General features: G+C 43.0%; 14 protein-coding genes across 25 annotated transcripts in view; 8 read left to right on the top strand and 6 right to left on the bottom strand.

Annotated features, from left to right (window-relative positions):
• Positions 1–15948, top strand: part of pax5 (paired box 5) — a gene marked incomplete at both ends in the record, with an annotated part of 63989 nt that extends 48041 nt beyond the window's left edge. For both annotated transcript variants that reach the window (XM_083765924.1, XM_083765925.1), the window contains 5 exons: positions 2158–2290; positions 7994–8095; positions 12884–12970; positions 14420–14506; positions 15866–15948. In XM_083765924.1, the coding sequence (XP_083622050.1) occupies positions 2158–2290; positions 7994–8095; positions 12884–12970; positions 14420–14506; positions 15866–15948 (492 nt within the window). The remainder of the gene's footprint in view (positions 1–2157; positions 2291–7993; positions 8096–12883; positions 12971–14419; positions 14507–15865) is intronic.
• A 19186-nt stretch (positions 15949–35134) lies between these two features.
• melk (maternal embryonic leucine zipper kinase) lies at positions 35135–49432 on the bottom strand. Of its 2 annotated transcripts, none has more exons than XM_083765462.1 (18): positions 49351–49432; positions 47956–48075; positions 47717–47802; positions 47019–47135; positions 46748–46891; positions 46488–46556; positions 45511–45603; positions 43746–43844; positions 43349–43417; positions 42495–42593; positions 41893–41979; positions 41296–41430; positions 40549–40692; positions 39800–40085; positions 38456–38552; positions 37461–37623; positions 36546–36649; positions 35135–35360 (listed from the first exon to the last, which is right to left on the bottom strand). In XM_083765462.1, exons 2-18 carry the CDS (start codon positions 48032–48034, stop codon positions 35168–35170), a joined length of 2064 nt encoding a protein of 687 aa, XP_083621588.1. In that variant the 5' UTR covers positions 48035–48075; positions 49351–49432; the 3' UTR covers positions 35135–35167. The 2 variants fall into 2 exon arrangements, with proteins under 2 accessions (XP_083621588.1, XP_083621589.1); XM_083765463.1 differs by having other exon boundaries at positions 40549–40689.
• An 11030-nt stretch (positions 49433–60462) lies between these two features.
• adamtsl7 (ADAMTS-like 7) lies at positions 60463–74350 on the top strand (the record flags this gene model as incomplete). The annotated part of the gene is made up of 12 exons (XM_083764455.1): positions 60463–60594; positions 62082–62211; positions 62562–62737; positions 63156–63258; positions 66360–66533; positions 68040–68169; positions 70757–70979; positions 71725–71898; positions 72391–72564; positions 72932–73117; positions 73346–73490; positions 73681–74350. The coding sequence occupies 12 exons, from the start codon at positions 60463–60465 to the stop codon at positions 73836–73838; spliced, it is 1905 nt and encodes a 634-aa protein (XP_083620581.1). The 3' UTR covers positions 73839–74350.
• Positions 74351–75548: 1198 nt separating this feature from the next.
• On the bottom strand, positions 75549–96430 carry ptpn9b (protein tyrosine phosphatase non-receptor type 9b). Its single transcript, XM_083765336.1, has 13 exons — positions 96376–96430; positions 93711–93854; positions 92150–92239; positions 91804–91928; positions 91287–91392; positions 90375–90485; positions 85140–86101; positions 83420–83516; positions 82120–82189; positions 81894–81972; positions 81154–81304; positions 78728–78935; positions 75549–78221 (listed from the first exon to the last, which is right to left on the bottom strand). The coding sequence occupies exons 1-13, from the start codon at positions 96406–96408 to the stop codon at positions 77998–78000; spliced, it is 2400 nt and encodes a 799-aa protein (XP_083621462.1). The 5' UTR covers positions 96409–96430; the 3' UTR covers positions 75549–77997.
• A 2069-nt stretch (positions 96431–98499) lies between these two features.
• polq (polymerase (DNA directed), theta) lies at positions 98500–117373 on the top strand. The gene is made up of 32 exons (XM_083764453.1): positions 98500–98647; positions 99010–99189; positions 99355–99485; positions 99603–99759; positions 100051–100162; positions 100261–100462; positions 100617–100758; positions 101200–101346; positions 101439–101651; positions 101948–102090; positions 102210–102420; positions 102642–102784; positions 103006–103199; positions 103522–103646; positions 104352–104595; positions 105171–106944; positions 107069–108725; positions 108893–109030; positions 109156–109361; positions 109454–109670; positions 109758–109951; positions 111202–111330; positions 111771–111945; positions 112097–112220; positions 112538–112638; positions 112724–112806; positions 112920–113021; positions 113132–113243; positions 113430–113554; positions 113895–114030; positions 114517–114626; positions 114974–117373. The coding sequence occupies exons 1-32, from the start codon at positions 98509–98511 to the stop codon at positions 115085–115087; spliced, it is 7980 nt and encodes a 2659-aa protein (XP_083620579.1). The 5' UTR covers positions 98500–98508; the 3' UTR covers positions 115088–117373.
• A 143-nt stretch (positions 117374–117516) lies between these two features.
• On the bottom strand, positions 117517–132724 carry uba6 (ubiquitin like modifier activating enzyme 6). Of its 2 annotated transcripts, none has more exons than XM_083765824.1 (32): positions 132295–132724; positions 132064–132173; positions 131548–131642; positions 131202–131230; positions 130949–131043; positions 130623–130734; positions 130011–130091; positions 129258–129380; positions 128409–128532; positions 127733–127836; positions 127577–127639; positions 127396–127472; positions 126346–126412; positions 125762–125905; positions 125245–125391; positions 125077–125157; positions 124899–124976; positions 124424–124605; positions 123723–123828; positions 123411–123500; positions 122242–122322; positions 121972–122100; positions 121705–121756; positions 121535–121598; positions 121370–121439; positions 121209–121280; positions 120959–121079; positions 120446–120639; positions 118868–118995; positions 118687–118774; positions 118458–118552; positions 117517–118129 (listed from the first exon to the last, which is right to left on the bottom strand). In XM_083765824.1, exons 2-32 carry the CDS (start codon positions 132102–132104, stop codon positions 117982–117984), a joined length of 3081 nt encoding a protein of 1026 aa, XP_083621950.1. In that variant the 5' UTR covers positions 132105–132173; positions 132295–132724; the 3' UTR covers positions 117517–117981. The 2 variants fall into 2 exon arrangements, with proteins under 2 accessions (XP_083621950.1, XP_083621951.1); XM_083765825.1 differs by having other exon boundaries at positions 132300–132724.
• A 1088-nt stretch (positions 132725–133812) lies between these two features.
• Positions 133813–138217, top strand: grhprb (glyoxylate reductase/hydroxypyruvate reductase b; the record flags this gene model as incomplete). Its single annotated transcript, XM_083765123.1, has 9 exons — positions 133813–133985; positions 134549–134682; positions 134876–134975; positions 135234–135350; positions 136043–136131; positions 136270–136374; positions 137127–137262; positions 137398–137528; positions 138096–138217. 9 exons carry the CDS (start codon positions 133813–133815, stop codon positions 138215–138217), a joined length of 1107 nt encoding a protein of 368 aa, XP_083621249.1.
• Positions 138218–141211: 2994 nt separating this feature from the next.
• Positions 141212–145666, bottom strand: zbtb5 (zinc finger and BTB domain containing 5). The gene is made up of 4 exons (XM_083764797.1): positions 145176–145666; positions 144027–144240; positions 142728–143558; positions 141212–142525 (listed from the first exon to the last, which is right to left on the bottom strand). The coding sequence occupies exons 2-4, from the start codon at positions 144234–144236 to the stop codon at positions 141350–141352; spliced, it is 2217 nt and encodes a 738-aa protein (XP_083620923.1). The 5' UTR covers positions 144237–144240; positions 145176–145666; the 3' UTR covers positions 141212–141349.
• A 347-nt stretch (positions 145667–146013) lies between these two features.
• polr1e (RNA polymerase I subunit E) lies at positions 146014–152745 on the top strand. The gene is made up of 12 exons (XM_083764716.1): positions 146014–146116; positions 147809–147912; positions 148038–148099; positions 148254–148339; positions 148519–148574; positions 149394–149538; positions 149796–149906; positions 150049–150142; positions 150987–151117; positions 151208–151289; positions 151563–151694; positions 152479–152745. The coding sequence occupies exons 1-12, from the start codon at positions 146053–146055 to the stop codon at positions 152642–152644; spliced, it is 1233 nt and encodes a 410-aa protein (XP_083620842.1). The 5' UTR covers positions 146014–146052; the 3' UTR covers positions 152645–152745.
• Positions 152746–154254: 1509 nt separating this feature from the next.
• Positions 154255–161940, bottom strand: fbxo10 (F-box protein 10). Its single transcript, XM_083765456.1, has 11 exons — positions 161658–161940; positions 159637–160270; positions 158542–159360; positions 158130–158279; positions 157647–157783; positions 157204–157274; positions 156932–157084; positions 156391–156726; positions 155981–156291; positions 155645–155832; positions 154255–155375 (listed from the first exon to the last, which is right to left on the bottom strand). The coding sequence occupies exons 2-11, from the start codon at positions 160219–160221 to the stop codon at positions 155192–155194; spliced, it is 2934 nt and encodes a 977-aa protein (XP_083621582.1). The 5' UTR covers positions 160222–160270; positions 161658–161940; the 3' UTR covers positions 154255–155191.
• A 523-nt stretch (positions 161941–162463) lies between these two features.
• Positions 162464–168768, top strand: LOC310858757 (thioredoxin-like). The gene is made up of 5 exons (XM_083765012.1): positions 162464–162565; positions 164318–164422; positions 164737–164796; positions 165124–165189; positions 168111–168768. Exons 1-5 carry the CDS (start codon positions 162542–162544, stop codon positions 168171–168173), a joined length of 318 nt encoding a protein of 105 aa, XP_083621138.1. The 5' UTR covers positions 162464–162541; the 3' UTR covers positions 168174–168768.
• Positions 168769–169992: 1224 nt separating this feature from the next.
• On the bottom strand, positions 169993–177078 carry LOC310858892 (C-X-C motif chemokine 10-like). The gene is made up of 4 exons (XM_083765189.1): positions 176857–177078; positions 172208–172340; positions 170378–170473; positions 169993–170257 (listed from the first exon to the last, which is right to left on the bottom strand). Exons 1-4 carry the CDS (start codon positions 176909–176911, stop codon positions 170218–170220), a joined length of 324 nt encoding a protein of 107 aa, XP_083621315.1. The 5' UTR covers positions 176912–177078; the 3' UTR covers positions 169993–170217.
• A 21385-nt stretch (positions 177079–198463) lies between these two features.
• Positions 198464–199711, top strand: cxcl8a (chemokine (C-X-C motif) ligand 8a). Its single transcript, XM_083765055.1, has 3 exons — positions 198464–198703; positions 199074–199203; positions 199429–199711. The coding sequence occupies exons 1-3, from the start codon at positions 198637–198639 to the stop codon at positions 199520–199522; spliced, it is 291 nt and encodes a 96-aa protein (XP_083621181.1). The 5' UTR covers positions 198464–198636; the 3' UTR covers positions 199523–199711.
• Positions 199712–204355: 4644 nt separating this feature from the next.
• The window catches only part of camk2d2 (calcium/calmodulin-dependent protein kinase (CaM kinase) II delta 2), a 57890-nt gene continuing 54745 nt past the window's right edge, over positions 204356–207500 (top strand). For all 9 annotated transcript variants that reach the window (XM_083766261.1, XM_083766257.1, XM_083766260.1 and 6 more), the window contains exon 1: positions 204356–204777. In XM_083766261.1, the coding sequence (XP_083622387.1) occupies positions 204716–204777 (62 nt within the window). In that variant the 5' untranslated portion in view covers positions 204356–204715. The remainder of the gene's footprint in view (positions 204778–207500) is intronic.

Raw genomic sequence — 207500 nt, 5'->3', positions numbered from 1 at the left:
CACACACACACACACAGCTGTATTAAAGGGGTCAATGCCGAACTCTCACCTCATCACCTAAAGAGAATTCTGATTGCTGTCGTATACACACACGTGCACACACACACGCACACGTACACTAAGCGTGCGAAGGCACACACACACACACACACACACACACACTGCGCACGATAGTAATTTTCTCCATCATGAGGTCAGATGAGCTAAGAATCCATTGACTCTTGAGATGGTTAATCTATATATAGTTGATCATCAGTGTCACTGTGGACTACATTCACTACACGCGTGTGCACACACACACACACACACACACACGGTCTAGCTAGAAAATGACAATAGATGGGTCACGGGTAAGATGCGTGTGTGTGTGTGTGTGTGTGTGTATGTGTGTGTGTTTGTGTGTGTGTATGTCTGTGTGCGGCAGGGTCAGCCACAGGTGAGAAAAGTGCTAACCATCCATATTTATATCAATCGGATCGGCGATTTTGACACCTTTTACTGTATATATATCTTAATGAGGAAATATGAAGATTGAATTTAACAAAATGTGCAGGGTAGTTCATATTTTCCTGAACAATGCTTGTTCAGGAACTTATTTTTTCTGTGAGAGGAGAAACTCAAGCAACTGCCTCATGCTGGATTACTACAATAACCATGATGCTTTGGTGCACTCACCCCACCTTGTGGATAGGGGGAGGGCTGTCTTACTGAGACAACATGTAGTCCAGGAAGGAAGTGAGACCAGTGTCCATGACGTCACAGACACTTTGAAATACAAAAATATCTAAAAAGACACATATTACCCACATACAGGAAAGTGTTTCTTGTCTCCCAAACATCATTAAAATAAGATCTGGTTGCAAAAGGGGTGAAGTGGCCCTTTAAGTACAGTAGTCACAAATTCACAATGCGACGCAACAATACCGATGCTGGGGTTTAAGTGGTAAACATAATTTTTCAATGTTCATTATTTTAAAGGATATAATTATGAGATTATTACTATTATGTTCATGAGGGGCCAGCTCCAAAAGTGGTCTTGGCATACCACTCTACAAAAAGTGGTATATACCACTTTTCAAAGTTTTCAAAGTTTTCAAAGCATGCCACTTGGCATGGTAATAAATCTTGCCGGAATTTGCCGCTTTTAAAGCGCCACTATTCAAAGTGGTACGCCGCTATTCAAAGTGGTGCGCCACTATTCAAAGTGGTACGCCGCTTTTCAAAGTGGTACACCGCTATTCAAAGTGGTACGCCGCTTTTCAAAGTGGTGCGCCGCTATTCAAAGTGGTGCGCCACTATTCAAAGTGGTACGGCGCTTTTTTTTTAGTGGCATGCCAAAGACCACTTTTGGTGCTCGCCCTCCCTCATTATGTTCTGGAAATTACGTGTATATGTGTATGTAAAGTATATGTAAAGCTATGATGTCCAAATTAATATTTCAGCATAACGGCAGCACCAGATGCTATATTTATAACATTTTGGATGCTATTTATAGAGGACAATGTAGGACATCAAACATGTTTTGGCCATTATTTCATGTCCTCTTACCCACTGTGTATACATACTGTGCGTACGTGCGTGGGTGGAGAAGAGAAAGAGAATGTCTTTACGTGTGCGGTGGTGGTGGTGAGATGATCACAATTGTCAATGGTGTTGGTATCTGGGGAGACAGGGGGCTTTGTGTTAACTTTAGTCTACCTCATGGCTCAGTGTGTGTGTGTGTGTGTGTGTGTGTGTGTGTGTGTGTGTGTGAGTGTGAGTGTGAGTGTGAGTGTGAGTGTGTGTGTGACAGGGTGTGTGTGTGTGTGTGTGTGTGTGTGTGTGTGTGTGTGTGTGTGTGTGTGTGTGAAAGAGAGAGAGAGACCTGATCCCGTGGTTATAGACTCTGGAACGGTTGTACAGTAAATCCCTGTCTTTGTCAACAGATCGATAAACTCTCTGCTGTGTGTATGTGTGAGAGAGAGAGAGTGTGTGTGTGTGTGTGTGTGTGTGTGTTTGCGCACGTGCATGCGCGTGCGCGTGTGTGCACAGGGTGCAGCACCTTGGGAGACCAGACAGAGTATACTACAGTGTGTCCATTCATCTGTCCAACAAAGCCATTTGGAATGTGTTCTGATTTGCTTTATTTTCCTGTTCCAACTTCCCTTGTCTCACCAGACATCCGATTATTCGGCCATGGCGTCACTAGCCGGCGGACTGGACGAGATGAAAAGCAATTTGGCCAATCCTGGGACAGGGGTGGAGCTAGGAGGTGGTGTCCCAGGCCCACAGTCTTATCCGCTGGTGCCGGGTAAGAAATATACTCATCCACTTCCCTGTTTGTTTGTTTGTTTGTTTGTTTGCCTGATCTAGTTCTGAAGCTGCAGATTCCAAACAGAACTTGTCAAGAGCATGTTTGAAAAAGGTCAATATAATAAAGGTCTAAATATATAGACCTTTAATAATACAAATTGTTGGGGCAATATAACACCTTAAACTCTATATAATACTTTGTTGACTGGTTTTCCTCGTGGACTCTGTACTATTAGGCCTGTTCTTTTTTTCAACACTGAATGATCGCCCCAGGGACGCTACAGGTTTTAGCATATTAGCTACAGAAGGACCTACTGTGGCACGAAAATGGCCGATTAGGCGATTACTACTTCTGGTTCACGGAGCCGGTTCATGGGGTCTTCTTCGCAGGATTTTTCGTGCATTCTGTTGGCACTGACAACCTACTGTAGGTTCTCAGTGCCAATATTGTGCCATTCATTGTCAATGGCATTTAATGTTTGTGTTAGGACAATATTTGGGTTACACACACCAAAAGCTGGATATAGCCGCTCAAATATTGTAAATGAAAAAATGTAGTGGATCATGGTAAATTCAGGGGTTTAGTGCAACCTATAAGGCAAAACATTTCAAAATGTCATGCCGTCATCATAATGTGACGAGGTCATCACATTTGAAGGCGTCACATTTGAGGGCGAGTGGCTATATGGCCGAATTTAGCCCAAGGAGTGTTTATCGTTCAAAACTATAATGCTTGGAATGGGCTCAGAATCATGAAAACCCCCTAGTTTGACACGTCACATGCTGCTTAAAGCATAATGACATTTTGATTTTTTTTTTCCTGGTTGATAATGGTACCCCAACTTTCAACCCTCCCTGAATTTACCATGCTCCACGAAAGTTATTTGGATGACCCTATCACAAAAAACCTATTACTATTGCAATTTCTTTTTGGTCACGCCCCCCCCCCCCCTTAGATTGACTGGCCTATAAATGAAGTCTCCTGTTCCCCCTGCCCTCCGCTCACTGCACTGAGGGGCCCTGGGACAAGCAGTGGTTAATTAAGAGTAGACCAGGGGAGCACTTGGACAAGGCCACAGCATTCCCTCCTCTAATGAGGGAATCATAGAGCTGGGACTGTGGGAAAACTAGGAATCACGTCTCTTTTTTTTCCTGCCTCCCAAACCACCAAGGAATATTACCTGCCCACGCTGAGTGAGAGGAATGGAGAGTGAGAGCAAATTTCCATTTATGCTTATGCACGCAAACACACATATTCATATTCACGCACTTGCGCGAGCGCACACACACACACACACACACACACACACACACACACACACACACAGCAGCACTATACATTTTCCTGTGATTTTCCTCAGAGCAGAGCTCCCTCTAGGGGCCACAACATGAGATTTTGACTGAACAGCAGCACATTATTTGGACTCGCAGGAACAACGAAACACATTTACACACGGAATCCCCATTTGAAGCCTGTCCCGCATCCACTGTATGTTATCGGCAGCGTGAGCTAGGGGAGTATCAAATGATTTGATACCCCCCTACACTCTAAAATACACACTGAGGGACTCACACAGTCTGTTCTCTTCCAATTTTGACCTGTGTTGCTTTGCTGGTTGTCTGATCAGCCATGGACTGAAACATATGAGTGAGACTGAAACAGACAGAGAGGGAGAGAGAGAGTGTGTGCTCACTGTATTTGAGCCCAGAAGAGACTCGGGCTTGTTCGTTGACCTCTACCACAAAGCAGTGGAGAACAGATACATCACCACATCTGACACATGTGCGCACACAAACACGCACGCACACACGCACGCACGCACGCACACACGCACGCACGCACGCACGCACACCTCAGAGGGTTTGGCTCCGTCTGCCCCCTCTAAGTTAGGCTGTAGAGAGTCTATATTTCTTCTTGCGTCTCTCTCCTCTGTGCCCTGTGCACTGACCCTGAGCGGATGAGCAGTCCGTCTGCACTAATGCCTCGCTGTCGCATCAAAACTTTACTACTACAGCCAGACAGAATGGGAGGAGAGAGAGAGAGAGAGAGAGAGAGAGAGAGAGAGAGAGAGAGAGAGGGAGAGAGAATTAACTAGAGGAGATGTGCGTGGTGCATTGAGAAAGACAGAAAGGGGCATATTGTAAAAAGAAATAAAGAAAGAAGGACAGAGAGGAGGAGGAGGAGCAAAGGTGAGGAGATGTGGACAACAGTGTGAGAGAAAGACAAGTTGTCACAGCTTGTATACCGGCTATTTCTTGCCTGGAAGTATAAGTAAGCCTTGCCGGGCCATGTGGCCTATAGACGAAACCTCGGAGGAGTGCCCTGGGTGCAGCCATAGCTGAGGTGTACCATTAAGAATCCACGGAGGGGTGCCCTGGTTGCAACTTGCAGCCACAGCTGAGGTGTACCATTAAGTGCAGCTTTACACCTCAGCACTGCCTATACAAGGCTTACTGTTCCATACTCTGGAACAGTGCCTTGTAGGGCAGGTGTAGCTAATCAGTGCTGAGGTGTAAGCTTATTTGTACACCTCAGTAAGGGCACGCCTCCGTGGATTCGTCTATAGGGCAGGAGCCTGTTTCTGCAGCCCTCCCTGGACATGACGTTAGTATTTTTTTACTTACGTAGAAGTATCAATAGGCTACTGCAATGTAGAAATACTCCATTACAAGTATTGGTAGTAAGTATTGGTATCAAAATGTATACACTTAAAAGTACCAAAAGTAGAAAGTACCCATTGCGCAGAATGTCTAATTTCAAAAAATAAAATGTATACAAATATTTAGGAAATAGCAGATTTATCAGCAATTTTCTATAATCTATAAATGCACCACGTCTCTTGTCTGTCTGTACGTGTGTACGTCTGTAATGCACGTAACTTGGGAACCATTCGACTTCAACCGAATTCGACACACGCTTTCCACACCCCCTCATGAGTGCAGTGCCCGGTGTCGAGTCGGTCGGACTCACGGTTGTCCAGAACCGCCACAAAAGGCCCCTACCCAGGGTCCATATATGGAGCTGGCCTGTTCTGACATTACAACACTCCATATTTGGGCATGCTTGACACAGAACTCCATATAGGATTAAAGGGAGACAGAGAGACAAGTTACAGAAATCTCCATATATTGACACGGGTATACAACGGGTATTGCATACCTGGGTGGGGCATGGATCTCCAACTTCCATCTTTACAAGAACTCCATATGGCATAAAAGGGACACATACATAATAACTGGGTGGGGCATGCATTTCCACCTTGCATCGTTCCAAGTAGGCCAGTGCCCAACGGGCATCGCTGTATAGTTTTACAAATATCTCAAAATTGTACGTAAGTGCAGTACTTACTTAGTTACTTTCCAAGCTGGGAGCCATTGTAAATGGTCCCACTATTATAGTCTTTGGTAAGACCCGGCCGAGCATCGAACCCCTGTCCATCTCAGGGTGAACTCTCTGACCACAAGGCCACTGAGCTGGTACACCACTAAGTATAAAACAGGCTTAATGTTCATTCCGCACTGCAAATACAGCTTATCAGCCCCTGTCACATACGCACGCACGCACCACGCACGCCCTGCCCTCCCCTCCCCATTCCCCATCTCCTCTTCTTGGTCAGTCAGTTAACGGTGGTTAAGTGGAGGGGAAGTGAGTGGGATTGATGGTGTTAGGATTGGAGCTGTTTATGATGATGATAAATGCATGTGTGTGTATGGGCACCGGGGTCTGTGTGAGCCCTTTGGTGTGTGTGTGTGTGTGTGTGTGTGTGTGTGTGTGTGTGTGTGTGTGTGTGTGTGTGTGTGTGTGTGTGTGTGTGTGTGTGTGTGAGACTGTGTGTGTGCACGCGTGTGTGTGATGATGATGATGAATGGAGGGCTCCCTTTTCAAGCGCTCCCCACTGTCTAACGCGTGCAAACACAGAGAAATGATTTAGGCCGACATACTGTCATGTAGTCTAATGCAGTTATATACACACTCTGACAGACAGACAGAGAGAGAGAGAGAGAGAGAGAGAGAGGTGCATGGAGGGAGGGAGGGGATGAGAGGAGGTAATAAGGGAAAGGAGGGTAGATTACTCAGTGACCCAGGATGGATAACAAGGAGAGAGAGAGAGTGTGCATGTGTGTGCGTGTGTGTATGTATGTGTGTGTGTCGGTGTGTGTGTGTGTGTGTGTGTGTGTGCGTGCGCCGTGCGTGCGTGCGGGCGTGCGTGAGAGAGACAGCCCATAATTGGCTCCTCCGATGACTTTCCATTAAACGACCATTTGCCCGCAATAAGAATGACACCTTCCAGTTAGTGTTAGATAACAACAGTATCCTCTTCAGCCAAAAGAATGGAAAGAATCTGTGAGATATCTTCAATGATGCTTATGTATGGAATAAAGCGTCGCAGACCCGCCGCCTTTCATGACGACGACAGGACCAGGAAATAATTCCCCATTCATTTCCCCCATAGACATTTCAAAAAAGTATTTATGCTTTGTAAAAGCCAAGTTGGTCTTTAGTGTGCTTGGCTCAAGCCCAGGACCAGTGGCTAAAAGGTGGCGCTATAGCAAACTTTGAACAGGCATAGCTCATGAACCGCTTGACCGTCAGCGATAAACATTCGATACGCATATGCATCTCTTCATGCCAAACAACTTTCGACTTTTGACCTCTGACCTTTAGATCTCCCACCATTTTGAAATGTATGAAAAACGGATGAATCGAATCAACTCGTGGGATATTTGTGCAATTTGCTCGAAACTGTCTATGAACAAACTGTGGACCAATATCTAAAAACACAATATAAGAGAAGTTTGTAAGTTAAACAATCACAGCCGTGTGAAGTGAGGGGCGCTCTTATCAGCATTCCGGCCAATCACAATTTGCATCTTCACTTTTCTGTCCTCACTTTTAGATAACACAAACACGGAAAGCTGGGCATATGAAGCTACTATTAGCCAATGAATATTTCAGTTTTTATTTCTGCCCCTAGTATACATGCAGAGTCACGTGTTTATGAAACTTTACAGTATGGTAGAGGATCATGCCAAATAGCGCTGAAATCAGTCTTAGTCCAGTTGCCCAAAGGGGGGCGCTATGGCAAACTTTGAACGGGGGCATAACTCATGCCTCGTTTGGCCAAAATCCATGGACCTTGACTCATGCAGAACACATCTGTCACTTTGACCAGTAAGCTCCACCCTCAGATTTTCCACCATTTTGAGCAGTTTGAAAAACGCTTAAACCTAATTTTCTGCCGGGATTTTTGAGCCATTCGCGTGAAATGTTCTACACACAATCTATGGACCATTATATCCCAGTTGAAGAGCAGTTTGTACGTGAAAAGTTGTACAAAAAATATAGCTGCAAGCAACGATAACATGCAGGCATTTTGAACAGGCATAACTCATGCCTTGTCTGTCTGTCTGTCGTACGAACAGCTGCAATACCGCTGGGAGACCTAAAGTGGCACTGTTGAGCAGCCTAAAGGACCATTCATACTAAGCACTATAACTATAACTATACAGCCAGCCAGTGGTGTTGTTGAACAGGCTGCACTGCTCAGTTCACAGGGGTGTGATTTTCCTTATTGCTTGGTGCCGTCTTATCGCTATATTATTAGGTCAACACAAAATATCATGTGATGATGTGTATGATGATTACAGTGTGTGTGTGTGTGTGTGTGTGTGTGTGTGTGTGTGTGTGTGTGTTTTAAAGGCCGGGACCTAGCCAGTACTACCTTACCAGGATACCCTCCACACGTCCCACCCACTGGACAGGGCAGCTACTCCGCTCCATCTCTCACAGGAATGGTACCTGGTGAGTATAGGCTCACTTATAGACACACACAAACACACACACACACACACACACACACACACACACACACACACACACACACCCGCACGCACACACCATCATACATGTATTGTTTACAAACACAGAAACTCTGTCACCTTTTCCCAAAGCAAGGTTGTTGCCTAAACATGTCACCTTAAGGAACAACAACTCCCTCTCAACGCATCTTTAACTGTACATGCAATCCCACTGGATTCATGTCTGAGATGGGGGCCTCGTGTGTGTGTGTGTGTGTGTACTTGTCTTTGCCACTTCCTCTTGCCTCTGTCTGCTATAGCTGACAGCGTTCCCAGGGGGTATATATATGTGTGTGTGTGTGTGTGTGTGTGTGTGTGTGTGTGTGTGTGTGTGTGTGTGTGTGTGTGTGTGTGTGTGTGTGTGTGTTCGTGTGTGTGTGTGTGTGTGTGTGTGTGTGTGTGTGTGTGTGTGTGTTCGCGTGTGTGCGTGCGTCATTAGAACCCAGCCACAGTAGCACAGCTGTCCCTCCTCAACATTAGTAATTTGTTTTTAATGAGAATCACCAGTGACCCACGACTAATTCATTCATTCCCTTCCACTCCGCCTTCTACGCTTTGCTTTTGTGTTTCAATCGTAGACCAGCCACTCTCTCTCTCTCTCTCCCTCTCAGTTATTCTCTCTCATGCCTGATTTACAATCGCCGCCTGCCCGCCAAGTCGCGCATCCGGAAATAAATAACTGATCTACAAGCACACTACGTGTCACAAATGCCACGCGTGGGAAGCAATGAGCATGTGTAGGTCAGCTATTCTAAAAAGTCCGGCTTCATTCAATCTCTCTCTGAGAGATTACCACGATTACCACGACCACGATTACCACGTCTCGCTGAGAGTCGTGGTAGTGTAGCCTTGAGGTCTTTGTACTTTAATTGAGCATTTCCAAATGTCCAGTACTTCTACTCCACTACATCTCAGAGGCAAATATTGTACGTTTACTGCACTGCATTTATTTGAAAACTTTAGTTACATAGTTACTTTGTAGATTTGGATTATTATTACAAAACATACACTAACCACTTCAGCCACATTTCGACCAATCGAAAATAGCCGATCTACAAGCTCACAATGCGTCACAATGCGACGCATTGTGAGCTTGTAGATCTGCTATTGTCAAAAGATTTGTATACATGAAAACTTGAATGAGGCATTCTGCATAGCGAGTACTTTTACTTTTGGTAGGCCTACTTAAAGGACACTTTAATGGCAATACTTTTGTACTTTTACTCAAGTACATTTTGAATTCTGGACTTTTACTTCACCACTGCTGCAAACCAGACTGAGGCACATTCATTCATTGAGAGTGTAGCCTGGAAACGAGACGAATCTGCCCCCAAAAAAGCCCTCGACAGATTTGGTCTGGCCTCGGTTTTGATTGGATTTCTCTGCCTCCGAATCAGCACCAATCAGGGTCCAGTATGCAAATATGGGGTGGGTTTATCACCGGAGGCATTTTTACCTCCTAAGCTTCCACACAAAGATTCCAGACAAATACGCAGTGATGCCATGTCAGGATATAGTGGTAGTTGGCTATGAAAACTACCGTGCATGGGGAACTATAGAACTACAGACAACAGTAAACTACCGTGCATGGGGAACTATAGAACTACAGACAACAGTAAACTACTGTGCATGGGGAACTATAGAACTACAGACAACAGTAAACTACCGTGCATGGGGAACTATAGAACTACAGACAACAGTAAACTACCGTGCATGGGGAACTATAGAACTACAGACAACAGTAAACTACCGTGCATGGGGAACTATAGAACTACAGACAACAGTAAACTACCGTGCATGGGGAACTATAGAACTACAGACAACAGTAAACTACCGTGCATGGGGAACTATAGAACTACAGACAACAGTAAACTACCGTGCATGGGGAACTATAGAACTACACACAACAGTAAACTACCGTGCATGGGTAACTATAGAAATACAGACAACAGTAAACTACAGTGCATGGGGAACTATAGAACTACAGACAACAGTAAACTACAGTGCATGGGGAACTATAGAACTACAGACAACAGTAAACTACCGTGCATGGGGAACTATAGAACTACACACAACAGTAAACTACCGTGCATGGGGAACTATAGAACTACAGACAACAGTAAACTACCGTGCATGGGGAACTATAGAACTACAGACAACAGTAAACTACCGTGCATGGGGAACTATAGAACTACACACAACAGTAAACTACCATGCATGGGTAACTATAGAAATACAGACAACAGTAAACTACAGTGCATGGGGAACTATAGAACTACAGACAACAGTAAACTACCGTGCATGGGGAACTATAGAACTACAGACAACAGTAAACTACAGTGCATGGGGAACTATAGAACTACAGACAACAGTAAACTACCGTGCATGGGGATTGGGGAACTATAGAACTACACACAACACTAGTAAACTACCGTGCATGTGGGGAACTATAGAACTACAGACAACAGTAAACTACCGTGCATGGGTAACTATAGAACTACACACAACAGTAAACTACAGTGCATGGGGAACTATAGAACTACACACAACAGTAAACTACCGTGCATGGGGAACTATACAACTACAGACAACAGTAAACTACCGTGCATGGGTAACTATAGAAATACAGACAACAGCGGCCAAATGCATTAAAAAAAGAAAAGAAATAACAGTGTCCCTTTGATGTTGTTTACAATTCCTTGTCTCTGTGTATTCCCAGTCAGTGTCTGACCGCAGACATTTGCACAGGCACACACATGCAAACACACACACTCTCTCTCTCTCTCTCGGTGGACATGTAGTAACAGTTCGTCTAAAGACGGGTAACCCTGTCGCCCTGTCCCCTTGTATTCGCCCTGTCCTGTCCCCAGGTTTGACAGCATGTTTGTGTGTGTGTGTGTGTGTGTGTGTGTGTGTGTGTGTGTGTGTGTGAGAGAGAGTTTTGTGTGAGGATGATTCAACTAGGCTGTTTACTTATGGTGGCATGCAATTGTTTGCGTGTGTACACGTGAGTGCGCACGTGTGTGTGTGTATGCGAGTGTGCCAGTGCGCTTCTGACAGTGTGTGCGACCTTGACACTGAGCTCCACACGGGGGACCCCCACCCCAACCTCCCCCCAACCTCCCCCCGCCTCTCCTGCTCATCTCCTAAACAACCTGACACACTGCCGTCACCGTGGCCGTGACAAGGGGAGGATGTTTGCACCCAGGGACGCCATAGAGACCACATCCCTCCCGACCCCACCTGACAGATGCTGCTTAACACACACACACACACACACACAAGGTTGGAGTACAAAAAAAACCTTTACAAACACCTACAGTACTCATCCTCAGTGAATATTTTAAGGTTGCGCTTGAATCTTGAATGAATTCCCCCCAAATCCAGAATATCTGGAACTTGACCAAGAAGGACGATCTGCCAACTTTACTCATACTTTTCAAAAGCCCCCCCCCCCCCCCGCTCTATTATCCATTCTGTCTAATATAATATCATACCTTCATTAAGGAAGCAACTCTGCTCTGCTATTCTTCTGGTCTCTCTCTTCTCTTCTCTCTCTCTCTCGTCTCTCGTTGCAGCAGGGGGGCTGACACTCAGAGGGGGTGTTGCAAAGCACTGAGGCAGAACCGACAGAACGAGGAGAGGGAGAGAGGAACGGAGGGAGGGAAGGGAGGAGGAGGAGGAGGAGGGGGGGGGGCATCAGGGTCTGTGACTGTCAGCTAAGGGAGAGGAATCCCCAGGGAGGACTAAAGGTTCAGCAGAGAAAGAGAGAGAGAGGGAGAAAGAAAGAAAGAAAGAGCCAAAGGAAAGAAAGCACACATATACAGTGGGATGAAACAGGGGGCGGCGGAGGAGGAGGAGAGATGGGTGAAGAATGTTGTTTTGATGTGCCGGGTGACGGGCCGACCGTGGTCAGGCTGCAGACCTGGCAGAACCAGTGAGGAAGAGAAAAAAAACCAAGAGGAGAGGGTTGAAGGGAGAGGATGAGAACAGAGTATAGAAGCCCCAGACAGGACAGTAGTAAATGAGGGAGAAAAGCTAAGCTATCATCCACCGGATGGCAGGACAAGACTGTAAAATCCAGAGCATTAAGGTATAACTCTGAGAGTGTACAAAACAAATGTATAACACAATGGCTCCATTTGTGTACACTTGATCGTTAGGCCTACAAATGGATGAATGAACAGGGTTTTCCGGTGTATAGCCAGTCGGTGGAAAGGTTTCATGACAAGGTTTCATTCTTTTCATTTTATTTTTCGTTTTTCTTTTAGGTTTTATATGATCTCAATTACACTCAAGCAACCTGAACTTTGAACATTCAGTGGATTTTCTGTGGCCTGGGATTTTCTCTGTGACTGTGAAGCCTTTTGAGCTGCAATGAAAACAGGCAAAACAGTGAAAACAGTGACATATACGGGATTTGCTCATTTTGCTGGCTCTTACATCACACTCCACAGGAAAATCAGAGCACTCGTTTGAGCCAGAAAACCCCAGCCCACTATCAAAATCTACTGAATGTTAAAAGTTCTGTTATTTTTTTTTTTACAAATTACAAAAACTTTTTTTATGTCACAATCCCTTTAAGGATAGGAGCAGCAGTACACATCACCAAAATCACCATTCATTCATTCCGGTTTCTGTTCGCCCAGAAATCATTGCATGCTTTCCTTATAGCTTCCACAAAAACCCACGATTCTTCTAATCATGAACCTTGATGTTAATTTCTTTGCAGGTGGAGATTTTTCCGGAAGTCCTTATTCCCACCCTCAGTATTCCACGTACAACGAGTCATGGAGATTTCCCAATCCCAGTTTGTTAGGTAGGTGGATATAGGCCAACACTGAATGTGTGTCATTTCAGTCCCTCGATCACCCTCTCATATACTGGAGATTAATTTCCTGATTCTTACAGCATGGCACTGTAGAGGTCGGTCTGTTTGTCTGTGTGCGTGACGTGTGTGTCTGTCTGTCTGTCTGTCTGTCTGTCTGTCTGTCTGTCTGTCTGTCTGCCTGCCTGTGTGTCCACCACTGGGCCGATCACATCAAACATCTGTTGCACGCTGCCAGTACACCAAGACAAGACCCAATTGGTTTAATTGTTCATAACCTGTCCAGTATCAGTACGTTACTGTATTCAAATCAAATACCACATTTAAAACAACAGAAGCTGACCAAAGTGCTGCCATTTAGGCCTGAGGCCGATTCTAAAAAGGCCTCTAAATCCTGACCTAAGTTTTCTGAAAAACTTCAAATATTGATATAGCAGCATCAAAGTTTTAACATTTTTCAATACTGTAAATACTGTACAGAACCCCAAAATGGGTTCCTGGCCTGAGGGGGTAAAACACCAAAAGTGGTTCCCGCCCAGAATGGGTTAAAACAAACAGCGCCCATTAGCGCACAGACAAATAAGGACATCATAAAACTCATATATTGCATACTGTACCGGCTCCTATACTAAACAGAGCGATACAAACAGAATATTAATGGAATACAGTCTCTGCATTCTCATCAGTGTCACAACAGCAGATCTACAGCAGAGGAACCAGACTCATAACATATAGAGCAGGGGTAGGCACAGGGGAGGGTGATCACTGGCACACTGCCGTAAGTGTGAGAGAGGCTTTTTCTTTTAAATTAAGTTTAAAAAGTTTAGTCCCATATACAAATTATATCCTGCGCATAATTCCATATTGATTCAAATTCCTAACTTTGACTGGGAACTGGGAGGGAGTCTGGGAGATAGTTGGGTTAAGTCTAATATCATTATTACATCTTGATTTTTAAGAAGAAGAAATAAAGGTCATTTTGTATAGCCCATGAACAATCAAAATCTGTGGGAAATATTACATTTCGATGTGGTGTCATAATTAAACGTAATGTTGATATGGCACACTGACTGTCAAGAAAATGTAAACATGGCACTTCATGTCAAAAAGGTTGCCGACCCCTGACATAGAGGATCATGCTGTCATATTCTATTTCACCAATAGGTCACCAAACACAAACATACTTGTTGTTGTAACTGCATAATTGTTCCTAAATGTTCGGAAGAGTTGAGGATTGACTTGGCTAAAATCCTACCACCAGACAAGGCAATGCCTTTACATCTCTGCAGTAATGTTAAGCAGACAGTCACTAACAAAGTTCTCATTTTAATGGCGGATTCATTCCTCCAGTGTCATTGTGTTGGAAATGTGAAATGGTCAAGTTGTGCTGACCTGCTGTGTGCTCCTCTCTCTCTCTCTCTCTCTCCTCCACCTGCCCAGTGTTCCAGCAGGACTACGGCTCACTGCTGGGGACGGAGATCGGCTGCTCCTCCAGTCTCTTCACCAGCCAGGCAGGACAGATGCAAGGTGAGAGAAAGAGAGAGAGAGAGAGAGACAGAGAGAGAGAGAGAGAGAGAGAGAGAGTTTAACACTCTGGGGCATTAAAGATATAACATTTTGAAGACATGTTCTTAACTCTCAGAAGATCTCAGATTCATAGTCATATTTCCATGGCATTAAAAAGAAGTTGTTAAGTTTGTTTCACATCAACCTCAACGTGGTAAGCCAGGAGAAGATCTGATGGCAAGAAAAGAAAAAGCAAGCTGGAAGGAAGAAAGATGGACGAGAGTAGGGTGAAAAAAATAAATCAAGAGTGCTTAAAGTTTTGCCTGGAGTAGTGGACTTGGGTATGAAAACGGATGAGCAGCCACATAATGTTAGGACAAGAAGGTAGACATTAGGAGACATTGAAAGGTCTAAAGATCGATGGGAGGGGAGGAGAGAAAGGACCAAAAGGGGGGAGAGGGGAGATAGATGAGAGACGAGAAACGAGGCGAGGCAGAGGGGAGAGAGGCTGTCTGAAGTCTTGAGTGAGACTAAATAGTTTGTCAGGCCAGCTTAATGCCTCACTTCCCCAAAGAGCCTCCTGAGATTACCTGCACTGTGGACAGACAGCCTGTCAACACACCGCACGTCTGATGGATGGAAGTGACAGAGACAGATGTGTGTGTGTGTGTGTGTGTGTGTGTGTGTGTGTGTGTGTGTGTGTGTGATTGAGACTGCAGAGTTACAGTATTGAATTGACCCCTTCCCTGAGGGGAGAATAGACTCAAGGGATCAGCACTAGTAGAGCTGTACACTATATCAGCTTAGACTGTCACTTCACTAAGACTGTGTGTGTGTGTGTGTGTGTGTGTGTGTGTGTGTGTGTATGCGTGAGTGTGTACGTGTGCGTACGACCGTACGTGCGTGCGTGTGTGTGTGTGCTCAGAGATAGAGAAGAAGCTTGAAGTGCCATTAAAATCTGGTTTCTATTTAATTAGCTAAAGGATAATTGTTGCCGTTCATAATTCATATTGTACGAAACTGATCTCAGTTGATCAAGTTAGCAATAATAGTTTTCATTATATATGGAATTTAATTTATACAATCGTCAATAATTTAGATTGCACAAGGCAAGAGGTTGATTAGAGTATACAGTCCTGGGACTTTTAACTCTATATGTGTCACTTACTCCACTCCAGGTGTTCTAATAACCGTTAATTACATTACAAACTGGGGGTCCTTGAAATCACTGCTAGAGCCGTAAAAATCTTCTCTTATGGAGGTCCCTGGCATAGCTTTTCAAATGGGGGGTCCGCGGGCTACTTAGTGTCCCTTTGGGGGTCCTTGAGGTGAAAAGGTGTGGGAACCACTGCTTTACACCAGCGTGTGCGTCGTCCCCAGGGTCGCCGTACTACTACAGTACAACGTCACGGGGGGCGGGGCCTGCGGCCACGGCAACAGCCTCTCCCTACGACCGCCACTGACCGAGAGGAGAGCTGGATGAGAAGAAGGAGGAGAGAGGAGATGGAGGAGAGGACCAGCACTGTCCAACACAAGCCTGCTTACAACGTCTTCATGTCAGTGAAGTTTGACTTTTCCCTTCATCGACTTAGTGCTATAGTCCAACTGATGCCCCCCCCCCCGCTGGGCTGCTATACTGAGTCACTGCCCCCAAATGTGACCATCTACTATAACGTGCTATGAGGTTAATGAGTATGACTGGCCACGGCAACCATGGGACTGACTTTATGCTTGCAAAGATGGCTGAATACTAGTGATTTGAATGCTCCCATACTAAATCAAGGCGCCTTTTTTTTAATGTCCTAAAAAAATCTGTGTTTTCAAGCTAACCGTGTACGCTCATATACTCAACCTCAGTGAGATGTTGTGCCCTCTGCCATCTGTGCACATCTTCTAGAAACAAAAGAACCGACAATAGCTATTAGTATTTATCGATACATATAGTCAATCAATCAATGTTCTATGGCAGACAATCTGAATCTCATAGCTGTGAATGGCCGCATAGCTCGTCTGGTGACGGGCCAGCAACAACGGTGCGTCTCCCTTTTCTGCGGAGATTGTCCATTCAAAATGGGGTACCTTGCTTTTCTAATGGGAGTGTTCAGTTACACAATTCTAATGCACAGTCACAGCCAGCGCGCAGGCTACAGTCACAGCTGTGCGGCGACGCAGAAGGTGTATTCTCGAGCTCAGAGTTACATCCCAAGGCACTGGTCAAAAGGCAGCCCTTTTCAGCAAAGCACAGCCTTGATCCTAAGCCCTCTCGAGTGAATAGTGTACATGTTCTCCTCAGACCAAAATCAAATCAACCAGGGAGTGTTATTGTACAGGGAGGCGCTATATACACACAACCTCCCCCGCCAAGATTTAGTCCTGATTAAGAGCTATTTATATTGGAGGAGAGACAGAGTAATATATTTAGAGCATTTCCTGTGTTGCACTCTGTAATAAGAGTGGATGCCTGTAATGACTTATAATCTGTGTCACACTTTTGTGCTAGAATAGTGATGATGATGATGATGATGATAATGATGGTGGTGGTGATGATGCAGTGAAATTATGAAATCTTAAATCTTTCAGTATGAAATTAAGTCCTTTGTTTATTAACGTGATTATGATCCCAATTTCCTGTCTATACAGTGTCGCCTGTCAGTCTGTCAGTGGACACAGGTGTCATTTAATAAGACATTTCTATTTGCTTCCTGAATATGCTAATGAACAGTCAGGAAGTAGCGGCACCCTCTCGTTCTTGCTCTCTCTTGCTCGCTCTCTTTAAACTCCCCAAAGATGGCCCCCCCAGTGGACCGGCTGACCAACTACAAAAGCACAAAGAGACTCAATCATCATTTTAGAGGCGACAGTTTACTTTTTAACTTGCATTTGAAATCATGAATTTGTTGTTATTTCCCTTCTTGATGACTTGTCCTTGTACTGTTTAGCATAGTGAAAATGTGTCCTTTAAAACATTCTTTCTAGAAAAAATGAAACTGTTTTAATTTTTTATGTCACTCCTACATCAGTTCTGCGCTGTGACAATGCATGACACCAGGGTCGAGGCCTTACCAATTCATGTAGAGAGTAGGGAGGACAGATTTCCCCCTTAGGACTGGTCTTAAATCAGTGCTGTGTTTTCCCTGAAACGTTTGAGAGCTTAGTGCTTTGAAACCCCACGTTGATCCCAGATCTGCTGTTATGTCCAGGGGCGAAGTCTTCCTAAACCTGTATTCACATAGCAGTTTCTTGTCTCACTCGTGTCCATACAAGATTTGTACAGTAATCGGCGAAAGAGAAGTCAAAATGTCAATAGCGATTTCAAGTACGTCTTATTTGAATTTAGGTTTTAGTGATGAGCTTTCTTTAAAATAAAAAAGACTATGAGGCGTGTGGTGTTGTTTAGCCATTGTCTGCGAGTTTACAAATCTTATGTTTGTTTTGAGTGCGTGTGGCTAACCGTAGCGCTTCACTGCTACCTGCGTAGTTTTATTCGCTTACAGGTTGGAGGCACCAAATCTGCAGCGTGAGACAAAAAAAATATATAGCTATATAAACATATACCTATGAATAATGAACAAAGCTGTTAGTTTTTCAATCCATGTTGTTTCTGGGTTTTGACATAGTGATAGAAGGGGTCCTTTACATTCGTAGACCTTAAAGTTGTGTGTATGCAACTCTAAAGAAAGTTCTTAAATCGGTTCACGCGGCGTTGCGCCGCCAGCGTGCAAAGCAGGGTGAGCCCCTCGTTATTTCTCTTTCTCTCTTGATCTTTCTGAGGCATTATTGAACCTGAACCACACCAGCGTAAAACGAGGACAGTGCCTTTAATTTTATATATAAATAACCCCCCCGACACCACCCCAACTGACCGTCAATGAAATATCAAGCATACAGTATATAACCCTGTATACTGCTACATGTATTTCAGCCCACCTGCACAGGATCGGGGAATACAATAGGCTATCACGCCACAACTGTTGTACAATAACCAGGCAGGATGGACCAATCCAATTGCAGACTTCAGACAAGGATCTATATATTGTACTAAACAAATATTACCGCAACTCTAAAAGCAGGACCCTAGAGCCTGACAAGGAGTCAATACTGACAACTCTAAAAGCAGGACCCTAGAGCCTGACAAGGAGTCAATACTGACAACTCTAAAAGCAGGACCCTAGAGCCTGACAAGGAGTCAATACTGACAACTCTAAAAGCAGGACCCTAGAGCCTAGACCCTAGAGCCTGACAAGGAGTCAATACTGACAATGGCACAAAGTGAACAATAAGCCAAGAAAGCAACCAACCAATTCCAAGCCTATAATTTATTATATTGCATATTTATTTGAAGTGTCTTATACTTACTGTTATTATAAACCACATCCTGTTTGACTGTATTGGTAATATGTTGCCGGCCTTTAGGATTGTTACTTTTTTATTTTAATAAAAAAGAAACATTCACTCATTCGCACACACACACACACACACACACACACACACACACACACACACACACACACACACACACACACACACACACACACACACACACACACACACACACACACACACACACACACACACACACACAATAGGAAGAGATACTGCCAACTTGAAGAAATATTGATTGGAAATCATTCTCCTTGTGAATGTGAATCATTTGTGCTTCCCTGCATCCACTGTCTCCAGAAGCTACAGTACGGCACAAAACAAAAACAGGCCAAATCCAATTTCATGTTTGGAATCTAACAAGAGAATACAATGATACATTAATAGGATTATTTGTTAACTATGCATCTCATTGTTACACAGCTTGCGTTGCCACTGCTCTGACCTAATTGGTTCACATGGGGAAAGAACAGATTCTCATTGGCCCGGAGTCACTTTGATTGGCGGCCATGACATTGAATACAGCAGAGAGGGGTGACTGTCATTGTGGGTGGTACTGTAGAAAATATGAAAGGCATGGGCCATATACACACACACACACACACACACAGATGCGCTGACACACACATTTCCTTTCCACCTCTCTCTCTCTCTCTCTCTCTGATACACACAACCCCTCTCTCGCTCTCTCTCTCTCTCTTTCTCACACACACACACACACACACACACACACACACACACACACACACACACACACACACACACACACACACACACACACACACACACACACACACACACACACACACACACACACACACACACACACACACACACACACTCCATCTCCTTTTGTCCTCTGTGGAATGGTGAACACCCACCCCTCCCTCCCCTCATGGCCTCCATGTTCCCCAGGGGAGCCCAAACCTGCTGTGCCATCAGAACCTCATCCAGTCTCTTTCTCTACACTCCCCCCCCCACCACACACACACCCTCTCAGCCCTAATCTCATCATATCTCACACACTTGTCTTCCAAGCACCTCCCCCCCCCCCTCCAATCATATCTCCTCCAATAGCTCTAACACACCACCAGGATTAGGAATATTAAAACTATTCCATTGGCTTCAGTCCTGTGACCTTCCACAAAAAAAAGTCCTTCAGTCTTTCAGGCGGTCTTATTAATCCTTTTTTTTACTTTTTCTTTTTTTTAGGATTCAAACATAATGCTCACAGTCATGTCTGAATGTCCTGCGTAGGAACGGTGAAGAGAAAGGTTTTGTGCCAGAAGAGAGGTCATTTCAATGGCAACATGGCCACCCCCCGTACCTTCATTTACTCCAGTGGTTTTCAACCAGTGGTCCCCAGCTAAATGATGGACCGTTGGTAACCAAATGGACCCTTATAGATCTTTAACTCTTGAGAGCGTAAAATTAAAGCAAATGAACCCTTATGGGCCCATTTCATTTCATGTTACGCTCTTAAGAGTTACATTATTGTTAAACATCTGCATTATCTAATTTACAGGACAATAATTGTTATTTTTGCCTGTTGCCATTGTGGACAAAATCTTATCCAACACCAACAAAATATTCTAGGTATTGGGTCTGAGAGGCTAAATTCCATCAAATGATGGTCCATGGCTCAAAAGAAACCTGATTTACCGTACACAGTATTCTGTAAAAACACACGCTACTGGTTTCTATTCCCCCCTACACGCATTTAGAAAATGTGAAATGAATAGCATCGCGCACACACACACACACACACACACACACACACACACACACACACACACACACACACACACACACACACACACCCCCCCCCACTGAGGTTTTTCTATGTACATCACTTGACTGTATCTCAATATGAATTCACGACGATGGGCACTCTGCCTTTGTAAGACCTGAGGGGATTTCAACGTCACATTCTTGACAGCAATTAGCGGCACAATCTGTTTCATGCTTGTTGATATAGCAAGGCACAGGACAGATCTGGAATGTTACAATGCTCTGTACATCTTAATATTATTCAACAGTGGAAGAGGAGAGATATACATGCTTCAGCCTACGAAGTCTACTGTACTTTTTAAACAGATATATTTCAATCAAAAGAAAAATAACATGATGATTTTTCACCTTACTGTGGCCTTTCGTGTAACAATCTGGAGTTTTTTGTGTCCATGGCTTCTTATCTGGGGTGTTAAAGAGATATTTATATCTGTGCCATTTTGGTAAAAATAATAATAAATCTTAAATAAATAAATCAAACAAACCAACAAACCAACCAACCAACCAACAACCATGCAGTATGCAAAGATAAATACAAACACAAAGATTCATTAGGTTTTAAAAGACTGATGAGCTCACTTGCTCTTTGTCAAAGTGAATATTTGGTAAAAGTCTAACATATCTAACATTCACCAAAGCCTGTGATGCCTGTTTTATTGAAAGATACTGTACTTGTAAAGAACATTATGAAAATGCTGAGAAGACTTGCAGACAAAAACACAAAATGACTGAAGATAAGAAATGCCTTCAATATTCTGGAGGGGAGGATTAAAAAAAAGTGAATTGAAAGAAATGCTTCTTTAAGAAAATGTGTATGTTTTTTATTCAATTTTCTAGTAGTTGCAAACAAAATGGGTGTTTTTCTCTTTGTGTGTCATGTGTTGTCTTAATATTTGAATGTATTTTACTGCAGTGCGAATTTGCCAAAGATATCATATCACTTGATTTCTCTTTTATGTTCCTTCTTTTATTTTTTAAATGTGACCAATTTTGTTGAGAAAACCGGAAATAAATGGTAAATTTGTTATTGTCTTATTTTTATAATTCTATTGTTAATATTATAATTTTATTTCCTGGGTTGGATCTTACTGTGAAATATTTAATTGCAGTTTGCTGGATGCTGGATCTCTTCATAACAATATGTGTACCTGTCCATCCGTCCACCTGAGTGACTGTTGTTGGTGAATTATTCAATTTATGTACCTGTAATGTGAAGCTAAGAAGTAATTATTTGTAAATAATTGCCATAATTTTATTGGTTCTTCAGAATAAAAAAATAATACTTTTTTGTGAGTTCAACGGCTCTGTGTCCCTACTTCAGGCATTCACAAAATGCCAACACATGTGTGCACTCACGCGTAACAACAGATCTTTTGCTTGGTGCAAGTGAACCATTTTTTTTAACACCCAGTGTCACATTTCACAGTTCATGTATTTATGGACCTTTCAGAGCCGCCCGCAGGCCACAAGTCTCAGCCTGAAGCGCAGACTCATACTTCGTCGCCATGGCCGTGTCGCGCATCGAAAACATCCGACCCACAAGCTCACGACACGTCGCAGATGCCACGCATTGTGAGCTTGTAGGTCTGCTATTTTCGCCGTGTGACAACGCCGCCGAGCGTAAATTAGGCTTAACCGTCGTAGCCTACTGTAGTGCTGCCTCCATCGCAGGGACAAAGCTCTCATCTGGTGGCCTAGAGGGGTGAATTAGCCACGCTGCCCTCTCCCTCTGTACTGGGTGAATGGAGCGCACCAGTGCTGCACTCTTGGCGGGTGGCCCAGTCCAGAAGGGAGAGGTGGGGGGGGGGGTGATAATAGGACACAAGCCATGACATGGCGACAACACGCCACACACACAGAAAACAGCACACACCCAGCTTGAGACACAGGCCATGCTGCCCCCAGCTTGGGCGCATGCCCAGGACACCAGAATGACTGGGCATTGTCTGTATGTGTGTGTGCGTGCGTGTGTGCCTGTGCATTGTTTCCATTCCTTGCTATTCCTTGAAAGCACTAAAGCCAACCCCAAGAGCAAAACCTTGTCATAGGACTATCAAGGCCAGGAGAATGTTCTTTCGCCCATTCCTCTGAATGCAGAACCTTTGCCTACTATCCTCACATAATAAGATCAAATAAAGATTACAGTGATCACCTTTGTATTGAAGTACTCACACATTATCCTGCTCTATAGTCCAAAGCTGCAACAGCGTCCCTTGCAGATCTTGTGATGAGACATGGTATTAGCTGCCTTGCCAGGGAAGATGACAATTATAAATCCCATCCCTGCCAGGCTATTTGGCGGCTCAGTTTTAATACCATCTCTGTTAGCCCACGTTCAGGTTTAGAGAGTGAGTTTAATTCTATATCTGGTTTGAAAAGAAGAAAGCGGAGTATAGTATGGTTAATACAAATTCTCTCTTTAGTAATGTCAATGTCACTTTACCACCAAGAGCAGTATAGAATGTCAGAGAATGTCAACCTCACAGGTGTTAATTTAACTCTGACAGAGTGCTGTAGTAGAGTACAGCACAGTATGAGTAGTACAGTACACGTAGTACAGTACAGTATGAGTAGTACAGTACAGTACAGTACAGTACGAGTAGTACAGCACAGTATGAGTAGTACAGTACACGTAGTACAGTACAGTATGAGTAGTACAGTACACGTAGTACAGTACAGTATGAGTAGTACAGTACAGTACAGTACAGTACGAGTAGTACAGCACAGTACGAGTAGTACAGCACAGTACGAGTAGTACAGCACAGTACGAGTAGTACAGCACAGTACGAGTAGTACAGCACAGTATGAGTAGTACAGTACACATAGTACAGTACAGTATGAGTAGTACAGTAGTGGAGGAAAAAGTACAATATTTGGATCTAAGATGTAGTGGAGTAAAAGTTGAAGTATTGGAAATTGGACTTAAAAGTACAAATACCTCAAAATTGCAGAAGAAGAAGAGGACGCTGGAGCACCATGGACATTTCAAGTATTTTATTAGGTGCTAAATAAACGATTTTGTCGTCAATTTCTGTACTAGCACCTAATAAAAGGCTTGATATGTCCGTGCAGCTCAGGCAACTGTTGTCCCTGCTCTGTGACGCACTGGACCAGCCGATTCAGGCTTGACTCCCTTTGTCCTCAAAATTGTACTTAAGTACAGTACTTGAGGAAATGTACTTAGTTATTTTACAGTTACATGACATAACAACGTTCCATCTCTTCTCCTCCTCATCCTCCTGCTCTCCTGGCCTAATGTACGAAAGGAGACAACAGACAACAGTAATACTTATGGAGGGCAAGAAGTCATGCAAATTAACGTCAGTCAGCACCGGTGCTTTTTGGCCCTGCGGAGCCCCCGTAGGGAGGACGTGCCCGAGTAAGAGGAGTATAATTGGGCATTGGCTGATTAGCGCAGAGGGCCTGCAATGGAATTACGTGGGGAAGGGAGATGAGAGAAGGATGCTGAAGAGATGATAGGAGTGAAGCTATCATGGGATCGGATCGTGATGGTCTTTGAGCACAATGGTGGAAACGGGGAGAGGTGAGGAAAGGTGAACACACTGACAAAATAAAATGACATAATGAGAAACGGAGGTCAGGCATACACCGCCATTGGGTTGTATATTATTCACTTTAATCTTTATCACCATGGCAATATGGGCTGCAGACAGAGGTAGCCATTATACAGTAGCTCCCCTATAGCCTGCATGCTACATCTACTATCGTCACATGTACTAACTAAACCATAACTTGTAAATAGTTGTCATTGGTTATATTTATAAATCCCACAATAAACCACTTTCAACCTGCTGCTTTGCAATGTCATTAATGGGGAATATTACAAAAAATGTAGATACCCCCTTGAAAAGGACTGGAGGACTGGTAAATCGTGATGCATTGTGAGAGTATAAAGTATAAAATAGGGCATTCATTTGTCAAAACAAATATGGAGGTACAAGATTTCTGCCTTTAAATTACAGATGAACATAATAATGGATTGCATTTTATAGCGCTTTTCTATGCACAGAGTGCATTGAATGGTCCATGCATTCATACATTGCGAGGTGAAGCGGCAAACAGTCAACGCCAGCGTCCTCACTTCTCACATTCACAATGGTGGCAATGTGGGGTTCAGTGTCTTGCCCAAGGACACTTCAACATGTGGACAGGAGGAGCCAGGATTCGAACTCACGGATTATTGGACGACCTGCTCTATAAAAGCTCCTTAGGGATCAATGTGACAAAAACAAAATAACTTGTTATTTATGAAAAGGAACCTATGCAGTCCATTACAATTAGTGGACAAATAGTGGAGGTAGTAGACAATTTTAAATACTTAGGCACATATATTGACAGCAAACCAATGTGGTATGGCAATCTTAATGTAAAAGGAAGAAGCAAGCTGCAGCGAATAGTGAACCTAGCCTAAAAAATCATTGGGAAGAGACAGAAACAATTAAGTTGTATCTACAAGGAAGTACTTCAGAAAAAAGATGTCAAGATAGCAAATGACCCCTCTCATCCACTCTGCAGGGAGTTCGAACTACTTCCCTCTAAAAATTCCTTCATCCCAAATGCCATTAAGGCACTAAATGACACCATGTCTCGCTAAATTAGTTGTTTTTCAATGTATTTGCCACTGTTGTCCTGCACTTTTTTGCCATGAAAAAAAATAATTGTGTAAGTGTTGTTGCTGTTGTTGTAACTGTTTGTTTTTTACTGTTGTTGGGACCGAAGACAAATTTCCACACGTGGACAATAAATGAAACTAACTAACTAACATACAGTAGCTCCTGAGCTACAGCCGCCCCAACTATAACATGATTATATTGTTGTAGGCTACTTCACACTTTAAGAAACCTTAACCCAAGTGACTTAAATGATAGTTAGATCTACATCTGAAGATAGAAAAGTTATAGCAAGATGTCTAACTATACTACACGTGCAATAATCTGGTTTGACCTTTTCACAGGTGACATTTTGACTGGGTCTTTACATGCTCCTCATTGGCCTTTACAAGACTATTCGCACACACACACACACACACACACACACACACACACACACACACACGAGTGAGACATGCGGAGTGCTTATATGCCGTGTTACACCCATTAATGCCCCCAGGCACCAGGAATGACAAGACACGTAGTTCCATGTAGTATCTTTTCCCCCTGTCCGTCACTCACAATCACCCTCTCACTATAGTACATGTTATACAAAATTTGTATAACATGTACTATAGTGAGAGGCAGACATCTGACATTTAATGTCAGATGTCTGTGTGTGCGCGTTTGTGGTGTGTGGGTGGCGTGTGTACTGTACATGCATGCATGCACGCTTTGGACCATTGACAGGCATGGAAGAAAACTTGTTGAGCTAATAGCCTAACTAATGTGTGTCTACGTTTAGTCCTTCCTCCCTCCCTCAGAAAACTGACATCTATGAGCAGAGAGGCTAAAAAAGATAACGGAGGGAAAAAGAGGAGAGGAGTGGGCTGACAAGCGGCAGGCCCTCTTGCCCTCCCGTCTGACTGTCTCTCTCTCCCTCCCTGAGGGTTTGTCTCTGAGCGTGGGGCTATGATGAATAGGGCTGTCTGAGCTAACCTAGCAAAGACCAATTAGAAAGAGAAAGAACGAGGGGGGGCAAAATAAAGAGAAAGCGTGAGTAGGCGAGAGACAGCCAAGGAAAATGGCGAAAAGAGAGAGAGAGTAAGAGTAAGTAAAAAGACACAGGAAGAGACTGGGGATCAAGAGGGAGAGATACTGTAGACAGGGGGGGAAATGAGAGAAACCATGATGGAAAGAGAGGGAAGATACAGGTTAAAAGAGGTAGAAAGGCATGTACTGTAAAGTTTAAAAAAGCATATGTTGGGAGTGCCATATAGTGCATATATAGACACACACATTGTGTGTGTGTGTGTGTGTGTGTGTGTGTGTGTGTGTGTGTGTGTGTGTGTGTGTGTGTGAGCTGTCAGCGCTGAGGGAGAGGCAGTGCGAGAGGGCTCTGTCTGAGCCTTAACCTCGTCTTGCTGTTGCAGAGGAAATGTTGACAGCAGATACACAGACTTGTTGTGAAACAGAAACTCCACAAGTCCAGAGTAAAAAAAACTCTGCTTTCCCCTTCCCAATTCATTCACTGCCTCAGACAGTCCTCAGAGCTGCACATTTGCCTTGTCTCACTGTTATTCTGATTCATTGTGCACACTTCTCCATCATTCACTATTTTTTAAGTTATCATTCACTATTTTTTAAGTTATAAGCCTTGACAAATAACACCTTTTGTGAACCAATACCTCCTGTCTTGAATGACTCCAGTCCTTTGCTTTTCTTTTTAAGATATACTGTACCATCAAAATGGTTTGAAGACATATCTCTCTATATTCCCGCCAGACTCAAAATATCCATCCTGCATTCCATGTACCATCAACAATTAAAGGGGGTGAACTGACAATACAGTTCAGACAAATACTGCAGATAGAGTGAGGCAAGGAGAGATGAGAGGAGCGGGTTGGAAACGAAATGCGAGGGGAATGGAGGAGTCAGCAGTGGAAAAATGAGAGAGAGAGGCTGACAGCACAATTAAGGTTTTTAATTCTCTGCTTGAGTGGGCCGGTCCAGTCTTTATGCTAATTATGCCACGTCCATGTAATAAATCTCTATGATCCAGCCTATACTTTCTCTCTTTCCCCAGCTGTCTTTTTGCACATACTCTCACAAACTTTAACGATTACTTGTAAAAGGCTGTGAGCTTTGGATAGAGCACGATTAGACATTTCCATTAACAAACAGCTTCATGAATAATGTCTTCTATTGCTTGAAATAAAAAGGCCACAGGTTTTACAGTATATGAAGTCTTTGAATGTCTCACAAGTGTTTTTCTGCTGGTTTAACACTCTTAACGCTGCCTTGTCTAGTATCTACCGTTTGTTAACTTGTGTTAGTAGGCATTTTCAGGAATGCGGTTTGCATGCCTTAATAAGCACGGGTGTATCTCCCATATCTGCCACTGACACAATGCATGCAGAAAATGTTCCTTTATCCCTCTCCATCTCTCCCTTATCCTCTCATCTCCATATGACAGACATGTCTAATTATAACATCTGTAGATGAAAAGGAGGAAAACAATCCGTAAATAATTGGGAGCCAGATCCAGGGAGAGACTGTGGGAGAGAGCGAGGGGAGGGGGAGAAGGAAAAGAAAATAGCTAGCCGTTACATTTTCACCCTCATTTAGGTTACAAAGGCACATTAATCAATGCTTTGTGTCTTGCTTCTACAAGTGGCAAGACTACCACAAACCCAATTTATATAGAATGCTGTAGTATGTTGTAAAAACCGCAGTACAGTATTGTTTATTAAATAATACGTCCACAGGGACATATGGAATGAGATATTCCAGTACAGTATACAATTATTCAATAACATATCCACAGGGACACAGAATGAGATCTTTACTTAAACATAGTCACAGTACAAAATAGCAATAACACTTAAAAAATATTTTAGCCATGGTGTGCAATTCCAAACTAATTTAACTGTTTTGACTTAACTGCTAACAAAGTGAATACTAACTCTTGAGTTGCAATTCTTGAGTTCCTTCCACTCTTTGGTCACATTTTATCTCATCAGCCACGTCGCTGTCAGCCATTTTGTGCCGTGTGAAGACCAACATTTAATGTCACAGAATGTACTAGGCATAGTAAGCATCGTCTAATAGAAGAGAAGACCATTATTGCTGAAAGTCATCAAATAATGATCAAACCAAAGATAATCGTTGAATCAGTCAGACATAGTAATCACCCCCCATTGCTTTTTCTGCCATAACAATGATCTTTGACCAATTTTACCAACAACGCTCATTCATTAAACTTCATTATGTGGACAGTAGTTAATAATCAGAAAGGATGTGTTTTAGTGCCCATCATCACATCTGAAATACACATGCACTTCACCCGACTGGGAAAACACACAGACATGCCTGCCATGCACTGCAGGCATGCATGAACAGCCTGATTATTAAAGCGGTCTAAGGTGATTGTACATACAGTAGGCTATCCATCTGTGTTGTCTGACCCGTCTTGGCCACACCCAGCCCCAGGTGCAGAAAGGGGGACACCTGATTCAGAATCACTGGCTCAGTAAACTGCAGGCCTACATGTCTTTGGGGTAAAGTAGGTGTGGCCCGATTTTATGGCAATATAAGTTTATTAAATAAAATATCTACAGGGACACAATGGGACCTTTACATACATACGTACATACAGTCACGGTACAAAATAATAGCATCACTTAAGTTAAGAAACATCTTAGCCATGTGTCACAATTCGGCGGCCAAACAAATTCCCCAAACCAGCCATGGAGTTGCAACTCTTGAGTTCCTTCCTCCGCTCTTTGGCCACAGTCTCAGCCACGTCGTTGTCGACCATTTTGTGCCGTACGAGGACCAAAATGGCCACCAACCCAACCACCAAGGTCAGGTGGAACACAAAAATGGCTACGCGGAGGCATGTCAGCAGCAGGGAGAGACAGAGTGTGGAAATGCACCAGGGCAGGGCCATGACGAAGAGGAGGGTGTAATACAGGGAGCTCAGAAGAAGGGCCGGGGCAGAGAGGAGGAGCCGGACCAGTGTTGAGAACAACCAGGAGTGGACAGACAAAGGAGACAGCAGGAGAGAGACCACTGTCTCACTCACAGATGAGCTCTGGATATGAACAGGAGAATAAAGGATGTCACCTTTAACCCACTTTTGTAATAGCGAAAATAGCAGTTCTATACACTAACAATGCGTCATTTCCTAACAGGCTGTGAGCTTGTAGATCTGCTTTATTTTAAGATGATTGTTGTTAGTTTTCACCGACATGCCCAAAATAGGAATGCTAGGTTGAAAATGGTTAAACACTTATTTACCTTCAAAGCCGCCCTGAAAACCCACCCGTTTAGACTATAGCCGAGTTTACAAATTGGTACTTTTAGTCTTTTATCTCTTAATTCTAATCTTTTACCCATTGTCTTTGTTCTCCCGGCTGGCCCCCAAAATGTGATGCATCTTTGAGTACTTAGAAAAGCGCTATATAAATTCCAGATAATATCTGGAATTTAATAATAAAGAATACATGACATGTCACATGGGTCCATTTGTATTCTCTCTACATGACAATTATTTTGATATTATTCCCCAAAACTGATAGATTACAATGTGTAGTCACATACACAATAGAATCCTGAGAGTGTGACCATGAATCCATAAGGAATTTTGACCATGTAGCCTATACACTTTGTGTAACTCACCTCACAAGGTCTTCCATGCATGGTCTCACTTGAGGTCTGTGCATTGCGAAGCCCTGAAGAGACAGACATATAAAATGTATTATTAAAATAAAGAACAGCATCAAGAAAGGGTGAGGCATGAAATATGCTAGCCGCAATTTGCAACTCTAGATTTCTTTACAATCTGTTGAATCTAGAGTTGCAATACCCTCCATCCATTTCCTATTCATGATTTTCGGTTTCTGATCTGCTGGTCTTAAATGACGTTAAACTCACCAACATTGCAGCTGTAGTCCAAGCTTGAATTATCCTCTTTCAATCTGCCGAGCTTGTTTTTCATAAAAATCCCCCGTAGACATGTTATGAGTTACTTTCTGTCCAAAATATTCCAAGAGTTCACATTCCGAGCTGCCATTTTGTACGTGCCGTAAAACAAGACGTGAGGGGGAGCGCTTGTTTAATAGAAGGCTGTGCGTGACGGGGCGTCGCACTGCGTCTGCCTCTTCTTTGGGTGTCTTACCTGCGCAGGTAAGATTCTATTAAACAAGCGCTCCCCCTCACGTCTTGTTTTACGGCACGTTGCAAAAATACAAAATGGCAGCTCGGAATGTGAACTCTTGGAATATTTTGGACAGAAAGTAACTCATAACATGTCTACGGGGGATTTTTATGAAAAACAAGCTCGGCAGATTGAAAGAGGATAATTCAAGCTTGGACTACAGCTGCAATGTTGGTGAGTTTAACGTCATTTAAGACCAGCAGATCAGAAACCGAAAATCATGAATAGGAAATGGATGGAGGGTATTGCAACTCTAGATTCAACAGATTGTAAAGAAATCTAGAGTTGCAAATTGCGGCTAGAAATATGCAAATGGTGGAGGGAACCAAATAATTGAATCAATCCACATCACCAGAATGTGGTGCTGTGTAAAAGAAGAACGTTTTTCTTACACAGGAAAAGGACAATGAGTGTACTCGCCAACAGAAGCCTCATGTCTCCACCGCCTCCACCGCCTGAAAATAACAAAAGAACATTTGATAGCAAAGCCAGTGATTTTCTGATTAATTGAAAATGGAGGACACCAATGTAACTATGTAAGCAAGCCATTGTGCTTTTCTGGGTATTTCAATCCTCTTAGCAGACTTGTATTGAACGGTGCTTTCCTCAAACTGTGCTTTATAGCCTACTCAATCAATCATCAAAATTTCAGAAAAGCTTTATGTAGGGTCCCGAAAGGGGCTACTGGACTGCTAGATGCAAGACCAGAGCTTCATCAACAAGCACTGGTTCAAAACGACATTGAAACTCACACTTAACTTGATTGATTGAAATTTGTATTCACAGACAGTATAGAATGGGTACAGTTCAAACGAAAGTCAATACAAAAACTGCTGCGGAGGATACCATGAAAAGCACTAAAGACTTGTTTACTTTACATCAGGTCCTCTATTTTCACTTCATTCCGAATTATATATTTCTCATGACATGAAACAATTGTTACCAATGCTGGTAGAAGGTTTCCTGTAAAGAGGTCAGATTCCACACTGCAATGTGCTGTAAAGCTCTGATTCAATCCTCTCTTTCTTGACTCTTCTTGTTGCTCCAATTCCCAACTGAGTTTCTTCCTCCTTCCAAACAAGCATGGAGTGAACATGGAACATGGGAGTTTTGGAACAACAGTGCCCCCTGTGTAGGTGCGAGGGGAAAAGAAGAAAGCTTTCCAAAAATCCCAATCTTATAGTAGGCTACAGCTACACCAATCCTCATGAACCTGATTTGTCTTTTCCCAGATCTCCAGTGGCCTCTAAGTTTGAATTCTTACCAAATGTTATGGAGTGATTGAATCAACTGAGATGTGGCAGCTTTACAGAACCAGTACCATCACTTACGCCTTAGGCCAGAGGGACATCTTATATTGATTTATACTGGTTAATTAAGAGTACCATTGATCAATCAATTAACATCAGAGAGGCGTTTCAGTGGTGCTGTGGAGAGGGGGGGGGGGGGGGGGTGGGGCGAGGAGAAGGAAAAGGGGAAATGGAAGGATGAACTATGAAGAAGCACAGAGGTGATCGAGAATCTTTCTTATAGGCGAGGCTTTTGACAGGTGGCATCTGCTGCTTCCTTGCCCCCCACCCAACACTACCACCAACCAACACACACACACACACACACACACACACACACACACACACACACACACACACACACACACACACACACACACACACACACACACACACCTAACCTACCGACTCTATTCCGGCAAGAGTCATAGCCACAGCTGGAAAGAATGGCTCAGGGAGGGTGGTTCACTCTCCACCCATGGCCTCAACCCCACCCTGAATTACCATGCCACTCCACACCTTCATTAAGGTTAACCCCCCTTAGCCAACATTACCCTCCGCTTCCCTGCTGGGATGCCAAGGAGAAGCAGGCAGTGCACTAATGACTGGAGACCAACAGCAAGAATGTCACAGAATGTACTATAATAACTAATCAACATCGTCTAAAGAAGATAATTCTATTATTGCTTGAAGTCATCAAATAGGCCTAATTAAATAATGATCAAACCAAAGATTATTATTTAATCAGTCAGTCAGACAGACATAGTTTTGATTGATTGAAGTATTCTTTTATTAACAGTTTGCAGAATGGTTACATTTCACATGAATTGTAGCTGCAAGATGCTGTACTAAGCCATTCCAGCCTTTCAAAGTGGGCAGGGGTGAGGTGGGTTCGGGGAGTGAGGCCAAGTAGTAGCCTGACCAGTTTGTTTTGGGAAGTCTGGAGTCTAGTTTTAATGTGCATGCATAGTCGAAGAAACCTTGTACGAGGGCTCCTGTTTATGGTTTGTTGTTGTGTTTTTGTTGACCAGGCAGTGAGTGAGGAGATTCTGTAAAGGATTATTTTGGTTGACTTTTTTTATTATGTTCGTGGCCATTTTATCACTGGAAAGATTTGCCTCCAGGATGGAACGTATAGGTACCGGTAGGTAATTTCATCTTTTTGTGTGATAATATTGTCACCCATTCTAACCAAAAAGCCATCTGCCTTGCTGAGATTACTATTTGATCCAAAGAGAATTCATTCAGTTTTTCCCAGGTGTAAAGATAGTTTGATATCAGCGAGCCAGGTGCAGATTCTACTGAGTTCAGAGCTGAGGGCCTTTTCAACCTGCAGTTTGTTCCTGTCCGAGACCAGCAGTGCATGCATTGTCATCTGCGAAGAGGAACACGTTGCAGTCACAAGCTGGCTTTTTCTGCCATAACAATGATCTTTGATCAATTTTACCAACAACACTCATTCATTAATCTTCATTATGTGTAGGTAATGATCAGAAAGGATGTGTTCCAGTGACCATCATGTCTGAAATAAACATAAAAAAGCACATGCACTTCACCCGCCAGGGAAAACACACCAAGATGCCTGCCATGCACTGTAGTGATCTGCAGGCATGAACAGCCGGAGGATCATTAAAGCAATCTACTGTATGGTGATTCTATATGTGCTGTCTACTCTGAACTGTCTTGTCCAGCCCTATCTGCAGAGACGGGGACACGGACACCTGGTTCAGAATCACTGGCCCAGTAAAACTGCAGTGCAGTCAGGTTGTAGTGTAGGTTTAGGCCAATAGTCAAAGTAGTTGCTGCGAGAGTGAGGTCTAGCCAACAAAATCGTCAAAAAATAAAGGAAAAACAGCTCTTTTCCTTTGCCGATGACCAAAGGCACATTGCTGTCATGTCATATTGTTTGCAAAGTTAAAAGCTATGATTCTTGTTTCATCCAGGCTGCAGCTGTGGCATAGTTTGCTGCTTGGGCATTCTGCCCATAATTGCCCTGTGGGTGATGAAGTTTGTTGCTGGCTGTTTGTCTGGACTCCAAAGGGCCTTTACTACGACTGATATACATCTAGCTCACTATACACATGACTGGTCTGCCAATGAAAATATTGGTTTAATTAATTTAACATCTTATCACTTTTTGGCTGTTTGACATTACCCATGTAGCCACCACCATGGCTTTTTGAATGGCTTTTTTATTTCACGCCTTTCTGCAGCACACTGCCACGGGTGCTGATCAAGAGCCAATCAAACTGTGTGTAAAATAAACGTTATCCTCCTCAATGTCTTTCTGCACCCGACCGCCATTGGCCATCTGACCGTGACTGCCAGCCTGTATCACATCTTCCAAACCAAACTGAACTTCGCCAGCTAAACATTCAACAGAGGTCCCCTGAGCTCGTTCAGTTACGAAACAAGACGGTTAGAACTGGCAACATTTTTTATTTCAGAGATGCTGCCCGTCACTCATAATAATCAATGTCTATTAAAAGGAAATACGTTTATTAATTTTCAACACGTACATAGACAGACAACAAAAATATAGACGGACACATCGTACAAACAAAAATGTTAAATGGCATAACAGAAATTGTAAACATATGTACAGTGCATGAATAAAAACACCCAATGTCAGTAAATTAGTAATGCTCTCTCTGCTAAATAATGTGATTCAATAAAGCTCAACACCTAAGGGGGAGAATAGCAAGACATGGAAATAAGGAGCTGGAAGGTATACTGATGTTATACTCTAGTCTGTACAGAGAGAGACAGCTATTCCTCCCAGAGTATGTTAAAGATAATTATGGGCGAGGAAGTAAAATGCCAAATATTGCATATGCAAACTGATGCAACATTCAGGGACAAGATGCGCAATGCAGGTACATTTAATGAGCCATGTTTTACTATGAGCCAAAAGGACAGACTTTATACACCCATTATAACCACACGAACCATAGAGGCCCTATTCTGGGCCATGCCATACACTGGGACATTTGTGGAATTTAGCTGATCTACAAGTGGGCTTGTAGTACTGTAAAAGTATAGTTTATATAAAAAAAAAGATCATTCAAGTTTTTCTTTTATGCACAAATTCAGTAGTAAAAAAAAAGTTAAAAGGGGGTTGCATGGATTAAAGCAAAATAAAATCTCACGACTGACAAATGTTGCTGTTGTTTTCTGGAAGACTGAAATAACTAATAACCGAAAATAGGGTGGCTATCTACAAGCTGAAGAACGGAACAACACGCGACGCAACTGTCGCAACAGCGACGTGTAGTAAGCTTGGTGCAGGACACACTATAGAAGACATGCTCACTTCTGTGGAATCCTAATGACTGAAATCGGTCGTGGCGACAGAGCTTTAATCCATGGGGTTGCTTCTATGCTAGGCTTATCAGGAATCGGTTTCCTTGATACTGCAGGTAGAGAGTATATCCTCCACCAGGTGCTTGTAGACCCAGGCGTCTCCCTTCAGCCTCTGGCGACGGACGCCCACCACATCAGGCCTGTGCAGGAGGCACACCTCCAGCTCAAACGCCATCGTCACCTTGCCAAAGTCCCCCCTGGTGCGACACTTCAGGGTGTACCTAGACACAGTGGAGAGAGGAAGCAGAATGGACATGTTAGGATATGACGGCTTGGGCTTTAGAAAGAGTTCTGACTGAGGTTCATTTTAAAATGCGAAGTTTGGGGATACAGACCCAATAAAGCACACCTCAGCCATACAGGCTCAAATGGAATATGCCTCAGCATTGTAAATATCCTTCAATCATTGATAGAAAGTACAAAAAGGTTTATCGACATATTCCCATATTCACAACACTAGCTAGCTAGTGTTGTGTATAGTCTATTTAGCTAAAGTTGCTTTACTAGGCTATTGAAATGTGATGCGAGTGAGGACTAGCCAAAACCAATTTGGGACTACAAGAACACTGCCTGCGCCACAGTGTGTCCATGTAGGTGGTGCACCTCTTTCTCCTCATAGCGGTGCCTTGGGTTGGTTTGGCTCCCACTGTGTCAGCTTGTTTGTTCGCAGTCTCATGCTAGCCTAATCCTTCTCTCTGAGCTTGTCTGCGGGAGGCCTCTGTAGAGTTCCAGATTTTTGACATGGTTCGCCCATGTTAGTTACATCAAGTACCATTTCTAGCCATCCAGGGTCTTTTCCTGTTGTACTGCGAGGGTCCATGCCTCGGCCCAGCAGTACTGATTCCACTGTAGCCATGAACAGCCGCCTCTTGAGGACATCTCCCATGTCAGATTCTCCTCATCCGGACTTTCAGCGCCTGTTCTGTTGAGGAAGTCCTTTACTACCTCAAGTTCCGTCCTGCTGGCAGTAGCAATGGTTTTGTTGTCCATGTTAAATGCCACTAACTTTAGTTTTCTTGACATTGAGCTTGAGGCCAACCTTCCTCCACTCCATTTCTACTGCCAATAGTAGTTCTTCCTTTGTCTCTACTTGGTCCAAGAAATATCAGTTACAAGAACTTTACATACTAACCAAGTAGGTCAAAATGGATTGTCAGTACCTGTAGTATTTATCTTTAAATGTACTGTTTAGATTTAGCTGATAAGGTAAAAGACAGCAGGGTTTTCCTTTGGTAAACACAATCTTACACTCAAGGTTGATCTTATTGTTACGAAAGTGCCTTGTATCAAACTGCATCACTTTCATTCACCAGAATGAGGGAATGGGCAGGATTTCAGAGGAAATGTGCATACAGATTAGAATATGATGAAGTAGAACAGAGAAGTGAAATTAATATTTCTCTTACCCTTTCTGTGTGAAGTCGATGTGTTTCTCTGGCAGGATGGAGAGGATTTGGTTTAGAACCTGGTCTGGGTTGGTCTGACTGGTTAAAGTGACATTGTACTGGACCTGTACAGAGGAGACAAAAACATATATTTTTTATTTTTTTGAGGGGCACAAGCCATCAAAAAACATCATATGGTAGCCAAGTCTATGGACTTTTAAACTGTTTGTTTAGGGCCAATATAATACAGCGTCCCTCACTTCACACATTTAGAGTAGCCAATTATTTTTTTCCCCCTTTTTCCCCCAATATTTTTTCGTAATGCCAAATAATACCTCACACATTTCTGTGTTGCCACTGCTGTTGTAACCTAACCGACTCACCTGCCAGTGAGGAGCCCCCACCAGAAGGACGAAGAGCCTTCGTCCTACTTCGTGCTGACTGGTGCCGCCCCAGCCTGTAGGATTGCATGCCCTCCACGCCCATCTTCCCTCCCCAAACACAAGCTAATTGCCTTCGCGTAGACGGCTAGATGCCCAACAAAGCCGGATGCACCACAGTGGATTCGAACCCATAACCTCCGTGGTGGTGGGCAGGGACTTTGCCACTGAACCACCAGAGCACTTTTTAATCCAATTCTAATCATTGTTTTTGTTTTCTCTTATTAAAGTTGGTTCCTTCATTTCCTTATGTGACTTTGTCTTTGCGTGGATTATTCGTCTAGTCTAACAATGCTTCTTGACAATAACTTTTGTACCATTAGAAAGCCAGTTTATTCATGACTCCGATGAAGACCGCAAGGTCGAAACGTTAGTCGTTTGTATACTCAGCACCTAAATAAAAGGCTCTAAATGTCCGTGCTGCTTTAGTCTCTTCTCCTTATGCAAGCCAGTTTATTTCCATTTTAAATGCATGGTGCCAACACGCATACTGTACCTTGATCTTGCGCGGGCCGTCACGTAGAGTTCGTTTCTTGTTGGGAGTGAGCATCGTGATGACCTTGTCCAGGCCTCTCTCTAGAGAGCCAAACATCTTCTCCACTTTGTTCTTCTGACCGCTGTCTCCTCCTCCCCTGACGGCCATGTCCAGAGACCGGGACCTGGGGACCACAGTGGACAGTAAGAAAGTGCCACTCATGTTCATACACAATTTAGGCAGACACTCTTAATCCAGAGAAATTTACAGTAAGCAGGAACAACACATGGGAATACATCAAATACATCACAAATAGTGATCAAGGATCATAAGTAAGCTAAGATCCTAACATCCGTCTAACAGTACAATATATGTACAATGAGTATACTCTAGTCCAGGGATGTCAAACTCAAATACACGGTGGGCCAAAATAAATACATTTGTAGAAGTCGAGGGCCGGACTCTGTTTCAACACACGGGCACCGCGGTCATGAAGACGTACCAGGCAAATAGCAAAAAAGTAAATGCATTTAAAACTGAAAATGCATTATTATTTATTATTAAGCTCAGTTTCCTGTTCTATGATCCTCACAAAGCAGGACTTGTAGTATTATGGTGGTCCGTGCAATATACCAGAGGGCCAGTTCTAATACTAATTAAATATCATCCCGCGGGCCAAAGAAAATTCATTCACGGGCCTGATTTGGCCCCCGGGCCTTGAGTTTGACATATATGCTCTAGTCTATAGAGTGCTATGCTATGTCTACACAATATGCTCTCTAAATTACATACATTTACCCCCCCCGTTGACCTGGCTTCAATGCATATGTTATTTTCTTTTTGCCACCAGCGATTTGTTTATATCCCCGTCTATCCTGTCAGTGCCATCCTGAATCGCCTTCCCTTTTCTTATCACCTCCGGCTCCAATTCCCCTTATTGTTCACACCCCACTCAATCAATCCCCACCCAACACACACACTCTGCCTTTCTCTTTTAATCCCTCCCAGATGCGGACCTTCTCTCAGGACTGAAGGTCATTGTCTCCAGATGACCAGTCTCCTTGTGCTGAGCAGCTTTCTTTCTTTTTGGATCTTTAGAGGCACTGCCTTCACCTGCAAGACACACACAGACGTATTCTGTATACTATTTACAGGTTGAATCCAGGCATGACACAGCAAACAACATCCCGTTCATGTTTCAACGAGTCCTTTTCCGCACGTGCATGGAAATCAAGGCCAGGGGTAATAGGCACACATTGTGCACGTGGACGGACGGACGGGCACACACGGGCACACACAGTTTAGTGGCGAGAGAACACATGTCACTACAGTCCATGTGGGACAGTGAGCAGAGGAAAGAGACAGCTACACCTGTCACAGCACATGCCTAGGGACCACCACACAGGCACACACACTTTTCGCTTGTGTCTGTGTGCATGGACAGTGCTGTCAGTAGCAACAAGGCAGCACTGTAGCTCTGAGACTCTGGAGAGAACAGGACCCGTCCAGATTCAGAGGGCTAAGCACCAACTAGTTCAAATCCAGAACATCAGCTCATGGCAGAGTTTATAGTGGAAGCTAATAATGAGGTTGGACATGCGGCCAGGGCCTTCACGTTTACAAATAATTAGGCTCTAATGATTCTCCCTTCATACCGCGGTCCCTTCATTTTGCAGATAAGTGCAATAAAATGAGCTCCGTGATAATAACGAGTCGACAGTGATAATTGTGTGTGCGCGTGCTCCCATTTGACGGTGTAATGACGGCTAAATCAGAGACGAAACAGACGTGGTAAATTAGTTTATTACCAGAATACAATTTACTTGCAAATGTGTGCAATGCGGATGTGGCACTTATGGTTATGAGACCTAAGAGAAAGGGACTGAGGAAGGGAGAGAGAGAGCGCGCGCGAGGAGAGGAGTGTGAGCGGGGCAGTTGATTGATGCAAATAAAATAATGAGTTTTTAAATTACTGCTTTGAGACAAACTATTACACAATTACAAGATATGGTCATGTCTGATGATTCAAATGTATTAGCTTTCATAACTAACATTCCATGCCAGTAGTCTAGTGCAGTGGTTTTCAAGGACCCACAACCTACATGTTACATACAGGATATTTGACTGCAGATCGTCATCTAAAAAGACTGTGCCAGGGACCCCCATAAGAGAAGATTTGGGGTAAAAAAAAAGATTCATATCATTAAAAGTTTTTTTTTTTTTTTTTAACATACTGTATCAGATTTACATGCTCAGTGCGTTGCATTGCGTTTTGTCGACTAAAACTATGACGAAATATGTTGCCATTTTTTTATATCCCAAGTATAAAATAATTGTGATTGGCGTGTGCGTGTTCTGACCTCTCGGTGTGTCGTTGCCTTTAGAGCCATTGAAGTGAGAACTGGGAGTGGGCGTGGTCAACACTTCCTTGGTGGGCCGTGTGCTCTTCTTGCTGGACGCAGGGGTACGAGGGGCAGCCGGCAGTGCAAAGATCTCAACGTCTTTTTCGGGCGCTACAACATTCTCCTTGTTCTCCTTGGCCCGTTGGTGGTCGCGGCCCTGCCTCTCTGGGCGGCGATATGGCGTGATGTTTTCCCTCAGTGGACTGGGGCCTTGGCCCCGCAATTTCTCCGCCAGTGGAGATATCTATGAAAACGCAGGGAAACATTTCAAACGGTTAGCTTCACTCTCTCGCCTTTACCTTGCCTATCTATGCAGTGGTCCCATGGAATAAAGCAAAATAAAATCTGAAGACTGAAAATGCAATGATGATGTTTTAGGCTGATCAGCTGAAGAAATCATAATATTTCTGAGACCATTCAGCTTTCTGGAAGATGCTTCTAAACTTGTATTCTAACCCTAACCCTGCTAGTTTGATCACTTCAAATAGACTTTCATCTTAAAATAACTAATGACCGAAAATAGCGGTATATTTTTGGTGCGCATGCTTTCACAGAAGACACGCTGGCTTCTATGAAATCCAAACGACTGAAATCAATCGTGGTGACTGAGAACTTTAATCCATGCATTTCAAACGGTTAGCTACACTCTCTCGCCTATCTACGCACTTTTAGCCATGGTGGTGTCTAATAAAGAATGCTCCACAGACCGCTCCGTCCGGCCGTCCTCGGACTCCCTTGGGCGTATGCCGTGCGTGGTGTGGAACCCAGGGACAGTCGTCGTCATAGTCCAAGTCAAAGTTGGCGGAACCCAGAACCACAGCATCCTCATCCTCACTGAAGTGAAGGGTCTGCTTAGGGATAGAAGTGGAAGGACGGGCAAAAAAAAAGAAGAGATTGAGACACCAAGGAATATAAGACAACGTCGATGTTGATCAGAAACATTCTTCAAAATCTTTACTTTTCATGAAATTATAAAATATCTTGTTTCAATGGATCCAATGTAGTAACAGCGCCTTCAACAGTCTGTCTCTAAAGACAGTCACAGGCTCTTGTTAATACTTGTCATTGGTTAAATACACACTCACTACTTTCACTTTTAAAATGCTACATGTTGTGACTTTTTAGATCAGCATGTTGTATGAAGTAGCCAGAAAGGGCATTTAAGAGAAGAAAAAACACATAGAAAGTTGAAATATGGATATACAATGTTTCTGCCCAACAACAACTATAAGGGAGATACTTGAGAAACGATGTCCAAAAAAGAAAGTTTCACAACAACACCCAAGCCCACGGTGAGAGGGCATAGAGATCCAACGCAAACAAGTAACACAGAGCTGAGACGGACGCAGAGAGTGAACCAGAAACAAAAGGAGAAATCCAATTGCAGAGGAAGTCGATAAGCCAGACAGACACGGAGCAGCAGGGCATTGTGGGGTTTGTGGTCCCAGTCTGACCTGAGGTCTCTGGTGCAGTGGCGAGCAAGAGGGGGCGTCACAGGCAGGCGGCTCGGCACGCAGGCGAACAGGCTTGCCTCTCTGCTTCTTAGACAGCAGCAGTAGGTAGGTGGCCGTCGTCTGGTCGTAACGCCACTGTGCACAAAATACAACACGCACCGAAGCAGAGCATATACTGTAGAACACTAGACAAACAATTAGTGAGGAGCAACATGGACCAAATCAAATACCACAATATGTTTTAAAGGCCATGATTATCAATATTTTGTACCATGTTGTTCACAAAATATTTACACAATGGGATTTGATTAATAATCAGGAATGACTATGTTTGAAAAGGCGAGTCAGGACAGCTATAACAACCTGTAACGCAGCCTTTAAAAATGATAGAAACACAACGTTAAGCCAAATCATGATATCATGATGACCAAAGTCCAAGCTGTTATAGTCTCAACATTATATTGATATACTGCCCTAACCCAACACAATAAGCATGCATAGAAAATGCTATATAAGAGAAATGTAATTATTATTATTCTCTAGTTACTGTATACAAGCTCATCATATAATAAGGGAACATGGACAACTCAAACCAACCTCATTGACCAGCTGGGTGGTGCTCTGTCTGGAGCGTTTCATGTTGACCGCCATCTCAGTGATGCAGTCCTCATCTATATAGCCCATCTACACAACAGACAAAACACTGCTCATGAACCTAACAGTCCTACAAATAGTCACAGACCACCAGAGATGCCTTGGCATGGTGGATTCTGTCACTGCTGTCTAAATTCAATGTAAGGCAACCACTTAACGGGGCAAGCGTCTGTGTCATACAACGTTTTTATGGCTATTCAAAAACAGCAGATCTTCCAACTTTGTGCCGGGATGCGAGCTTGTACATCTGCTATTTTTGAAAAATCTACCTACTAAACAACACTACTGATTTAGAGGCATTTTGTAGAATCAACCTCAGGTCTTATAAAAAAAAGAGAGAGAAAAAAAAAAAAGGAAAAAAAAAGAGTGAAAATATGCATGGACCCATTTTAAGAGATGGAATAGTTGAACATAATTGGTTATGTTTAAATGCATGTGATATTGTGTTGTGTAGTATACCGGATTTTTGGTAATATTAGTTACGTTTACATGTGCGTGTAGTGTCGTGACTCGTGTAGTGTTGTTACTACTACACTGTAGCATACCGGCTTTTTGCTGTGCCATGGCACAGGGGAGTTGTAGTCTAGCACAACCCAGGGATGGTCCAACAGCTGTCTGACAGTTAGACGACGCTTGGGCTCCACCTACAGGACACACACACAAACTACTGTTCAATATGCACACCTGAGGATAATGACATGCCCATAATAGGGACATTAGGATTAAAGTGGTATAAAATTAAACATGGAACATATCGGCTGCATAATCGCCAATACTGATGTAGTAAATAAATGGTCCGAAGCAATACACATGGAATAAAGCGAAATAAAATCTCATGACGGAAAGTTTAATGATGTTCCTGCTGTTCTTACATACAGTAGAGCCAACCGGTTGAAGAAATCACAGTTTGAGGCTTTAACCTTTGCTTTTATGGCATTTCTGACACCATGTGTGTTTATGGAAGATGCTTCTGAACATGTATCCTATTGCTAGTTTAACAACTAGCATTTAAAATAATATATGCTGGCTTCTATGGAATCCAAATGACTGAAATCAGTCGTGGTGACTGAGAACTTTAATCCGTGGATACATGGGTGGGCCAGGCTCTAAACAGAACTTTAATCCATGGATACATGGGTGGGCCAGGCTCTAAACAGAACTTTAATCCATGGATACATGGGTGGGCCAGGCTCTAAACAGAACTTTAATCCATGGATACATGGGTGAGCAAGGCTCTAAACAGGACAAAACTTTAATCCATGGATACATGGGTGGGCCAGGCTCTAAACAGAACTTTAATCCATGGATACATGGGTGGGCCAGGCTCTAAACAGAACTTTAATCCATGGATACAAACTAAACAGGACAGTGAGCTGAAGAGGGAAGGTCATCTCCATACCTGCAGCATCTGGTTGAGGAGCAGCACGCTACCTGGAGAAAGCCAGTGGGGGTTGTCGAATTTACCTCTCTGAAAAGGACAAAGTACAACACTATGTCCGTACGTCTCACACTTTAGGCACACACACAACACAGGCATGTGCATAGACACACCAAGGCTTGCCTGCTGCTTTTTTTTAATTATTTTTTTAGATTTAAAAACAAATAATGCAACAAGATTGAATTATTTCTAAAGCCACAATCATCAAGGACTAATGGAAAATTTAAGTGAAAAACATTTTTATGTTTTAATTTCGTGATTTCCATAGGGGCCTACTTAAACATTACAAGACTGACTTCCTGAGACTCACATATGCAGGGGAACATATAATGCATTGCACACTCAGCACTGCACTAACCGTAATCTTTCTGTAGAGAAGCATACAGTTGTCGTCATCAAAGGGTAGGAATCCACAGAGCAGCGCATACAGCAGCACTCCCATACTCCACACGTCAGCCTATAGTTGACACATCACACTCATGTCAGTCAAATGTGACAACACTACATAATGCCTCTACTCTGACAGTGTATGCCCTGAACCAACTGTGTTACGCCCAACACACACCGGGTGCGCAGCGACGCGGCACAAGCGTTGCCACGCGGCAACGCCTGGAAAATAGAACAGTATCGGAGCGTCAGGCGAGGCATGAACGCGTGTCGGACGCCACCGGTGTGGGGTAGGTTAATTGAAAATAACGGAGGCGGCTGTTTTGACGTGCGGCGTTCGCAGACGGTGTGTGGAGGGCTTTATGCAGATTGTGTGGTGTATGTGGTGGAAGGAAAGCATACGATTAATTTTCCCTTTTGTTTATTAAATCCATAGCTAAATCTAAATCCTTATATTTATGCAGAATATAAGAGTGAAGAAAAAGTGAATGTGGGTTGCGATGGATTGTTTAGATACTTTCAGGTTAGTTTGAAGATATATATCGTTGCTGTCGGGAGGAAACCTCATAATTCCATTTTTTGAGGTTTTTGTTTTTATTCCCACAAAACAATGCTATTGAACACCTTTATGTGTTGTTTCGAAAATATTGAACCAGTGGAAAGTAGTAAAAAAACGCATTGAACAAAACCTCTTAACTCCATTGGACCCTCAAACTGCTAACTCCACCTTCTCATGCAAGTAATTGACAATATCAAGTCACGACACCAGCTTTGACGAGGCAGTATTGCATCGTAAAAAAAGGTTTTCTTAATTTCCTTAAAAATTTATATTTTTAATTTCCTGAAAAATGGACACTTTGGAGTTTGGTGGTTTCTTCCCGACAGCAACGATATGCAATTTCAGTTAAAGCCCATCTAAATGTTAAGTGTATCAAGTCTGCCTGAGAGTTAAAACATTAATGGATATAGTCCAAAAATCCAAAATTGTAAAAGAAAATCACCATCTACAAATTAAACCAAATAAATAAATGTGAGACTATTTTTCGTAGAATCAACAGCAGTCACAGAAATATCCTTTAGATTGGCATCCTTCATTTATTTATTTAATGAGCCAAGGGCAGCATACGAGGCTGTCTTTCGAAACACGCCAATATGCTGTCCGTGCCCAATTAAATAAAAAGGTAATTAGGAAACCCTTGAGTCGTACTCAGCTACTCGCATCCCCTTACATTCTATTATATATTTGTAGTCCACAGTTCTGAATCAATCAATTCCCTCTGTATTTTATGAATGCAAGACAAAGTCCCTAATATATATATAGATAGGGTGGGTATCAATACTGCAAAGTAGAAACAAACAGTTATGTTACAAGTAAAAGTCCAGCAATGAAATTTTACTTTACTAAAAGTACAAAAATGTTGTCATCAAAATATACTTAGTATACCAAAGTACCTAAAGTAAAAGCACTCATTATGCAGAATGCCCCATTTCACAAGTTCAAAATGTATACAAATCTTATATAGATCTGGCTTGAAAGTAGCAGATCTACAAGCTCACAATGCGTCACGATAAATGGCCAATAAAGTACAATATTTGCCTCCGAGATATAGTGGGGTAGAAGTAAAAGTATTGAAAATTGGAAATACTGAAGTAAAAAAAAATATTTTTTAACTTAATACAGTAATAGAGTAAATGTACTACATATATAGTCGTGCACTGATAGCTCGCTTTCTTACCTCTGAGCCAATGTATGCTTTTCCCTGGATGAGCTCAGGAGCAGCATAGGCAGGGCTCCCACAACACGTCATCAACTCATAACCCATACCTCCCTACAATAGAGATAGTCACATGGTCACTTCCATAGACGACATATAAACGTATAGACGCCTGTTCCGGCTCTGGGGCGTCTGTATCTCAACGGAAGGATATATTGGCAATCTTTCCAGAGATTCCTTGCCAAGCATAGCGGAAGAAAGGGGGAAGAACGGAAGGGGACGTTCGGTAGGCCAATCAGAGGTCCGACTCCTTCTTTCCCAGCGACACTTGCTATTTGGCAATAAACAGAAGACGTGATTTGATTGGCCAGTAGTCACTTGAGTGACAGTCTACACGCTCTCAACATGTCAATGTAGATTGGAAAAATGTTTTTCAAAATAGTTAAAAAAAAGGCAAAGAAGTTTAGGGATAAGGGGTTTAGCGGTGACGAAAATGGAGCCCTATATCTACAAGCTTACAACACGTCACGCTGCGACGTGTTGTAAGCTTGTAGATATAGCCTATTTTTGGTGCAGGACAGACATGCTACTTCTATGGAATCCAAATTACTGAAATCAGTCGTGGCGACTGAGAACGGTCATAATTCGAAAATAAGACAGGGTGATGGGTTTATTATTTTCCAATAATAAACGTCTGCCTCAAGGCCTATTCATACTTCATTCTTCTTTTAGGTGATAAGGTGACCACTGAAAACTACAACATGATGTCACGCCGCAGTGATAACTTAGGTGACACACAGCTCACCCCCAACACATCTCCCCGTTTTACTTTGTACTGACCTCACCTAAAACAGAGTATGAACAGGCCTTCAATAAACTTATTACATGGCTACTTGTGGACGGAATGAAAAATCAATTTGCCACAAAATATTGATAACATTTTTCTGTTATCAGAGTATTCAACAAAGCTATGTATAATATATAGACAGTATCTGTACCTTAGGTTTAGCACACAGCCCAAAATCTATAAGTTTGAGGTTGTGGTTCTCGTCTATCAGCAGGTTCTCCTGAAGGCCCAATAGAAAGAGAAACGTCATTAGAACATACTAGGCAACATACACATAAAAGCATGTAATAATGGCTCCATATCTTTCCTCTTTTAACATAAAACATCAAAAACATTACATGTAACATGCATAATATGCACATTATGCCGGTACATGCATGCACAGGCACACACAGTGGTGGTGGCGTTTACCGGTTTGAGGTCCCTGTGTGCGTAGCCCTGACTGTGAATGTAGGCCAGTGCAGAGACAATCTGTCTGAAGAACACCCTGGTTTCCTCCTCCGACAGACGGTCTTTTGCAATTATGTAGTCAAATAACTCGCCCCCTGGACAGTACTGATGGATGGACAGAAGCAAATGACAAAGTGCATTACTGTATATGTATTATTCTGCAAGTTGATTGTATGCAGATAATAATGCCCACCACACAAACCACCAGTGATGAGCCAATTAAGAAGTGTACCTCCAGCACCATGTAGAATTTCTTGGTGGTTTCAATGACGTGGTACAGACGGCAGACATGTTGATGGCTCAGGTGCTTCATGGCTTCGATCTCTACCTTCACACGAGGCAGATCGTCCTGGGGCAGGGTTGTTATATCATATAATTATTAGGTTGGGAATTTATTTTAAGCAAAGAATAATAACTAATTTAATCAAATAATAATAATCTATCCCTAATTATTTTAGGCATGACAATGACAATATACGTGAAAACAGTTGTGTGAAAACAATCTACAAGTTCAAATGCACTGCGTTGAGAACTTGACTTGTTGTGAACTTCTAGCTAACCAGTAGGCTATGTTCACTGTTTTTGCACGACACACTGTTGTGTGAAGAACTATACAATAACGCTTAGGTGGTTAATGGATTTATTGATATATATAACAAATTGATGTTTTATTTGTTGTTTTTTTAAGATCTTTTTTTGGCTTTTTCTGCCTTTATTGATAGGTTAAAAGTAATCCGACAGGAAATGGGGAGAGAGATGGGGGGGGGGGGGGGGGGGGGGGGAAGACACACGGCAAAGGCCGTCGGGATCGGGAGTCGAACCCGCGGCACGCCGTCAGGCTGGCTCAGCAGCCTAGGTGCCCAGACGGTTGAGATAACAACAAAAAGATAATGATGATGAATACAGTAGTTGCAGACCTAGCTAGCTCACCCCTAGATCTTTCTTATCCATGATTTTGATGGCAACCTTCTCTCCTGTCAGGATGTGCCGTCCAAGCTTCACTTTAGCAAAGCCTCCTGAGAAAGATGAGGGGCGAGGCATTCAGAAAACTACAGCAGTACAGCACTGCGCCACAGTGACAATTTCGGACTCTCAAAACGTAAATGCAGTTCTTCTATAGCTAAAAAAAAACAAAGGAAAAAAAAAGAGGCATCCGAGAAGCACATTACCTGAGCCAATAGTGTCGTAGACCTCATAGTATTTGTACAGCTCCTCGGCCCCACATTCTTCTGTCCTTTCAACAGGCATCCTCTCTGTCTCTGTACAAACACCGCCACTGATCTCTAGGCCTGTCACGATTACACATTTGTGTTGATTAATTGTCACACAAATAATTGCGATTAACGATTTTAGATTTAACAATGTGTTTTTGGCATTGGAAATTGGAATATTATGAATTGAAATTACATTTCTGTTTGCCTTTACAATAAAAGTGTACATGTGACATGGCCGATATGACAAATAACTGAAATATACCAAGACATTACTGGCATATACATTTTAAGCTTACAACGCTATTTCGTTTATGTTTTTTAATGTATGAACATTTTTCAACATGGAAACAATTATGATTATGGAATAATTAATTGTGAGTGTCACCCTGACACCAAAACAAATTACTTTCTGTCACTGTATTTGGATGGCTGGTGCAGAAGTCACCACGCTAAATATCATAACTGAAGTTGTGGACATTGAAGTGATGCACATCAGCGTCGGAGAGGAACAGGCACTGTCAGATCAGTTACGCAACTTTTGGGAAATCGAATCCCTTGGAATCCAAATGAAAGAAATGCATTGTGAGAAGGAAGACATGTCGACAGTGTATCCCAAGCCGTGCATATCCACGGATATATTCCCAGTTCCCACTAGGCTGAGGAAGAAATGCTACTTGACAGTTTTCAAATCAGCCTCATGGTGGCGCTACAACAGGCCAAGTTGCGTCTCTCTCTCACACACACACACACACACACACACACACAGGCTTGCCGTCAGGCAAAGCTCTTACTGTCTCTTACATGTATCCAATCTATGTTCTAACATTTATTTTTAATTTTTAGCCTAGCCTACACAAACATATCACCAGTAACAGATCATCTGCAAGCTAAAGTTACATACAGTTTAAATCACACAGCTATTGCCGCATTTTGCCATTTTCCAAATTCCTTAATTTACGTTTGAACATTGAGTCGACCACAAAGTTTAGGTGCCCACTCGCGTGCCCGGTTTTACGAGCATAATACATAATAAATAAATTGCTTGTAAATTGTCTATTGTTATTATAGCTCTGGTCCATAGCTATAATACGTTGCATTAGAGCTATGGATCAGAGCTATTGTTATTATAATAATCCACGTCAGCGAGATATGAAGCTAGCTTGTCAAATTAGCCAGTCAAACCAACAACAGTGAGTTGCATGGAATGGATAACAGCTAGCCTTGTATCAAGACTATAATCATAATCATACGTCTTTCATCCAGTGATATTTATAATGATCGTCTTCATCAGAGGATGGATGGCTACCGTATCTCTACATTTGATGCAAAGGTTGTATTTTTCCAGCTTACCTTTAAACGTATGAAAGTAGACAGTAGAAACATGAAGCCGATCAGAACCACAGCAGATGTTTTGTTGTTGAACGGAAGCCAGTTTTTGAATTTCCCACATCTATCTACTTCTAGTTCTGCGCCTATGTCTTCTTGTTTCCGGGTTTGCAGCGTGTGAGTTCTCCCCCTGCTGGACAATTGTGGTACTCTCTGCTAGGACTATTTAGTGTAGACTGTAAAATTAGATTATCATCATCACTTATGGAAGTAAAAATTTGACTTTATTCTACACATATAACCAAGTCTTCTACATACGATGTAATCAAAAATTGTGTGTGTGTGTGTGTTTGTGTGTGTGTGTGTTGTGGCATGCATTCGTGTAGGCTACCTACACAAAGCTGAAATGAAGAAAATGCGAGCACTCATTGTATGTCCTTTTAATATTAATTTATTTACCTCTGACGTTGATAACGAACGCGTTTCGGCCTGTGTGGCTTTCGTCAGCGTTATGACAAGATAACATATAAAGTGAGGTCTTTATATATGTGAGATACAATCAACAACAATTAAAGACAGGTGTCACCTGTTATCCTCTTACACAGTATCAAAGACTAATTATGGTACCAAGACAGGATAAACAATCATGTGAGCATAAGTAGGTATAGTAAAATATGAATACATCACAATGAGCTATCATACTAAATATGGGGCCGGCCCCTAAAGTGCCTGGGAAGTTAATAGACAAAACAGACAATGCTAAACTCACACCTTGAGTCTATGCTTTTTAAACTCATTAGAAATGCATAAAGACAATAAATATAGAAAACATTAAATATAAATTAAAGAAGAGAGACCATTGGAATACAGACCACTCATATCTGTTTGTAGAACTCCTAAACCATATAATAATGGAATTTGGAATGCCCAATTGTATAAGCCAATATGACTGACTGAGGCTAAACTCTAAAGGAAGCAGCCCAATAAAAGCTCCTCATTAAGACCTTTAGGATGCTCTGTCTGGAGTGTGTGAATCCAATAGGCCTCCTTGGAGTAATTTCTAGGGGGTTTACAACTTCAATCCCCTGGAACCTCAAAGTGCTGACTGCATGTCTTGCATGACCCACAGCATTAAAATGTCATCATTATTCCGAATGGAACTTTTATGTTCTGACTTTTGAGAACCTAGTTTTGATTACCCTATAGTTTTCCCACATAACATAGGCCACAAGGGCACAACAGTGCCATACAAGAATTAGTGAAAATATCAGATCTACAAGCTCACAATGCTTCACATCAGACCTTGTAGATTTGCCATTTACACTATTTTTGTTTAGCCTGTAATGACATGCCCGATTTTTTCTTTCACCGAAACCCTTTGCCAGAAATAGCCTTGCAACGCATCACGCTGTGAGATTTTAGATCTGCTATTTTTACCAAATACACAAAAACTAAAAATAGGGACTGCATGAGAATAATGAAGGTGTGGTTGATAGAAAGGCTTACCTGGTCAGTCATGACGTCTGGATCTGGTAGAGAATTTTGGTCGTAAAGGTCATCAGATGGCTATAAATGACAAAACACATTGATGCTTTATTCACTAATATTTTGTTAAGTTTAGCCTGTAATGACATGCCCGATTTTTTTCTTCTTCACCGAAACCCCTTGCCGGAAATCTACAATCGCAACGCATCATGCTGTGAGATTTTAGATGCTATTTTTGCTAAATATTCAGCAACAAAATATAGGGACTCTAGGGTGCATGAGAATAATGAAACCAGGTGTGGTTGATAGAAAAGCTTAGAGATAGGATACAGAAGGAAACACACACATCTCCAGAAATTCTACAGGTGCTGGACAAAAATATACGTACAATGAAAAGGAAGGGATGTCCGCACATGTCTTCTTTGTAATTATTAGTTTGACCCGAAATATTGTGTTTGTTGTAATGATTTGTCACGATCCGAGTTGGCTTTGTTTGAGGCTTACAAATCTTTAAATAAATACTTTTTGAATTGTGTAAATTGTGTGGAAAATGCATGGGGAATTATTTCCTGGGCCTGTCGTCGTCATGACAGGGGTCGGGACTGCGACGCTCTATAGTTAAGAAATCACAGAGTGAGGCTTTAAACTTAGCTTTTTTGTCATTTCTGAAACCATTACTGTGTTATGGAAGGTGAAAGCTTCTGAACATGTATTCTATTGATAGTTTGACCACTTCAAATGCTCTTTTCATCTTAAAATAACTAAGATGCTCTACAACAGTGGTGCCTAAAAGGTAGATTGTGATCTACCAGTAGATTACAAGGGCTGTTCAGGTAGATCACATTTTTAGCAAAAGGCCGATGCACACCTCAGAAGGCTAGTGACAGGTGTGTAGGGCAATAGAGCATACAACAAAAAGGTCCCGCACTCTGTCAGACACAAAATGTTGCTCTTCATTAGGTCGACGTTTGGGTCGATTAGACCTTCATCAGGACAGACAATGTTGTCGTCAGTGAAAAAAGGTAGTCGAACATAGTCGATGAAAACTACATAGAAGTCTGCCAAACATCTTCTAACTTTCAAAAAATATAAAGTCTTCAGTTTAGCTTGGATTCTCCATCGATGTCACTGGTAGCAAGTGGTAGGCAAGGTTATGACAGAAATGGTACCATATTAATCTCCCAACATCTCCTTTAAAGGAGCATTCAGTGATTTGGAAAATCTCCCGGTCCGCCCCGGTAACAAGATGTGCACATGCACGCACTATAGTGGGGGGACACGCGACAGGCCAACAGCACACACACCAAGGTCGATCATGATTGGCGGAAGGCCCCTCTCTATCCTGATTGGATGAAGGCTGAGCCACCTAGCCATTTTCCAGTTCCATCATTCCAGACCCCATTGATTTTTCCCATAGAGATTTCTACAAATAATTATATAAATTATTAAGCCTAGAATCAAGCCATCCAGGACCCATCCAGGACCTACAGAATCATGACGATAAAACATTGAATTCTGTGATTTCTTTTTAAATATTAAATTTAAATAAAAACCTAACATATACTCATTAATCAAGCATGAATCATGCAGTCCTTTTTGGAGCTGTATGAAGAGCTGCATTAGCACTTAACAATGATATTTTTCATTATTTTATTGCTGCTGCTCTCTCTCCTAGAAGTTTTTAATGTTGTAACATTTATATCATACAGGTTAACATGATTCACCATTTCTGTAGAAAGTGTAGATTAATTGGGTTTAAAGGGATAGTTCAGAATTAACTTAAATTGTATGAAATACTTCCCAATAATATAGTGGTTGCAACTGTATTAATTGATTGCCCGAGTCCCGTGGTGGGACTTCTGCTCTAGTTTTGGTGAATATTAAGTAGTTCTGGTCATTTTGTGGGGGGCACTGGGGCCACGCAGTAAAAGTAAATTTATTCACAAAACTAATTTGTATTGTTGACCTAGGCTATTTCTAAAATATTAGTGCACCTTTTGTTCAACGTTGATCCCTCTAACACTATTTTTGGGTGTAGTGATATGGACACAAAAAACATAGTTCCGTGTGATAGAGGGGTCAAAATCCGACTTCTGGTCTACGTCTTCCTGTTTCCGGGTTTGCAGCGTGTGAGTTCTCCCCCTGCTGGACAATTGTGGTACTCTCTGCTAGGACTAACTCTAGTCTAGATTAGATTATCATCATCACTGACATTAACCAAGTCTTCTACGATGTAATCAAACATTGTGTGTGTGTGTGTGTGTGTGTGTGTGTGTGTGTGTGTGTGTGTGTGTGTGTGTGCGTGCACACGTGCGTGCGTTTGTGTGTGTGTGTGTGTGTGTGTGTGTGTGTTGTGGCATGCATGTGTACCTACACAAAGCTCCAAGTCTGTAATTAGTGAAAGGTGAGAGGTGACGGACGGACTTTAGCAGGTCTGTCAGATCCCTAGTGTCTACTACGTGTCAATCATCTGACCATGTAATCACTGAGTCTGGGACTCTGGGCACAGTTTGCCAAAAGGGTAATTTCCTTGTTAAAGGGGAGCCACAACAATTGGGTCTATTTGGGATTTGGCGTTATGTTTGCCCTAGAGCCTCGGAGACCACAAGCGTTTTATGTTTGACCTAACCAATTTATCCCGTAGATTAGGCTACCGGCATGTCTTCTTTTACTTTTATTTCTCTTACCTTTGGTTGCTGTGACGCTGTCACCTCTAAACACAATGAAAATTAATACCCTCAATATATCAGATTTCTGTTTTGGCTCGACCAGTTAGTGAACTACAGTGCACCGTACTGTAGGCCTAGTTGCGTAATTGTGCATTGCCCTGGTTTAGCGTCCAAGATCTGTGGTGCATGTCCCCCCCCCCACCCCCACCCCTTAAAGGATAGAGTTCCAACTCTCACATAAACACTCAAATAAAACTGAAATTAAATTAAATATGCCTATCTAGATGTCTGGATTTAACAGAGGTGCAGAACCACAGATCAGCCTGACAATGCACTGACATATCCCTTGGAGTTCCCACAGGATATTTGAAAAATAGTGCAGATGAGCTGTCTGAACCATAGACAGGGCCACAGGGGGATCCAGAAGAATCTCAGTGATTGACAGTGGTGGAGAAGTTAGCCTCGCGTAGCCAGCTTTCATCTGCCTTTGCAATGCATATTGCCCCAGGCAGATTAAGGCAGATTAAGTCTGGCCCCTCTCCATTGTGGGAGGACTTCACGGCCGAAATGGTGACGAGCAGTTTGGCCAACTCCTTAGCAAACTGCACATGTCCCAACATTTTATTTACCTGCCATAGTGTCGACCCCTTACCCCTGTGTCGGATCTGTGGGTAGAATGGCATATTCACCGATACCGATATCATCCGATATGACAAATAAGGGCCGATACTCTTCCCGATACCGATACAGTATTGGGAGATTCGGGACATCTCTAGACCTGTTCTGACATTCCATATGTTGATCTTTCCCCATCCATCCTTCCTATTCGATGTCTCCCTTTTGACTGATACCTGTCCATTCAAACTCTAGACGGGCCTGCCCCAAAGTTATTAGTGCAGTCGCGCCCGGGCAGCTGGCGAAAACTAGTAGAGTTTTCAACAGGCCCGAAAATTAAGGCCCGGCCCTACCTGGGCCCTCATCAAACCCTGTACACTCAAGAGAATGTCCCCGCTACCACCCTTAGATCTCCATATATGGAGCTGACCTGTTCTGACATTCCTCATCAAATCCTGTACACTCAAGACATGCTCCTTATGCCCATTACAGAATTCATTCCATGTTGATCTGACCCCCCATGCCAAAGCGCCAGCACTCGCCCAGCAAAGTGCAAGGTCACTTCACTGGTGTAGGCTATGTTTAGCAAAAATTCATAATTTAGTCAATCTAAATCTAAAAACAAAAGTTGTCAAGTTTCAAAACAAAAAAAGAAAACGTTACATGCACTGCTGACATCCCACTGGGATGTTTGAAACATAGTGCAAACATAGACAGGACAGCGGGGGCTCCAGAAGGATCTCAACAGTGATTGATTGACCTGTGAGCTTCTGCTGTGTTTCTCATGGTCGTTAGGGAAGGACCTGGTTGTTAGGGAAGTAAACTGCTCGTTGTGGACCGCTCCAGGTGTCTTCGGGGTGCACACAACCCCTCATCATGGCTCTCGGAGGCAGCTGGCTGAGACGGCGCACGGGGACATCAAACAGCACACAGCTGGAGGAAGGGAGCCGGGGCAGAGCGGGGAGGAGAGAGACGGAGGAGAAAGGGAGAGAGGGAAAATGGAAGGAATTGGTGGGGGTTAGAGGGCACAGAGAGAGCCGTGCTGGAAAGAAAGTAGGCCTATGTGCATTTACTCAAGTGCCTGTACTTTGAGGAATGTTAACTTCCCTTTAATATTTCCCTTTAATTCTGCTACACCACATCTCAGAGGCTAACATTGAACTACACCACAACAATCATTTGACAGTTACTTTGCATATTTAGATTATTATTAATGCAAAACAAAATACATTTTGATGCATTATTATAGATTAAGCTACCCAGCAGCACATAACCTATAACCTATAATGAACAAATACATTACTTACAATACAATAATAATATGATTGTGAAATGGGCCATTCTGCATAATTAACACGTTTATGTTCGGTACTGTAAGAATATTTTGATGCCGATACTTTTATCTTTTACTCAAGTCAAATTTTGAAAACATTTAATCTTTGAGGCCTATGTCCAGTTTTGTGTCTGTCTGTACCACATTTGTGATGATTTGATTGGCTGAGCACGGAATGTGATGATGTATGATGATAAGTAAAAGCGCACCTCACTTCACAGGAGTGTGACTATTTTGAGGGGCGCTAGCCTCTCCAATGCATGGCTTTCCGAATTTACGTCATATACCAGCCAAGTCTATGGAGCTTTAATGATTGTTTGGGTTAAATAATCAGCAACGCACCACCGACGCCATATCATTCTCATCTCACCTTCATTGTTGAAGGGCGCTAGTGTAAACACAAACATTGAAGACAAAAGTGAAGATGGAAAAGTGAGGACGCAAATTGTGATTGGCCAGAATACGATGATGTATGATGATGTATGATAAGAACGCCCCTCACTTCACACAAGTCACAGCACAGCAATGGCACCAGGAGAGAGAAATACTGGCTAAATCATATTTTATAAACGGCAACACATGGTCAGCCCTAAAGATGATGTGGGTGAGAATAAAGAATGGCACTCAACTAGATTTTCATATAAGATTCCATCCGTAAGGACTCTCTTTCATTCCCATATCTGTACAGTCACAATTTTACTGCACTTTAAGCCTGATTTATATTTAGTTGTGCGCCAGTGTCGCAAATGAATGCAACACTGGCACGCAACTACTTATAAATCAGGCTTCACAGCCTATTTTGTACATATTGTATGACGATGTTGCATGTCTCGGTTAGTGTTCACTCCTCTCTGTCCTTTTACAATTAAAACCAAAACTCAGTGCAGAATGTTTTGTGGACGGTTAAAGTAGAAGAAATGCTTCAAAGAGCAGATCATACTTTATAGGCCTCCACTGCTTTGAACCGGCCACATGTGTTTAATAACACATTTTTATTAGGCTATTATACAGCAAATTAATATTTGATATACAAGTATGTATATCAAATATCCCTACTTCTTATTAATATGACATGGTCATTCTGTGTTTGTTTGAGGGGTTGCCAATTAGTTCGTGCTTTTACATGCAGACTTGCGTGTATGCGTGTGACCACGTGCGACCACGAGTGGCCTAACAATATCTGGCATGACAAAGAGCAAAGGCAAACAACTTGCCAAATACTGTTAGGCTGTTAGGCAGTTTGTCTGTGTGGAGGAGAAGGTGCCATGTGTATCCTTATACTGTAGGTGACCATGAACTCTCAACCCTGTTATATTTGCGGATTCAAATAAAGAAATAAATGTGTGTGTGTGTGTGTGTGTGTGTGTGTGTGTGTGTGTGTGTGTGGGGGAAGGGATTACAATTACAATTTATATGAAGATCCAGAGTGATAGGTGTACAAGTACAAGATGCAACCTATAGTTAACAAAGGACAAGGTAAATGGAGTGCAAATAAAACTGTATAATGCTACAAAGTAACTATAGGATATCAGGTAAACATGACATCTTCTCGTACTTGGCATGGTAAACAGGAGCTATATTGAAATAACATGCATGTAGCATTACTTTATGTGTTTGTGAAGAAGTCACCGCCACACGTCTGCACAGTAGGCTATAACTAACATGTATCAAAAGTACAGTAGGTGACAAGAAGTGATAGAAGGAATGAGGAGTCCCAGGAGCTGAGATGAGTATTTGCACGTGCATGTGTGTGTGTGTGTGTGTGTGCGTGTGTGCGTGAGTGCGTGCGAGTGCATGCATGCATGTGTGTAGCTGCTGTTGCAGTGACACACAGTATGCATGCATAATCAGACATGACTGTTATTAAGCTGTTAATGGTGAAACACAGACGTTCCGGTTGTACAATTCTTGTCTTGGACAGAATTCCCAGTATTCCCAAACAGACTTCGGGAGCCTTCCAGAATGCCTGTGTCTTAGCTCCATTACGCTCAGGGATTCACTGCAGGGGACTGGCGTCTTAGAATTGGCTGTGTTCCGGAACATAAGAGGGAGTGATTAGTTTGCATGTATGTCCGTTGTGTGTGTGTGTGTGTAGGTTTATGAGTATGTTTACATGTGTCTTGTGTTTGTGAGTACTGTAGTGCTCTCCTGCATTGTGGATAAGCAGCGCTGGGCCTGCTGGGTATAGTATATCAAAATATTCACACGCACGCATGCAAGCACACACACACACACACACACACACACACACACACATAGGAAGGATGCTATAGCGTATCAAGCCTGCACATCTTTCACACATGGTGCTTTCTCAGTCAGTGAATCAATTTGCTCCTACCGCATCACAGTTTAGTTTTTTTCATCTCCAAGATTCTTGGCCGCAACTACGGTATACCTCATATGAACAGCTGTGCTGTCCATCAACCGAGTCGAGCCGTTAGAAACGGTTTGATTACGTTTGGAAAGATCTGTTTGATATTGTTTTAAGCTTATTACATGCCATAATCAGAACTGAAACACGCTGCTTTCTGCTCCATCACCCTTTCTTCCGTGGGATGAGAACCCCCTATACTGTACAAGTATGCGCACTTAGAAACTCTATACAGTATCTGACATTTCTACCTCTCGTCTCTCCTCCCTCAAGAACCCCAGGGGTCCTTGAGGGAGTTCCAGGGGGTCCCCAGCTAAATGATAGTTTGGAACCAAATGGACCCTTATGGGTCTGTAACACTGAGAGTGTACGAATGGCACCAAATGAACCCTAACGGGTCCATTTGGTTCCATTCGCACACTCTCAGAGTTACATTGATTTTACAATATAAATTGGGGGTCCCAGAGATAGAACTGTCATTAAATGGGGGTCCGTAGACTAATGCATGTCCATCTGGGGGTTCTTGAAATTAAACGGGTTGAGAATCACTGCTAGAGCCGTCAAAATATTCTCTTATGGGGGTCCCTGGAATATCTTTTTCAAATGGGGGTCCGTAGGATAATTAGTGTCAATTTGGGGGTCCTTGACATGAAAAGGTTTGGGAACCAGTGAGCTATGGCACATTGTGTGTTTATGGGGCTAAAACAGGCCTCTGTCCAGTGCTGTCATGCAGGGAGGAAAATATATTGCGGTTAAACGTCTGCAAATAATTTATATGTTACAAATATGATCATTAGCTGACTAGGTAAGGCCTGCTAAGTCCAGGGGGAGAACGTGTGTCACATGCTGACGTGTTTGATTGCCAGCCCTTTACAGTAAGGACTGAATCAGTCCTGTTCCCTGATGTGACACTGTTCATCAGCATAAGTCATAAACTGAGTCATCGTGAGCTGAGCATCCTTTGTACGTGAATCACTTGTAAAATGATGCTGTATTACTGGTGGGATGTTCACTGCCCCAGTAGCATGTGAGTATGTGTGGATATACAGTACATGTGTTCAGAGACCTTGGAGCAGGAAACAAATCTTCGAATGAGATACAAGAAACGAGAGACTGAGAGTGAAAACTTTAGCACGTCAAACAGCATTTGTCTGAAATATGTCCTCTTGATTTTCTCTCTGCCATCTTTGTTTATCTAGTAATTACAGGATGTTTAACTACTTAAACCCTATATAGGCCTACTTCGTTGGCCGGGTTCTCCCGGTCCAGAAGGGTCTATTCACAGTCTCCTCCTTTTCCCCTCCACGCCAAATCTCTTTGCTAAATATAGGCAATCTACGAGCTCAAAATACGTTGTGTTACCAATCTTACGATGCTTTGTGTGCTTGTAGATTCATGAAATGTTTTCCTATTTTCACTGAGTGTTCAATTATGATGTGCCCAGAGGACGCTGGTAATCAACCCAAACCTTGTGTCTTTTCATCATTACTTTGTCATCTTATTCCCATTGTCTGCCTTCCTTCTTCCGAACACTGCATCCACTCCATCCTTCTTACCCTCATGCATTATAGCAGTGGTTTTCAACCAATGGTCCGGGGACCACCAGTGGTCCTTGAGGGGGTTCCAGGAGGTCCCCAGTTACGCCGGGGCTCCACCGGGCGCGTCGCGTCATGTGTGCGTGCGTCAAAAAACTAACCGGGGCAATTTTAATGCAGTCAGGCAACACGGGCAGTGGAGCCACCCTTCATTGAGACAAAAGGGAACATTCCCTGACGGTGACGGAGACGCGGCGCTGACACGCCCGGTGGAGCCCCGGCGTTAGTTTCATTTTACGCTCTCAAGAGGTAAATTATTGTTAAACATCTGCATTACTTAAGTTAATTCTACACAATTAGAGAATGTAGAGGAAATGTTGTTTTGATTGTTTGCCTGTTATCTCTCCTATGGCACCAACATCAATACAGCATGGAAATGTGGACATATTCTTAGTTTTGGGTCTGAGAGGCTAAATTTCATCAAATGGTGATCCGACTCCGGGGCTCAAATGGGCCGTGATATGAAAATGGTTGAAAACCACTGCATTACAGCATTGAAGAAGAAGTAAGACTGAAAGAACATAAAACGTGAAGAAAGAAATGGACCCTTATGTGTTAAGTAAACACTCTGGGTTGGACTGTGAAGGAAGCGTAGAGGTATGTGTGTCTACTCCTGTCATGCGACGGGGTTTGGGGTGAGAGACATTATTTTTGGACGGGCTTAATGCTGCACTACAGGAGCATGTCTGTGCACACACTCGCACGGGCACAGTCAGGCACACACACACACACAGCGTGCACAAACACATTATGAGCTGTCACAACAGCGACCTTACGCCAAGAGCTACCCAGTGGGTGTGCTCTTGGCTTGGGACAATAATTGAGAAGTATGTGTCTCCAATTCTCAGACACTTTCTCTGCAGTGCGTGCATGCGTGTGTGCACGCGGGCTCACACGCACGCACGCACGTACACTCACACGCACACTCTCGCACGCACACACACACACACACACACACACACACACACACACACACACACACACACACACACACACACACGCTCCCCTTCCTCCTGTGACTGTGTGTGTTTGTGTGTGTGTGTCAGAGTATCCTCCGTCAGTCTCTCCATGGCTATGTTGTGGCAGCAGCTCTCCTCTGGAGCTCTGGGTGTGCTCACCTTGTCTCTCTGTCTCCTCTATCCAGCTTCAGGTGCTCTTCCACAGGACACAGTGGCCGCCGGTGCACCCTCCGCTCTGAAGGTAAGACCTCCACAACTTCCTATATTATGACAAAAGCGCAGGATAGTAACATATGACGTTCACAACATGACTATAGGAGTGTGTTTTAAGAATGTTAAGAACAAGCATATCATGTTCCAAAGCCAAGCGATGGGAGATTTCAGTTGAGATTCAATGAGATGCTGATTTACAGTGATGGAAAAAGTACTCACATGTTTTATTTAAGTAGGAAGTATACTTGATCAATACTGCAATGTAGAACTAGTAAAAGTCCAGAATTCAAAATGTACTTGAGTAAAAGTACAAAAGTATTGGTGTCAAAATGTACTGGAAGTACCAAAAGTAGTCATTATGCAGAATGTCCCGTTTCAAGTTTTCAAACGTATACAAATATTTTGAAAATAGCAGATCTACAAGTTCACAATGCGTCGCATCGCTACACAATGTGAGCTTGTAGATCGGCTATTTTCAAATAGCCGAAATATAATATTGTAATAATAATCCAAATCTACAAAGTAACTAGAAACTAATGTTTTCAAATACATGTAGTAGAGGAAAAGTACAATATTTACCTCAAAATTGTACTTAAGTACAGTACTTAAGTAAATGTACTATAGTTACTTTACACCACTGTTGATTTATGATATTGCAAATGTTACATGCAAATTATTTTCTCAGAGTATATTCAGTTCAATTTAAAAAATATATTCTTTTGAGCAAAAGGTACAAGGGCCAGAGACTGACTAAAGTCCTATTGTGTGATCCACCACAAATCAAATAGGAGACAATAATTAGAAGGCTAAGAACAGTTTTTGATAAAAAGTTATATAAAAACATTAACTTTTGCTACTTCCTCCGGCAAACATTCAGAGTGAAAACCTAAACTCAGCAATAATATATTATATATATATATATATATAAAACAAACACAATTACAGTACAACAGTTCATTTAGTTGATTTCATGGTTCCTCTGAGCATGAAAGGCAGAGCTGACTAATACAAAAAGACAAGATGCCATAATCTTGCACACAGGACAATGGTTTGGCTTAGATTAGCACTTCATTTGTCACTCAGGCAAACTAATCAATAACACATTGCATGGATCCATATCTGATACTCATAAAATATGAAAGGAGGAGAACAAGGCCTGTCCATTAAACAGACAAGACATGCAGAACGCAAGATTTCTCCTCACTTGCATAACGTGTAGGGACATACCATGTATGTAGATGTCACATCTGTAGACGTCCATACTATATAGCCGTCCAGGAAAGACGCAAATGAACTCAAACCAACTGTTATTTGGCCGGTTGGTTTGAGTCTTTAGATTTCCACTAAGAGGATACAGGGTGAGCGAAGAACTCATTGTGTCAGTGAGTAAAGTGAGCGCACATGGGGGCTGACTGTGTGTGGCTTAATGTGACACAAACAAATAAAGACAAAGTGAACTGTGTTGAAATCCTATGCGATGCCATTTGTGTTGTTGTTGTGCACGTCTGTTTCCAGAGATTCGAGGTGGTGAAGGGGAATTTCTCCCGATCCTTCCTCAGTGTGGGATACCATAAGATAGCAGAGATTCCTGCAGGGGCAATCAACATCACTATACGAGAGACCGTTAAAAGCAGGAACTACCTAGGTAGGTACTCACACATGCGCGCACAGACACACACACGCCCCCCCCCCCCCCCCCACACACACACACACACACGTACAAGCACACGCACGGCTTTCAGCATTCAGGAAGACATATTTGAATATTCTAACCTGGGGTCTATTAGAGTAATCTTAACCCCATGAACCCCTTCATCTTTAAAAACATTTTAAAACTCTGTCTTATGGTGTAAAATTGGTTTAAATGTAGTTTAAATCTTACAGTCTAAGATTTAAACTAACACTGTGGATTATATTGAGTAGACGAACGGACATGCTGATATAAATGATTTGCGGTAATTTGTTGAATCAACATGCATGACTCTTCCTCTATAGCTCTACGCACTCAAAGTGGCACCTCGCTCATCAATGGCAACTGGGCGATCCAACGGCCTGGCATCTTCATCGCCGTGGGAACTCAGCTGACGTACCGAAGGCCCAACGAGATCCGCTCTCGGATTGGGGAGTCAATTACTGCACAGGGGCCACTGTCAGAGGGCCTGGACGTTTATGTGAGACCCAAAGAGACACACAGATTTTGGAAAGAACTCTGGCTCCTTCCGTACTTCCTTCACAGTTGTTACCGATGATACTAATAGAGGCTCTGGCCTCAAAGTGGGTTCCAATAAGCGGTTGAGGGTGTGTAACTCAAATGTAACATTTGTACACTCTCAGAGTAATAGGGGTCCTTGAAATTAAAACGTTTGAGAACCACTGCACACTAAATGGAACAGAGCCTTAATTAGTATCATCGGTAACACCTGTGAAGGAAGTATAGGGAAGTGGCCCGGAAGTAGGAAGAGTATTTCTGTGTGCATAGAGCTCATTGTGGCATTTATATATGTACATTGTCTGTTTTCACTGTATCTGCACGCCGGTTCCTTTAACCCATGACCCGAGTGTGTGTCTCCCTCCTCTGCTCTCCTCCAGTTGATCTACCAGCAGCCGGGTCCCAGCGTTTACTATGAGTACAGCGTGCCACACGCTGACCCTACTGCTGAGCCCAATACTCCTCCTGATATACTGTCTCTGGGTTAGTACACTACACACACACACACACACACACACACGCACAGAATTGGAGAGTGACCCAACAGAACTGTGTCATTTTCTCATACTAAATATCCTCCTTTGCCCCTAGGGAGCTTAATTCATAACAGATGTGTGTGTGTGTGTGTGTGTGTGTGTGTGTGTGTGACTGCGTGCGTGCATGTGTGCATGTGTATGAACTCAACTTAAGAGCTCCGCACAGGGCCACAGTAACCCAATATCTATCCCACTCAAGAAAATCCTCTTTTAAATTGGATTTCGATTAAAGATAACATTCGATATAGGCAGGTCAGCCAAGCATTGTTCTGGCTTCATATTTGCTGCATATTCAGTCAATAATGTGTCACAGACGCCACGTTTGATTTCATTACTGTACCTAATCTGTCATCTGCGATGAAGCTGTCAGTGGTAGACAATAACCAAGTACATTTACTTGAGTAGTGTTACTTTAGTAGTAAAAAAAATAAAGTATTGTACTTTACTTGAGTATTTGTTTTTTGGAAACTTACGACTTTCACTTCACTACATTATAAAGACAAATATTGTACTAGATTTATAGGAAAGAACACCCAAACGTACTAAAATAATAATTATTAAATTCTATTTTAAAATTGCCTATTGGGTCGACGGAAAATAAACAGAACTTTTATTATTATTATGTATTTTTAAAAGCATGTACTTTTTAATACTTTTTTTTTTTTTTTTTTTTTTTTAAGATATTTTTTTGCGGCTTACGCCTTTTATTGATTTTTGAAGGGACAGACAGTAGGCTGACAGGAAACGGGAGAGAGATGGGGGGATGACATGCAGTAAAGGCCGTGTCGGGTCCGGGAGTCGAACCCGCGGCACACTGCGACTGGATTACCAGTCCGGTGCCCAGACCGTTACGCTACGGCCTGGGAATACTTTTTTTTAAAGCAAGTACGGTTCTCCAATCAATACTTTAGCTCAAGTACATATTTGACTGAGCAACCTTCACTGGTACTTGAGTAATAGTTGACCAGGAGTAGGCTATTTATATTTGAAAAGGTCCTGGGGTTGTCCACAACTGGAAGCTGATGAACAGTGGTGGAATGGGTTCTCAATTGTTTTATACATAAGTAAAAGTATCAATAGTGCAATATACACATACTCCGTTACAAGTAAAAGTCTGGAATTCAAAATGTACTTGAGTAAAAGTACAAAAGTATTGGTATCAAAATGTACTTAAAAGTGCCAAAAGTAAAAGTAGTCATTGTGCAGAATGTCTCATTTGAAGTTTTGAAATGTATACAAATCTTTTGAAAATAGCAGACCTATACAGGCTCACAATTCGTCGCAAATTCACGACACATCGTGAGCTTGTAGATCAGCTATGTTGTCAAAATAAGTAACTAATAGTAACAAAAAATTTCAAATAAATGTAGTGGAGTAAAATAACAACATTTTGATCCGAGATGTAGAGGAGTAGAAGTAAAGAAATTGGAAATACTTGATCAAGTACAAATACCACAACATTTTACTTAAGCACGGTACTTAAGTAAATGTACTTAGTTACTTAACACCACTGCTCATGCACCATCTTCCCTAACATTCCTGAAGCCTGGTGTCTCGTGCACCATCTTCCCTAACATTCCTGAAGCCTGGTGTCTCGTGCACCATCTTCCCTAACATTCCTGAAGCCTGGTGTCTCGTGCACCATCTTCCCTAACATTCCTGAAGCCTGGTGTCTCGTGCACCATCTTCCCTAACATTCCTGAAGCCTGGTGTCTCGTGCACCATCTTCCCTAACATTCCTTAAGCCTGGTGTCTCGTGCACCATCTTCCCTAACATTCCTGAAGCCTGGTGTCTCGTGCACCATCTTCCCTAACATTCCTGAAGCCTGGTGTCTCGTGCACCATCTTCCCTAACATTCCTGAAGCCTGGTGTCTCGTGCACCATCTTCCCTAACATTCCTGAAGCCTGGTGTCTCGTGCACCATCTTCCCTAACATTCCTTAAGCCTGGTGTCTCGTGCACCATCTTCCCTAACATTCCTGAAGCCTGGTGTCTTGTGCACCCTGTTCCCAGACCTCTGGTTCCCCTCCCTCATCTAATCCAGTGGTTCTCAACCTTTTCTGGATCAAAGCCCTGTTGAAAACCTCAAAAGCATTCAATGGCGCGCTCCACCCAACCATCACATAAACAGCGATACTGATCAGTGATCGGATGGGAGGGGCGCGTGGATTTTCAGAGCCATGTTGTTGTGATCAATGAATTGATTGTGTTCTGGCTTCGATCAATGGAACTAACGCAGTAAACTCAGCAACATAAGTTCAGGAACTTAACTTTGGTCCATTGTTTCTCCACTTTAATAATACCAATTTGTATTGTAGCTGCATTTGGATCTTCCACAACAGTGAGTTCCATAACACTGAGTGTAACATTAATAAAGTGTAAAAATGGCCAATATGTGTTGTTTTTTCCTTATTACTGTGAGAGAGTGCAATCATCCAATGCACTAATGATTAGTGCATTGGATGGATCGTTGTAAAGGTGACTAAGTAATTAATGATTAAAATGATATAAAATACAATAAAATTTGGTTTTAAATAAATGGACCAAAGTTAAACTAAAACTTTTGTTGCTGAGTTTATATTTCAAAGGGTTATACTTTAGATTTGTTTGACTTAAAGCTGTAGAAAATACTTGCCATCAAAGTGGTTACAAAGGTATTAATAATTGATTCACTGAGTTCTGGTCTGGTTTTGGTGAATATTAAGTAGGCCTAGTTCCGGTCATTTGGTGGGAGGCACTGCAGGGGGCCACTCATTAAAAATAAATTAATCCACAAAACTAACTTTGACCCCTCTGTCACATGGAACTATTTTCAGGCAATCAACCACTATATTAGTGGCAAGTATTTCCTACAGCTTTAAGTCCAAAAATCTGAACTAACCCTTTAAGCTCCTACTTAACAGTATTACAATGAAAACGTTTAATTGTAATGTTTTATATAATTTCTTAAAAATATATATATGAATGTTATATTATCATAAAATGTTAATGTTTTGCCGAACATTTTGTCAATATATCATGTTTATGATGTCCAACACCCCTTCCCAGTTGAGACAGCTGTGCCAACCCACCCGGTTCCGACTCAGAAGCCCGGCGATAACAGCAGAGAAACGCCGCACCCCAACCAGGTTCCATCGGACCCCGAGGTGAAGCCAGACCCCCGGCACGCCTACACCTGGGCAGAGACTGGACACGCCCAATGCAGCTCCACCTGTGGCACCGGTACGCACACCCAAACAACAATGTGTGTACAGCGGTGGAAACAGTGTTGTTTTTGTCGACTAAAACTAAGACGAAAAAGGTCGACTACCTTTTTCCACTGACGAAAACTAAATGGAAACTAAATTAAACTACGCTATTGTGACTAAAACTAAGCTAAATGTATCGACAATTTCGTCAACAGATAGAAACTAGACTAAAATGTTAGGAAGGGACTAGTCATTTTACACTTGGTTCCATGCTTAAAATAGCCGATTTGTAGATCGGCTATTTTGTGTGTGTAAGTGTAAAATCAGCCATTTTAAAATCGGCATCAAGGCCCGTCAAAACAGATTTTAGTCCACTAAATCAACTGTAGATTTAGTCGACTAAAATCTCATGACATTTAGTCGACTACAACTCAAGTTTCATTCCAAAGACATGACTAAAACTAAAATAGAAATGTGCTGCCAAAAACAACACTGGGTGTTAAAAGTACTCACATGATTTACTTTAAAGTAAAAGTATCAATACTGTAATGTAGAAATACTCCGTTACAAGAAAATGTCCTGAATTCAAAATGTACTTGAGTAAAACTACAAATGTATTGGCATCAAAATGTACTTAAAGTATCAAAAAGTAGAATGTCTCATTTCAAATGTATAAACATCTTTTGAAAATAGCAGATCTACTGTCCAAGCTCACAAGCTAGATTGGCTATTTCCAAATGGCCATAATGTATATAGGGCTTAGTTAGTTAGTTTCATTTATGTATGATGTTTGTTTGTTTATTTATTAATTTAGTAACTAAAGTTTTCAAATAAATGTAGTGGAGTAAAAGTACAATATTTGGATCCAAGATGTAGTGGAAAAGTAAAAGTATTGGAAAGTAAAGTACAAATACCTCAAAATTGTAAGTACAGTACTTAAGTAAATGTACTTAGTTACTTTCCGCCACTGAAAACAACGTAAGGCTTTAACTAAAAAACAGGAAGCCCATTGTACATTTTGCGATGGGGGGGCTGTCACATTCCCTGTTAAGTTGCAAGGAAACGGACAGACATGAACTGGGAAATACATGAATGCCAGTTATTCTGTGGAAGGCGTAAGAGTGAGTCTCTGCTAAATTTGTAAATCAGTAAAACAGTACAACCTTGTAGCTTGGTGCCACTTCAAATTATAAATGTTATAGTATTGATAGCATACAACATTCTGTTAAGGTATACAAATATGTGGCCTGCCTGCACCCATACAGATACACATATTATGCTCACTTAGTATGTCTGTGTGTGTGTGTGTGTGTGTGTGTGTGTGTGTGTGTGTGTGTGTGTGTGTGTGTGTGTGTGTGTGTGTGTGTGTGTGTGTGAGGGTGTGTGTGCATGTGTGTGTATGCGTGTGTGTGTGTGTGTGTGTGTTTGCGTGCATGTGTGAGTGCGTGTGTTTGCGTGTGTGTGCGTGTGTGTGTGTGTGTGTGTGTGTGTGTGTGTGTGTGTGTGTGTGTGCGTGTGTGTGTGTGTGTGTGTGTTCCAGGTAGACGCAAGTTGCAGTGGGGGTGTGTGGAAAGGGCTTCTCTGACTACTGTTCCTGTTGACCTCTGTGACCCTGCCCTCAAACCAGCCAATGAGCAAGCAGACTGCAACACCCAGGCCTGCCCTGCATAGTGAGCAACACAAACACTGTGTGCATAAATATGTGTTTTACACACACGTGCACAAGTAGCCTAAAAGTACGGAATTCAAAATGTACTTGAGTAAAAGTAATGAGCGTCAGGAAACTCAGTGCAGTTGCTGCCGGCCATTCATTGGGCCGCCTCAGCATCATAAAAAGCACATCAAATTCATTGTCAAACCATAATAAATATATTGCTCATTTTATATTCCATAAATATATATTTCATCCATTCATGTGTTGTCCTGACTGAACAGCGCGACACATTGTGAGCTTGTAGATCGGCTATTTTCCAATGGCCGAAATGTATAGAGCTGAAGTGGTTAATGTATGTTTTGTAATAATAATCAGAATCAACTAATTGCAGTGGAGTATAGCCTCTGGGATGTAGAAGTAAATGTATTGGAAATTGGAATTACTCACGTAAAGTACAAATACCTCCAAATTTTACTTAAGTACAGTACTTAGATACTTTACTCAAGTAAATGCACATATCCACACATAAGCAATCAGATGCACACAACTGCACAAATCTACAAGTGCTTGTGGTTACACTTACACGTTTGTCCAAACAGCCATACGCACACTTATGGGTGACTTATAATTATGGCCGTCTACAAGCTCGCAATGCGTTGCAGCGTGTTGTGAGCTTGTAGATCTGCGATTTATAGGTGTGGGACATGGCGCACAACCAAGTATAAATCAGGCATTACATCTCATTTGTTCCACATGGAGTTGTAAATTTTTCATTACGCAGTCTGTTCCTGCCATAAGTCAGTCAGCAGTCACAGTCGATCAAGCCAACATGCTTTGGTGTGGCTTTGGTATTCATGTCTAGTGGCACATGCCAAAGCACATAGCTGACTATTGCCAAGATGTAACAGGATTTCACTCCATTTGTATTTGAGTATTGTCAGATATTTGGCCCCAAACTCAACTGATACAGTGAGAGCTGATAGTTATGTCTTTATGTCTCTGCTGTGTTTCTCTGTGGAATGTCTATCTGTGGAATGTGCCAATAACAGACAGATGGTGGCACAACTGAAACTTAACCAGTAAGTGGTGCACAAGTAACACCTGAAAATACAAATGACAAAGCGCTTGCTTTCTGCAAATTGTTTCGCTCCATTTGGCGTCCATTTGGATTAAACTAACTGCTTATAAGGAGGAATGTACAATAACCAGTGCAAAAACAATGAGCTATAATGTCAGAGAAAACAAAAGAATGACCCCGACAGCGAGGGTCAAGTAACCTTGTGTCACCAGGCTTTCTGCAGTAGCTACATGTGGAAAAGCCTGGTTTTCATTACAAATTAACCAGTGTGATCTGGTCCATACGGGAGGCCACATCACATCACATCACATCACATCATTCACCCCCACCATCACTTAACGCGGCCCGCAGGTTAATATTCAAATATTGATAGGTTATTTTTTTCAGCTGTTACAATTCCAAACATGCAAACATGACCCACTTTAATTACTTCAGTCTATATGTAGCTTAATGACTAGACTAAATGTTAGTCTTTTTATGTTTTTGTATTTAGTTCATAAGGTTAACATAACTATAATTAGAGGCATTTGAAAGACATTTGAAATTATTTATAAAAAAAGTCCAAAATACCAAAATAGCAACAAAAAATAATTCAGGATTTCAATTCAAATCATAGCAAAAATAGCAGATCTACAAGCTCAAAACGCGTTGCAGTGCGACGCGTTTTGAGCTTGTAGATCGGCTATTTTTGCTACGACAGTACTATGCAATGTGGCCCTCTGGAGTGAGTGTGGAAATGTAGTGGCCCTCGCCATCGTCAAAGTTGCCCACCCCTGATTTGGTCTACAGCCTAGTGCCTTCTGTATCCAGTCACACACACAGTACATGAATGCAGCATTTCTCTAGACACACCTAGATCAGCAATCAACTGTCAGTGTGTTCGAGTGAGAGAAATAAACTAACCCACCTCCAAAAACAAGCCAAAAACAAGCCAACTCTTGCGAGAGAAATAAAACCAAATCTCCCCTCGAAAAACAAGCCAACGGTGGCAGAGAGTAGCTGTCCACAGACAGACACACACTCGGACGGACGGACGGACGGATGGAGTGCAAAACATACTCTTTCCCAATGCCTTCGGCCTGGTAGAGACAATAATATGGCCATATAATCCTAATTTTATATCAATACATTTATTTATCATTATAAATACTATATGCCTATAATAATGAATGTTTTGGTCATTTGGTCATACTATTACACACATACACATAGCCAGGGCTTAATAAGTAAAGACACCAGACAGATTCTGTCACTCAATGTGATTCAGACTCCCCCGACCTACAGTATGGGTATTCATAGTATATACTGTAACTGTAAATCAAAGAAATGTTGGCTTGTTCGATTTTCTAAACAAGCCACTGAATTTTTAAAACAAGCCCAACAAACAAAAAAATACAAGCCAAAAGTTGCGGGAAATAAGCTTGACTTGGCAACCCTGCCTACTGTACAAAGAGAATGGATCCCAGACCCAGTCTAATGGTCAAGCCTCAAACCTTTTCTCCCTCTGCCTGCGATTGGCCAACAGCTGGGACCTGGGGGAGTGGTCAGAATGCAGCAGGAAGTGCGGTCCGGGGTCTCAGCTCCGCCAGGTCATCTGTCGCCAGGTGGCCCACGTCCAGGGCGACGGGACGGAGACGGTGGACACAGTGGCGTCGGATCTGTGCGGGTCATCCGACAGGCCGCTGACCACCTCGTCATGTCAGCTGAAGATCTGCAGCCAGTGGCGGATCCGTTCTGAGTGGAGCCCGGTGAGAACATGTACACCCATGCAGTGGTTCTCAAACCTTTTAGCCTGTGACCCCAAAAACAAAAAAAAGAGATTAGTCTCCCTGGGACCCAAACTAGTGAAAATAGCCGAACTACAAGCTCACAGCGCGTGAGCGCGATCCCTGGCTGAGTCACACCAAAGACTATAAAAATGGGACCCAATCATAGACTGTAAAAAATAGGACCCAATGCCTCCCTGCTTGGCACTCAATCAGCAGCAATCAAGGGTTGGATTGGGAATAAGTCCCATGGGACATTCAGAACTAGCGTCATGTCCAGCAGGTGTACTTGTAGGCTACTATGGGCCATAAGGCTTGGGAACCATTAGGCAAGGCTAAAATGATAGGTTTGATGTTTGTTTTGAAGGGCTAAATTGTTTTTTTTGCACTCTTATTTATGTTTGTTGACTATACCGTATGAATTGTTCATGCCACTGATCTCACACTTTTATATCACGCTGGATAAGAGCATCTGCTAAATCAGTAGTTCCCAAACTTTTCAGGTCGAGACCCAAAAGAGAGATTGGATGTTTGCCAAACAAATAAAAATACCAGATCTACAAGGGCACAACGCATCGCTTGTAGATCGGCTATTTTCACTAGTGGTCTCATCCAGCCTTATCTCAAACATGTCATTCTGACCTTCCAAAAAAACGTCATGTCATCATCCTGTGTCATCTCCTCTGCCTTCCTTCCTTCCTTGCGTCCACCCTCTCCCCTTGGTCAGTGTTCGGTGCCATGCGGGATCGGCCAGAGCAGCAGGGAGGTGGTGTGTGTGGGCGACCAGGGGGACGTGGAGCCAGACGCAGAGTGCAACCTGGGCCTGAAGCCAGACGCGCTGCAGAACTGTGACATGGGAGCCTGCGCGCGGAGCTGGTTCACATCCCTGTGGAGCCAACGGGTGAGTGAGAGAGAGACAGGAACTGGGCTCACGTGGAGGAAGTGTGTCTGCAGATAGATATAGATAGATAGATGATGTACACCAGTGGTTTTCAAACATCTTCATGCCAAACTGATATTTATTTGGCCACGCGGAACCTCCTTTTGAAACGTTTTCTTTTGTGCCAGGATCCCCCCTAAGATCTGCCAAGATTTGTCAACATCGCAACAAATTGTGAGCTTAAATTTTTTGAATAGCTGTTGGATAGATAGGTAGGAATATGTTTAAACTGTTCCTCTGTTGGATAGATAGGTAGGAATATGTTTAAACTGTTCCTCTGTTGGATAGATAGGTAGGAATATGTTTAAACTGTTCCTCATTTTACTGAGGACTCTGAGGAGGTCCTGCCTGACCCTTGGGAGTTCCAAAACCCCATTAAATAAAAAATAAAAATAAATAGAATCCACGAAGTGAACCGTGTCTAACTGTGATTACGCTGTGCCACTCCCTCAGTGCTCTGCGACATGCGGTACAGGCAGTCGCACGCGGACGGCAGTGTGTCTGATGGACCACGAGTCCAACCTCCCGTTGGACAGCTGCGACGGGGAGCGTCCGGCGGAAGTGACGTCATGTGACTCTGATCCATGTAACAAGCGTCTGGAGTGGTATGCAGGATCATGGGGACAGGTATACACTATAACTAAGTACATTTACTTATACTGTAATTAAGATTTTTACTTTAGGCATTTGCACTTTACTTGAGTATTTACAAATTCCAATACTATTACTCCACTACATTTATGTGATTTTTCTTTAAATAAAGATAACCTTGAAAACTTTTTAGATTTTGATTACTACAAAACCTACAATAACAACTTCAGCCCTATATACATTTCGGTCATTTGAAAATAGCCGATCTACAAGCTCACAATGGGTCGCACGCACACGCACACACGCGCACACACACACACACACACACAAAAACAAATGTTAGTAGAGAGATTGAGAGAACATCACCGTGAACATGCTGTGTGTTTGTGTGTGTCATGACCAGTGTTCTGCAGAGTGCGGTAACGGCACACAGACGCGCAGCGTGGTGTGTGTTCTCCATGACAGCGGTCGCATGGAGTTGCTGCCGGACCAGTCCAGATGCTCCCATGTGGTCCCCAGTCCCAGCAACTCCCAGCCATGCCAGCTGAAGCTGTGTGGTGTGCAGTGGTATGTCACAGACTGGAGTGCAGTAAGTGTTCCTTCCTATGCCACTTCTTTTTGAGGGGCGCCTCCTACATTCAGCTATTAGTGTAGATTTTCGTCCTACACAAACATTAAATTCACTTGACAACGAATGGAGAATTTACGTCATGTGGACGAGCAAATCGGCAACTCCTGTCCTACATAGTCTCTGTGATAAAGCCACGACAAGATAACGTTTGTTTTGCTTTTCCGTCCTGATTTTCTATACCTTCAGTGCTCACGATCCTGCAATGGTGGCTACCGTGTGCGTGAGGTGCGTTGTCTTGCAGACAACATTGTCCCCAGTGGCCGCTGTGATGCCAGTCTGGCCCCAGAGAGTCGAGAGGAATGCAACAGTCAGCCCTGCCTAGAGGAGATAGGTAAGACCACACACACACACACACACACACACACACACACACACCTGTACACGATCTCCTCACTGGTCAACAAAAACACTCACTCACAACAGCTATTTTCGGTGCACACTGCACACAACATCATGCTTCCATAGCATGTTGTGGCAACTGAGAACTTGAATCCATGTGCTCTTCCCCTCCCTCCCTGCAGATCAGTCGTGCAGGGACCAGTATCACAACTGTGCCGTGGTGGTCCAGGCAAGGCTGTGTGTGTACCCGTACTACAGAACAGCCTGCTGCGCCTCCTGCTCCCGATCAGCCAACGCAAAGTACAACAATGCCTATCTAAGAAACCACATCCGCAGGTGATGCTGCCGCAAGCATGGTGCATGTCGGGATGTGCACACAGACCACAGCTTGGGGTCCGTTTGTTAGACATTTTCACAATGGGACCCACATTTCAGGGTTGCCCCGACGCTAGGGACCCAGTCTTGTCAGACCAGCCGACAGACACAAGAGGTTTGTGACCCTTGTGTGGTCTTAATCAAGAGTGTAAATATCACCATGAACAGACAAAATACCTCAGGGTCTGTGTTTTCAAAGCATAGAAGTGCCGATCTTTAGTCGCCGATTCAGATCTTTGTCTGTTCAGAGTCGTACATGAAGCTTAACAAGTCAGCTACTAGCTCATCCCTCTTCTCTGTTTTGTAAATATAGCTTGTGGAGTCACCACAGCCTTAAAAGATTGATGCCGTCTGGCTGACAATCATTTATCTGAAAGCAAGAATGGACTGAGAGACAAGGTCGTTAGTCTCATGCCAAAACACCCACATTTGGTATGTGGCCAGCTGCATAACAGCTGGGAAGATTGATTTCTACGTCTGGACTGCTCACATTTGGTGGTGTACAAAAACATGAATAGCAAACCAGTATATTTATTGTGAATAAACAATTTACAATGCCGTTTGCTTGCCATTTGTTCCTGGTTTGGTTGTCTACCTAAATTGTAAATTCTATAAGTCACTTAAAGTCAGCTCAGGAGCTTCAAACAATATTTCACCACAGTAGAATGTCTCCAATCTCATGCACACTATTTACACTTCATAAACAGTGACCTCATAATCCTCATCCTAATTCTCAATATCACTGAGCGGTGAGCTTGTACAGTAGATTCATTCATTTGCGGCCTCATAATCTTCAGCTCACTTCCCAAATCTCAAAATCTGTCACTGTAGATTGTATAGTAGACTCTACTGTCAAAATGTACATCACTACGGATAAAAATAAAGGTTGATGAGTGATGCTGTTATGGAAGTACCTTGTAAAATGTAAACCAACCTTTGTGTGTACTTCATACGACGAATAACAAAAAAATGCCAATCTACATCTACAAGCTGTCAATGCATAACAAGTGTGTGACACATCGTGAGCTTGTAGATTTGCCAGTTTCACATGAAGTGCCAGGTGGATAAGGACATTGCCAGATTGAAAGTGATTAATAATTAGTAACATATGGTTATGTCAGTACTGGACAGTGACATGCATATTCTAAAGCAGTGGTTTTCAACCAGTGGTCCTTGAGAGGGTTCCAGGTGGTCCCCAGCCTAATGGAGTTAGTAAAACAAAACCCCCAAAACGCTCTCAAGAGTTACATTTTTGTTAATGTTAAGCATTACTCAATTTACAAGAAGTCTACATAATTAGAAATGTAAAATAATTATGTTGATCAACATTTGCCTGTTATCTCTCCTATGGTACCAACATCAATACAGCATGGAATTGTAGACAAAATCTTATCCAAGTGGCTAAATCTCATCAAATGGTCTGTGGCCGAATAAATAATGGGCATTTATGAAAAGGGTTGAAAACCACAGTTCTAAAGCAAAAAATATCAAACAGGAACAGTTCCTCTAGTCTAGACTAAGGTGGAGATTTCCGAGCTCCTGGCTGTGATTTACAGCTGTGCCTGGTAGCAGTCAAGTTATTGCTCCGGATATTTCTTGATTTCAGTTTAACATAAAAGCATCTATCAGTAAACATCTGCATCCATCAGAGAAGAGACCCCAGCAGTTCACTTCATTCAGTAATACCATTGCTTTAATGGGACAGCCAGGCTGACAGCATGTAAAAGGCCATTATTCAATCACGAGAACTTAAAAGCACAAAAAAGAAACATTAAAAGAACACCAACAACAAACGCACAGAGCATTCTTGGCCGTTTATGAAAACAACTTTCTAGCATGGGGACCAAGAGACTTCTCCATTCCTGTAGCTATACAGAATCTTTTACAATATTGTCCTGGTGCTCAAAAACAAAGTCTCTGTGAGTGACAATTTTTGCAAGGCTGCGTTGGTAGGTCCATGCTAGTAGGCTGTTGAGGATGTGTGTACATTGAGGAACTTACGGATGAGCGTTTGGCATCGAGGGTTGCAGGTTCCGCAGTCATCATCCATATCTTTCAATCACTCGTCCACCCTGAAAACCCAGGAACATTCAAGACTCTCTGCATAAAACTTGTAATCATTCGCTCTCCAACCCCATGTTATTTTTCTTTTTACTCTTTGACACCAAGCTTTCAGGGGTGGGGATGTGAAGAGACGTGACAGCCACCAAGTACTACTTGGCACTACTTAACTTTTTCGTTTACCAATTTTTTGTCCTTGGCATTGGGTTTCCATACAGCAAGACGGCTTTGTTACAGAAGGATTTTGCAATAAGCTCCTTAAAAACATCATTACCTTTACCATTGTCCTGGAAATGAACAATCTTTTTATACAAGTCAGTTCTGAAAATACAATGGCAAATAACATTTTCCACCAATTTCATCGTAAACAAAAAAATATATTTTTCACTCCCCATCTGATTTGTTTAGCTTATCAAATGAAAGTTTTTTTTTTCCTTTTAAGCATCGTACCAACATTCATTGATTTCAATACTGTTTAAGTTTTACAAAGACATAAATATAGGATACAATACAGTATACTGTATAAAATACAAAATCAAGTTGATATTTTTTTTCTTTTTTTTAAATGATAAATCACCAGAAGAAAACCCAAAAAACGGATCTTTGACATTAGGCAAACACTAGTAGAATTACCCCCTGAGGTCAAATGATACAAGGATAGCAATGTCTCAAACTGCTTAAGTACCCAGATAGTTCACTGCTCTGACGTCACACCCCAACGTAGTTTACCGTTAAGTCTACGGGCATTTTACAGGTTGGCCTTTTGACACGCAGTCACTGTGTATTATGGGAGTAGGCTAGTTCGGTTAAAATTGTTATATTGTATCTGAACTGCATGATATTACACCAAGGAAACTTTAAAGGCACAAATATCTGAGGCGGGGTATTGCCTCCGAAATAATCAAATCATACAACAGTTGTGGTGTCAAATAAGTAAAAAAATAGGGGAGAAGAAACAGTAAACACTGAGAAAAAGAAAAGTTTCAGGTAAAGGTTTAGGTCTGACCGAGGATGATGAGGCAGTGAATCAGGAAGTTAAGGCCAATTTACAAGAGATCATCCATCAGAACACTAACAGTTATGATGTTAGACCTGACCAAACACAGTTTTACTACGATAATGATTTTCTTCTTCCCACGGTCAATTATATTAAACAAGGCATTATTTCTTGTTCTTCTTTCAGAGGTTGTTATTATACACAATAATATGTAAAGGTATGTTACAAGAATATACATGGGCTTCAGTCTATAATATTTTAGTAAGGAGTACATCCAAGCATTCAGGGTGAGGACTTTGGCTTTGAACGGTTAGTCTACATATGCACAAATATGTAACACGCATAGAAAACTCACCATAGAAAAAAAAAAATGCACAAGTACACAGAAAGTCAAGGAAAACCAGAAATGGACTAAATGGCTCACGTTAACTACATATCAGTCGTGACCATTTGCTCACACACGACCAAAGAGGGGGGGGGGGGAGAGGGGGGGGGGAGAAGAATACATTTTCAAGTTTCACCTTTTCACACCCCGCAACTTGACAACAACTTGACCAATCAAGAGCATTTTGTTCGGGTGTAAAGAAAAGCCAGAAGACGTACAAAAACAGGGTAAAACATTGAGGGTGGGTGGGGGTGTGAAGGGTTAAAGTTCAAGTTTGTCATTCATGTGCAAGTCAATATAAAAATGCTACAACTCGTACAACGCTCTTGTCAACAAGACATGTTCAGGGCAGTCCTCTGACGAGAGCGTACAACTTTTTTTTTCTTTTTTTTTAAGGGCTTAAGTTGGAAATTGGCAGGACAAGTTTGCTCAATCAACGATGCAACGCATTATCTGATCTCCGCTCCCTGCAGTTTCGTTTATTTTCCGCTCATCACCCCTCCCTCTGTCCAACACACCTGTCAGTCCGACCGGACGAAGAGCCTTCCGAGAACCTGCCTCACTGCATCAAAGGCCACCTCCTCCTTACCCTGGGAGAGTCTCTCCTCACCATGCACCTTTGCCCACTATGGTAGGTCATTTCAGCCATCTCACCGTTTCCCCCTCCGCAGCCCACCTTGCTCACTCGCTGTCGGTCTCCAGGTCAGAGTCCGACCACTGCACTGGGCTCAGTTTGCCGTGGCGCTGGGCGTACTCAATGACTGCCGTGTAGCAGAAGTAGTACTGGTCCCAGGTCTGGATGCTAAAGGCCCGCTGCGTGCGCATCCGCCGCACTGTCTGGCGCACATCCACCGTGCTAATGTCCTCTAGCCGTGACAGGCAGATGTCCAGTGTACAGAAGGTACCTACAGAAGGGAGGGCGGCGAGGGAGGGATGGAGGACAAAATGGGAGGAAGACGAGTGAGGTCACACCGTCACACTCAATCATCTGCATTCACCAACCAACTGCTTCTTTTTTCACTACAAAATTGACCAAATAAATCCACTCAAAAACACATTAACATTGAAAGGTTTCCATGCAATGTACGGTAATCAAGATGATATCAGATACTTCACTGTTTTTATGGGTCCCTTTATTTATTTTTTCCTACTTTTTTTAATCATTATTTCAAAACAACTTTTTCACAAATTAAAAACAAATGTAATACTTTTTTTCAGTAAGTTCATGAAGAAATAAAATAAATATTAAAGAAATTCCATCAATTAGAAAACAAATGTAGTGAAAATAGCAGACATACAATTTCTCTTTTGAGTCACGGGCTAAAAGGTTTGGGAACCACTGCACTGCACTACAATACACTACATGTGATTTTGAGGATAACACAATTGTACAATCCTAAATGTGTTTTACCTGTGCGGCCAATGCCTGCACTGCAGTGCACCACCACAGGCGGGCCCCCTGGAGGGCCCGTCCAGCCGGGGCCCAGGCTCATGACCGACGCCTCCTGCCTCTGGAGCACGTGCTCGCGGAAATCTAACATGGCAGACGCACTCTTGGGAACGCCAAAGTCTGGCCAGCCAACGTAGAGGTAGTGGGACACCTCACGCCTCTCGCCAGTCTGAGAGTGGGAGAGAGATAAGAAACGAGTTATGGCCAAACGTTAACCATTAAGAAATTGGTAACACCAACGCCATTGTAAGGAACGGCTTATGTTAGCATTAGCTCACAATGTTTATCTTTCCCCAGAAACGGAAACATGTGTGCGAAAACAAATCAGATCTGGACCTCGGATGGATCATCATCACGGTGGACAGCTATGGGGTGCGCTCGCACCTTGGATGGATCATCATTTCATATTTTATATAAAGCTTTATCTACGAGATATTTTGTAGTTGGCATATAAGGAATTCATATTATAGTTTTTAAAAAGCACAAAATCTCTACACGCGTGCGTTTGTAGTATTTTAACATTACGTCATTTTCCATCAAGCACAAATTAGCCGCCTACTAACACATGCTTTTATCGGCAAGGGGTCCTTCCTCGTTCCAAAATATACGAAGTGCTTGCTTTTACCATGTGTACAGTACTACATCAGTGTTCACGACAGTGGTGAGTGACATTCTTTGTACAAGTACGTATCCATAGCGAATCCCATGTGCACCCCTGCCCTGCGGTGCAGATCTATAAAATATCATAGTATTTTATTTGTTATTTAAGAGTGGTGCATAAAAATATTTCTGATCGATTGATGCTGTGCATAGACATGACCACATCATATCACACAGAGCATGCAGGCAGAGCGCACCACGGGATGGTTATATATTTTATAATACATTATTCTACAAACGCTGCTGCCGCCTATCGCAAGGCATTTTGCTTACATCATGGTTTTACATTCACCATCGCTGATGAGCAGCGCTTCGAGGAGGGAGGCTTGTTCAGGAACTCCATTATATCATATATGGCTCTGCATCAATGTAATAATTATGCGCTGTGAGCCAACATGAGCCATGATGTCATAAGCTTTGCGGATTCACCGTTTTGCCCATTTACATGAAGGGATAAAACGGCGTTCTCAAAGATTCCCACTCTGGAAGGTGTTTTCACTTTGTTGCGTTTTATTTTTATATATATATATATATTTCTTTTATCGCACGATTTTGTAACCCATTTTTCACCCCTGTGTCAATCATCTAATGTGATCCTGGGCTCTACACACCCTCCGCCAACCTGGGGAGAGCAACAGACTTAACTCATGCTTCCTTCATGCTTGAGTGTCCAAGTTGCTCCTTTACACCTGACAGGGGGGAGTTTCCCTGGTTGGACGTAGCGCATGGAAGGAACACGTTATTCCAACCAGTTCCTTTCCCCTCCATCAGGCGCCCCGGCTGGCCAGGGGGAGGCAGTTTAGAGACCAGGATTACTGCATGTTTTTGACACGGGGAGAACATGCAAACTCCACACAGAAAGGCCGTTTCGCCAACCCCGCCTTCGGGTATGGGCACTTTGTTGCGTTTTCATCTCCTGAAAACACCGTTCTCGTCTAAAGGAACACCAGCAAACGATACTTTATTTTGCCGTTTTCTATGAACACCATTCTCGTGTAAAGACCACCCGAGTTGCTGGGCTGAACGTTGAAAAGTTAAATTGAGCCGGCTCAGGGCCGTTTGAGTTGTGACCCAATAGGGACAGAAAAGAGTTAATAATAATAAAAGTTAATAATTTTCTGGCGAGAGAGCATGTAACCCGACTGCCTCTCAAAGTGGCTACTGTCCAATTACAGCGTATCCTTTCACAATCCGTGTAGGCTTTCGAAGCATGCGACCCAGGCTGTGGTGTCATGCTCGAAGAAAGCAGTACCACGGCGTGGCCGCGTGGTACCAGTATTTATTTTATGCGCACTTGTAGGTACGATAGGATAGCGTCTCTCTTGGGCAGCCCAGTCAATGGAGCTCTTGCCCAAGCTAGGCTGAGCTGCTGAAAGACGGAGGTGAGAAAAATAAATCTCCTCCGATTAGCACCTTTTACCAAGCTACAAAAGCAACTCGTGCATATCAATGGTCCATGTGTGACCTGTTAAGTAGGCTGTAGTCTGGTGGTTGTGTGTTGTTACTGTTTTATGGTCGTTTGAATGAATTAATTTGTCACGAGTTGTCTGCTTTTGTGTGTATGTTGTGAGATTGTGTAAAACTCTCATACTAGGCTATCAGCTGTTCTGTGTGCACACACGCACACGGAAGCGAACGTGTGCGTGTACGTACCACAGTCATTAAAATGCAGTGGTACCAAAAAAAGAATCACCATTACACCACTGGTCCCAGCGCACGTGTCTCACCTGTGCGTTGTAGAGTTCAAGGTGGGAGAGCTTGAAGTCCTGGAACACCTTGATGTGGGTGTTCCTGATGAGGAAGTACCCGTGCTGCTCCGTCCGGCCCTCCTCCAGGGGCCAGTATTGACCGCACTTCACGCGGCCACGCTCCACCACCCTGGGAACGCACACACAACGGAAAAAAGCTAAATAAAATCTCATGACTGACAGTTTAACACTTACACTGCCCAGCGTCAGTTGGGACCAGTAAATAGACCTTGCCCAGCTATTTGTTGCTTCAGAGCCCTTCTCAAGGTTAACACTGTGCGCCGTGCGCATGACCGGGCATTAGCAAATGACTAACCAAACCCGTTGCGGGACGATCGCCGACCACCTGAGGCATGAACTCTTTTAATCATAAAATAACTGACAGAAAATAGTCGATCTACAAGCTCACAACACGTCACGCTGTGATGTGTTCTGAGCTTGTAGATCGTCTATTTTCGGTGCGCAACACGCTTCCATAGAAGACATGCTGGCTTCTATGGAATAAAAAATGAATGAAATCTCCCGTGGCGACTGAGAACTTTAATCCACGCACACAACAGCTCAACTCTTCACCTGCTCCGCCAGCAAGCACCACCATGCATCTGTATCTGACATCACATCAACCCTCACAACTTGTGTGCACATGTGACTCTTTGGCATCTCCCGTCGATCGTACAAGATAATTTTCCCAGAAATCAGATGACGGTTTGAAGGTTCACCTGGTGGTCATGACTATAATCAGTACCATCTGCTCCCACACCATGCGCCAGAAGTCACCGAAGGTCTTTGGCAAAGGACCTGAGGAATACAAAGACACCGTCTGACCAGGGTAACAGCGTCACCGACACAGTTCCCACACAACATGGGTCAGAGAAAGACAACCTTAGAAGAAGACTGATTGCAGGGAAAACAGCCAGTGAGTCTGTTATGTTAACAGCAGCTTACCCTGAGTAGCAATGTAGGCGTTGCTTCTCTTGTACCCGTCCATGAAACTGGCATTGATGTAGTCTGATGTCTGAAGAGAACACAGCACAAAGGGAAGTGAATTGCTGACGCGTTTGATGTGTTCTACTGCCCTCTATAGGAGTTGTCTGTACACCACAATATAAAAATTGTCACCATTTTGTTTGTACATTTACACCTATGAAAAATAATATATATACATAGGGTTAATATGGTTTGTTTTAAAGGGGAACTTGGCCGATCTGTTACTTGAATCCCATCGTTCTTTTTTCTTTTCTGTCAAAAACTGACATATCACTTTCCAATTTGTTGTGTGCTGCACTCTCACGTCGCTGGAAAATCCCCACCAGCCTATGTGACTCGTCGAAACGTGCAGTTTAAAGGATACAGATTAAACAAGTGAAATTGGAAGTGATGACAAAAATAAATGAGTAGACGAAATTGGAACTGGAACACTATAAAATTGAAGCTGACAAATAGTGGTAGTGATGGCTGACATTTTGCACCCCACCATAAAATGAAAGAAAAAAATCTGTTTATTGAAGAGCTGAAGAGACAGCAAGATCCCTGTTACTGAACAAACACTCTATAGAAATGATTACTATCAGAAATAGTCATTTTAACAAAAACGTTTTTGTTTCAACCCAAAAATATCACTTAGCCTACCTTTAAATCTTTTACAAAAAATATATATCTTTCAACCAAAATACCTTTAAACACCACATTGATTACCGATGATCAGTTGAATCTTGAACCATTTTAAGTCTGAATAGTTAATAGTTTTAGGGAATCAATAAGTCGAATTTCCCAGTGAAATGAATATAGAGAAACATTAAAGGAGCATTCAGTGATTTGGGTGATTTGGAAACCCCCCGGTCCACCCCAATAACAAATTATGTGCACATGCACACACTCTACAGTGGAACATGCAACAGGCCAAAAGCATGTGCACCAAGGCACGCCCCCACTCGATCATGATTGGAGGAAGGCCCCTCTCATCCTTGACCCCAGGGGTTAACTGGGACAGGGAGGAAGTCCTTATATGGTCAGATATTTTAATTAAGTGAAATCACTGAATGTACCTTTAAGAACACTGTTGAGCAGATATTATTTCAACTTACCCTACCCTACTTCATTGTACAAGAGTGTCACCCAAAAGTAGAGAAAACAGCTGATCTACAACACGATTTATCGAAGTTAAGTCTTATCTGCGGGTTGTGTGAAAACTGTGAATATTGAATTAATATAAAGTATTTTCAAAGAGTCATATCTGAATTATTACCTCATCGTCGTCATCACAAAGCTGGCAGAGTCGCACTCGCGACTGGTCTAGACAAAGGACATCGCTGTACCGGTTCTTAATCTGATTGGTCAGCTTCCTGTGAAAATGTATAAAAACACACAGACACTTTCAGATGACAGATTTCAAGTTTGGGCAACTCCTGTTTATCTGTCATAGGCCCTCATTTATCAATCGAGTGTAAAATCTGCCACAGATTCGAGTGCAGGTTTCGTAGTACACCCACGTCGCCACGGAATTTATAAAGTGATCACAAACAGCTGATCCTTCCTTAATTTCGTTCTGACGTTAATAAATGTCACGGCTGAAATCTATCTGGCACGCCCTATTAAATCTAGCCTCGCCCTCGTTTTTGCGACATGAACAACGGCAATACGTTTACTGAAACCATGGTTACATGAAAAAATAGGTTTCTCCCGTGCCTTGCTGCCCGCCTCACCCCCCTCTCTCATACACACACACGCACAGCACGCACACGCAACTTGCAAGCCCAACTAACTGGTGTGTTGTTAAACAAATAAAGAACGAACACCTGCATGAATTAAATAAAGTTGTCATCGCATCGCCATAAATGGAATACGTTTGGGCTGGCCTATATTAATTTTACCCATTTGTGCGCAGTGCACGGCGAAGGCGTGAGACTGCGCACTGCTGTGATATTAAAGTCCTGTGGGTGAGTGTCAGTGATGCCTGCATGAGAGATAGGCTATCATGTCGTCAAGGCAGTCATAATCAACGTTTATGTAGTGATTTGATCATTGATGAACGAATCATAAACATATGGATGAAGGCTTGCTTGCATGTGTGCTGGTATGTATTGGCGACGCACGCCGCGGTCCCGTCCTCAGGCTCCCGACCCCCGAAAATGATCTCGCTTTTATCTGAACTGTCAAAACCTGTCTAAGCACTTATTTAAATGGTGAATGATTAATCCCCTTACGCCTATAGCCTGCTAGTACTTACTACAAATAGGCAAGCTGTATGCTTGTCATTGTCACTTGGAAATAAAGGCGTGCAGTCCATTTATGCCTTTTTTTAAATAATATCATAATCACTGCATCACCGCATGCGCTCCAAAATCATCTCACAAGTGCGCTCGCATAACAAGGCCAGTAAAGCACTGTTTGATTAAGCACAAACTAATACATTGTAAACATGTTATATTGTTTTTAATTGCACGATTTTAATTACTTGTAAAGTTGGAAATCTCTCTTTTGTTTTTTACTGCATACACATACCGTTTTATATTAACATTTTAGAAAAATATGTTTAAATGCCTGTGACAGCCTCTCAGCTGGTCAAACAATGCTGCTCCGCCGTTCTACGACAGAAAAACAGGTGAGGACAAAACGTACGCCAGGTCCCGAGCAGACGTGGGTTTTGAACGTTGTCACATTCAATTTCAAGCTTTGCCGGAAATGTTAAATGCCGAAAATGTCGGTAATTTCGGCGTGCGCCCATATTTTGGCGTACGCACGGTTGATAAATGAGGGCCTTAAGGCCTATTCATACTCCAGGGTTCTAGGTGATAAGGTGACCACCCAAACGGTGGTTAGTAAAAACAGAGAGATGTGTTTGGGTGAGCCGCGGCTAACATCAATGTTGTAGTTTTCCCAAACACCGTGGTGGTCACCTTATCATCTAAAACTGGAGCATGAATAGGACAATTACAAGACCAAGAGAGCATCCTCTCGTCTCTTACTTGGAGTAGTCGAAGGTTCCCGTTGGCGGCTCCTTGCGGATCTCCTCATACTCCTGGTAGATGCCTTTCTTCTTCCTCCTCTTCACGTGCTCCACCAGCTCCTGCACGGTCATGCCTCCCGGCTCGGGCATGTGAACGGACGCCTCCGCGCAGGGGTCCTCGTCCTCGGGACCCCACGACGATGTCGACAGGGGCGGGGACGCCGGCTGATGGGGGTGCCGCGGCAAAGCTTTCTGGGGCAGAGGGGGGACCCCTTCTTCCTCTTCGAGCTCCTCGTCTTCCTCGTCCTCCACCAGGCTCTCGTCGTTCTGTGAGCTGCGGGTGGCAGAGTCCACCGGCGCCTCGTCGGCGGGCGCGTCCCCCTCGTCTACTTTGGGGTGCTGCGGGGTGTCAGGAGGCGTGTCCGACTGGGGAGGGGGCTGGTGGCCGCGGCCGTTCACATTAGCGTTGGGACCAGCGCCGCCGCCGCCAGCCACGTTGGCTCCGCTCACTGCCGAGCCGTTCCAGTGTTGGTGGTTCCCCTGCGGCCTGTTGGGAGCCGAATGCGGGCTGTGCTGCTGGTTCTGGCCCTGGGCTCGAGTCCTACCCTCCACCACTCCACCACAGTGGTTGTGTGGGTTAGCGTTGCTATCGTTATAGCAGTTGGAATTAACAATAGCCACGGCTTCCTCCGGCGTATACGTTCTGTTCCTGGACACGTATCCGTGCGTGTTGTACGACAGCGTAGCGCCCGCGCTAGTGTTACTGCACTCCAGGCTGTAGGAGCGCAGCAGGCTGCCCACGCAGTCGTGCACGTCGTGTGCCGGCGTGTCACCGCCGTCACCCGAGCCGGGGTGCATGTGTGCGTTCACGCACGACTGGATCCAGGCCACGTGGTTGTACTGGGACGACCCGCCCAGGTGCTCGGGGAGAGAAGAGACCGGGATGTGATTGGCCAACTCATGGGCTTTCACAGTGCACACCTGCAGGAAGAAATGAGAAAACAATAAAATAAAAATAATAAGAAAAAATAATATCTAGATATTTCATGACTTATAACTTCAACTTAGACCGGGTATAAAGCAGTGGTGAAATCATTTTCTGCAGGCTTCATATGAAATCCAATTTACATTAAATAAAAGAATAACAATGAAAAAGAGTAAAACATTCTGAAGGAAATTGTAAAAGGCAAAAGAACTGCCATAAATAGCTTGATCGCATAATTGTTGTTTGTCTATTTAGCCAAATATCAAGTATCAAAAACAAATATATTTCTTTTAAATATACTGTCAAAAAGACATACTGTCAAAAGACATACGATCGAATATTGGATCGCTTTTACTGGCCTGGGATAAAGAGGGCTGTAGATGATTTTTGCCAGAGTTGTGAAGTCTGCCAAATAAACGCTCCTAAGCCTACCTATCGCAACCCTCTTATCCCACTACCCATTATTGAAACTCCATTCGCACGGCTAGCGATGGACATTGTTGGCCCATTGCCAAAGTCAGCTCGTGGACACAGATACATATTGGTTATAGTTGATTATGCCACCCGCTATCCCGAGGCCATTCCACTACGCTCGGCCACTGCTAAAACAGTATCACACGAGCTTCTGATGCTATTTAGCCGGGTTGGCATAGCAGACGAAATTTTAACGGATCAAGGCACATGCTTCATGTCCCGAGTAATGTCCACGCTCTATAAATGGCTAAAAGTGAAGCGTATTCGCACATCACCGTACCACCCGCAAACAGACGGTCTTGTCGAACGCTTCAACCAAACCCTGAAGAAAATGCTGCGGAAGCTAGTGGACATTGATGGGAGGGATTGGGACCAGTTAATCCCGTATGTCTTGTTTTCTATCCGAGAGGTTCCCCAGGCGTCGACAGGCTTCTCACCATTTGAACTGGTGTATGGGCGGAGACCGCGAGGCCTGTTAGACGTTGCCAAGGAGACCTGGGAAACACAGCCCTCCCCACACCGCTCTGTCATTGAGCACGTGGACAAGCTGCAGGCGCGCGCCCGCAAGGTTTGGCCTATGGTGCGCGAGCACATGGAGCGCGCACAACGAGACCAGGCACGCACCTACAACCGAGGGGCGCGTGTCCGAGAATTCCAGGTGGGAGAACAGGTCCTTGTTTTAGTGCCCAGCAGCGAGTGCAATTTTCTAGCTAAATGGAGAGGACCGTATGAGATCGAAGCGAGAATAGGACCTGTAAATTACAGAGTAAAACAACCCGGCCGGCGAAAAGGCCAACAAATCTACCACGTGAATATCCTGAAAAAGTGGAAAGCCCCCGGCCCCGTGCCATCCTCTGTCCTATTAACGGCTCTCTCTCCTCCTCCCACAGCCGCGGTCCCCACGGGGGAGGACCTGTCCCCGTCCCAGCGGCAGGACGTAAAATAACTCCTCAATCGGAATAGTGACGTATTCTCGGAGATCCCTGGGCGAACGCACCTAATTAAGCACGATATAGAAACCACTGCAGGGAAAACTATTCGCCAGCGGCCCTATCGTGTACCTGAGGCCAGGCGCATAGCGATTAAAGAAGAGGTAGGGAAAATGCTAAAATTAGGAGTGATAGAAGAGTCCCATAGCCCCTGGGCCAGTCCCATTGTAATTGTCCCAAAGCCAGATGGCTCTCTAAGGTTCTGCAATGATCCGATGAATTAATTGAGCGGCTCGGCCCCGCAAGGTTCATAAGCACCCTTGATTTGACAAAAGGGTACTGGCAAATTCCCCTCACTGAGCGAGCCAAACCCAAGACCGCGTTTTCCACCCCAGACGGCCTCTTTCAATACACTGTCCTCCCGTTTGGTGTCCATGGCGCTCCCGCAACATTTCAGAGATTAATGGACCGCGTCCTAAGACCACATAGGAAATATTCGGCAGCGTATCTGGATGATGTTATAATCCACAGCGCCACCTGGGGGTTGCACTTGCAACATTTGGAAAATGTACTAGGGTCCCTGAGAGAGGCGAGACTGACGGCCAACGCTAAAAAGTGCCACGTTGGCTCAAGAGAGACTGACTATCTCGGCTTTACAGTGGGCCGAGGCTGTGTGAAACCCCAGCAGAGGAAAGTGGAGCGGCTCCGGGATTGGCCCCGCCCGGGCACCAAAAAACAGGTGAAGTCATTTATGGGACTAATATCGTATTATCAGAAATTTATTAAAGACTTTGCTACCATTGCAGCGCCGCTTTACGACCTGACAAAAAAGACCCTCCCGCTCCACGTCACCTGGACCCCCGAAGCGGAGGGAGCGTTTCGTGTTCTGAAAGAGGCGCTCTGCGATGAGCCGGTGCTCAAGGCGCCTGACTTCGGCAGGCCCTTCATATTGCACACAGACGCCTCAGGGACGGGAATAGGAGCGGTGCTGTCACAGTGCATAGACGAGGAAGAGCACCCAGTCACCTACATCAGCAGGAAGCTGAAGAAACACGAGCGAAACTACGCCACCGTGGAAAAGGAGTGCCTGGCGGTGAAGTGGGCCATCCATCACCTCCGGTACTATCTATGGGGCCGGCGCTTCACTGTCATTACCGACCACGCCCCCTTGAAATGGATGGCCAGAAATAAGGACCGGAACGACCGAGTGACCAGATGGTTCCTGGAATTGCAGGACTACTGCTTCGACGTAGAACACCGACCGGGGAGAACCATCGCTCACGCGGACGCCTTGTCCAGACGATACGAGGGAGAAGAGGAAACTGAAGCTTCCGGTGGCACCGACAAGCTTGGGGGGAGGATATGTGGGGTGTCGCTAGGCAACCACCCGCCAGCCCAGACAGCCAGTGGGGAGGAGGCAGAGCACGGCCAAGGAGGACACGCCCACTCGGCCTCGTCATCGACCAGACTTATTACCCAGCCTATCTATTGGCTCAAGGCCAAGTGCACCTATTGGCCCAAGGCCAAGTGCACGCGCCTACGCCAGGCTAAAAAGGAAGAGATGTCTGCCCCTGCTCTCACTTCCCCACTGACAGCTGACAGGGACAGTCCGGATACGCCTGGCGGTAAGCGACACCTCACCCTCTCGCACCACGACACCAGACATGTACCTTAATGCGAGCATGAAACTAAAACGCCTATTCTCCTCCTGTATAGGTAACCCGCTACCCCGGACGAATGAACACAGACGAAAGTTCCACCTCCCCGGGAGAGTATTGACAGGGCGCCTGTCAAAACCCGGGGACAGAGTGAGATAGTAGTGGCGCACTAAGCCCGGTAGGGAAGAGATCCCTAACCTAATCCCCGCCAGAGAAGAGGCGGAGTTTTCTGTTCGTAACTAACATTTGAGTTGCATTTGATGCCACGCACGGAAAGTGCATTTAACTATAATAAACGGCCCGTGGCGGCCCAGTTTGAATACTGCCCTGTGTGTTGGTGTCCGCTCAGTGTCCACAATACATAAAGTGACAGTGTATTCTGCAGTCTCTTGTTTCTTTGTTGATGCTGATTCGTTTTAAGTGGGTGCACTAAACAAAATGTTGTATGTTCAATAGAGTGACAATAAACATCTTATCTTGTGCACCATATGCTAAACAAATGTACATAAAATGTATGAGAAAGCATGTACATTCAGATCTATCTGATATTGAGTACATCAGAGTGACAGGTCAAAAGTAGCATTTAAAGACCGCCATCGCCATCTAGTGGCTGCATTGATGTCTGCTGTGGTGGAAACTTTGTATGTAACCTTGGGTCACCAGGCTTTCCACCTGGTCTGCCTGGTCTGTGTTACTGAATTGCCGTGCGATCTGGTCAGGAGCGAATTATATCTTACGTCATGTTGTAGTCATTGTTTTGTAGTCAATGACAGTACGTTTCGCTGATTTCTAAAATACAAAATAAATGTAAATGTGAGTATGCTTTCCAGAGACTATTTAGCGTCTGTAAACCTTTGTTATCCCACTGATTCTATTCTCATCGCAGGCTGCGAGAGAGCGAGTCACGCTTTTATTGGGAAGGTATTATTCTTCCGGTTTGAGGGAAAGAAGCTCTGGTTTGAGGGTTCCGGCCTGATGACTACAACATGACTTTAAGATATCATCCGCTCCCGACTGGATCGTAAAAGGAATGCTGTCCAGGCTACCTTGTATGTCCAAAACGGTTACTTTTCAGGAAGTGTTCCAATTGATTCAATGTAGTTATTTAGTCTCAACTCTCAAGGTCTCGTATATTCTTTTCATTACATTTTTATAAAAACACAAAAACATTTTTCAGATAATGTGCAGCACACATGAGACGTATGTACCCTTTCTCTCAGCTTCTCACGGACAAAGAGGCGAAGAACAGCAAACGGTGCTCGGAACCAGAGAGGTGATGACACGATGAAGACACATTTTAGACGAGCTGGGAATGCTCCCTGATGAGAAACAAGAGATATGAGACACTGACCCGGGAGAATGACACCCATATTTAATGTGCATGTCCTACCTGCTTGAACCCCATCATTCCTATTCTGGGGTGAACATTGGGCAAAAATAGCAGATCTACAGGCTCACAACACTGTGTCGCAAGCCTGTAGATTGGCTATTTTTGGCAAAGATATTTTAGTGTAGAGCCAAAGCAGAATTGTGATAAAAGGATGTGATGAGACATCCGTTTAATTTAATAGGGATCCCTAGAGAAATACCATGCTTCCAGCATGCAAGTTGATTGAGTCTCCCGAACCATCTTGGCACTAAATATGTATACACAACACGAAAAGGGGAGGAGTTTGAGCTGTGACATGCCCCAACAATACCCTCTCTTTGGTAGGGCACAATGGTCTGATTCAAAGTCCTTTGTCAATGCAGCCAGATCAAAGACAGTTCTTATTAAACATCAAACTGTATTTGGTAAAATAAATGTAGAATTTCAATGTGGAACCCTGAATTTGATGAACAATCACACTCGTGTGAAGTGAGGGACACTTATCATCATACATCATCACAATCACAATTGGCGTTCTCACTTTTTATCCTCAAATTCGTGGTACACACAGACACAGAAAGCTGGCAAGAGGCCCTCAAAAACAGTAGGGAACTTGCTCTGTGATTTTCACAGATGTGGTGTGTGAAAAACACAAACGAGGTATGTGTAATATCACTGGGTATTGTCTGTATTACAAAAAATGACCAACCCTTCCCTGGAGAAACAGGGAGAGGGGTTTTGTTAAATGCACCTTGAGCAGGTTGAGGATCTTAACACAGAGATCATAGTCGAAGTTTCCATAGCTGGAGTTGGTCATGTCGTAGATAAATATGAGGCCGTCTTTCTGAGTTTGCAAACTGTTAGAGATGAAAGAGACAGAGTTATCCAAACGGAGGAATGGTGGTAGAAAAAGATGATGCAATCGTTCATATTACCCAGGGTTCTTAAAACGTTGTTCATCCTGGCACTAAAACAACATTAGTAATGGAAACACTATAACAGGAAAAAGGACATTTTAGCTTTCTGAAGTTTCTTTCTATACATATGTAACATTTATGACTGCCCAACTACATTTCTGAGAAACTGCATCAACAGCAACATCCATCTGATTTCAAAGTAGAAGGTCAGACTCTAATTTAGAATACCAAGCAAGCAGGACTACAGTCAGAAGTAAAGAATTTACATTCTTATAGAGCAAACAAGACAAAAGGTTTCATGAAAATGTCGCTAAAAGAGAGACCGGGGGAAGAGAAGAAAAGGGTGCATACCACTCTATGGCTTTGTCCAGCTGATAGATGATGGCTTGTAGCACGGCCTTATGGGTAGTGATGTCTGGTCGATGGAGACAAGCCGTAAAGAGAGCTAAAGCTGCACCTTTTGCATCACGGCCAGGCTGGAAAGACACGCTATATTACATTACATGGACCAAGACAAATTCCTCCACTGTGCAATTTACTCAATGTGATTCTGGATTGGAATATGGAAAACGTCAAGAGTCCATCATTAGCATACATAACACGAGAGAGAGCGAGAGACAGACAGACAGACAGAAATCATACAAATACAAGCATGCACAATATTAATTTATAAACCATGTTTAACTGCATCACTCACCAGGACTGTGAATTTGCCACTCAATAGCTCCGATCGCAGAGGCTCCTCATCAGGGTTAATGTTGAAGATGCCCTCTTTGATTCTTGTTTTCTGATTCGAGAAATGACAGCAATAGGAGAGAACGATTTAGTCTGCACTCTGCAGTTAAACCTGCCTGGCTGTGTCACTGTGGCATTCACCTTACAATGCTCAAAACCCAAAGGAGTAGACAGTTTTAACACAGTTGTAGCAGAGACACAATATCAGTCAATACTAAAAATTAATGTTTCATCCTTTGAATTCATGTAATTGACAGTTGACACTGTCTGAAACAAATGCAAGTGTCTATGGAAGTGTTGGTAATGGTAATCAACCCCAACAAAATCACCCCAACTACTCTTTTTTTGTTATTCACCAGCAGTGAAAGAGCAGCTTAAGTCTTGTGTGTATGTATGTATGTGTATATATATAATATATATATATATATATATATATATATATATATATATATATATATATATATATATATATATATATATATGCTTTACCACTTTTAACCCCTTTTGGGGTTATTGAAAAATAGCAGATCTACAAGCTCATAGGTCTGCTATTTTTGAAAAATCGCGAAAATGTTGCGCAGATCTTTGAACTTAGCACGAATGTTTTTAACTCAAATCTTTGCTTCTGGGGGGGTCCCTGGAACTACATATTTTCAGATGGGGGTCTGCGGCCAATTAAATTAAATAGTTTGAGAACCACTTAGGTTTTTCAGAAAACTGTCAGGATTTAGAAGACATTTCTAGAATCGTTCCCAGGTCTAAATGGGTTATGCCAGATTCAAAGCAGTCGTACCGACGTTCGCACAACGTACAATAAGTGATTTTCTGAGCAACACTTAGCGCATTAGTCAAGTCAGATTAAGCGGTCGACTTCCGGCTGATGGATATCAAAATAAGAGCATTGTGTGAAGTCAAAATAAAATTCTAATAGAATTCAAAATAGCAGCAACGATGACAGGAAACACAGTGGTATAGTATACGATCTAACCACATGACTATCGGGTCGCCCAATTCTAGAGGACATTTAATGTTATTGGAAATAAAAGTCCATATCATCATTCCCTGGGAACTAATACTGCACTCTGAGTGTAAGCCATTATGGAAATAAACCTGACAAAATAATTCACATGGTAGTCATTGGATAATTGAAAGGAAGCGTGTGCTTTGGCTTCGAGGGCTGTCACCCGTCACAGTTGTCAGTGCTGTCACCCGTCACAGGTGTCAGTGCTGTCACCCGTCACAGGTGTCAGTGCTGTCAATTCAATTCAAAGGGCTTTATTGGCATGAGAAAACATACGTTTACATTGCCAAAGCAGAAAGAACAATACAACAATATAGCAATACAATCAAAACAAACATTATGTACTTTGAAGGTCAGAATATTCAATAGATCAACTTCTATGTACCAAGATCACTCAATGCAGGTATAGTGCAGGAATATACACAATGATTAGTCTTTAGGGTGGTTGTGTTCCATTTGATATCTGTCACCCATTTGATGCTGTCACGCGTCAGTGCCATACCTTGTATGCCTCGAACAGATCGATGGCCCTTGAGACGTCAAACTTGCGGGCCATGAGGAACTTGACGGCCGTGGGTTGGGAGACGAGAGCAGCACTGTGGGGCTGCTCTCTACTACGCACCTCATTCAGGAACTCCTCCACTGCCTGGAAGGGACAGACGAGGAAGCATAAGGTGGAGAATAGAGACAAGGGGTGAAAATAATAAAAGAGCAAAGCAACAAAAAAAAGAAGAAAGATTGTCAGAAGAAGGCAGAATGAGAGAGAAGGCAAAAGGAGGCACATCAATGTGAGATGAGACAGGAGATGGGGAGGATAATTGAGTTAATTGGAAGACTACATACTGTAGATGTCAAGCCTGGTAGTCCACTCCTAGCCAAGGTTGAAATATAGTGAGACAAGGCTGTGTACAAGCCATGTTCATTGTACTAGGCTGCGCCGCTGCAAGGCAGCAGTAGGATCATAATCCAAAACATACATTTTATTTGGGCAACTTGTCTTGAAGGGTGCATAATTTTTGTCAGTATATAAACTTATTAAACTACTAGTGTTGACTCAACAAAAAGCCTTTTGATGAGCCACATGGAATACCCATAAATGTGTCTATAGAAAAGAGTGAGTGTAAATAAATGTGGCCAGTATATCCCAATGAAAAGTATGACCCGACATATTTGACACAAGTAGTGTACAATAATCTTGTCTAATGTTTATGTTTCACTTCTGCCAGAATGCCAGATAGGTAATCGATGCAGCAGATGGGTATAAACATTCAACCATTTCAACCCCAGATACTGTCAACATTGGATACTAGAGTATTCAACATATTCTTTTGGCCAAGTATAGCATATCATACTAGTAGAATTAGTATAATATGATCTGATGATGATTTAGTATTAGTCAAAATAGTAATGATGTTAATACTGATAATTGCTATTATTATAATGTCTAATATGGTAAATGGCAAATGGTTATGTAGTGCAAATTAATTTGGGGATCTCTATGGTGACAGGGGTGGGGGGATGGGTGTGATATTGATTTTTGTCTTTGGTTTATGCATTCTGAACCTGGCAATTATTTTGCTCGGATCAATCATTGGCATTGCAGAATCTTTGATTATTGAAACTATTTCTAGTAACCAAAATCATGTTTTGTTGTAAGGAGGATAGGCACTTATAAGCTTTCAGCTTCAGTCTAATCCTTTTGATCACCTCTAACGATGTAACAGTTTATTTATGTTGATGTGTATAATTGTGTTGGTGCTGTTGTTGTGAAGATGATCAAGTAACTAAACTAAACTTAAGAGTTGGATAAGGTTCATGAACTCACACACTCACTGTATTCAACAAATAAGTAGTAGACCCAGGCAACAATTCACCATGTATGACATGTGTACATGGTTACTAAATTACTTTATACTGAATAGAACTTTTCTGGAAGTCAGTTACTTGATAACCACTGCATGGAAAATGGGTCCTGGTTGATGTGATGCAATGAACACAAGTTACACAACAAAATATTTCACGGACAATATAGGCATTAAGGCTAATCTAATCTAATGTGATGACTGATTGAGGGGGCAAAGCGAACAGGAAAACAGTGTACAGCCCAAATCTCATGCAGCCAACTAGCCTAATTCAGTTAGCTGTGATTATTCCTGGTGAATGACTACTTCAAGGAAATAATGAAGGTGTCATCAGAAGCTCTGCATGACTTTCAGTGTTTGCTATCAATGTCAGGCCCATCCCTTTTACTGGAGAGTCATGACAACAACAATGCTAGGAACTGAGGGTCCAGTTCTGTGAACTGTCTGCCGTAAATTTGACAGCCAGGAGGATATTCTCTGAACGCTAGCATTAGCATTATCAGAGAGTCAGTAAACCCAACCGCATTTCCAATCCAACACATCGTCATTCTAAATTACGTGCCACCTTTTATAAAGTACTTCGCGCCGTGGGCGATCGTCGAAACATAAAACCACATTCACAACAACACACTGTACACAACAACAGCACAGTAACTCCTGCCAACCAGAGCTTAGCAGCCACTACACTCACTCAAGCCAACAATAGCTAACTAGTGCTATAGCTGATAGCTATGGTTACATGTGGTAGCTAGTTAGCCTAACGTCAGTGTGTGTGTGTGTGTGTGTGTGTGTGTGTGTGTGTGTAAACGTCACGTTACTTTCCACAGTCAGTCGCCTAAACCTTGGGTTAACAGTTAACTGGGTGGCGTTGGGTTGCCTTGCCGTGGATACATATATTACAATATATTTTGCATAGGCTGGGCTGGTTATCTACCCAGCCACAACCGGTAAAATGCCTAGCGTTGCTGGCTGGCATTGTAGCTCATTAGCAGCAAACGCCATCATGCTAAAAGCCCACCTCTCCAGTGCTAACTGCTGTCAGTCAATACACGGGGAGACGGGAGGGTAGCTGGAGGGCCACAACTGTTTACTAGGCTGTACCCCCCACCCACACACACACACACACACACACACACACACACCTGAACAACAACCGTAGTACCATAGTATACATTACGTAGGCCTATATATAAAACTTTATTCACACACGAGATAACGGACAATGGACCAGTGCACACACACACAATCCAGATTTTGTCGAGAAGAAGGGCAAGGAAATAAAATGTGTTATAAGGCTCGCCTTACCAGCTCCTCCTGAGGTGTCAGGGCTTCCGCCATCTTGAAGCCTCCGCAACGTCGCAACGGGCGCGCCCACAAGCCGCTCACTCACGCCCTACTCCAGGCCCCGCCTCCGACTCCGCCCATACCCCCGCCCTATAATAATAATAATAATAATAATAATAATAATAATAATAATAATAATAATAATAATAATAATAATAATAATAATAATAATAATAATAATAATAATAATAATGTGTTACTTTGGAACAACTAGTTCCAAGGTGAAGTTTATTTCCTTACAGACTGATATCCTAATCCAATTCAATTATCAATTGAAATGAGCTTTATTGAAAACATACGTTTACATTGTCAAGTGTTAAAATATAATATAAACAGGTGAACATGGGGAAAGTATCTACAGATATTCATTGCTACAAGAAATAAACATCGGGCCCATTTAGCCCCATTTAGAATGGTTATGTTGTAATGTAAAAGGTGTGAAAAGTTCTATAACAGGTGAGTTGGACTAATTATAAACAATATAAATTAAGTTTTATTTTGTTTAACACGAATGTCGCGACGGCTCGCTTTGAAGTCAGTTTGTACCGTTTGTACCAGGTTTGTGCTGCAGCTGTAGAGCGGAACCTTCGCAGTTCAGTATGTGACTATGTGCTGCTACTACGATATGTTTTCGTGAAACACCAGGCAGCGAGCGCAGCGGTCTTTTTGATTCCGCTCGTAAATGACGAAATTCTAGTTTCTACTAGACGTATTACTATGGTCTAAATAGTAATACGTTTAATAGAATAGAATAGATTTGATCATCATGGCCACATCGGGTCCTCCACCGAAAAAGAAATGCTACATGGGACTGCACCCGATCGTGAAGAAAAAGAGGTATAGGCTATGTTACTGTGTTAGTTTGTTTAGACCTACGACCTACTCCCGATTCTGAAATTTTCAATGGAAAATGTCAGAATCGGGAAATGTCAGAATCGATAAATACATCTACGAGTGTTCAAATTTTGGGCTATTGCAAATGTCAGAATCGATACATTACGAGTGTTCAAAATTTGGGCTAGTTTAGACTCATAGATGTTTAGACTCATCCTCGTAAAAACGTTAGCTCAGTCAGTCAGTGTTGATCCTTCTTTTACGAGTTGTCATCAGATCAGCAGAGCTCAGCTCATACAGTATTTTTCTTCCTTTGAGTAAAGCATACAAGCCGACGATGGGCCATCGGAATCAACCAGACAAAGTAAGAGGACTCGGTTTCTGGTAGACACAACAAACATATCAGAACCTGTAAACACTAACATGGTGAGTTTGTTTTTGTCTCTCTCACTGTCTCCTTCACACACAAGTTCACAACACAGGCTTGCCACGTCCATTTTCCGCCACACATACAGTAGATCCCACATAGCTGTTTTTATTTAATTTTCTTGGTTTAGGGTGCAGGGCGTGTGTTTTCTCTGAGTGAATCCTCAATGGCGCTTGACGAGGAGATGCTCCAGGTACTGGAAGCCTTGGACCCGAGCAAGGCTGCAGCTGACAAGGAGTCTTCAACAACAGAAAACATGGAGGAAGTACCAGCACCAACAACCACATTTGCTATACCCAAGCCTCTGGACAGGAAGAGAAGCTATCAACCAACAAAGATTGGAGATGGAGACAAAGCACTGCTGCAGCCCACTGTTTCAGGTTCAGGTCCTGAGAGAAAAGGTGCACCGCAGCAGCCACCTGAAGTGCCAAAAGTGTGTGGGCAGAGAGGAGCGAGTGAGAGACCTGGGTGGAGAGCTGACTGCAAAGACCTCGCCCAGCGGCTTCTCTTCAGTGAGGAGCCGGAGGAAAAAGACCTTCAGATGGGCCCAGAGAGTTGTCAGTCAGTTGCAGTTTCTCAACAACGGCAAGATGAAATAAAGCACAGTCAGCCACCAAAGGCATCCCACGTGCAAGCCATAACGTCCACCTTACACATCACTTATTATTATTTTGTGTTGGGTGCATATGTTATATCTCTGTCCATCTGTGCTGCTAACACATCTTCTCTGGCACTCTTTTGACAGAATGAAGAATGCGGCGAAGAAAGAGAACTCCGGTCTCAGTCCAAGATCAAATAGTGATTCCATGTTGGATGTCTCCAGTAATTACATCATGTTCAGCCCCAAACAGCTGGCAGCGGCAAGGAAGAGGGCAGAGCTCCAGCAGTCCTTCAAAGACCAATCAGTGTCTGTGCTCACAGTCCCTTCAGGCTTGGAGACCAGTACTCTCGCTGACTCTTTGCCACAGCCAGGTAATGCCTGTTTTATAGTTAGTTGCGTGATGATGGTCTGGCAGAACACAGACACGGTGCAACCAAGTATAAATCAGGCGTAAGGACAATACACAATATGTGTCCATCTGAACTTTTTACATTGGTTTACAAGAGTACATTTAGTTGGAAATGTATGAAGAACAGCAAACCAGATCATTTCAGAATTTGAAAAACTGCATCAGTGAATAAGGTCGGATACCTGAGTAAGGAATATGACTTTTGGGTCCATGCTTCATGTCTAATAGTATATTATAGTGCATGACATGTATATGCGTGTCTGTGCATACTGTCTATGTTTGTGTTCTGTTCACATGCACCTGCATTTTTGTGTTATGCCATAGGTGTTGTTGCCATGTGTGCCCCTGTGAAGCATGCTGAAAAACTGTTATTAGCCAGTTGGGGGTTGCCTAAACCTGTACTGGACAGATACCAGAAACATGGAGTGACTCACATGTTTGAATGGCAGGCCCAGTGCCTTACTGTTGGACAAGTGCTTCAGGGACGTAACCTAGTCTACTCGGGTAAGAAACGGGGATACCTTTCCACAGTATCATTTTTAAATCCTCTTGGTTAATTTAAGTTTGTGTTAAATGGTATTATTTTTTACTCTCAAAGTAAAATTAACACAGGACTTTACTAATATCTCTTCAGGCGTTTGTTTACCTTTCATTTTCTTACACTGTCAGCCCCCACCAGTGCTGGGAAGACTTTGGTGTCAGAGCTACTAATATTGAAGCGTGTGTTGGAGACCAAAAGAAAGGCACTCTTCATTCTACCTTTTGTGTCTGTGGCCAAGGAGAAGTTGAGCTACCTTCAGGTGAGGCCTGGCATAAGGGATGGATAAGTAGATGGATTCATGGCATTGTGTGACTGGACATTTCTGTCCGTGTAAAATCTATGTGTGAGTGACTCATTTATAAGGTTGTCCCTGTAGAGTGTATTTGAGGAGGCTGGTGTTCGGGTGGAGGGATACATGGGTAGCATCTCAGCTCCAAGAGGGTTCACTGCTCTGGATGTGGCTGTGTGCACAATAGAAAAGGCCAACTCCCTCGTCAACAGACTCATAGAAGAGGACAGTATGGACCTACTAGGTAAAGTAAAGTGCTTGTATATGTTTGATTAATGCACGTTATTACACAGTTTTGTTGAACAATGTTAACAAAATCATATATACACACAATATTTTGTGTCATATTATTATTTATTATAACAATTATTGTTTGAGTAGTTGAGTAATAAGCAGGATAATGTAAATGTACATTGAGGTGGTCATAATAATAACAATTATTCCATTATTATTACACCCCTTTAAATAAAGAATATATTTTCTGTGGCATACCATTTCAATTCAATTTGTGGTATGGTTCGTATGAACACAACAGGCATTGTGGTGGTGGATGAATTGCATATGGTTGGCGATTCTGGGAGAGGATATCTATTGGAGCTGCTCCTGACCAAAATCCGTTACATCGCACAGAAGTGCAACACCACAGGGTTCGTGTGTCTGTCGGTCCTACCTTGTTCTTTTACTATAGCACTGAATGTACTGTATGGATGTACAGTGAAGGGAAAAAAAGTGTCTCTTCATACAGATCCCTCTCTGAAGACATACAGATAGTAGGTATGAGTGCCACTTTACCCAACCTCTCCTTCCTGGCCGGTTGGCTCGGTGCTGAGCTCTTCCAGACAGACTACAGACCAGTCCCCCTGCAGGAGCACCTCAAGGTGGGGAGCAATATCTATGACAACAGCCTCTCCCTGGTTCGACGGTTCACACCGCTACTCAAAGCTAAGGTAACTAAATAATAGTAAATACAAATGTGTTAACTTAACATGTCATAAGTTATCACATCTCTTGTTTATCGTGTGTGTGTGTGTGTGTGTGTGTGTGTGTGTGTGTATGTGTGTGTGTGTGTGTGTGTGTGTGTGTGTGTGTGTGTGTATAAAGGGCGATGATGACCACATAGTAAGCCTGGCGTATGAGACGGTGAACGAGGGCCATTCTGTACTGATTTTCTGCCCCTCCAAGAACTGGTGTGAGAAGCTAGCGGACAGCATCGCTAGAGAATTTTACAACCTCAAAAATAATGGTAGATGTCTGAAGATATATTTAAATTGTTATTGTTTTATCACATACTGTACTCCACAAATGTACATTGTGTATATATATTCAAAGGGCTCTTTAGTAATAAGACAAGTGGAGGAACCAGTTAAATGGAGATGCAAATAATGAGATGAGATATACTATATTAATCCCGAAGGGAAATCGAGGTGTTACAGCAGCTTAATGTGACACAGAAATAAAACAGCAGACACAGGTGGACATAAACACAAGACCAGGGCCAACATAGGACAATATGTATTGGGGGAGACAGTTCTTGTGCATTGGCATTATAGAGTCTAATGGCAGTTGCCATGAAAGAGAGTCTGTACCTGTATCTATGCATGTGTGGCTATTGTCATATCACATGCTGTCCAGTTTGAACTGATCATTCACTTTACTCAAACAAAATTTGGCATTATTGTTTTAGAGCGTCACAGTGAAGTGGAGCCTCAGGCAGTACGCTTGGACCAGGAGGGTCTAGTGGATGTAATGGCTCAATTGAGACGCACTCCAGCTGGGATCGACCCCATCCTAAAGCGCACTGTGCCCTGGGGGGTGGGTTTCCACCATGCGGGTGAGCAGCATCAATATTGAGGCACAACTAATTCAGTGCCAAATGTTTGTTTTCTCAAAATGAAGCGTTCTTGTGTTGTGTTGCCTCTGTAGGACTGACATTTGATGAGCGAGATGTACTGGAGGGTGCTTTTCGACAGGGCATGATCCGAGTTTTGGCTGCTACCTCCACCCTCTCCTCTGGAGTTAATCTGCCAGCCCGCAGGGTCATCATTCGAACCCCCACCTTCAACGGACGCCTCCTGGACCCTCTCACGTACAAACAAATGGCGGGACGTGCAGGGAGAAAGGGAGTAGACACTACAGGTATTGCCCCATTTATTCTATACTCCCGCCACACCATGTCACACCGAAAATAGCTCATCTACAAGCTCACAAATCTGCTTTTTTCGGTGTGCTACACCGGTGTGCAGCCAAGTATAAATCGGGCTTAAAAAGGGACGAAAAGTATATAATTGAAATAATTGGCAGGACATCGAAGTTTGTGTGTTCTTTCAGCAGCCCTGCCTGAAATTTCTCCTGGAGAAATATCTTTTGTTATTCAATGTTATTCTATATATTCTGAATCAAAGTTTATTTTCTCCCTTTCACACTCTGTTCAGGTGAAAGTGTACTGGTATGTAAGGAGGCAGAGCGGCACAAAGGTGTCAAACTCATCCAGGGTGCACTTCAGCCTATCAGCAGCTGCCTGGTGCAACGGGAAGGAGACAGCGTGACCACTAGCATGCTGCGTGCCATCCTAGAGGTATAGGGAAGGCCATCTTCTTTCACTTCTTCATTCAATCCACCCCCCCTCCATATGGGTTTACAGTACTTCTGTTTTCCTGAGCCCTAATACCGTACACGTGTGACTGCAACCTACAGATCATCGTCGGAGGTGTGGCCAGCACTCCACAGGATGTCGGGCTGTATGCTTCGTGCACATTGTTGGCTGCCAGCGTGAAATCTGCCAGTGGTCCAGCAGGGGGTGGTGTGAACGAGGAGCTGGAAGCAGGGGCCAACAAGGGGGCCATAGAGGCCTCCGTGGAGTGGCTGATGCAGAATGAGTTCATCAATATTCAGAAAGAGGGAGAAGGTAAATGTTGTTTCATTTATCCTATATTAAAATTGGCTAATCTATCCGACAGATATCCGTATTTTTTTCAACTGGTATATTTTCCACATAAATGTCGACACTCATGCCAAATATATGCAGGCACCGGAAACGTAACAGAAATGCATTTGTTTATGCAACATGTATTTTAAATCCATGCTCTAAGTCACGGCATGTATGTCACTATGAATCCTTGACTCCAGAGGAGCGATACTGTCCTACCCACCTGGGTGCAGCCACCCTCGCCTCATCTCTCTCTCCACCGGAGGCTCTGGGGATATTTGCAGATCTCCAGCGGGCTATGAAGGGCTTTGTGCTGGAGAATGACCTGCACATCCTTTACCTGGTATTCACATGCACGCACAGAAAGACGCACACGTCTTTTATCAGTACACCGTACTCCTCTGAATTTATGCCATTGTCAATATGTAACTCTTGACCTTCTTGACCTTCACTGTGTTTAAAAAGTAAATCGATAATCAACATTCAATACAAGTCTATGATTTGTTTTGAATGTGTACTACTACTACTACCACTTACTGTTGTCTGTGACCCAACTCTCCACAGATCACTCCAGTGTATGCCGAGTGGACGACCATAGACTGGTACCAGTTCTTCTGTTTGTGGGAACAGCTGCCGTCATCTATGAAGAGAGTAGCGGAGCTGGTGGGGGTCCAAGAAAGCTTCCTCGCTCGGTCAGTCAACGGCAAACTTATTGCCAAGACGGAGAAGCTGCGTAGACAGATGGCTGTTCATAAACGGTATATCTACATTAATTACATGATGCAACATTAACAGTAGCGTTTTGTGTGGATTGTGGGGGCGCCCATAGCCAAGTGGTTAAGGCATGTATCACATATAGGCTTTCATCCCGGACAGCGTGTCCCGGGTTCGATTCCCAAGCCCAGTGGTGGATTTGCTGTCACATGTCACTCCCCGACTCTTCTCTCTGTTTCCTGTCTCTGTCCTCTCTGTACTATCAATAAAGACAAACAACAAAAAAAGCCAGAAAAACATTGTGTGTGGATTGTGTTTTTCTTTTTTTTTCAAAATCTTTTTAATATTTTCTACATCTCACCACAGGTTCTTCACCACTCTGGTGCTCCAGGATCTGGTGAAGGAGGAGCCTCTGGGTGGGGTAGCCTCTAAATACAACTGCAGTCGTGGGCAGTTACAGTCTCTGCAGCAGTCTGCCTCAACGTATGCAGGTACTGCTTGTTCAAAATGGGAATGTCTGTGAGTTTGAGTGTAAAGTGTTTCCATAGCCAAGACATGAACATGAATGTAGAAATGGCCATGGACTATTTTAAATCTGCGCCATCTACTTACAGAGAATGCTCAGCAGCTGTTGACTCATTTACATTCACCATAAGACTGAAAGATCAGTTCTTGTGAAAGGTGAACTTAATAATATATGACGTCATTTCACATTCAGTTAAAAAAAGAGTTTAGGTTAAAAAGGCCAATTGTAACTTTGGGTTGAATAACATGAGAATCCCAAAGGTCACTGGCAGATATAAAGGGCTGGTAAGAAGCCAGAGGCTATGCAATCTATGTAATGATAACCAAGTTGGAGTCAGAGATGATTATCACGTTTTGTTTGAATGTAAGAATACCATCATTATGAATTTTAGACAAAAATACCTGCCAAATTATTATAACCCACCCATCTACGTTGAAATTAATTCTATTACTGCAATCTGAAGCCAAAAGTTATCAGTAAATTGGGTGCTTTTCTGAAAAACATTCTTCTGCTGTATTCCATGCCTTTTGCTACCTACTGTACATATTGTTATGTATTGTATAATGCATGAATCTGTGCTCCATACCATGTGAACATGGTTGCGAGTTAAATAAATGATAATGACAAATCTAAAGCCTCCATCATACTCTGACTCTCTGCGATCCTGTAGGCATGGTCACAGTGTTCTGTAAGCGTCTGGGCTGGCACACCATGGAACTGCTTTTATCTCAGTACCAGACCAGGCTGAGCTTTGGAGTCCAGAGGGAGCTGGTGGACCTGGTCAGGGTGTCTCTCCTGAATGCAACACGAGCCAGGGCTCTCTATGCACAGGGTCTCTGCACTGTCGCCGAGCTAGCTAGGGCTACGGTATCTGAGGTGGAGAAAGCCCTGAAGAAAGCTGTCCCATTTAAGAGGTGTGTGTAATCTGAAGGAGAGAGAGCAAGATGAAGAAATGTTACTCAATGGGACTCCACGAGAAAATTGCAGTCGGTGTCTAATTTGTCATAATTTCACTTTGTCTTCCCATTATACAGTATATCTAGTCACAATTTCACAATACCATAATTATGATAGTAATTAAAACGTTTCCCAATATCTATTTTTGGCAACAATATTATGAAGAGGTATAGCCTAATTGTATAATTTTCTAGTGTAAATTCCCTTCTTTTAAACATCTCATCTTCATGGAAAAAAGCTGGTTGATGCGTCATTTAATCACAGTTTTCATTAACAAAATTAACTATGAAATTCCATCCAAAATGTAACCCCTCAAACTTTTTTGTAAGCGAACGATTACCCTAGTGGTACATGGGTGGTAAATGGTTCAATTCTTACTATCTCAGAGTGTACAAATAGTTAATTAATAATATTAATACTTAGGATTATGTCATCGATTAATGCCTAATCCTATTAAGTAGCTCATTATGCCGACTTTGAGACTGAGCACAGACGAGAAATGAATGGCTAAATATTGTCTTCTCTTCCTTAGCTCTAAACGTGCGGTGGATGAGAGCGAGGTGGAGGCCGCTGAGAGGCGGAGTCTGCGCTGTGTCTGGGTCAGTGGTGGGCGGGCCTTGACAGAACAGGAAGCAGCCAATGAGATCGTGTCTGAGGCCAGGCTCCTCTTCCAGGAAGACCTGGCCCAGTTGGGGGTTCAGTGGGACCCGGGCCAGTTACCTCCCCAGGCACACTCTTCCAATAACGCTGACGAGGACGGGAGAAACCGCTCGGCCACAGACTCTGGCACCTCATTGGGCTCATCAAACAACTCTCCTGAAACACGGATATGCATCCCTCAAAACCAAGACAAGTTCAAGACAAGACAAAGCAGAGATATTGCCACGCAAAGACGGGAGAATAAGGATGAACATAAACAAGAGAAAGGGTATGCTGAAATGGGAATGGGGGAAGGGAAGAAAGAAGTAACCCAGGAAGATCTATGCAAGCGAGCAATTCCGACAAGGAGAGAAGAGAAGAGTAAAGCGATGGCGCAAATAAAGGAACATGGGGGTGAAACGGAGGGACAGTTTGTGGTGGGGAAAGGGAAAGCTGCAAAGTCGAAAGAAGAGACAAGTATCAATCACGAAATGGTCGCTGTGAGTGATAAAGAGAGGCTGGAAGGAAGATCAGAAATGATTCAGAGCTTAGAGCATGGAGGGCAAGAAAGCAGAACAAATCAGGATGAAGGGAGAAAAAATGGAGGTATGGTTTCAGATAGACAACTGGCAAATCCTCAAGCAAAACATCAAGCAAATCCTGCTCCTGAACGAAGTCTGACACAGGAATTAAGTGAGATCATATCCAGCCCCCTTCCTCAGCTTTACCCTCTTCTTCATCCATCTTCTTCTTCCCCCATGCCCCCTCCTCGCTTCAGAGCCCCAGTATCCCGAACAGAAACGCTACACCGTGTTCCCATTAGGACATCGGGAGGAGATGCTAGTGCAGGACCTGAAGGCTCACCTGTGCTGCCAGGCAGAGTGAAACATTCCAGAGTCCTGAGCAAAGTGCTCAGTTCAATACAATGTGAGAAAAGCATACAAGTAGAGTCTGTGCGGACATTACCCCCCTTAAATCTCACGGTGGATGCCCATGCCCCAGAACCAGTCCCAAACGTAGACATTCACATCCCAGTTCCAGCCTCTGCTCTCATTCCTGAACCTGCCCGAGAAACTGAACCCACTCTACCCCAAAATGCGGACACATCAAAGGGGCTTCCCCCACCACTGCAAGGCACATCTTCTGCCCAGGAACCTCCGCCATCCCCTCCCTCTTCTCCAGAGGCCAAACAGAGAAGGCTTGAAGAAGAGTTGGGTACATTTTTATCTCCCGAGTTATACGCAGGTGAGGAGGGAGGGGAGGAAGCCAATGGAGATGGCACAGGTGAAGACTTTGGTGACAGCTTTGAGTTGGACACTCAGACAGAAAGAATGATCCTCCAGCAGGAATGCAAAGCTGGAGGGGCTAATGAAGAGGGGAAAGACCAGGGCTGGAGGAAGTCACAACAGAGGGGAGAAGATGGAATGAAAGCCAGAGAGGTTGAGATGGAGAATGCACAGGAAGGGAGACATGGGCCTGCCTCAGAGGATGATGGAGGGAACCTGAGGAAAAGTGACACTAGAAAAACACCCCACATATTGACTGACAATATCCCTGGCAACCCGGGACACCATAGTGACCGCCTCTTCTCTGACAATACTTCACCCAAATTGAACATTTCTCTCACAGCTACCGAGATGGAACTCTTCCTAAGCAGCAGCCCCCAGGTAAGTGACTGAAGTGTTATGTAGAACTAATGATAGTTAGATATTGTGGTCTCATACAGTAGGTTGCAGCTTGTTATATTGAATACAGGCATTGATAACATATATTCCCCCACCCCCTTTGCAGATCTCTCCTCAACCAGGTGGTGGTGATAACGTGGATGAAGTAACAGATGAAAACATGGAAGTCGATGATGCTGCTGCTCCCGGGGACTTGGGATGCGATCAGGTCCCTTCAGAGAGTCTGAACGGCAGCAGTGGGTTCCTGTTTGATAGCCTGTATGACAGCTCCCTATTGGCCGGCCTGAGCACAGACCAATCAGATGAGGAAGAGGAGGACGAGGACAACAACCACATCCCTCTGGGCCAGAAGGAGCGACGGCGTAGTCAGCTTCTAGCCAACCAGGAGATGGAAGAGCAGGAAGCTGTCCAGTGGGGCGTGTCTTCCTTTAACCTATCAGAATGGGGCGACTCTCTGTTGGTGGGTGAGCACTTCCTGGAGAGGCGAAGCTTGCTCAGACAAACGGAGAAGACGCAGAAAGAAAAAAGTCCTGATCACGGTGAAACGGAGCGATCCAAAACGGGCCATAGTCTGATGTCACATTCAGAACTTCAGCCTGGACAGAGAGATAGTCTGAAAATGGATTCTGCTCCAGCGAAAGGTGAGCCACGTCAACAGGGTCATACAGAACCTCCAAAACCTGGCCCCAGCAATACTCAACAGCAGTACCACGAAGACTTGACCAGCAACAACCACTGTCTTCTAAACAAACAAGGTACAAATGGAGAAGTAGCAAAAGCAAGGAATGAAGAGAACGAAAGGAAAGAGGGAACGGATGTCCTTCTGTCAGATTCTACTGTGCTGAAATATGCAAATATAGGAAATGCCTCTGGTAGCTGTTTGGACTGCAGTCCTGGACTGCAGGACATCTTTGACCGCTGGCCTAGTCTGTGTGACCAGCCCTCACAGCACCCTGCTGCTGAAAACAGAGACGTGGTGGAAGTCACGGAAAAGCCTCAACCCTCAATGCAGGTAGATGGAGAGAGCTCAAGGCCGGTTGTTCAGCCTGCTTCTGATGGGAATACTTTCCAAGACAACGCATCTCATCCGAGTAGAGAGAGAGCATGGGAGAGACCGGATGTTGCCGAGGACTTGATCCCTCCCACGCAGAGGCGGGAGCCTGTCACCCCCCGAGTGAAACTGACCACCTTCTCTGTGGTCCAGTCCCCCCTGTCCGTCAAGCCTCTCGGCCAGTCGACTCCTGCCACCCTCCTCCCAACTTGTCCTACGTCCTGCCGAGAACTCTGTGACCATCCGAAACCTCCTTGTCCATCAGAGATTGTATCTGATGATGATTTTAACCACAAACACGAGGTGGATTCAGAGGCAAAGACTCAACCATTGTCCAAGGCCTACTCAAAATCGGACCCCAACTGTGTTCCACACTCGACCACACAACCAAAACCCCCTCTACACCCTCAATGCATCTCTAATCCTGCACGGGATTCTGCCTTTGCACCTTCACTTCCGGCTGAGCCTTGCGCCGATCTTGACTCGTCCCTAATCGGCGATGGCTTTTCCCTTCAGTTGTCCCTCAGTGAGTCACTCACTCCCAGTAACTCTGGGTCCTTCTCCATCATAGACGTGGCAAGTGACAGACACCTCTTTCAGACATTTATAAACGAGTGGAAAACAAAGGAGTGGTATTCCCTTGCTCTTGCTTGTGACAGGCAAGAACACACGCAAAACCACCAGGGCAGGATTGGTGAAAAACACAGCAGAGGTAATTCACACAAATGTGCTTAAGTGACTTTATTGCTTCAGATGTGAAATAAATCATGTCTCCCTCCTAGTTCTACTTTGTTAGCCGTAAAATATAAATATACTTATTACTTACACGACAAGTTAACACTACAAGCAGCAGTAGTTTACTTATGTATTGTATTGCAGCGGCAGTTTGTGAGACGGACTCTAGGGTAGATGGTTTTCCAGTGAGGGGCAGTGAAAGTCTGGTTCTGATCGGACTGTCAGTTTGCTGGGGATCGAGAGATGCATACTACATTTCACTGCAACAAGAGCAGAGCGCAGGTATGTACATGTATCTGAGAGGTCATTTCATATTTGACTCACACACATACCAACATATTCGTACACACACACACACACACACACACGTGTGTTCCTTTACGTTCACTTTGACCACCACCTGACAGGTTTGAGCTCCAGTCTGGCCCCTCCTCCCCTGGATGCTGACTTGCCAGTGAGTGAGAGGCTGAAGGAATTGAAGTCCTGTCTGAGCAGACCATTGGTGGTCGGTAGAACAAGGGGCGTGGCTGTGACCTATGACATCATCCACATTTACAAGACCCTCGTGCTGAGTTGTGGCATCAGCTTTGAGGGGCCATGTGAAGACCCCAAGGTGATCACACACACACACACACACACACACACACACACACAGTACACATAAGTACGTTATTCTAATTATTTTCAATGTGGAACCTACCGTAGGTGGCATGTTGGCTGTTGGACCCTGGAAGTGAGGAGAGAACTCTTACCAACATGGTGACTGTCTACATTCCTGAAGAACTGCCTCTGCTGGAGGGACTGGGACTGGGGAGATACGCGCACACATATAGTCCCCGTGTCAGAGCAGCCACCGAGAGCGTGCTAGTGCATGCCACCATGAACCATCTCACTGGCCTGCTAGAGAAAGATGGAATGCTCGGTACAGTAAACTACACATGGAAACACGTGACACTCATGTCAGGCACTCACGTCCGCACTGTCTTTACTGTCTTGTGCTTTCTGTCAGATATGTTCCGGCGTGTGGAGATGCCCTCGCAGATGTGCTTGGCTCTGTTGGAATTGAACGGCTTGGGCTTCAGTGTTGAGGAATCCGAGAGACAGAAGCATGTGATGCAAGCCAAGCTGTCAGTCCTGGAAGCCCAGGCTTACAGCCTGGCTGGACACAGCTTCTCCCTCACCAGCATTGATGACATAGCACAGGTTTGACTGCTATTCTCCCCCCAGTGGTATAAGAATATACTAGATAACATGACTAAGAGTTGCCGAGCGGTCAAGGCTCCAAAAATAGACGCAGTCCAAGAATGTACATCTTTTGTTGTATTTATTTACCTCCAAAACTGATGAACAGCCCATATGACGGATTGTCACAGCCCCGGTCTGAGGCAAAACATACTGCAAAAATACTACTGGCCACAATACACTTTCAAAAACCAAAAGTAAGAAATAAACACTTGATAACTAACAAAGACAAAAACAACAAACCAAGAACTAAAGACACTGAAAACAGGCTATACCTTCCCTGAAGACCCTGGCAGCTCTCCCTTGGTGTTGTCTCTTTGCTGTCTCAAGCCAACTGAGCAAAATCTCAACATCAGCCTCCCTTATATACCAGGTGAGACCCACCCACAATGATTAGTAATTGGACCATTACTCAAACAAGGTAAAACACAACCCATAAGATAGACTAACTATACAATTACACATTTCCTTAACAGACTCCGAATGTATTTCAAGGCATCAAATAAAGCACAAAACAATTACAATAGAATTAGGCAACACAGATAAGGGTATATGATGCTACACATAGACACACCTCCAAGGAGCTTGATGACCGTCAATGAATGGAAGCAGCTGTGCAGTGTGCGTTTGTCATGATCAGTTTTATATTGTAGAGTCTTCTAGTGTCTATAGGGCACGGGTTGCCCAACTTGCCCTGTGACAATGACAAACACGTGATACTTTTATCTGCAGCCCATTTAAAGCACTGGGGTCTTTTCATGGCAGGAAATGACAGATGATGGCTTCATGTCGCAACATTTGCTGCAGCATTCAAATATCGTGGATGAGTTGTCTGGCTTGAGACTTATGCACAGAACAATTAAATATTAAATTAAAAAGGTCTCTATTTCTTCCCTTTCGTAGAGTCAACATTGATCAAAAATAAAGCATGAAAATGACAGAAATAAATCTGAAATAAAATAATTAAGCAAAAGAATAAATAACGTTATCTCATAATTAGTAGTCCGGTAAAGACCTGGATCAGAGGGAAATCTTTTACAGTGCACACATAGTACTAGGGGAATGTGACTTCATAGAAATAGACTCATTTAGACTACCGTAAATGCAGGCAGATGAGTCTTGGGAAGAGAATATATTTGTAGCACATGGTGATTTGATTTGGAACCACAGATTTAGCGTAGTTTTGCATGTTTTTGTGCATTGTTTATTAGGTACTATTCCTGGAGCTTCACCTGCCTCCTAACGGTGATGTGGATGGACTGAGGAGTAAGAAGACTCTAGGCTACACCAGGAGAGGGAGAGGAAAAGTACGGCTTGGCAAGCAATTCAGCACAACCAAGGTGAAAACGGCTTGTTGCATACACACATTTCAGATGTAGAGTTGCTGGCCGACTCCATATATGCAGATCTAGGTGATAATCCAGTCCAGTGTATGGCTATCCAGGGTTTGATATGGAGACAGCCATATATGGAGTGTGTCACGACTGACTGACACAAAGCGTGATGGACTGACTGACATGAAATGCAGATTTTCATAGTAAACTGTGACCTACAGTCGCAATAAAACAAAATCACACTTGTGTGAAGTGAGGGGTGCTCTTATCATCATCATACATCAGCCAATCAAATCATCACATTCCGTGCTACAAACACACCCTCAAAAAGGGGGTTTGACCATTAAAAACAGAATAGAACTTTTCTTTTTAGCTCACAGCCACGGGTATATATTTATGACCAGCAACAACCACTGTCTTCTAAACATCTTCAAATTGATTGTTAGGATGTTCTGGAGAAACTCCGCCCTTTGCACCTGTTGCCAGGGGTGATTTTGGAGTGGAGGCGGATCACAAACGCTATGACCAAAGTGGTGTTTCCTCTGCAAAGAGAGAAACGGCACCACCCTCTACTGGCCATGGACAGAATACATCCCATCGCCCAGACACACACAGCAACAGGTGATACATACTACTAGATACTCACATAATAGTGTATGTATACTGTACGTTAATGATTGTATTGTACATTACATAATTGTTTGTAATAGTTTAGTGTTTAATACACAATTACATGAATTTAGATTCACATTCTATGTTTTAATTAACGCAGGCAGAGTGAGCTTCACAGAGCCCAACATCCAGAATGTCCCGAAAGACTTTGAGATTTATATGCCCACAATGGTTGAAGAGAGCCCACCTTCACAAGATGGGCGCCGCAATGCCACTAAGCCAGGGTAGGTCAACGCTTTATCAGCTTGTTCCTATATAAATAGGAGACTCCCTCAGAGCATACCGTACTATGAGCACTGACAGTTCCATGCTTATTACATATAACGTATAATGTTTCTTGCTTTGTATACAGATTTTACCTGTTGGTTTTTGGGTTTAGTTTTCAACTGTCATTGTAAATATATTGAGGCTGATTCAAGACTGGAACTGTATGTGACAAATAACGTATATATGATCTTGACAATGGCGCTGTTTTGAAGCAGTTTTATCCAAAGTTAAAGTAATAGTCATTGAACGTTTTGACACCCTTCTCTTCTCACAGCACCAGGAGGCACAGCGTGGCACAGACAGTTCCTCAAGGCGTTCCAGAGAGGGGACCAGCCTTCTCTGTCAGCATGAGACATGCCTTCATAGCTTTCTCAGGTTGCTTGCTTACATTATGTGCATGTGTTCGTTATGTTATGCCACATATTTCCCTGCATTGAACATTATGCCATTTGCATTCTAGGTGGGATGATATTAGCAGCTGATTACTCACAGCTGGAGTTGAGAGTCTTGGCTCACCTGTCCAAGGACCGACGCCTCCTGCAGGTTGAGTGCCAAAACACCAACATTCACCAACGTTCAGCTTTAAAGACGGAAAGTGGAATTGATTGATTGAATTAATTATGACTAAATTAATGGTGTGTGTGCATGTGCGTCAGGTGCTGAATGGCGGAGCAGATGTGTTCAAATGCATTGCTGCGGAATGGAAGAACATGGACCCAGAGACTGTGAATGATAGCCTCAGACAACAGGCAAAACAGGTAGAACGAAGACGTCCACAGACATGCATATAGTACCCATGTACAGTATAATGTTCACTTTGATTATGACTAAACTAACCAAAGGTCTGTGGCTGTCACCATTTGTGCAGATTTGCTATGGCATTATCTATGGGATGGGAGCCAAGTCTTTAGGGGAGCAAATGGGTGTAGAAGAAAATGACGCGGCCTGCTACATAGAGAGTTTTAAGGCCAGATACAAAGGTATGTGGTGCCACTACTGTGTCTATACACACACACACACGGTATTTTGTACATTTTGAATTCCGCATTTCTACTTGTATTTTATATTGCGGTATTGATATATTAGTATTTTTGTCTCCTATTATGAAATGTCCACAATAGGAATGGTAGGGGTCACACTTGACTAATTAACGTACTGTGTTCCAGGGATCAACACTTTCCTCAGAGAGACGGTGAAGAGCTGTGTAAAGAGAGGCTACGTTCAGACCCTGCTTGGCCGCCGGAGATACCTGCCAGCGATCACACAGGGCAACCCGCACGCCAAAGCACATGTATGCGTGTGTGTAGCACTAATGTTGACACATGTGATGCCATCGTTATTTCTCTGTCTTGTGATTAGGGCTGTCACGGTTACAAATTGAAGTTGACGATTAATTGGCACAAAAATAATTGCGATTAACGATTTATTTTTTAATTTGAATTTACAACTCGTCGATCAACTACTATCTGCCGTTTTTGAAAATGTATTGACAATTGGACATTGTTCAACATGGAAACAATTGATGATTATGCAAAGATAATTGCGATTATCTCAAATAATTGCGATAAGCGATTATGTAATAATTGTTGTGACAGGCCTACTTGCGTTTTTCCTTTCTGACCCTCGCCCAGGCAGAGCGCCAGGCAGTGAACACCACTGTGCAGGGATCCGCGGCCGACATCGTTAAAATCGCCACCGTCAACATCCAGAAACGTCTCAGAGAAACCTTCCCAGTCGCTCCACTTTCACACCAGCATACACACACAGGTGAAACATAGTACACACACACAGGTGGGTGAGTAGGTTAGTCTTGAGCAGGGTTTCTCAATCATTGCCAGACTCGTCACTGACAGTGTACCCAGACATATACAAATTTCATCAACAAATAAAGAAAATAGAATGTTTTGTTAAATGTTAGGAAGGGACTAGTGGACAAGAGAGACAGTATAAGTAAAAGACATAAGTCATTTTACACTTGGTTGTCATGCTGAAAACAGTCGATCTACAAGCTCACAACGTGTAAAATCTGCCATTGCGACTGCACCTGGTTGTATGTATACCTGGTTTTCACCTTTGCACCACCCACCTGAACTTAAGCCTCGCCCACAGCTGTGTTGTATGATAATGGAGCAGAAATATGCAGGGAAGACATATTTGAATATTCTAGCCACACACCTGGGGTTCTATAACTCCATAGACGCATACAAAACAGAAAAAGTACAAAAATCACAGCACTGAATCTTTCACACACAGATAGTGGTGGCAGCAACAGGGCTGTGATGTCGCATCAGAGAGGAGCCTACTTCATACTCCAGCTGCACGATGAGCTCATCTATGAAACCACAGAAGAAGACCTTATACAGGTATGATATGATGCCTAATGGTCGCTGTCAAGCGGGGGTGGAGGGGGGGAGAAAGAAGAACCTGTGTTGTATGTAGTTATTATTTAGTCACAAGGTCATGTTAAAACCTTTCACATTTATAAATCCCTGCACACTTTAGGTCCCTGCACACTGCTGCATTTTTCAGACTTTAAGTGCCATTAATGTTCACTTTCACTTAAAACTAGCAGATCTACAAGCTCATGAGGCACTGAAACAACTTGTAGATCGGCTATTTTCTCCTCTAAATCTCCCACCCCCCAAAAAAAGAAAAAAGTAACCAAGATGATATTCTGTGATATTGACAGTCCATGTGTTTGATTGTTCAGGTGGCTCAGATTGTGAAGAGGGAAATGGAAACGGCGGTAAAACTGTACGTGAAGCTAAAAGCTAAAGTCAAAGCTGGACCCAGCTGGGGCAACCTTCAAGATCTGGACATATGACCGACATTATTCCTCTCCGTTTACAGAGATAGGTTGAAAGGTTGGGCCTATTCATAGAAGGAAAGAAAATGGAATGTCCGCACACGATATGTCTGCTCCCCGTCTTTTTTTTCAACCCAACAAACAACGTTTCGCCCCTCTGGGCTTTCTCAAGTTTCCGGGCCTATTCATAGACCAGTTTTCAGTGAAGAGGTGGCCGCCACTTCACCTAAATCTCTACTATGAATAGGGCATTATACACTTCATGTCATATGGCCTGGTGTAATGGTTGTAAATAGTACTTTAAAAAAAAACACACACCAAGTAAGCGTGAATGTGCAGTACGCATGCCCATTAAGTAATGATACTAGTATGTTATATACTGTGATTACATTGAGCTCTGTATGAATTTAACATGAATTTTAGACATCGCTGTACACTCGGACTAAGTTAAATGGTTGTAAATATGTAAAAGTTCTTTGCCAAGTCAACATGAATTTGAAATATGAAACTAATGTGATGGATGAGCATGCAATTGCAATATACACTGAATTTTATATTAATGTACATGTAAAAAATGTCCTTCATAATTTATTTGCAATTCATGCCATCAAAGACTATTTTGTGGATTTGATTGTGGGCCTATGCAGTCAATAAAGTAAAATACATTATCCCTGGTGATTTTCTTTTTACTCCATAATAATGAATCAGGCACTTTAGTCTTTTGGACATCCTGAAAGCTCACATTTTTATTGGACCATTGGTTGAGTTGTCTGTCACAACAAGAACAAACATCACACTCATTACACAGGATTAGTTTTTCTCCTTTTATATTTATGACATCATTCGTTGCTCAAGGACTATTGTCAGCATGAAAGACATGATCTGTGCAAAATAAAAATTGGCCAGCTGAGGGTTTGAGGAAAGGGTAAATGTGGTAGAGGATACCATCAGTGTCTCAATCATACAATAATTGTCTGGCAAAAAGCTCAATTTGAATACATGATTACCTGTAGTCTAATAGGTGGCGTTTATGACCGTTTATTTTTTTTTTGCTATCCAACCTAAGCAATTCTTGCGTTTGTGAAAATAATCTGGTTCCTATTCAAACAAAGGTGATCGCATTGTCAGGTCCTCTGAAATTGGCTGGGGAGATTATTAAAGATTTAGAGCAAGTATGTGGGGCTGACCTTTGTTCATGATGACTTCAGTTAACCACTTACCCTTTCATTGGTTGACCGCATTTCAAAATTTTCGCTCTAAATATCGTTGCCGAAAACAGCCGATCTACTAGCTCACAGTGCGCTGCAAAGTGGCACGCTGTGAGCTTTTATATATATATATCTGCAATTTTCGCATAATGTTGGCCCCAGACAACGCAAGGGTTCATGCGATTATCACGTGAATCTGCAAAGTGACGGGCCGAACGCTTACCCTGAGCACAGCCATCCCCCTGTGTGGTTTTCACCTCCGACACATGTTCACATCTGCTTCACTCTACTAGTCTTCACAATCTGCCAGACTTTCCTCCTATCGGAACCCCCTGCCTGGACGCTCATTTGTTTAACCACGGGCTCAGTTTGACAGTACAAAAATAAGATGGCTACAAAATGACAGATGAACAAATAAATACGAGTCATGGACAAACATCCATAAACAGTCAGAAAACACAAACCACAAACCGTCATTAAAAAAAAAGAGTTTTGTTTTAAACACTACTAGGAGTGTGATGCTGTTTGATGCTACTGACGTTTCCTGTCGGGGTCAAAATGAAAAGGCGTTTTCAAATAGCTACGGTATTAAAACCATGCTGTCAGTCTGTTCTTACCATTTACGCCACACTCATTGATTCATTTGTAGTTATTCTCATACATTCAACACTACAGGTAGGCGTACTATCGACCACTGGACATGTGGTGCTCTTTACCTAAAGTGTGAAATAGTTAGAGAATATCTGCAGCTATGGTTTCATGAGGCAGTCAAAAGTCATTAAGAGTGTACAGACAAATCGGTATCTTTGGTGGTTCGGCCACTGTACCCAAACGTTTCTCACCCCCAGTAATGTGCAACAATTCTGAAAGGGGTACTAGGATCGTGTAGTTGGTTAAAACGTTTGCAGGGAGTAATCTAAATCACAGAGAGGAATATTCTATTGCTGTGGTTACCATTAAACATTGAGAGTTCCTCTGAGGCCTGGTGTATACTTATAGTTGCGTGCTGGTACCGTGCATTGAAATTAGCCATCTTCTAAATACACACGAGTCGCGCTGCGACATGTGAGCTTGTAGACCGGCTGTTTTTTGATGCGCAACATAATGTGTGCAAATATAAATTATGCGTAAGATTTCCAGATAAAAAAGGTTTAAACAAACAGGGCTCTCTGTGGATTGGGGGAGGGCTGTATCTGTGTGTATGTAAACAGTTTTTAGTCAGATACTCATTGCCACAAACACGATCAAGGTTATTTAATTAAGGCATTGACACAGGCAGAGCTGTGCATTCAACCAGAGTAGAAAACAGAACGGAGAGGAACTATGTACACAGGTTAAGTGCTACTGGAGTCGTCTAGTGGTCCACAGGGCTGAAAACAACTGTGACCTGGCCATACTCGTTCCAGGGGGGCTAGGGGAGGATGCTAGGCGTTATCCCTGGTCAGATCATCACGAAGCATAGGAAAGCTCTTGGCCCTGGCCCAAGGTACTTGTATAAGGGTAAAGCACACGATAAAATCCTCAGTGTGCACAAACCTAACCAAATTGACACGTGATGCAAGTGTCTAACTGGGTTCTGTTTGTACAGTCAGAGTGATGAAATGGATTAAGGGTTTTACGGTGCAGGATGTATTGGGGTGGGGGGGGGGGGGTGGATGGGCGTAAGGACACGAGAGGTCAGAGAGTGGCGTTTTTAGGAAGGCTTCAGGGCATCTCGTCTGCGTCGTCGCCGCTGAAGTGGTACCTCACCGGAGGTCCGGGGAGGTCCTCGTCCTCGTCTGCCTCGGGGGCGAAGGACACCGTCAGGTCCACGTAACGGCGCTCCGCCGATGGCTTGATTAGTTTGTGCATCCTGCAGGAGAGACGAGAGGCAGTCGGTTCACCGTCTTAGACCACTGGTTCCCAAACACTGCGTCGGGACCCATTTGTGGGTCGCGGACACATTGTTAGGGGTCCCCTTAGTTTTAGCTGATGATTATTTCAAAAAACATTCCCACAAAAGCAAAATGTTTCATGAATTAAAAACATTTTTTTCAGTAATTTCATGAAGAGATTAAAGATAACTAAAATTAGAAAATCAGATCTACAAGGTGCTATTTTTCAGTAGCTAAAGTATAAAATAATGGTTAAACACTAATGTGACATACATGCATTCCAGGTCTCAATGGGCTACCGCTTACGTTAGTTTGAGTCTCTTGCTATGTCCAGGCATCACAGGCACGTAGAGCATCTTCACACCGTGAACCACCATGATGGGCTCGATGCCATACTTCTCCTATTTAGACAGAACAACGAGAAGTTATCAACATCATCCTCCTGTTTGGAGGATAAATGAGGACAAAAAGATATGCTTGTACATTAAGGGTATACCGTTACTATAATATTGTTGTAGAACAAACTATTTCTCACCCTCACTGCATTCATGAAGTCGGAGAGGGTGAAGTCCTCGTGACCATGGACGGTCCAGCGGTCCCAAATCGAGAAAGAAATGTTGTCCCTGAGCAGGAGATCACAGAGAGATTGATACATTGCACGTGTGTCTGTCTGTCTGTCTCTGTGTGTGTGCGCGCGTGCATGCCTTACTCTTTACCTGATGTGTGTTCTCTTAACAGCGGCAGTCTCAGTAAATACCACCACAGGGATGGCCAGGTTAAAGAAGCAGTTCTTGAAGGATTCAAATTCATAGCCTCCAACCACCTTTATCAGCTCTAGAGCCACCTGGGTCAATGAAACAGGACAAATAATGAAAAGACCAGGCTAAAAGAGCCCGTCTAGCAGCCCCGAAATGATCCTTAAAGGTATATTCAGTGATTTCACTTAATTCAAATATCACTTATTTTTTTGTTTTGTTGTGATAATCCTCCCTACTATAGAGTGTGCTGACCATATAAGGAGTTCCTCCCTGTCCCCAGTTAACCCCTGGCGGTCAAAAAACCTTAGGTTTCGTTTTTGACTCTCTATCCTGATTGGACGAAAGGCTGGGTCCCACAGCCAAAAACGAAACCTAAGGTTTTTTGAGTGAAATCACTGAATATACCTTTAAGGAGCGGGAATGCACTCGACAAGTTTCATGGCAATCCGCCCAAAAGATTTTGAGATATCTTATATGAGGAGAAAGTTAGGCCTAATGGCAGCACAAGAGAAAAAGTCTATGGGTGCGGGACATCCTCTGTGGAGCATCTACACAATGTACTGTGCACATACATTTCAGGTCAACGTAGCCAGGACTTTTTGACGACAAAAAGGGCTGGACGGATGAACCCATCTAGCCCTCCTTAGAGCCACACCCACTCCAAGCAGTGGGGGACAATCCAAAGCAAAGAAATTAAATAAGATTACTGCTGCTTACCGTACTTATTTTACCTAATTAAAATATAACAATGGTATAATTCATTATTACTACTACATATAGAACAGGCCACAGACAGCCATTTGAAAGTCAGTGTTCATTTCCTTGCAAATATAAGAAGCGGGGAAAAATACCCTCCACACAGAGCGTTCCATACCGATGTACCCGCTGTGCGGGTCAAACGGTAAATCTCTTCTTAAATCACGCAATTTTTGTTTGTTTGTTTACATCTGTTAAAATGAGTCCACAGAATGTTGTCGCCTCGACCAGAACCAGCGTTTGGTTCCACCTACCTACTGAATGCCCCAGTGCCATATATCATAATCTTTTTTTCCCCCTGCCACTAACAGTGGTTCATACATTATCAACATAATTCAGTAAAAATCAGCTACTATGCACACACGCCATTTTGGAAAGCACTTGGCTCCCTTCCCTACTTCCTTCACAGGTGTTACCGTCGATACTAATGAAGGCTCTGTTCCATTCTGGTCAAACAGAGTCAGGGTGCTGTTATTGTGCATGTTGGCTCACTGTGGAAACACTCTGCTACACCAGTGCATAGTGTGCAAATGGTCCCTTGCGGGTCCATTTGGTTCCATTTGTACACTCTACGAGTTATGGGGGTCCTTGAAATTAAAAAGTTTGAGAACCACTGCACACTAGATGGAACAGAGCCTTAATTAGTATCATTGGTAACACCTATGAAGGAAGTAGGGAAGCGGCCCGGAAGTAGGAAGAGTTATTCTGTGTGCATAGAGCCCATTCCCCTTTAAATGAGTGCTGACGTGAGGTATACGACGTGCTCCCTGCTCAGCTCACCAGTCCAGCCACTGCAGCGGTCGCCGTGGCGATGGCAGGGATGATCTTGCCGGCGATGCGCTTGGTCTTCAGACGGTCGGCGGCCTCGATGGAGTACATCCTGGCTCGCAGAGCCGACGCCGATGCAACATAGTCCATGTGGCCGTTACTGTCGTCATCCTTCTCAAACTGGTGCGGGGTCATCCACAACTTCCCTGTACTTCCCCCGCACACACCCGCACACCCGCACACACACACACACACACACACACACGCACACAGGTTTGTCAGAGCAGCAGCATTATTGGCTTAGGAATAGAACAAAAATGGCAAGTATATGCTCCTGTATTTTAACAACAGTTATTATGGTGGTACTTGGAGAGCCAAATATTTATTGAGGTGGTACTTCAGTATAAAAAGGTTGGGAACCAATGCTTTACACCACTGCACATACAAGCCCAACTGTTGCAATTAGGGTATGAAAGACAGCTTTAAAAGTGTGACTGTGTAGCGTTATGTATGTACTGTAGGAACCTGGTGTGACTTTAGCAGCGATGGCTCCCTCTAGCTGCGTGATAGCCAGCCTCTCCTCTTCGCTGCTTAGTGACAGTTTTGCTTGATCTGGCTTTTTCGCAGCTTCATCGGTTTCTATAAGCTGGGGGGGGTGGAAGACATGGACAAAAGTTGTACACACGCCCCATCTAGAAAGCAGCTTAGGCTCTATAAAACAGGCACTAATATCGCATTATCGTGTATAAACTGATAACGACCAATATGAGCCTACTTTTTCAGAAGGCTGGTATTGTGGAATCTGGACATCACTGAGAATCCTGTGTACCGCCTCCTCTGTAAGGTCCTAAGAAGGAAAACAATCTCGTTAATTCTGGTAGAAGCATGTATTTGTGTTGTGTGTGTGCCAGCGTGCATGTTGCCAGATAGTCTTACCTTCTCTGAGTAGGGGATGCTATAGAGTCCTGCAAAGAGTCGTGCTGCGCTGACAACAAAGCTTAAGTGCCTGGTGGGACAAAGGGAAGGACAAGGCAACATGGCACATGAGTGCACGAGAAACTGACATGGGTGTCTAAACATAAAATATGACAGCGTACTCACAAAGGGTCTTTCAAGTCAAATTCAATAGGCGACGGAGGTCGTTTAGGTGACTGCCAAAACAAACCTGAGGAATAAGACATAAGGGATTATTCACAAACAATAAATATTCCTTTTTTATTGAGACTTTAGTGTCTGTATACAGAAGATATAGATTTGGGAGACAAACTTACTTCCATCTTTTAACCGTGTGTCCAGGGGGAAAGAGTGCAACAGTTGTAAGGCCTACATGAAGAGAACACAAAAGGTCAGTCAAACATGTTGTGACTTATAGCTCCATGGGTGAATATATCAAGGGGAGATGGACTCTTCCTTTTCCGTCATTGGCCATATTCACACGGCAGACATTCTGTCTTGCTTCTTAGTCAGAGGGTGGGAAACGCCACACATTGAGAAGTAATAGAAAAATGGCCACCATATGAATATGGTTTATACGTTACCTTTCTCTTGAAATACTTGTCAAACTTGAGGCGGGCCATAGTGACACAGTGCACCCACTGACTAGGTCTCTTGCTTAACAGCTTAACAACTTGGAATGCTCCCTCCAAACTCTCCCTTGCTTGCATCCTCTGCATCAATACACACAAGGAAAGGATTTAAAAGCAGTATTTCCATCAGTGTAATATGGAATACCTGAGGTGTTGACACAGAAGCAGTGTTTATGGAGATGAACACATTTTTGCAGTTGGTAACACAGCATAATTAAGTACCTGTAGCACAGCTTCAGCTGAGGAGTGGGTCTGCCAGAATAAGTTATATATGGAGGGCTTGTGGGAGAACGAACTCTCAAACTACACAACCAGAAACAGAAAGGGTTCATGGTTACAAAGTATGTAGATACCGGTAGATATATTTCGGTCTGTTGGTGATCAACTTTGCATAGGACAGCGTATATCTACCGCACATGGCCACCTTTCTACTAATCTACTTGGACATTCAATCTTCTCCCTTGTGTGCCTTAGCAGAATACATGTCGGTTAACGTCAACACAAGCCTCTTTCAGGCTTGAGCATGTAAAAAGTCTAGTCTGCTGTGTATCGCTAGCGCAGAGACGCAGACTAATAATTGTATTACTTTATGTCCGTTTAAGAACTTCTGCGTCCCATTCTCTTCTCTCTTCTCGTCCCATAAAATCTCTTCATTTTGCAGGATATGCTCACCTTATTTGTAATTTATTCAAATTCACTCACATAATTTTTTAAACATCATCTTTCATCATCCATTAATTTGACATTGAAAATGTAATATATATTTTTTAAACATCATCTTTCATCATCCATTAATTTGACATTGAAAATGTAATATTTATTTCTTCGTATCTAAAACCTAAAATGGAACAATGTCTGACATATCCGTTCTATTGTCATTGTCACTATTCTGATTATTAGTTTTTAAAGGGACACTTTTTGCAAAAAAATATATGTTAATGACGTTTAGAAGCTTTAGAACACTTTCATGGGGTCTTTATGTGTGTAATATGTGGTTTTAGATATTTTAGATTGTAGCAGTCATGAGCCCAGTGTCTCTGATGTCATGGACACTGGGCTCACTTCCTTCCTGGACTACATGTTGTCTCAGTAAGACAGCTCTCCCCCTATCCACAAGGAGGAGCAGTGCACCAAAGAATTATGGGAATTGTAGTCCAGGAAGGTAGTGAGACCAGTGTCCATGACATCAGAGACACTGGGCTCACTGCTACAATCTAAGATAGCTAAAACCACATATTACACACATAAAGACCCCCAGGAAAGTATTTTAAAGATTCTAAATGTCATTAACATATATTTTTTTTTCAAAAAGGGTGAAGTGTCCCTTTAAGTCCCATTCAAGTCTCATTATAAGACAGTGATATGCTCTGGGTGACTGTGGGGTGGCAGACCTTGTCTCTGGCCCACTGGATAGTGTGTTCTATGACCGCCGGGAAGGATTTCAGTGTGCAGAAGGGGATCTCCTCCTCTGGGGGGTCCCTCTGGCAAGTACACGCACAAGAAAACACTCAAAGCACTGCAGGACAATATAAACACGTTTGAACCACTTAAACCCTGTTAAAACACTTTGTAAAGCTTGTAGATTTTGATAATGTAATGTAATATTCATAATATTTGCCTTTAATGACATGTCCAAAATAAGGACACCAGGGTTAATGTGATTAAAGTAAAGACAAATGTTAATTCCAGCGGACCAGACTCACATGGCTATTGTAGGACTCTGTCAGGTTTGGCACAATGATTTCTGTGTGTCCTTTGGTTCCCATGGTGCCAGAGTCCAGGAGAGGTTTGTGACTGGACACACTACGACTGTGAAATTAACCCACGACAGACAAGAGAGCGAGTCAAATCTTCAGCGGGAAGTCATGATTTGGTGAACGCTGAATGAAGGGCTTGCCTTGTAATCAGTGGTGGAAATTAACTGAGTACATTTACTTAGGTACTGTACTTAAGTTACAAAGTTTTGTACTTTCCAATACTTTTCTACTTCACTACATCTCGGATCCAAATATTGTACTTTTACTGTTACTTTGTAGATTTTGAATATTATTACAAAACATAAATTTACCACTTCAGACCTAGATAGATTTTGGCCATTTGAAAATAACCAATCTACAAGCGCATTGTGAGCTTGTAGATCTGCTATTTAAAAAATATTTGTATACATTTGAAAAATTGAAATGGGACATTCTGCATAGTGAGTACTTTCTACTTTTGGTATTTTGATGCCGATACTTTTGTACTTTTACTCTCAAGTACATTTGGAATTCCGGACTTTCACTTGCAATGTTCTACATTGCAGTATTGATACTTTTACTTGTTTTAAAATGCAAGTACGTTTTCCTACCACTGCTTGTGATGTGGATTCAACAATGACATCAACAGCTCCGTCGCCACCACTGACCTGTCCACGTATCTGCGGGCCTCCACGTTGTCCAGCGCTGTGACCACTAAATGCAGCCGGTCGTAGAAGGAGTCACTGTAGATGCTCTCGGTGGACGGACACACCTTGTCCAGGCGAGAGTCCACCTGCAGCTCTGGGTTGATCTCCAGAGTGGCCGTGGCTGCTGTGGTGCTCTTGGGTTTCTGAGGAAGAACACAGCGAGGAAGAAGAGGATGTAGGAGGAGCAGGTAGAACAAACTCCTACGTCCTGACTATACCTTCTGTTCTTTCTGGAAAGCAACACATGATGGCGTAGGATAAAGGCAGAACGGATCAATTAAGTTTAAGGATACTATGGATAAACGCAGGAACAACACAGTGCATCCACGGTAAAGTGGTGGAAAGAGGCTCTGCGATGTGTAGAGATCAGTTACACGGTGCACACACCAAGGAGCCTATGGAGGATGGAGAAGTGAAAGAGAGGATCTTTGTTCACCTGTATATGATGTGGTCTGAAGAGAAACTGTCGGTTCAGATTCGACTTCTCTATAAGATCTGGGTCTGTGATGCACACCTGAGGAAGGAGGATAGACAACACAAGAATCAAAATCCAATAGACACAAGAACACCAATCATTTGGTGAAAGAGGTAAGGGAGACACTAGAATTCCATACCTCTCCTGAGCTTTTGGCCAATCCCACGCCAAGCAGTGCAAAGTTTTTCAGCATCTCGCAGCCAATAGCCCCACAGCCCACCTGGAAGAGTAGGAAAGGGCCCAGGTCAATACGGATGTAAAAGCACAGAGATCTGGTGATCTTAGGCAGTGTGCATGCAGTGCTCACCATGAACACCCTAAGCTTGTGCAGTTCAAGACACATGGACTCGCCAATGCAGGCTCGGAGTCCGTCGTACCGATTGCCCCTGGGGGCAAACTCCTCAGCAGAGAGAGACTGGAGCGGTCGTACGACCTCGATGGCATCTAGGTAAAACTAAAACACAGGAAATGAACATTCATCGGTACCATACAGTACTGCCTGCTGTTTATCCACTACTTAAAACGTTAAGGGTGCAGTAATAAGTTCAGACCAGTCATTGGTCCGACAACGACAACCTACCTCAACCCCTAACCTAACCATAACCGCAAGCACGGAGCAGTGCATGTTTGCTAACCTTAATCCGGTCGACAACCTTAAAACATGTTCACCAACCTTAATCCGGTCATTTTCCACGTGTCGGAAAGGCGTACGGACCCCAAAACATATACTTCATTGAACCCACAGGTCTATACTAGTCCCCCTCATTGTTCCCTCTATTACACCACATTTCCAAAGTGGTGAAATGGAGATTCTTGTGACCTACCCACTGCTGCAGTGGAGTGAATTTCCCTGTGAGAGCCTTGAGGACCTCCTGACTGGCCAGGCCTCCTGTGGCTGCTGTTAAAGGAGGAAGGGCTCCCCCTGCTGTCCTGGAGAGGCAGCGCACCAACTCAGCATTCACTGGAGCCTGGCCAGGCAGGAGGAGAAGTGCAAAGGAGACGAGGTCAAAGGGTGAAAGAGCAAGTGTGTGTTGATAGATACTTGATAACGAACCATTAGACTGAATGAAAATAACTAAACAAAAACATACTATAATACAGTGGTTTCATTTTCTAGATCAAGGCCCACTTGAAAATGTTGAAAGTGTTGGCGGCCCACCCATCTGACCACTTAACATGGCAGCCGATGACCAATCGATCAATTGTGTTTCAAATTGGATCAATGGAGCCAACATAGCATAGCTTACAGTAAGTTCCACTTGCAATATCCTAATGGCCCCAGGTTGGGAAATGCTGATTTTATACAAACAAAAAACTAAAATACCTCCTCTATTAAAAAACATAAACATGATATAGAATGTGTGAACACCTGCACCATTCAAGATAATGAAACAAGAGACTCGCTCACTTTGTTCCTGAGTTTTGCATTTACTTCCTCTGTGAGCTTCACCATATCCTCAGCATCCTGTAAACACCTGAAGACAACATCAAAAACAGCAAGAGTTTACCTCCCTTGGAGTAAATAGCATGACATGAAGAATACGGAATCAGGAGAACAGTTTATCCTCAGCTACAGCTGTAGAAAGCTTTGGAACACACATACAATCAAACATGTACTTGAGTTAACAAACCATAAATGTTTCTGGAAAGGTTCTAATCTAAATGGTTTTGTAGGCATGTATTATTATTATTTGTGTTTTATTTTTTACATCTTCAAATCATATTATTTTATGGTTCTGGATATACAGTAGGTATTATGTCAATAATCGAACAATCGCAGAAAGCCAAAGTCAAGTGAAAGAAAGTGATTAAAATGTGATTCATTCCGGGGTCAGGAAGTGAACCAAATGTTTTATACCAGATTACCTCTCTACCCGCTAAGGCGCTAAGCTATGGCCACCCAATAATATAAGAAAATGCAGCTACCTAAAATGATGCAGTTTAGTCTGTTTTGCTATCTAACCAGAGCTCTTACCCTTTAGTGTACCGGTATATTATATTTAATAATGTGTAGGGGCAGGAGCTTGAGTCCTGTTTTATAAAGACTAATTGTGGGGGACTCCCTACAAAACGAGTACTTGCAGGGGATATGAGCATGTATTGGGCACAATGGGCAGTAGTGGCTCAGGGGTACAGTGGCCGGTAGAGCGACCAATTCCCAGTTCGATCCCGGACTCCCCCAGAGTGTCCTTGAGCACTCTGAAAGTCTGAACCCCTCCCTAATTGCTCCCGATGTGCAGGTTGGTGCCTTGCATGGTTTCCTCTACCATCGGGGTGTGTGTGTGTGTGTGTGTGTGTGTGTGTCTGTGAATGGGTGAATGTAATGCACAATCTATGCAAAGTGCTTGTATAAAAGTGCTATATAAATGCACCATTTACCATTTTTATTTACCATTTATGTATTCAATTAGAAAGAAAGCAGCGGGACAATGACAAGAAGTAAATAGATTTTGGTTACCCAATATTGGGCAGTCTGCTTTGTTGCTCCTGGAAGGCGTCTAGTGCCAGCATGGCTGCATGGATCTGTAGTGGGGCCTGATGAGTGCATTTCAAACAGACAGAGAGGGTGATGGTTAAGTTTCACTCAGATAATCAATCCAATCAGTAGTTACAGAACCAGTGCTGCTCTGAACTCTCACCTCTGGCTTACTGAAGTCAGGGATCAGTAGTTGAGGATCACACAGCTGTTTCTCCATTGTCTCCTAACATGTATACACACACGCACACACTTTGAGCTCTATGAATCTTACAATATCTAACGTTTTCTTTGCTGAGTGACTTGAAAGTTAACTTACAAAGCTTAAGGTTATCGGAGTTTTCACGAGGACAAAGAACCCTCCATGTGCATACGGCTGCAAATGGGACGTGTCCCCGATTGCGAAACTGTGTGGTGTAAGGACTGTATAACACACGCACACACACACCGCACCACACACACACACACACACACACAAACAAAGGGAATCAACCAAGAATGATGTAACAAAGTATAAAGATATGAAAGTAATACTTTGTGTAGTATTCACAATTCAGCTTGTATTTCACTTTTAAATAAATGACAGTTTTGGGATTACGAAAAACAAGTTAACATATCATCAGAGGTGTAGACCTATTTTACAGCCCCAGTATTTACCAGTATTATGTCAGTGACTGGCTTTATATCACTGCATCAAATCTGATTAATCAGCAATGAACTGAAGATGTGTAAAGAAAGTAGTTCAGCATGAAAGAGGCAACAGTCCTAACAATGTAATGCAGCAGATAAATGACCCGATATAAATAACCAGGCATATGACAAATGTAGTAGCTTACTGTCTATGACTCATGATATTGTTGTTTTAAAATGTTTTTAAGTTGTCGTACCGTTGTACTAAAATGTCAATACAACTATTAATTTCTATGATTAATTATTTAATTAATTCTATATGCAATTCAATGAATCCAAAATGCAGTGAGCCAATAGGTTTATACCTGAAACCTGCCTTGCAGTGCCGTTGAGTTCCTCCATGCCATTGACCTCTCTGAATAAGACACTCTGACCTGTCTGCAGGCCGTGGGTGCGATTGTCCATACAGGTCACAACTCCAGGGTTGTCCTGGAAGTGCAAAGGGCAAATGGGGATACATTAATGTTATGGGTGGAATTTCACTGTGATGGTTTGCTTTTTAGCTTGTTTGCTTTTTTGCCCTAATTCCGCCATCTAACCGCTCTTAACACAACAATGTCAAATACATTGAGGAAACATACTCATTCAAAAGGCAATTATTTGAAATGAAACACCAAAGAAGACCAGCAAAGCTATCCATGTAGGAACATGATCTGTACTTGTGGGTGATACAAATGGGGCCTAAACAACAGTGTTGTTTTTGTCGACCAAAACTAAGGAAAAATGTTCGTCGACTACCTTTTTTCACTGACGAAAACTAAATGAAAACTAAGCTATGATGACTAAAACTAAGACTAAATATATTGACAATTTTTTCAACAGCTAAAAACTAGACTAATTGATAGGAAGGAGACTAGTGGACAAGAGATCCAGTATAAGTCATTTTACATTTGGTTGCATGCTGAAAATAGCAGATCTACTATTTTCAGCATTACGACGGCATGAAGGCCCACCAAAATACATTTTAGTAGACTAAATCAACTGTATATTTAGTCGACTAAAATCTTATGACATTTAGTCGACTGAAACTAGACACAAACACAAAAACATTCCGGGTGACTAAAATGTGACTAAAACTAAAATCTAAATTTGCTGCCAAAAACAACATTGCTAAACAACTGTATTAACCAAACATCAAGTTCATACATCCATACCCGAGTGACACTTTGGATGAAGATTTCCTTAGGCTCCTCCCCCGTGGGGTCCAACACCTCAAACTCGTCTCCGAAATCACAGAACACCCGTACGCAAATCCCATAGGCATCACAGCCAATGAACTACCAGGAAGAGAAGATGACATCAGTCAGTTGATTATGCTTTGATTTTAGGTTAGAAAACAACCAAGAGTCACTACCCTTCTAATCCTAGAACACTAACATCCTTTTTGTCACACCATCACTAAACACAGGTATATTTTACCCAATGCAAGATATTCCATGAAAAACAATATTGAAGTACAGCAATACATGGCAACTTGAGGTACTCCTCTTTAATATTTTCACATATCATGGAGGGGGGGGGGGGGACTGTGAAAAACATGGGTATTATTATTTTTTATAATCCTAAAAATCTAAATAATAGAGCTGGGACATCTCCTTTGGTCCACCCATTCCTGGGACATGCGAGAATGGTCCAGTGAAAAATAAGAAAAAATAAAGTCCATTGTGGGTGTATGGGATTTTTCCCTCATTCTATCACTAATCACGGATGAAATGTATTCCAACACCTGCCTGTAGAAGAAACCAGTGATTTGGGCAGGGAAACAAACCTACCTTCTATGATCACGGAGCATCATGAAGGTACTGAAAGACCCACCCAAATCAGACATCAGCAACACTATGAAAATTACGAAAATAAAATTGTCCGGGTGAAAATCACCCGTGTTTAGTGCAAACGTGTAAACGTACTCTAATGGGAGGTTGTTGTGAGTGGCAGAACTCGTTCACTCTCTTCTGCAGGCTCAGTCTGGCTTCAGTCAGAATCACACACTAGAGAGAACACAGCAGAGGACAGCAGAGTCATTCAGTCAGACCTTGTTATTACCTGTAGAATTGGCAGAGACATCAGCGAGCTAAACAGAACAATGCTCTTAACCCTTAGGACTGAGGCCGATTCTAAAAACGCCTTCTAAATCCTGACCTTTCTGGAAAAACTAAATTTACAAAAATATGTTGCTGCTATATACTGTACAAACCCCAAAAATGGGTTTCCGTCTTGAAGAGTAAAAACACCAAAAGGTGTTCCTGTCCTAAAGTCTGGGACCAAATTAATTCAACCAAAGGATTCCCACAGAATAACATGAACTATGAACAAGGACTATCCTCACATGTACCATTCATCCAATTAGTCTTAACATTGAAAATGACAACATTTTAAGCAATGTGCGGTGTAAAAAAACAAAACACATCATGTTTTAAAGTACAACAGCTTAAAAATGTCCTCTTAACAATTGTTTAATTTTGGGACCTAAGCCCAGTTCATTCAGGCACACTGCTACAAAGAGGAGAGTGATACACAACCTGGTATCTTCTAAGGAAGCTGAGGTCAGTGCTGTCATCCAGAGTAGAGGAAGACATGTCTACATGGACATATGGGTTCAACTCTGCTACCCGAGGCAAGACCGCCTCCACTCTGAGAGAGAAAGGACGATTTAGTGTGTATATATGCACGTATAAAAAGACAAAGACACCGACATAGGACACTCAATTGTTGTTTCTAGAACCCTCTCTATTAATATAGAGCAATACAAAATGGGGAAATATATAGGCAAATGCGACCTGCTATAGTATGAACCAAAGCTTAGCTGTAAGAAAGGAGAAGTGGCGAGCCCTGCCATCGGCTTTACCTTTTCCTCTGGCTCAACACATCCTGTTGGCGGATGAAGAAGTTGGAGCCCAAATTGCAGGTTTCACACTGCTTGGTGTCATGGAGAGTAACAGCCTGAAGAGAAAACGGATGTGGACGGACACACAAACAAGAACACACACGTGCGCAAACACAAAATTCCTATAGTTAATTCAGTTCTACAGGATATTGTAAAAAGTATTATAATAATACATTTTAATCTGTGTTGCAGGATATATCAAAAGAACGCTTACCTTTACACCAGCCAACACAATATTCTTGGCTGTGAAAAACAAGGAACAGTGATTTTCAATGATATTGTAACTGCCCAAGCCAATTGTACCATATCTTTGCTCGATGGCAGGTCAAGGTTGGAATTATGATTGATTATTTGGGGGGGGTCACAACGTAATAACGTGATACTGTGTCAAATATATTTTTCTTTTAACTACTTAGGGCAAGCACCATTTCATATTTCGTTGTACAACTCTGTGTCAAAGGAAAATAGTCAAGGTACAAAATATCAGCACATTGCATTACTATTATACTATTATGACATGCCCAAAATAGGGACCCCTGGTTCAAGAACATGGTACTCACCAATCTCTACTCCCAATCCTCCCATTCCACTGAGAAACACAGAGGACTGGGCCATCTGCTGCATAGCGCTGTCTCCAAGAACATAGCGCTGCCGGCTGAAACGGTAAGACGGATAGAAAGAATATTGTTTCAGACAATAACAATTAATGTAGCAATTTAGGCATTTAGCAGACGCTCTTAATCCAGAGCGATTTACAATAAGCAAGAACACAAAGTAATACACCAAATGCATAGAAATAGTCATCTAGGATCATAAGTAAACTAAGACCCTATCATTACAGTAGAATATCTGTACATTTAAACTATAAAGAACCAGATCAATAATGACCTGGGATCTGTCTACATAACATGCTATCTAAATCACATATTTTAGCCTTTGCATGAGCCTGCAAGGTCATCGAGGCTAGCCTAGGGCAAGAATAAGCACATGCAGCGTTGTACACATGTGTGCAGTGAAGGTAACATGCTGTAGCTATTCACTGGTCTGGCTGTAATAACTGATGTATGACACTTTACCTGTAGAGAGAGTCGTCAATCTCCATCGAATCTGCAGCCATGATGGAAGGGGAAGAGGGGGGGAATTATGGTCCAAGAGAAAACCACTGTGGGCTATGGATGGGGGAAATCTTAAAAGACAATGGGACAGTCACAGCAGTCAGAGGGACCATTATGATCACAGGCTCAAATCTTGCAGCATATTTGAGTAATAAATAATCCTGCAAAATTCACAACACACACAGAACACACCTTACAGACTAGTTGTCAGCTAACGTTAGCAGGTTCCTAACGTCATCCACCGTCCGTCCGTCGTCGGCTACAGTCAACACTAATGATGTGACAGTTCTCACCTACGCACGTAATGTCACCTTTCTAGCGTTAGATTGTCTTTGCTGGACACAACCGAAGAGGGGACGAGTTTCATTCAAGTTAAGAATTGCTGCCTTGTGGGCCTGCTGAGATGTTAGCTAATTCAGCTAGCTGACACTCATACCCGGCTTCTGAAACACTTGGGCATGAACTTGCTAAAAGCGATGACGCATAGGCCAAAGAAAGCCGGAGGGCTAATTAAACAAAGACATATTTACACATAAAAATTCCCGATATTAACAAAGACAATTCTTCAGTGTGAATTACAGCAGATTGCTACCTGTCAATGTGCGCTACGAGCGAATATGAACAGCTTCTGTACTGTGTGCTTGGAAAGAACTGTTCCGGGTTACCACAATCATGTGACTGGGGCCAGACCAATCACAGGGGAACGTTTGTGGCTCCTTCAGTCACTCCTGCCTGGGAGAATCCTTTATAGCTCTATGGCACTATGGGTAGAATCTATGGTACTAGAATCAGAGCCATAGCTCTGGGTAGAATCACATAGACATAACTTAGTAAGTAACCCACCCTAATGCCCAAGCCTAATGAAACCAACCAAACCATAACCTAAACCCTATAGTGCCTAACCCTAAACTCAAGTCTATGGGTGACTGGTAAACATACTGTAGGCCTATGTGACATTGACAAAGATTCAGCTCAAAAAAACAATTTCCAGTGCCAGTTATCCATCAATCTTGGATAAATCGTGGACCAGTACACTTTTTCAACTGTAGTCCCAGAGTGGTAACAGGTACACAACTTATTAAATTAAATCGTAACAGAGAACCTTTCACAAGAACACATTCGGTGTCAATATTTAATAGATATTTTAGAATAAGTTAGTTTTGAGCACCAGGTATTAATCCACACAGTATAGAGGCATATGCATTGCACATGGAGCTGGATCCTGTCGCACAGTGAGTGAAAAAGAAAACCCTTGCATTTGAGACCCCCAATGTTTACGGACAAAGGTCAACTGCTAACAAGTGAAACATTTATGAACTTCACCATAGAGAAGCGTAGAATATAGAAGTGTGTGTGTGTGTGTGTGTGTGTGTGTGTGTGTGTGTGTGTGTGTGTGTGTGTGTGTGTGTGTGTGTGTGTGTGTGTGTGTGTGTGTGTGTGCGCGTGTGCGTGTGCGTGTGCGTGTGCGTGTGCGTGTGCGTGTGTGTGTGTGTGTGTGTGCGTGCATGCGTGTGTGTGGAGGGGGGATCCCGGCAGATGCATGCCATCATCCCTAGCCTCCTAACTCACTCCCTCCATTCATATTGGTCAAAAGCGGTAGTGGTACCTCCTCCTGAACTGTAGCCACACAAGAACTCCAAGTTCCAAAGTACCGTTTTAACCCTGTTGTTCATCTCTCTGGCACCTGCCCACACATTTACTCTTTTGGCAATGTGGTGCAGTCGTGTTGCCTTGAACAGGCTTCAGCGAATAGCTGTTGCTCCATTAACGGTCAGTGGGAATGTGAGGCGCACCATGCAGAAGGAGATGTCCACCCTGCCTCGGGTGTATGTCACCCGACAGATCCCACCTGAAGGCCTGAAGATCCTCCGTGAGTCTGGAAAGTGAGTCATCTTTTCAGCATGAGACTACCATAACCACATTAAGCCTACAAGCGTCCCTGACTCCCTATTCTGGGCATGTTGGACATTCAGAGAAAATATAGCGTTGCCATGTTGTGCATGTATATTTGCTATGTTCTATATTTTACTATATTTTTTATCAAAAACCTTCTACAATTCTTCTAAAATCTTCGAACATATTATCACAAAGTGTCGCACTGTGTAACACGTTGTGAGCTTATAGATCTGCTATTTTAGGATATCTGAAGTATATAGAATAGGTTTACGTAGATTACAATCTCATAATTCTGTTGTAGTAGTGTGCAATGATGGCTGAAAGCTTCATGTTATGTAAATGTTTAGTTAATGAAGTTCATAATTTACTCATCCTGAATAAACAGGATAGGCATGCAGTAATGCACTTTGCCCTCGGAGCAGACAGAAAAGAATGCAATCGCCCAAAAGGGGTATATCTCTATCTATTATACCATTTACCATTCTCCTTATTGAGTTATCTCTCCTCTGATAGGAATTTATTTTAATGAGGGTGTATATGTTTTCTTCAGAGTGCAGTTTGAGCTGTGGGACTCAGACGATGTCCCTGTGCCCAGGAAAGAGCTACTTGAAAAAGTCAAAGGGGTTGATGCTCTGCTCTGTGTGCTGACAGAGAAGATCGATGCAGAACTATTGGACGCTGCAGGTCAGAGGACTGTTAGTGTTCTCCTACACCTATTCAAATTGACCAATCTGGATTCAAAGGGTGCTGTCCTTTGAAATGTTCCCCCTTCTCATTCTTTGTATGCGTGTGTGTGTGTGTGTGTGTGTGTGTGTGTGTGTGTGTGTGTGTGTGTGTGTGTGTGTGTTTGTGTGCGTGCGTGCGTGCATTCCTTCAGGGCCAAACCTGAAGGTCCTTAGTACTATGTCAGTGGGATTTGATCATCTCTCTTTGGATGAGCTGAAAAAACGGTTAGTTAATCTATTGTGTGTGTGTGTGTGTGTGTGCATGCGTGTGTGTGTCTATACGTGATCTGTGCGCGATATGTGTGTGTGTGTGTGTGTGTGTGTGTGTGTGTGTGTGCGTGCGTACGTGCGTGTCTGAAAATGTGTGTGATGCAGCAGGGTGACTGTGTTGCCTGCATGACTTTCTGAGTTAACGGAAAATCACGTGTGTGTGTGTGTGTGTGTGTGTGTGTGTGTGTGTGTTTGTGTGTGTGTGTGTGTGTGTGTGTGTGTGTGTGTGTTTCACCTCAGGGGGATCCGTGTGGGCTACACCCCAGACGTTCTGACAGATTCTGTGGCTGAGCTGACTGTGGCTGTGTTGCTCGCCACCTCTAGAAGACTCATTGAGGCCACGCATGAGGCCAAGACGTAAGACACATGCGGCATTTGCACATGCACACCGTTTTTAGTGCTCTCTTATTGTCAGTTGAGCCGCAAAACAACCGTTCTAATGACGCAGAATGTGTGTCTGTTTGTATAATAATGTATAATGTATGTTTGTCTACAATGAATCGTGAATACTCATCAACAAATCACAACACATGTCCAAGGTACTGTATCTGTAACTCAGTAGTATGATACAGCATACATGGGCAACTGGTGGCCTGAGGGCCACATACAGTACAGCCCCCACCTTCACTTAATGTGGCCCTCAGGTTCGGAATACTGATATGACTTGATTTGCATTTGAAATTAAATAAAATTAATACTTTTCAGGATTCAAAAGCAGCATAAAATAATTCAGTATTTCAATTCAAATAATAGTGAAAATAGCTGATCTACAAGCTCAGTGCGACACGTTTTGAGCTTGTATGTTGGCTATTTTTGCTACGACAGTAATATGCAATGTGGCCCTCTGGAGTGAGTGTGGAACTATAGTGGCCCTCTGGAGTGAGTGTGGAACTATAGTGGCCCTCTGGAGTGAGTGTGGAAATATAGTGGCCCTCTCCATCTACAAAGTTGCTCACCTGTATGGTGCAATTTGGTGGTAATGTCAAGGTCATGCAGCAACAATGAGGCACATGGTTGCCCTTGTTTATACTGTGCCTTGAAACTTTTAGAGGTGGATGGGGTACATGGAGAACTCTGTGGCTGTGCGGATATGAACTGGCCAACAGCACTGTGGGTATCATGGGTCTGGGGAGGATCGGTGAGCATTCTTTTATCACGTAAACGTACAGTACACACATACATGTGAACTACCTAAAATAGCGTATCACCACCACCACTTGCCAAACCGTTTTGTCAGATTGCCGCATTCTCATATCTTACGTGCTTGTGCTTTAAGGTGTGGCTATTGCTGAGCGCCTGGCCCCCTTTAAGGTGAAGAAGTTCATCTACACAGATGTGGCCCCCAGACCTGAACTGGCTAGTATTATTAATGCAGAATATGGTAAGGAAGCCACGCTTACAAATGCAAGAATATAAATGAATCATTTGAAACAATTCTAATGAGAACAGGCAACCCCTGTTCCTTTGGAGTTGATAACTTAATATACAGATAGATGATGCATGCAAAGGTACAGGGTTATTATCCTTATGGGCCATATGAACCATATTAATTACCATGGTGTCACCTGTTTTGGGCAAATTCTCAAAAGCTTTCACATTTTTTCATAATGTAAGCTTGCAGAAGCTTGTAGATTGGCTATTTTGGGGCTTTATAAGACTATATAGAGCTTAAGCGGCTAAGTACCATTTACATTTTGGATTATAGGGACAATTCTTTGCAACATTTCAACTGAATATTAATTTGTAAATGAGATAATGAGATCCTCTTACATTAAGGGCTGTATTTTGCGTGTCTTAAGTACCAGGTCTTATTACTTAATTTAAGACCTGGAGGCTAGGTCAATGCTCTTTGGCCACTCAGAATAGCCAAATGGCATTGATCACACCTCCAGGTCTTATCAATGCCACAAAATACAGCCCTTAGGGTTGTATTTTGCGTATCTTAAGTACCAGGTCTTATTCCCTAACTTGAGTAAACTAAAGACCTGGAGGCGTGATCAATGCTCTTTGGCCACTCAGAATAGCCAAATGGCATTGATCACGCCTCCAGGTCTTTAGTTTACTCAAGTTAGGGAATAAGACCTGGTACTTAAGACACGCAAAATACAGCCCTAAGTCTCTTACTTGTTCTAGTCTCTATGGATGAGCTGGCCAAGCAGTCAGACTTCCTGGCTGTGTGCTGTGCTCTCACACCAGAGACCAAAGAGATCTGCAACAAAAACCTCTTCTCTAAGATGAAGAACACATCCATCTTCATCAACACCAGCAGGTACCCCCCGCATGCACACGTGTATAATCATAAAATACATGTAACCATAAAGAAAAACTAAAGCCATCTTGTATTTTAAATGTACATCATACTGTAAACACTGATTCCAATTGCTGTGTTGTCTACGTCTACCAGAGGAGGTGTTGTGAACCAGGAAGACCTCTATGATGCTCTGTCCACTGGACAGATTGCGGGAGCTGGATTAGATGTCACTGTCCCTGAGCCCTTGCCAACCAACCACCCCCTCTTCAGCCTCAAAAACTGTGGTGAGTATGCCAACTGTGAATTCCCAAAAAGTTGCAGGGAAATTAGGTCAGATCATTAACTACGGTACTTTAACCGTTTTAACCCACCAGTCATTAGCCAATCTACTATCTTTTTTTTGTTTGTTCTGGAACCAGCCTTAATATTAACTCAAGTCAACTTTATTGTCTGTAAGTTTACAGGTGTAAAAAAAGTGGGTGAAATTAAATTATTTGTCTTATAATCATCATTGCAGTTTCAAGAAAGGCGGAAAGAGATAAAGAAAGAACAGAAAGAGGTTAGATATCAATGTGGCCAGTGTGAAATAATTTATATGCAATGCATACAGTGCATGGTTAAATATAGCAATGGGACAAGGCAGTTACAGCAAATGGCAGCAGATAATTATGTACTTAAAGACAAGTGCATTGTTTAAGCAGAATAACAACTGTGACAGCTTATACATACAGTATGTGACTGTGCAGCAGCAGTTAGGTTATCCTCATGTAATCTTCTTCGCATGTTTTTGCAGAATGCATTTAGTTCACCACCCTTGAGTCCTACCCTCCCTCTTCTGTTTCTTTCTGCAGTGATCCTGCCCCATATTGCTAGTGCATCCTATACCACCCGCAATGCCATGTCCGCTCTGGCAGCAAATAACTTGCTGCTTGGCTTGAGAGGAGAGCCAATGATCAAAGGACTCCAACTGTAGGGGGGAATCAATGTCCTTCCAAGTACCAGACTAATATCCCTCCATCTTGTTTCCTTTAAATAAAAGAATACCTCATTCTAATTTTGTTGTGTTTCCCTTTGACTAGCCTTTCAGAAAACTTTGTATTAAGTGGCCTTTCATTCATCTGTGTATATGCTTAAGACATAAAAACAAACAAACCAAACTTTATCGTTTTATTCAGTCTGTACAACAGAAATACTGTACAACCTTCATCAGAAAAGAAAAACAATGAATCTTCTTAGAACTACACTGTTAGGTTACTCTCAAGAACCTAAAATTCTTCAATTTTGGCATATCAGTAAAAAGCCCGGCTTTTTAAGCTAATGGGCATAAGGCAGTGACATTTCTCATCAATTTATATTTAGGCCTTATGTTAGTTAATAGGCTTATATGTAAAGCAGTGGTATGTTAACATGTCAAGACAGTGCACTTTTCACAGATTCACATAAAAACTGCTCACATTAACAGTTATATAAGATAGCACCCAGGAAACTCTTTACAGGCCACTGTGTGAAACTTGAGTGGTGCCGATATGATCCTTAGCAGAATGTCATGGTGATTCTGTATATCTGCCACAACATATTTCGTGGAACAGCATTTCAGTATTTCCTACTATTTCTAATTCTCTCACGTTGGAGGGAAGCGAGGAAGAGTTCACAGACAGAACAAAGATGTAAGCTTCTACCATCAGGAGTCCTTAAAAGACCAGTCAAGCTAGAACTGGATATTCCTGTGAATAAATATTACTGGTACTGTTTACAGAACAATTACAAGTGGAACAAAGGACACAGTTGGCCAGCTTGTTTTACAGCAACCACACAAGGTACAAGGTAATGTGGCTAAAGTAATTTTGTCTCAAAGGAAACTGTTGTTTCATGTTATTATAAAGACAGACTAACAGACAGTGTAAAGACTACAACAAGGTGCCAACTAGGAATGGATGCAATAATGAATTTTGAGTCAGTGACAGTGCAAGTGGCACACTACATCAAGAAATAAATTCTGCACAAGGCAAACACGATATAAAAAGAACAGTAGTGGGATTTCTTTCTTAGTTCATATATAAAAGTATGAATGTACTCTTATTCTCAATTAGGTTGAGCCCGGGTTTCCAAACTTAGCTTGATATGCATAAGCTGTGACTTAGCTATAGTGGTGGATTCACAAGATCTGGAAAAACTAAACAGTGGTCCCAAATCCTTTGCCGTACACATTAAATACATTAACGCTTGTCCTCCTGCTAATCCAACACTTTAGAGGAAAGTATTAGACATAAGAAAAAATTAAAATGGCACAACAGATAAAACACATGCACAAAAAACAACCATAAATTGAAGTCGATTCAACAATTTACAGAAGCAGTGGGAATGCATTGTCTGATTGAGAAACATAACCTACAAAACACTTACATGCACACATGAAAAAATGAAAAAGGGTTGGTAGAGAACTGCGGATGAGCTTTTTGTCACCCGCATCCGCGTGTGCGTATTAATAATCCACCTGCTATCCGACCGCATTAATCAATTATTCCAATTGTATAAATCTGCAAACCACCCGCAGATTATTTCACCCACGGTTTATCCAATATTAATTTATAATATATTTTAATGACCCAAATCCAGCCTAAACTGTGGTTAACCGCGGCTAAATCCACCATCCGCAGGTCTCTAGTTGGTAGAATTGGACTACTATAGTCAAGTGCTTTTGTTATGAATGAAACACCATTAGTATGACCGACATTTATAAAGCACCAAGTACCTTAAACTCTTATACAACATTTAGGTATGCGTCTTGTGTTTTTTTTTTTTACTCTGAAAAAAACACTAAAGCCATTAAAATGTGTAGTATTTACATTTCTTATGCAGTCTGCCACACCTGCTGTACCTCATAATCTGTTTAATTTGAACAAATACATGGCCTCTGAATATTCTGTATTCATTGTCCACACACACACACACACACACACACACACACACACCCTAACAAATGCCTCTATATGGCACAATTCTATTCTCAGAACTTTTTCAAGCAAGATCTCCAAGACACCGCTGCAAACTGCAACGGTGACGGTAGCCAACTGTCAGCCATGTTTATTCCTCACTTATCTTGGCTCAAAGTGACCGTACATGTTACTTCATAAAGGTGCTCAGACTCAAAGGCAACTTCAGATGTCATACATCTAAAATAAAATGAACTTGTGTAAGAAGTAATCAACCTCCTACTTTTTTTTCTCCACAGTGTCTTCAGTTATTAGCCAACACAGGAAGTGATACTACTACCCCTTCTCCTTCCCTTAATAAAAGGAGCCAATTATAGACTAACAACTTTTCTTGTGTATCCCAGGTGTGGTCATCTCTGTTCAACAAATGTACATGTCAAGTATTTCTCTCTCCCCCAAAAAGGAGCTTTACAGTACCTCTAGCTTTGCCCTCATTTATTATTCCATATACGTTTGATCCTCCAGAATCTCTGTAATTCAGGGAGAATCCAGAGGGAATTATCTGAACAGAATCCAAATGCATGGTAAGAAAGTCAGTCACTAGAGGGAACACTCATTTTGTATCACTGAATGTTTCTGCATACAGTACTTCCTCATGGAACAATGCATGTCTTTACTGAGGCTCCAATTGGTGTTCTATCTGTGACATCACAGGCTACCCAAGTTGGGTGCCCTGCCCTGCATTAAACCTGGATCCAGCCAGTGCATTTAGTTTTAAAACACATACATATATATATATATATATATATATATATATATATATATATATATATATATACATATACACATACACACACATATACATATACATATATATATATATATATATATATATATATATATATATATATAATGTTTTGGAGATATGTAAAGTAGATGATCACAATAAACTACCAGGAATTTCACAGATAAGAAAACACATTAACCAAACAAGATTTCTTTTTGGGGGGGGGGGGGGGGGGGGTCTCGAAATAAGCTTAGATTATTGGCAATGGCAATGGTACTTCAAGAGGCTGTATACAGAGGGGCTTATTTGTAGTAAGCATCAACTACTAGAGTAAATAGACGATGAGCAGTCTGGGCACCCTTGTGCCTGTGGGTTTCATATGGGCTCAGTGAGTTGACTGACCACTGACATGGTCCCTCTCGTATAGCAGGGTGTTCGGCATGTTGCTATTCTGCCAGCGCAAGCAAGTGGTCTTGGAATGCTTGTACAGATGGGAGGACTGGCTGAAGCGCTTGCCGCACTTCAGGCAGGCGTACGGCTTCTCTCCCGTGTGAACGCGAATGTGCTTCTTGCAATCCGTAAGGGTGAGGAACGTTTTGCAGCAGATTTTACAGGCATATTTACGGGCTCCCTCAACCACCAAGACGTTGTGCTCCAACAGAGCCTTCTTGCACTTGGACAGCACATCTGCTGAGGCTCTTGTCAGCTGCGGTAGGAGGGAGGTGGGCCTGCCGCCGTTCTCATAACCTCCATTCTCATTGAGAAGCAATGGGCCACTAAGATTTGAGGAGGACGAAGCAGCGCCCTGGAGAACAGCGCCTCTGCCTCCTCCGATGCCAGCAGACATTTTTGGAGCAATGCGCCGATAGCCTGGGTACCCCAGAGAGGGAGCACAAGCTCCTGTGCCCCCTCGTGAGGCTCGCGCCAGGGAATGCAGCCCCAGACTGGAGTGTTCAAAGTCCAGACCAAAGGGGTCCCCCACTCCGCCACCTCCTGCTCCACTTCTTCCTCCAGGGCTTCCTAAACCGTCATGTAACGGCCGTAGGAAGAGTGATTCAGGCTGCAGGCTGTCTCCAAAGCCACCATGACTCTCGCTACTAAGGGAACCGTGGCGCAGCAGGGAGCCAGAGGCAGATGTCCCAGCAGTTTCTTGTTCAAGCAGGAAGTGATGCGCTACAGTGTTGCCGGTCGTCGTGTTAGGGAGGTCATCATCCCCGGCTCCACCGCCTCCGAAACCCTTAGCACTAAGGAAGCTAGAAATGTTAAACCCAGACTTGCCACTTAGTACACTGCCGCATCCGAATCCTCCTCCACCCGCACCGCCACTCCCTCCAGCCCGAGAGCTGCCCCCCTGGCTTGCTTTGAGCAGGAGCTGGGCATCAGAGTTGGATTGGGGGTCAGAAGTAAAGCTGCGGTCACTGCTCTCTGGGCTCAACTCCACCTTCTCCTCCTCTTCCTGGATGCCGGCCTCCGCACGGTCGCTGCCCTCCGCCTGGGATGTCACATCGCTGGTCTCGTCAGCAGGCTCTGGGGAGCTCAGCGGCTCCCGTTTCACCACCACCTAGATGAAAACAATACACATTGTAAAAATCACACCCGTGATCACACCCAGTCGGTGTGCACCGCTCGAAATCTTGACAAAGACAGGCAATAAAACAGCAACATGCATAGAATGCAAACAAGAGTACTATGATTTGATTGTATGCTGATGATTTACGATCATTTAGCACATTAACTCCAATCCCTGAAACAGGCAACCCCACCTTCTGTTCCTGTACGTCCTCCTCTGTCCCCGACTTCATCTTTCCGTCGTCTTGGTGATCCCCTTCCTCCATGTACTCCTCCTTGCCCACTCCTCCCCCCTGCATCATCCCCGACTCCCCCCCTTCACAGTGTCCACTGTCTGATTGGCTGGGCATCTGAGCATCGTCTTGAGACACCCTCACTAGTCCAGAGATGACAGCATCCAGTTTGGATTCATCCCCCATTTTGTGAGAGTCTGGGGAAAGCAGCGCTACTTCCTCCCTTTCTCTGTTACCCTCTCCCACCAACGCCCCTGGAGGGGCAGAGGGGCGGGGCCTCTGACGGGGTCTATCCTCCGATAGGCCCATGGCAAGGGAGGGTTTGCGCTTGTGGAAGCGTCGGATGGGGAACGAAGCTCTCTGTTCGACCGCCCCGTTGCCCACTCTGTCCTCCTCCAGTCCGCCCAGAGCGGAGTTCACCAGGCTCAGCCCAAGCTGTTGCAGCAGGAAGGAGCGCTGCAGCCTGGATGTAGCACTGTTCGCTGCCAGGTTTGCGTTAGCTGCTAGGTTCGCGTTAGCTGCTAGGTTTGCATTCGCAGTCAACTCCGCTGCCTGTTGCTGCTGCCTGTGTCTCTGTTGGTCCTGTTGGGTGTGGTGGAGGGCAGGTCTGTCATTGGACTGTGACACGGGCAGCGTGCGGTTGGTAAGGTAGTGTTTGCAGGCCTTCACTACGTTGTTAAAATGCAGATGGGATGCTGCGAGGAGTACGTCCATGACATTGCTCTCCCCCAGCATTAAGGTTGATGTATACATCATGTCCACCAGGGCAGCAAAAGCCTCTGCCGTCACCACCTGCATGAAAGACCACAAATGGAAATGTGATCTGCGTGCAAACAACACAAACTGCAGTGCATCATTTTTAAACCACACATGCATGCCTGTTCTGGGCTTGTAGATCGGTTATTTTAGCTTAATTGACATACAATAAGGTAGGCTTTAACCAACCAACCAACCACATGCTGGCACTAGGCATACACATATCATTATCACACAACCAAATACACACAGGCTGTTTGTGTCCACCAACAATTAGCCACCTTGAATCATGCAATCACTTGCTACCATCTTACCTTGTGCCTTTTCACAATTTTAGGTAAAGCAATTTAAAAAATCCCCAATGCCCCAAACAGGGACGCCAGGATACTTGAAAGTGGTTAAAATCAGGACACATCGGCTGCTTTATACCGATGTTGTCAAAAGAAATCAAATAATGGCTGATATACCGGCCAAACCAACATGGGGTCTGGCTTTAATCCTCACCTCGCTGTCCAGTTGAATCATGTTCATGCTAGAGTCTCCCTCAGCAACAGTGAACAGAGCTCTGAAGTGGGTGCTGCAGGCTGCCAGCACCGAACGGTGAGCTTTGAAGTGGCGACTGCCCACCACAATGACACAGTCGCACAGCTGACCATGGACACGCTGGTAGTTCAACTGCTGAAAGATCTGCTCAAAGTGGCCTGGGAAGTCCATGGTCCTAAAGAGAGGGGCAGAGAGAAGGAACAAATGGAGGCATTCAGGAAACAAAACAAAGTTGTGGGATTAATTAATAATAATCTAATCTATAAATGAGGAGCTGGCAGCGGGGATAATTATATTCCATGTCATTGCCGTTTCTTTGTTGCATCAACACTTTATAGAGTTTAGAATCTAAAGTCGTTTAGATTAGATGAACAAAGGCCAGTCCACAGTACACCAACAATGTAGCCCCTTTCGAGACCCTCGGTTACCTGCTAACCAACAATGCAACTCCTTGCAACCATTATCCCCAAAAGGCACTGATTTTTTTTATTGATTTATTAACAGTTTGCACAATTACAGTACATTTCAAGCACAAAAACTGTCAACTGTGAGTGGACGACCCAATAAAGCATTACACTTGTTTACAAGAGGGTCCACGGTCCTTTTTCAATTCATCATAGATCCGTCAGTCCAGACCAACTGGTTGCAAGTTAGTTGTGACTAGTTGCAGTTGCATAATGCAACTACAGTATAGTCACAACTTGCAACCAGTTGGTCCAGTCCGTCCACACCAAAGCAACTTGCAACTTTTGATGAATTGAACAATGTGGACCCTGTTGTAAACAAGTGTAATGCTTAATTGGGTCGCCTAAGTAGACAAGGAGGCAACTCAGGCAAGCAACATAATATCTAGCGAATGTAGAACTCCTATGTTCAAACAAGAAAACTCAAACATCAAAATTATTCGTGCAATTTTAAGGATGACGACCACTTAAGTGACCAGGCTTTATCGGTTTGTATTATCCTCCTGCAATGGGAATGGAACAACATTAGCTATAGCTGCTAAGTGCTAACATACACATCAATTGACATGCAGCGGTATTACTTGGCAAAGGCGGGCACACAAATATGCTATTGAACTAAAATTAAATCGGGCAGTAACGTTATTACCTTCGAATGCCCAAACAGAGCAGTGCAGGGCCTGTGCTGCTGTCCTGTCCTGTTGTTGTCCCCAGCCACAGGCTAACAAAGCTAACTAATTGGTAGCCAGCAAGCTATATCACGTAAAGTAAACGGTATCCAAGAAGTTATGACTTCATAACAGTCAAACGCGGCCACGCGGATTAACGTCAACGATGTCCATCTCGACGATAGCGCGATCAAACCCCACGACGGTGCTCTTCACAGACATCATGTCCGATGGGAGTCCAACAGAGTGTCCGCCGCGATGGAGGAACCACTGGGTCATGATGTCCTGGTGGCCCTGCTGCTGCAGCTGCAAACACCGGGGGCGGAGACAGCGTGGACTCCGACTGACTGGGGAAATCTGGAGCTTTCACTATTCTCTGCCCAACAACACGGTGACTGCATGGATTCACATTGATTCATGAATAGCGGGCGATATTCAATATATTTGTCATACTCATCAATTAATCCATATCCATTAGCCACGGCACGGCAGTGTACACTGCTGCTTTCTCTGTTGTACTTACTATTTTCCTTCCCCCCCAGACTGATTTTACAACCAGACTCACAAGGTGGCGCTGTGGATTTTGTCCATGACCCCCGCTGAGGTGAAGAATTGCAATGTCACTCCTCACCTCGGGGTGTCACTGCGGTCAGGCCGAACCGAGTTGGATCGAATACCTATTACACCAACAGCTGTGACCCATTGAATTATGTGACGACAGAGGCGTCTGTAACAAAAATGTAAATGGGACATTTCCACTATATCTAAGGCTCTGCATAGGGCCATTTCTATGGATGGGTCACAGATTTTTGTGCAACACCAGACCAGAGAGAATCTTGTAGTTCTAACTAAGCAGTCATGGCTGCTACTTGTACAGTGGTGTGTTGTGATGTGGATAAAGAAACCGACAAAGCAGTTATAGGTAAATATTACACATTTGTGAATTCTGAGAGTCAATCATAATTGCGTGTATTTGATATCATGATGAATGGAAGTCGATTCGTTGGCATGTTTCTTCTGTAGGAGTTGCAGTAATGCACACGTGGGTACTGGGTACTGTATAGCGCTAGCCCGAGTCAGAACCCTAGCCCCACAAGTCAGAACCCAATGGTACTGAAGTTTCTGACATTTGACCCAGGGGGTTCCGAGAGGGGCTATCAGAACCCAATGGTAGTGAAGTTTCTGACATTTGACCCAGGGGGTTCCGAGAGGGGCTAGGTACTGTATAGCCCTAGAACGGCTCTTGTTGTTACATACAGTATGTAGTTGTACAGTATTTCACATACGTAAATTTTCATGTATGTGAACAGATACATGAAAATTTACGAAGTATAATTAAATGATCACAGGCATTCTAGGTCTAGGTACTGTATAGCCCCTCTCGGGACCCTACATAAAGCTTTTCTGAAATTTTGATGAGTTTTATGTTGGGTCCCTGGTCAGACCTATATTTTCGTATGGAAATTCCAGTACGCGGATGTAGAAATTCTCTCTAAAATAGGATCTGCGCCAAGTGACGGCATTATTTTCCTTGAGTTATTCTGAATTCGGTAACTTTAAGTAGCTATACATCCCGCTGCGAATATCTCCTGTGGCGCGGAAGCCGTTAAGTATTTTTAATCTTTGTTTGACCGATTTGGTCGCTTTATTTCTTCTTGTTTGTTTACCGTTTATTGTACCGCCTCCCGGTGTGCGGTTGGCTTGTGAGGCTACGTCCCTGCCTCTGATCTGCTGTGTCATAGCTATAGCGCCACTAGCTAGCCAGATAGGCGGTACAATGAGGTGTCAATAAACAAGGAAGGAAGAGAAGAATCCAAGCTTCCAAATCGGGCAAACATATATTAAAAATACTTAACGGCTTCCGCGCCACAGGAGATATTCGCAGCGGCATGTATGGGTACTTATACTTTACATATTCAGAAAGCCTCACACGGAAACATTTCATCAAAGAGCGCGGGGAGCCGCTAAACATGTTGTTTATGTTTTAAAATGGGTGCGTCCCAGGTGGCATGGTAGTAGTGCTACAGGACCCAATGCTATCTGTGTCAACAAAATGTCAGAAACTTCAGTAGCATTTGGGTTCTGCTTGGAGGGCTAGGTACTGTACTGCATGAATAGGCGAGGTTAGTTGAGTTAATAGTTTGCTGTCTTCTGCTTAAATGTTTGGAATAAAATTAGTGTTAAATAGCCTTGTCTCGTTTGTTCAGTAACAGTAGTATCTCCAGCTCTTTGGTAAACAGAAGTTTCGAATTGCAGCCGTCCGTAGGTGCCCTTTGAGAGTGGTTTTGAAGGAGTCAAGGGATTCGCATGTCTTAATGACTGTTGGTAGGGCGTTCCACATTTTGATGGCATAGGAGCGAAATTAATTTAGTCCCTTAAAAAAAGTCATGTGTATAGTAAAATATATCAATGTGGACTGGACACTGCAGCCTTCATTCACAGCAGCACAAAGTAGGCTACCTTTTGTGACACACAAATTGACAGGTGTGCTTAAAATACTCTGGCCAGCAACAAACCACACAGTATGTATGGAGTATTGGAGTGTCAGCCATTCTATGAGGGCTATGTTCAGTATGTTGCTCATCACTGACAACTTGTTCTTTTAAATTTAAAGTTCAGTTTTCTAACGGAAACCTGAAAAATGCAGACCAGCTGGATTTCACCTATTATAAGAACATCGATGATAAAAACCCAAGGAAACAGAGCAGACGCATGCTGGTGAGAAATGCACAAATTATGCATTATGTCTTTATTTAATTATATTTTTATTAAAGTACGAGAGCTTTTACATATTTATGCTATTACTATTCATGTATTTCTTCTATTTGTACATTTCACTCTAGATTGCCGAATCAGACAGACTATCATATGTCGGAAATAACTTTGCAAAAAGCAATCTTTGCAAGTAAGTTTATTTTGTATAATACTGAATTTACTTTTGAAACACACCAGCTTGTTTAACATAAAATCATCTTAGATCATCTTAGATCTTGGATTCATTCTCAAGTTTGCTGTGTGGTTATTACGTTTTCTATAATTTAAATTTGTCATCTACATAGGTATTATGTAGGGGTGCTGAACAAAGAGACCATGAATATGGAGGTGCACACTGCTCAGCTCTTCAATATGCAACCTGTAATACCAGGTAAAATACCACCAACAGAGATTGGACACACCTCTGTCGATGACAGCACACAAGGCTGCATTCAAAAATGTATTATTTGCTAATGTGATAACTCTTGTTCAATCAGATAATGGCGTTGCATTAACTGCTTTAGGTTGAATGTGCTTGTGTTATTAATTAATTGTTGGGTTTCTTTCCAGGGGAGACAACAGAGACTGACACTTCCAAGACAAACAGTCAGAGCTACAGAGAGAAGGTGCATTGATTTTTATTTTATTATGATGGATTTTAACATTGGCCTATTAGGCGCCGGCCTACTCGGGAGTCGGGAATAGTGTAATAAGGGCACATGAGTAGCGAATGTGTCATTCATCTTATCCCGTTCTGGACCGGGAACCCCTGTTGGTGTTTTAAGCATTAAGTTGTACTTTAGCTATTGAATAATATAATAATATTCGCTATTTTTTTTAAATCGTGAAAATCAGAAGTCTTCTGTCACTGGAACAACATATTTTCAGATGGGGGTCGGTGGCCAATTACATATCATTTTTGGGGATCCTTGACATGAAAAAGTTTGAGAACGACTGACAGAAACACAAGGTTTTTCAGAAAACTGTCACAATTTAGAAGGCATTTGTAGAATCATCCTCGGGTCTAAATGGGTTAACTGAAACTACTGATAGCATACTACATCCTTTTCTCCCAAATTTAACCAATTAGTTCGTCCCCCACACATTTGTGTGTTGTCACTGTTGTATCCTATTAACTAACCTGCCAGTAAGGAGCCCTCACTGTGAAGACATTGAGCCCTCCCTGTCCTACTCCTCCCGCCCAACACTCCCTGGTGAGACAGCCGGTTGGAGTACATGCAGTGTCAAATATCACCCTCCCTGTCCGGCTTTCCTTTCCCCGAACATGGGCCAATTGTGTTAGTACAGACACTCGACAAAGCCGGATGCACTGCAGTGGTTTCGAACCCCCAGCTGTGGAGGGCAGGCCAGGCACCACTGCGCCAACCGAGCGAGTATATTAGCGTCCTGTCATATATGAATCTGCTGTGTGCTCTCTTCCTCAGGTGGACTCTCTGATTGAGGCTTTTGGTACCAACAAGCAGAAACGAGCACTGAGCTCCCGCAGACTGAATCAGGTGGGCAGTGAGACCCTGCAGCAGGCAGTGGCCAAGGCTGCCAGCAGTGTCATTGACCAGAAGGGCTTGGAAGGTAATTATATTGGCTCTTCTGAAATGGTTGTATTTGATTTTTCTTTCTTTTTTTTCAAGATTTAAGATTTGTTTTGGTGCTTTTTATGCCTTTATTGATAGGGAACAGTAGACAGAGAGAGATGGTCCGGCTGGTTTGGCAGCCTAGGTGGTTGTATGGTTGTACATGTATGGTTGTACAACCATACAACTGGAAATGGTTGTATTCTAAATTTGTAACCTCCCTGCGTTGTCTTGTCTTCTCTCCTTGACATTTAGCCCTGCAGCAGGAGGTTGCACAGACGGAGTCCCGGGAAGATATCGATATTTACCTTCCTCCATGCCACCGAGATGCAGATAAACCAGAGAATGTCTACCTGTTCGATGACCGTATCCTTGTGTGTGTGTGGGCGTGTGTGGGCGTGGCGTGGTGTGGTGTGGTGTGGTGTACGTGCGCGCAAGCTTGTGTGGGTCACCAAGGGGACACATCAAGCCATCCTTTTTGTGTCTCTGTCCTTATCCTAGTCCCCAGTTCTTACTCCAGATGAATATGGGGCTTTGGAAGAGGCAGGTTCCAAGATTGCTTCACTTAGCCCAGAGGAGCTGCAGAAGATGAGACGGGAAGGGTAGGAAACACATGAACGTTTGCTGACACCCTTAAGGCACGGTCACACTGAGGCATTGGACGCCTCAATTACCCATACAGAGAGAGTATGCATATTGAGCAGCATGGAGCATTGGAAATTAGCTCAACGATCCCTCACCCTCATACCACCTGTTTCTAAATTGCACATAATGCAGAGGCAGCAGGATGTTGCGTCATTGAAAACGAGCGCTTCCAAACTCTGACACGCACAGAATTTATTTTCACGAAATGTCTATGGTGGACTTTTATGAAACAAAAACAGTTTTTTTGAATTTGACCATGCCTTAGGCTGAGTTTGTAATAACTACAGCAGAATAAGCAACACAACTACAGCTAATGAAACTCATAGGTTATAGATTTAGGTATGCCCAGACAAAGCCATGGGTGTGCCAGTGTGCAAGCATAGATAGCATAGCGGTAGTCGACAGATTTGTCAATGCACATGACCTAACACACCCATTATTCATTTGCTTACCTCCACCTGTGTTCTATGCAAGTACAGTATGCAGTCTTTTGTGTTCATCCTGCTGTAGGTTTTTACCTGAACTGGAAAACAAACTCTAAAATCAGCCTAGGCTTTCATCTACTACTACTTGATTATACACATTAGGAAGGGCAAGAACTTTCAAAAATATTTAAAATGTTCTGAAATTGTTGCCCATAATTGCATGCCTGCAATATGTAGGCATCCCTTCCTTTCCCCCTATGTACGTATTGTTGATCACCACCTGAAAAGGTTTTGGATGTGCGTCTTTGCTCTTGGACTCTATGCCTACAATATGGACACCAGGTTGAAAGTGCTTAATGATTTGTTCTTGTCCCAGGAGTTGGTGTGTGGTGAGGCAGTTGGAGATGTTGCCTTCTGCGGCTGAAGCTAGAGAGAAAGGTGCACGTTGTGCATATTATCTCAATCTGATGCTCAGATTGGTACGAGAACACCACATCTCTCGCAAGTGTGAGTAGCTCAGAGAAATATGTTTGGAATTTTTATTGAATAGTACCTTTGTCACTCAGCTAAAAGAGCCACTGTTTTACATATTTTCAGTCGGAAAGGAGGATGGCTGCCCTCGAATCATCCAGAACAAACTGATGGATACGTTCACTGTGGAAACATTCAGAAATGGCAGGTATGGACGTTTTGTGCTTTCAGTTGTGTGCAACACATGTAATTAGAATGTACTGTTGCACATGTTTCTTTCTTCATCAAATACCATTTTGTTTGGCTTGGAATGTGGGCCTGTTGAAGTGATACTTTTTAACATGTGTTTGGGATGCGTGTTACTCAGGGTCCAGAACATGGTTGTTTATCTCTTTAACATGTGTTTGGGATGTGTGTTACTCAGGGTCCAGAACATGGTTGTTTATCTCTTTAACATGTGTTTGGGATGTGTGTTACTCAGGGTCCAGAACATGGTATCATCGACCATGCGGCTGAAAGTGGCAGCCTACTGTATGGCTCTGCTGCTGCATATGGGTCACATGACCGTGAACCTCACACTGCTCTACCGTGACCTGGGGGTCACTGAGGCTAAGTGAGTAAAAATGAAAAACGACTTAAGTTCAATATCAGCAATCTGACCATTTGATTTAGAGATATCTGTGCAAATGGCAATTTGGCCTAATGGTAGGGCATTGGAATCACCAAACTAAGTATGATTAATTTTCTGGGGTACATGAAGGTCCAGCAAACTCCAGGACAATCCATCCAGTGGCTTTCGATATACAGTACCGGTATCTTCATCTTGTTTGGGACTGTAATGTTCCCTAGAGCAGTGGTTCCTAAAGTGGGGTCCGGGGACTCCCAGGGGTCCTTGAGGGAGTTCCAGGGTGTCCCCAGTTAAATGATAGTTTGGAACCAAATGGACCCTTCATGGCTCTCTAACTCTGAGTGTACAAATGGAACCAAATGCACCCTAACGGGTCCATTTGGTTCCATTTGTACTTGTACTCTTACTAAATTAACATTGATTTTACAATATAAATTGGGGGTCCCAGAGATAGAAAGGCCATTAAATGAGATTCTGTAGACTAATGTCAAACTGTCAAACTAGGGGTCCTTGAAATTAAACGGGTTGAGAATCACTGCTAGAGCAGTACAAAATAAATCTTCTCTCATGGGGGGTCCCTGGCATATGTTTTCAAATGGGGGTCCGTGGGGCTAATTAGTGTCAATTTGGGGGAACTTGACATGAAAAAAGTGGGAACTGAAAATAATGAACACCACTATGATGGATACTAGTAAGAATTTCATTCCTGTCATACAACATTATAAGATCAAACAAGTTGTCACTAACTGACTGATGATTTCTCTTTTAGGATAATGGATATGGCCAAGTTAATGGGACTGACCCTGAGTAAGTCTGCCCGGGGAAAGACTGACGAGACAGAGCTGAAGGATGAGCACAAACACGCGTCCCTTATTCTTCCACTGGTCAAATATGACCCGATGGTTGACAGGAGGAAACGCAGGAAAATGCGTTAGATGGAGAGGAGTGATGAAAAAATATTGGGAGTGATAAATGGATGTATATGCATTGTTAACGTTAGATGCACATAGTTGCACAACAAAAACGAATAAATGAGGATTCCAGAATTAATGTATTCTTTTCCCACTATTGAATGTTTCTTAATGGTTTAGTTCTAGCTAGTTCTTAGCTAAAATTATTCTGGACGACCTTTTCTGCGTTGACATTGGTTTGGTTTCTGGAACCATTTAAATGATGGTCAATACAGTGCACTAATAATTAAATAATTTATCATGCTAGTTATGTTGAGATATTTGCATGTGACTATGTGACTGAGCATGTCTGCAGTTACACTCTGAAGAAGTTTGGAGTTTAATAATGCTGATGAACTGCAGCCGCAGTCTACCGAAAAGAATGGATGTGTTTCACGTCCGCCTTCCTCAGTGTTACGCTAACTGCGTTACCAAGGAGCAAACGCAACAAAATGTTTCATCACTAATGAAAAAACATGGACTGAATTGTGGAAACTGAAACATGTACAAATACACCTTCAACTGCTGACTTTCCCAGAATCAAGTTTCAGCACAAAAGGTATTCCTTTTCTGTTACATTTTCTTGATGTCCCCTCTCCCACATGGTGGCTTTAAGTTTAATGAATACAAACATTCCCAAACTGTACAAACTTGAGGCAGTGGTGGCCTAAAGATTAGGGCTGAACCCTGAACTGCTCTAGTGGAGCTGCTCAGTGGCCAACTATAACTGTGGTTGTACCGGGCAGCTCCCAAGTTTTAATGTGTGTTAATTTGAGGAAGGCATTTCTGAAAAGGCATTCATGCTTGGCAAAACTCCCCAAGGTAAATAAAGAAAAAAAGAATGGTTGCATTTCCACACCATATTAGACTTACATTCATGTAATATGGAAAGGTATGTAATTACCTTAAAATAAACTGATTGCATGATTAAATTGCTACTTTCCTGGCATTTTTGTTCTTAAGTAGAAATTGTAAGGAAACCGAAGTCTGTGTTGAGCTCGTGTCAAATAATGTAAACAGACACTACTGTAATGTGCTCCATGAAGTTATGTAACAACCATTTGAAGATCGTTTAAAACATCTAGCGAGCCATGGGGCCCATAGGGCAGGAGCCTATCTCCTGTCTCTGTAGCATGAGGCAGCTTGATGTACAAGTACACCCCCTGGACATGACGCTAGTATGTTGCAGGGACCCCCAATCCAACCCTTGATGCTGAGTGTCAAGCAGGGAGGTACTGGCTGACTGGGTCCCATTTTTAGAGTCTTTGGTATGACCCGGCCGGGGATTGAACCCCGACCTCCCAGTCTCAGGGCGGACACTAACCACAGGGCCACTGAGCTGGTGGGTGGGTAACATACGCACATTATATGTAGACAATGACATCACAGCACATTTAAATATGATTAGAAAACGAGTCAATTGATATGACTAACTATTTATAACTGGCTATTACCAGTTGAGTCAACCTGTGTGTGCACACCTGATTTATCATATATCAAACATTTTAAAAGGATTACGTGCTAACAGGTAAATTGTTATGGTTATTTACAGTAGTAACATGGAACTTCATTGATATCCAATGTCAAGATGTGATGTGAAGGAAAGGCCACGGCAATACAAATTCAAACTGCTTGGTGAAGACACCTGACAACAGATCCAGTAATCTGTGCAAAGGACTTTTATTTTTTGCATATTCACATAAGAGAATAAGGACTACCCGAGCTACCTAATGTACATTTATTATATTACACTGAAACAAGGCACAGGTTTACGTTGTTCTGTTAACAGAAGTGGACACTCAAGACACCTGGATTTAAAATAATGGGCACGTTTTTGCATTTCCGAAGTGCTTGGCAGATTAAAGCCAAGTTTTATTTGTTATATATATATATATATATATATATATATATATATATATATATATACATACACACACACACACACACACACACACACACACACACACACACTATATTTACACTTAATACAGTTAAAGCTAATAAAATATGAATACACGTTTAAGATTTGTGCTCTTAACTTTAAACAATAGGTTTTTTGTTCTCTACCTTTGGCATGCATACAGTAGATGCAACAAGGTCTAGCGGGATTCAAATGGTTACGGTAAGCATCATTTATATTTCACCGTATGACGTGTCATTTGTAAAAATGATTATAAATTAGGCTTTAAAGCAATGAAGAGTTGGCTGGCTCCTTGGGTGGGCCTGTAAGTTCCAACATTGAATGAGCAGCCCAACAAAAGGGCAATGTTTTGGAATGTCTTAATCAAGAACTTGAGAAGTCACATGACCAGACCAGCTGATCTGCTATTAAGTGGTTAATAAGTGGTCGGTCGAAGGAGCCGATCGTACCCTGTGAAGAATGGGGGGTATAGACCAATTTAACAGAAACTAGTCTAGGCGGTCAGCAGGTGTTTTAACTGCACATTTGCTATAGCCACATACAGTATTAGTGACAGGCTATGGGGGTCATGCCATCTCTTTCCAACCTCCTGGGTGGTTGGGAGCCAGGGCTCACAGGATGGTGCAGAACATACTGCCATTGTTATGGCATCCACTGTCCACAGTGGCACCAATCCTGGTTGTCATGGATATAGCAAGGCGGGAGGGATATTGAGAGGAGGATGGGCAAGAAGTCAGGTCAGCAAGAGGACGAGGGGGTGGGTTTTCCAGGACCCAGGGGGGGGCAGATGAGCAGCTATAAAGTTAAGGAGATAAGTCTTAATGTTCAAAAGGATATACATAACAGTGTATATATATATATATATATATATATATATATATATATAAATGGTATATAGCGCCTTTATTCAAGGCGCCTTACATAGATTGAAGAGTAAATTTGAGAGGAAAAGGGTTGCAGGACAGGAACCAAAAGTCAATAAGGGGTATAATGACATTTTTGAGACGAAGGCAGGGCAGATATCAACATGAGTGCTGTACAGATAGTGATGGATGTCTAGCTACCTGCTACTAGGCCTGCGTATGGTGTTATTGCGTAACACGCAGCTCTCATTATCAGAGTCGATGTGTAACAGTGGTTTGCCGTTTCCAGAATGACCCTGGAACAGGATGTTGTCATGGACGATGCCCTTCATTGGACCAAGGACAGCGATGCCACACCCCTGTGTTGGCTGAACACGGTTGCGCAGTATCTACGAAACAATGCAGATAGTCGGATACAACCACAAAACATAAGAGAACAGTACTGGGTAACTGTTATTTAATTGAAATTTAGATGAGGTTTGGTATGCTTGTGACAGTGTGTGTGTATTTGTGTGTTCATGCCAAAGTACAGCTCACCTTGACATCTGCGGTGTCGGAAACCTGAATGCCACATCCACGATTACTAACCACGTCATTCTCTCCAATCTGCCCATCACCACAGAAACTGATGCCGTGGCCTCCGTTTTCATAGACGCCGTTACCACGGAGCTCCACCCTGCAGTCTTTCTCCACAGTTACACCGCCTCGGCTATTGCCATGGATGCAGTTTGCCACCATCCGCGTGAGCTGGGTGCTCTGTAGCACTGCGATGCCAACTCCACGATTATTGTTTACTAGATTAGCGATGACATTCAGTGGCTCACTGCTCTTTACATACAGACCTACCGCTAGAGGGGGAGGGAGTAGAGAAGGGGAGAGAGTGCCTTGAGCCAAAGTATTCATGTAACCTGTGATATTAGATCCATCATTATGGCTCTCATTCTCACCTCCATTGTGGCTCATGCAGTTGCTCTCCACAAGGGCCACGCTGATGGAACGTCGGGCAGAGTAGCGCTCGTCCTCACTTTCCAGATCACTCTCCAATGCCAGCATCTCCCCTTCTTCATTGAATAGTTCCTGTCCTCCTCTTACTACCTCTCCCCCTCTCCCTTCCCTTCCACCTGCTCTGTCTTGTCGTGCATGGATCCCTTCCCTTGCCTCTCCACTGTCAGGGTCCTTCCGGCAGAACACAGCCAGGCCATACATGCGGTTGTGGGTGATGTAGTTGCCCAGCAGTTGTGGGAGACTGGTGGACATTACCCACACACCACAACCTTTGTTACCTAAAAAAATAAAAATAATTATACATCAGTGTTTGCGTCATACAAGACAGAGAGAGGAGGCCCATTCTAGTTAATGACGGACACAATGGGTGGCATCATATGAAACCTTAAAGCCTAAATGGGCTCTTCCTTCCCTATGAGATTGCTAGTCTAATATGAATGGATAGCAGGAATTCAATATCATAAACTTGAGACGATTACTCACAGTATATGTGGTTTCCCTCAATAAGTCCACGGCCTCTTTCTCCCACCACCACACCATCCGAGTATCCATGACAGATGTAGTTGTTCCTGAGGACTGGGTCGCCTCCTCTGCGGATGTCAGCACCCCCCCACTGGTTCTCTCTGATCACGTTATCTGGGTAAGAGAAATGGCATAGCTGCAGTGCTTTAACATTCAACAGGTGTCAAGAGTGATACAAAAGAAAGAAAGATGCAAATAATGTGAAACAAATGGCTGCATACTGATTCACGCACCTACTATCATCCCTCTGCCGTTCTCATTTACAGCAATCCCTGCTGCCTGGCCCTGGAAGATATGATTCCCACTACGAGAGAAAGTAAGTCATAGTAAATGAGCCGAGGGGAAGAAAATGTTAGAAAAGAAAAACAGTAATATGATGTCAGTCATCTTCGGATGCCAGTCATCCAACCGCTAGTATTGACCTCCAGTATAAAATTAAAGTTCTAAAAAATAAAACAATATTTGCATGATTAGCCATTGGAAAGACACACAAACAAACTCTCTTCTAGATGGCTCACCCACTACTAGAACCACACCGTAATGTGCAAAACAGCAAGCACCTCTCCCACTGATGGGAATAGATAGATACTGTAGAGTAGATAGATCTTTATTGTCATTGTAACAAACATGTACAATAACAGCTCCACATCTCTTTGGTGTAAATACTCCTACATACCTAACCAGAGGATTCCCGTTGAAGAGAATGTAGACACCCGCTTCCTTGTTGTTATATATCTGATTGCTGCGGATGGAGCCCTTACCATTGCCAAGGACAACAATACCAGAACGCAGACCACTGTGTATTCTGTTACACTGTTGACAGAAAGAGAGGGTAGGAAGCAATGAGGAGAATGTGCACATGAAGAAGTTACATTTGAAAATCGGTTTCAGTGAGTTCAATATTGTCATTCACTTTCAAGATCATCAGTGGCTGCCCGCCTGCCGGTACCTGAGGTATCTGCCGGATCAACACATTCTAATGTCATTGTCTGACCAGATGGAATAAGGGAGACTTGTGCAAGGATGCAGAGTAAAATTAGCATTTTATTTTATTTTTGTTTTATTGGGACACTAAATGATTAGCCAAATAGCCAAACAGAAGACAAGTCTGGCTAGTAATAATAATATGTACAGGGTCAGACAGTAGTGCAGTAGTTACCAGGATGATGGGATTTGCCCCCTTACGGATGTCCAGCCCTGCTTCACCATTAGAGTGGATATTGTTTTCTGCAATGAGGCCTTGTGCAGAGAGACGCAGGAACACACCCGATGCACGGCACTCACTCACTTCATTACGCAACATCACTATCTGTAGAGTGTAGATCACATAACAGATCAACTTGGCAATTTTACCTCAATTACTTTTGGTCTAAGCTTTTTCTCAGTTTTCTCAGTAATGTTATCCAAAAGGGAAGCTTCTTTGACATTTTGTTTTGTAAAACAAATCATAATATGACAATAATTTAAAAATAAAATAAAATAAAAAAGAATCTTATCCTATTTAATCATAATATGACAATAATTTAAAAAAATTATAATAATCCTATTATCTATAATCTTATCCTATTTACCGTAGCATTCTGTATACAGCGGACAGCATAGTTCAGCCCACGGAAAACATTCCCTTCCAACCGAGCCTGTCCATAATTGCACACATGCACTCCACCCTTCCCATCCCGGAAGAGGCAGCGCCTGAGAATGCAGCCCTGGATGGATCCTGCCAGTGTCTGGGCCTCTGGGTCCCTGTGTAGCTCCTGCTGCAAAGAAAGGAGTTCAGGGATTGCAGAGGGGGGGTCGGGGGAGAAGGCCGGGGGCACAGACCCATCAGGCCGGGGCTTTAGGAGGTGGCCGAGACCGTGGTGGTCATGGCGGAGTTTGAAGTCCAGTGTCAATGGTTGAGCGATGTCCCTGGTTGTTTCTACCTCCTGGCTCTCCTCCTCTGCCTCACTGGGCTCACTCTCAATCCAGCCGTCCTCAATCACTGTGCCCTGACACAGTACATCCATCCCAGTCTTCCTCTGTCCATCTCCTCTGTCGACAGAAACGTTAACAGCAGGAGGCTGGGCTCCACTGGTATACCCAGTTCGAGGGTCTGCTGGTGGGCAACTATTCCCGGGCAAGCCCCAAGATGTGAATGTTCGGGCAAGAGCAGCCAAGTGCTTACAAGCCCAGTTCCTTTCTGTCACCGGAGGACCTTCAACAGTTACCGAGACTGTGTCGCTTCCTGAGAAGTCACAGCTGTCTAGTAAGCTGAGGGCAACACCCAGAAAGTGGGCCGAGCTGCCCTGTGAGAAGGAACAAAAACGAGCCTGACATGTTCCTCGGCCAAGAATCTGCAGCTGAGCTCCCTCAAAATTACAGTTATCTAGCTGGACATGACCCCAGGATGTCTGTAGTAAAGGAAGGAGAGAGTCAGATGAAATCAAAAGATTAAATATTTGTCAACATACTGAATTAAGTCATTAGAGTATTGGCAATTAGGCAGCCGATGTGTTCCTGAATCTTTACATTTTTCAACCTTTTTCTTGTTAAAACATCGCAGATCATGCGACCCCCCCCCCCCCCCACACACACACACACACACACACAGTCACACACACACACACACATATAGACAAATAGGACACAAATATCTGGTCGGTCTATCAACTCTTTCTTCCACTCACCTTATATACTACGGTGGAAAACCAGGCTGGCATGAATACCAGATTACACAGCCTGGCAGTTGGGCACTGCTGCTCCACACATACGAGCAAGGACACCTCCCCCAGCCGACCTAGCCCAACTAGCTCTACAGGCACCTTTAGAGTCACCTCCGCCTGCTCCTCATACACTCCCGGGTGTAGAACCACGCGGTCGTATGGTCCTGCCACTCCCAGGGCCCCTCGTAGGGTCTCAAAATCACGGCCAGAACCGACATGCCAAACTCTGCGGTCCTTTCTCCGACGGAAAAGATGGAGGCAGACGGATGCTTGGAGCTCAGGCCCGTTCTGAGTCCAGGTCCGGCTGGCGAGCGCGTGCTGCTTCAAGGCGTCCCTCCAGGACGGGGGTTCCTGGTGTGGTCGACTGGGCCAGTTGGGGTGTCGGCACTCTTGGCAACCCAGGCAGAGCTGTCTCCACCGGGTATTGTCCAGTGAGAGGATGAGTTCCCTCCAAGCACGACACACCAGGCAGCAGCGTCCCAAGTCTGGAAGAGGCAGGTAGGCCAGGATAACCCTCCACAACTCAACTGGAAGGCTGCCTACCTCCATGCCAACAGATGTACTTCACCTTGTGAAGATAATGGGGTCATGGAGGCACCTGAGTCGGACAGGAAACAGTTAAAGGAAACAATCTACACACTATCATTCAGGCATCATAATACCTGAATATCATACTCATATTATTATTTCCCCCCAGAAGTTCCAGAACTTAGAAGTTATGGTATGCACACAGTGTGCGTGTGTGTGTATGTGTGTGTGTGTGTGTGTGTGGCTATTAGGCAGCCTAGCCCTCCAAGCAGAACCCAATGGTACTGAAGTTTCTGACATTTTTTATGACACAGACCATGGGGTCCTGTTCCAGCAGTACGCTGCCACCTGGTACGCGGACATAAATAAAACATAAACAAAACATAAACACCGTGTCTGCGCTCTTTGACGACTTTTTTTCGTGTGAGGGCTTCTGAATCTGTGAAGTATAAGTACCTATACATGCCGCTGCGAATATCTCCTGTGGCGCGGAAGCCGTTAAAGGTATATTCAGTGATTTCACTTAATTAAAATATCACTTATTTTTTTGTTTTGTTGTGATAATCCTCTCTACTATAGAGTGTGCTGACCATATAAAGAGTTCCTCCCTGTCCCCAGTTAACCCCTGGGGGGTCAAAAAACCTTAGGTTTCGTTTTTGACTCTCTATCCTGATTGGATGAAAGGCTGAGTCCCACAGCCAAAAACGAAACCTATGGTTTTTTGAGTGAAATCACTGAATATACCTTTAAGTATTTTTGTTTGACCAATTTGGTCGCTTTGATTCTTCTCTTCCTTCCTTGTTTATTGACACCTCATTGTACCGCCTATCTGGCTAGCTAGTGGCGCTATAGCTATGACAGATCAGATCAGAGGCAGGGACGTAGCCAACCTCACACCGGGAGGCGGTACAATAAACGGTAAACAAACAAGAAGAAATAAAGCGACCAAATCGGTCAAACAAAGATTAAAAATACTTAACGGCTTCCGCGCCACAGGAGATATTCGCAGCGGTATGTATAGGTACTTATAGTTCACAAATTCAGAAGCCCTCAAAGGAAAACAGGCCGTCAAACGGCGCAGATACGATGTTAGCGAGCATATTTATGTCCGCGTTCCAAAATTCCCATACGAAAATATAGTTATGGACAGGGACCCTACAATAAAGCGACATCCAAATTTCAGAAAAGCTTTATGGAGGGTTCCGAGAGGGGCTATTAGGCAGCCTATATCTAAGTTATACAACAATGAAGAATCACATCAATTGTCATACCAGACAGGTAATTGCAATTTCAATTTGCTTTGCATAGCACATACACTGGGCAAGATAGTGAGTTTTGTAGCTATCAATAGCCTAAACATTATGCTCGCTCTATGTTCTTTGTGCACATCCAGGTAACATCAACATGCTATCTGCGACGTCGGACATACGAGATGCGAACGACATGAGTTCACGTACCTAAATTGAGGAACCATTGCTTTTTACAAGTTGCTTTGAAACCTATGCATCGCTGTTTGACGTTTTGAGCTTCCACGTAGCGGCGGTGTCGACTTCTCTCCAATTCTTTAAAGTCAATAACAACAAATGTCTCTCACCAAGGAGGCATCGGTGGATTCAGGCATTTTCTCTCGCTTTACGGCAAAGCGTGCCATAGAAACCAGGGACGCCCCTTGAGGCGAGAGGAGAGGGATAAAGGGATTCCATCTCTAAGGATTCCATACAGATACATGATACATAGCCCTAGAATGGCTGTGATTTAATGTGTCGTGATATCACATATTATAGGCAGTTTGAATTAAATTTAAATGTATGTATTAAAATAATAGACATGAAATGTATGTAATGTAATGGCATAGCCATTCTACGGCTTAATGCTAGCCTTCCTGGATCAAATCATAGATTTCTTGTATCGCCTTTTCTGACTATGATAATATGCAACTGCAGTAATGTCAGAATCGATCAAATAAATTTACCGGTATTATCATCTTCTAAAGCTATGCTAGAATGCTATAGCCCTATCACAGCCGAAATGTCTAAGAAACACAATAAGCTTAAATAATATAGGCATAATACTTGCATAAATGTTCATGTATTTGGAATAGGCAGCATGAAAAGCATGTAATATCACAGCCATTCTAGGGCTAGTAGATTTATGACACGGCATTGCATGTTTGTTTATGGATAATTGAATAATTGTCTAAAAAGCGTAATAGGCTACTGGGCGGGACCATGTGGAGGTCGCTGCGGTTTCATTGCTTAACAACGTGTGCGAGGCGAGGCCAACCCAACTCACGCAGCACGATTAGCCAGCCCAACCAAACCCGTCTCCTCACAGCAGAAAAATGGTCATCATTATCGAAGATAAAGTAAGTAACTTTATAATACATCATTGGTGGCTTGTAGCTAAACAGTTTACTGATACGATCCACTTAGATTTGTAATCTTCTATAATAAGATGCCAGACAAAAACTAGCTGAAATTGGAGTATTGGACTCTCATGCTGAAACTTTTAGTGAATGATCAAGCTAATGTGGGCTAAAGGACTGCAGAATCATTAACTAATCGGGTTATAGGTGGAATTTACATTTTGGTCAGATAATAAAGCAATGGCACTGGCTAAATTCTAGCCGTATTTCGTCTGTTTTCTCGACAGCTGCATGTATTCATAATTATGTAGTGTGTACATTGCAGATCTGTCGCGCCTCGTGAACTATCACGCTTAGTAAAGAAAGCAGGCAAGTTTACAGCCTCTAATCGTGGTGAATGGGCTTGCTACGAGAGCATTAAGCAAGCCAGGCAAGCGTTATTGATGGAAACATTAGGCTACATTTAGCCATCTCATTTAGCCATTGCTCATCCATTCAGTTATTTCATCAGTTTCATCTGTTATGAAACATAGCTAACGGCGGACTATGGTCCTCCCCATCACGTGAAAGCAAAATCCTCCATAGACTTATATATCGCCATAGCTGTCGCGCGGCGAAAGATGGCAGATCTACAAGCTCACAACGATTGCATCCGCGATCTGCTATGAGCTTGTAGATCTGCAATCTGTTGGCGCGCGGCGTCATCGTACGACGGAGCATATAGCCGGCGTTTGTGTGCTGTAAAACGACGTGGCCTGCCAAAAATCGACCGTAACCGTCGTGAATGCACGTAAAAGCGATTTTCATGTCTATGATTTCCATAAATAAATAACCCGTCCCAAATTACTATTGGCCTATTTCTGCAAGGAAATACACAAACGAGGCCCATGTTCAGCAACACCAACAATCATCTTATCACACGAGAACAGCGGAAAAACAAACTACCTCTACTGTAGTGTAGAACAAATATCGCTGGGGGAGTAACACTCGTTTTTAGACCCACTAGGACGCGCTGTTGGCCTGGCAGTAGGGGGTAGGTTAATGAACACATCTGCTTGAGTGGCTGGCTGGCTCATAGATGGCCTGGCTGGCACCTGGCTGAGTTGCTGTAGCTGTCTTTCTGAGAAGCTTCCTTGAATATTGGTGTTGATAATGGAACATTTTACTGGCTGATCGGCAGGAACACTAATAGGGGCAAAATGTGTGCAGACTCTACTTCCTTTTGTGATACTGCTGATTGTCTTGCACCTTGCCCACGGATGTGTGGCAAGGTAGTGAAACCTTCCTCATTGAGTAAGCAAATCATACACCAAAAGCTTTGTCAAAATGTCATGGTTGTTAAATGAATTAGATTGTCTTGTCCATGAAATGTGAGATGTCCAGGAAATGTGAGCTGTACCAGTATCTATATGCCTCTCATCTCTTATGTTTTTAATCACTGGGTGTGGTGGTAATGCCGCACACTAGCACACTGTAACAACTGCACACACAGCTAGCCTGGTGTGTGCATATATTACTACGGGTTGCACCATGAACCTGTGAATCGTTGTGAAATCCATGCAATGCTGCTGGGAACAATCCAAGGTGACCTGAGATGATGCACATCATCAACAGTGGGTGCAAGGCTCTTGCAACCCAGCACTGCGTTGATTTCAAAATGCTTGGTCTTTTAGATGTAAAGGATAAACTAAAAATCCAAGAAACTAACTAAAAAGGTAGTAACATCATTGTCTCACTGTGACCCTTTTTTAGGAAATGTTCGACAAGGCTCTGGAAGATGCGGGAGACAAGCTGGTGGTAGTGGATTTCACAGCCACGTGGTGTGGACCCTGCAAAATGATTTCCCCTACCTTCCATGTAAGTAATAGTCCTCCTAGAGTTAAATCCCACAGGTCTGGACTTGCCTGCACTAGCTGTAAAGCACTGCGCAATGGATTAATCTGCTCTGTCAGGGAGTTCTCACCTTGTTTGTTTTGTTATTTGATGGTTTGAGATCATTGCTTATATAGGTCATGTCTTCAGTTATGTGGTATTTATTTGTCTAACAGACTTCCCATTTTCTCTGTCTCTATAGAAAATGGCAGACCACAACCCATACTATTGCTTTTATAGGTCATGTCTTTAGTAATGTGGTATTTGTTTAACAGACTTCCCCTATTCTTTCTCTATAGAAAATGGCAGACGCCAACCCAGACTGTGTTTTCCTGCAAGTTGATGTGGATGATGCTGATGTAAGTGTTGCACATAACCATTTGAAAATGTGGGCATTATGTTTGAGACTAAAGTGTGTGTGTGTGTGTGTGTGTGTGTGTGTGTGTGTGTGTGTGTGTGTGTGTGTGTGTGTGTGTGTGTGTGTGTGTGTGTGTGTGTGTGTGTGTGTGTGTGTGTGTGTGTGTGTGTGTGTGTGTGTGTGTGTGTGTGTGTGTGTGTGTGTGTGTGTGTGTGTGTGTGTGTGAGATAAACATAACGAATGATACGCACTTAATGCACTAGAATTGCATGTGATACGTTTTTGACCAGTATATTACAAGCAAACTCTTTGTGTGTGTGTTGTCCAGGATGTGGCTGCTGCCTGTGAAATCAACAGCATGCCCACATTTCACTTCTACAAGAACAAGGCAAAGGTAGGGACTCTTGACTTCCTTTCATTATAACTTGGGCAGTATTTAAACGTATCAAGACATTGTCTTGTCAATACAGGCAATCCATCCTTTTTGAGTGGTGCAACCACTCCTATAGACAGCTATGTGTGTCTCTGGCTGGCTGGCTGGGCGCGTTCCTGGGGGTCTGGATGTTCCAGGGACCACCGGAGGACCCCTACACTGTAACTCTTGTCATTTCTCAACTGTTTCGGACGTGGGGCGTCTCGCCGGAACCGGGCCGGCACCCATGCTTGTGGGTCTGGACCCCACACAGAGTTGCACCACTCACTTCACATGGATGTGATTTTTTTTTTTAAATAAAAATAAAAGTACCCTTTCATATTAAAATCCTCTCATTCCACTGTTGTGGTGATGACACACAGCTTTATCTCCCCCTGATTCCAAACGACCAGTTCAAACTAGTCTGCCTCATGAACTGCCTTGAGGTCATAGTCACACTTGTTGGAATACACACAACTTCCTACTGTTGAATGAAAGCAAGTTTGAAGTTGTCCTGTTTGGTCCCCCTGACTCCATCACTTGGATTAAAAAAAAAACGTCTTGGCAACCTGTCCACCGGTTTGCGCTTTGATTCTGCATGTAAATGCAGCAGTGAAAGATGTTCTTTTCCCCCCAGCTTTGTACCATCGACAAATCAACGGTTTCTCTGCCCAAGACCTTGAGAAAATCATCCACTCCCCATTCCCTGTACACTGGGATTAGTCAGTTGTCCCTGACCCTGATCGTTCCTGAATGGAACCCAGTCAGGAATGATTACTGACTGAAACCCACAGGCCTGTGTTAACAGTGTTGTGCCCCGGGCTGACCACATTTAAAGTTCCCCCTCCTCCCATTTTACACTTACAGAAGTGAAGTTTACTATAGCAATAAACACATTAGATTTATGTGAACTTAATATGATTACCACACATTTGACACCATAGATGGACATGGTCCTAAAAAAGCCATACTGGTCCTTATTCTGTACTGATGCTCAAATCTGAATGTAACTCATCCCAACTCTCATTATTTGAATCCTAAATGGCCTGCAGACACACACACACACACACACACACACACACACACACAATCTTATACTATGTCATTCAGCAGTAGGTACTGAATGATGCACGACACGGTAAAACATAGACTTTACAGACAAGCGTCACTAGCTGAACCACCAAATCGACCACAGCCAGTTGAAAAAAACCCCACCCGTGTAAAGTGAGGGGCGCTAATATATTAAAGTCTAACTCATAAAAAAACGGTGCCAACACAAACATTAAATTATCTTTATTGTTAATGGCATTTAATGTTTGTTAGGGACAAGATGACGTAAATTTTCCCTTCATTGTCAATGGTGTTTTTAAAACAAACATTAAACCTGTATATAGGAGGGGCTAGCGCCCCTCAATAAGCTTCACCTTTAGAGTGAACAACTTGTTCTTGACTTGTGCATGCAAAGTCTAATTAAATCCTTAATCTCGTAAAATCATAAGTGATGACTGATGGCCCTTCTTGCTCCCCTCATCCACCTGGAACACTCGCACCTGGCAACCTCCCTGTTAATGACGCACACAAAAGGTTGTGTTTGCGGGTACATCCTCGCTGGTGTTGATTTTTCGGCTTTCATTTAACACAACAGCTTAGCTGATGTCTGTCCATTTTGAACTCTGGCGGACTCCACACTAATTAGGGGGAGTGGCACGACACACGTACACCCGATCACAACTCTTACTTTCTCTACACAAACTCATGTGTGTGTGTGTGTGTGCACACACACACGTTATGATGACAATATACAACTATAAATCACCCCAATGACATATTAAGGACTTCTTAGTACTGTCAATGGGAATTTAATGTTTGTAGGACAAAGTTTGTGCACACACACCAAAAGCTGGATATAAAAATCACACCTGTGCAGTGTTGGAACTAACGCCCTTACTTTAAGTTACTTTACATAACAAAACTACTTTGTGCTGTAACTTGTAATGTTACTCTTTACAATTTCATCTTTACATGAGAACGAGAAAGTGGCTTCCACAGGGCATGAAGTCATCATAATGATGATGATTGGTCAACATAGGGTAATTACTTTAGGCCTGTCTGTGCAAGGGCAGGGCATCCGTATTATATCCATATCATTAGAATGGATATTGTCTGTGCTTTTTGATATTGTACTATTGGCATAAGTGCATTTTAGAGTAGCGCTTAAAACAAACCACAACTGGACCAGTGACATTGGGGAATATTCTTTCCTTGAAAACAATGTGTCTGAATTGGAAAATCTTTTATATATATAAAAATCTTTTTTTTTTTTTTTTAATAAAGTAAAGTAACTAGTTACTTTCATAATTTAGTAACTAGTAAAGTAATTGGTTACTTTTTCAGACTAGTAACTACAAGTAAGACGCGCAAACGCGGGAAGCGAACGCAGCTCGTGTGTGTGTGTGTGTGTGTGTGTGTGTGTGTGTGTGTGTTACAGCTGCGCCCTCTGGTGGCGGGCGGGTGGTGTAACAGCGTGACACACACACACACAGACATTCAGCCCTTGCTGTCATAGTAAGTGGCTCACTGCGTTCGCAATCACTGCGTTCGCAATGACTAACAAGTAACTTGAACAACACTGCACCTGTGTGAAGTGAGGTGCGCTCTTATCATTGTAGTGGTCTATACAGCACTTTGGTCAATAAGTGTTGTGCTTTACAGATACAGGACAATTGACTTGACATACTATACTGATATTTTTTATTTCTTCATCTATCTTCATATCGATACCATGTAACAAATATGAAATATTGAATGTAACTGTTATATTCCAGTTGCCTGCAATCCACTTTTGTTTTGGTCAAATCCTAGAGGAATACGTAGTCAACTTTACTCTCTGCTTTCCTTTTTAGCTGGGGCAGTTCTCTGGGGCTAATGCAGGGAAGCTTCAAGAGATGTTTGATGGCTTCAAGTGAAGATGCACCCTTGAATTGGTCACCTGTGCGGCCTTCCAACAATCTTTGTTTCTACGCATCGCCAACACTATCCCCCCCCCCCTCCTCTGTATGAGTTATTATCACATCAAATGCATGATTGCCATTGGGCAACAGTATGTCTTCCATTGTTTTCTACTTGCTTCCCTACCCTTCTCCTCTTGTCTTTTATAAGGAATTAATCACTGTTGTATGATGGGCATTGGGCACCAATGTTGCTTCCATCCTTGACCACTTGCCCCACACTCTGAGTCAGTATACTAATAATGATTCCAACACTAGTATAATGCATACCCGTATGACTTCCATGCCCTCTTGCGGCAGTTCTCCTCAACTTCTTGCCATCACTGTGCTCGCCATCCTCCTTTTCTTACTTCACTGACTTCCTTGCACTTGGCTCGATCAATGTTAAATTAAAAATAACATACCGGTAACCTGTTTGTGTCATTATTCATCTTTATTTTATATATACGATCTGCTACCAGTTGATTCTGTCTTGATTGGACTACTGTCTCAAAAACCTGATGTTACATGGTCTATTTGAACGCGGTTTCATCAAATAAACATGTTAAAACCAGATATGCTATTTTGTATTGAACCATACAGTTACTCATACAGTTTATACAGTTAAATTACCTCTTGCCTTAATACTGAATTGATTTGAAACCTTAGCTTTTTGTCTTAAGTGACAATTTTAGTATGTTTAATTTGAATGCAGAACTGTTGACTTAACGTAGTAATATTGTAGCAATGGCTTTAGAGCTGCCTCTTTCAAACATTGCACGATACAGTAAACTATGGTAACGTGTTTACAACATTCACAATACTAATTATTGCACCAAATGATGAGACTGATACTGCTTGTTAATACAAATGCAATTCTATTTTCTTGTGATACATAACAGTATGTCAAAGTAGACTGCTGGTGTTGGCACTCAGTTGATGGCAAATCACATCGGAACACAACTTTCCTCTTGTGACATTCAGCTGCATTTCTAATCAAGTAACATGTTTTTAAAAATGGCATTTATGTCATGTAGTGACTAGTGCTTTGGAATGACTCTTTCCAGACTTGACGCCTTCTAATATCTATTTGATTTGGTTCCTGTCTGCAAAAAGACAAATGGTAAAAATAATAATTCCTACTTGTCTTCCATTGTGTTGAAATATTTTGGGTGTTTACCAAGGTACAATATTGTGACACGGTTCTGCGTAACTGAGTACTGGTAGGTCTGGCATTGATGGTCTAACCCAGTGGTTTCTAGGTCAGTTAAATGATGGAGAGTTGGTAACCAAATGGACCCTTTATAGAACTTTAACTCTTGATGGTGTAAAATGAAAGCAAATGTACCCTTACAGGTCCATTTGGCAGATTTGTGATATTGTCTGGCTACTTGAGGCTATAGCATCTCACTACACCCGCATTAACTTGTTCTGGGACCAATTATAGCATTATTCATCTCGGGTTACCAACAGACATGGGAACAATGCTGTAATTGCATTCTTGTGTGTGCTTGTACTATTTTCACTAGTTTGGTTCCTGGGGAGACAATTCTCTTTTAGGACTTGAGCTAAAGTTTGGGAACGACTGGCCTAGCAGAGCCTGCCTGGGAATCAGAAGGTTTAATGGCCTTGTGTAGTGATTTGATACAGCAACCTATAGTCTTTGTAATATACATCAACAATGGATGTAAAAACAATAGATAAAGCAATATGCAGCATGTCATGTCAAATACAAAGGAATGACTTATTTAAAAAAATAGAAATATAAAAAACATTTTCTTGAATCTACCCCTTTTCTCATACAAATGTTTACTGTCTTTCATGAAAAGCCAACAAGTAGGCCTAAACAAAGAAATAAATGTCTTTTGGTGCGCTGCATTGTAATGTCTAGACTAAGTTGGGTCTATCTTCTAAACCAAGCTTTCACATTCTCGTTATAGGGTTGCTGCCAACACAACTTAGTAATGTAAGTCTCTGTATGTCAACAAAACACTTGGAAAAACCATGGTTGAAGTACTGCATCTCACTTATGAGCAGAGTCTGTGGAGGTGCGATGCTTCCTTCTGTAGAGAAACGCAACATTTGTATTATATTTGCAAACATTTTGATGTATTTAATTTTGTCTATGAAGATGTATAGAGGGATCGGTCACTCAACGCTGAAAAAATAACAAAAAAACGTACCCATTCTGCTGTCTTTTGATCTTCTCAAGGATTCTCTTCACCCATCTGGCCTCGGGGTTCAGACATACCTTCGTTCCAGTCTTTTTAAGAGTAACACTGCAGGACATAGGAAGAAGTTTAGTTTATACTCTACAGTAAGATGGTGTTGCTTGCCTAAATTGTCAAACAAACTTTTTGTTTTTGTTTAAGATTTGTTTTAGGCTTTTCTGCCTTTATTGATAGTATTAAGTGAAGATGGACAGGCAATACGGAGAAAGAGAAGGGGAGAGACATGCAGCAAAGGTCGTCATAAACGGCGACTCGAACACGCGACGCGCTGTCAGGCCAAAGCCTATATGTGGCATGCGCCTGGACCACTTGGCCAGTGGGTGCTAAAAATGACTTATTTTAAGCAAGTATAAAGGACTATAAATTATATTAATAATTCTGCAATTCTATCAATACTAGTGCTGCACCTGGGTCCGGAAAGCAATGCAAGGCAATATGATACGATCCATTTAGTCAGTTCATCATCTGCAGTTATAGATAACTGAAGCGCGCTTCATAATTCGTCTCACTACGCGGTGTCATGCACCAAAGACAACAGATCTACAAGCTCATAACGTGTATTCCGTTGCGTGACACAGAGGTGCGAATGATATAAATTAGGCATTATTATTGGCTGCTTTGGCATTGTGCCATGGCCTATTGCACAATGCCAAAGCAGACTATAATAATGCCTGCATGGCTCATGGCGGGTTATGGGATGTAGGCTACTTGTGCTTGTGTTAGGGCCGGGATGACATATCTTTGAAAAATGTATAGACATTGGGTTGTCATGTATCCTAAAGTACTATTGCAGTAGTCTACAGGTTATCAGCTGTACTTGGAGACTTGTGTTGCCATTACAGTTCAAACATTAACAAAATGTATGTATGAAACACTGAACCGGAACAGAAAAGGAGTATAACACAATTGTAATACCGGTATTTCCTGAATTGTTTCCAAACAGTTTTGGACATTTTACTGAATTTAGATGTCACCAAACATATCGGTAGGTGCAGATCTAAGATTTGATGGCCACAAGAAACAAGCAGCAAAGCATCTGATTGTGAGTGACCAGAACTCATATAGATCCTCACGAGGGCGCAATTTCACTCCACTGCCCAGCATGCATTGTGACAGGACTCCACTGCCCAGCATGCATTGTGACAGGGTATTGTAATCTTTCCTCCACTGCCCACCATGCATTGTGACAGGGTATTGTAATCTTTCACTCCACTGCCCAGCATGCATTGTGACATTCCATATCACTTCAGTTTAACCACTTAAATCCTCTATACTTATAACTTACTTAGTAAGACAAACCACCAAACCTCCTTACCAAAGAATAGCTGTTCTACAAGTTCACAACGCGCCACGTTGTGACATGTGACGTTGTGAGCTTGTAGATTGGCTGTTTTTGGTGAATGTTCTTCACTTATGAAGTTATTTTCAATCTGTCATAATGGAAACTAATATTCGTACGTTTTGCTAGTAACATACTGTATCTTAGGGGAAAAGATTTACACATAAATGTAGGGTGAGGTAAAGTAATAATTTAATTCAGGGGTGGTGTGGATGAAAAGGTTATTTAATATTTACAGGGGTGACCTGAGCCAAAAACGTTTGCGAACCACTGTTCTACTGAAACTGAACACAGCAACATCTGCAGTCACAGTATGAAATAGATAAAGCTATGAGGACAAACTATGCATGTTATTACAGTTATTTTTGTACCATGGTCTTTGGTGGGAATAACCTGTTTTGTGTACCAGTGTACCGAAGGTGTTCATAGGGCCACATACTTACATGATTTGAATATCCTCACAATGTGAGTTTGCAGGGATTATCTCCATCTTTTCTATGTGACGACCGATGGGCCTTTTCTCCATGCTGATGCACTGACAGCGAAGGTTCACCCCCTGCTCCCCTGGGCTCATCCCTTTTGGGGGTTGAAAGAAGTGAAGTCATGGGTCACTAATTATAATCACCAAATTGCAGAATATACAGCAACTAGTATAGACCTATTTATTGCAGAAACAAATAAGTTGGTATGGAAAATCAGCCAAACCTCAACCAGTCTGTGGAATCCAGACTCAGCCAGGGACATTTCTATGAAACTATTAAACAGTTGTTTTCCCACTAGATCCCCCATGTATATGGAGGGCCCTATGGGCCAAATTCTCAAATAGAAAAACCATCAAATATAGATAATTATAGAGTATTAAATACACATACATTCAAAATAAATTATTTGGGGCGCAAACAAATAATACAAACGGATATGCGTTCCTTAAACCTAGACCAGGGTTGTAACAATAAATTCGATTAAATATAGACCTGCAGATTAAGAATATTTTTTCTGTACCCAATTTATCAAATGTATAGATAAATACCTATAATAAATGAATAATTAAATTAATACCTCCTTTATCGTCCTAATTTATTTATATTTATATATTTTTTAATTCTTTATTTTTGTGTCATGCACCAAATTCTGTCCTCCTCAGGAGTACAAATTAATCTACTTGTTTCTAAAGCTATATTATATTATAGCTAATGGTATAAGCAAAAGGTCCCAGAATGCACTCGTTTTATATACATTGCCCAGTCTGGTGTATGTGTCATTGTTATGTGTGTCTTGTTTGTCATATCTATAAAAACCTAATAAAAACTAATATAATAAAAAAAAAGGTCCCAGAATGCAACTGTGCACAAATAGATCTTTGCCTTTTGGATACATTTTGTGTGACATAAGGTTCAGGGCCGTATGGCAGTATTGGTCTGTCCAACATTTGAATTCCAAAGAAATTATCTCAATCTCAATTATCTGGATTACCATTGGATTAATCGTGTAAAAAATGTCCAAAATGTCCACTTTGGGATCTCAAACTCGAATGGGTTTACCATGAAATGTATTTATCATTTGAGTGACCCCATGCACGGCCTTTCCTCTAGTGCAGGGGCTTTCAGCAGATTATGAACCAGGGACCACCACCCTGACTGAGAATCAACCTGGGGACCACTGTTGTAATGGGAAGGTGGATATGGGCGTGGTGTGGTAGAAAACGCTTGAAATTAAATATTGACTGTTAAGTTTAAGAGCCATAAACGACAAGACGTCTAATTGCCAATTATGGACCGGATGCCACGGAAGACAAGACGTGCTCACTTGGGAATTCAAATAATATTTTGAAAGTTCCTCTAATCTGGTGTACAGGTGATGACATGCACATGCACATATGCAAATTACATGTATAATAGAATTATTTATAATTAATATTTGCCCCCCCTTGTGGCCGTTAATAATCATTAATGTGTCAAATCAAAAAAAGGGCTTTCGTTACGCCCTCCATATTCATATGGTCAATGCCTGTGTGAAAAGTGGGAGCGATTGGTGCAGGCAATGAGGAGCGACGGCTGTGTTTCTGAGACACACACACAGACACACAGACAGACATTGTTAGAATTATAGTATGATGATGATATAGTATGATGGGAGAATTGGCACTCAAAGCCTAAACTGGTGACCACCAGGTGGCGCTGAAAGAGTTTAAGGGCTTAAATAAATTTCATTTGCTAATTTGAGCCACGGTGAAATAAACCAAGTCCTTAACAGTTAATTATTTAACTGAAAGCTAGAGCTTTCCATATTAAACTCATGTTAACTGATTCATTGTCCTCCGTGTTAACAGCAATTACTTTAGTTTTCTTGCCATTGAACTTGGGGACGATCTTCCTGCACTCCTGCACACCAGTAACAGTTATCTTCCTTACTTAAGACTAGTGAGATGTCATCTGCATAGTCCAGGTCAGTTATCATGATGGGATACCAGCTCAGTGGCCTTGTGGTTAGAATGTCTGCCCTGAAACTGGGAGGTTGGGGTTCGATCCCCGGCCGGATCATACCAAATACTGTAAAAATGGGACCCAATTCCTCCCTGCTTAATTGACAGTTTGACACTCAGCATCGAAGGGTTGGATTGGGGGAGTCAAATCTACTAATCAAATGATTCCCGAGCGCGGCACGGCTGCAGCTCACCGCTCCTTGGCTGCGGCTCACCACTCCAAGAGATGGGGGTAACGTGTGTGACAAATCGTACAACTTTGACTTGATGTACTGTACTCGCCTAAACTTCCTCAGTACCAGTGTGAACCCCAGTTTATCATTCCTGCAGGCTGCATACTGATTGCAAACAGAGTCAGGGTGCTAATATTGTGCATGTTAGTTCACTGGACAGGCTTTGGATGCATAGATAGGGCCTATTGGTGACAACCCTAACAACATTAGGGGTTAGAGTCAGTTTTTTGGGGACAATGACATAGGCCTACATTGGAGTTTCCGTGTAGACTTTCCTTATTTATAGATAATTTAGTTTTCTAAATTATCAATTTTCTAAGAAATGCTGCTTCACTCCCTCCCAATTTCCATGCTTCAAATTGTTATCCGGCAGGCCAAAGGCTGGATTTAGGCTATGTTTTTGGCCCTGTCTTTCTTTTCTTTTGTTTCCAGTCCGCCATCAGTCTGTGAACAGCTCGGCACAGAGTAAAACTGATTGCATGCACACAGGCCAAGGAAGAACCTATGCCTCACATTCTTCTAATCTGCCTCATGGTGCTTCTTGCTTACTGTTTAGTACTTAATTCATTCAAGTACTTTTAATTATTTGTTCCTATAATCTTTATTGTTTTGCGTGTTTTAATCAATTCCAATTCAAGGTCAATTCCAGGTTTTCATATCCCATTCTGATTGGCTATTATTCACTTCAAAAGTTTGCAGGCCTTGAGTATCAATCATGGCCGGGCGTCGGGCAACGATCTTCGCTCAGAGAGCAGTGCACTTTTCTAGTCCTTTATAAATTAGAATAACATAGAATAGAATAGGTACTTTATAGGAATAGAATGTCATAATGCTACTTGTGCCTGAGCCTAAGGGCACAAAGGTATAGGTCTGGAGCTTGCATCTGATTGTCATGCTGACTAATGTCTGTTTGCCAGCTGACATTTTGCCAGATTTCTGTGGAATCTGGCCCGGGATGGGAACTGGCAACCTTTGGGCTACCCACCACCCACGTTGCCCACCTATTGTTTCTAACAGCAGCCTGCCAGGCCACCATAATATAGCAGGCTAGAACATGTTGGCCCTGTGCAACGAACGTCCAATCTATGCCTGCGCTAAGGGAAGCTATTTTTCAAATGAAAATATGCTTTGTGTTTTAAAAATGTATTGATGGTTTGGATACATATCAATTGCATTACTTTTTAGAGTTCCATTTTTATTTAAGGTGGCGTGGTCTGTTAATCAAGCATCATATGGTGCCTGACTGATAATGTTTTCGACCCTGTCTCCCTGGGTGTCTGTGTGTGTCCGTCTTTCAACACCTATTGTAAGCACCATCTACCCCAAAATGTTAAGTTCAAGGCCTCACGGTGGCGCTATGACAGGGTGCTTTATATTTTGGCCTATGAATGATCATTATAGGTAATACAGTCAAAACATTTTATTGCCTGGTTGGTGACACAACTTCTCATGTATAGCCTACTCAATGACACAGCACGTGTGTTTTTTTGTCCTGCATGGTGCAGGCTGTCATTTGACCTTTTGGTCATCATCATGGTGCTTTTTTGTGATGTTTTTTTCCTGACTGTACCTAGTACTATACTCCGTATCTGTAACTTAACTGCCATGCTGCCCCTGGCACCTGCATTTACCTCGCTGGATCAATAAAGGTGATAGGTGACGGTCTATTCTATTCGTCAGATTTTTCTGATTCCATTCCGATTGCCTTTCAAAGTTTGCTGTATAGGGGCCCACTTTGCCCAAAACAGTAGGCTACAATTCAATACAAAATACTTTGCACACACAATCCCAGTAGGTCAAGGAAGAATCGCCACCCCACATCTGGCTGTTATAAGAGGTCGCTTCTAGTTTTTGGCCTATGAACCATATGCCATACAATCAAAGATGTTCTATGGATTCATTGGATCATGTCTTAACTCCCTAGGCCCGACCTTTTGATGTCTGACAACGTTTTCTGCCATTTAGCGTTTTCTTCAAACGTTTTCTTTACCCTATTGTCTTCTCCTACATATTTAGTCCAAACTGCAGTTATGTGATCTTGATGCATCAGTCACATTTTCTATATCCCATTGGCTTTGATTGACTCCCAAATTATGCGGGCCCTTGTAGCCAACAAAGTGTAGCAGAGATCTCTGCTCCGAAGAACACACTTTTCTAGAGATTTCTGCTACCGGGATACTAGCTGACCTCGTTAATCTCCCAGGTTCATCCTTTATGAGAGACAGGATGCATGTCTCAACTTCTCTCTTCTTCACAGTCGCACAAGAAGTGAAGTTGTAGGCTAACAGTCAAATTCCTGGAGGGTGTGCACAAAATGGAACAGAATGCAAAACTTGTGCCAAACTTTACAAAATGTAAGATGAAAGATGAGACTCACCGTCGGTCATGGTAAGAAAAGATAGAAGTGCCATGAGAATGATGATATTAGACATCTTTATCTGTTCATCTGATCAAATCTGTTAAAAATCGTACTAAAATGTTACTGCATACCAGTGGCCTGTATTGCAATTATATAAAGTCAGATGGTCATTCACTAGCGGTATACTTAAAGTATGTGAATCCTCTGCCTGTTCACTTTGTCTTGTCCAGTCTCTACCTCTGTACCCCCGTCTTATGTCTGACTGCACTGCAGGAGGAGGTGCTATAGACAGTGCCTGTTGCGACATCTTGACTAAAAGAATGTTTCTTTCTTATAAGTGGTTTGCGAAAATGACATCAATGACAGTTGATGCTTGCATGATGTTATAATTATAGCTTTGTGACATGAGAAAATCTCCTGTTTGCATTTTAAGACATACAATCAATTACTGGCTACACTCATTTGTAGCCAGTGTATTAGCTTTGCAAACATTTTACAGTTTAGGAACCAACTTACTGGCTAATATATGCAACGTTTTCAATTCTTTCACATCTGGGCAAGTTAGTACATATTCCAGTCTTTCATCCCCACACATTCCAAAAGGTTCATCTTTACACTCTCACAATTAAATTAGCATTTTGCTGTGTATTCTTATTTCCAGCATTATTCATGGATTTACAAGTGGCAACTACATTGAACAAATAAAAACAAACAAACAAGGTTTGACAACAGTAGGCATACAAAAGAAGAAAAGAACACAAAACGTGCGTGTGTGTGTGTGTGTGTGTGTGTGTGTGTGTGTGTGTGTGTGTGTGTGTGTGTGTGTGTGTGTGTGCACTCGTGCTTGTGTGCATGTGTGTGTCCAGAGCTATTATTCACTATATTTGTGTGTGCCCCATAGCGATGATTTGACTGCTGAGCAATGTGTGTATCCCATAGCGATGATTTGATTGGCTAAGCACGGTATGTGATGTATGATAAGAGCGCCCCTCACTTCACACAAGTGTGATATTTAAATATTTCATACCAGTTATGAGAGACAGCGAAATCCCAGAACGACGGATGACGTACGTCGGGGCTTTTTTTTGTATTTTAATATGAATTCGTCGCAGCGTTAAGAATACGTCGTGGCGTGAGGACTCGTCACGGCAGAGAACGGGACTCGTCGGGGCTAACGGGACTCGTCGGGACTAGCTACCTGTTTGCGACGTAATAGGTTGCCGGTGGTATTTGCGGTGGTATTGAAAGGGTGCCTTTCCCCGTGGAGCATGGGCGGAGCTTGGGGGGGTGCAGGGGTTGCATTGCACCCCCTGGTGGCCGGGGGTGAAATTGCTATTTTTTTTAAAGTTAAAAAAAAAATATATTTATTTTAATAAAATTATAATAATTGTGAGAAACAAATCTGAATTCTATTATGTTTTGTTTTACAATACATTCATTTTATAGTAGTCATCATGTCACATTATTTTATCGCCCCGCCTGCCCCAGCAGAGCAGTCACAACCACTGTGTCCTGGCAGTTTGGACACAACAAACCCGCCGCCCCCCACCTCCACCACCTCCATCAGTGGAGGTGGTGGATGGTGATCTTGGGGAAAAACACGGCTGTCTTACAGCAATTCCCCACAACATTAATAGGAAAAAACAAACGTTAATTTTCCACCTTCTATTACGAGAAGCATGCGTGGATGGAATATTCCGTTTTAAAGGATGCAGTGTTTTGTTTTGCCTGCCGACACTTCCAGAATGACAGCAACATGGACTACTGGAGTAGACTGGGCTCGAAACTGGACAAACATGCCATATCCGATGCCCATAAGAGTTGCATGATTAAATGGGATCACTTTAAAAAAGAGTGCATCTTCACTCTTCAGGCTCTATTGCAGCTAAACTTTTAGAAAGTCACAAAGCTACTGTAGAGAAGAACAGGTTGTATCTGTCCAAAGTTGTTGATATTATTAGGCTATTGTCTAAACTTGGATTGCCTTTCCGTGGACACAGGGAGAGGATAGATTCAGAAACACGGGGCAATTTTCTTGAGATTCTTCTCTAAATATGATACTGGATTTGAAAGCATGCAGTCAAATCATTTTAATTCAACATCCCCAAATTTCCAGAACGAAATAATTGATATCTGTGCAAACTTGGTTTATGCAGATATTGCAGAATCCCTACAGGGGGTCATGTCTATGTTCCTCAGCCCTATGTTCCCTCAGCCCTAGTATGTTCTCCCATTTAAAAACAGACCCTATGTTCCCTCAGCCCTATGTTCCCTCAATCCGATAAGTGCAAGTGTAATAAATGTAATAGTGTAATAAGTATATTAGTGTAATAGTGTAATAAGTATAATAGTGTAATAGTGTAATAAGAGTAATACAGACAGCATTTCTTTCCCAATGAAATTGCCATTAGATGGTACTATTTCCCCCCAAAACAGCTCGTCTCGTCTTTTTTGCTCCTCATCTTTTTTCTCGTCTCGTCTTATTTTTCTCGTCTCGTTTTGTCTCGTTTTTTTTCTCTCATCTCGTCTTTTATTTCTCATCGCATTTTTTTTCTCGTCTCGTCCTTTTTTCTCGTCTCACCACGCATCAAGGAAGCAGGCACGACTGCAATTCATCTTAATGTCTTTTATCGGGTGCACGGTCTGGGAAGAACCTGTTAAACAAGACAATACCAGCACTCACGGAACTGTCCTTAAAGGAACTTTATTGTTTTGATTTCCCAGAGTATAATTTTTCAGTTCCTTGTTCCTTGTATATATATTTTTTTACCTTCCTTGTCTGGTTAAATGTGGTAATGTGTAAAAAGGCTGAGTCAGACTTGTTGTCTGCGCACACCTGACAAAAGATATGAAATATTCAGACTGTACATGACCAAGACATCTCCCTTCAGGAACGGTATGGGTATTTGTGACATGGGGTACCAGAGCTAAAGGAAACCCATATTACTAAAGTATGGCTTTCCCAGTGTATTGTGCAGGAGGCCATCCAGCTGGCTTATGCCAGTACAGGGTTTCAGCCTCCTGAAGGCCTTAGGACCCAGGATGCTGCCATACCCTATCGGCAGCATTTGACACAGTGAACCACCAGCTGCTCCTAGACACCCTAGCGGATCTAGGCATCGGTGGAACGGCACTAAAGTGGTTCTCCTCCTACCTCACCGACCGGACCTACCAGGTTTCCTGGAAAGGTCTGTTATCATCCCCCCGAACCCTCCAAACTGGGGTCCCACAGGGATCTGTACTTGGTCCTCTCCTTTTCTCACTGTACACTAAATCCCTTGGCACTATCATCTCTGCTCACAATATATCCTATCACTGCTACGCCAATGACACACAACTGTTTCTATCCTTCCCCCCCTCTGCCACTCAGGTGGAAGAGCGCATCACTGCATGCCTGGCTGACATCTCACAGTGGATGTCCTCCAATCACCTCAAGCTGAACCCAGACAAGACTGAGCTTCTCTTCTTCCCAGCTAAGTCCTGCCCTATGCGGGAGCTAACTATCTCCGTAGACAACGCCCTGGTAACGTCTGTCCCAACAGCCAGGAACCTCGGTGTTGTCCTGGACAGTCAGCTCTCGTTCAAAGCTCACATTACAGCTGTCACTCGATCCTGTAGGTTCACACTCTATAACATACGACGAATTAGACCGTTCCTAACCCAGGAATCAGCCCAGCTCCTAATCCAGACAACAGTCTTGTCAAAACTCGACTATTGTAACTCCCTCCTTACTGGCCTACCAGCATGTGCACTTAAGCCTCTCCAGCTGATCCAAAATGCCGCAGCTCACTTGGTCTTCAACCAGCCAAAATTCTCACATGTCTCCCCCCTGCTCCGCTCCCTCCACTGGCTCCCGGTCGCTGCCCGCACAGAATACAAAACTCTGATGCTGGCATTCAAAGCAACCAAAGGTATGGCTCCCCCATATCTTGCAAGTATGATTGAACCCTACAAACCCTCCCGTGCACTCAGATCAGCCAACGCAGGGAAGCTGGAAGTACCCTCACTAAAAGCGCCGGGACAACGCTCCACACGTCCCAAACTCTTCTCCCTTCTGGCTCCAAAACTGTGGAATGCACTTCCCATTGCAGTCAGAACTGCAGCATCACTCCAAATCTTCCGCCGTAGTCTGAAAACCCACCTTTTCAGACTCCATCATGGCCCATAGCACTTACCCTACCCCCTTAGATAGCATTTCTGTAGACTTAGATAGCATTTGATACAGACTTATAGCATGTTATGTAGATAGCACTATAATTGCATTGTATATAGTCATAGCACGCCATAGTACATAATGTATAACATAGTAGTATATATATATATATATATATAGTTTATATGTATAGTCTCATAATATAGATATTCCACTGTTACTTTCTTAGCTTACGCATGTTTCATGATAAATGCTTTTTTGTGATGTATTCCCATGCTTTTTGTTCTTGCTTAATGTAAATCGCTCTGGATTAAGAGCGTCTGCTAAATGCCTAAATTGTAAATTGTATACCCTGCATAGAGCAGGGTATGCTCTACTGTGGGCCTCTGCTGGTAGAATCTAAAGCAGCAGCATCAAATTAGCTGCATATGGACGGCTGGACGGTCACAAGTACACGCCACACTGTAAAAAGACAGTGGATCCATTAGGAAAAAAAAATCACACTTGTGTGAAGTGAGGGCGCTCTTGTTGCCATACATCACATTCCGTGCTCAGCCGATCAAATCATCTCAAATTTGGTACACACAAACACAAAGCTAGGCATAGGAGGGGCTAGCGCCCCTCAAAATGCAGTGGATATTGAGCCATCTTTGGAAAGGGGAACAGTATTAAACCAGCTTTTGCTCGCTCCCCAGCATGCACGGAACGGACCACATACTCATTGTGAGTTGTGAGGACACAAGTTTATGTCTTGCATGTGTACCTTTTCTCCAACCTTTTCTCCAAGCTCTAAAAAAAATCACGCTCCCACCACTGTGATTGGTTAGCCAATTTGTTCGTTTACATAATGATGTAAGTTCCCTTCAATGTCAATGGTGTTTAATGTTTTGATGTTTAATTTATGTCATATTTAGCGGAATTAACATCTCTTATCGTCATACATCATCATGTATCATCTCATACTAGCCATTGACTAGCCATTGGCCAATCAGAAGGCCTGTTGCCTGTGATTTGTTGGCTGATTTGCTCATTTATATATGACTTCAATTTTCCTTTCAACGTCAATGGCGTTTAATGTATTGATGTTTAATTTGCATCATATTAAGCGGAATTCTGACGTCATTTCTCGATTCAGCAGACATTTGACCGGAATTCTCTTACCGTGGTCAATGGCAAATCTTGAGACGTGTGGGGACAAAAGCTATTTATAGAAGGGGTCCCTTAAAAAGAAAGTTTTGAGTTTTGCTGTTGTATAGTCATGTTCATCATATAATCATTTTCTTATAACAACACACATTTTACTCTCCAGTTTTGTCATAACTGCCTTCCAATTTCTCTCTCTCCTTCCTCCATTTCTCATTCTCCATGCTTAAATGCAGGAACCAACGATTCTCTTTGACTCTCAGTTCGTCATGGATGAGGTCCAGTTGGTTTTGAAGTTGTGCATTCTCCTTAGTCAAAGCCTCCTTTTCTCTATTTAGCCCCTGTCTCTTTTTCTTCCATTTCTCCTCCTCCATTACCCAAAAGGCATCTTTGGTTCTCAGTTCTTCCTGGATGCAGTCCAGTTGGTTCTGGAGTTGCAGATTCTTCTCAGCCAACGACTCATTTTCTTCAGCTAGGCCCTGCCTCTCCTTTGCCCATTTCTTCTCCTCCATTGACCAAAGGGTTTCTTTGGTTCTCAGTTCTTCCTGGATTAAGTCCAGTTGGTTCTGAAGTTGTGTAATCGTCTTAGCCAAAGCCTCCTTTTCTCCAGCCAGCCCCTGTCTCTCCTTCCTCCATTTCTCCTGCTCCATGCTTAATGCCAGAAACAAGCGATTCTCATTGGTTCTCTGTTCTTCCTGAATGAGGTCAAGCTGGTTCTGTAGCTGCCTATTTCTCTCCTGCAAATCCTCCTTTTCTCCACTTACACCCTGCCTCTCCTCCCCACATTTCTTCTCTATTAAGTAAACATTTTTGATTCCCAGTTCCTCATTCTTTTTTGCCAACGCCTCCTTTTCCCCAGCTAGTTCTTTCCCCTCCTTCACCCATTTCTCCTCCTCCATTAACCAGAGAGTATCTTTGGTTCTCAGTTCTTCCTGTGCAAGGTCCAGTTGGATCTGGAGTTCCCCATTCTTTTTAATCAAAGCCTCCTTTTCTCCAGCTAGTCCTCGCCACTCTTTCCTCCATTTCTCCTCCTCCATTAACCAGAGATTATCTTTGCTTTTTAGTTCTTCCTGTGTGAGGTCCAGTTGGATCTGCTGTGTCTCATTATTTTTAGTCAAAGCCTCCTTTTCTTCAGTTAGTCCCTGCCTCTCTTTCATCCATTTCTCCTCCATTAACCAAATACTATATTTGGTTCTCAGTTCTATCTCAGCAAGGTCCATTTGGTTCTGGAGTTGTCCATTCTTCTTAGCCAAAGCCTTCTTTTCTCCAGATAGTCCTTGCCTCTCCTTCCCATATTTTTCCTCCTCCATTAACCAAAGAGTACATTTGGTTCCCAGTTTTTCCTTGATGAAGTCAATTTGGTTCTGTAGTTGCCCATTCCTTTTGGTCAAAGCCTCAATTTCTCCAGCTAGTCCTTGTCTCTCCGTCCCACATTTGTCGTCCTCTGTTAGCAAAAGACTCTCTTGGTTTCTCAGTTCTTCCTGAATAGGGTTCAGAAGGTCCTGGAATTGTCCATTCTCAAACAAAGCATCATTTTCACCAGCTAGTCCCTGCCTCTCCTTTCTCAATCCCCCCTCCATTAACCAAAGAGCATCTTTGGTTCTCAGTTCTTCCTGGGTTAAGTCCAGTTGTTTATGCAGTTGTCCATTCTTCTTTGCCAAAGCCTCCTTTTCTTCAACAAGTCTCTGTCTCTCTTTCACCCATTTCTCCTCTTTCATTAACCAATAAGCATCCTTGGTGCTCAGTTCTTCCTGGATGAGGTCCACATGGTTCTGTAGTTCCCCATCCTTCTTAGCCAAAATCTCTTCTGTCTCCTCCTCCATCAATGAATTAGTATATTTGGTTCTCAGTTCTCCCTGGTTGAGGTCCAGTTGATTCTGAAGTTGCTCAATCTTCTTAGACAAAGCCTCATTTTCTCTAGCTAGCCCGTGTCTCTCTTTATTCCATTTGTCCTGCTCCATACTTAATTGCAGAAACCAACGGTTCTCTTTGGTTCTAATTTCTTCCTGGATGAGGTCCAGTTCGTCCTGGATGAGGTCAAGTTGGTTCTGGAGTTTCCCATTCCTCTTAGCCAAAGCCTCCTTTTCTCCAGCTAGTACCCGTATTTCCTTCCACCACTTCTCCTCCTCCATGAACCAAAATGTATCTTTGGTTCTCAGTTCTTCTTGGGTCAGGTCCAGTTGGTTCTGAATTTGCCCATTCTTCTTACCCAAAGCCTCCTTTTCTCCTGCTAGTTCTTGTCTCTCCTTCCACCATTTCTCTTCCTCCATCACAGAATGAGCATCTTTGGTTTTCAGTTCTTCCTGGGTGAGGTCCAGTTGGTTCTGAAGTTGCCTATTGTTCTTAGCCAAAACTTCCTTTTCTCCAGCGAGTCCCTGTCTCTCCTTTGACCATTTCTCCTCCTCCATTAACCAAAGAGCATCTTTGCTTCTCAATTCTCCTTGGGTGAGGTCCAGTATGTTCTGGAGTTGCCCATACTTCTTAGCCAAAGCCTCCCGCTCTCCAGCTAGAGTCTGTCTCTCTTTCCCCCAACTTGCCTCCTCTATTAACCAAATACCATCGTTTGTTCTCAGTTCTTCTTGGATGAGGTCTAGTTGGTTCTGCAGTTGCCCATTCTTCTTAGCCAAAGCCTCCTTTGCTCCAGCTAGACTCTGCCTCTCTTTCCCCCATTTTGCATCCTCCATTAACCAAAGTGTATCTTTGGTTCTCAGCTCTTCTTTGGTGAGGTCCAGTTGGTTCTGGAGTTGCCCATTCTTCTTAGCCAAAATGTCATTTTCCCCAGAAAGTCCTTGTCTGTCTTTCTCCCATTGATCTTCTTCCATTAACCAAAGAGCACCTTTTGTTCTCAGTTCTTCCTGGATGAGATCCAGTTGATTCTGTTGTTGCACATTCTTCTTAGCCAAATCCTCCTTTTCTACAGATAATCCCTGTTTCTCCTTCCCCCATTTTGTCTCCTCCTGTATCCACAGAGCATCTTTCGTTTTCAGTTCTTCCTGGATGAGTACCAATTGGATCTGCAGTTGCCCATTCTTCTTAGCCAAAGCCTCCTTTTCTCCAGCTAGCCCCTGTCTCTCTTGCCGACATTTTGCCTCCTCCGTTAACCAAAAAGCACATTTGGTTTTAAGTTCTTCCTGGATGAGGTCCAATTTGTTCTGCAGTTGCCTATTCTCCTTAGCCAAAACCTCATTTCCTCCAGATAGACCCTGTCTCTCCTTCTCCTGTTTTTCCTCCTCAATTAACCAAAGACCGTCTTTGGTTCTCAGTTCTTCTTGGATGAGGTCCAGTTGTTTTTGGAGTTGCAGATTCCTCTTAGACAGAACTTCCTTTTCTCCAGATAGTCCCTGTCTCTCCTCCATCCATTTTGCCTCCTCCATTAAAGAAAGACTGTCTTTGGTTTTCAGTTCCTCTTGGGTGAGGTTGAGTTGGTTCTGGAGTTGCCCATTCTTCTTAGACAGAACATCCTTTTCTCCAGATAGTCCCTGTCTCTCCTTCCCCCATTTCTCCTCCTCCATCAAGAAAAGAGCATCTTTGGTTCTCAATTCTTCCTGGTTGAGTTCCAGTTGGATCTGGAGTTGCCTATTCTTCATAGTCAAAGCCTCCTTTTCTCCAGCTAGTCCCTGTCTCTCCTTCCCCCATTTTGTCTCCTCCATTATCCAAAGAGCATCTTTGGTTGTCATTTGTTCCTGGATGAGTACCAATTGGTTCTGGAGTTGACCATTCTTCTTAGCCAAAGCCTCCTTTTCTTTAGCTAGTCCCTGTCTCTCTTTCCCAAAATTCTCCTCCTCCATTAACCAAAGATTTTCTTTGGTTTTCAGTTCTTCCTGGGTGAGGTTCAGTTCATTCTGGATTTGCCCAATCTTCTTAGCCAAAGTTTCTCTTTCTCCAGCAAGTCCTTGTCTCTCCTTCCCCCATTTCTCCTCCTCCATTAACCAAAGATTATCTTTGGTTGTCAGTTCTTCCTGCATGAGGTCCATTTGGTTCTGGAGTTGTGTATTCTTCTTAGCCAAAGCCTCATTTTCTCCAGCTAGTCCCTGTCTCTCCTTCCCCCATTTGGTCTCCTCCATTATCCAAAGAGAATCTTTGGTTGTCATTTCTTCCTGAATGAGTACCAATTGGTTCTGGAGTTGTCCATTCTTCTTAGCCAAAGCCTCATTTTCTTTAGCTAGTCCCTGTCTCTCCTTCCCAAATCTCTCCTCCTCCATTAACCAAAGATTATCTTTGGTTGTCAGTTCTTCCTGGATGAGGTCCATTTGGTTCTGGAGTTGTGTATTCTTCTTAGCCAAAGCCTCATTTTCTCCAGCTAGTCCCTGTCTCTCCTTCCCCCATTTGGTCTCCTCCATTATCCAAAGAGAATCTTTGGTTGTCATTTCTTCCTGGATGAGTACCAATTGGTCCTGGAGTTGTGTATTCTTCTTAGCCAAAGCCTCCTTTTCTTTAGCTAGTCCCTGTCTCTCCTTCCCAAATTTGGTCTCCTCCATTATCCAAAGAGAATCTTTGGTTGTCATTTCTTCCTGGATGAGTACCAATTGGTTCTGGAGTTGTCCATTCTTCTTAGACAAAGCCTCCTTTTCTTTAGCTAGTCCCTGTCTCTCCTTCCCGAGTTTCTTCTCCTCCATTAACCAAAGATTATCTTTGGTTCTCAGTTCTTCCTGGATGAGGTCCATTTGGTTCTGGAGTTGTGTATTCTTCTTAGCCAAAGCCTCGTTTTCTCCAGCTAGTCCCTGTCTCTCCTTCCCCCATTTGATCTCCTCCATTATCCAAAGAGCATCTTTGGTTGTCATTTCTTCCTGGATGAGTACCAATTGGTTCTGGAGTTGTCCATTCTTTTTAGCCAAAGCCTCCTTTTCTTTAGCTAGCCCCTGTCTGTCCTTCCCAAATGTCTCCTCCTCCATTAACCAAAGATTATCTTTGGTTCTCAGTTCTTCCTGGATGAGTACCAATTGGTTCTGCAGTTGCCCATGCCTCTTAGCCAAAGCTTCCTTTTCTCCAGCTAGATCCTGTCTCTCCTGACCCCATTGCATTTCATCCATTAACCAAAGAGCAACTTTGTTTCTCAGTTCTTCCTGGGTGAGGTCCAGTTGGTTCTGGAGTTGACCAATCTTCTTCACCAAAACTTCCTTTTCCCCAGCTAGTCCCTGTCTCTCCTTCGCCCATTTATTCTCCTCTATTAACCACAAACTGTCTTTGGTTTTCAGTTCTTCTTGGATTAGGTCCAGTTGGTTCTGAAGTTGCAGAATCTTCTTAGCCAAACCTTCCTTTTCTCCGGCTAGTCTTTGTCTCTCCTTCTCCCATTGCTCCTCCTCCATTAACCAAAGAGTATCTTTCGTTCTCAGTTCGTCCTGGGTGAGGTCCAGTTCGATCTGGAGATGGGCATTCTTTTTAGCCCAAGTCTCTTTTTCGCCAGCTTGTCCTTGTCTCTCCTTCCGACATTTCCGTAGTCGTCTATTGTCATTGCTTATCTCTGCAAGCTCCTTCTGACACATTTGTTCCCTAGTTTTCCAGTCGCATTCCAATTGCTCTATTTCCTTTTTCCAGGCATCGTCTTTCTCAGACAAACTCTCTTTAAGGGAGATGATCTCTTTCTCCTTCTCGTCCAACAGCTTTTGGGTTTGTATGAGTGTCTTGTCCATTGCATGGAACTCGTACTCTCGGAGGGTCTTGTCCATTGCATGGAACTTGTACTTTTTCATTGTGCTCTCTTCCTTCATGGCTTTAATCATTTGCTCTGCAGATAATAACTTTTCATTCAATGCCTGCCTCTCTTCAACAAGTTTTGTTTTCTCCTCATTCCAGTTCTGAATATTTTCCTTAAGGAACAAGATGCCATTTGACATCTTCAATAGCTGCTCGTCTCTCTCGTTGCCTGCCATGTTCACATCTGCTGTCTCATTACTTGAATGCCATGTCACTTTAACACCACTTTCCAACTGAAGTATTTTCAGTTATACAGAATAATAAAATTGTATGGGTATCTCATATAACTGTGCAAATACCTAATTAATGAATTAATATCCACATCTGAGAATGTGGTAATAACTGCGTTTGAATGCTGATATTCTGTCTGGAGTGATGTAACACATGTAGTAAAATCGTCGACCAAATATGGACTTCCTGGCACCCTATGGTGGTGAAGGCTTACCAGCTTTGCTTTTAATTCTGAGCAATGGCTTCCAGAGATCTAAACTCTTACGTGATGCTGTTTTGAATCATTTCTGTCTTTCCAATGAGGAAAAAAGAAGATAATATAATATGGCAGAAATTCACTCCGCACCAATACAAAGATTCTGGCTGCAGTAAGACCACCAAGTTTTAGTTGCAAACATTTTACATTTATTGGATGCAAACCAGAAACCTAACCTAAACATAACTGCAAGCACAGGAGCAGCACAACAGCAGCGCAAGCACGGGAGCAGTGCATGTTCGCCAACCAGCAGCGCATGTTCGCCAACCTTTCCGCATGTTCGGACTAACGGGACTTCGGAAATATGGGCAGTCCCCGTTTGTTTGACATCTTGTGTCCACACTCAGATGAGATGTCTTTTGTATTCCTATTTCTTTGGTTTCTTCCCATTTCCCTTCAGAAGGCGTCATCTCAGATCATCTGGGCTATGATATGTCATTTCGGATTCGCTCCCCCCTAAGGTTTGAGCCGAAGAGCTAACTTGCCTCATATTGATAATCCATGATTTCTTGTATATTATGCAACATTCCCAATGTACAGGCATCGTTCCAAACAGGCATCGGCATCTGGCCAATGGTCTTTTGGCAAAGTTCAATAATCTTTCCCAGGATATTTTTGTTTACCATGCTACTATACCACCCTCCCTTCATGGACTAGCTCCCAGCTACATCAAAGTCATGCTGGAACCCGACAGGCCTGTGCGCAGCCTCAGAGCCTCAGATCTCCTAGTTCTACTCTCAACCCGCCTGGGGTGACCAGGCTTTTGCGGCCTGGGCCCTTCTGCTTATTTTACGCTTTGTTATTTCTGATGCTGTTGATGTTATACTGTTGTTTATGATTGTTGTTTTTAACCTGTCTGTAAAGCACTTTGTAACTATGTTTGGAAGGGTGCTATATAAATAAAAATAGATTAATTCATGCTGAGGTTGCCAAATCAGCAAATCATTGCAGACTAAATCAAACATGAATAAAACATTTTCAAAAGTGATGTGTCAACTTGAAAACGTTTTTTCAAGTGTTGGCATACAAAGTAATTTTGTCACCCAGTATAGCGCCTATAAGTACCAACAGTATATTGGTTTACTGTCTCCACAGCTATGCCATTGATCAAATTTAGCACCTTGAAGGCAGGGTTTCAGGTTTCAGGGAAAGTCGATAAGCATCTCTTTTTGTCTTCCAGACATTGAGTTGCAAGAGTCACCACACCCATGCTCTGTAATTCTATATCCCTTTCCCAAAGGACTTTACAATGTGCATCACACACACGCACGCACACACAGACACTGCACACACACACACACACACACACACAGTATATTAAAAATATATACTTATTTATAATAAATAAATAATAAATGGATTATTAAGAACATGCACACTTTGATCTGATACTCCCCTACCCCAGTCAAAAATGTATTTGCACGACCTTACCTGCAGTAATCAGAAAACATCATGAAAAACATGCCCAGACGTGTCTATTTATGTGAAACTGTGTGAAGGCACACTAAGGTGGAATGTTTACCCGCATGCACGCAAGCAAGCCGTGCTACTCCTACGCTGAGTTGGCGGTGGCGGATCGAACCCATGCATGAACTTGTGGTCCAAAGGTGAGAGTGAGAGCTCTAGTGCTGCTCTACCGACTGAGCTATACCCGGATCTATACTATATTATATGAATTTCATAATCTTATAGAAGTTCTATTGGAACATTTTAAAATGTTCATTATCCTATAGAAATTCCATTAGAAGTTCCATTGGAACTTTGGAAAATCCTATTGGATTGTCCATAGTCCTGTATAGGATTTTTGAAAAAACTTTAAAATCCTATAGGATGTCTTGACTATGGCTCAGCCCCCAGTGATATAGATAGCATGATAAGCTTCTACCGAAAATGCCATTCTATATCTACACACAAAAACTTCAAGATAGAATAAAAAGATTACTTGAGTAAAAGTACAAGTATTGGTATCAAAATGTACTTAAAGTACCTAAAGTAAAAGTACAAATTATGCAGAATGTCCCATTTCAAGTTTTCAAATGTATCAAAATCTTTTGAAAATAGCCGAAATGTTAATCTATACAAAGTAACTAGTAACTAAAGTTTTCAAATAATTGTAATGCGGTAGTAGAGTAAAAGTACAATATTTGCCTCTGAGATGTAGTTGAGTAGAAGTTAAAGTATTGAAAATTGGAGGAAAAATACCTTTACTTAAGTAAATGTACTTAGTTACTTTACACCACTGCTGGTATGGTACTTGACCACCTTGCTTTAAATGGATTTTTCAGTAGAAGCTTATCAGCCCCCATTAGTGATAGCATCACTGGATGCAAGTTTGGATACGGTATATTAACTTTGGGTTAAAGATTCTGAATCGTTATCTCACAGCTGAAATCCATTGTGAAATCCAAAGCTGCAAGGCTGCAAGCCGTGATCGAACCCTTACACATTTGCGCATGCTGGCACATGTAGTTAAATCAGTGGGGGTTTTTTTTTTAGGGGGTTCCAGGTGGTCCCCAGCAAAATGATGGAGAGTTGTGCACTATATATGTGGCAACATTGCTGGAAGTTATTGATATTCTTGTACTTTAAATGCATTAAAGGTGTAGTGAAATGAAAAATACGTTTTTTTCACACTTTTAGACCATATCCATGGTCATCATAATGGCATACCTAACAATGGATGCCAAAGAAATGGGCAAATTCAAAAACTTCTGTTTTTATATCAAAAGTCCATAAAAATATTTTTAATTACTTCCAGAAAACGTGCTGCGTGATGACGTGTCGAGGCCTACATCAACAAAAGCCAAAAAAATTAAGTTCACCGTTTGATTCCCATTGCTTCATTGTCCTCCAAAACAGCTGGTTTTGATTAAAGAACTGCTCCGTTTTAATCTCATCAAGATGACATCCAGACAGTGTATTACTGATTTTGAACGTAATCATCACGCTAAAATATGTATATAGGTTGTGTATAGGTTAGAAATAATCCCCTGGCTTTGCCCCACGTCTCTCTGTCACTTTGTTTACAATCGAGACTACACATGAGAGGAAGTCACAGACTTAAAACCCTATAGCCTGGAGGGATGCGATGCTCAGATTTTTTTTTTTTTTTTTTTTTTTTTTTAGATATTTTTTTGCGGCTTACGCCTTTTATTGATTTTTGAAGGGACAGACAGTAGGCTGACAGGAAACGGGAGAGAGATGGGGGGATGACATGCAGTAAAGGCCGTGTCGGGTCCGGGAGTCGAACCCGCGGCACACTGCGACTGGATTACCAGTCCGGTGCCCAGACCGTTACGCTACGGCCTGGGCCGCGATGCTCTGATTGGTTCAGCAACTTCAGAGCCAGCGTTTCAAGCTGAAACTTCAAAATAAAATGCCCACCATTTCCGTTTCACTACACCTTTAAAAAGGTCAATTATATCATAATAAAAGTTAAATGTTGCAAAATAGAATCGCGCACACACATGTACATACATGCACGCACACACGCCCATGCAAGCATGCACGCATGCAAGCAAGCAAGCAAACACACAAACACACACAAGGGTCTCCATGATGTCACGTGATTTCACGAGGCGTGACCATATATGGGGGCATGATGTCACAAGGTGTGACCATATATGGAAGCCTGATGTCATGAGGTGTGACCATATATTCACATGGTCACTCAACAAATGAGCATTTGCAAGTTATTAGCAAGTTCAGTCAGGGAACCTCAGTCAGCGTGCCGGCCGTTAATTGGGCCACCGCAGCATCAGGCTCTCATCCACATGATTCACTCAGCCAATCACACGCTCACCCAATCTCTCATACCGGCTACTTTAACCGAAGGTTTTGCATTCATCCTCCTGCTTGCTTGCTTGCTGCTGCTTTTTTGTATAGCCTACTGTGCGCTGCTGTATACAAAGTGCTCACCCACCTCCACCCCAGCTACCACCTGTCGTTTTGGATCTACTGTTTAGGTACGGGGGATTCAGAGTCCCTATGGTCGGGACTGATGCGCTTGACCTGAGTACCTAAAAAGCAGATCCAATACATCGCCAAACCATAATAAATATATTGCATTGATTATCCTATATTCAATAAATATATATATATTACATCCTCCTTGAGTTGTCTGACTGAACGAGTACATCCTCAAGAAGGCGCAGCAGCGACTGTACTTTCTGAGTACAAAAGGACTAGTGAACTTTTATCGCTGTATAATTGAAAGTGTCTTAACTGGCTGTATCACAGTGTGGTATGGTAACACGACCGCTCAGGACTGCAACAGGTTGCAGAGGACCGTTAAAACAGCAGCTATAATCATCGGCAGCACAGAATTACCCAGTCTCCATACACCACTACACCACTACACACTCGTTGCAGCGGCGTGAACTCTGCGGGTGCTCAGGCGCAGAAGCACCCACGGGCAAAATAATAAGCGGCGCCAATATCAATATGCAGTATATGCACCCACTGTCCTGACTGAAATGTCCCTTCCCCAGTGGACATGTTGTCATGCACGTAGTCACATACCTTTGGCTTTACGGGGGGTTGGGGGCGCTTGGGCGCAAGATAGGTGTTGGGCCGCCGCCCATGGGCATTCAAATGCTAATAAGGTGGCTTTTGTTCTGCTGCCAGGTAGTTTCTTGTCGGGAAGGGCGACTGCAAAAGCATAGTGCAGTTCTACTATGGGAGCGATTTTGACAGTGAGCTGCTGACACTGCATCGTGACATGTTGCTTGCCATGGCAAAGCGGCATAGAGTTCCACTGTCTACCTTTCATGATGTCGTGGAGTTCCTCAAAAGTGAGGACGGGGGGACCGCCATATCTACTTTACCAGAGGCCGTAAGACTGGTGAAACAAGTGCTGACTGTCCCTGTCACATCATGCAGCGCAGAAAGGTCCTTTTCAGGGCTAAAGAGACTAAAGACATAGGCTATTTGCGATCCACAATGGGACAAGCAAGACTCAACCACCTTGTTCTGATAAACTGTCACAGCGACATGGTGCAGGAATTGGACATGGATGTTATAGCCAACGAGTTCATCAGCCGTGCAGCTGTAAGGAGAAACACTTTCCTCGTACGTTAAATGGTACGTCAATAAGCGACCACCACAAAGCGGGGGGGCTGCACCCACCGCCGTTATAGGAACCTGACGCCTCTGACTCGTTGTATGAAAAAAGCCCACAACATCATGGAAGACACCAGCCATCCCGCAAATACCCTGTTCAAACTACTCCCTTCCAAAAAACGCTACCAGAGCATAAAATCTCGTACCACCCATCTCAGTAACAGTTTCTACCCTCAGGAGTCAGGCTGCTGAACAGCTGACCTTGAACTGTATTGCACTGTTTTGTCACTTCACTTGCACTTTTTTTCACTTTTTCTTTTTGTCTTTTTCTTGCACTATAGATTGTTTATGTCCTGTGTATATAAGACTAATAAGACTAAATGAACAGAAAATGCAGGTTTTCATAGTAAATGCGACCTATGGTCGCAACAAGAATGTATTGTAGGGAATAACTAAATATAGAATTATTAAGATCATGCAATTAATTTGATTTCCCCTACCCCAGTCCAAAAATGATTTGCATGACTATACTTAAAAAAAAACCCAGGCGTGTCTATTTGTGTTAAAAATTTAGACCTGAAGAAACACAAAAACAGGCGGAATGTTCAGGTGATAGCGGCCCCCATCCCTCCTGCATGCATATGCACACACACACACACGCATGTGCGTGCGCGCACACACATACACGCACACATGCACACAGGCACACTACACACAGGATAGAAACTGTGATGAGCTTCAGGTCATAATGGAAAAGGTGTATATCCATGCTGCAGGTACAAAAGATTAAAAATAGAAATCCATGACATTGTCAGGGAAACCCCAGCACTGACGAGAGAGTTTTTGTTTCCTTCACCTAGTAGTAAAGCAAACAAAAACTCTCTCGTCAGTGACGGGAAACCACTAGCCTTTCCTTCAGTCATGACTTGTGGTATGCATTGTATATACTGTATAACACACACGTCACACACACACACACACACACACACACACACACACACACACACACACACACACACACACACACACACACACACACTGGAGTAGGGGAGCTAACACAAGTTGATGATTCATTCCTGTTGTCATTATTAGGGCACACACTCATAAACCGTGTACCACTTTTCTTCCCTGTTCCTTTGTTCAATTGTAATTGTTGTATAGCTTTAGGAGTATCAGGTGGCAGTCTGTGGGTGGAAGAGGAAGAACATGTTGGTATTTGTGTTGGCTACTGACACAATATGTCACGGTTCAAGTCAGGAGAGTTTGTATAGGACCCAAATGCAGGAGGAGGCAGAGGCAGAGCAGGTCATTTCAAAAGGTTTAATAACTCAAAAGAACTATAGAATACAAACAAAAACACTGGAAGCACAAAAGGTGTCAAGACACACGCAACATACCACAATGAACTAGCAAGGAAACACTGGGATCAGGGGGGGTATAAATACACAGGTGAACAACACTGGGATAGGCTGGGGAACAAACAGTGGAAACACTAGGCTAAGTATAATATAAATCAGAGGAACACAACAGGATGTCACGGATTGTGACACAATAGAGCGTCTTATCAGATTAGAGTAAATGACATGAACCTTTTGCGCTTCAAATAAACTAAGATATCAGGCAAACATCAAACCTATAAATGACTTTTATGGTCAGACTTCACCGAAACATTCTTGAGCCGTGACATTTATTTTTAACTGTGTTTTTAGTGCTGCTGCTTTTTATGGGCACGTGCAATATTAGTGGGGTGATATTTTAGACGTATTGTATTTTACCTTTTGCCTGACCAGGACCTGAGTAATCAAATTTTGTTTTGTACTCGTATGACAATAAAATCTCCTTGAACCTTGAACCTTGTGTCATGAGTGTTTCAACTAAAGTGACTCAAGTCTTGTGAATGTTTGCATTTACTGCAAGTGTTCACTAGTTTAGTTGGGTTTGTGCCAGATAAGTAACATAACAATAAAACAAGGTTAAATATGAGATTAGGAATAGGTTAAGACACGCCACAATTTCACTTTGGAAAAGTATTTAATACCATGGACTTAACCTCTTCAGGGGGGTAAAGGGGGTAAATCGGCAACATCGGAGTTGGAACCGGAGACCAATTGGGTCTCCATTGACCCGCTGAGCGCTGTTCAGAGTTGGACAGCCGCTGCCCCTGCCGGCGGGGGCAATGGGGCTCAAAGGACATCTCCAATGAAAATCATACCTCAGCTTGTGGTGCAAAGCAAACCTTACAAAGCAATGCATATTTAATGTTTAAAAGGAACAACAAATGCAACCAAATGTACCTGAATCCATTCAGTTCCATTTGGAGCCTATACTATCTCTTAAATCAGCATGATTTTCACTATTTGCCTGTGTATACCACTATAGCATCTGGCGTCCCTGTTTTTAGCATTGTCATATAAAGGTAAAACAAAATTATATAGCAAAATAACAGATCTAAAAGATCACAACACGTCTAATTGCTATTTTCATAGGGCTTCATTTTGTTAATATAGGGAAAGGCAGTGTGAATTTAGTTCAAAGCCAATATGTGAAGATGGTCTTGTAATTGTCTTGTAATTGTCACATGCACTCTCTAACATGTTTCCCCTACACATCACAAGTTTAAACAGCTGGACTTGGAAACTACCAGAATTGCACTGTATTGGCTCATTATTTCATTCCTTTTCAGAAAAAGGCTCGTTCCTGTTTTTGGTCTACTTGCATAACACTGTGATTTTGAGTCAGTCAGTCAGTCAGTCAGTCAGTCAGTCAGTCAGTCTGTCTGTCTGTCTGTCTGTCTGTCTGTCTGTCTGTCTGTCTGTCTGTCTGTCTGTCTGTCTGTTCGTTCATGAGTAGCTAATCGCTGGGCCGATCTTGCAATACACAGTCCCAGTAGGCCAAAGAAGAACCTCCACCCCAAACTGTTCAAATCAGCCAAATGGTGGTGCTATAACAGGCCACGTCCTGTTCACGGATGCCCAAGATTGGCTGTTTACAGACGGACAGACAGTTGGACACAAAGAAGTGAAAACATAATCCCTCTGCCTAATATTCCAACCGCGTTCACGTCTGCCCATAGAGGGCGACACAAATCCAACCAGTTGCACAATCTAATGTACTAACTCTATTTCCCTGCAGCTTCCTGTGTCCTGACGGTTGCACCCCACGACTGACCAGGTAGCCAGGCTTGATAAAAGGTAAATGGTGCATTTATATAGCACCTTTATCCAAGGCGCTTTACATAGATTGTGCATTACATTCACCCATTCATACACCGATTGTGGCAGAAGCCATGCAAGGTACCAACCAGCACATCGGGAGCAATTTGGGGTTCAGTGTCTTGCCCAAGGACACTTCGACATGTAGACAGGAGGAGCCGGGATTCGAACCACCGACCCATGGATCATTGGACGACCTGCTCTACCTCCTGAGCCACAGTCGCCCCATGATATCTATGCTTCGAAGAGCCCACTTTTCGCAGACCTTCTGGAAACGTACAATACAGTGAGACAATAACACATTTCCCATTTGTCACCATATAGCAGAAGGTATCAATTACCAAAACATGCAAGAATGCTAATGAGGGTAGTGCTTTTCCAGCCCTTGCAAATCTTTCATTTAGCTATTTATCTATACTTCACCTGTTATTTATTGGAATTTGTGGTTACCAGTAATGTGTTATTATAATTATATTACCTGGCAGACAAATGTCTAACCAAATGACTAGTCTAAACCAAATACTGTCTAAACTAAGTACTGCACCCCCTGCACATGGGTGTCAAGTTGGGGCAAGCATTTTTTATCTTGTTGCAGTTGCATCATTGCCTGAATTTCAGCAGCAGTCATTAATCATTCTTGTCATTGAAATGCAGTAGAGTAGATCATCACTTTGAGTTAAGAGTTGCTGAGGCATGAGCTGTATAGTGATGAACTTCCTCTACCCAGATTTCAAAAGCCTCTGAATCTGAATGCTCTGAAGTGACGTCGAAGACGGTCACAGTCATGCTTGAATGAGCCTGGGATATATTTCACCTGTCTCATTCGTCGGTGGAGTCAGTATTGCAATGTTGCAATAAAACGTTTTTCTTTGTTGAGAAAGTGAAGACACTGTGACAGTGCAGGTGTTTTCTTTTATCTTAGAGATCTTAAAAGTGATATTGATTAATGAAAAGTTTAAGCAGTGTTGGCAGTTTATATAAACTGTGGTTTTGCACGTACTATATCATGTACTACAATTGGTATATTATCTAAATGCCAAAGCAGCAGTTACACATGTGTACGGTATGGAATTGTTTCATTGGAACAATCTAACCACCTATAGCCATACATAGAATGATAAATATTAAATCACAGGGGAGTTAAAATTTGAGGCTGGTAAGTGGCACACTATCACACAATTTCAGTGGAGATCTTCTTCTGTACGTAATTATGATACGAAATGTAAAGTGCTGGATGACCAGTGTCTCACATCCCGGGACTCAAGGCTCAGAAATAGATTTTCCTTGCTGCTGCCAGAGGCCTGAATGAGAACAATGTCCAAAAATAAAAGAACAAATACTAAGTAAAACAACTTTAAGAATCCCCAGCAGCTGCTCAAAATGTGTACATATTTGTGGACAAGTGGAATAGACAAGACATGTGTGACTTCTCCGTCTTTGCACATTTGGCACCTACAGTATATGACATTTGCTCTTGCACATTTTGATTGGCACTGGTGTTACAATATATTGTACCTGTCTTAAAATCCTTATATATATATTGCTCAGAAATGTATTAATTTGGATGGTTTTCAAGTTCAATGTTTGGTGATTAAAGTAGTTTAAAACATATTTACGGTGGCAGGAAGCAGCTCCAAAATAGGGAAACTGTGTGGGTTACAAAATATGCACCTTTAAACGTCACTAAAACGATTGATGTTGTTTTAATTACCATATGGTGTTAAGTGTCACAGATCTGTCACGCATCCGTGTAAATTCCCAAGATTCACAAGTTGCGCAACATTAGTATAGCCAGGAAATGACTCACAATAGTGTAGATCCTTCAAGATAAAGGCTTTAAAAGGAGTGGACTCTCACTCTGCTCTTCAGCAACAGAGGAAGTCTGCAACCAAACCAAAACAAGGAGAAAGGAGAAGAGTAGAGAAGTAAGGGAATTGAATGAAAGACAGATACTGCAGTGTACAAAACCTCTTCTGTGCTTTGATCAATCAAAGGCTTTACTTTAATCAGTCTATGCTTTAGTGTTCATACCTCATATAAATCTGAAGATGACGAGCTGCAAAATCACAGTTACTTCTATTGTGGTGCTCCTGGCCTTCATAGCCATCACTGAAGGTAAGTCATTCCTTTTTCTAACGATGTGTGATTGTAACAATAACCTCGATGGTGTAGTTGTACTGTACTGCATGCATCTTCTTACTGCCCTTTATGCCGGCTGGCATGTAGGGCAGCAACAAAGGATCTCCACTTCAGTCTGTCCTGGGCCAGCGTCATACTGCATGCATGTTCACACAGTAAAAGCCTCAGTGTTCATTTTACTCTGAGCGTGCTAAGGCTTTACATGATTTATTTTATGTGGATTTACTGTGTATAGTCCTGTTATGTATGCTTTCACATGCATATTATCTACCTCTAGCTTTACACATCGACTGTATCAACAACATCATTGTAATAATATGACATATTGTATTGTCACTGTTAACAGGGATGAGCCTGAAACCTGGAGTGGAGCTTCGCTGCCATTGCATTCTCACAGAGAGCAGACCCATCAGGCGTCTGATTGAGAAGGTTGAGCTGAGACTGGCCAGTTCTCACTGTGAGGAGGCTGAGATCATGTGAGTCCTACCAGCAAAACACTCATCCTCATCTCAGCTATACTGATACTGATTCCATTTGGATGCTAAAATGATTTCTGAATTTCTGAATTAGTTCATTATTATTGCTGTTTTTTTTAACTGCTCTTTATTTTGTATTATTATTATAGCTTTGATTAGCAATAGCGTGTATAAGATCAAAGTTCTCGTTCTGACTGCACGTCTTTTTCATTGTTGGTATTATAGTGCCACTCTGAAGAAAACAGGCCAGGAGGTTTGTCTGGACCCCAACGCGCCATGGGTCAAGAGTCTCATTATGAGGTTTAGCAAAAGACGCTGAATGTGAAGTGTGTGGGCACTGATTCGTGAAGTTGAGTGACCGTACCGCCGTGGCTGGTTAGATCCCTGGCTCCTTTTTGTTGAAGAGTCCTTCAGCAAAACACTGAACCCCAAACTATACTACAGATGAGCAGATTGGCGCCTTTCATGGCTGCCTCTGCCGTCGATGTGTGACTGTGTGTATGACTGTGTGAAATCACTTTGTATATTATTTATAATATTTATTTGGTAAGCAATTTGTGCACCATGCATTTTATTTACTGATATTAAGTTATTGTATTCTATTATGAGAATACGAATACCAGAGTTGTATTGTTTGCACTGACACATATTAGTATGTAAAATTATTTCACATATTTATTAATGTATGTGTGTATTGTATATTGCATTTGGATGTCTCTTATATTAAAAGGTGAAAGTTTATTACATTGCGATGCATTGTATTTCTTTGTGTCCTTTCTTTCTGTTTTTCATTTACTCCAAATCTTTCATTTCACCCCCAATTTGATATTCATTATGCCATGGGCCCACCCACATAACTGACAGTGTGTACAAATGTGGAACCAACATTTCCAGTTACAGAACTGTAAGGTTCCAATTCCAATTTAGCTGAGGACACCCTGGAACAACAGAGCTCACAAGGTGGTTAAATGGTTGGTTCAACAATTAAAACCACACTTTTGTGCGGTTGTCCCCGGATCATACTATTATACTACACAATGGCATTAAAGTTGCTGTAAGTGTAATTTTTTGGTTAAAGAAAAAAAAAAGATTTTTGTTAAAAAGTTCATTAAAGCTTTCTAATAATAATAATAATAATAATAATACATTTTATTTATAAGGCGCCTTTCAGGGCACTCAAGGTCGCCGTACAGGTTTAAAACAGTACAAAAACACAGTTAAAAGCAGAACAAAACACAGCTTGCAGCAGAAGACACTAGAGGTCACGCAGAGTCATAGGCCTGCCTAAACAGGTGGGTTTTCAGGTGAGTTTGGAAAATGGTGATAGAGTCCATGTTTCTGATGTCAGGGGGGAGGGAGTTCCAGAGGTGAGGGGCAGAGCGGCTGAAGGCTCTTAACCCCATGGTGGACAGACGGGCTGGGAGGACTTTCAGGGTGAGGGAGGAGGCAGACCTGAGAGACCGGGTGGGGACCTGGGGACGTTGACGTGGACAAGGTCAGACAGGTATGGGGGGGGCGAGGTTATGGATGGCCTTGAAAGTATGGAGAAGGATCTTATAGTCAATGCGGGATTTTATGGGAAGCCAGTGGAGTTGGTGTAAAACAGGGGTGATGTGACTGATGACAGGGGTTCTGGTGATGATACGTGCTGCAGTGTTCTGGACCAGTTGGAGTTTATGGAGAAGTTTGTGGGGGAGACCAAAAAAAAGGGAATTACAGTAATCCAGGCGGGAGGTGACGAGAGCATGAACCAGGATAGCGGCACTGTGGGGAGTGAGTGAGGGGCGAAGGCGGTTGATGTTTCTGATGTGGAAGTAGGCAGACCGGATGGTGTTGTTGATGTGGGTGTGGAATGAAAGGGTACTGTCGAGGACGACTATATACACCGATAGTAGGTGCTATTGCTATCTGATGTTTGTTCAGTAACAGGGTATAGGGGTCGGGTCAGGGGATCTTAGTATAATCTGCTCTGCCAGTCCCGGCAGAGTAGTTCCGGAGCAACGGATTGTGTGGCCTTGCTCATTTCCTGATGGACTGATCGAGGGTATAGCTACTGGGACGTAAATAGGGATTTGATCAATCCCGGCTGGGTTGACTGAGTGAGGGGTATGATGTTGGTAGACCCGAAACCCTGTTGACCTCAGGATACATCACTGGGAATATGTCCCAGGTGCATCCATGCAATGTATTTTTACTTTAGTTATGATCGACAGGAGAAATTGAGAAACACAACAAATATTGGTTTGTTTTCCTAATTTTCTAGCCCACAACAGAAATCAGGACAATGCTTACATTTTAGGACCACGTCCTTAATTGGTATTTTGGCATAATCTGATTGACAGTTGGAACTGACTTAAAGTAACAAGTTTTCTCTGTTTTCTGACATTGGTTCATTTTCCACTTAGACACTTAGAAAATTGACATACAGTTTTATACCTCAATACACTAGGCTATAATAATAATAATAATAATAATAATAATAATAATAATAATAATAATAATAATAAATATAATATATTGTTTTTCCAGATATTTTTGCAGCTTTCGGCTTTATTATTTTTTACTATAAATGCACCACATGTCTGTGTGTGTGTGCACGTGTGTGTACGGTTGTAATGCATGTAACTCGACAACCGTTTGCCCCACGACTTAACATTAAATTTTGACACAAGCGTTCCACACCACAACAGGGAGTGCAGTGCCCAGCCTTGAGTGGGTGGCATGCACCGTTGTCCAGAAAGAGTACAAAAGGCTCTGGTCAGGCTCTACCAGTGGACCTAATGAGGCTGCCTCAACCAATTGATTGTCATGGCGATCCCACACCTGTCAATTGATTACTTAACTAGTCACCCCCAGAAGAGGGCAGGTTTTTGGGCCCGGCCAATCAGAAGAGGGCAGGTTTTTGGGCCCGGCCAATCAGAAGAGGGCAGGTGTAGGGCCCTCTTCTTAGGAGAGAGAGAGAGAGTCTTAGGTCACATTCATACCAGAGAGCTTTGCTGCGATTAAAACGAATCCTGCTGCGCATTGTCAGAAAGTGCGCTTCGTTTGGCAGGTGTGAAGGCTCATTCGAATCCTAATGCGCAGCAAATAACCGCATTTTACTCCGCCCAAAAACGTGGGTTTCGCTTCGCTTCAAATCGCACTTGACTACGATTCGGTGCAGGTGTGAATGCAATCCGCAGTAAATAAAGGAAATGAAGCAAACAAATGTGGCGGGTGAGGAGCTGAACACAGTTGGAGACGGAGAAGGCATATTTTACGCAGCGCAAAGATGTCCCGTTACTGTGGATAGACGTGGTCGAATGAGGAGACTGAAGCCCTGATCGAAATGAGGACGTGTACATTAATCAATTGCTTAAGAAAACACATAAAAACACTGCAGTGTAATATAGCCTACATAATATTCTGTCTGTCTGTCTGTGCGTGCCGTAAACATGGAGTGCTGTCACTGTGTGGGACTGGGAATTATATCAGTGCGCTCATGCAGCGCTGTACTGCATGCCCAAAAGAACAGTGTGTGGCGGCTGCGTGCGTAGAGAGAGAGAGAGAGAGAGGGGGGGGGGGGGGGGGTCCCAGACGGCACGACACATGCACGTTATGAGTGTAATTTTATCACCATAGATTTCACTGTGTAGGCTATAGTTTATGAATGGAACACATTGATAAAGGTCCCCCCTGCTGCGTTTCCAATTGCTGCGAATGACAGTGTGAAGGCAAACCGCAGCCAATTAAATATGCAAGAATCCAATTTCCCTGCCCATACGGATCTGAGTCTACCGAAGTATTAGGTGAGAATCTGACCTTAGAACTGAATAAGAACTGAACTGGGACTTTTCAAGTCACCAACTTCAAGGGGCCCCCATTTGTTTGTTATTTTTCATGAATGTTCAAAGTAGTCTAATAATATTTTTTCAGTTAACCTTTAATCCCTGTTTCCGACTCTCATTTTATTGGTTTTCACTCATTGAGCTCCTTATCTGAATCTGGTACATTTTCTGATTTATACGCAGTTCATTTATCTTTATACCCATCTATATCATTAGTTATCCTTGCGCAACTTAACGAATGATTTTGCTGTTTACAATAGAAGAACTGAATTTGTGTCCAGTTAGCTCGGTAGGTAGAGGTCACAAGGTCATGGGTTCAAATCCGGGCACAACTCAGTGTAGTTCAGTCTTCCATGTTTCTATGGCTTAATGTGCATATTATTCTTATTGCTTATTGTCTTCCTGCTTGGTCCTGCCTTATTGCTGCTTGCAGCAATTCTTTTTCTTCTTCTTTTTCTTCTTCTTCTTCTTATTATTAAATAAGATATTGCACACAGGTGTAATCATTATCTATACATTTCCTCCAATATCCAACAAGAGGTAACAAGAGGATAATTTTATTCTGCACCTGCAACAGATGTTTTCTGTTTTCTCATTCGTTAAATGCTCTGTACAATACTGTCACCTACTGGATTAGTTTTTTACACCAATAGTCAAATTGCAGCAACAGAACTCCACTGGATAGTGGACACACACAGTATCAGAATAGTTTAAAAAAAAGTAGGCTAAGTTAGTTGTCCATGCCTGTAGCCTAGGCCTATATACGTACCTCTCAGACCATCTGTGCAAGGCATGCTGCTTAATGAGGACGTTTTCTGATGACTAATATATAAATCAATGTATTTAGCTTTCTTTTATTACTTTAAGTACACAACATACCAGACTCCATTAAAGCTAGCAATATTTGCTAATTTTCATCAAATACAAATTTAAATCTCATTGACATTGTTCCATATCCCACAGGAAAACACAATGTTTTATTTTTTGTAGCTATACTGCAAGTTCTCACTAACTAACCCAAGTCCAAATATTAAACAGTAGCCTACTAGTAGCCTCGTCGACATTAAAATTATGTTTTAAGGTTGGATTTTAGATGTATTTTTCTTCCCATCTGCCTTCAGCCCTCAACAAAAATCTATATGCTTATATAGTATTTCATGCATTATTATTATTATTATTATTATTATTATTATTATTTCAGTTGTGTGTCTCCTGATGCATGCAGGCACAGGGGCGGGACTGGGTTCACACTTCACAGCTAGGGGGAGGTGCGGTAGTGCACTGAGTGTCTGTCTGGTGATGAGCGCAGAGAGACAACAGTCGCAGCTTGGGGATGGACGCACGCACGCTAGTTATGGAAATGCACCCAAAATGCTGCGCTTCAGAGCTGTGACGAGCCACTGCGTGTGAACTGTGAAAGAAGGAAAAACTATACGGAATCTCGGAAAAACGCTGGAATTCTACAATCCACCTTTCAAGCAATTATAGCCAGTCTTTGCCGCAGAATCATCTCGCCTGTTCTTGCCGATGCGCTTTTAAGCTGTGCATCATAGTGCATGAACCCCTCCGTTTTGGCTTGCAGGTTCAGGGCAAATCGGGCGGTGTTGACGATTTTGTGAGTGCACCCTGTTTAAAACACCGTCTCCCGACGACACCACGTACCGTCCACAACCATCACCGCCAGGATGGCGTTAACGATCTGCACGAGATTTACCGATGAATATCAGCTATTCGAGGAGCTGGGCAAGTAAGCGCGCATGTTTTTACCATTGGGCATCATCATCATCCCTATATGAAATGTCAGCCTGTGTTATGTAATAGGTTGCCTTGTTGGCTTAGGACGCGGATGCCGCGCCGTGGGTTCTTGTTGTACGTGCGCGCGTACGCGTGCGCGCACAATGCCTGCTGATAGTGTTTGTTCATACTGGCCTTTGAAGCAGCAGGGAGAGATAGCATAATAAGCATATGCATGCACTGTGTTGGTTTGGCCTGCTGCCTGTCACTGTGTAGGCTACAGTCTTTGTTTTAATGCAGTATTGAATTAATCACTTATAGATTATGCCGAATGAAACCTCTTGCTGTTTCGACGTGCAATCCTTAAAGGCAGGCCTAGAATTCACGGGGTGCCATCGCAGGGCGCGATTGCTATAGCCTACTGCTTGCTTCCATATTGTGTATGGTAAATTGAAACATGCACCGACCGGGGGTGAGTGAGATGGCGAGATTCTGGCCCAACAGAAATACACACTCGCGGTAATGCGACAGCAGTCCTCGTAGTTGGCGATGACACATTCCTTAGGCAGCCATGCACCGAGCCGCGCTCAATTATCAGGCGCGGGCAGGGGATTCCTAACCCGAGAGAGAGTGATAGCTGTACGCGTGTGTGTGTTGTGTGCGTGTGTGTGTGTGTGTGTGTGTGTGTGTGTGTGTGTGTGTGTACGCGCGCGCGCGTGTGTGTGTTGACCGACCTGCAGTCTGCCTAGCTCCCCACGGTCAGACAGAAGCCTGTAGGCTGGTTTGACATTCAGTCAGAGCAGAATGTGAGCTGCACTATCATGGCCTCCCAGGCAGGCAGCCGAGCCATGCAGCCTCACTCTCACCTTTCTGTCTGAATGTCGATCACTTCTCATCACCATAATAGTAGCCTACCTCAAACATCTTCATGACAGGCCTTAATTATGGCACATGTCATGAGCTTTGATCGTAAAAGAAGGAAATGCCATTACCCACCACCAGGCCTCCGTTCATAGGCAGTATTTATAGATACTGTATCTTTGTTACACATTTATCATTAATAATGCAGTCATATTGCCACAGTGCATTTCAACACACCTTAGCCATTACGAAGTGCAGCAGCTTGTCTTTACTCAGTGATACAGTAGCTCTCACTCAGATCACTACTTAAGCTCAAGAGTGGGTTATTTTGCCAGTATACTTCGTTCTCTGTCTGACTATTGGTGCAGAACACAAGTCTAACCTCCTTTCCCTTATAAATGTTTTTGTGCATGCATTTTCCGTCATTTTTCTTATACTCATATACTGGAACCTTTTATATGCCCAAGACACTAGCCTATATGCTGCAATTTAGCAGTTAGCATGTGCTGTAGAGAGGCAGAAAGTGATGACTATGAGGCGCACATGCACCTTGTTAAAGACGTATTTATTTCGTCAGCACTGTATTTTTACTTGAATTATTTGCATCTCAATGTTTTACCTTCTATTGTTTGTTTCATACCCGTGTTTTAACATGATTGTTTTACCTTGTTGTACAGCATCATTGTTTCGAAAGGTGCTCTATAAATAAAATGTACTTACTTACTTACACCCGAACAAAATGTACAGCAAGTTATGCTATGATCATTTTTACTTCTGCTAAATCCTGTACAGTATACATTCGGTCCATAGCTGCATGCTGCTACACCTAACACAGTACTATACACTTCAGAGCTGTGTGTGTGTGTGTGTGTGTGTGTGTGTGTGTGTGTGTGTGTGTGCGTGCGCGTGCGTGCATGCATGCGTGTATGCTATACTGTATGTATGTACTGTATGTACATGTACTGTCTGTATGTGTGTGTATGTACTTATGTCCACTCAAAAGACCAATCAAAGCTTATGCCATTACATGCAACAGAAGTATATCTCACCTGGTGGACTGAATCTTAAGAAGAGCATGGACGTAGTTGAGTATATTGAGAATGTACATTAATAACTTGGCCAAATGACCCGTAGACGTGTATACAGGCAGCCAGTCTCCGGCCACAGACCACCATATTGTGAATCGTGCGGCTTCATTCTCAAACTGAACACTAAACTATTGAAAGTTCAAAATTGGACCATTATTAGACCCATGAATATATATTATTTTTATACCCTATCGAATTTGCTGTACTCTATATACCCAAACCTAGATTGGGTAAGAACTTGGGAAGAGATGGTTCATTTGAGGTAAACGCGTATTCAACCCTATCTGTCCTCTGAAGAGCATCATTCAACCACGTCGGCCATCTCAGTGAAACAGGTTCTGTTGTGAAGGAGAGCAGATTGTTTTTAAAGACAACATGACATATGGTGGTTGAGTATATAGCAAAGCCAGGATGGATGGTCGGTCACAGACCTGAGCGATGCAGACTGGAACCAAGACAAGCTGTTCCGTGGCTTTGCTCAGAGATGCAGCGCATCACTCACTCCTCACTCCAGCATGCTGACCTACTTTCAGACTATCATGGCTCATCCTCATAATATACATGTGTTGGAAATCCTGGCTCATAAACACCACAACAACACATTGCATCCATTTGTGTGATGCCTCCATTTAGCCTTAAAGGTCTCACATAAGGATGAGAGGCTTTGAATTTTAGAACCGTGGCTGTGTGTGTGTGTGTGTGTGTGTGTGTGTGTGTGTGTGTGTGTGTGTGTGTGTGTGTGTGTGTGTGCGCACACAGTATATATTCTCTATACACTTTATAGAAC

This window comes from Protomyctophum parallelum (assembly GCF_964188405.1).
Source record: "Protomyctophum parallelum genome assembly, chromosome: 5".
Taxonomy (NCBI): domain Eukaryota; kingdom Metazoa; phylum Chordata; class Actinopteri; order Myctophiformes; family Myctophidae; genus Protomyctophum; species Protomyctophum parallelum.
Note: the sequence above shows the minus strand (reverse complement) of the source record. Positions and strands in the feature narration are given on the sequence as shown.

Coding starts and splice junctions, on each gene's coding strand:
- melk (XM_083765462.1), bottom strand. CDS start 48,034: ATGCCTGTTGAAAGGACAGAAGAATGTGGGGCCGAGGAGCTGTACAAA. Junction 43,845..45,510: donor AAGCATACATTGGCTCAGAG/GTAAGAAAGCGA, acceptor TGTCAACTATAG/GCTGACGTGTGGAGTATGGG. Junction 37,624..38,455: donor ACCTTCAGTCCTGAGAGAAG/GTCCGCATCTGG, acceptor TGTGGTCCCCAG/GTCCCGGTCTCTGGACATGG.
- ptpn9b (XM_083765336.1), bottom strand. CDS start 96,408: ATGGCGGAAGCCCTGACACCTCAGGAGGAGCTG. Junction 92,240..93,710: donor ATCTGTTCGAGGCATACAAG/GTATGGCACTGA, acceptor TTCTCGAATCAG/AAAACAAGAATCAAAGAGGG. Junction 90,486..91,286: donor AGATCCTCAACCTGCTCAAG/GTGCATTTAACA, acceptor GTTTCTCATCAG/GGAGCATTCCCAGCTCGTCT.
- polq (XM_083764453.1), top strand. CDS start 98,509: ATGTTCAGCCCCAAACAGCTGGCAGCGGCAAGGAAGAGGGCAGAGCTC. Junction 98,648..99,009: donor TGACTCTTTGCCACAGCCAG/GTAATGCCTGTT, acceptor GTTATGCCATAG/GTGTTGTTGCCATGTGTGCC. Junction 109,362..109,453: donor GGCCATGTGAAGACCCCAAG/GTGATCACACAC, acceptor AACCTACCGTAG/GTGGCATGTTGGCTGTTGGA.
- uba6 (XM_083765824.1), bottom strand. CDS start 132,104: ATGGCTGCAGATTCGATGGAGATTGACGACTCTCTCTACAG. Junction 130,092..130,622: donor GCTTCCTTAGAAGATACCAG/GTTGTGTATCAC, acceptor TGTTCTCTCTAG/TGTGTGATTCTGACTGAAGC. Junction 126,413..127,395: donor AGCAGACTGCCCAATATTGG/GTAACCAAAATC, acceptor TGTTGTCTTCAG/GTGTTTACAGGATGCTGAGG.
- zbtb5 (XM_083764797.1), bottom strand. CDS start 144,236: ATGGACTTCCCAGGCCACTTTGAGCAGATCTTTCAGCAGTTGAACTAC. Junction 143,559..144,026: donor TGATTCAACTGGACAGCGAG/GTGAGGATTAAA, acceptor TCTTTCATGCAG/GTGGTGACGGCAGAGGCTTT. Junction 142,526..142,727: donor AGGACGTACAGGAACAGAAG/GTGGGGTTGCCT, acceptor GTTTTCATCTAG/GTGGTGGTGAAACGGGAGCC.
- polr1e (XM_083764716.1), top strand. CDS start 146,053: ATGGCTGCTACTTGTACAGTGGTGTGTTGTGATGTGGATAAAGAAACC. Junction 148,340..148,518: donor TATGCAACCTGTAATACCAG/GTAAAATACCAC, acceptor GTTTCTTTCCAG/GGGAGACAACAGAGACTGAC. Junction 150,143..150,986: donor CAGAAGATGAGACGGGAAGG/GTAGGAAACACA, acceptor TTCTTGTCCCAG/GAGTTGGTGTGTGGTGAGGC.
- fbxo10 (XM_083765456.1), bottom strand. CDS start 160,221: ATGGAGGTAGGCAGCCTTCCAGTTGAGTTGTGGAGGGTTATCCTGGCC. Junction 158,280..158,541: donor GCTGTATACAGAATGCTACG/GTAAATAGGATA, acceptor TACACTCTACAG/ATAGTGATGTTGCGTAATGA. Junction 157,085..157,203: donor CGGCAGAGGGATGATAGTAG/GTGCGTGAATCA, acceptor TCTCTTACCCAG/ATAACGTGATCAGAGAGAAC.
- LOC310858757 (XM_083765012.1), top strand. CDS start 162,542: ATGGTCATCATTATCGAAGATAAA. Junction 164,423..164,736: donor TGATTTCCCCTACCTTCCAT/GTAAGTAATAGT, acceptor CTTTCTCTATAG/AAAATGGCAGACGCCAACCC. Junction 165,190..168,110: donor TCTACAAGAACAAGGCAAAG/GTAGGGACTCTT, acceptor TTTCCTTTTTAG/CTGGGGCAGTTCTCTGGGGC.
- LOC310858892 (XM_083765189.1), bottom strand. CDS start 176,911: ATGTCTAATATCATCATTCTCATGGCACTTCTATCTTTTCTTACCATG. Junction 172,341..176,856: donor TTTTCTTACCATGACCGACG/GTGAGTCTCATC, acceptor AACCCCCAAAAG/GGATGAGCCCAGGGGAGCAG. Junction 170,258..170,377: donor ATCAAAAGACAGCAGAATGG/GTACGTTTTTTT, acceptor GTTTCTCTACAG/AAGGAAGCATCGCACCTCCA.
- cxcl8a (XM_083765055.1), top strand. CDS start 198,637: ATGACGAGCTGCAAAATCACAGTTACTTCTATTGTGGTGCTCCTGGCC. Junction 198,704..199,073: donor CTTCATAGCCATCACTGAAG/GTAAGTCATTCC, acceptor CACTGTTAACAG/GGATGAGCCTGAAACCTGGA. Junction 199,204..199,428: donor TGTGAGGAGGCTGAGATCAT/GTGAGTCCTACC, acceptor TTGGTATTATAG/TGCCACTCTGAAGAAAACAG.